Source organism: Emys orbicularis, chromosome 7 (assembly GCF_028017835.1).
Source record: "Emys orbicularis isolate rEmyOrb1 chromosome 7, rEmyOrb1.hap1, whole genome shotgun sequence".
Classification (NCBI taxonomy): domain Eukaryota; kingdom Metazoa; phylum Chordata; order Testudines; family Emydidae; genus Emys; species Emys orbicularis.
The window spans coordinates 130311460-130579568 of NC_088689.1; the positions used below are offsets into that span (position 1 = coordinate 130311460).

Here is a 268109-nt window from a genome sequence, read left to right on the forward strand (position 1 = left end):
GGAAGGAAGGTATCTGTTTCCTTTCCATATTGTACTGTTTTGTTTTGAAATAAGTTTGGCTAAATTCAGTTATTTGGTCTTGAACAATTTTACGAATAAACTGGTGAGCATAGTCAAATGGTTGACTACACCTTTTTCTCAATTGGTGAGCCAGCCCAGAGCCATTAACCAAGTGTTAAGTCAAACCGATCTGGCATGGGGTCGCAACCTAGCCATCTGGATTTTGGATAGTAAATCTTATAGAGCAGGTGTGGCCAAGCCGGGGCTCTCTTTCAGTTAAAGTGCAGCTCGCAGAGCTCCCCCCTCATTATCTGACTACCAGACTTGGGAGAGGGGGTTGGGCTTCTGTCCTGTGGCGGGGTGGTAAGGCTAGGGACTTCTGTCCTGCAGCAGGGTGGCAGGGCTAGGAGCTCTCAAACTTCTGAAGATTATTGTATGTGGCCCACAGGGTCAGTAAGTTTGGCCACCTCTGTTATAAAGGTTGGACTTTAGGGGTTATGGATCCTAAGTACACTTGTAGCAGGCTACCCTGGGCACTGGGGAAATTTATAATAAGTGCTGCTTTAGTGAAATGCCTTAAATAACTGGTTAACAAAAAATAATAAAAGCAAACTGCTTTTCTGGGCATAGAGCCATACTTTAAGACTATATTGCAGTCTTAAACATTTTCTCGGCAAAATGCCCAGATACAGGAAAGGTTAAAACTGTGAAATACCAAAACCCACAAATTAAGAGTAATGATGGCCAAAAAATAATAATAAATTATTTCGCACATCTTTTGTAAGAAAATATGTACCTAAATTTGGGAGCAGGACATGAGGCACAAAAACAACCCTGGGATTCATTATGTGAAGTAAAAGTTAAACAAATAAGGAAACAAATCAAGGAACTAAAAGAATCAAAATAAGAAATTTAAAAAGCCAATGGCAGGTATAGGCATCTGTAAATACCCGTTTTGCTTACAGTTCACAAGAAATGAAGGGAAGGCTAGGAGATTGGCAGTGTGCAGCCAGCAAGAGAGACAGACATTAGGTTGGCAAAGACAAGCTAAAAATATTAAACATGTGTGGAGTGGCCCAGAAGCAGTTAACTCTAGCGAGGAAGGGCACTCCTATAATCCATTTGGAGTGCAGACAAAAGCAACAGGCACTTGGGGAACAAATTCAGGTTCTGTGGGAACAGATAGAAATAGGGTGACCAGATGTCCTGATTTTATAGGGACAGTCCCGATTTTGGGGTCTTTTTCTTATATGTGCTCCTATTACCCCCCACCACCTGTCCCGATTTTTCACATTTGCTGTCTGGTCACCCTAGATAGAAATCCCCATTCTCCTTCCAGAGCTGGGATAAAAACCAGATGTCCTGGTTCTCAGTCCTCTCTTCCCTCCCCCTTCCACTAACCCCCACTCCCCTCTCAGAGCTAATAATATAACCATCCTTCTCTAATATTTTTACATAAGGGTCAAGTTTTTCCTTTGTCCTTTCTCCTTCAAGCCATTCCCTTTCCCTCTTGTATTCCTCACTTGGCTCAGATTACTAAACTCAAACTCACTGCGCCTGCCTATACTTTAAAATCTCTCACAATCTTAATTAATCTCCCTTCGCTCCTGTCTCCCTCCATTCCTACATTGTTTCCTGCTTAAGTTATAGTTACAGAGACAGAGCAAGTGGGAAAAACAAAATTAATCAAAATGCTTAGGGTAAAAATTTTACTTTAAATAAATCCAGTAAGATTAATAATTAATGCTTCAGCAATGCAATAGCTAAAGAGACTTGTGACTTTCTTGAAGATAGTTAGCATTTTTGTTGCTTGGCAACCTGCACTAACCAATATATGACACGTGGGTTGTTCTTATTTCTATATAGTAGTGTGCTTAGTTTATTTACTTTATCTTAAGTTAATTAAATTAATACAATGAATTGGGCAAATAATTTAAGTGATTTTTATCCATTCTTATTAAGTTTTAAATAAAAGGTAACAATCCTGCTAATTCAATGTTTAATTCTTTTGTTTAACTGTTTTGTAAAATGCATTGTCTTAATAACTTTAAGCTCTTAATGCCTTATCTTGTAGAGTTATAAATACAATAGGCACCATTCATCTTCAATTGTAAGCTTATGTATGTTGTCCTGTTTGTGAGTCCTGTGAATATTTTGTTTTTACTTTTTTGTTGCAACAAAAATAAATTTTGCACTTTTTTTTTTTAAACATTAGTTCTACCATACTGTTAATATTGTGGTTGGGTCATAACCACCATAATACCAGTTGTGGAATTTGTTGCTAAACTCAAAGGCCTCAGTTATGCAGCGTACATATATTTCTGCCTCAGTAAATAATTCAGTTGCACATTAATGCAAAGGTAATAAAATCTTAACTTTTTTAGGTTTTTATAAACTTGTTTCCACCTTTAAATATTAAAATAGCTATTTTTAAACATTTTGGCTATAATGTGCTTATATATGATGTCTGGTTATGTTACAAAATGTTAAAGCTAATCAAACAGATTTCAACAGGTTACTTTTGTCTCCCAAACACAAGCAAGGCCTTGTCTCGCTACACAGTTTTGTTGGCAAAAGGCAGCTTTTGCCGACAAAACAGTGGAGGTGTACACATTACAAAGCCACTTTGGTGGCAAAACAAAACCACCTCGACGGGAGACATAGAGCTTTTTGTGGCAAAATTAAAGTGACAGAGTGTCAGTGTACACACTACTGCTCCTTATGGTGCCATAACTGGCCTTCCCCAGTATCCCACAATGCCCACCGTGACCGCTCTGTTCACTGTTTTGAACTCTGCTCCCCTGCATCTAGCTATGCAGGCATGCTCCCCTCCCCTTTGAGAGCTCCGGGAAGCTTTGATATTCCTCAGCATGAAGAGCTCACAGAGCTGCTCAGAATGCTGCTCTTGGTAGCTGAGGAGACTGTGGGAGAACTTGGAGGGAATCACAGAACAATTAATGTGGAATGCTGCTCTCCGCGGCACTAGGAACGCAGCCACTGCGGGGGAGGGGGGGGCTGCTGTGCTGTGCTGTGCAGAACTGGAGGCTGATGGGGGAGTGTCCCCATCCCCCTGCCTCAGGCTGCTATCTGAACGTAGAGACAGCAAGCTGATACACTTGCCCCATGAGGCATTGCAAACCCTTCCCAAAGCACCTTGCAGCCAGTTGCACAGTGAGATAGCTACCCACAGCGAACTGCTCTCTATATCAATACAAGAGCTGCTATTGTGGATGCACTCTGCCAACACAAGGAGCATAGTGTAGGGTTACCATATTTAAGGTTTTAAAAAAGAGGACACTCCACAGGGCCCTGGCCCCGCCTCTTCCCCTTCCCCGCCCCAACTCCGCCCCCTTCCCCAAAGTCCCTGCCCCAACTCCGCCCCTTCCCCGCCCCAACTCCGCCCCCTCCCCTGAGTGCCCTGCATTTCCCCCTCCTCCCTCCCAGCCACGCGAAACAGCTGCCCGAACGCTACCGGCTTCACGGTTTGCCGGGCAGCCCCCAGACCTCCAGACCCTGCCCCCCCGGCCGGGCGCTTCCCCAGCGCAGCCGGAGCCCGGGAGAGGAAGCGCCCGGCCGGGGGCGCAGGGTCTGGAGGTCTGGGGGCTGCCCGGCAAACCGTGAAGCCAGTAGCGCTCGGGCAGCTCCGCTCTTCAGCTGTACAGAGCTGAGGTGTCTGGGGGGAGCTGCAGGCGGATTCCCCCGTGGCGGCGGGGAATCCGCCTGCAGCTCGCAGCCTGCCGGAGCCGCTCAGGTAAGCAGGGGACTGGGGCAGGGATGCCGGCATTTTCCCGGACATGTTCGGCTTTTTGGCAATTCCCCCTGGACGGGGATTTGAGGACCAAAAAGCCGGACATGTCCGGGGAAAATCCAGACGTATGGTAACCCTAGCATAGTGTGGACATGAAAAATGGTTTAATTAAAGCACTTTAATTAAAATGGCATAAGTTTTGTTGACAAAACTCTATAGTGTAGACATAGCTCAAATGTCGTGAAAGTTTATTACCCTCAGTGTTTGCATAAATATCCATTTAAACTTACTTTTGCTTTAATTTTAATACTATTTTCTTTGGTGTTGTGTTAAAAAAATTAGTTGTTAAAGTTTGTGCTTTCAAATATTTAATAAGTTTAATTGCTATAGCAAGCAAATTAACTCTTAAAAAGCTTGGGTAAAAGTTCGGTTGCTAAACAGAGTGGTCAGAAGATAGAGCTATACCTCTTCTCACAGAAGATTGCTAAGATGTGCTCACAGCCAACCACTATATTTATTAATGCACATGTTAAAGAAGTAAAAATAAATGTCTATGCAAAAGAATCAAAAACAGGAATATTTGTGCTAAAGAATTAAGAAATTCAAAACAAAAAGAAAAAATGTATTTTAACAAAGAAGTAGATGTCATATGCTGTGTCATAGATGGCTTGGTTCCCATCACATTGTGAACAAACTGATCTCATCTGTGGATAAATTAAGATTACGGAGGGGAAAAAAGTTAAGTGTATTATGTTAACCAATTTAAGCTGTTTAAGGCTGCATCCCACAGACTGGAGACACCAGAACAGGGGTCGGCAACCTTTCAGAAGTGGTGTGCCGAGTCTTAATTTATTCACTCTAATTTAAGGTTTCGCACCCCCTGACCACCACCCCAAACTCCCCTGCCCTCTAGCCAACCTCCCCCGCTCCCCGCCCCCTTACTGCGCTGCCTGGAGCACCGGTGGCTGGCAGCACTACAGCTGTGCTGCCCAGAGCACCAGGACAGGCAGCTGCACCGCCTGGCTGGAGCCATCCACGCCACCGCGCAGCACTGAGCACCGGGTCAGGCCCCAGCTCTGCAGCTGCACTGCCCCAGGAGCTCGCAGCCCTGCTGCCCAGAGCACTGCGCCAGCGGCGGGGCGAGCTGAGGCTGCGAGGGAGAGGGAACAGCAGGGGAGGGGCTGGGGGTGAGCCTTCAGGGGCCGGGCAGGAGGGTCCCAGGGGCCGTAGTTTGCCCACCTCTGCTTTAGAGGGTAAGTTCTGTAGGGACAGTCTATTACTCTAGCCCAGTGGTTCCCAAACTTTAATAATCTGTGAACCTCTTTCACTAAAATGTCAAGTCTCGCGAACCCCCTCCTAAAAATTAATATTTCCAGGGATTGTCTCCTTTACCTGAGTATAAATTATAAAAGCAGTGATCTTGGAAATATAAAATTTGTTTTTATGACATGTTTATTACACACTATTTATTATTAATTGTTATTTATCATTACAGTATTTTTATTACATTATTAAAATGGCAAGATCTCACTTTTGTAGCTTGTATCACTTTGAATAAGCCTGTTATAAGACCAGGCTCCTATGTTTCATCAAGGAGTATCGGATGTGAAAGAATTAAGGTATTTAAGAAGCCAAGTCAAAGAGTTCCTCCTACACAAGCATTCAGGTCTTGAGCAGTCCAGGCAAACAACGCACGTTACAACAAAGCTTAAACTTGTTCTTCATAGTAATTTTAAAAACAATACTAGCTGCCTATTTAATTTTAAAAACAGCAAAAAATATCTACCTCCCTTTCCATTTCTTATAAGAAGGCTTGAAGTTTAAATCTCCTCAGTGTGATAGATATGCTGGCTTTGATCTGCTTAGCTCTTGGAAGTCCAGGGGCTCTGGGCTGCTGGCCCCAGACTGCCTGGGGTCGCTAGGGACAGCTCTGTCTTCCACTAGGGAATTTTTTCCCAAGAACCCCTTGTAACATTTCGCGAACCCCAGTTTGGGAACCACTGCTCTAGCCCCATTCTCAGTTGGATGCAGGCATTAACAATATAAAAAATAAATATAAATTAGAGGGCTTTTCAGGCTCTGCTAAGGAGATGGAGGGCAACCCCCTTCTGCTGGGAAAAAAAGAGTTAAAACAGCCATGCCCGGTTTCAGTAAAAGTCAGGGGAAGCTTGCACTACCTCCTTATATTCTCCCCCGGATCCCCAGTACTGTACTGGTTGTGTGGATAAGTTGTTATCACTCTCGAGCTGTCAAATCAGTCCCCCCACCAGCTCCAAGTTAATTTAAAATGCTTCTGAAAAGTAGCCCAACTACAAGTGAATCTGTATTGAAAGAGGGTGCTGCATCAATAGGCCCAGAGCAAGAGTGAAAGCCTGGAAGTAAAAACATGGATTAAATACATCCAGACTGGAGTATTTATGTATTCAGCTAACCTGTAAGAGTAAAACAAAGGCATATGAATAAGGGGGAAAATGTGATGTGGTGTCTCATTCAGAGTAGTGCCTTGGTGTGGATGCTGGCAAAGCTGAGGTAGTAGCCAAATGGAGTCCTTCCTTCCAAACATTTTATGATGGTTCTATGTCTATAAATTAACGTTTCTATTCATTCCTGCCCTGCTAGCACTTGTCTGTCTCCATTCATCCCTGACTTTTCATCCCCCAGGTAAAAACTCAGATTCCAACGAGTCCCAATTCTCCCATCATTTCAATGGAATGAAGCAGCAGCTGCAGTCAAGAGCCTGTTGCCAAGCAACACATTTCAGTTTCCCCATGGATTTGGGTTACCATAGTGACAGCTGGGAGTGCAGATGCACTAGGCTGAGTTGCATAAAAGCAGCTGCCCCTTGAAAAGCAGGGCAGCTCTGTCCTGAAAGAGAGACTCCTAAATGAGCAAAGGCAGATGGAATAATGAGCACAGGACTGTGTGTTCGCAACCTATACTTGCTATTTATATAGTGCTGAAGGAGAAAATGAGACAAGGTCCCTGGCCAGAGGCCCTTACCAATTTATACAGATGACACAGCAAGTAAAGATAATGTCTGCACAAAGGTGTGGGGGATTAGTTGAGTGAAACAGGTGCTGAGGCCATCAATCTTGTGGTTTACATCATCAGAACCTACAAACAAAATTACATTTTCATAAATAATCTGTGTGCACATTATTTTGTTACAAAATGTAGCTACCAAAGGAAGCAGTCTTGTACTTATTAAGTTAGTGCAGTTTTGTGTCATTGTGGCTAGACATCACATTCCATTTAGCCTGCAGGGGATTACAGCCTTGTTTTACATAGACAGATTTTCCTGCAAATGCTTCAGCAGGATGCAGCAACCTGCTCCTGTGGCTATAAGCAATCTAGTCACCAGACCCAAGTTGTCTGCAGGAGCTCCATGGGAAATGCTGATGAGCTTTCAGAGGGCTATAGAGTAGTAGACCAACTCTCCACAATGGTGATCAGTTACTAACATAGTATAGCCTGGGGAATTAAAAGTTTGGGATGAATGGAGACATGGCTGCGTGCAAGTGGCACTAGTCACTGATAGGTTATTTTGGCTACATAAATATATTATTAAGAATGGAAGTGGTGAGACCTATAGAAACGTGAAAATTTTGGAACTATTTGGATATTAAGTAAGCAGAGAAACTGAGGGTTGGTACATTTTGTGTTGACTGACATACAACCTCACAGAGACTGTTGGAAACAAAAATACAAGAAACACTAGAGAATATCATAGGTGGGCTGTGATGGTCCAGGCTTCCACCATCCCATCACCTTGATGTGCCTACTAGAGATTGAACATACACCTTATTTTATACCCCTTAACCCACACGCTCGCATGTCTGGTGCGAGCATATGTAGATTGCCTCCTGGCCCCGGTCCATGAGTGGTATTCTGGGGAATCATAATTGAGGTTCTGACTGTTGACATAAGCTACTTGCATCAAAATATATTTCCCAATATTTCAAATTGCATTCATGTGTTTACCTCAGGGTTACATGTACCCCAAAATCCCCTAGAAATCCATTATTTCAAGATTGTCTTTGTTCTTTTGTGGGTTGTTTATCACAAACTACATATTGTAAAAAGCCCCTGTAAATTTATAACCTAGATCAAACACTTATGCTAACATGTCTATTTATGCTAATTACCAGGTGGCCTTTTAGTGATTCCCAAAGGTATCAACAATATTTTAAATTGTGTTTTCCCTCATTTCCATGATACTGTTTCCTTAAGCAGCTCATCCTAGCATATAATTTATAATACCAACAGCTTGATATAAGGAGTTCCCAGGTCAGGACAGATGTCAGTGGTCAAGAACAAGTAGCCCGTGGACTTAAATGGGAATAATCATGTGAGTAACTGCTCACTAAGGAACATAAGGGGCTCATAATTTGGTGCATAGGCAGCAAGTATGCAGATCGCTTGGGGAGAATTTTTAGAAGCAGAGAAGGCACTCAAAGCCTGAAGAATTTAGGCAATTAGATGGCTGCTCTTGCTATAGGAAACTTTTCTTCCTTAGGACTTGTGCGGTAGGAGGCCTCGGTTGTAATTAGTTCTTGAATAAATGGCATCTCCAGAACTCAAGTCTCTGCATCCAGCTTCCTCTTCTTTAGCTGCCCCATCACAGCTCCAAAGTCTTTTCTAAATAGTGTTTTGCAGTAAAATTCTCTGACTGCTCTTCAGGAAACAAACTAAACCTGGGTAGAGCTTCTTACCTTGATTCCTTCAGAAAAAGATAGCCTGCTTTAAGGGGACTAGCACAGATTGTAATCTTCAAAGGCATAACCACATGCTATAAATCACATGCTGGTGACAGTGTTATGCCTCAGTGAGTGTATTGTCTGACACACAAATGTTTAAAAGTAAAGCACTGCCTCCATTTATAAACTAGCATGAGTCCTGCTGATCTAACACTAATTTTGGATTCCATCTCCCTAATCTGCTTCCCCAAGCTATTGCGCCTTCCAGAAAGCTATTGGCAGTTAGCAGCCTCAGAATCCAAAACACCATTGATTGTGTATTTGTACAAGGTCTCTAGACTGTAGGAAGTATTTCTCAACCTGTGAAATTTTGCATTGTTGCACTAAGCATGCGTGCAGCTTTCTCTGAACTTATGCTCCCTGTGATCCAAGAACTTCTTTGTGTCAAATGGCAGAGGGCACACAGGTGGGCATAGAGTTTTACAGGGATCCCCATGGTCATATCTATGCACAATAATTCACCAAAGGGTGGCATGTAAGGTCTCTATTGAGAGCCAATAGCCCAGTGTTTATCATAATCATTGCAAACTGTATGTATAGATAATATTTAAGAAGTTATGTACCTACACTGGAAATTATGTTCTTAAAGCCTTGAAATTAAAAGAAGGTGATACACCTCAGGTTCTGTTCAGACAGGGGACTGTAGATGTAGTCTCTTGGTCTTGTCTTTGTGCATTGTGTCTCTCACAATGTAAGCCTATTTGCATATGCAGCCACCAACTAATCAACATTGCAAAATCTCCAGGAAGAAGCACACAGCAAGAGGTGCCTGGGTTATGAATAAAGATCAAGGGACTGCTTTGATGTATTTGGGGTTGCAAAGAGACACAGTATCCTTTCACTGAAGAGACAAGCTGACAGTGAGTTATGTCTCATGAAAGGGGGAACACAGCCAGTCGCTGGCTGGTGATCACAGTGCTGGTGAGCTATCCTGTATTAGGAGAATAGCTTGTTAAATAAGTCTAGGTTCTAAAATGCATAAAATTCATCTTATGGTTTTATTTTACATTGAACCATTTCTTTCCATTACTTTTGCTTGCTTCTTCTCAAATCTCTATACTTTGTTAAATAAACTCATACAAGTTTTCACTATCAATATATCTAAGTGCTGTGTGATAAGCAGAGCAGTAAACTTAAACGAAACTGGTAAACTAGGGTGTACTATTCCTTTGAAAGCAACAAATCTGTGAATGGTGAGAGTGTCCAGTGAAACGGGCTGGACACTCCACGGGGATGCTTAGAGGGAGTGAGGATTGAAGCATGCCAAATGCTAACATGCAGAGGAACAGCAGAGCCTGCATAATCTGAGAGGGGAGTGCTTGTGTTGCCCATGCCCGAAGGAGTCAGGGACCTGGCCCACAGAAGATAGGGACAAGGCTTCCTCACACTAAGGGCAAGTTGTAGTGAGGTACCTCATAACTCTAGGTACCCCCAGGAACCATCCCATCCCACCCCATCTGTTGTATTCATCTGTTGTTTCTTGTCTCATGCTTAGATTATAAGTGCCTTGGAGCAGGGACTGTCTTTTATTCCGTTTGTACAGCATCTAGCACAATGGGGTCCTGGCCCACGACTGGGGTCTCTAAGAAATACTGCAACATCAATAATAAATCTTACACTTACACATTAATGTCGCTTTGACATCCCACAAAGCTTCCAATTCCAAAACTAGCAGCTTCAGTTATTTGCAGTTATTCAGCATTTTTTTCTCCTTCCAACTGTGCCCAAGGAGCAGAAATTCTTTAATGGTGCCTTTGCTCCCAGCAGGGAATTAGAAGGCAAAGTACAGAAATAACCACAATAAAATTACCCCTCTCTGATTGTCTGATGCGTGTCTTCTCTGCCCCTATTAGAGATGACCATATTTTCTAGTTGACAGCTGATTCAGACTCCGTCAAAGGAGATGCAGTTTAAGCACAGCCCTAGCTACTGGGGCTGGGAGGGACATGGTAGGTTACTTAATGATCCCTTAGGGATGTGGACTATGAATAATAAAAGAACCACTCCACTTGGCTTCAGCCAACCAGCTCCCTTCTCACATGATGTCCAATTTATTTCCCCCGGGGCCCCAAGAGCAGCATTTAATGCATTGAACACAACTAGGTCAATAAAATAGAGAGATGGTCAGTAAAATTCTGTCCCTCCCACATGCATGTTGTGTGATCCTTGGTCTAGAGGATATGTATTTCAGTGTCATTGTTTTATTTATGTATTCTGCCAGAGAGAATGCTGTGATTCTGCCTTTTTTTATATCATTCCATCTCTGTCCTGCATGCAGGCGTTATGCTATTTGGGCCCTATCAAGAAAAGGAGGGGGGTTAGTAGCTTGTTATGACAATTTGGAAGCTCTGTTGTGGCTGCAGAATGTTAACAAATATGGAATGGTTCTGCCAAATCTGGTCCTCCTGTGTTCTGCAGTTTCCATGTGCTAAGAGCTGCAGCCAGAGAACTGAGCCATTTAAAGGGACACAGACTTTTCTAGCTACAAGCAGCACTTCAGCTTACTAGAACTGAAGGAAGTTACAGACCTATTATTTCCAGTCTGTTTACTTTGTGCATTTGACAGCATGTTGGGGACATTGTGTTCCATACTCCTCCCTATGTATAGCAAGATTTTAAAACCTTGTTTTAAATGTGAGGATGTGATGTCAAAATGGAACTGTGTCAGGAATGGGACAAGGTGACGGGAGCAGCAGGGGACCAGACTAAGATGTCTGTCTGAAGCCTGATCTCAGAGAATGACAATTTGCCTCCATCAACCTTCTACACCAAATAACCCTGATCAAGAAAGTGGAGCACAGGGTTCCAGAGGATGGATTCCTCAAAACAAACCCAAACATTACAAATAAAAAACCCTCACTGAGAAAGGAGGCCTCTCTGACTGCAAGTGAGGGTATGTCCTCACAAAACAGGCAGGAATAATAAGGCCAAAGAGCCAAATGGTCACACCAAGATAGACCTCAGAAGTGAATCTCTGAGTTTAAGGTTCTGAGAAATGATGTTCAAGCGTCTAGCAAAAAGAAGGAAGTTACTGACTTTGCAGGTTGAGTCCCTGTGTTAGAAACTGACTTAGGAGAAACAATTGAGAGAGAGAGAGCGTGCATACGCTGCAGAATCACATGGCACTACTGGAGTGGAGAGAGAGAGAGAAAGATGTAACTTATGTTAGATGATATAGAAGACAGTGAGGAGAAAAGGTTAGAAATTAAGGTTCTGCCTGAAAATGCTGAAGGAAGAAACCCAATCAGGTATGTCAAGTTGTTAAATCTGAGCTCTCTGGAGGTGATGAAAGTGGACAGAGCACATAGAATCCTATTCCATCAGCTTGTGCCTCATAACAGATCCAGAGATCTGATTGTGAAGTTTCATCTTTATCAACAAAGATTTAATTATGAAAAACATCAGAAAGTTTCCAGAGCTTACCCTCAAAGGCCACAATCTGCAATTTCCCCAAGACCTTACTGCCCTAACTTTAAAAGAGACAAGACTAGAGATAGGGGAAATTACAGCAGCAGTCAGATGGGCAGAAATCCACAGTAGATCAGGATTCCCATTTACATACTAATTTCCTTCTAGAATTGGTATTACACAGTCAACAGTTTTAAACAAGGGGGAAGATAGACTCAGGTTGCTTGGGATAGAAATCCAAATCTCAGACACACACGAGGATACTCCAGAGGTTGCTGGGGGAAAAAAATGGCTGACAGCACAACTCCAGCAAAGGCAGGCAGGAAAAGAAAAGGTGAAAGACTAGAGAACATATTCGCAATGGCAGAAGTAAAGCTGAACAAGAGGACTCAGATACCTGAGAAGTAACTAATCATTAACCAGAAAAGACTTCTTGGGAGTCATCAAGAACAAATAGCTGATCGGCATGTTAATGTTGTAAAGAAATTTGTATTAAGTTTAAGTGGAGTGATCATAACTGTGATCGCTGTGTTCTGTATCTTAAAATATAGAGAAAATAAAGGATAATATGGGGCGAGTGGGTGGCTGGGTAGCGGTCTCAGGAATGGAGGAGAGTGGAGGGGATGGAAAGGGGCCCTTAGCTGTTTTGTATACCCATGAGTAACTCAAAAAGATAATCTGTCCCTAAGGGTGAGGGTTGATGTACTCTAGGTGGAGAGAGTACCTCTACATTGCAAGAGGAGAAGCAGTCCACATATTCATGGGGAGAGTATAGCTGTTTATGGTTCAACAAATCACGGTAGTTTGAGAACTGATTTATATGCTGGTTTTGGTATTTTATTTTTTGATGTAAAGTGAGTCTGGAAAAGACCTAACCTCATTGAGCTGTGCTGAATCATATAACAAAGATTTTAATTGATTGTATTCCTAGTGCCAGATGAAAAAGAAATCCATTTCCTTTGTTATTACTTGCTGGAGAGAAAACTTTTGATAGCATAGAGTGGAACTCCATGTTTAAATTCACATCCCATATGGACATTTGGCCCCCAGTTCCTTGAAGAGATGGTGGCTCTTTATACTAGCTTGTCATGGGGTGCTCTACTCATTGCTGGCTGGTGCCTCCTTCAGGCGATTCTGGGGATTAGCTCCGCCCAGTCCCATGCCCCCTTTCTTCTCTTCCACCATTGCAGGTCTCCTGCTCATGGAGTTACAGTATGGCTGCTTTGTGACTTCCAGGGGAATCTTTCCAAGTCTCTCTGCACAAGCAGCGTCAGGCAGTGCTCACACCCACTGCCCTGATTAGGACACTCCCATGGTGACTCAGGCAGTCTTCCCGTTCGCTGCCCTTAGTAGTACCACTCTGCAGTGGTTGGTAGGGGAACCCAGGCCTACCCTCTAATCAGGGTTCCAGTCCAGGGCCCTATAGTGAGCAGTTACAGTCTGCAGCTACATCTAAGGTCTGGACTACTTCCTACCATGCTTCTCCAAGCTTTTCATTCTCCAGCTTTCCTAGTCAGACCCCTCTCTCTTAGGCCTACTAGGTAAACCTTCTCTCCTAGGTTCCTATCTCTTTTCTCACGGGTTTCTCTCTCACCTCAGGGAGGGGGACTGCAGGCTTTCTCCCTCCTGCCTTTATAGAAGCACTGCCTGTTCCCTCACAGGTGAGCTTCCTCCTCATTAGTGCCCTCCACACAGATTACATCTTCCCCATTTGCAGCTTAATGGGCTGATTGGGCTTGTGTGGGGAGTACACCATATCACACAGCCTCGCAGCAGCTCGGATGCCGGTGTCCCCTGTAATTGTTTGAATCCTGGGTCCAGTACCTCCTCCCCTTATGCTGCAGGAGGAGCCTTCAGATGCAGGTGGGCTTGAGCCCACCCGCCTCTTCAATAGGTTCAGACGCCAGTGAAGTTAAATCTCCCCCTTTTGAATTGCACAGGAGAGATGTCATTGTTGCCTTTGCTTTTTGCATTGACCATGCATCGTTTTGCAGAGAATAAGGAATAATGACTCTATCACAGGAATAAAGCTTGCTGGAGCACATAAGAAAATCGCTTTGTTTGGCAATTATATGATTTTTTTTATCTGACCTGAGCATTTCTGTACAATTAGTATCAAAGAAATCCATGACTTCAGGAGAGTATCTGTCTTCCAAGTGAATGATGCAAACTCTGAAATACGAGCTAGGAGTTTGCCACACTTGGAAGAATCATCCCCCCACAAAACATGTGGATACAAATGGGCAACAGGTTCTGTCAGATACCTGGGAATTAACATCTCAAGCTCGGGCTCTATGACTGAGATGTCAAACCTCTAGTTCAGCAAATAAACAAAGATTTGGATTGGTGGGAGAAGTATGCAATTTCTTGGCTAGGAAGAAAATAAAAATATCCACAGACAAAATGAATACTTTGCAAAGGATATCTTCCTTGTTTCAAAATCTTCCTATAGTCGTCTGAGATAGAACACTAGCAGGAGTATAGAGAACGTTGTTAGAATTTATGTGGAATAAGAAAAGACCAAGTGTCATAGTTCATGGCATCTGCACATGTATTCCCCCTCTATGGTCCAGCAAGGGGCACCTATTCCTAAGCTTCTGGCTCCCCAGCCGTTGCCTCTCTTGGGTGGAGACATACATCTCTCTTCCTCCTGAGCAGGTATCTCCAGCCTACACAGTTCCCTGCCTATACTGTGAATTCCCTAGCAAAATCAGAGTGCCTAAGGAGGCTTGCTTTACATTTCTCCTCAGAGATGATAAACAGTAATCGATACAGTTTAGTTACCACACAGCTCTTTCTAAGCAAGTCTATTTATTCTTCAGGTAAAAGCACTACAAAGAATACACATTACAAACAATAAAAGACTCTACATACCTGCTAGAGGTCACCCCAACTCCAACAAGGGTGCTGGCCTGTGAACAGTCCTTCAAACCCTACCAAGAGGTTTTCCTGTGGTTGCACGTTCATAACCCCTTTTCCTCAGAACAAGAGCATAGACTGGGCCAAGTCCTTCCAGCCCTTCCCTGGAAGGATTAGGGGCCCGCCTGGGACAGAAGATCTTTTTGATTAAAAAAACAGACAGGAAGGCCCTGGGTCAGTTTTAACACAGGCTATTTAACCAAAAGTCCTTTCTTTGTCAGTTGGTCCCTGAAGAATCCAGTTTCCACCAGTACATGTGAGCCTCTCTCCAGGTAGGGGGAGCTCTCTGGAGGGGTTACAACCTGAGTGAATTTGCCTAAATGACCTCCACTGTTCTAAATTCCTGGAGGGCTGTTGTCCCCCTCTCTCTGTAATTACATGCAATCTCTGCCCACAAAGATACATACATTTAATTCAGTAGGGTTTGCTCAGGATGTTGCCCTATCTGTCACACTAACGCTGAGTTTGGATACTTTGTACAGACCCATTAAAAAGGGTGGACTAGTTCTTCCAAATATTACACGGTATTGTCAAGCCAGCCAGCTCAAAGCAGTTAGTGGCTTGGGGGTGCAGTAACACAGCCAACGCTGGGTCTTTATTGAATAAGAAAATTGTGGCCATGTAAATATTGCTGCATTACCATGGATTAATTTTAAAAAATCACACCCTCCAGAAATTTATACATATCCTTTGGCAAAGCGTACTCTATAAGTTTGGAATAGAACTCGGGATTGGATACATTATTGTCCCCATTGCATATCATTCAGATTTTAACTCAAATTACAAACCAGAGAGATTTAAGAATTGGGAGAGCCCTGGAATACATACAGTCAGCCAGCTTTTCATCAAAGAAATTTTTCTAACTTATTTAGCAATCAAAACCAGCTTTAACTGGCTAACTCTCCCATGGTACCAGTACCTTCAAGTTAAACATCTCTCAACTTTTCTATAAAGTTATTTTATACCGAAAGCTAACTTTAGTAAACACAATGACTTCTGGTCAATTAGGAAACCAAAAATAACACATCAATCTTTGTAGGCAACTTTCCTAACAAGGAAAATGTCCATATATGACACGGTGGGGAAAGGATTTGGATAGACAAATTACCCCAGAGGACTTGATCCGGAAAAGAAGACCAACAACATCAGTTTGTACTATGATAAAAGAAAATTTTTGTATTGTTTCACTTAGCACCAGTCTAGTTAAAATATATAGAGAGATTGAATGGTGATAAATATAGGAGAAATTGTGGTGAAAGCAGAGATGTTATGCAGATGTTCAGTCACAGAGTACTGGGGTGCAGTTTGTAACCACACATGACAAAGTGTTGGTTATCTGTTACCACATGATCCTTTGGTAGTCCTCCTGGGTCTTCCCAGTGGAAGTGGTAACACTCAAAGAAATGAAGAATTCATCTCTTATCTGGGATGAGCTCATTTGCGTAATGATTAATACTTTCTTGCTGATGTTTACATGGCAGTGATTTGTAAACCTGTTCAAACTTCTGAAATAGTTATACAAAATTTCAAGTTGACATGGATTTAAAAATGAAATAAAAAAGGACTAAACAGAGTACTTGAAAAGGTTTCTGCAGGAGCTGTCCTGTACTTACATCCCACAGGATATGTCAAGTGCCCTGATAGGGCTTTTCCTCTCTCCCATGTGTATGGCAACTATCCTGAACTTGGCCCTCACCATAGAAACCCCCACTGACTTCAGTGAGAGTTCGTCCTCGTTATGAGTTCTGTGATTTCAACAGTAGTTTGGATTCCTAACTCAGTATGCTTTGATTTTTAACATTAGAGACCAGAGTTAATGCACAACACAACCTGGCCTCTATGTGCGGTTCATAAAGACACGGCATCAGTTTTACTACTGGGGGTACCATTGTGTTACACACACTACAGAAAGAAAGGTAAATATGGTCTCTGATCGATCCTAACTTACTAAAATTATGTATTATATTGCATGTGTAATTCTCCTTTGTATCACTACTGTAAGTCAAATAGGCTCAGAGAAGTAGAGTTTACTTCTCCATGATCCTCTCTCTAGATTGCAAGTACACCTCTACCTCGATATAACGCTGTCCTTGGGAGCCAAAAAATCTTACCGCGTTATAGATGATACTGCGTTATATCAAACTTGCTTTGATCCACCGGAATGCGCAGCCCCACCCCCCCGGAGCGCTGCTTTACCGTGTTATATCAGAATTCGTGTTATATTGGGTCACGTTATATCAGGGTAGAGGTGTATCATGTGGTAGAACGTTTTGGTCATTTCCATTTATTCTTTTTCAGCACATGTTGGGGCACAAATCCACTGAATTTCTGATTGCTCTTTTCAGCGTCACTCAGAAGATTGACTTCACCGAGTCAGACTGCTACAATGGTGAGTCAAATGCCCAAAGTGTTACAAGGTAAAGTAATGATTGAACAGGGGGAGGGGGCTGATTCTGATATTCTGCCCTGTCTGGACCAATGGAAGAGAAGGAGTGCTCAGACATTAAATTCAGCTCTCATGTCCGCAAGAGAGAAATCTCTAGAAACTAAATGGATCTTTGGAATTGAAGGAAACAACTGCTGGAATCCAACATGGGAGCATTTTAAAGGAGGGAGGGAACTAAGATTGGTGATCAAGCCCTTTAACCAATCCCCTCTTCCATGTTTGTTGAGAACAAGAATGAATCTTTAGTGACAAATTGCATGCAGTTTTCCAATGTAATCGGGAGTCCTGCCCTCTAACAACCATGTGACTCTTTGCCACTGTAGCCAGTTGGGCAGCACAGTACAGTAACTCCTCACTTAACGTCGTCCCAGTAAACGTTGTTTCGTTATGTCGCTGATCTCTTAGAGATCATGCTCGTTTGAAGTTGCACAATGCTCCCTTATAATGTTGTTTGGCAGCTGCCTGCTTTGTCCACTGCTTGCAGGAAGAGCAGTCCGTTGGAGCTAGCTGGTGGGGGCTTGGAACCAGGGTGGGCTGGCAGCCCCCCATCAGCTCCCTTAAGTTCCCTGTGCGGCAGCCGTCCAGCAGGCTATCAAGTGCTGGGCAGTTCAGGTGTCCGTCCCCCCACTGCTGAATGCTGCTCCTGCCCTCTGCCTTGGAGCTGCTCCCGCCCTCTGCCTTGGAGCTGCTCCCAGGAGCCTCCTGCTTGCTGTGCAGGTGAGGGGGGAAGAGGGGTGCTGATGTCAGGGTGTCCCCCTCCCCCACTCCTGTACCCCATCTCCACAGAACAGAGGGGGGACATGACGGGGCTCAGGACGGAGGGAGCTTGCTGGCAGCAGCAGCTGTCTCAACTTGCTGATCTACTTAAAAAGGCAGTGTACTTAGAGTGGGGTCAGCGTAATTAAAGGGGCAATGCGCATCTCTCGCACGCACACGCACACACAGTGTGTCTCTGTCACACACATGCACCCCCTGGTACTTTGGAAAGTGGAGTGAGCAGTGCGCTCCAGTGGGATAGCGTGGGTTCATTGTCACGTTCAGTTTCCACAGGGAATGTTTGCAGTCACTGCCCTGTGTCTATTGTCTCCTCCCTCCATTCGCTCTGCCTTGTAGAGTGAGAGGCTACATTAACAACGTGTTAACCCTTGAGGGCTCAGCCGAGTGCTAGTTCATCATTTAGCAGCAAGGCATTCCCTGGGAAATATCCCACCCTCCGACTCCACCACCTCAACCAAGCATCACAATCATCATTGCTGTGTACAGTATTAAATGTTTGTTTAAAACTTATACTGTGTATATAATGTCTCTTGTCTGGCAAAAAAAAAAAATTCCCTGGAACCTAATCCCCCCCTATTTACATTAATTCTTATGGGGAAATTGGATTCGCTTAACATCGTTTTTCTTAAAGTAGCATTTTTCAGGAACATAACTACAACCTTAAGTGAGGAGTTACTATAATGTCATGATGAACTGGTAAGAGGCCACCCACTAATCTGTTGTATCCCACTCTGTACGTATGGCCTCATGGGCATACAAAATGTATAATTTGTTGCTGTGAACTCTTTCCACAGAGGGAGAAATGTAAAGAGAATTCAGGAAACACTATGAAAATTAGGAAGTTACAAATTTGACAGCAGCAATTAAGAGTTAACATAAATCAGGAAGAACCATATATTCTGTGCATCAAGCCCAAGGGCAGGAGTGCCCTATAAGGGCAGTGAAACAGATAAAGCAAATCAGCAGGATATTAGCATGATCAGAGGGATGACAAAGCAGAAAGGTACAGTGCCTTGAGAATCCAATGGGAGAACTGGATGGGCCACACTTTCTTCCTTAGATTTTACTTTCTCTCTGCATATACATGATCTCCTCATCCCCTTCTTAGAGAGATGGCTGCACCGATCAGTCATGGGTAGTGTGTCAGTCTCCTTTACTAATAAAAATCTATGGCATTTGTAAAGATGCCTGAACTTCCAAACATGTGTGCTGCATCCCCACTTACATGCAGGTTTTCTTTGCTACACAGTCCACAGGCAGCACACAATTATTAAACTGCATGTGCCCTGATTGGAACCACACTCCTTTGCTTCAAGACCACAGTTACTGGGGAATACTGCTTTAACCCTGTCTCTCTGGCAGGTAGAGGCCCTTGACCTTTCCCTTTCAGTGGTAGCTGACCTCAGTTCAGTGCTTGTCAGGCGTAACCAGCCAGGTTGTTTGTGTCAGGTTTTTGCTTTAGCAATTGTTCCCCCATTTCTAATCAAGGGGGAAATGCTCAGAATCCCCCAGCTGTCCTTAACACCTAGGTTAAAACAACAATAGCAGACAGGTTCCTTTTGCAGAAGTTAATGAGAAACTTCAAGAGTGACTCCTACTCTTAGTTGCCTTGTGCCCTGTTCCTTTCACAAATGTTTCGAACAGGCAGTTTCTATCACAAAGGAAGGGGCCATGTCTCTGGCTGGCTACACACTCAGGAAAGCAGCTTTCAGCAGCAAAAAACCCGTCCTTGTATTAAGGAATTAGCAGACAATATTATTGTCCATCTGAGGAAACATTTCAAACCAGCCTTGTCCAAAATGCTATTGAAGAATTGCACAAGACTGTACATTGCCACACTAGCTAATGCCCAGGAGTAGGGTTTACCCAGGCCACTAAATGCTGCTGTAGCAAGGAGTAGAACAGGTCTCTGCCTGCTAGTAAGTGGGGCACATGGGGAATCTGGGAAGAGCCAGTTCTCAGCCATACTTCCTCCCTCAGCATGGAAGGAAGGATCTCCCATCTCAAACATTGCCTCGGGCCAGGAATTGGCAGGCAAGTGTCTGGAAGCAATTGGCATAGAGCCAGAAGCCTAAGTGGGGGTTAGGCCTAGGGAAACTCTAAGGCTTGTCAGGCGTAACCAGTCTGTGGAGCTCCTTGCCAGAGAATGTTGTGAAGGCCAAGACTATAACAGGGTTCAAAAAAGAACTAGCTCAATTCATGGAGGAAAAGTTCATCAGTGGCTATTAGCCAGGATGGGCAGGGAGGGTGCCCCTAGCCTCTGTTTGCTAGAAGCTGGGAATGGGCGACAGGGGATGGATCACTTGATGATTACCTGTTCTGTTCATTCCCTTTGGAGCACCTGGCATTGGCCACAGTCGGAAGACAGGACACTGGGCTGGATGGACCTTTGGTCTGACCCAGTCTGGCCATTCGTTAGCTTAACCTAATTGCAAGGGCCCTTAACAGCTAGACTCAGCTGAACCCCCTTTCCAGTAATTGTAGCTGGTTGTGGTGTAGCTCAAGCAAGGAGTTAGGGGCAGGTAAGGGACTGGAAATTAATTCACTTGCCTCCCGTCTCCCAGGGGAGAGGGAACATAGTTAAAGGATTAATCCAACTTCAGAATTCCTTAAACATATAAAAGGCTGGAGAGAGAGAGGAGGGCAGCTTCCAGCAAATAAATATTAGGAAAGTAAAGGTAGGATCTGAACTGCTCTAGGACATGCTCCCAGCACAGGGAACCAAGAACCAGCAGTTTGGTCAATAAATATTCACTGAAACATTCAGTTTGTTCTCCTTCTTGCTCACACCCAGGGAAGCAGCACAGTCAGTATAAACGTGCACAGAGCATTGTGCAAGGAGTGAGTTTGCCATTTTGCATATGCAAATGTTTTTAATCAGTGGTACTTGGGGTTAGTAACTACATGATGATCCTTAGCAAATCTAGATTCAAACTGTCATCTGCAACAATGGAAAGTGAACCTGATCTACAGCCTTTTGCTATAAGAGTTCCAGTAAGCATAAGGGCTTAGCTAGCAACGTCTGTTAGAACTTGGCTAAACCCACATCAGTCACAGGAGAGCGTGAAAGTTACTGATTTTACTTATCTGAGCTGTCTCAGAAGCAGCTGGGTTAACCAGACCTCAAGTGTATGAAACTGAACGTGTCACAGGATAGTGCACAGGCACACTCACAGGCAGCGTATGGCAGGACAGGGAGCAATAGCAGGTAAAGGAGGGCCATATCTGCCTTCCTCAGCAGCTCTGGGCCTCTTGCTTCCCCTTCTCTCTTCCAAGGAGCAGAGAGGCTCCTAAGGTGGAAGAGCTGGCAAGATATTTTGGGGAGGGGAGAGAGCGGGAAGTGGAGGTAGTCCTGAGTTGTGGGGCTCTTCAAACAAACAGTGGGAGGGTCCACTCTGTCCTCCCCACCCATGTAAACAAAACAAACACCTTGCTCCCTCAACTTCTGGGAAAACAAAGGGTAACACAGAAGCAGCTGGATGACTCCTCTCTGCTCCTTACAAGAGAAAGGGAGTGAGGAGCAGGGTCCTGAGCTGCAGGTGCCGTAGCAGGGGGCAGCCTGGCAGGGACAGCCTCATTAATGGAAAGCGTGCTAAATTAATTGTATGCCTTGGTGGACCTGGTTAGGGACAACTCCTCATTCCCCAGCCCTCACTTCCCTTGGTGCCTCCTGAGGAATCTAGGCAGGGATCTTCTCCCTAACCCAATACCCCCCACACACCTGTAACAGCTGGTTTGTTTGCATCCCACCATGAGAAAACAGCCTTAAAAACCATTTTAACCTAGCAGTGGTGGCACCACAAACAAAAAACCCTCAGCTATTGCCCATTTCAGCCATTTGTCACACATTTCAGTGGCTTGTATCAGATAGCGGCAGGTCTAAAGGTTGAGAGGCATAGAATTACCACCACCAAAGACAGGCTACCCATCCATACTTTAAAGGTAGGCAGATCTCTGAACAAAGTGTAAGGGAATATTTGTATGCCCTTTGCATACGCTAATCATGCACCAAAATGCAGAGTGCACAAAACCACAAGCAAACATTCTAGCTGAGCAGCAGCAAACTTTATTGAGTCCTGATAAAATAGGATCATTTAATCACAACTGGAACAGGTTACAGACTGTCTTGCCTGTCCCTTGCATCAATCATGTCAACTCAAAATTTGTTATGTTTAACAGGATCTCTTAATGCTGATTTGAGGAGCCAGACGCTGTCTGTCCCCATTACGTAAGCCATGGAAGGAATTCAGCACCAAAATAAGTTGAAGTCTTCTCCCACTTTGAAATCCTCTCTGTACTTCCTAGGTCACCATCTCCCAGAATGCATCATTCAGGGACATCAGATATAGCACAGACTGCAATGAGTCATATGGTATTTGTGAAGTTGTGTTCTGGATATAGTCAGTGAATCAAGAAATACCAAAGGGATTTCAGAGGGGGGAAAGAAAGAATTTTGAAGAGAGATGAGATCAGTTAGAACTTGTTTCTCTGCTGAATGCCCCCGCCAGCCGGGTTAGCAGTGCTTAGTCAAGGAAGTTGGGCATAATTCACTTTAACTCTTAGTTCCATAGTGCACCTTTCATCCGTTCAAGGTGGTCATCATACAAGGTCCTCCATAATGCTTTAGAATCCCTCCCTGCCCCCTCTCCCCAGAATTAGGATTTTTTTAGCTATAATCTGTTCTGTTCCATATTGCCCCTCATTACACCCACATAAAATAAAGGCACCATCAACATGCTAACAGCTGATGAGTATCTATAACTGATAGAAAATAGCGTCTCACCTCAACATTGGCAATAAAGTGTTAAGCTATATCCTGAGAATTAAGTGCACACTGGCTGGTAATTACTATTTCGAAAGATTTTCAGCACTAACGGCTTCTTCAGTAAATAAAGAAAGAAATTAAGAGTCTCCCCTTCTTCCAGAGGAAGTACTTAGGGACTCTCACTGTAATAGCAATAAGTGTCTATTAGCAGCATCACTGCTATGGTGTATTTGGTTCAGAAGGTAAGTGTACTCGTACTTCCCACTCCTCATGAAAACTCTACATCAGAGTTATGGCTCAAGGTTCAGAATGGCACCTATTATACCATCCAGAGGATGTGAGTAAGGCAATGGGGATTAGAAAACTAATAATTCCTATGGTTTCTCAAATCACCCTTTAATCCAGCACCATGGTCTTTTTTCCTGTCCCAGGAGGACATTTCCTAGTCTTCACAGACTTGGTGCAGTCCAGTTAAGGAACTTCATAGCAACTTCGAAACCAAGGAAACAGGCCTGGAACAGACACAGAACACAAGGATCAGATGAGCCTTAGGCACACAACGCTGGAGTGCTGGAAAAGGTCTTCTCAAAGCTGAGGGGTACAGTAGCATTATAAACCCCAAACATGGTGTGTTTCCCCCCTCGACATGACTTATCTTGGACTGGAAGTAATGACATGACTGTGTCCCTCTATAGCAGAGGCAGAATTTCTGATCTTCAGTGTCATTTGTTAGATCCTTCCATTTAAAACAGGTGCTGATTCAATCTAGCCATTCAAAATGCTGGCACTTGGGTTAGAACAAACTAACAGTTCACACATCTGCTAACACCAAGAGGGGTTTAGTGCAAAGCCTGTGACCCTATTTCTGTTAGTGCTATCCCTACAGCCTACTTTAGTTTCCCAGCTACAGAGATTTGAGCCAGTATTTTAAAAGCTTGGAAATAGATCCCCCAGACCATACACCCAGGGGTGTGCAGCACTAGTGAGATAATACAACAGTCAAACAGTCTGGAATCAGAGTTAACTGCCTCCTTTACACCCACTAGGGATTTAGGGTGCAAGTAGCCAGCTCCCTGCAGCCCACTAGATATCATGGTTTACTTACTGCGTTAGCGGGAAAGGCCCTTATCATAACGGCTGTGAACCCTTTGTATAGGGATGAGACTCCTTCCTCTCTGATAAGCTCCCTCAGCACATCCCTAAAGCCATTAGGATACTTCCCTGGAGCAGCTGTTGACAGAAGCAGAACATGCCATCTATGATTTGTGAATGCAGCCAACTGAGACTTTAATTGTTAATTGTTGCACTGTGGCCTTCCCCTGTAATTCATATGGATTATTTTCCAAGTAACAAATGATTTCAAAGACTATTTATTTACTTTTATTATATGGAGATAAATCTATCTCATAGAACTGGAAGGGACCTTAAAAGGTCATCGAGTCCACTCCCCTGCCTTCACTAGCAGGACCAAGTACCATCCCTGACAGATTTTTGCCCCAGATCCCTAAATAGCCCCCTCAAGGATTGAACGCACAACCCTGGGTTTAGCAGGCCAATGCGCAAACTACTGAGCTCTCTCTCCCCACTTTTAGTCTAGTACGTCACTGACAACTCGAACAAAGACCCAGTGAGCAGAAGCCATATGCTCACCAGCACTGTAATAGTTTTAAATAATAATCGGGTCACCTGGGGGGAAAAAAAAGAAAAAAAGAGGAACTTAAGCTAAGGGTTAGAAAACTGGGAGCTTCAATCTAGCGTTATTACTGCTGGTCACGCTAACAGCATTGGCAGGGTGGAGAGTCAGTGGTGTATCAATCAATAAAGCGGGTTTGCAAGAAACAACGCTGGTCTGTTCTCAAAAAGAATATCCTCCCACATACTAGAGCCAGGAATGGCAGTGGCTTTCCAGTGAAAACTACAGGCTCCATTTTAATGCTGATGTTACACAGATCTGACCAGGTGTTTGAGGAAAGTGATTTTATAGGAACAAATTACCTGATCATGTGACATGCCACTGGAAAGTATTACCATTACGGAGCCCTTAACCAGCTACTCCAGACTAACCCTTCAGAGTCACAAACAACTTTTGGAAAGTGACTCAGTGGAGCAGGGGCTGCAATATTCTACTATATCCCATTCAGGTTTTGGTCCCTTGGTCTGGAGCATCACAGAAGCTAAATTACAAAGCAAACAAACAAAACAAAAAACACACCACAAACAAAAGGATTTTCCTGCATCAGCAACCACTGTTGGCTCCACTGGGACAGAAGCTCTGCCTATGTCCTTGATGCGTGACAGAGAAGATGCAGGGATCTGGTCAATGCAAGGCAGAGCCAGAGGATAGTCCTGCTAGAGGCTGCTGCAGAGCTCCGTTGTACAGGAATATTCCTCTGTGAGGAATGCCGAAGGAATCAACCAGAACCTTAACGGCAGCCTTTGCTGGAGCCCAGCAACCCCAAATGTCTGTTCTCCCCAGGGACTGGGCTGTCCCTACGGCAATTCTATGGAGTGCAGACTGTAGATATTTCCATGATGTCTGCAGATTTGCCAGTTAGGAAAAGCAATGGATTGTGAGAGAGACGCATAACGATGGTGTTCCCTGCTCCACTGTGATTTTATTTTAGATATCACCTGTCTGAACCAATGCAAGTGTGCCCAGTCTTATCTGAAATGATTAAGCACTTTCAATGGGGGTATATTTGTAATAAATACCACCTAGCTCTTCTACAGCACCTTTCAGCACAACTCTCAAAGAAATTTGCAAAGGACGTATCATTTTACAGATGGGGGCACAGATGAAGTAACTTGCTCAAGGTCACCCAGTAAACCTGTAGCAGAGCTGGAAATAGAACCCAGGTCTCCGGAGTCCCAGTCTAGTGCTGTAGGAGCTAGGCCACACTGCCTCCTTTCTAAAATTCTGCCCAGCCATAAGCTTCTCTATTGGATTGTCCACCCAGCCCACAGAAATGCTACATCTTGTGGAGCTCTTACACGGCTGACATCTGACTCACCAGTCTGGAAGCGGGATTTCAGCACATCCGGAGGGATGGCAACAGCCCAGTTGAAGATCCCTGCCATACCCCCGGCAAAGAGAATCCTAGGCACGCTGAGGTCACTGACACTGCAGAAATATTGAATTGAAAAGGGGTCTCTCTTTAAACTAATACATAAAGACCAGAAAGGTAGCTTGGCTGAGAGATAAGACATTACAATGGTACAGACCCGGCGTGAGAGCAGCCACTGTAGGAATTCAGAGTGAGAAACTTGTGGCCATAATGTGCTGTCTCTCCATGGGAAAGGCTCAACTCTTATTGCTCTCTCATACTTGCAGCATGACAAGGATGCCTGAAAGACCAGCTTTTAGCACACAGCAGGGACACGCAGAACGGGTGCATCTCACACTGAATGCTTTTCTAATTGTGCCATTAAGAGGAGTGCTTCAAATACCATTCAACAATCAATCCAATCCCACAGTGAGATGAGTCATCTGGATGGGAAAGCCACTGACAGCAAACGCCTCAGCAATCACAAAAGACACTACTCTGGTGATTTTGCTCTCATTTGCTTAGCAGGAGAAATGGACTGGAAGTGTCTGGAGAAAGTCAGCATTACCCTGACTTAGGATTTAACTAACCTCTTCCCCTCAGGGGTCAGAATGTTTTTCAGCCATTCATACGTCATGAAGTACATTCCACTGGCTGGAACATCTAGTTGGGAGAACAACAAAGAGACTAATGACACCTGATCGCCTCTGCATGCAGGGGGAAAAAGAGAGAGGAAAGGAAGTATTCACCCCTAAGGGGAAGCTCTGGGCTCACATCAGCTGCCAACCTTAGGGACTGTTCTGCACCAGCCTCAGCAATGCCATCAAGTACCACTAAGTTCCCTTTCTGAGCCTTCCAGTGCAAACTGCTGTCTGTCTGGATGGAACAGCAAGAACATTTTCAGAAAGAGCAGGGGCATGGCTGCAGAAACACCTATTCCTGAACCTCTGAGTCACCAGCCCTTCCAGTCACATTGTTACCTTGACTACGAGACGGGTCTAAGCTCCCCAAACTGGAGACTGGGCAGATTAAGCCAGTCTCAGTAGCTTTGTAATGGGTTCACAGCCATTTGTTCCAACCAAACTTTCTGCTTTTTTATATTCTCACGCAGCCAATGCTCAAGCCCATGGCTAGGATCAGACAACCAGTTCTGCCAGGCATGTTGTCCATGCTGCTCTAGCTGTTACAATCCTATGAGAGTCATGGGACAGATCATTTCCTGGGCTCGTGGAAATGCAAAATGCCTACAGTTTCTCTATTTAAGGATGCTCAGGTGAAATCACAGCCCCCAGACGGGGTGTATTTTAACCTCATTCAGGGGAGAAAGCATCAAACATTTCTAACCTGACCCATGGGGCTTTAATTTGTTCATTATAGGTGCCTTTAAATAAAAAAAAGGAGAGGGAAAGGAACATGATGGACACACAAGGTATTTTTCCTCCACACCAAAAATGAGTGAGCAAATAAATAACACTTTCAAGTTGGGATAAAGAGTAATTCATTGCATCTTTCAATAACCAACCCAATTGACCATCACAGACTGGGAGTCTCATGTACAAACCCCATCCCAAAGTTAAGAAAATGCTAGCTTCCTCTTTTTTCTTCTCTGTCTCTCGGCTTCTTTCCCCAGACCCATCATCCCTCGCCCATCCTGGAAGTCTATCATAGCCTTCTGCGTCTTGGATTTGATTGGTCTTTACCTCTCAAGTCCCTTTGTGTCCATTTCTAGCCCTCCTCCCCTCATTCCCTTTTGTACTCCTCTAGTCCTCCTTCCTCTCACCACCCCCACCAAGACTGCGACACATCCTAGTCGCAATTCTCAATCCCCATGAGACACAGGGGTAGCTGTGAAAACTGCAGCGCATGAAACTGATGCACAACATCTCTCAATGGCCCAGGGTGAGATTTACGATGTTGGGTCAGTTTTGTTCTGATGCTTCTCTTCCTGCAGGGGTACTATTAGAATACATTTACTCCAATTACCTCTCATGAGGGTGAGCACGGTTCCTTTGTATATGCCTCGAATTCCAGCCTCACGGTACAGCTGTTTCGCACAGTCCATTGGGCCACCGTATTTAATTTCACCTGAAGCAGCCTGGATCTGGAGAATTAAAGTGATTGTTTACCAGGCTTAACCCAAATAGTAATTTGGAACGCTTGTGCTTTCTAAAGCTACATTGTCAAGTGGAAGTTACCAGCTCAGCCCTTTTTCATGTAAACAGAAGCCACCCAAGGAATGTATGCCACTGGGCTTCTACTGATATATAGACAGACTGGTACAATGCATGTGAAGTCACCATATTCCCAGCCCGCTTTTTCTCCCTTTTATCCCTGTAATCTTTCCTCAACTGGCAGACACCCCTGTGATGTCGGCCAGGGGTTCTCGCAACAAAAATTTTGGTGGCCTCAGAGAGTGTGGCCACAAACTCTTGCTGGTGGCCGCTCTGACAATTTTTCCTAAAATACTTAATTAAATTTAGAAAAAACAAATAAATATGCACATACACAGCTTCAATCAGAGTAATTTATTTATGTAGGGTTTTTTGCAGACCTAATAATAAAAATAATGTATAGTTGTATGTATTCCTTATTGGATCTAAAGATAATAGCAAAGTACGTTATTTGTGTTTCATGTACTTGTCTTTTGTTCTTGGTTGGGGGTTTGTTTTTTTGGGGGGCATTTTTAATGACTTGCTAGCTAGTAAGTTTGCTTCTGTGAAAAGTGATATTTGTATGTTTGTTAATATCACTTTTCATAGCAGCAGTCTTGATAGCTAGAAGAAAGTGAAAAGTGATATTAACAAACATACAGATACCACTTTTCACAACAGACTTACTCAGCCCTGGTAAGCCGAGGACAAATTAAGTCTTGGATAGGGCAGTGAGTAGGCAGGCAGCGGGGGGCCAGGGGCAGCACCAGGGGCGATTGGGCGGTGAGCCCGGGGCTGGGGCAGAGCCCAAAGCTGTTGGATGGAGCCTGCTGCCGTGTGGCCGGAGGACAGAGCCCACCACCCCAGAGCTGAAACCAGAAGCCTGAACCCCACTGTCCCTGGCAAGGTGGGGAACTCACACTGGCTGCCTGCTCCTCTGGTGTTTGTGGCTCTGCTGCTCCCCTCCAATCACTGCCCAGGAAGCTGTGGCCGCAAGAAAAACCTCTGGTGGCTGCATTTGAGAAACGCTGATAGGCCAATGCAACTCCAGTGGGCAGTGGAGCTTGGGCTTCAGCCCCGGGCCCCAGCAAGTCTAAGCCAGCCCTGGCGACCCCGTTCAAAGGGGGTCGCGACCCACTTTGGGGACCTGACCCACAGTTTGAGAAGCGCTGATCTAATAAACACTCCCCTTTGTGTTAAGCCACTGCATAGTTTACACTTACTAAAATTTCTCTCCTACCCAGATTGAAAAGGATTTGCTTCCATAGGTGTTTACTGAACCATGCACTGGCTGGATCGTGCCAAATTAAGAGTCAATGCTTACCTAATTTTCACCAGTTTAAGTTTGAAATACCTCAGCTGAAATCAGTCAAGTTACTCCAGATTTATACTGATTAGAATATGACTCCAAGAAAATTTCATAGAACTCAGACAATTTTTTTGAATAAAAGATGTCCTGTGATAATGCTTTGCATGTTGGAATCAATATCTAACATCCATTAAAACACTAAGTACAGCAGTCAGAGTGAGAGAGGGCAGAGATCAGAAGGTCTGGCACAGACAATATTTTCATTTGTTCAAATTCACATTTCCCACCGGGGTTTCAAAAAACCAAGGGCTGTGACAGGTTTAAAGTTTATGGTCACTAGACTAGTTTTATAATAGCTTGTTTTATATATTTTTGAAATAGGTCCTTCTGTTACATACAAGGATTCCAGGGAACTAGGGGCAAAATCTTTATCATGCAAGAGTTTCACGAACCCGATTGTTACTATAAAGGCTTTGTTTTACATGAGAAGATGAGAGACTCTCTGGATTTCAGAAGTGCCCAAGAGGTCAGCTGGTATCCTAGGGTGATGATGCGTATATGCCGAATGGTGTATATAGGAGTGCATGTTGTATTTACCAAACAGATTGTCAAAGGGAAGCTGTATAATGCTTCTCCATGACAGAGTCGCATCAAGTTATGCCTCAGCCAAAGGGGCACTTTCTAAATTCAATACAGAGTAAATATGCTAATTAGAGGAATTAGATCTTCCTAGCAAGGGCTTTTTAAATCAGACGACACTCCTGAAATTAAAAGGGTGGGAATTTCTCCCCCTCCACACGCAAAGTCTTACCTGTAAAAGGCACTTGATCCTCTCTCCTGGAGCCATGATTGCTGTTGTGAACACTCCAGATAACATGCCAGCAGCAAACAGCTGGGGATATCTGTGCAGAGAACACAGGAAAATAAAGATCCCAAGATAAATAATCCAATAAACATGACATTTAATCTAGTCAGTGTGAAAGGACTTAATGCAACATTACAGTTAAACATATAAGAGTTTGGAAATCCAAAGCTATGGTTCCCTCAGCAAATATACTTCTGCTCCTGTGCATGCATAGTATTTTGTATTACTCAATGTGCTTACGTTTTATGCTACAATATACAGAGTGTGACCAAGTCATTTGGTGGGCCCGAGCTGTGGGCCCCCCCTTTTTGGGGGGCAGGGGGGAGAAAAGAGCTCTGGCTGTCAGCCGTGGGTGGCTGGGGCTTGTACAGAAGGGCCATGCACAGCTGGGAGAAGGGGGGGGATGGGATAAAGGCAACAGGTAGAGCCCTGTCACCCAGGGGCTGACAGTCAGAACCCTGCCGCCCACGCTCCCCCCATCCCTCACCAGTGGTGGGGCAGTGGCGGGGCTCTAGTTGTCAGCTTCGGGGTGGCAGCAGCAGCGCAGAAGGGTGGCAATGGAGTGGTAAGTCTGCTGTGAAAAGTGATCTTGATAAATATCCACCCACATTGCCACCCTTACTTCTGTGCTGCTGCTGGCAGGGCGCTGGTGCATGAATGGGGGGGAGCGGGGGAGCAGGAGGACCATAGGCAAGTACAGACACAAAGAAGGGGAACACAAATAAGTTCTGCTCTAGAACCATAAGTCTTAAGGCCCAATTCAGTAAAGCACTGAACAATTGAGTTCAATGGGAATCAAAGTATATGAAACAAGCTTTAAATTTCTTGATTTATAAGAAAACTTGAGAGAACCATGATGGATTTGGAACAGTTGAGTGAGCAAAGCTCTTGAACAAATGTATACACAAGTATATTAGATGTGCATCTGGAGTGCCATTTCTGTTAGAAACCCCAGCAAGTGGATGAGTAGTACAGGATTTTCAAACACCCTTTGTTCTTCCTAAGCCAGATTTCTTCAGATGTGTCACACACTAGTCCTTACTAGAGACTAAGGCTATGGCAAGTTGAACATTTCAAAAATAAACCAATTTTTTTAATTAAAAAACTTCTCATTCACAAATAAAATTTTATGCATCTGTGACAGGTTATCAGCCATCCACAGAATTCCAACGTGGGGCCAAAAAAGGAGCAGGAGAAATGTTGTTCCAAAAAGTCATTTTTGCAGAGGCTGACCGTAGAAATACCTCTTCAGCCATAACTACGGCTACAATGGTGGGTGGGTGTGTAAGATACGCAACTTAAGTCGGCGTATCTTAGGTCAATTTACCTCGCCGTGAGGACGGTGGCGAGTCGACCACTGCCGCTCCCCCGTCGACTCCGCTTCCGCCTCTCGCCGCGGTGCAGTTCCGGAGTCAACGGCAGAGCGATCGGGGATCGATTTATCGCATCTACGCAATCAATCGATCCCCGATAGATCGATCACTACCTGCCGATCTGGCGAGTAGTGTAGACGTACCCTAAGAGAAACACTCCTGCAATTAATAACCTAACCTACAGAGTGGCTTCAGTGAGAGTCCCACTTACCACTAGCAAGAAGGAAAGGTCATGTCTTGTGACCACCTGGTCTGTCAGATGGCTATACTGGAATATACATGTAATCTTTCCACTCAGTTTCCCTTAACAGCAAGGCTGTTCTAAGTCATTATCATTATGTAACACATACGGTATTCAGCTACAACGGAGTTCTTTAATGACTGTCTTTCTGCACAAGGAGGGAATTGTACAGTACTTGCCCACCTGCTGTCTGTTTTTAGCCTGTGCTATCAGTCCCACGCTTTTAGGAGTATTACCACCACCAGTGTTTTGGGTTTTTTAAGTATATTTCTAACCCAGAGAGGAGACACATTTACACCACAACCGAATGTGTAATTCAACACAGCAGGCTGGGAGCCGTAGAAAAGGTATCCCAAGCGTCTGAACAACCCAGAACTTACGTCAGAATGTCATCAGGATTCCTCTGCTGGAGTTTTTTCCCCAAACCAAATCCAAAGAAGCACACAGCAAACATGGGAGTCACTCCAATAATCGGAGCTGCCATTCCTTTATACAAGCCTCGGACTCCCTGCAAGACACAGCGGATTATTTAGGTTTCATGCAGCATTCTTTAGGTCGATAAATATTTCACCACATCAAGAAGCAAATAAAGTTACTATACAAGATGATCACAGCAAAGGCGGCCAGCTGCATGAATGAAAGGGATTTGCCGTGATACAGTTTTAAAACACAGCCCAGAGGGGCTGTGGGGAAGTCGTGCCAGGACTTGCTAGCCCTGTAGGGGGGTGGGGGGGGGGAAAGAGAAGGAGACTCCCAAAACATACCTACCAAGATGGCACTAGGCTAAGCCCTAGATTTTCTTACTCTCCAAATAACTGCCATCCTGCCTCCATTGCTTATTCACGTTTCTCACCAGCACTAGGTCAGCTCTCTGCCACCCCAACTTTAAAGTAGCTAGTGGCCCCCTTAAATACAGTCCTGTTCGAAACCCGCATGGCTCAGTACATGTCTCTCATATACAGGTACAGAGAGACACACATACTGTATTACAGTCTTCAAAAGGCAACATTTCAGTATAACCCTGACACTCAACATGTCTACAGTGGGCCAGACTCCTCCCTGGTGATAGGCAACTGATTTCAATGGAGTTGCAGCAGTGATGGATTTGGCCCACTCCAGTTAACCCTTTCATTCCCCCCCCCCCACACACACACACACTAACTAAGCATTCTCAATTCTATTTGATGTAATTCAGGAAGCAGAGTGTGAGGAGCAACTTGTCAGGACTTTCACTGCAGATTTGACAACACACAAAGAAGGTACCAATCTGAGATTTCTAAAGATAGCTACAGCTCTCAACCCAAGGTTTAAGAATCTGAAGTGCCTTCCAAAATCTGAGAGGGACGAGGTGTGGAGCATGCTTTCAGAAGAGTTAAAAGATGCGGAAACTACAGAACCAACCCACCAAAAATGAAAATCAACCTTCTGCTGGTGGCATCTGACTCAGATAGTTAAAATGAATGTGCCTGGGTCTGCACCGCCTTGTATCGTTATCGAGCAGAACCCATCATCGGCAGGGACACATGTCCTCTGGAAGGGTGGTTGAAGCATGAAGGGACACATGAATATTTAGTGCATCTGGCACGTAAATATCTTGCGACACCGGCTACAACAGTGCCATGCGAACACCTGTTCTTACTTTCAGGTGACATTGTAAACAAGAAGCAGGCAGCATTATCTCCTGCGAATGTAAACAAACTTGTTTGAGCAATTGGCTGAACACGTAGTAAGACTGAGTGGACTTGTAGGCTCTAAAGTTTTGCATTGTTTTATTTTTGAGTGTAGTTATTTTTTGGTACGTAATTCTACATTTGTAAGTTCAACTTTCATGATAAAGAGATTGCACTACAGTACAGTAACTCCTCACTTAACATCGTCCTGGTTAACGTTGTTACATTGCTGATCAATTAGAGAACATGCTTGTTTGAAGTTGCGCAATGCTCACTTATAACGTTGTTTGGCAGCCGCCTGCTTTGTCCACTGCTTGCAGAAAGAGCAGCCCATTGGAGCTAGCTGGTGGGGGACTGGAACCAGGGTGGGCCGGCAGCCCCCCTAAGTTTCCTGTGTAGCAGCTGCCCAGCAGGCTATCAATTGCCAGGCAATTCAGGTGTCCCTCCCTCAACTGCCATGTGCTGCTCCTGCCCTCTGCCTTGGAGCTGCTCCCAGGAGCCTCCTGCTTGCTGTGCAGAATGGGGGGGGGGGGGGGGGAGGAAGGAAAAAAAGGGGTGCTAATGTCAGGGTGTCCCCCTCCCCCACTCCTGTACCCCATCTCCACTGACACGACAGAGCTCAGGACGGAGGGAGCTTGCTGGCAGCAGCTGTCATCTCAACTTACTGATCTACTTAAAAAGGCAATGTACTTAGCGTGGGGTCAGCGTACTTAGAGAGGAAATGTGCGTCACACACCCCCTCCCCCCTCCAGGCACCAGCGAAGGAAGCAGGTGCCTAGGGTGGCCAATAGAAAGGGGTGGCACTCCGTCGGGGTATTCGGCAGCACTTCGGTGGCAACTCAAGCACTCCGCTTTAGTCTTCGGCGGCAGGTCCTTCACTCTGTCTCTTCCTCTTCGGTGACAGCTAAATTGGGGTTTTCTTTTATTTACCTCCCCCCCCCCCCCCCCCCTTTGCCGCTTGGGGCGGCAAAAAAGCTGGAGCCGGCCCTGCACACAGTGCGTCCGTCTCTCTCTCTCTCTCTGCCATGCTGTGTCTCCTCCCTCTATTCATGCTGCCTTGTAGAGTGAAGCTACATTAACAACGTGTTACCCTTGAGGGCTCAGCCGAGTGCTAGTTCATCATTTAGCAGCAAGGCATTCCCTGGGAAATATCCCACCCTCCGACTCCACCACCTCAACCAAGCCTCACAATCATCATTGCTGTGTACAGTATTAAATGTTTGTTTAAAACTTATACTGTGTATGTAATGTCTTTTGTCTAGCAAAAAAAATCCCCCCCATTCACATTAATTCTTATGGGGAAATTGGATGTGCTTAACATCGTTTTGCTTAAAGTAGCATTTTTCAGTAACATAACTACAACGTTAAGCGAGGAGTTACTGTACTTAGATTAGGTGTATTGAAAAATACTATTTTATTCTTTACAGTGCAAATATTTGTAATAAAGATAATATAAAGTGAGCACTGTACACTTTGTATTCTGTGTTGGAATTGAAAATATCCAAAAATATTTAAATAAATGGTATTCTATTATTGTTTAATCCTGCAATTAATCGCGCAATCCTTTTAATCGTGTGATCTTTTTAATCACGATTAATTTTTTTAATTGCTTGACAGCCCTAATAATTTCAATACATTCTTACATGTTTCCTTACACTGAAAGGCATGACTGGCTGGCAACCATGTATGACTCCACTATGCAAGAAACTCAGTGTGAGACAGACCTTTGAAAGTCCTGCTTGGCCAGCTCACACAAGGAGGGTACCAAGAGGGCCTCCAAAAGGGTGCCATAAAGGGAAAGACTTAACTATTCTTGGCTGTATAAACTAGTAAACATGAAGTAGGAGTAGGGAGGTAGGATTACCTTTGTACTTAGCAGTAGTGAGACCATTAGTGGATACTGTCTCCAGTTCTGGTGTTCAAGAAGGATATTGAAGAATTGGAAAAGGTACAGAGAAGAACTACATGAATTATTTGACATCTGAAAAATCTCCCTTATCATGAGAGACTTATGAAGCTCAATCTATTTAGTTTATCCAAGACAAGGTTAAGAGGTGACTTGATCACAGAATACAAGTTCATGTGTGGAGTGAGATTTCTTATACCACAGTGCTCTTTAGTTTAGCAGACAAAGGGATAACAAGATGGAATGGATGGAAGCTGAAGCTAACTAATTCACACTAGAGTTAAGGAGAGTTGGTAGTTTCTCAATCAGACAATATTAAAGGCACAACTGCAAACTATCCCAACGCAAAGGAAAAATAGCAAGAATAGTAAGAGGTCAGTATGGCTCCATAGGGAACTCTTTAATGATATGAAATTCCAGAAAGGAATCCTACAAGAAGTGGAAACAGAGACAAATTGCTAAGGATTAGTACAATATAGCAAAAGCACGTAGGGAGATTTTGCACAAAAGGAATTATTGCCTTTCATGTCCCCTCCTAGGGGTAAGAAGAGATTTTACACATACATTAGGAGCAAGAGAAAGATAAATAAAAAGTATAGTTTCTCTACTTAATGGGGAAGGAGAGCTAATAACAGATCACTTTAAACACCTGAGCGTTCTTGATGCCTATTTTGCTTCACTCTTTGCTAAAAAGATTAATTGTGACCAAATATATGACATGTATAATGGGGGGGAGAAATGCAGGCCAAATAGGGGAAAACAGGTTAGAGAATAGTTAGGTAAGTTCCATGTATTCATGCTGGCAGGGCCTCATTAAATCCATTCTTGGATACGTAAGGAACTAGCTAAAGCAATGTCGGAACCATTAAGAATTATCTTCGAGAACTCATGGAGGACTGGTGAAGGGCAAACATAGCATCTATCTTCAACAAGTGGAACAAAGAGGACCTGGGCCATTATAGGCTAGTTAGCCAAACTTGGACACCTAGAAAGATACTGGAGCAAAATTATTAAACAATGTATATGCCCCTAGAGAATAATAGGGTTATAAGATTACCTCGCATGGATCTGTCAAGAACCAAATCATGTCATACCAACTTAATTTTCTTGACAGGGTTACTGGCTTAGCAAATAGGAGGGAAACTGTAGATGTGATGTATCTTGAGTTTAATAAGGCTTTTGACACAGTCCCACATGACAGTCTCATAAACAAACTAGAGAAGTTTGATTTAGATAAAATTATTATAAAGTGGTTGATAGACAGTAGCTATATCAAGGGTTCGCTGTCGTACTGGGATGACATATCTATTGGGGTCCCACAGGGATCAATCCCGAGTTCGGTGCTATTCAATAGTTTCATGAATGCCTTGGATAATGGAGTGGAAAGTGTGCTTATAAGATTTACAGAAGACATCAAATAAAATTTTATAAAGAGAAGTGCAAGGTAGTACATTTAAGAAGGAAAAATCAAATGCACAGCTACAAAATGGGGAGTAAGTGGCTAGAGGGTAGTGCTGCTGAAAAGGATCTGGAGGTTATAATGGATCACAAATTAAATACCAGACAACAATGTGATGCCATCACAAAAAAGGCTAATACACCCCAGTGTGTTAACAGGAGTGTCATATGCAAGATGCAGGAGGTAACTGCTCAGCACCAGTGAGACCTCAGCTCTCCAGAGCTGTATCCAGTTCTGGGCACCACAGTTTAAGAAAAATATAAACAAATTGGAGAGTCCAGTGGAGAGCAAAAAAACGTATTAAAGGGTTTAGGAAACCTGACCTAGGAGGAAAGATGAAAAAAAATGGGCATGCTTAGCCTTGACAGAGGATGGACCTGATAACAGTCATTAACATAAGACTGTTATAAAGAGGATAGTGATCAATTGTTCTCCATGTCTACTGAAGATAGGACAAGTAGTAATGGGCTTAATCTGCAGCAAGGGAGTGTGATGTTGCACCCAATATTGCTTTACAGAAATATGCTTATGAATGTAAATATGACATAACTGGAATATGTTTTATGCTAGATATGCCATGTAACATATCTTTGCAAAGGTTATGTTCTATTGCATGTATTCATCCTATTCGTATGCATGTATCATTTTTATATCTGAAGTTATGAGCGTTGGCTCTATGCTTGTATTTAAAGTGTTTGCTGTAGAAAGCACATAAGGCAGATTTGGTCAACATAGTGTGAAGGGATTATTCAAGTAAATGGAAGTACTTGGTGAACAATGGACCTTGATAGACGCCAATCCACATCTGAGCTTTCCTGGGAACGTCCCTGTAGAGAACTAAGTCATGCATGGACAGGTGACTCGCCCATGTGACTCTAAGACCATCTTGTAGCTGGGATTCTACACAGAGGAAGGGAGGAGTTTCCACCCACAAGAGAGAAACTATATAAAGTCCTGGGACACCCTTCCATTTTGTCTTCAGCTGGCTCAAGAGGTAGCCTCTCCACCCCCAAAGGATACCTGAAAGAAACTGGAACAAAGGACAGTAACTACAGGGGTGTGGAGTGGTTGCTGGACCCAGACTAGAAGGAGGCTAGTCTGTAAAAGAAGCTTACTGGAACATCTCTGAGGGTGAGATTTCATCTGTAATCACTTTCTTACTGTATTAGGCTTAGACTTGCCTGTTTTATTTTATTTTGCTTGGTAATCACTTTGTTCTGTCTGTTATTACTTGGAACCACTTAAATCCTACTTTTTGTATTTAATAAAATCACTTTTACTTATTAATTAATCCAGAATAAGTATGAATACCTGGGGGGGGCAAACAGCTGTGCATCTCTCTCTATCAGTGTTATAGAGGGCGAACAATTTATGCGTTTACCATGTATAAGCTTTATACAAGGTAAGATGGATTTATTTGGGGTTTGGACCCCATTGGGAGATGGGTATCTGAGTGCTGGAGACAGGAGCACTTCTTAAGCTGTTTTCAGTTGAGCCTGCAGCTTGTGGGGGACGTGGCTCAGACCTGGGGCTGTGTTTATAGCAGGCTAGCATGTCTGGCTCAACCAGGCAGGATTCTGAAGTCCCAAGCTGGCTCAGAGGTAGTCTCAGCACATCAGGTTGCAATTCCCAAGGGTGTTTCTGTGATCCAACCCGTCACAGGGAGATTTAAGTTAAATACACCTCTACCTCGATATAACACAAATTCGGATATAACGCGGTAAAGCAGTGCTGTGGGGGGGGGGGGGGGGGGGGGCTGCGCACGCCGGTGGATCAAAGCAAGTTCAATATAACGCGGTTTCACCTATAACACAGTAAGATTTTTTGGCTCCCGAGGACAGCGTTATATCGAGGTAGAGGTGTATTAGGAAATAAGTTTCCTAACTATAAAGGTAGTTAAGCTGTGGAATAGACTTCCGCAGGAGGCTGCGGAATCCCTGTCAATGCAGGTTTTTAGAACAGACTGGACAAACATCAGTCAGGGACCATCTAGGTTTACTTGGTCCTGATTCAGTGCAGGGGGCTGGACTAGGGTGACCTATTGAGGTCCCTTCCAGCCCTTCATTTCTGTGATTCTACAATGGTGCCTTCTGGCCTTAAAAATCTATGATTCTGAACTAGCACTTCCTCTTTTGCCTCGTCACAGAGGAGATTATGAGTTCTAGAAGAAATTAGAGACATTGCTTGTGTCAACAATAGTCAGTCTCTATTTTAGGATTTCCAGAGAGCTCTCCATAGCATAGGGATTTCACCACCTACAACAATACAGCCAGCAAACAACTTGCCAATGTTCATTACAGCCTTTAACTTTAGGTATTAACACAACAACATTGCTGACTTAAAAAAAAAAGATCTATATCACACATTCCAAAGATTATTATTTTCTCCCTCTACTAGTTCTTCTGTCAAATTTCGCAATCTGATGAAAATTTTGAATTAGAACCATTTGACTTGATAGCCTGATTTTATATAGTCTCAAGGGGGCCAGATTCCCACAAAATTCCACTCCAATGACGTACATGAGCAACTGACATTTTTGGCAGGCATAGCAAGTGCCAGTATACAGTACCTCTCTCACGAGAGTCTGTCTGAAACAGTCGAAGGTCCCAGAATAGAGTGGAGGCTGCCCAGCCTGAGGTTTTGGTTGGGTCTGTAGTCTCACCTGTAAAACAAGAAAAAAAATTTTTTTCTTCCTTTTAAGGTACATGACTTTTTTAGGATTAGTTCCAGAGAGCCATATTAAAGTCATAGGTTTTATAACCAGACATTGTAATATTGGTACAAGGGTTAAAACTCAGTATTTTAGCTTGTGCAAATATCTAAAAAAGAACACAAATACCTTAAGTTATTTCAATATTGTTATAAATATTACACTTAATTTAAATTCAAGTTAATACTCTCTAAACAGCAGAGTGGCTGCTTTAAGCACTTCTGAGATCCAGTGCCATTTCTACTGCTCTCTTTCCCCATCTGCTAAACTCAGTATGCAGGTACGGTCACCAATGAAACTTGGTTTTATCTTCAAATTAAAGAATATAATTAAAAGGAAAGGAAACATCTCATCTCCAGTTTCATCAATCTGTAGATCAATAATCCAGAACAAATACTTGTTAAATTCCAAAAAGCTTCCCACTCATATCACGATGGGCCATCATGCTCTGGAAGTTGTACTCGCCACAGGTCTGATGTCTATATTAAAGAGGAGACCCGATGCAATCAGTTATACCCCTTTAGCTCATGGCCGGTCACCAGAGCAGCCTTCTGTTGGGCAGAGTTTGGACACCTCTGCTTTGCTGTTTCCTGGTCTTCAGTTACTTCTTTATCTACCTTTCCCCCTCTCAAGCTCTAGGCTCCTTTGCCATAACAGAGTTTAAACACATGTAACAATTAGTTATTGGGGCTCAAGGTCACAAATTTCCCTTAATTTGTAACTTTCTGATGCTTTTTGGAACAAGAGTTTTGATTTCCAGTCATCACTGATTTTTCTAGATGCTAACTAGACTTTTCTGAGTGTCTTAAGATGAACGCGCTGGCTAGATGAAGACAAGCAAAACACAGATTGGAACAAATACATCGTTAAAACAGATAGATGCTACCATTTTGAGAGTAACGATGAGCCAATAGTTAGGGGACTAGTCTGAGACTCAGGAGACCCAAGTTCAATTCTCAGCTCTACCACAAACTTCCTTTGTGATTTTGGGCAAGTCATTTAGTTTCTCTGTGCCTCAGTTCTCCAAATGTAAAACAGGGATAATGGCACTTCCCTACCTCGCAGGGGTGTTGTGAAGATAAATACATTAACGTTTGTGAGGTGCTCACTTACTATGGTAATGGGAGCCATTTGAGTACCTGAAATAGACAGATTCTTTAAAACAGAGTGGTACAAAGAACACTCCTACACACATACACACCCAGCCCCCATAGGCTAACATAATGAAACTGTTCACGCTCAGATAGAAGTGAGCTTACGGACATTTTTATTTCAATTAATGGCAGAAGGAAGGCCAAGGGAGTTCCAGCTACCACAGGCTGAGAGTGGAAATGCTCCAAAGTGAATCATCGGTATGATTTTAGACCAAAGTGGAGTTGCCTTCATATGCTAGTGTAGTAATTTCTCTTAAAAAAAAAAAAAAAAAAGTCACTTGTATATACTATCAAAGTGACAGAACAAGGAGTACCAGATATCCCATTCATGTCTCTCCTTTAAAATAAAGTGATAATGATCAGCCTGTGAAACTCTAACAAAACAGGATCATTGATATCATGAGCTAATGGTGAGTGGCACATCAGTGCTGCCTCTGTGTGGTAGGAAGCATACACCTTAAATTGACCGAGTTAGCTGGTGAAACCAAGAGCTTCTGAAAAACAGCACGACTTCACATGTTTGCACAGATCACGTATCATTCTAGAAGACACAGGCATAAACACTGCCACAGTTGCCAGAAACTAGATGCAAATATTGCTTCCAAGATAAGAGGACACGCCCTGTAATAATACTGTGTGTGTAGGATACATAACAGGTCAGTCAACACAGAGCTTTCAGGTCAGTCCCATTTTCATACAATAAGAATAATGGGGGGGAGTGAGGGGGAAGGGCGATACTCAGCATCCATGTCCAGATACAATTCTGCCAGAGTCTCTGCACACCCCTCATGGCTAGACGTTCTCAAAACTGGTTGCCTGGTCTTGTGAATCCCATAGTGTCAGTTTTACCTAACGTGCACAGTGACTTTTGGCATCTTTACCAGCTCTCTTTCAGATGCTACTAGATTCCACTGCCCAGAGGGGGACTCTGCAGGCTGGTCAGGAGGCTTTATGCCAAAACTAGAAACTACCATGACTCCCTAAACAGACAAGGTGGATGAGATAATATATTTTATTGGACCAACGTCTGTTGATGAAAGAGACAAGCTTTTAGAGAAGTTATACCCCCCCCCCCCCGCAACTGTACTCCTCCTCCTCTCTTCCCCCCTCCCCCCCCCCGCGCGCGGTGCAGGCCGGGAGCTGTAGTACCCTCCCCCCCCTCCCCCGCGCGCGGTGCAGGCCGGGAGCTGTAGTACCCTCCCCCCCTCCCCCGCGCGCGGTGCAGGCCGGGAGCTGTAGTACCCCCCCCCCTCCCCCGCGCGCGGTGCAGGCCGGGAGCTGTAGTACCCTCCCCCCCATCCCCCGCGCGCGGTGCAGGCCGGGAGCTGTAGTACCCTCCCCCCCTCCCCCGCGCGCGGTGCAGGCCGGGAGCTGTAGTCCCTCCCCCCTCCCCCGCGCGCGGTGCAGGCCGGGAGCTGTAGCACCCCCTCCCCCGCGCGCGGTGCAGGCCGGGAGCTGTAGCACCCCCCCCCTCCCGCGCGCGGTGCAGGCCGGGAGCTGTAGTCCCCTCCCCCCCTCCCCCGCGCGGTGCAGGCCGGGAGCTGTAGTCCCCTCCCCCCCTCCCCCGCGCGGTGCAGGCCGGGAGCTGTAGTCCCCTCCCCCCCTCCCCCGCGCGGTGCAGGCCGGGAGCTGTAGTCCCCTCCCCCCTCCCCCGCGCGGTGCAGGCCGGGAGCTATAGTCCCTCCCCCCTCCCCCGCGCGCGGTGCAGGCCGGGAGCTGTAGTAGTCCCCCCCGGGCGGCCCCTGGCTCCCCAGGCTCACCTTGATGGTGTCCAGCGGGTGCCCCACAAACACCAGGCATACGCCGCCGAAGCCGCCGGCGAAGAAGTTCTTCACGGGGCTGATGGGCTGCGGCTGCTTCGCCATGGCCGCGGCGGCTGCTCAGCGGGAGCGGAGCCCTGCGCAGAACCCCACGGCGCCCAGCAGCGGAGCTCTCGCGCTGACCTTTACCCCAGTCCCGCGCCGCAAGGCATGGCGGGACACGGGGGGCGGGGCATGCTGGGACAGTGGAGGACTGGCCTGCCGGGACTCCCTCGGGCCGACGGCGCGATGCGCATGCGCTCTACTCCCGCTTGCCCCCGGGCCGGCTCCCGCCCTGCTAAAGAGCCGGGGCCCGCGGGGCGAGGGAGGCGTCGCCCGTCTGCGTCAGCCACAGCCCTGCTCCGGCTTTAGACGGAACCACTTCCCGGTGTTCCGTCCCTGAACCCGCGAACTCGTGTGAACGCTCCTCGCCCCGCGCTGGTGGCGCAGGGAAGGGCCGTGGGGAATCCTGGGCCGCACCAGGGTCCCAGGTGCCTCGCTTCTCAGGAGGCCCCAAGTGTACTTGGCCCGGCCCTGGTTTGAGTTCTGTCTTGGAGGAAAGCCACTCGGCCCCATGAAGTGTTCCTGTGGCTCGCTCCTTTTCCTCTTGATCACAAGGTGGCATTCTGGGGCTATTCCCCAGCGGCAGGTGCCGGGTCTCTCCTCCATGCTAATAATGCTATCTTTAATTTCCCCAGGAGAGCAGCAGTGGGGCATAACTGCTATGCTGTCATCAAGCAATAGTTTAGCACGTGTCTCCCTTAATTCTGGTGAGTGTCATTTTGTGGTCAGTTTCATGAGAGTATAGGTGAAGAAAAACTAGCCATGCTTTAGAAAGAACTATCTGCGGAGGGGTCTCTGTAACATAAACTACTCCATCTCCGTGTCTGGTGGTGTGAGGGGTGTCTGAGTAGGGGTAAGGCCTAGCTGCTATTCAATTTTCCTGATACAGTTTTAGGAAACCCCTCTTCCTCAGAGAGCTGATACCATGTAGCTCTTGCCCTCAGAGAGGAAAATTTGTTTCTGGTTTAGAGCAGTGATGCAAACACTAACATAGACACGGCTGAAGTGTTTTTACCACTGGCTTTTCCTGGCACTGTAATTAAAGCATCTGGGTCCTGTCGACACCAGCACTTACACCATTGAAAGTAAAGCATGGCTGACTCATTACTGGAAAATGGGTACAGTAGAACCTCAGAGTTACAGACACCTCAGGGATGGAGGTTATCCATAACTCTGAACAAAACAAAGCTCCACACTCTGGGCCAGTTCCAGAGGCAGCTAGGCAGCTTCCTTCTGGACAAGCTTGTCCCCCTCCCCACCGAGGGGTGGTGGTGAAAACAGTGCCCCCCCTCCCAGCGGGGGTGTGTGTGAAAACAGCGCCCCCACCCCAGGAGAGGGTTGTGTGTGAAAACAGCACTCACGTCTTACAGGAAAGCAGTGCAGACACCAATGTTGTTTCTGCGCAGGGCTCACAGCTTTGCCTGAGAATCTCAGCATCTTCAACTCCTAGCTGTAAGTGGGGGCCTAGTGTGTGGGAGTGGGAACAGGCAGCCCGGATGTGCCTACCTTTAAGATGCAATACAGGCACAGTACGTATTTGCTTTGTTTTTTGGCCTCTGTTGCTGTCTGATTGATTACTTCCGGTTTCACATGGTGTCCTGTTGACCAGTCAGTCTGTAATTCTCGCATTCATATTTTTGACGTTCTACTGTAATAATTTTCCGAGTGTAGACAAGGCCAAGTTGAAAAAGTGAAATTCTTCAGAGACTGTTAGTCTCTAATCAATCTAAAAGGCCCTGATACAGATGTTCAGTCACTCCCCGGCCTGCCCATGCTGCCTAGTCTCCCTCATCCCATGGAGGCAATCAGAAAGTCACACTGAACCCACAATTCTCGCATGGCAATGCCAGGAGGTGTCCCAGAGTCCCTTTGCTCCCCAGCCAATTTAATATTTTAGTAAGGGGTATAAGGAATAATGACCCAACAGCTGTGCAGTATTTAGCTGCAATTCTTTTATGTTATTCTCAGGTAATGGTGGGTGGTTTGTTAATGTCATCAGAAAGCCCACAAGGGACTGCAGCAAAAATAACTGTAGGAGAAGGCTTGCTGAAAGAGGTGAATCTTTTATTACACTTTAAAGATGGCAAGTCTTGGACTCGGTCTGGTCTCCAGCAGTTGTGGATTCCCAGCTAAAGTCCCTCCAGTGGGAATAGCCTGCCCCCAGTACTTGCATGTACAAATCTGGACTCCATTAGCTTGAGTATCTTTATAGAATGCAACTGCTGTGACGGAGTGCAAAACAAAAGCTGTTCTTTCTGTGAAGATATCCCACTATTGGATATGACGACAAGATAGAGTACAACAGATGGGTGTGATGTGCTTATGTTAGTCTGTCCTACCTAACTGGAAGGCAGCTGGTTATTATAGTTTCCGAATTGCCTTCAGGATTAGCCCAAAGTAATCGCAATAATTCAGTCTAGGAGTGGTAAAAGTGTGATTCACTAGCCAAGTGTGTGATCTTGTCTCACTCTAGCAGCAGGCCCTAGCAAGAATAAGACCCTGCCACTTAGCAAACACTCCTCTAAGTCAAGTGGTATCAGTAAGCTCTCATTCAAGCACTCCTTTTCGGTGCTGAATGTCCCAGGTTTGATTCCTGCTTACGAATGTTATTTATGCTATATATCAAAAGCATAGCTCCCTGTGGTCAAGTCTGTACCTGAGAAGAAAGGGCAAAGTCAAAAGCTGGGAAAAAGCATTTCTGATCAGTGCTGCAGTTTGATTGTCCATGAGCATGAATAAGTCTTATCAGGGCCAAAGTTAGAAAACATGAGGGCACTGTAGCCTCTCTCTTGATCTTCTCCTAGCATCTTAAGACTGAGCACTGAAGGACTAAGGAAGTGAAAGCCATCAGTGAAAAGGAAGATTAATTATAACCTTATGGAATCTATGTAAGGAGAGAACAAAGCCACATCAATGCAATGGAAGAGAGGGGAAGTTGATAGCAATAAATAAAAATCAGAAGATAGGAATTATAGAAAATTGATAAGGGAAGCAAAAGGACAAATGTAGAAGAAACATATGGCCAGCAAAGTTAAAGACAATAAGAAGGCATTTTGAAAGTGTATTAGGAACAAAAAGAATCCTAACAATGGTACTGGTCCATTACTAAATGGAAATGGTAGAACTGTTAGTAATAATACAGAAAAAGCAGAAATATTAAATAAATATTTGTTTTGTATTTAGGAAAAAAACAGATTATGTAATCATATCATACAGTGACAATGAAACTCCATTGCAATAGCAACTCGTAACGGAAGCTGTTAAAATTAGACATTTTTAAATCTGCAGGTTTAGATAACTTACATCCAAAAGTTTTGAAAGAGCTGGCTGATGAGCTTGTTGGACCATTAATGTTGATTTTCAATATGTCTTGGAACAACAGGAAAGTTCCAGAGGACTAGAAGAATGTGAGTGTTGTGCCAATTTATAAAAAGAGCAAATTGGATGACCAGGGTAATTATAGGCCTGTCAGCCTGACATTGCTCACAGGAAGAATAATGAAACAGCTGATACAGGATTGGATTAATAAAGAATTAAAGAAGGGTAGGTAGTTTATGGAAAACAGATCCTGTCAAACTAACTTGATAAGATTTTTTTAAATATGATTACAAGTTTTGTTGATAAAGATAATAGCATTGATGAAATATACTTCCACTTCTGGAAGGCATTTGACATGGTGCTGCAAGACATTTTGATTAAAAAACTAGAATGACAAAGTTGACATGGCACACGTTAATTAGATTAAAAACTGGCTAACTGATAGGTGTCAAAATGTAATGGTAAATGAGGAATCATCATTGAGTAGGTGTGTTTCTAATGGGGTCCCACAAGGAACAAGTTTTTGGTCCTTTGCTATTAAACATTTTTATTAATGACCTGGAAGGAAATATAAAATCATCACTGCAAAGTTCGCAGATGACACACAAATTGATAAATAATCAAGAGGACAGGTCACTGTTAAAGAGCAATCTGCACTGTTTGGTAAGCTGCATGTAAGCATAGAATATGTGTGTTCTTTTGACCAAACAAACATATCTAAGAACACAGAATGTTGGCCATACTTACGGACTCCATCCTGGGAAGCAGTGTCTCTGAAAAACATCTGGGGATTGTGATGGATAATCATGTGAAAGTGAACTCCCAATGCGATGCAGTTGCCAAAACAGCTAATGCAATCCTTGGATGTATAAATGGGAATCTTGAGTAGGGAGGTTATATCCCCTCTATATTTGGCACTGGCGAGACTCCTACTAGAATACCGTGTCCAGTTCTGATGTCCACAATTGAAGAAGGATGTTGATGAATTGGAAAGAGTTCGGAGAAGAGCAGTGAGAATGATTAAAGAATTGGAAAACAGGCCTTCTGGTAAAAGACTCAGTCTGTAAGTACTGATGTGGTGAACAAATATTTTGCTAAGGGGCTCTTCAATCAAGCAGACAAAGGGGCAATGAGAGTCAGTGCCTGGAAGCTGATGCTACACAATTTCAGACTGCAGATAAGAAGCATGTTTGAAACAACTTACCAAGGAGCATGGTGGATACTCCATCGCTGGCAATTTTTAAACCAAGATTGGATTTATTTCCCTCAAGGCATGCTCTGGTTCAAACAGGAATTCATGCGGGGTTACGGCCTGTGTTAGCCAGGCGGGGATCCCAGTGGTTCCTGCTGGCTGTATCACCCACAAGTCCGTCCCTGGGGTCAGCAGCAATGTCAATGGCAGCGGGGAGGCCGGGCGGGGCTCGGTCCCGTAGCCGGGTCAGACAGGCGGGCGAGGCAGGGCGACCCGGGCCGCCTGGGGCAGGGCCCGGGGGTCGGGCACACCCCCCTTTGGGCCCCGGCGGCCCAGGGCTGCCCCGCCGCGTTCTAGCGGGGATCCCGCACGGCCCCCGGGAGCCGAGCGAACCCCCCGGCCCCGCCGCGGTCACGTTACCTTCGCCGCATCCCTGGCTTCCCCCCGCGCCGGCGGAAATGACGTTTTGCTGGACGCCCGAACTTCCGGTGCGCAGGCAGTAGCGGCCCGGCAGGAGGAGCCCGGGGGAAGCCGAGCCCCTCTTCCCGGTGGTCCCGGCACCCCACGGCCTGGGCCCGAGCCTGCCGCGGCCTTCGCCCCGCAGCCCCGGTAAGTCGGAGGGAAGCCGGGCCTTGTTTACGCCGGGACAGCGCTGAGGAGACGGGCAGTGCGCCGGGCTGCTCCCCCCGCGGGCGCAAGCGGGACGCGGCTGGAGGAGTAGGGCCTGGGCCGTGTCCCACCGCTCCCCCCCCCCCGAGCCCGGCACGGAGCAGCCGGTGGGGGGGCGCTGTGTGGTGCTCCTCTCTCTGGGGGCTGCTTCCCCCTAGCCTGGCTGTGGAACCGGGGGGCGTGTGTGGTACCCCCCTTTTGGGGAGCTGCTTCCACCTCCTTGAGCCTGGCTGTGCAACCGGGGGGGGTGGGTATGCAGTGCCCCCCTCCCTGGGGACTGCTTCCCCCCGGAACCTATGCTCAGGATGGGGGTGGGCTGTGTGCTGTCCCCCTTCTTGGGAGCTAGGTCCCCATCCCCACAGCCAAATTTTGGTGGGTAAGGCTACTACTGGTAGCAGGGAGCCCCCCCCCCCCCTTACAATGGCCCTGTCTTTACTTGGCCCTTCCTAGCCATTTTCTCATGGGGAGACCTCATTCTCCCTGAGTGTTAGCCTCGGTGATGGGCTGGGCTCCCAGTTGACTGAGTCATTCTAACCTTTGGGAGTAGGTACCTGCCCTGTATCATCCCAGCCTGCATATGCTGTGGTTAGGACCTATTAATATCAACCAGCTGCCTTCAGAGCCCCAAAAACCTTTTTTGCCCTTCTCCCTCAAGGGATGTTTGGTATGTGTCTCTTTGTGTAGGGGTCCTGGTGGTGGGACAATGGAATATAGCCTTCCCCCACCTGTGTGCTAGATGGTAGTGGTAGTCCAAGAGACATAGGGAGCAGCACAGTATACACTGATTCTTAAGAAAAGCTTTAATGGGATTCTCAGATAAAATTGTGTGCTGTGTACCATTATATAGGGTAACTTGAAAATGTGCAAACTTTAAGTGTAATTTACTATAGGCCTTTAGTGCATCTCTGTTGTAGTGCTGTTAAATGAAATTAGGTCTGAAAGGATTCTGTTTAATTTGATAATGATTTCTATCCTCCACATGTGGCACTCTAACTTCAGCAGGCATGCTGAAGGGGAAACCTTTCCCACGGTTGTGACAGGAGTGGCATACTCTTGGCCTACTGGCTGGATGCTATTTGCTTGATGTAAGTGTTTGGGTCCATGACAGGTTCAGAATCTGCAAAATGCAAGTCGTTTTTTTTTTTAAGTTTGACATCCTTGAGTAGAAAATCTAATGAAAGTGAACTGATGTCTGACTGTTTTAGTTTGAAATGGCTTTAAGAGGTGTGAATTCCCAAATCTATATCAGGTCCAGTGTCAGATCACTCAGACATATTATTATGTTCTTGATTTGTACATGCAGCTGCTAATGCAAATCAGGGAAGTTGCATAGGCAAATGTCCCAGAAGGACAGAAATATCACCACTCCTAAAAGTCTTGCATTCTCCCCCGAGTGGAACACAACTGTTTAGTTATTACATAAGGCCCTTATTCTACTCCCAAAACATCCCACGGCATCAGTGCAAACCCCCCGTATGTTGAAGTAGTAAATGGATCATAACTTAAACATAGCTCTTCTTTCTCCACAGGATGAGCATGACTCCTTGGGTAGGACTGAAGACTTTCCTAACTAGTAATGTCTGTCTGTCCTGAGTGATCTATGAGATCTGCTAGATAAAACTGGCATAACACTTAGATTCTTGAAGACTTTATGTGCGTGATTATTAAGGACTACCCTCGGGTGGTTCTAGATTCCTGGAGACTAGCATATCTTTTAGACAGATGTGCATCGCTCAAACAGAAGGTACAGGCTCTATGCAAGAATTATTGAGTGAGGTTCTATGGCTTGTGTTGTTGCAGGGGATCAGATTATCATAATGGCCCCTTCTGGCCTTAATCTGTGACTAACCTTTTCTTGGAGAGGCTCAAAATGTGTGTGTGTGTGTGTGTAAGTATATATTTGCTTTGGACTTGGCAAAAGCAGAACTCGGCATTGATTATGAAATATAGTATTGAGGAATCTTTGTTTGGAGAGCCCACAGTGGAAACCCAACAAGAGAGACATTAGCTGCACGTAAAACATGCTTACCAAATACATCAGCTTTTCCAGATATTTTCCTTAGAAGCCCATTTGTCTCCTTCCCTTAATTTCTGAATGTTTCCATTTGGGGAAGCCTGAGAACTCTTTTGTACCTAAGGGGTTTCATATGGCATTGGAAGACCCTGCTTTTAGAATCTACTATATGGATGATTTCTCAATGATGTAACTTAATTACTTGGATTTGGTGTCTTTTTCATCTGGCAGAAAAGGTGAATATTTGTCTACGGCAACTTGACTAACGTGTTTTATTGGCGTTTCTATAGCGCTCATCACTATAGTATCAATGTTGTGGTATGGGAACATCACTCACTGAAGACTATTACACAGAGTTCCACGTAATTTGGCAAAATAAAGTTATACCACAACCTAAATGTTCTCTCCATAATCCCGACCCTCCATCCTTTGGTTTTAGAGGAAACTGAATGATATAAAAAAAAAATGTGGATGTGACACATTGCAGATAAGTCAAGAAATCATGAGGTACGTTATGGGTATGGAGAACAGAATTCAGCAGGCTAATGTGACTAGCTTCCAACTCTCATCCTCTCCTATTGGAGGAGGTTTAAATCTGCTGAAATGACTGCAGTGCCTCTGATTATATATTAAGTCTGCTCCTGAATGACTTAGAGTACCTAACAAATGTGTTTAAATCAGGAAACAAATAGAGTGGAGGAAAATAATGAAGTGCTGTGATTGAGGTTGTCCATGCACTAAAGTCAGGAAATTCAAAGTTCTGGTTCCCACAGCAACAGTAACTTGCCACATTGCACATATATATTAAAAGATTAAAGTTAACAACATCAAACAGCAATTCAAAATACCACATATATGCAAGGGGCCCAATTTATACTTCCCATGGGAAGTAACTGAAATTTTTTGAATCTTTTGTGTGTAAAACTCAGTCACATCAGTGTATTCCAGCTCTTTTCTTTTTTGTGTTTAATATAAACCCTCGAGACCAAACTAACTGGGTTAGATCCTAGCTTGTGATTGTTTTATTACAGAGATACTCATAACTCAAGGATTTATCAGCTTGTGCTGTCTGATGATTCCTTTATAACGAATACATTGTGGTCATTATATTGGTGACTTGAGTAGAAGGTGTGCAAGACAGGTAACTAAGATCAAATTGACTACTTTGCCAACCGCAATGAAAATGTTAAGCATAATTTTGCTATGTTGATCCTTTTGTGTAATTTTAGTAGCTAAACATTCATTTTTACTGAGAATGTCAAGAAAATGGACTAATTTCTGTAGTTTTCTCCTCTTTGGATAGAAGGCCCCAGCCAAGTGTAAGCCAAGGCATGTCTGCCAGATTCCAAGTAAGGGAACATACTGAGGAGCTCCTGCCTTCCTGAGCCACTGCTTTGTGTGCAGCTCCGAGCTCTAGGATTCTCTCCCCACCCTCATTCTGAGCTGCCAGTTAAATTCTATGCTCTAGAGGCAGCAGGGACTGAGCATGGGCTCCTGGGTTCTCCACTGAATTGCTGTGACCTGGGACAACTCATTTCCCATATGTGCCTACACTACCTTCGTGAAGGGTGTAAGAAATAGTTGAAGTATTTTGAAGATGTGAAGTACTAGATATTATCTAGTTACATCCCTGACCAAACTGTATGGTAGAGATTATACAGCGATTTCCCAGATGACAAGACCTCTTTAAGTCCTGGTAGAAGCGCTAGGAAACAGTGCAGTAAGCCCTGGTTGAGAACCACACTAGTGAGACATGCCCAGGTTTTGCAGGTGCAGAAGTCAGAGCTGATCTCTAGTCAGGGACCTTCATGATAGAATGTTGCTCTCTAGCTCAGCATCAGGTCCGTGCATTTCTGACTGTTTTATCATCTGTGTGGTATTCAAATATGCTGTTATTTTTTTTCTTGTGCCTAAGAAATTGTTCCTCCCCCATTTAGGAGACAGAAGTCAGATGAATTCAAAGGAGTGATAAAGTGTGGTGGAGAAAGAGAAGCTGTGGTTGCTTTCCTGGTCTGCAGTTTGGCGGGGCACTAAGATGTCTGTGGACATGAACAGCCAGGGCTCTGACAGCAATGAAGAGGATTATGACCCTAACTGCGAGGAGGAAGAGGAGGATGAGGATCCTGGGGATATTGAGGATTATTATATTGGGGTAGCTAATGATGTGGAGCAGCAGGGAGCAGATGCCTTTGATCCAGAAGAATATCAGTTTATCTGCCTGACTTACAAGGAGTCGGAGAGCACCTTGAACGAGCACATGGTCAGCTTGGCCTCCACATTAAAGGTGAGCAAATGTTTCTGCATTCATGAGGTGTGCACATAAGGCTGTATGACTGAAACGGCAAATATTGATCAAAAATTTGAGTTGGATCAACTCAAACTAATCTTAAACACCCCACTTGATGAGGGTGGTGTTTAAGATTAGTAGTTCTGAGCTGACTCAGGGCTTTACACAGACTACAGCATGCTGGGTCTGGGGGTTGATCATAAAAAGCTATTTACAGAACCTTTTTGTGAGAATTTTCAGAGCTAAACTTTTCATTAATATTATTGGAGAGTTCTAAAACAACAGGGTAAAGCGAAGAGAAAAGTATGAAAAGACATCACAGACAATACAAATAGCTGTACTTATGTTTGTTCAGAAAATGACTGGCAAGAGGTAAACAATGCTAAGAGCATAAAGCCCAACACAGATACCCTGCCAGTTTTTGAGAGAGAGTAATCATACACTTTCAGAAAGATAGCTCAGATCTCCTGCACCAACCCTATCATTGCATTGACAAGCAATTTGATTAAGGGTGGTGAGCTTATCTGCTGTTATACTAATGACTAATTCCTCCTTGGAGAAGATTTTCACTTCTGTAAGTCAGCCCGTTGACATTAAGTAGTGCTCAAGAGACTACATTATCCCTTTTGTGCAACTGGTGGTATATTACAGGCTAGTAGCAATGCAAGTTTTCTTGCACTGCACTACCAATATGCTTCCTTCCCATCATGGAGGGGCAATTTATAGAAGTAAGATGAGAATTCAGTCTCTAAGATGCTTTCAGACCTTGACACCTCAGCTAAAGCTGTCAACAGGTCTGCCATGTTGTGTCAGATGTAATGGTGTCATGTTGTGATGTGGACCCTCGGCCACGGGAAGCTGGAGAGAAACTTCACAGAAGTGGTCTAATGTTGTGATAGCAGTACAGGATAACATGCCACCCATACCTTTATCTGATCCTGCTGTCCTTGATGCCCACTTCAACAATCCTCCCCTACCATAGCTAACTGGCTCTTGGTCACATTATTCTTTCTAGAACATTTACATTCTAGCTCAGTTTCCCCATCCCTTACAGATTCTAGATAAAGTGGACAAAAGGAGGGGGCAAATGGGAGGATTTGACCTGCACTTGGATCTGGCTTCCAGTCACTGTCATTTTTAAGTGATTCAGTAAATATTTAGAAAAGGCTGTTTTGCTTCGTGCCTGGGTGACTCATAATGTACCCCCTTAAAGGGGTAAGTGACTTGTCCATTAATCAAATGAATGAAAACACTAGACTTTCAGGTTTAAAATCGGAGGGTATCCTTTCTTTGCCACAATGCACCGAGGGTTGTGTTTACAAAGACCTGCGGACAGCATCGAAGTTGTATTAAAACAGTGAAGACTACAGTTGCCCTCATCTTTAAAATCATAGACTTTAAGGCCAGAAGGGATTATCATGATCATCTAGTCTTAACTCCTGCACATCACAGGGCACAGAACCTCACCCACTCCCTCCTGTATATGCTATAATCTGAGTTACTGAAGTCCTCAAATCTTGATCTAAAGACTTTTAAATTACAGATAATCCATCATTTACTCTAGTTCAAACCATCAAGTGATCAATGCCACACACTGCAGAGGAAGGCAAAAAACCCAGGGTCTCAGACCAATTCTCTTCAATTTGTCAAGGTCATTTGAATTCTAATCCTGCCCTCCAAAGACCTAACAGCCCCTCCCAGCTTGGTGTCATCCGCAGATTTTATAAGCATATTCTCCACTCTATTATCCAAGTCATTAATGAAAATATTTAATATTACTGGATCCAGGACAGACCCTTTCCGGGCCTCAATAGATCCGTCCTTCCAGTCTGACAGCAAACCATTGGTAACTACTCTGAGTACAATCTTTCAACCAGTTGTGCTCTCACGTTTTACTAACTTCATCTAGACCACATTTCCATAGTTTGTCCCATGTGACATTCTTATGAGCTATATCAAAAGCCTTACTAAAATCAAGATGTCTCACATGTGCAGCTAGTCTCCTATCTCTTAGGCCAGTAACCTTGTCTAAGAAGGAAATTACCTTGGTTTGGCTTTATTTGCGCCTGACAAATCCATGCTGGCTATTCCTTATAACCCTACTGTCCTCTAGGAGCTTACAAATTGATTGTTTAATAATTGGTTCTGGTATCTTTCCAGGTATTGAAGTTAAGCTGACTAGGTCCTCTTTGTTTGTTTCCCTTTTTGGAGATAGCTACTATGTTTGCCTTCTCCAGTCCTCTGGGTCCTCACCTCTCTTCCATGAATTCTCAAAGATGTACACGAATGGTTCCAGCGTTGCTTCAGCTAGTTCCCGAAGTACCCTAAGGGCTTGTCTTTGCTACGGGGCAAAATCAGCACTGCTGCAATTGATGCAGTGGTGTCAATTTAGCGGATCTGGCGAAGACTCAATAAGTCAATGGGAGAGCGCTCGGACGTTGATGTAATTATTCCACCGCAATGAGAGGCGGAAGCTGTTGATGGGAGTGTGTCTCCTGCCGACATAGCGTGGTGTAGACGCTGCAGTAAGTTGATGTAAGTGACTTCACTCGGGGGTGAGTTTTTTGCACCCCTGAGTGACATAACTTACGTCTACACTACCACTTAAGTTGACAAGGCCACGGATGAATTTCATCAGGCACTACTGACTTGATGACATCTACTTATCTAGATATTCTTTAACTGGCTCTTCTCCTATTTTGGCTTGCATACCTTCCCCCTTGTTAATATTTATTGTTTTAAGTATCTGGTTACTATTAACCTTTTTAGTGAAGACTGATACAAAATAGAAGACTGATGCCAAAATAGGCATTAAACATCTCAGCCTTCTTGATGTAATCCGTTATTAGCTCTCCTTCCCCTCTAAGTAGTGCCCCTTCACTTCTTTTAATTTTTCACTTGCTCCTAATGTATTTAAAGAACCTCTTGTTATTTCCTTTTATGTCCCTTGTGAGATGTAACTTTGATTTTGTCCCTGCATGTTTGTGCTATTTTGTACTTTTGCTTTGCAATTTATTTGTCCTCTTTTTTTTCAGGTAAATACAGAGCTGATGGAGGTATATCGACCTCTTACTATTCTTCCTGTCTTTCCTTCGCCTCAGAATAGTTTGCTCTTGTGCCCTTAATATTATCTTTTTGAGAAGCTCACAGCTCCCCCAAACTCCTTTTTCCCTTAGATTTTCTTCCCATGGGCCCTTACATATCAGTTCTGAGTTGTCTTTTTTTAAATCCATTATCTTTATTCTGTTACCTCTATAGTTTCCTGATCACTTTCACCCAAGTTGCCTTCAGATTTGCAACCAATTCCTTCCTATTAGTTAGAATCAAGTCTAAAATTGCCATCCCCTTGGTTACATCCTCCACTTTCTGAAACAAATTGTTACTGGACATTTTATATTTTGCTGTATTACTTTTCCAAGAGATATCTGGGTAGCTAAAGTCCATGTGATGGGGTGTGACTCACCACCTCCTGCTGGCCGTGCGGGGAATTAGCTCTTGGTTGCTGGTGCACCTTCCTCTAGTGGTGTCTCGCCACCATCACTTCTGTTCCACCGCTAAGACCCACGTCACTCCCTGGACCACGGCATCCTCTTCTGGGCACTTTCTCCCCCCTTCTGGGGGAACTAGCTGTGTCTAGTCCTCCACTTGCCACTGTGGCTTCCTGCAGCCCTCGGTCTAGCCCCTCGCCTCAAGGGGTAAACTGCAGTCCAAATATTGGCCACCCCCTCTGTGGCAAGTGGGGGAGAAGGGGGGGGGGGCAGACCCACATGCTATTCCAGGCCACAACCCAGGGACCCTATAGCCAGCAGCCACATGCTGCCGCTCCTCCAACTCCTGCTGCCTATTTCCCTGGGCCACTTCCCTGTAGCCCTAGCACCTTCCCAGCCTTTTGTGTCTGGAGCTCCCTATTGCTCCTCCACCCAGTACTGCTCTATCGAGGGCAGCCAGTCCTTCTCCCTTGCACTCCAGGGAGAGACTGACTCTGTGCTGTTGAGCAGCCCTTCTTATATGGCTCCCCCTGGCCCTGATTGGCTGCTCCAACCAACCTTCTCCTGATTGGCTCTCTACAAGCCCTCTTCCCATTGGTTGGGTTTTGTGCGGCCTCCCTGAGGGCTGCTTTAACCCTCCATCTACCTGTGTGGGGCAGTTGCCCCACCACAGCCCCCATTACCAATAGATCTTGTGTTTTGGGTATTTCTACTGTGCTAGAAATGCTCCTCCTCCTCCTGATTTGGTGCTCTATAGTAGGCTCCTACCATAATGTCACTCCAGGTTTTTCCCCCTTTTGTCTTCACCCAGAGACTTTCAGCTGGTCTGCCCTCACCTCCTCCTGGACCTCAGGACAAGTGTATATATTCTTGATGGGCTATAGGCCCAAAGACCAAACATTGCAGCTTTTGGCTACTGCCTGAAAATAAAATTGTAGAAACTCAGTGTAGACAAAGCGAAGCTAAATAGTCTGTCTCTTCCAAGCTGATTGAACTGCAAAGAGGAAACAAATCACTTGAAGGGCAAATATTATTTTAAGAATTGTTTTCATAATCTTGTAACTGCGAAGGATTGATTTTAATTAACTTGTGCCCATTTAATAAAGTGGTGTGGCTCATGAAGGCTACAGGTCCCAGTGGACAATACTTCCTTGTGCTTTGAACAACCTCTGCTTGGGCTGGAATGGAGTAGTCAACCCCATGCGCAGGCTATATCTCCCATATTAAAGCTGAGTGAGCTCACATGATACATTTGTTTTAATCTAGTAAAGCTTTTAGTTACCTGTTGCCCACCAAGTGGGAATGGTATTGGGGTGGGGGCAGTAAAGAGCATTCATTTTGACCCTTGGGTCTTATGCTCTTAACCAAATAGGTTGGTTTTCTGATGCAGCTGTAGCAAGACATTAATTTAACCTTCTTTCCCTGAATGAACAGCCTAGCTACCTCTTCCCAACTTGGTCCACCATACATACTAACTCATTTGTGATGTGTCTAGTGGGAGACATTTCACAGATCTGAGACAATTCAATAGTTCCTATTCTCTTCCTCTGCTTGTGCGTTAAGAGCAGCCTTGTGGGATGCATCCCAAAGACTTGGGAATTTGTTGCTCATGAAACAAAGGGTCATTCTTGCTTTAGTCAATTAGAATCAGTTTTCCCTTCAGCATTTGAGTTGCTGTACCTGTTCGTATTCAGGATGTGACTTCCGTTCTTCTGGACATGCCGGATATGAACAACAATCTGAGTGGTAACAGAATACTAGCTTTGCTTAGCATGTCTAGTCTAGCACCCTTCTAAATCTGAATGGGCTGACGCATCTGATGTTAATTAGTTGCTAGCATCACTTAAGATTTCACTGTTTTTGGCAAGCTGAGAATATATGGGGTTTTGTGTTATGCCTTAAGAAATCTGTACCTATATTGTGTTGTATGAGATATTGACTATACTGCTCTAGAGGCTGTATCTGATTTGTATTTGGGTACCTCTCAGTACAGTTCTTGGCATTAATTGGCTTGGTATAGCTTATTGCAGAGAGTATTTAAAGGATACCATTGTAATGTTTAAGATTTCTAACAGCTTCATCTAGTCACAAAAGTCACTAAAAATGTTTAGCTGAGTGTCAGAAATATAACAACTATCAAGTGGGAAGCTGCTCTTTCCTTGCTGTTCTCTAATGCCCACGCCATGTGAAATTTTTAACTTTAACTCTGCTGCCTTCATGTTTTTGTCACTGGTACCCTGTAGAACAAGAGTTGTCCATTTCTTAGGATTCTCATCTTTCATGTGTATCTAACATGCAGACTCTCCTGTCCCCTTATTTTTTGTTTCAATAAAAACAACTTTAAAAAATTGAGATGCTGCCACTTTGTCATCTTTATGAGGCATATTAGGATGAAGAAAATTCAACTCCCATTAGCAAGCATGGAGATGGGGGACGTTGGATAGCTGCTGTTAAGAAAACAATATAGTATCATTAAATGTTGATCTTCCCCTGCCCCCATTGAGAGATCCACTACTATTCATGGTCCTGAGATACTGAAACAGTAGCTGATGTTTCTGAGAACTGTTAGAAATTCTCTTAGACTCCTTATGTAGTAATGTCCTTGATCTCTAAGGTCTTAACAAATCTATAGCAGTTTCCCTTTAAGGTGGATTTCTTCATAAGTTGTATTGTACTTATGGGTAACAGCCCATTCCTTTGCATGAGGGTTTTTCACACTTCTTGCCATCACTCTAGGTATATTATGATGATCCCTCTTTTTCCTTAGGGAGACTAGTGATTCCCCAGCTCGTTTATTCCAAGACTGCTTATAGAGCAGTTGTTGTAAGATCTGTGCTGTGGATCAGGAACCCTTCCTAGAGTCAGTGCCACCTTTCTCTTCAAGGACTAAGGCGGGTTAGTACTTAGGCAGTGTTTGCCCCTTCAGAGGAAAGTTTGAAGGGTAAATTAAAGACCATTGGAGGAAATACAGTGTTGGAGATAATCCAAGGTGCAGAAGCTGCGACCTGGCTCCCACTCCTGGGAGACTGTTTTCTGTGCCACCTCTGTTCTTCGTTAGCCTGGGGAAGCAATAGCAAAGCTGCCTTTTGACCTGACCTGCTGTTTGTGCTATTGACCTGGCTCCCATCCATTGCTGTTCTTTGCTTCAGAGAACTAGACTCATTTCCCAGGATAGCATTGCATGAGGGCCCAGTAGTGCAGGGAGCCTTGCACTTCCATTTGTCTTATTCTTTGGGATTCCCTCTCTGACGGCTTCTAGAACAATTTTTTTCTACAGGATGGTGACTGGGCTGTACTGTGACCATGGCCACTAAAGCAAGTATTCTACCCTTGTCCTCACACTTACAACAGATACTGATATTTCTTCATGGGAATTTGATTCAGATGTGAATTGCCTGCTCTGGTCACCTATTTCTTTTGACAGCATTCTTGCTTGTCCAGGTTAGCTTCCAGTCTTGAATGTCTGTTTTCTCTTTGCAGTGTAAGGTATAGTGGACCCATCCTAGAAACCTCCTGGGCTGTCTCCTCCCACCTACAGCCCTCCATCCCTTATAAGTCACATGGCACTTTCTATGTGAAGTTTGGCTTGGCCTAACTCTTATTGAAGTTAGCTACCCAACTGAAGAGACTCCTTATCACATGGTACACGTCTGACCAAGTATATGAATGCACTCATCATATGATGATAAGCATGTATGCTACATTAACCTAGATAGACCCTGCCACCAAGAGCTTGTTGTTTAATCTTTAGTACCTAGCACAAGGGGACACCAGTCCCTGATTGGGGTCTTTAAGTTCTACTGTAGTACAAATAATATCTTCTGAAACTTTGTTCCCTTAGCTGTTGCTGTTACTGCTTCCACGCAACAGAGGGGAGTTCTGTATGTTACACTGAAACTGTACTATTATCTAGCAAATGTGTAAAATCTGGGTCGTACCAATAATATACTCAATTTCAGTGGGACAAGGATTATTCCTTTCATATAAGGCTTGTAAGTTTGTGGTCTTCAGTGTGCAGTATCTGCTCAAAAAATATTTTGAGCCAAAATAAAACAATACGCCTTAAACAATTACCTCAAAATCCAATGTACCAGCATGTCTGGAGTGGACCTTTGGCTGGAAAGGTCATAGAGCCGGCAGGAAAGCCCAGGACTTGCAAAGTTAGCAGTTTCACAGGATTATTTGAGGAAAATCAGTTTTATTCCTCACTGCCCAAGCCTTCAGCTTGTTGCTATTTCCAGCTTGATGGAAAAACTAACTACAGATGTGTGGGTTGATTAAATCCCACTCCTTTTCTTTTCTTTTCTCTGAGTCATGCATCACCTAAAACTTGCAGCCTGTCTGGATCTTCACTGAGCGAACGTGGCAGCTCACAGCTGTTGATGAGTCTGATCTTGGTGGGAGGTGGAGGGAAGAGAGAGCACTATGGAAATAATCTGAGTTTCACATTGCCATCTTATAGCTGGACCAGATGAGCACAGAAGCTGTGCGAGGCAGTTAAAATACATTGCCAAATTCACATGTTATGGCTGTCAAATTCAGTAATTCAGCTGATATTGCTATTCTGTGTACCCTGAAGTGATGGCCTTCATATGAGCAATTTCTTCTCTTTCCTTCAGTTGTGTTTCTTAAAAACACACCTGGGATCCTCTAGCAGAGAGAAGTGGTGAAATGGGGCAGAAGATGGGTTTGTCTTTACTGCAGAGAACTCAAGTCGTGACCACGCACACCCTTAACTCGAGTGTGATTGTGCTTTTAACTGGAGTTGGCTGGCCTGCAGGGGCACAGGGTATGGCTTGAGTGAGCACAACTCAGCAGCAGCTAACACAACCCCTCTGTATAATGTCTTGCTTAGAACTTATTTTCATTGAGCTTGCATTGACTTCCCTGGAAAAATAACTTGCAGGCTGAGAAATGCTGCACTTTGTGTTTTCCCTAACTAAAGCTCTACTGATCCCACTTGGCAGCTGAAATCTCTGCTGTGCGCGCGCGAGAGCAGGTAGATTAAGGCTAATGTAAAATGATTAAGTGCAGAGAACAAGGAGTTGAGGCTTAACGTGAGATCCTCTTTATTCAGTGCGCAGCAAACTATGTTGTGGACTGAAAGCACTTGCAAGTCCTGCTTAGCAGCACTTGTAGTATTTATCAGTCCTTCACTGCACTCTGACTTGTAAATGTTTCTAATCTTGTGGGCTGACATTGGGTGTCTGCACGTCTGTGGCCAGGTGACGGGGGAGATTAAACCCCCCTGATTTAGAAATAGTTGTGCCATGCTGGCTGTCAAGACTGTTCCATGATATCAAGGCTACAGCTCATGAGTCTGAACTGCATTTCTCCTACTTCTTCTATAGCTCACAATCTGTAGCTGAGGGAGAGGCTGAAATGTCAGTCTAATTCTAAGCAATACTCTGAATGCTCAGAACTTTCAAAATTTTCTACCCAGTATGTCAGAAGTCTGAGTTAAGTAGGTGTTAATTAAAAGTTTTAAACAGTATGATGAAAAATGCCTTTCATTTGCCCAGGTTTCAGTTTCTTGTAGTGTCTCAGTCCCACTGTTTCTACAGTTCTCCAAGGAATTCTCCTGCAAAATCACAGAAGTTGATATCTGTCTCTAATGAAAAATATCTCCGGTCTTCTTTATGAATGATAAAGAAGCACAAAAGACTTATTTTTTCCTTTTCAGGTTAAACTTTTACTTAGATATGTTTCATTCTAGTTAGTACAGTATATGAAGGTCAAGCATCTTTAGAAGTTTTCAGCAAAATATAGTGTTTCCTAACTGGGATCTAATCTTGGGAGTTGCCGTAGTTCCCTGTGGTGGTACGGTTCGGAAGGCTGGAGTTGTCTAAATTGACCTCATCTACTCTACCTTCATTGTTCATCAGCCATGGTGGTTGCAGAGGCTCTTGCTCTTTGTGGGTTGCTTTGACCATGCCAGGGTATTGGTGTAAGTCTGTAAGGGTTTGATCTAGCAGTAATTTATCTTGATCACCAATTACCTTCTCTTGATGAGACAATCCAAAGTTGCAACCACTGGAAAGTTATGTTCTAGGATTTAAAGGAAAACTTCTCAGAAATATTTTCTTACCTTTGTGGCTTAGAAAAAAACTTTTATTACGGTAGTTAAAACCCAGTGTTGGCTCTACTGGGGGAAAGAGGACTTTCTTCCTGGTTTCTCCCTGGAGAGATTCCCAGCCCCAGCAGTAGTGAGCCCAAACAGTTTCTTTTTCTCCTTTCTCCTTCCTACTAGGTTTGTTCTCTTCTCTGGCCAGGCACTTCCAAACACAACCCTGATTTTGCAGGACGTTGTCAGCCTGACTTAAAGTCACAGGATGTGTTGACTCCGACTCATCCCTAATGTACTCTCTCCTTAAGTGGTCATGTAATGAGCACGGGGTCAAGCTGCACCCTTGTGGGCTTCCAGCCAGCACGTCTCAAAATCTATGTGTTGGAAAAAATGGATTTTTCTGTGGACCAGTTAGAGCTTAGTCTAAGAATGTCCCTAGGAATTCTCTTTAAAACTCCATCAGGAGGTCTCTGCAAAATCCACAATGAAGACAGCTCCAGAAAGGCAAGTCAGACCTGGAAGACATTCAGGATGAGGGAGCTGCACAGCTACACCACCAAACTAATCACCATTAAGGATTCTAAGTTCTCAAACATGAAACACGCTTTAAGCTTTAGGATCAAATTCCTACCTGGGTGGACCACTCTCAAGGCCAGGTGGCAATGGTTGAAAAATTATAGCCACAGATGTCTCTCAGATAGAACCGTAGGACTGGAATGGACCTCGAGAGGTCGTCTAGTCCAGTCCCCGGCACTCAGGGCTGGGCTAAGTATTATCTAGATCATCCCTGACAGGCATTTCTCCAACCTGCTCTTAAAAACCTCCAATGATGGAGATTCCACAACCTCCCTGGGCAATTTATTCCAGTGCTTAACCACCCTGACAGGTAGGAAGTTTTTCCTAATGTGCAACTTAAACTGCCCTTGCTACAATTTAAGCCCATTGCTTCTTGTCCGATCCTCAGAGGTTAAAGAGAACAATTTTTCTCCCTGCTCCTTGAAACAACCTTTTATGTTATCGTGTCCCCTCTGTCTTCTCTTCTCCAGACTAAACAAACCCAATTTTTTCAATCTTCCCTCATAAGTCATGTTTTCTAGACCTTTAATCATTTTTGTTGCTCTTTTCTGGACTTTCTCCAATTTGTTCACATCTTTCCTGAAATGTGGGGCCTAGAACTGGACACAATACTCCAGTTGAGGCCTAATCAGCGTGCAGTAGAGTGGAAGAATTGCTTCTCATTTCCTGCTTACAATATTCCTGCTAATACATCCCAGAATGATGTTCAATTTTTTTTGCAACAGTGTTACACTGTTGACTCATATTTAGCTTGTGATCCACTATGACCCTCCGATCCTTTTCCTCAGTACTCCTTCCTAGGCAGTCATTTCCCATTTTGGATGTGTGCAACTGATTGTTCCTTCCTAAGTGGAGTACTTTGCATTTGTCCTTATTGAATTTCATCCTATTTACTTCAGACCATTTCTCCAGTTTGTCCAGATCATTTTGCATTTTAATCCCATCCTCCTCCAAAGCACTTGCAAGCCCTCCCAGTGTGGTATTGTCCACAAACTTTATAAATGTACTCTCTATGCCATTATCTAAATCATTGATGAAGATATTGAACAAGACCACATATGTGGGGGCCAGTCTGCAATTGCTGGAAAATAAGGTGGCCTGTCTAGGAAAATGAGCTGGGGACGCAGCCAATTAACTCTACGCTCTTCAGCCTTCAAAAAGGAATAGAGCACCCAGAGAATTCCTTTATCCAATCCTTCAGATGTTTCAGCATTCTCTTGGGCAAGATAAACTTTCCAGGACACATCAATATGAGGAGTTTTTCTTACCCTGAAAAAAGACAAGAACCTGAGGACTGTAAAACATACCACCCAACTTGATTAATCTGGGCATCAGAATAGGTGAAGATTTTTCTAATTGGGCTTTATATATTGGAGATCAACAAATCACAACATCTGCAGAACTCTGTATCATATGCTACTCCAGGGGGGTGAAACAAACGTCTCAATTCCTGTAGGCAGAAATTGATCATGTTTATTGCATTACCTCTATTCAGTACCTGAGAAACTTAACTTTGCCTAGCAATTTATAGTGTCTTGCTAATTGTTCTGTAAGTCTGCCATGGGGACTCCTGCTCATCTAGAGTAGCTTCCTGCCCGTTGGGGCTGAGGTGCTGTGCCCCCACTCCTTCAGTGTGTGGAGTTTGCACTTCAGCTACCCGTGCTGCAATGTGTTTTGAGGATAAGCATAGCACTTCAGTGTCTAGGGGCTGTCAGTCTGGCACTGCTTCGGCTGTCAGCAGCTGCAGCCAGGGCTGTACCCCCCCCCCCCCCCCCCCATGGCTGGAGCTGGGGCTACCTCGCCCCTGTGGTGAGACCAGGGCCCTGTGGCTTGGTTGGGGCTGTGCCCTCCGTCCCATTGCTGTGGGGCTTGGGCTGTCAGTGCCCCCACCCCCTGCGGTGGGGCTTGGGCTGTCGTTCTCCCCCTCCCTTCCCCCCCCCCCCCCGGTTATTTTTAGTAAAAGTCACAGACAGGTCACAGGCTCCAGTGAATTTTTGTTTATTGCCCGCGACCTGTCCGTGACTTTTACTAAAAATAACTGTGACAAAATCTTAACCTTAGTTATAGATCATTGAAACTGATGCATTTTATCTGGGGTGGTTTTGTGGAGAAGCTTTGGCCAAGACCTAGGACAATCACTTACTCTTCTAGTTAGCACACAGCTCTTTAACATCCTTCTCAGTCAAAACGAAGCAGGCAGTGTACAGTGCTTGTCCTAACGGCTGATCCCTCTAACCGTGCCCATTCTCCTGAGCTGCCTCCAAGGTGTCAGCCCTTAATATATCTGAATCTCCATCTGTGACTCTAATTTACAGCCTCGCATTTTAAAAACAAGTGTTCAGTACCTGTATTGTCATGTGGTTCAGACCCCAGCTTTACCCTACAGCCCCATCACACTTGTATGCTCCTATTAATACTGCACCAAGATAACAATGTAAGATTTGAAACTTTTAATTTGCTTCCTCTTCTGGGGCTACCTGGAAATATTTTTAATTTAGCCCTTCTCTAAAATTACACAGGGTTACCCTGCTCAGGCCAGTAGAAATTATTTAATTCTAGCCTCTGCCCCAGACCTGTTGCAGTGCATCAGCCCATCACTGGAAGTTGTACCGTCTCTAGTCCTGTGGCAGGAAAGCTAAATGTTTCCTTTTCTTTCTTACCATAATCTGTGGCCCCGTGTGCAGCTGGTCACCTCTTCTCCGCCCTGCTCGTTAAGGGGTGTCTGTCTGCTCATGCACAACTCACATGGCATAGTGACTAACGATACGCTTTAGTCATGGAGGTGACTGGTTCCATGACTTTACCGGACCTCTGTGACTTCGGTTTCAGTTGTCAGTGCCCACGGCCGGAGCCTGGCCTGCGGTTTTGCATCCCTGCCCCCGCCGTGGTGGTGGGCCTCAGGCTGGCAGTTCTCTTGCCCCCTGTGGCAGGACTCGGTCTGTCAGTCCCTGCCCCATGGGGCTCCAGCTGTCATTCCTCCCCCCCCACACTTATTTTTAGTAAAAGTCACAGACGGGTCATGGGCTCCCGTGAATTTTTGTTTGTTGCCCACAACCTGTCCGTGACTTCTACTAAAAATAACCGTGACAAAATCTTAACCTTAATTATGACCTGGTCCCTGCCTCCTCTCTCTTGAGTCCCACCCTTTTTAGGCTTAGCCAGGGGAAGCAAGAGTCTGGTTTTGAGTTTCTCACACTTGGCTGCATCAGTTGGAACAGCGGTTACTTTAGATACAGCTGTATGTGTAGCTCCATTCCCTTGGCATTGTTTATCCTTTTATTGAGGGGATCTGTTTAAACTGGGACCCTTCTTTAAAGCTTGAGCTGGAAAATTAATGGCCTGCAGGTTCTGGGTGAAAATACTGGCAGGCACTGGCATGTTTTACTGTAGATTTCTTTTGGCCCCAGCACCTGACAGTGAGCGAAAACATGAACTGTGCGTAATGGTTCGAGAAACAAATTTCATAGGAATAATTTCCAGCCCAGACCACTAGTACGGAAAAGTCTGAACAATGACCTGCATTATGGGGCAATGGGGGTGTGTGTATGCAAACCCCTAGGTGTACAAGGTGGGGCTCTGGAAATATGCCTCTTGATTCTTTTTTTCCTCTTTTCTCAGGTGTCTCATGCAGTTGCTAAGCTTGTATTAGTTAGTTTCCACTGGCAAGTCTCAGAGATTTTGGAAAGGTAAGTGTGACTAACTGTATGTATCCCATGCTAGTCGCTTTTCACTCTCACTATTTTGCAAATATGAATGTACCAGGCTGTTTCCCACTGATGTCTACACAAGAGAACGGTTGGGGCAGCAGGGAGGCTGCATACTGTACCCCGGGGGGTGAAGAGGAAGGCTGCATTTTGATCAAGTGAATTCCCCTAGCTGACCAGCTAATGTAGGTAGAACAAAGGGAGGGAGATGGTGTTTGTTTGTCCTGGAAGGCTACCATCTCTTTAAGGGATTGTTAAGCAATGCAAATGCATTTTGCTTTAAATTGGAACCTGTATATTGAGAAAGCTTCAGCAGTAGTTGATTATAACAAAGGGAAAATTTCCTTTAGAATCTCCTCTGTTTCTAGTAAGTTTTTCCACTGAGAGAAGAATCTGATCCCTGGCCATAAACAGGTACTGAACTAGTGCCGGCTTACAAGACAGTCATGCTTTCAGATTAAAGCTTTTTGCTCCTTCTGGATCCAGTTGGTGATTTTTGTGGCGAGCACTGAAAGGATGTTGAGTCAGGATATTGGGACTTGGGATACTGTCTCAGTAGCGACTCGAGTAGAACTGAACAATTCTTACCGCAGATCAACAAGCTGCAAAGGCAGACTGTAAATGGTGTCCAAACCCATCTGAGAAGCACATGCCAGCGGCCAGTGCCTCTTTGCATCTCCTTCTGGCTGGTCCAGGAATAGTAAGAGTGAATCTGCCCCACGAGGCCCTGGTAGCAATCAACCCCTTCCAGAGAGGGTGGGAGAAACGCAGTTTCCTGAATGGCCGTGGTGCACACTGAGGGAGCAAGCAAGCTTCCCACGGTATGTAGCTGGTCCCCAGGGAGTCTAGAACTAGCTCCAGAAGGTGGGATTTCTGCATGGGAGCCACTGCTCTTCTGCAATGTAAGCGGTCAGATCTGGAACAGGAGTACATTGGGGAGGGGCTTTATTTTTAAAATTGCAACATTACAGATTGTTTCTTAGTGCATCTGGTCCTCAAGCTAATGTCAAACTTCCATTTTCCTTCCTTAGCTGCACTTGATATAAATTCAGTGGAGGCCCCTAATTTCAATCCCTAAAAGTTATGGAGTGAGAAGAAGGAGGTTTACCTATCCCAATGTGAATAGAAATGACTTTGATTTAATTCAGTGATGTTTACATCCATTGTGAAAACCTTCCTCTGCAGTGTTGGAAACCCCAAACAGCAACATGTGGCTACTTCTAATGCTGCTTATTTCTTATTTGGTGTTCTTGGAGGGCGTGGGGGCTCTGATACAATTGCATAAATATTTAGCTAGATAATGTATTGGAATCAAAGTGAGTCCAAACTGAAGTGTGAAATGTCAACAGCCTTTGTTGAAAGGGGATTTAGATTAGGAAAATCCTGTTGGTCTATCCTGTCTAAGAATATAAGGGAAATCTAGTTCACATTTGGATTAAACATCAGGCTGGACTGATTTAAGTCAGTGATTTAAATCAGAAAGCAGGAAACGGTCATTTAGATAACTGATTTTAATCTCATTTTGCATGAGTACTTTTATTTTCCTAAAAAGTTGATTCTCACTAGTTGGTAACCATTAAAACATGATGATTTGCCACTAAATACAACTTTACACTAGTTTGTGCTTCTTTTTGCTAACCAGGAGGATACACTGGCAATTTTTAAATCAAGATTGGAGGTTTTTCTAAAAGCTCTGCTCTAGGAATTATTTTTGGGAAGTTCTCTGACCTGTGCTATACAGGAGGTCACGTTAGCTAACCACAGTGGTCCCTTTTGGTCTTTGAATCTCTGTGTCGGAGATTTATTTAAGCAATTATACAGCTTCTTTCTTAGTCAGATTCTTAATTTTTGTATTTTTATGATGGCGAATGATGCATTTCTTATTTAAAATAATTTTTGACTTTTGATTTGTGTCAAGCTTTTTGGATGGGAATTCAATTACAAATGCACCATACCAGCATTTAAAAAAATTAGTTAAATAAAATTACCTAAAATGTGCTGCATACATAAGAAAAAAGTTTATCAAAACAGGTTTTGCATTTACAACTGATTTATTAAACAAAGAAAGTAATATCTGTAATTAGTGAATTGAACTGATTGTTTCTGGCCACTGTTTCCTTCAGGATTTTAGAATTAGTAAACCTCACCTTCTTATACCTAGTTTTTTATTCTGCGATTTGAACAGGAAAACAAGCTTTCCTTCTTTTCAACTTACGATTAGTTTCTTAGCTTTGAATCAACTAGGCACTGAACTGACCTAGTCGAATAAACTGAAATGAAGAAAATATTCTCTCTCCACCAACAGAAGGAACTGCTGCTAAAAGTTAGGTTAGTGCTTAAACTGTGGTTCCAAGGTGCTTAGCCAGTGACTTCCACCAGTTCAATAGTTTGACTTTCTTTAAAACTTCTGCAGCAAACATGTCTTGCTTAATATTTTTAAAATTTAAATTATTTTCTTTATATTAAGTAAAGGCCTATTTAATTTCAAATTTAATTTTAAATATATATTTTTTAAATAAAACTGTATTTAATGTAAATTTAAAAAAACAGACAGATAAATCCAGTTTATTAAAAACAATTTTTATCCACCCTGTTAAGCATAGTCACTATTTTTTGAACAGTGCTAGTTTAGGGTTGTCAGGTGGGTTGCCGGTGCTAGTTTAGGGTTGCCCAGTTTTCGACCGAAACGCCCGGTCGAAAAGGGACCCTGGCAGCTCCGGTCAGCACTGCTGACTGGGCCGTTAAAAGTCCGCGCTAAGGCAGTGGCTCTGCATGGCTCCCAGAAGCAGCGGCATGTCCCCCCCTCTAGCTCCTCCATGTAGGGGAAGCCAGGGGCTCCACGCGCTGCCCCTGCCCCAAGCACCGGTTCCGCAGATCCCATTGGCGGTGCCTGCAGATGGGGCAATGCGCAGAGCCGCCTGGCTGCACCTCCGCTTAGGAGCCGGAGGGGGGGACATGCCGCTGCTTCCAGGAGCTGCTTGAGGTAAGCACCGCCTGGAGCCTGCACCCCTCTCTCCCTCCCGCGCGCCAACCCCCTGTCCCAGTCCTGATCCCTCTCTTTCCCTCCAAACCCCTCAGCCCCAGCCTGGAGCACCCTCCTGCACTCCAAACCCCTCATCCCCAGTCCCACCCCAGAGCCCGCACCCCCAGCCGGAGCCCTCACCCCCTCCTCCCGCACACCAACCCCCAGCCCAGAACCCCCTTCCTGCACCCTGACCCCCTGATTTCTGGCTCCACCCTGGAACCCGCACCCCCCAGCCACAGAACCTGTACCTCTTTCCACTCCCCAGCCCCCTGTCTCAGCCCAGAGCCCCCTTCTATACTCTGAACCCCTCGGCTCCTCCCCCCAGCCCCCTCCTGCAACCCAGAGCCCGCACCCCCAGCTGGAGCCCTCACCCCCTCTTGCATCCTAACCCATTGCCTCAGCCCAGAACCCCCTCCGCCCCCTGAACTCCTCCTTGCTGGCCCCACCCCACCCCACCCCTTCCCGCACCCCAACCCCTGACCAGCCCAGTGAAAATGAGCGAGTGAGGGAGGGTGGGGAGAGCGAGCAACAGCGGGAGGGGGGATGGAGTGAGTGGGGGCGGGGCCTCAGAGGAGAGGTGGGGCAAGGGTGTTCGGTTTTGTGCGAGTAGAAAGTTGGCAACTCTATGCTAGTTATGTCCCAAAAAGGAGGGTTTTATTAGCAAGAGTCCACTTTGCTGCATTAAGGGCCTCCATGAAGAATGGGCGTAGCCTTTCCTGGATCAAGTATCCTGTGAGACTCCACTCCCGTTCAGCCAGAAGCTGCTCTTCATTAGTTGCAAAATGGTTCTTGTAAAATCAAAATGCATTTTGGTGAAAGAGTTTAATTCTTAAATTCACCCTTCCAGGCACAAGTCCAATTCTGCCCAGTTGCTAGTGGAAGCACGAGTTCAACCCACCTCATCCAAACATGTAAGTAACTGGCAACTTCAGTCTTCCCCACCCCATTCTAGGATCACCTTACTCACTGCATGGCCTGCCTCACACTAACATTTTTTGCAGACTTAGTGTTTTAAACCTTAACCCAATACCTCCTGCTGCTGTTTTACAATGAGACATAGCCAAGATGTCTCTGGCACTTAAATGTAAGCCTTCATATGGCGTTGCAGTTAATGTTCAAGAATAACCTCTACAGATGAGTAAATTAAATCACTGTAGCTCTTCAAGAGCAGGTTAGATAAAACATGGGAGTGAGAGTTGTGCAGAATCCACAGGAGCAGACTGCATGGCCCAAGAGGGCTCTTCTGATCTTGCTCTCTGTTTGTTTCTAAGAGAGGCTTTAGGAGAACTCTGAGTTGATAGAGAAAATAAGGCCTATTTGTTACTGAAATTAGGTGTTGCCCTGAGGTGGCTGCATTGCTCTGCTCGAGGATGTTGAGGCTAATCTACAAAGGATGCTTCTTCCCAACCAGTTTCACAGTGACCTTTGAACCCACAGTTTAGGTTTTGAAGCAGTGGTGGCCAGAGTCCTTGGAAACTTGCCTCTCAGTTAGAAGCTTCCTACTGCATGTTTACAGGATTCATTCGCTGTGGGTGTTGCAATCCAATGTGTTATGTCACAAATAGTTATTCTGGGAATGGATTGTGACTTGTCAGAAACTGGATTACAGAATATTGGATCTAGAGGAGGCTGTTTTTACAATGGATAGTTTCTGTTGCATCTGAGTCAACTTATAGCTACTACTGATGAAGAAGAAAAAGAAAAAAGCTAAAAGTGGAAGGGTGCATGAACTTAAAATAAACTCTCTAGCATATTTGGGTTCCAGACTAATTTAATCTTTACTACATATGTTGTGAAAAGGGCCCTGAGTACTTACGAACTTGATCTAGTTTTCTTGTATCTGCTTTCATCTAGGTGTCCTCCTCTGAAATGCTGTTCTGTGCCTTTGGGAGGAAGGGTGAGGTAGTTAAGGCATTGGATTAGGACTTGGAAAATCTGGGTCCAGTTCCTAGCTCTGCTACGTGCTTTGCTGGGGCAAGTCACTCTGCTTCAGTTCCCTCTCTATAAAATGAACATACTGCGTTGGTTGCCTGGTCTATTACCATGTGAACTCTTCGGGAGAGACTTCTCTTACCATGTTTATACAATGCCTGTCACAGTGCGGTTCTGATCTTGGCTGGGACCTTTAGGTGCTACTCTCAAGGTAATTTGTTATAGTAGTGCCCCTCTATGAACAACCAGATTTTTCCACATGTGAAGGCAACATTATGGAAGGAGGAATTGTCCCTCTTCATCAGTGGAAAGACCCACTCTGACTGCAAGCTGTCTAAACTGAGGTACTGGTCCCAATAGGTCTCATGCATTTAAGATTGTATTGTAAAGTGTGTTTACACAGTTTGTGGAAACACATTTAATGCTCTGGAATGCACCACGTCTTGAATGCAGACTATATAGGCCCCAGGTTGTGGAAGTTCTGTACACAACCCTAAATGAAAATGCTCGTTATGCTGCCACCTAGGAATACACACCTTCCCCGGAGAATTCCTCCAGCGTAGGTTAGAGGAGAAAGTATTGTCAGTGTTCCTCTGAATCTGCTTATGCTCTGTGGCTGGGAAAAGTGGGGGGAAGAGCATGTATTCTAGAATGCCATAGGGAAGGGCACCAACTAGAAGATTTGAGGGGAGAGTCTGAGAATCTGAACCAAACAGCTGATAAAAGTTGCTTTTCTTGGAGTGAAACTATGATGTGTATAAAAATGGGAATGGTGGAAATCCTTTCTACTTGCCAAGAAACAGTGGGTCCTTCTGCAGCAAGTCTACAAGAGAATTATAGGAGAGACAATTAGCTAGAACTGGGGAAACTGCCTGCTGCCCAAATAAATCTTTACTTGATCTAGGCAATAAGCGATCCCTAACACTGTTAGAGAACTGTTCTCAGCAACAATAGGAATCGGTCTCCTAGAACAAAGATGGTCCTACTATGGCAGACGATGATGCTACAACAGGGTTATACTCCTAGTGTGAACAGGCCCTTGCACTCTCGTTCAGCAGTGGCTGTGTTCTAAGAATGCATAGTCAGGCCTGGGAGGTGAGTTATCCCATGCAGGTTTCTCTGGAAGGTACCAAAGCTTTAAGGCGTTAGAAAGGGATTTGCATTATGGCTTCAGTCTGAAAGGGACAAATGGGTGTATAAACTTTGCTTCCAGATGTGGAGGCAGAATCTTGCTTCTGATGGTGCTCTGTTAACCTACTTCCCCTTCAACTTGTAAGGGTGAGATGAAACATAACATGAGTAGCTAAGGGCTGCATATGTTGCTTAGTGGCTCGTTCTGCACGACCACATGGGAGATCCAGATTGTTTCCTAGTGACTTGCTTCCTGGACCAGCAGGGCCTGGGAGTAACATTGACTTTGCAATGAATCCTGCCCATTCCTCCTCAGCCAGAAGGATGGTGTCTGCATGCAATATTAGCTACAACGAGTAGCTAATTTAGCTACAACGAGTCAGGAAAAAGATCTTGGCGTCATCGTGGATAGTTCTCTAAAGATGTCCACGCAGTGTGCAGAGGCGGTCAAAAAAGCAAACAGGATGTTAGGAATCATTAAAAAGGGGATAGAGAATAAGACTGAGAATATATTATTGCCCTTATATAAATCCATGGTACGCCCACATCTCGAATACTGTGTACAGATGTGGTCTCCTCACCTCAAAAAAGATATTCTAGTACTAGAAAAGGTTCAGAAAAGAGCAACTAAAATGATTAAGGGTTTAGAGAGGGTCCCATATGAGGAAAGATTAAAGAGGCTAGGACTCTTCAGTTTGGAAAAGAGAAGACTAAGGGGGGACATGATAGAGGTATATAAAATCATGAGTGATGTTGAGAAAGTGTATAAGGAAAAGTTATTTACTTATTCCCATAATACAAGAACTAGGGGTCACCAAATGAAATTAATAGGCAGCAGGTTTAAAACAAATAAAAGGAAGTTCTTCTTCACGCAGCGCACAGTCAACTTGTGGAACTCCTTACCTGAGGAGGTTGTGAAGGCTAGGACTATAACAATGTTTAAAAGGGGACTGGATAAATTCATGGTGGCTAAGTCCATAAATGGCTATTAGCCAGGATGGGTAAGAATGGTGTCCCTAGCCTCTGTTCGTCAGAGGATGGAGATGGATGGCAGGAGAGAGATCACTTGATCATTGCCTGTTAGGTTCACTCCCTCTGGGGCACCTGGCATTGGCCACTGTCGGTAGACAGATACTGGACTAGATGGACCTTTGGTCTGACCCAGTACGGCCTTTCTTATGTTCTTATGTAATATGTGGCACAAGTGAAGGTGAAGAGATAGGAGAGGTTCCTTGAACTTCACAGTGGACTGGGATCTGCTTTCCCTCTCCACAAACACTGATGTGCATAAAGGTGCTACATTGGCTTGCATCATTTGTCATCTGAAATTGCTGTCCAGCCAAACAGACACTGATAGGTGAGTTCCCAAAACGATTGCTTCCTGGGATCTAGCCAGACAGTGAATGAACAAGTCCCTTTGAACTGACCTCTGCTAACAAGATAGACGGAAAAACTAACTGAAGAAAGAAATAATGCAATGGTGTATTTCAAAGGGATGGTCAATCTGCATTTGGTAGCAGGACAAGGATGGAGACCAGAAAAACAAATCTCCTTGTGGGTAATACACCAGATCCGAGGCACAGGCAGTCTAGTGACTGGGATGAGGAAAGTGAAAGACTTGTCTGTTGTCCTCTGGCACCTAAAAGGCTCCTAAAAAGAATTAATTGGTGAAGCAGCGTGCTCCTTTCCTAGATGGCTCCTTCTCCCAGCCTCTGATGGGCTGAAGCCAAAGGCAGTCTGAATTAGGTGAAGGTGAGTCTGTCCTGGGGTAAAGTTTTAAAGACAACACTGGGCTCCTTCCACAACAGTGCCACGTAAGGGCAGGTGATGGTCATTTTGGGCTTACAGGACCAGCAGAGCTAAGTGATGCCGGGACCCGTTTCAGCCCAACTCTGATTTGCACCTCTCTTTCAGACAATGGTACATTCCTCCCATCACTGCGCAGTGTGTATGCAGTTTGTCCGAAAGGAGAACTTACTCTCTCTGGCTTGTCAGCACCAGTTTTGCCGTAGCTGCTGGGAGCAGCATTGTACAGTACTCGTCAAGGATGGTGTCGGAGTTGGTGAGTTCAAGGCAGACACTTTGGTGGGTTTTTATTTGATGCATTGACCTCCTCACCACCTCCCCCACTCCCCAACGCAGCTGGACCAGTCACTTTTTAATATCTTAATATTGAGAAAATGAAACATGCAGTTGATCTGTATGGAAAATCAGTGCCTTCAATATTTAAACTGGCTGCTGGTTTGGACTGAATCCATAATTGCCAGGATCTCGGTAATCTTACCCTGGTCCCTAGAGGATGCCACTGCCTCCCAACAAGGAACTATAAATCACCACTCCCGTGTACTTAAGTACATTTGTACATACTGACAGATTTTGAAGTGCTCTATATACTTCTAATTAAGTACTTTAAAGAGTCTGTACTTAGCACTTGGGTTTAAGTACATTTTAAAGGTACTTCAAGCATACATAACTTTTTCCTAATCTGCAAGTACTTCTTCAAAACAGCATTGGTTTTTTTTTTTTTTAAATCACATCTCTCCCGACTGTCCTGGGTTCCGACAGGCCCAGGACCCATTGCCCTGACTTGGGACCTTCGGGCTCTGAGCTCTGACTGCCCAGGCTTTGTTCTGTTAGCCTGGCTGGTGCACCAGCCAAGGAGTGTAGTGGCCCCACCACTTCACTTCTGATAGGTCACTGCAGCCGGCATCAGGGAGACTCGCTGCCTGGCCCAGGCCAGCAGCAGCGAGGAGACACATACCTCTCGATGTCCTGCACAGAGAAAACAGGACCCATAGCTGCATCCCCTGCAGGGTGGTGTAGGAAATGCTCACCAGCCCCTGGGCATGCTCCAACACGGCAGGGCTGTTGGGAAATGGGGGCTATTTTGTCATGGTTATTCTTTGGCTATTTATGTATATGAATACAACTTCATTGTTGCTGGTTTATTCTCTTCCACTCTGTGCTTATATTATTTAAGTAGTTGTCCATAAATTGACCTAACAATTGCAGGGAATACAGGAGTTAGAAGTTCTTGTTCTTTTACTTCTCTCTTTATAAGTACTATTTCCACAGCATACTTGTACTTAGAAGTACTTCTGTAATGGTGTATATAGCACTTAGAATATGGACTTAAGTATCCGTACTTATGGCAACGCTGCTATAAATTGGACATAGCTTTTGGTCTGTGTTCTCTTTCTCTCTTGCTCTCATCTTTCTGATCCTGCCAGGCTGTGATCACAGTCACTGTTGTATTAATTTAGGTGGAATATATGGGCCCAAAGAGGCGAAGGCTTTATCATGATCCTGTAAATGTCCAACATTAAACAGTTTTAAACAAGGTTCAGGGTTTAGAATACAAAGACCTCAGCCTGCTTAGTACCATGGCGCAAACATCGTTAAAAATCTCTTTAGCCCTGTGTTAAAAATATGGGTTGGGGGGGGGGGGCAGTTAAAGCATTTGAAATGTAAAATAATAAGTAAGGCTTTCATCTTAACATCTCTTGTACCCTTCCCCTTTAGTTGGAGAGTCTTTAGAGGGGGAAAAACCCACATGTGAATCTCTCTTGGATGGTAATAATGATCCTTTTTGGGGAAAAGAGAAAAGTTAGTTAAGATGGGCTGGAGCAGTTGTTAAAATCCAATCCCGTTTTGTAGAAGACGAAATAAGATGAAGACACACGAAAGAGGAAGAGAAAAGAACAGCAAAGGTAGAAAATGCAACTTCTGCCTCTGAGATGGACTCACTTGCAGTCTCCCTGCTGGAAAAACATAGGCATAGCATGTGATCTTATCAGCCACCCCGAGACCTGACAAACTTGTATCAGCGTTGGGCTGTTTAAGGTATTACATTTAGCTGCCTCTTTCTGGACAGAGACTTACAGCAGTGTGGCTGTATACAGTCTTGGCCAACTAAGCCAGACTCTTGTAAATAGAAGGAAAAATTAGAGGGCTAGGCAGGACAAGAAATAAAGTGGGGAAGGAAAAACACATACTGCGGGGTGGGAAAGTAGCGCAGTTTCACATCCCAGGTGGTATTAGGGATTTAGCTAGAGCTGGTGGTGAATGTCATTTGGCTCCCCCTAATTTGGTCTGGCCTGGCCAGGACATCTTTCAGGACTAGGATGAAGACGGCTCAGGGTGCAGGTGGCCACCATGATAGTGAAGCTTGCTCCTTCCTTAGAGACTAACAAATTTATTTCAGCATAAGCTTTCGTGGGCTACAGCTCACTTCTTCAGATGCATAGAGTGGAACACACAGACAGAAGATATTTATACATACAGAGAACATGAAAAGGTGGAAGTACGCATACCAATTGTAAGAGGCCAATCAGTTGAGATGAGCTATCAGTAGCAGCATGGCCCCACAGTACGCCAACATCTTTATGGCTGACTTAGAACAACGCTTCCTTAGCTCTCATTCCCTAACGCCCCTATTCTACTTGCGCTACATTGATGATATCTTCATCATCTGGACCCATGGAAAAGAAGCCCTCGATGAATTCCATCATGATTTTAACAATTTCCATCCCACCATCAATCTCAGCCTAGACCAATCCACACAAGCGGTCCATTTCCTAGACACTACTGTGCTAATAAGCGATGGTCACATAAACACCACCCTATACCGGAAACCCACTGACCGCTATACTTACCTACATGCCTCCAGCTTCCATCCAGGACACACCACACGATCCATTGTCTACAGCCAAGCTCTAAGATACAATCGCATTTGCTCTGATCCCTCAGACAGAGACAAACACCTACAAGATCTCTATCAAGCATTCTTAAAACTACAATACCCACCTGCTGAAGTGAAAAAACAGATTGACAGAGCCAGAAGAGTACCCAGAAGCCACCTACTACAGGACAGGCCCAACAAAGAAAATAACAGAACGCCACTAGCCGTCACCTTCAGCCCCCAACTAAAACCTCTCCAGTGCATCATCAGAGATCTACAACCTATCCTAAAAGATGATCCTTTACTCTCACAGATCTTGGGAGACAGACCAGTCCTCGCTTACAGACAGCCTCCCAACCTTAAGCGAATACTCACCAGCAATCGCACACCATACAACAAAAACACTAACCCAGGAACCTATCCTTGCAACAAAGCCCGATGCCAACTCCATCCACATATCTATTCAAAGGACACCATCATAGGACCTAACCACATCAGCCACACCATCAGGGGCTCGTTCACCTGCACATCTACCAACGTGATATATGCCATCATGTGCCAGCAATGCCCCTCTGCCATGTACATTGGCCAAACTGGACAGTCTCTCCGCAAAAGAATAAAGTCCGCAAGTCTGACATCAAGAATCATAACATTCAAAAACCAGTGGGAGAACACTTCAACCTCTCTAATCACTCAGTGACAGACTTGAAGGTGTCAGTTTTGCAACAAAAAAACTTCAAAAACAGACTCCAAAGAGAGACTGCTGAACTCGAATTAATATGCAAATTAGACACAATTAACTTAGGCCTAAACAGAGACTGGGAATGGTTGGGTCATTACACTAATTGAATTTTTTTCCCCCCCATGTTAAGTTCTCCTCACACCTTCTATGGGTCATCTCGATTATCACTTCAAAGTTTTTTCTTCTGCTGCTACTGATAGCTCATCTCAACTGATTGGCCTCTTACAATTGGTATGCGTACTTCCACCTTTTCATGTTCTCTGTATGTATAAATATCTTCTGTCTGTGTGTTCCACTCTATGCATCTGAAGAAGTGAGCTGTAGCCCACGAAAGCTTATGCTGAAATAAATTTGTTAGTCTCTAAGGTGCCACAAGTACTCCTGTTCTTTTTGCGGATACAGACTAACACGGCTGCTACTTTGTAACTTGCTCCTTCCCTTTCTCTTGTCTTTCAGTCAGCCAGCGTTGTGGTAGTCAGCTTAGTTCCCCCAGGGTCTCTTTTTAAGGGCTCCAAAAGGGACTGATGAGTGGAATAGCCCATACCCTCGTTATGTTGTCCATCAATTAGGCCTAAGTACTGTCTCACCAATTTAGGTTCATTGACTCCCAGACTCTCACTGTTCTTGTTTTCTAGGCATGACCTTAACACAGTCCTGGAATTATGTCAGGAGGCCTTTTTGTTTGTACTAATTCTGTTTTTCTGTCGACTTTTTGCACCTTTTTCCATCCACATTTATTGTTATAGGTTACTGTGACATTTTATGAACTTCCACTCACTCCTTACAGCTGAACTCACAATTAGGGGAAATTTGTAGGCCCAATTATCACATCATCACTGAGGTGTTTGAAGCTGCAAGACTGCGGTGTTTAAAGGTTGCAATTCTTCATGAGCACTTCCTTGATGTCTCTTGGCATTTGAGTGTATAGGGGTCTTTGAGTGTATTTCCACGGGCCCCCTGTGTGTTGGTGGAAGCCATCAGTAGCCATTGCTACTGCAGGTTGACTGGCTTCTCCTCACCTGACAGCAGTAACTTCACACGTATAGGTGTTTTGACTGGTGAAACTGGGACCGCCCAAGATGCCCTTGCCTCAGTCATCTTCCACTGAAAGCAGCTGGACTCCAGCTTTTCAGCAGCCCTGATAAATGGAACTGTTGTATCACTTGCATCAGAACAATTAATTGCACCTGAGAAGCTGTGTTGGGACCAGCACATCTCTGATCTGCGTGCATGAGTTTCTCAGTTCATATCGCACCGTGCAGCAACTGTCCTCTGTTTTTAATAGGGGTCTCCTGCATGGCTCAGGACTGTCCACTTCGGACACCAGAAGACTTTGTGTTTCCATTGCTGCCTAGTGAGGAGCTGAAAGACAAATATCGGCGCTACCTCTTCAGGGACTACGTGGAGGTATTTTCTGCTTCATGTTCCTGTAGGCCTGTGCCCTGACCCTTCCCAGTAGTCAGATATTTGGGCCAAGATTTTCAGAAGTGACTAGATTGGGAGCTTCATTTTTTAGGGCCCAACTTGAGACCTCTTAAAAGGGCTTGTTTTTTTCCAAAAATGCTGAGCACCCTCCCCTTGCAAAACAGGACCCTGTAAAGCAGGGGTTCTCAAGACAAATTATTTGGTGGCCTCAGAGTGTGGCCACCAACTCTTGCTGGTGGCCACTCACACTTTTTCCTACATTATTTAATTAGCTTTAGGAAAAACAAATAAATATGCACATACACACATCCAAATCATTGTAATGTATTTATTGCTAGCTAGTAAGTCTGTTGTGAAAAGTGATATTAACAAACATACAAGTATTGTTTTTCACAGCAGAATTACTCAGCCCTGGCAAGTCTGGGGACAAATTAAGCCCTGGATGGGAGGTCAGGGGAGGCAGAGGGGGCCACGGGTGATGGGGGTGGGGAGGTGGATGGCCAGGGGAGGCAGTGGGGGGCTGGAGCCTGAAGCCCTGTGGCCGGAGGACAGAACCCAAAGCCCTGCGGCTGGAGCCTGGGGCCCACCACCGCACAGCCGGAGCCTGGGACTGGAGCCCAAAGCCCGGCGGTCCAAAGCCTGAGCCCTGCTGCCCCTGGGAAGATGGAACTCACTGGCTGCCTGGTCCTCCCGCACTGTGCCCGAGGTGTCTCCAGAGTGGGGCAGGACCGAAACCCTGCTGGCAGCTCCAGCAACTATCACAAAGGTGGTGCATCCAGGAGCACCAGGGAGTGGGAGGGGGCTCTGCTTTGCCCTCCCCACCCCCAATCACAGCCCAGGAGGCTGTGGCCGCAAGAAAAGCCCCTGGTGGCTGCACTTGAGAAATGCTGCTATCAAGTGTCCCAAGCTGGGCACCCAAAATCATTAATGACTTGTAAAATATTGATCTTGGTATCTGGGCTTCTTGATGATGCCTCTCTAGAGAGTTCAGGGGCTGGAGATGCAGTAGCTGCTGCAGGATTGTAGCTGACAGGCATGTTTTCTGTGGCTCATGCTGTGGTGCAGACCTCACTGTCAGAGTTCTCAAATGATTTGCCAGAGTAAATTTTGCTCTAATGTCATCCCAGTGACTGCAGCTGGTGCCTGGCCCATATCTTGAAGCAGAGTGCTCTAGTGTTAGAGCGGAGAAACTCAAGCTGAATGTTAAATATTGGTGCAAGACCAAGAAATATTTTTAGGCAGCTACAGACTTGCCCCTCATCCCGATGCAGCGCAGGTCACTATCATACAGCATCCTTTGTACGTGCCTTCACTCTGCAAAGCTTCGTGAGTCGTATCTAAGCTAGAGAGAACAAGAATGTTTAAGACAAGATTTAGAGGAAGTAACTCGGTGACTTGGACGGAGAAGGAAGTACTCTAGTGACACTATCTCCCCAGTAACTGTGGGGAGTCACAGGGAGGGGACAGACTAGCCACAATTGAGAAGCAGAGTCTACGCCCAGGGGCAGTAGGGGGGTGGAATATGAGGTGGGGGGAAGGAGTTCAAGTAGAGTGAGATTCTAAATCTGTCTGGAGTTTCTCATCATGGTCTCCTGACGTTCTGGATGGGATCTCGAATTTCCTCATTTCATGACTAACCACTGCAACTTCAACTTTGAACAAATGCAAAATATAAAACCTCCAAATCTTTTGTTGGGACAAGCACCTAATATCTAACTAACCTCCTCCGCATGTAGAAGAGATTGATTGCCCACTGTTGGGCATCTTCTGGTGGCTCTTTCCATTGTCTTCTCCAGATCTAAGAACTACGGATTCACATTAACAAAAGGCAGGACTTTTACTCACTAAGAATGGAGATCATTATTCTCCCATACCAATTGCTAACCTTGCCACTCGGTGTATTTGCAGAGCCATTATCAGCTGCAGCTGTGTCCCGGTGCAGACTGCCCCATGGTCATACAGGTACAGGAGCCCAAAGCTCGACGAGTGCAGTGCAATCGATGCAATGAAGTTTTCTGGTAAGGAAGTAAAAGGCTTAAAGGCTGTGAGGAAAGCATGTGGCACAGGCATATGCTCTCCTTAAGGTCACTTCATTTGAGAACAGGTCTAGTGTGTCGAAGCACCACAGACACATTACTAGAATTGTTTGTAACTTGAGCCATCTGTGTAATAAGGGTGTAGGCCGGGGCCTGCCTTTCAGTGGTGGTCAGTTCTCGCTGAACTCAATGGGAGCTGTGGGTTCTGAGCACCTCTGAAAATTGGGCTCTTAGTAATCAAGGAAAACAAGTCTTGTCTAGTTTCTTCTGTAGCTTGGATTAATCTACAAATTATGATACAAACATTGGTGAGTGATTTTGGGTACGAAGCCTTAGTGGCTGCTGCTGGAACCTATCTGCTGCCTGTGTTTGTATATCTGCTTCCCAGAGTCTCTAGTGCATTCCCAATATCCAGAGAACCATAAAGCCAAGGGACTCAGCCTAAATACACACACAGGCTTCCATGGTATGAATGCTCCTAAACATGCATAGAAACAAAGTGTAGCATTCAGATAAGATGTCAGTTGATTTCTGTATGTGAAGTCTAGAATATCTTTAAACTTCTATGTGCGTGAGGTCCTCCCCAGCATAAGAATAAACTTCCACTGGATAGGAAAGCTAATGGTGCTTTCCTGGCTTGCAGTGTCCAGGAGAGGAGTAACAGAACTGGGAGTAATATTGAAAGGGTTGCTGCTTGAGTATCTTCTGACACCCCCTATTCCAAAGGTCTAGCTGCATCTTGAGTGTCCAGGGACAGTAATATACATGGGGTAGTAACCACGCCTCCCACTAGCTGCATGCGGTTAACCCTGAACAGGAGGCTATTTGGAATTTATCTGGGATGACTTAGGCTTGCTCCATTATCATAAAAGTGATGCAGGGGCTCCAGGGAAAAGAGGATGGCTGCTCATCAGACAGCCAGATGCTCACTTGTCGGAGAGGGAGCCCTGTATTCGCTTCCATTCAGAAGCGAGGTAGTGATATGTTAGAGTTTCAGGAGAAGGAAGTGATCATTCCCAGAAGGACCTGGTGTGAGTTCTAAAGCTTGAACCCAGCCCCTCTCATTGTGGTATTTAGGAACGAACTGCTTGTCTCCTCACACCTATTTCCCATCCAGATCCTGGTCATGAGGAAAGACTGACTTCTTGGTTATTAACACAATGTATTAACTCTGGAATTTCTTTCTCTTCCTGTTAAGTTTCAAGTGTCGGCAGATGTACCACGCACCCACAGACTGTGCCACCATCCGGAAATGGCTCACCAAGTGTGCAGACGACTCTGAAACAGCCAACTACATCAGTGCTCACACTAAAGATGTAAGGGAGAGCACGTCAACATTCCTTTCAGGCGTCTAGTCCTGCTGAGAAGGGGGGAGCAATTCTGTGCATTTTTAGCACTTTATGCTGCTTTTTTTATAATGTTAGTAAATTCCCACTTGGGGTTTTGGTGCAAAGACCTTGAATACCTTGAAATCTAATGACCATCTTAGATGTCTATACACTAATGCAAGAAGTATGGGGAATAAACAGGAAGAACTAGAAATACTACTGAATAATCACAATTACGACATCATTGGTATCACAGAGACTTGGTGGGTAATTCACATGACTGGAATGCTGGTATAGAAGGATACAGCTTGTTCAGGAAGGACAGGCAAGGAAAACAGGGAAGAGCTGTTGCTGTGTCTATCAGATAGATACACTTGAACTGAGGTTGAGATAGTTGAGGATAAAAGGAGTAGCTCAGGACTTAGTAGCGATGGGGGATTTCAACTACCTGCACATCTGTTGGGAAAATAACACGGGACAAATTATCCAACAAATTCTTGAAATACATTGGAGACAAATTATTACAGAAGGTAGAGGAAGTGACTAGGTGAGATTTGATTCTAACAAACAGGGAGGAACTGGTTGAGAATTTGAAGGTGGAAATGGATAAAAGTGATCAGGAAATGATAGCGATCATGTGTCTAAGGGAATGGTAAGAGGGAAAACAGCAGAATAAAGACAATGGACTTCAAGGAGGTGAACTTTAGCAAACTCAGCAAATACTGTAGGTAATATCCTGTGGGAAGGAAGTGTAAGCGAAACAAGGGTTCAGGAGAGTTGGCATTTTTTTTAGAGAGACACTATTAAGTGCACAAGAGCAAACTACCCTAATGTGTAGGAAAGAAAGGAAGTATGGTAAGAGGCCACCCTGTCTGAGCCAGGAGATCTTCAATGACGTGAAATTCAAGAAAAGAGTTGTACTGAAAGTAGAAACTAGGTCAAATTACAAAGGATGAGTATAAAGAAACCCACAAGCGTGTAGGGACAACATTAGAAAGGCCAAGGCACAAAGTGAAATTAAAATAGCTAGGGAACATAAAGGGTAACAAGAAAACATTTTACAAACACATAAGAAGAAAGACCAAGGATAGGGTAAGCCCCATTACTCAATGAGGAAGGAAAGACCATAACAGAAAACGCAGCAATGGCTGAAGTGTTAAATGCCTATTTTGTTTCAGTTTTCACCAGAAAGGTTAGCAGTGGTAGCATGACTAACCCAGTGAACATGGGTGTAAATGAGGTAGGATCTGATGCTGATTTGGGAAAGAACAAGTTAAAAATTACGGAGGCTACGTCTAAACTACAAACCTTCCAGCGGCCTAGCTGTACCACTGCAGCCGTGTCGCTGTAAGGTCTCCTTTGTAGCAGCTCTAGGCCGGTGGGAGAGAGCTCTCTTGTCGGTGAAACTTATGCCTACAAAAGTGCTAGTGGACACAAAGCTTAGACCAGTTGGATGTCTTCAAGTCGGCAGAGCCTGCCAAAATACATTCTAGAATACTCAGGGAACTGGCTGAAGAGATCTTTGAAAACTCCTGGAGAGAGTGGGAGAGATCCCAGAGGACTGAAAAAGTGCACATATAGTATCTATTTATAAAAGGGGGAATAAGGACAACCCAGGAAATTGTAGACCAGTCAGCTTAAGTTTGGTACCCAGAAAGGGAATGGAGCAAATACTGGAACAATCCTTTTATAAGTAGCTAGAAGACGATAAGGTGATAAGTAACAGTCAACATGGATTTGTCACAACATATGTCAAACCAACCTAAAATCCTTCTTGGACAGGATAAGCAGCCTGGTGGATGTGGGGGGAAGCAGTAGATGTGATGTATCTTGACTTTAATAAGGCTTTTGATACTGTCTCACATGACTTTCTCTTAAGCACACTAGGGAAATATAGCCTAGATGAAGCTCTTGTAAGGTGGGTGCACAACTGGTTGGAAAATTGTACTCAGAGTAGTTATCTGTGGTTCACACAAGCAAGAAGGGCATATCAAGTGAAATTCCTAAAGGGATCTGTCCTGGGTCTGGTTCTATTCAATATCTTCATAAATAATTTGGAGAATGGCAACTTATAAAGCTTGTGGATGATGCCAAGCTGGTAGGGTTTGCAAGCACTTTGGAGGACAGGATTAGAATTCAAAATGTTCTTGACAAACTGGAGAAATGTATTGAAATAAATAGGATGAAATTCAATGTGGACAAATGCAAAGTACTGGACTTAGGAAGGAATAATCAATTGCAGAAATATAAAATGGGAAATGACTGCCTAGGAACAAGAACAGGAGTACTTGTGGCACCTTAGAGACTACATTTCTGTGATTCTGTGGTTGACTCTAATACACTTTAAACTGGGAAACCCATCTGTGTGTCGGGCTGGTTACTGAAGTGCTCTCTCTATATGCCAGTCTTCATTCTGCTAAATTCATTGCGAGTATCAATCTGCAGCTGGGTATGTTGCACTCTAATGGCAGAGAAGCAGTGTGGTGGTGGCTCAAACACTTGTCTGGTGTACAGCTGCAGTTAATTTTTTTTTTGAAAGGAGAATGCGTGGATACACAAAGGGTAGATAATATAGCCCATCCCCATTTGCAGTAGTGTGTAGCTTCGGTTCTAACCATGGAGTTCGGAAAATGAAAAGCTCTAGAGCATCGATTTCCATTTGCAGGATGAGGCTTTATAAGCAAAAGACCTAGGGTTATCTAGCCTGAAGTGGGGGATGCACAGATATGCAGGGCGGTGTGAAAAGGAATATGCCTATTGGAAGGCCTAGTCCTGATCTGGCTGGGGGAGCCAAAGAGACTCCATGACTTAAAAGGTCTTTGTCCGTAACTTTGGTTTTCTGAGCACTTGATTAATTTAAAGGCAACAAATTTAGACTCAAGAAAAGGAGCTATTTATGCAGTGTGTGGTGAACCTGTGGAATTCATTGTAGCTGGATTTAATTTAGGACTTTATGGTTCAGGAAAATGGTTGTGGATTCAGTGCCCTTAGTTTCTAGGTCAGAGACCCCAATCTAATCCAGACTGGTAGTAGTAATTCTGGACTGTGATATGATTTGGTGTCTTCAGATTCAAATTGGCAAAGTTGGATTACTTCCTATGCTTTGCAAACCAAGAAAATATAATAACAGTCAAATTGTGCAGAATATCAACTGATTACCTGTGGAACAAAGAAACCTAGGTAAAGCATTGTATAGTCAGGCAGGTGTATGATGGCTTTGTACTTCCTCTGAAGCAGTTACCCATCGGCTACTACTGAAGGCAGTATACAGAACTAGATGGTCCTATGGTCTGAGTCATTATGGCCAGTACTATCTTTCTATGTAAACTGGTTGAATTGCTAAACCTGACCAGCCAGTTAATGGTAACTATTGAGAGTGAACTTTGGTTCACAAGTGGTAACGCTAAGAATAATGACCTTACTCCTTGGAACTGTTATCTCAAACCACTGATCTGTTGTTGATGCCCTGAGTCATCCATCCATCCCCCCTTCATCCCACTTTAAAATGGGTTTGACAGGAATAGTGTATGTGTAATAATAGAGCCGGAATTATGTTCTTAAGGAATATTCGAGAACAGCTGGATCTAATGAATGCTTTTGGTTTTCCCAGTGTCCCAAGTGCAATATCTGTATTGAAAAGAATGGAGGCTGCAATCACATGGTGAGCAATTCCCTGAATACTTCAGATCTTCCTTGTCCTTAGCTGAAACCTTTCTGTCCTTCTGCAGATTGCTAATGGCTCCTCTTTCCTTCTTTTTCAGCAATGCTCCAAATGCAAGCATGGTAAGTAGCAGTATCTGGAATCTGTTGGGGAAAGGGAATATTCCTTTATTACCCCGGTCGTAAATTTTGTTGTCTTAAATAGCCAGTTAACCACTCCCAGTACAAATATGTAGAGGATTCTAATTACACATCTGACTTGGTGATAAAGGCTTATTGTTTCACTTGCTATGTTCTTAACTGGTTTCTGATTCTTCGGTGGCATTTAGATTTAATGCTGTAAAAGGTCTTCAGCTCCCTTTCTGTCATGAGATTGATGCTCCTCAGAAATGTGCTCTGGTGTTTAAAAGCTTTCCTGATGTAGTTCTTGTTCTGTACATGGATTTCTGTACCACCAGCTGAAACCACTTGCATTGTAATGGAACACTCTGAGCCTTTATGTCAAACTAGACTTTGTCTTTATGTTCACTGATGGACAGAATGAGCCCCTACATGGACCAAGCCACAGAAGCAGGTGTAGGTCTGTTGATCTCTATAACCTTATCTGCTAGATTGCTCCTCAGTCCACTCCCATGCAAGAAGCAGCCTGGCTGTCCTCAGCCCTTATTAAAGCCCTGAAAAATATCAAGAATGCAAAGCAAATGGCTTTTGTGGGATGCTAAATTTCTCTAACCCCAGGGAAGTGAGTGAGACTACCTGTTGCTGGGGCTCCCATATTGCAACTCTGCTACCAGCCAGTAGGGAGTCCGAGGAAGATAACCCACCTCAGAAAACATTTAAAATCTACCCCTCCCAGTTCACTTCCTTTGCTGCTAGAAGATCAGCAGGAATGATAGTTACTTGGAGGGATGCTGTGGTATCAGGAGTAGGTGAGCAACAAGTTCCTAGATGTCCTAGTGATTGAAACTGGAAAGAGAGCAGGCTAGCCCTTGGGTGGAATTAGCAGATTTCACCCAGCTGAATGGGAAAGGTAAGCCTTCCAGAAGTGATTCGTACAGCAGCTGTTTAACCTCCTCTTTTCTCCTTCCTGACCGAACACTGCAAGTATCCCACCTCTAAAACCAGGCACTTCTGTTTTGTGGGTTTAGCTGTTGCTCTACTTTTTCTCCTTAGCTCTTTTACCTACGTCCTCCCACTCAAGTCAGGTCTACACTACAAACGTATATCTGAATAACTACGGGGCTCGGATGTGAAAAACCCACACCCCAAGCACCATAGGTATACCAACCCAATCCCTTGTGTAGACAGCACTGTGTCAGCAGGAGGGTTTTCTCCCAGTGACGTAGCTACCGCCTCTTGCAGAGGTGGATTAACTAGGTTGACGGGAGAGCTCTCTGCCGTCAACGTAGGAGTGTCTCCACTTAAGTGTTACAGCAGCACAGTTGTGCCAATGCAGCGTTTCAAGTGTAGGCTTGCCCTCAGGGATTTCTGGTCTGAAGCTGTCTCCTAAACCACTGGATATGGATAGGTGTCTTAGAGTCTCAAATTTAAGGCCAGAAGGGACCATCAGATCATCTAGTCTGACTTGTGTATCACAGGCCACCAACACCACCCAGCGTGCACCCGTGAGAATGGAAAGTGGATTGTCTGTGTGGATTTGTTCACTGCTGGATCAGATTAGGATCCAGCAGAGACCCATGCTGGCAACTTGCCAGTAGTCAGAGAGCTGCAGCTCATTAGCTAGTAAGACTGCAGCTGCCCTTTTCTTTAACTATGAGGTGGAGCCTGCGGAGACTACAGGTCCCAGTTTCCAACACTCCTTGTGGATCCAGGCAGTGTCCCCTTGGAGCATGCTGGAAGTGTTACCTCACAAGCTGCATATTTAGATATAGACCCCCAAGCCGGGGTTGTATTTGGCCCACAAGCTGTATTCTGTTTCCCCCTGGGCAAGATGGCACAAATAAACTGTACATGCTGCTTGGCTAAAGGAAGCCCTTGAAACAGAGGGGCTGTTTCTCTGTAATTTGGTTTCTGGAAATTCATTTTTTCTATGCATAACAGTGATTGTGCCTTGTTCTCTGCAGACTTCTGCTGGATGTGTCTGGGGGACTGGAAGACCCACGGTAGCGAGTACTACGAATGCAGTCGGTACAAAGAGAATCCTGATATTGTAAACCAGAGTCAGCAAGCGCAGGCCAGGGAGGCCCTTAAGAAGTACTTGTTCTATTTTGAGCGGGTAGGACACATCTCTTTGGCCAGAGCTGCTGTAGCCTTTTAATGTCCCTGCCTAGTGCAAAGGTTATTGCCAGCAATGTCAGTGTAAGAAACACACAAACAAAGGATTCGGTACAGATGATGTAGCTTCTGGAGTCCCAGTTTAGGTCCTGTCTTTGTTCCTTCAGACTCAAAATTCTGCCCAACAAATCCTACCAAGCTGTTAACTTTTGTTCTCCATTGATTGCTTAAGTTTCCTGATGCTGCAGAAAATCAGTATTTCCTGCATTTTTCTCTTCTTTCACAGCAACTAGTACAATGGGATTCTCATCCACGAGTAGGGCTCCTAGGTGCTACAATGATACAAACAACACAAAATAATAATTTGAATATAGTGTCCCTCTGCAAGATGCTGCTGTGCTGTTGCAGATAGGTATCATAGGACTGGAAGGGACCTCAAGAGGTCATCTAATCCAGTCCCTGCACTCATACAATATCGCTGCAACCATTTCCTCACAGGACCAGGGAACTTTCCAAAGTTCCTTATGGCATGAATTTGTAGGGACCAAGAAGAAACAAATCTCGGGTGTTTAAATTAAAACTTCATCATGTGGTTTAATGAAATTGTAAGGGGATTTCACGTCAAGACACGTTTAAAGAAAGGCTTTTGGAATCGGTCACTAACCAGTGAGACAGTCAGAGCTCCTCTTTCCCTGCAGCAGGCGTGAATAGGACTGGTCAATCTGTACAGGTCTAATGCAGATTCTGTAGAAGAAAACACTGTAGATCCAAGGTTGCCACTTTTCTGTGAGGTCAGCATGCACTCGTTTCCTAATTCAGATATCAACAGCTGCTTATTCATAGCATTAACCTAGTCTTAAAATAATAATAAATGAATCATCTTGACTTTCCAGATCAAGGGCTTCAGGGAAATGGCCATGTTTTACAATGATGTTTCACAGCACAGATGTGTCTGCTTTCAGTAAACCCATGTAAAGGTTAATCTAAATCTCTTGGCAGAGACTTCTTAAGTGAGGAAATTCCCATTATTTTACTCTTTCTAGTCGCTCACAAGATGCTGATGTGACCATAGGGCATTTCTACAGAGGGGCTGGGTTTCCTCCCTGCTCCCACCTGCCTCTTATAGTGTACGCAACCTCCATGGGCTTGCAACGGGGGTGCTGCCTGGCTGTCCTCCTGCCCACAGCATATCCTATCCTGCTGGACTCCAGCCCGATCTTATTTCCTGTTTGCTGGAGCTTGTATCTGTAGGTAGCAGCACTTTGATCTCATGCCCTTTTTCTTCTACTTTTGCAGTGGGAGAACCACAATAAAAGCTTGCAGTTAGAGGCACAGACATACCAGCGAATTCAGGAGAAGATCCAGGAAAGGGTGATGAACAACCTGGGAACATGGATAGACTGGCAGTACCTGCAGAACGCTGCAAAGCTGCTTGCAAAGGTGAGCATTTTTGGCTCTTTCAGTCCACAGAAGAGAGCCTACACACCAAAACACTTGCATCTGAGTAGCACACTGAAGAGGGAGGCAATTCAGGGGTTAGATCTGTAAGGGATGTTATACCCTGAATCAGACACCAACTGCCTGAGGTTAGCAGGAGGATGCCTTTCTGAGCAGGTTATTTCATAATTGGTCCTGACAGGTGTTTCCTGCACCTTCCTCAGAAGCATCTGATAATGGCCTCTGCTATACTGGACTGGTCTGGCAACTCGTGTGTCCCTATATTAGTCATAGAAATAAGCTGTGCTAACAACATCAAGGTCTAAAACTCTTTTCCTTTTCTGTTGTAGTGTCGTTACACCCTGCAGTACACATATCCATATGCCTACTACATGGAGTCTGGCCCCAGGAAGAAATTGGTAAGGTGTTTGCTCAGACTTCTTGGCATCTAGCTAGGGAGCATTGTAAGCCAAGCAGACACCTAGATTTGTGTCTTCAGTCCCAGAGTTTGTGTGTTTATAATAAATCCATGTAATGACATATATGTGACACTGAACCTCACGTATCCTCAAACTTCATAATCAGCTCCAAACCCTCCCCCTCCTACTCCCCGTCAGAGATTTAATAGCAATGCTCCTGTTAGGTGTCCTTCCAGAGACATCCTTGTTTTTACAGACTTTACTATAGAATAGTACTACAGTGTGAAGGACAAACTAGTTGTCAAACTATTTTTCCCCATAAGGATTCACATCATAAGCAAACACACGTATCTAGAATCTGAGTTGGTTACTATTGGCTCCTAGCTCCTGGGAGAGTCACAGCAACAGGTTAACCTTTCAGGAACCTGTATAAAAATGGAGGAATTAAACCTCAGTGCAAGTGGTAGGGTGCTAGCCAGGGTGCGCTGCCCTAGAACTGGCTGGCAAGCCAACATCTGGGGCTCTACACGCTATTGTTTGACTTGAGTTTCGCTTTGCTGCTAGTATTTGAGTTAGTGAGATCAAATCTAGCTTGGGGTTTGTCTACCTGTGCTGCAGACACACCTTTGAGTGCAGTGTAGACATAACCTTCAGCTAGACGTTTGCTGACTCTTGTTTTGGTTCTTTCCCAAGTTTGTAGTGGGGGCAGGACAAATAAATGAACCTTACTCTTTCCACGACTGACTGAAGCCCCTGTTGTTAATTACAAGCCAACCCAGCTGCTCAGTCACTTACATCACTTTACTATCAAGGAGGCCACTTTGGTAGACCCAACATGTGACTTAAACTAAGTGGTTTTGAGACTGCGATTCTGGGGTAAAGTTTCCCTGTTGGTAACACCATAGCGCTCGGCCCTTGTTTTACATGATGGTGTGTACAGGGCAGAAACTGCGTTTCCAGCCCGTAAGTGGGATGGAGATTCACCAGACTGCAAACACCAGTTGATGGTGTCAGTTTCCTCCTTGTTGGGCGTATCCTAATGCTTAAATAATTAAAAGTTGAATGTACAAAAATCCATCTTCCTTAGGATTTTGAAGTCACTGGACATGCCACGTTCTAGTGCTCATTGCTTTCCCAAGCGTTCCAGAGATTTGCTCCACCAAACCTGTTGCGGAGAGGAAGGACCCTAGGGGTGTGTGCTTCCTCTCACCACACCTGTTTGGTGGCATAAAGCTGCTCTGGGTAGATTGGTTTCTCTAATTGTCTGTACTGTTGATCAGTTTGAATACCAGCAGGCTCAGTTGGAAGCTGAAATAGAAAACCTCTCCTGGAAGGTGGAGCGAGCGGACAGCTATGACAGAGGGGTAAGTTATCTGTGCCCCTGTGTCTGCTGGGCAGCCCTTCACTTACAGGTGGCTTAGTACCTGCACCAAAGGGCCCAGGCCAGCTTGGCAGGCAGGGGAGGGCAATCAGATTAGCTTCGAGTCTGGCTTTTTGTTCACTTGGCCTGCAGATGCTTGTTTCCTAGTTGGGGGAATGGGGGGGAGAACTTTGCTGCTCTCCAGCAATGACTCCTGGCTGACTGAACCAGGGCTGACAGGCTCTGAAGGAAGATGCATTCAGCCCTTTGCTGGAGGGGAAGGTACCCTGGTGTGCGGGGTTTTTTTGCTTTGGGAGGTGGGAGGGAGCATCAGAAACCCTCTAAGAAGGGAAACCTAAGGAGAATTGGGTTCAGAGGGACATTCTTTTACACACTGTCAAATCGGAAGGGTCCCTGCAGTCCTTAATTTGCTTGAGAAGCAGTGAATGGGCCTCACACTCTACCATACAAGTGCCTTTTCTTTTCCTCTGGGGAGTTCAGATTAATGGGGTTCTGCCTTGCTGTTCTTTGTTCCAGGACTTAGAGAATCAGATGCATATAGCAGAACAGAGGAGGAGGACCTTGCTTAAAGACTTCCATGACACATAAGGCGGAAAGAGGTGGTGACGTGCAGGGGTGAGAGCAGCAAGCAAGGTGACGGTGGCTGCCTCAAGAGAAATGAGCACTGCCTGTGGGAGAACCCGGCCAAGGACAAAACCATCCCCTCCCCTTGCAGAACAGACACGTGCAAATGCCCCATCTTAGTCCCTTTCTGTTTTTTATCTTTCCGCTTTTCATTTCTGCCAGGCTAGAGGCTGGAGTTCAGATTGGCATCTTTCCTGGGATGTTTCCTCCTACCCCAGATGGCTTTTGAGAGAGGGAATTTTTCTGAATGGCTGTTAATAGTATTAGATCATTACAATTTATGTAATTTTCAACGGTTGTACAATTATACAAACAAACCCTAGAATAACACACAACCCTTTTTAAAAATAAATTGGCAGTGGAGTGTTTTTCCTTAATAATCTGCTTGTAAATTAAATGGGCTTCTGTCCCAAAATCCTTTTATGCACTGAGGGTTATGAAATAACCCAGATAGATTTCCCTTTCCTCTAACATGCGCTTTGTAGCACTGGCCTGTGGCTGCACGAGGAGAGTGGCTGGAGCTCAGAGGGTGACTGCTGCTGTGTTTGCGCCTTACAGCATCAGCGGTGGCTGCATATCAGCACAATTGTGTGTGGCATCTCTTCTCTCAGCAGTAGTTTGTGCTGCATGAACCAAAGCAAATGGAGGTGTTAAAGGGCAGAGATCAGGTTAACATAGGAGATATGCCTAGTGGTAATTCAGATCTTTGCATTCAGTGAATTTAAGGTTTTCCATGTGGATTTTTGCTTTAGTTGGTTTTTAGGGGGTTTCTATGCTGCCAAAACCATGGTGTTTGGGAGACTGTTAGAACAGTTGTTCTAACAGTGTTAAATAGGCTTGGTCTTGTTAGGTAGAGTGGAACAAGCCATGTTACTTCAGTGCATACAGCTTTGTAAAGATCAGTCATACATGGAGTGTAACATGGTCAAACCACTTTGGTCCCATTTACCCAGGCAAGACTAAACCCCATTGCAAGTCAAGGGGGAACAGTAATGCATAATGTGATCCCCGACACACATCTTGGCAATGTAGACAGGCACTCAAAAAGAAGTGCTAGAGCTAACATTGTACTGCTCTCTTAGAGCCTGCATCAAGCCAGACTGAAAACTGACTGGTGGAGTTAATTTATGTGTATATTGGTATTAAAGCTGCTGGATGGTTATTATAAGTCTGATTATTGTCTGGGACTCTCAGAGCTTTTGTATGGGCATGTTTAATGTAAAATATAAACAATGTTTTAAAAAGTGACCTCCCCAATTCATCTTAACAAGAGAGTCACTTCAAAACAGTGGCTTAAATGCCAACACTTTACGATGGTGGATGTACCATGTACAGGTGCCTATGTAACACATGGACTTGTACATGCATCTGCTATATGTAGGCAAAAATGGAGTAGCTGAGTGTCTGATCTGAGGAAATCCCCAAGGCTAGTGTGAAAGTAGGGAATTCCCTTCCATGCCATTTTCATGAGGAATGTTGCCCTGACACATTCCTTACTAGGATATTCTTATTTTCACCCTTTTTGACTTGACAGGATGAAAGACTGACTGTGAGTCTTCCTAATTCCTGCTTGACAAAATAAGCTGCTACTCTTGTTTATATGAGACACATGCACCATATGACTCTACCCCCAGAACTGAGTGTGTAGGTTTTAACCATGTGAAGGTGGGAGAAAAGAGAGTGCCCTCAGTTTGAGAGGGATACTTATTAGATGAACTAATCATGTGGACAGAGCTTGTACAGTACTGTGCAGAGGTAATGTTTATGCAGTGCTTTAAAGGCGTAAAGCGCAAAGTACTAATGTAGGATATGAACTGGTGTTCTAGTTAAGCTAGCTGCAGTCAGGTGAAATTTGGCCTGTTTGCCAGAGAGGTATAGGGAGGTATCTTTTCTAATCCTAAATACTCAGCTTTGCTGCCAGATGGTGCCTGCTCCTCCCTGCTCACTCACATTGCATAAGCATTCAGCTCTGAACCAGGATAAGCATATTTTGCTTAAACACAAAGTGTTTTAAAATCCTCATTCCTGGAGCAGTGTAGATCAGGTGGCAGGAACCAATTGCCAAATGGCCCTGAGAGCTGACTCGCAGTCCAGACTGCTCAGACACCTTGGCGATGAGCACTTACGAAATCCGTACAAATACAGACTGCGTTGAAAGCCATCTCTTCGGAATTACACAAAACTCAAGCTTTGTCAACAGGGTTTTGTTTCTCCAAAACTCTTCCAGGAAGGAGGCTGTGAATGTCCTGGTTCCCACGTACAGATCCTGCTTCCACCCTCTGTGTGGAAAACAAGGCGGGATGTGTCTTTGCAGCGTGAGTCCAAACAGGGCAACATTTGTGCAGCTGTAGTATAGGAACAGTTAAAACTGTGGGGTGATCCCCCATTTCCTGCTCATTCTGGCATCTGAAAAGGATAAGCTGCTGCTGTTTGAGAGGTGGGTGACTGATAGGAAAGAAATTAGTGTTCTCAAGATCAAAGGTAAAGGGGCAAATTCTGTTTTGTGAACACAGCCCCTTTCGAGTCAATGAGGTGGCCTGAGAATAGAAGTCGGATCAGGCTATTAACTCTAAAAAGGTACCAATTCCCCCCGCACCAGTAACAGGGCAAACTTGCAGTGTTTGTCCCTTCCTCTTTTTGCAGCTGCTTGCTGTTCCTAGGTCAGCCTGACGTCTCTCTCCATCCTTGCATCTGAGACTCATTATTTCAGCTTTGCTCATGCGAATGCACTGGCTGACTCAGATCTCTAACAGGCATCAGGCTTCCCGGACCGTACAGTTTTCTACTAACAATATGAACTGCATGACTGCTGCTCCGCACGTGAATTGCTCACTGTATCCATGTGGGACAGGAACAGCAGGAGGTTTCTGTACTATAATTTCACATTCAAACTTTTAGACTTTTTAAGCAGGTGGTAAATAAAACTTTATTTTTAAATGAGACTTGTTCTAGGGACTCCTTTTCTCACCTGCATCTGCTCAGTTGGATTGTTCTCCAGGATTTCAGGTAGCAGCTGCTGCTGTGGAAGCTTTAGTATTATGGAGAGTGTTGCTGTTTCTTGTCTGCCTTGTTCTGTTGGCGAGGTCTTCTCCAAGAAACTGACACCACTCTTAGCTTTTCTTTATAGGCATTGGAGGGGAAGGGGCAAAGGAAAATGCCCTTGAAATATTTCCCAGAGGTGGAGTGGTTTATTTGAAATAAATTGTGAATTTATAATTTTAAAGGTGTGTGCAGTGTCTTTATTCCATCAGCTTTTAGGTGAAAAATCTCTACTTACTCTTTTTTTTTATTAAATGTGTCAAGCAGTGAGACATGGGCTGTTAGAATCACATGAAGCAGCTAATAGCACAAATCATAATTTGAGTGCTACAACTGTACTAAAATGCTGGTAGGGAGGAAGGTTTTGGGATTAAGGAATTTGAGAGATTCTGTTCTTGGCTGTGCCTTTGATTTTGTGACACATTGGCAAAGTCACTTAATCTCTCCGCCTCCATTTCCCATCTGTAAAATGAGAAAATACTACCCTACTGCAAAGGGTATTTTAGAAATAAAGTCTGGACTTTGAGGCTCTTGACCGCTATGATAAAGAGTGCCATCAAAACCCTATAAAGCAATGTGAAAAGTCAAAGCACAGCTTTGGGGTTGATGTATTCAAATATTAGCATAAAGAAGGAAGAGACTAGGCACAGATTTGCTAAAGAATCATGCTAATTGTAATTCCTGGTTTTTAAAAACACACATGATGCTGAATTTTCTGTCCAATTTAGGTAAGATAGTGTCACCTTCTAAACAAACTCTTAAGTAACAAGCATGGGACTGTTGCATATTGGAGAAGTCAAAAAGGGGTATTCAGAATATGCAGTAATCTTGTTTCCCTTTTTGCTGACTTTCTCTAAATGAAGAATATCCAATATTTTTTGTCTAATTAGTAGATATTCTGAAAACTAAACATACACTATTAACAAGCACCATTACCAAAGGTTTTGCTATATTGAACTATTGTTGCAGGTAACTTATGTCATATAGTAGACAGCAGGCTCCATTCAGATCACCAAAACTAACAAATTCCTTGAAGTTGAAATTCAAAAAAAAAAAAAAAACAGCTGAAAATCCCAGATCACTTTTAAAAAACCACAAGCTTGCGAAGCTTGATGCCTATGCTGCTAATAAGCATTTCTAAAATATCTGTTCAACGTGGAGTGCATAGGAGTGAAGGCTTGTCTAGTTTTAAATAGTTCATGTTTTGGGGGGCAAAAGGTTTAACCTCCCAAGAACTCAGCCTTGAGCTGCTCTGGGGAAAGCTTGGTTGAGGTGGCCTTCCTGCCATTTTATGGCTCTGTGCCCAGCTCTGGACAAAGAAATCTGGTCAGGTCAGGCTATAACTCGTCAGTCATTTTCACGCTGCAGCTCTGTGATGTGCCAGCTCCTGGAGCTGATGAGCACGTTGCCAGCCGGGCCTGGCAGAATTTGGGTGCCCTTGTTTGTAACCGGGAGGGGAAAGAGGGAGAGCATTTTCAGATTTTTACTTATTTGAATGTTCAGTTGCATGGAACAGGGTGGGAGGGAGGTGTAACTTTTTAAAATTTCAGATTCTCCCAGGAGTGGCAGTGTGTGTGTGGGGGGGTCTGACCCCCATTTAATGACAGCAGTCCGAGGCTGAGCGTTACCCCTTCACAGCTATTAATGCGTGTTGTCAATGTGTCCCTCACACCCTGAACCCGGCTGCTTGCTCCGGGTCGGGGACTGGGCCCCGTGTGTTCCCGCTCCGTGCCCGGGCAGCCTGCACCTGCTGGCGAGCGCTCACCACCAGTGCTGCCAATTCCACATAGTGGGAAGTCACCAGACAAACCCTGAAAAGTCGCTAGATCTAGCTGTTTAAGCACTCAAAAAGAGTCAAAAATGTCACTGAACAAAATTCCCAGAGAATTCAACAGAATTTTATTTATATACAGACACACACACCCCCCTATAGTCACAAAATCATTCACAAGCAGCTCAATAGTGTTAATAAAATCCAGTCCATTCTCTCCTTACTACAGTTTCTTATACACCAGAACGCTGTCAGCAGGAGGGTGCCCTCCGCTCATTGGGCAGGGCGCTCTGTACATGCCAGCCCAGGTCGGCTGGGGTTAGTTAATTTCAGTTGAGCCTCCCTTTCGTGCCAGCCTGGACTTGAGCCGACAGGTTAGTGAAAGGCAGAGCCCAGAGCCAGGGGGAAGAGGGCATTCATCTGACCTGAGCTCGGCGCTGTAGGGAGCCAATAAAGTAGATTTAAAAACAAAAACCCGCCAGCCAGACCCCCTTCCCCCTGCTTCCAAGGTTTAATTTCTGAACAGCTGGGCCAAGCCAGGGGAAGGGGTAAAGGGCTTCATCCCTGGAGGCACGGTGCCCCCTGCCCCATTGGGGCACATGGCCCTGTTTCATCCCACCCCACCTTCCCTCTGTGTGGCTCTCCTCGCCTCCCCTGCCCTACCCACTTCATTAGCCATCTTTCCCTGCATCACAGGGTGTGCTATCTACTACGGAGCGGCAAGAAAGAAAATTTGGGTAAAAACAAGCCCTGGCTAATGTGCTGCTCTCTCCAACATGCGCCTGGCTTTAGCAAGTATTTAATTAGCCTCTACAGCCTTCTTTTCCTCGCCTGCAGAGTATAGTGAGGGTGGAGAGGGATAGCTCAGTGGTTTGAGCTTTGAGCATTGGCCTACTAAACCTTCACTACTTGGCCTTCACTAGCAGGACCAAATACTGATTTTGCCCCAGATCCCTAAGTGGCCCCCTCAAGGATTGAACTCGCAACCCTGGGTTTATCAGGCCAATGCTCAAACCACTGAGCTATCCCTCCCGCCCTTCAGCATAAGCTTTCCTGGGCTACAGCCCACTTCATCGGATGCATTGGAGCTTATGCTTATGCTTAGTCTCTGGTGCCCCAAATCCGCCTGTTCTTTTGACGTCAGGCAGCTCGTCCAGCCCCGCCCCTGTGCGGCCACGATGGCCATTGGCCAGTCTCTTCAGCGTGACTCGTCTGGGCTGTGACGCTCGCTCTCCCTCCCCCGTGCGTGATGACGACATCACGCAGCCGTCCCACCCACCCCTTTCCGGGCCGTTGCCGGGGTGACGGTTTGGGCGCTCGGGGGGCTGGCGGGGCCGGGCGATGGCGGCGGAGGCGGCGCGGGCGGAGGGGCCCCCGCTGCCCGGGCCCCCGGGGGGGCGGCCCCGGCAAATCTGCTCCCGCCCCTACTTCGTGGTGCTCATGGTGTTCGCGCACCTCTACGTGCTGAACGTGCTGGGGCTGCTGCTCTTCGTGCACCTCAGCGCGGGGGACGGGCCGGGGCCCGGGCCCCCGCCCCCTAGCGAGCCCGCGCCCGCGCCCGGCCCCGCCGCGCCCGGCCCCCGGGGGGACGCCCGCCGCCCGCCCGCCCTGCCCCGCCGCGAGGGCATCAAGGCAAGGAGCTGGCGCGGGTTAGCGCGGGCGGGCTGGATCGGCACGGACTGGCCTGGCCTGCCTTGCCCCCCCCACCCCCCCGGCACGGCGGGGCCCGTAGAGACAGGGGCCGGGCTGACCCTGAGCCGCGAGCTTGGCCGGTTGCATCCTAGGCTCAGCGTGGTGCCCCGGACCGTGCTATGGGCTGGCACAGCTCGGCACAGCCCAGGCTGGCTTGGTCCAGCTTGGCACGGCCCGGCTCCTTGAAGTTTGGTCTGAGGTGACTTAGCAAGAAACTGTAGCGGGGTCAGAGCTCGGCCAGCTTGGTGCCATTCTCTGCTCTTTATTTCTTACCAACTTTGGGGTAAATTGGGCCTTGCTGTAAATGTGGGTCACTCCATCACCTTAGCTGAATGTTTAACCCCTTTAAGCTGAGTTTAAGCCAAGAACTAACCTGTCCAGAGCCAGTGATGAGGTGCCCAGAATTGAATTCAGACATTCAGATGCAGTAGTATACGAGCTGTATAGAAAGGGACTCCTGCCTGCCTGCTATGTCTGTATATATGCAGTCCAAAATTGCAGGCAAGCTTCTTCTTTTTTTTTTTTTTTTGCATAGTGATTGTTGGATGCACAGTGGGGGGGAAAGCACTGTAAATTTGTCCCTGGAATGTAGTATAACTCCTGCTGTTTTGTCCCCCAGGTTGGCCATAAGCAAAAGGTGGAGCTGGTCCCTAACAAAGTCCATTTCATGAAAACTCTCAGCTTGAAACCGCTTCTCTTTGGTAAGACACAAGGCCCCGCACAAGACCTGCTCACACGGTGGCTGAAATCCCATTGGTATTTTAATCCACACTGCAGTCTGGATATATTTGTGGCCATTATGGGCCCCAAGCCAATAAAGAGAGAGCACTGGAGTTATGGTAATTCAGCATCTGGTTGATACAATTAAAAACACAGCTTTGTAAAAAGGAGAAACTTCTGCAGTAAATCATGAAACTGGGGTTTGTGTCCTCATAGATACTGTTCATTTGGTGTGAAATGTCTGAATTCTTTATGTTAAGTGGTAGCTTCAGAAGGAATAGTGTATATGGGTGAGAACCACTGTCCATGGTAGAAGGTTTTGTGTCTTTCATTGGGTCTGTCTTTACTGCAGAGTTAATTTGAGTTATCTACACTCCAGTTACTGCTCTGGAGTTAGCCTAGCTCCAGTGAGAGCAGCCACACTGTGAAATAACATTTGAGTTACTGTGTGCACACTGCCACTGCACTTGCTGTCTGTGGCCCTTCTGTGGGCATAGCCCATAGTTCTTTGCACTTCAGTAAGATGAGATGCTCTGTAAATGCTTTCCCAGTAAATTGTGTGAGAACTTTTCTGTCCTTTCTGGGCACGCTGGGGGAATTGTGGGACGGCATTAGAAGCAGGGTGGTCATTTAGCAAGCTGCTGAGTTGGACTAACTCAAGCTTAGCTTATATCTCCTCTCAGGCCAGCCAACGCGAGTTAAAAGCATCAGTGCATGCAAATTAAAGGCTTGTGTGTATGTGGGCAGGACTCAAGTTAGGCACAACACTCGAGTTGTAACTTGAGTTAACTTTGCGGTGAGGACAAAATCTTTGAAGCATCAAGGGGTTGGTAACTAGTACCTGACTAGTAAATTGAGAGTCTCTGCTCATATGAGTCAGAGAAAATTGAGATCTGTTACTTAGTTGATGTTCCATAGGAGGCAGAGCTTGACTGTTCCCTTTTATGTGCTTTGTCTTATACAGTATATACATGTGATGGCTTATGTGTCCCCTTTAACATTGTTAGCAGCCCAGTGCAATAAAAACAGGCCTGTGTGAATTCCGAAGATTGGCAGAAAACCAGTTGCCAGTTTGCCTTTGGCAACCTGCTTTGATTGTAGCTCTTCTGATTACTCCCACAGGGCATACAGAAGTGACTGATACTGACATTATAAAATGTATAGCTCTTCTCTCCTGCCTTTAGGAAATGGATTATTCAGACATTTTTTTCCAGATCTTTATTAAGATTTACTTATTAAGGCAGAGAGAATCAGTTCAAACTTTTGAGCTGCTTACCAGTTCTTTTGCTTTTATTTTTTAGCATAATTTGAAGAATAAGTGAATGGATCTGATTTCCATAAAATGTTGGAAACTGATTTAAGAAAAAGGGTGACTATCTCAATTTGCCTTCTTACCTCCTAATCTCTGGAGAATCAATGTACAAGCCATGGAACCTGCAGCTGGGAGCATTATATGTACAATATGGCAGAAAGGACTATGCATGCGTAGGTCACTACTTTGGATATTGTTAATTTTTTTAGTGCTTCCATTGAGGTAGAGGTTGAGTTTTCTTGGAACAGTCAAATGGTTTGGGTCTTTTAAGGGACTTCTGTTTTAATTTTTAATCAGGAAGGGGAGATTTCATGTTCATTTCTCCTCCAACAGTTAAATTCCTTAAATCGTGTTGTGATACCCTGGTTAAATATGTTCACCCTTTGTGTTTAAGATGTTTTGATCCACTGTTTATAGAGATTATTAATTTTGGACAGTCCACTTAGGAGAGTTTGGAAAACTAGTTAATTTCCCCCAGGTTCCCCCTCACCCCCCAAGAAAACCCCTTCCCTTTTTTAAAATCCCACGGACCTAAGTTCCTGTTGAAAAGATGCTAGTGATTGAGATATTAGGGATGTATAAGGGATCCTGGAACATTTGAAAATAAATAAGGCAACTTAGCATTGCTGTTTAAGTATCTAGGAGAGGAAATGAATAACGAAGATAGTAGTAGAAATAGTGCCTTCCACTGTCCTTGGCATGGCATGCTATTCACACTTTTAGTTCCCAGCCATTCCACAGTACACAAGGATTCCTCTTAGCTAGATCTCGGTTTAGTATATTGAAAAGATGTGAATAACTCTTACTGGCACAGTTGTGTACAAGTTTTTGCTTGTCCAGGTGGAGAGAAACTGTTTTCATCACGAAAGCTTATGCTCAAATAAATTTGTTAGTCTCTAAGGTGCCGCAAGTACTCCTGTTCTTTTTGCGGATACAGACTAACACGGCTGCTATTCTAAATTCTTTATGGCACTTTCACCGTTGTTGTGTCATATGAATAAGAAGAAAAAGATCCTTGTAGTTCACACTACCTGATTCAAAGTGAAAGCTCAGAAAAAACCCAGACACGCTTCTTATTTAAATCCTTTTAATGCAACGAGCATCTTTAAGAAACACACACGGCTCTGTCATTGGTTTCTAAATACATAGTATTCATAACTTGTAAATTCAAAAATAGTTTTCCCTCTGGCGGTGTATAAAGACTGAAGTTTGGAACTGGTGTCTTATAAAAGTCACACACACAAAAAGCCTCAATATAATGACAGGGAACACAGTGTGAGGGGTCAGTTTGATTTTACTAATTAAGTTTCCCTTGGGCCCTCAGTTCTAACTTATTTACCCTTATTGATGCCATTCACCTAACAGAGCTGATCCTGGCCTTCAAGAATGCTGCTGTAGTTGACAAAAAACAGACTTATGGCATAATAGACTCACAACTTTATTAATCCAGGTTAACACCTCTCTTCCGGATTCTGGGATAGGCCTTGTTTTCTGATCCTGTTATCTGGAAATGCATCACTCCTGGAACAGCGCTTGATGTCCAGCACTTTAGGTCCTTATTCAGCTTGTTCTGCTTTGTCCTCTGATAAGGAGTTCTTATTTAGGAACTTCAGCTCACAGACAGCTCTTATCACCCCACTGAGCCTCCCAGGAGCCCGGGTTGACTTTAAAAGACCACTAAGGCATTCTCTACCCACAAGTTGTTTCAGTTTAACAAAATTGGTTTAAAAATTGATGTGAAGTTGTAACAGCCCCACTGTGTATCTGTTTTTGCTTACATCAATAAGAGATCAACACCTCTTGTGTGTAGACAAAGCATAGCGGCTCTAGCTGTAAAGGACTTTCCAAGTTAATTAATTCAAAGGCTTTTATATTTATCAAAACGTTTTGCAGAGTTTGAGGACAAGTATAGAAGTGAGTGACTAGTCCATATTCTGAACGCCTTCGGGAAAGTGCAGTGCAACATTGATTTCAGGCAAAGGATGTCATGTTAAAGACTTCTCATCAGCCTTGTGTTTGGGAGTGTGGTAAAGGACGCTACTGGGAAATTGGTTTTTTTTTTTTTTTTTTTTTTTTTTAATACTTAAACATTTACAAATGACATAGAATCACCTGCCGTTGAAACCAAGCTGCTTATTTCATGGAGCTAGGAAAGGTTCTTGTCCTGTATGTTTTCCTCCTTATGAGAGGAGCCATCATGGAGAATCCCCTAGATAACACCTAAGCTGGAACAAAAGCTGTACCAGGGGAAAGAATTGTGCCCAGGCCTGGAAGGTGTCCAGTCTGAGAAAAACTTACTGAAGCATCTCTGAGGGTGAGATTATCTGTATTTAGTTTGATTAGGCATAGATTTGCGCATTTTATTTTATTTTGCTTGTGACTTACTTTGTTCTGTCTGTTACTACTTTGAACCACTTAAATCCTACTGTCTGTATTTAATAAAATCACTTTTTATTTAGTAACTTACTCAGAGTATGTATTAATACCTGGGGGAGCAAACAGCTGTGCATATCTCTCTATCAGTGTTATAGAGGGCGAACAATTTATGAGTTTGCCTTGCATAAGCTTTATGCAGGGTAAAACGGATTTATCTGGGTTTAGACCCCATTGGGAGTTGGGCATCTGAGTGCTAAAGACAAGCACACTCCTGTGAGCTGGTTTTCAGGTAAACTTGCAGCTTTGGGACAAGTGATTCGGACCCTGAGTCTTTGTTAGAGCAGACTGGAGTGTCTGGCTCAGCAAGACAGGGTGCTGGAATCCTGAGCTGGCAGGGAAAACAGAAGCAGGGGTAGTCTTGGCACATTGGGTGGCAGCTCCCAAGGGGGTTTCTGTGATTCAACCCGTCACAGTGGCATCCGAAGAAGTGGGTTGTAGCCCACGAAAGCTTATGCTCTAATAAATTTGTTAGTCTCTAAGGTGCCACAAGTACTCCTGTTATTTTTGCGGATACAGACTAACACGGCTGCTACTCTGAAACCTCTCCTTATGAGAAGCACTAGTAATGAAATAATCCTGTTAGTATCAAAGCAGCACCAGACCGGGCTTTTTCAGTCTTTATAGCTTTATAGATTCTGTGATAACTTCGAGTGCAATCTGCTTTGAGGCAGTTGTCTTTTAAGAGATCACCTGGCAAGGCACTGGATGGTTTGGGCTTGAATTTGTAAGCCGGGGGAGGGGGGATAAAAGCAGGGAGGCTTGCTGTGGTTTTTAGGTGTTTGACTTGGTGCTGCATAGCGTTTGGAGTAAAGGACTAGAATGATGTAGAAGTAATATCGCATCCATTAAATGCATTAAAAACTAGCTTAACGGGTAGTTCTCAACATGGAATTGTAAGCAGGGAATCGTGGAGTGGATGTTTTTCTAGTGGGGCCCAGAGGGATCAGTTCTTGGCTCTACAGTATTTAACATTTATATCAATATCCTGGAGGAAAACATAAAATCATCACCAATGAAATTTGCAGATGACACAAAAATTGGGGAAGTGGTAACTAATGAAGAGGACAGGTCACTAGTACAGAGCAATCTGGGTGGCTTGGTAAGGAGGGCACAAGCAAACAGTATGGGTTTTAATACCACTAAATGTAAAGGTGTACATTGAGAAACATAGAATGCAGGGCATGTTTACAGGATGGGAGACTGAAAAAAGATTTGGGGGTTATGGTGGGTAATCAGCTGAACATGAGTTCCCAGTGCAACGCTGTGGTCAGAAGGGCTAATGCGATCCTTGGATGCATAAACAGGGGTATCTCGAGTAGGAGTAGAGAGGTTATTTTACCTCTGAATTTGGCACGGATGTGACCGCTGCTGGAATGCTGTGTCCAGTTCTGACATCCGCAATTCAAGAAGGATGCTGATAAATTGGAGAGGGTTTAGAGCAGAGCAGTGAAAATGATTAAAGGATTAGACAATCTGCCTTATAGGGAATGAATATGTGATAATGGGCTCTTCAATCTAGCAGAGAGAGCTAACACAGTCTAATGGATGGAAAATGAAGCTAGACAAATTCTAACTAAAAATATGGTGTACATTTTCAATAGGCAGGGTCATTAAACATTGGAACAGTTTACCAAAGAGTGTGGTGGATCACTGGCAATTTTGAATTAAAGCTTGGATGTTTTTCGAAGAGATCTGCTCTAGGAATTATTTTGGTGACGTTCTGTGGCCTTTGTCATACAGGAAGTCAGAGTAGGTGATCACAGTGGTTTCTTTTTCTGGCCTTAGACTCTATGAATCTAGAAAATCCTCTGTGCCTCAGTGGTCCAGAAGTTAAATTTGCACAAATGTCAGGATGTGGCCAATTTCCCCAACTGAATTTGAACAGGGAAAGTCCTGGGGCCGCAAGCCTCGCCTCAGGCACTGCCAGAGCTAAAGAGAAAATCTGGTTGCCAATTAATGAAACACTTGAAGAGCACTTAGAGACAATGGTATCTGAAATGCACCTCTGTCCAAACAAATGTTCCATGCATCTCCCCTCAGCATGCTGGATGATCGTTAAAGTAAATGACTGATGATCAAGAAACAAAAGAAGCCTCACATTATAGGTAAACGTCAATTATCACTGTACAAGGAAGACCCATTTACCCCCAAAGCTTGTTTTCTTTGCTTCCCTATTTCAGTCCTGTATTTACTGTATTTGCTGTAGTTTAGGAATACCTCCATACATGACACTTACTTTCACCAGGAATTCTGGAAAGCTAACTCCCTCTCTTCGTTTGCACGTGGCTGTTGTGCTCTGCTTCAAGGCCGGTGGTCCACAGTTATGGCAGTGCCTGTCTGGAAAGCAGGAGGACCATACCTGTCCTTGAAGATGACTGCTGTAAGTGCTGCTTTTGATATAGGGGATCTGCAAAGGGTTTTAGAAAAATGCTCCTGTTGCCATTTTTGACTCTTTTGGATAAAGAAAGAAGGCGTGGAGGGATATATTTAAAGTTATTTTTCCCCCTGCTTTGTTTAACCTTTGAAATATCAGAAGCATTGAGTCTGATCTTCCCAGGTTTTGACAGGGGCCTTCTCAAATGGTCTCAGACCATACTTCACTGAAGGGGTGTGTGTTGAATCTTGAACAGAGACATCCTTTCTCCAAAATGCATGCTAGTCACTGGAATTAAGTGGGTGCTAACAAAAAGACTTTTAAACAGTCTGACTAAAAATCCCTTCGTCTCCCAGTTGTTCAGCTTTCTGTCCTGACTCTTGGGAAGTCGTCACATCACTAGTTCTTCAGTCACCAGGGTCTTCCTAGGTAAACTGAATTTTTTTTTTTAAATTCCCTTATTGAATTAACCCTTTTGGGGCTACCTTTTTCTATCAGAAAGTAAAAAGGGCAGAAATCCAACATTTTCCTTCACAGGTCTCCTTTAAAACTTTAGCCATTACATAGGCAGCCCCATCGGGTAGTTGCAAGTGGTGAATACAGCTGCCGGCCGCATGTCCCACCAAGCAAGGTGACCTGTGTGTGGAAATGTCTTTGTAATATCTCTGGACCTACAGCAAGCTTGCACTTATGCAAAGTCTGTGTTTGAGGGACAAACCACAGGACTGAAATTACTACCAGGTTTCAGTGTGAAGGGAACAGACAAGAATAGCTATTAGGCATCTCCTCCAGTCCATTCTAAGCTGAGGACTTCAATTCACTTATTCCTGCTTGCCAAATCTATTAGAAACTAGGTTTCCAGTGCAGTAGGAGATAAAGAAGAACACAGCATGTTTGTGTCTTTCCATTTCTTGGAGCAACCGGTGACTCCCTAAGCTCTTAATTAATTAACATGTTGTATAGCAATCCCTTAGTGAAATGCTCTGTAGTATGGCCCCTAGACCTTGGCTATCGACTACATTGAATCCCACTAAAAAATAGCCATTGTCCTGACCCACATCCCCAAAGCTCTGGTTGTCACGGATCGTTTTCTAGATACAGGGAGGGGAGCAATTTCCTATCGGTGAAGCAGAGATTTCTGACCTCTCCTGCCAGACTATGCTCGGCACCGGTGATGTTTCCATCGCCGCGCAGCCAGCTGCAGGTTCCTGTTCTTCTTGTGCCATGCATAGGCCTTGTTTACGACCACCTTGTCATTCTGCACCTCTCCACTGATGACATAGACTCCTGTGTGTGTACCTCTCATGATGTTGTGAACACAGGTGGCATCTAGGTCCAGCCAGTGCTGCAGTCTTGGGTGGATTTCCGCCCGGAGGAGGGGGCCATGCTTCAAAACCTCCAGTTTGGAGTCCAGGTCAAAAGCAGAGATGGTGGAGGTCATGTTCTTCCTGGAGATTCTAATTTTCACAGCTGGAAGAAGCAAATGGGAAACAGTTACTTATTGTTATTACCCACCTGATTTATGTTCATTCCCTTTGGGATTTCTTTACTGCTGGTGGTTAACTACCTCCCTCCCACTTCTGTTGGCAACATACAGAACTTTTCCATTTTGAATGCTGTGACGTTGTGCAGTCTATATGGTTTTATAAAAATATAAGTGAGTATAATGTAACTGGGATATGCTTCATGCAAAAGGTCTCTTGTAAGGTATCATTACAAAGCTTATAATCTACTGAGTGTGATCATCCGATTTGTATAAATGTACCACTCTTGTATCTAAAACTAGAAATATAAAACATAACTCTGAGGGCCTATTGTAATTATGTAAAGTGTGGGCCATTAATGATGGTTTGGAATCTTGATGACTCCCATTAACAAGGACCATGGTCTGCAGATGACTGTGTTTACCTGTGAGTCTTCCTGTATATGTGTGCTGGCAAGTGAGTAATGAAGTCTTGCAGTGACATGTGATCATGTCACCTGAACTGGAATCCATCTTTAACCTGGTGCTTTTCCAGTGAGGGGGGGTGGAAACCCAGAGAGACAAAGGGTTCCCGCCTTATGCAAAAGATATATAAAGGGGTGGAAGAGAACAGAGAAGGAGAGGAGCCATCATGGAGAATCCCCTAGATAACACCTAAGCTGGAACAAAAGCTGTACCAGGGGAAAGAATTGTGCCCAGGCCTGGAAGGTGTCCAGTCTGAGAAAAACTTACTGAAGCATCTCTGAGGGTGAGATTATCTGTATTTAGTTTGATTAGGCATAGATTTGCGCATTTTATTTTATTTTGCTTGTGACTTACTTTGTTCTGTCTGTTACTACTTTGAACCACTTAAATCCTACTGTCTGTATTTAATAAAATCACTTTTTATTTAGTAATTTACTCAGAGTATGTATTAATACCTGGGGGAGCAAACAACTGTGCATATCTCTCTATCAGTGTTATAGAGGGCGAACAATTTATGAGTTTGCCCTGCATAAACTTTATGCAGGGTAAAACGGATTTATCTGGGTTTAGACCCCATTGGGAGTTGGGCATCTGAGTGCTAAAGACAAGCACACTCCTGTGAGCTGGTTTCGGGTAAACTTGCAGCTTTGGGACTAGTAATTCAGACCCTGAGTCTTTGTTAGAGCAGACTGGAGTGTCTGGCTCAGCAAGACAGGGTGCTGGAATCCTGAGCTGGCAGGGAAAACAGAAGCAGGGGTAGTCTTTGCACATTGGGTGGCAGCTCCCAAGGGGGTTTCTGTGATCCAACCCGTCACAAATGCAATAAGTGTTATAGATGTTTCCCTGACTCAGTGATGTCCCAGCCAAATCACAGAGGTTGTGCTCAACTTGTAATCCTCCAAATCTGTGATTACAGCCTTTCTAGTGCCAATAACTGTTCTCTTCACTTCCCCTTTCCTTTGAGTAGGGAGAAGGATGAGTGCTCATGAAGGAGATTAATGCCACTGGATAGGCAGAGGCACAGGGCAGGAAGCAGTTGTGCGGGTGGCCTTGTGCATCTGCCCGGTGCACCTTAATCCTGCTCTGCACTCCCTTTGTTGTTCCAGTCTTAGCCTTCCCCTCGGAGCAGGGGCTGCAAGCAGTAATATCCTTGTCAAAGTTGTCCAGGATTCAGCCATGAAGATTGTGTGGCTGAATGCTGTAGAACTTTGTGGAAATTGAAAGTTAAGCAAGCTGATTGGCCCAACCCCACTACCTGCTCCAGTCTCTGGCCTTGGAGCAGAAACAGGAAATTGCTGGGATAAATGTGTTGGGGTTTGAGGTGTGTAGGCTGGAGATGACCAAGTGTATCTGTCTTGATAGGAATCTGATTTGAATTCTGGTCTCCAAAGTGAACCACATGATTGGCTCTCTCAGCATATGGGGGAATAGAACCAAAACCAATAAAAAAATGCATAATGCAGGATGTTGCCCTTGGTGCAAGCTGTGAATTGTGGGCAAGTTGCCAGAGCAGCCCTGAGCAGTTTGGACACTTGACGCTCAGCACATAGGTGATGAATGAAATCTGTAAAAGCTGGAGCCATACCTTTTGCAAGTCACTTTCTTATAGCAAATAGAAGAGGCTTCCAGGGGATGCTGCTGTTTGGTTGGCTATCAGAGGGGAAGCCGGCATCTGAGGTGGGAAGAAAAGGTATGTGTACTCACTGAAATCATTGGCACAGAAGTTTTCCAGTATCTCCTTGGCGGTGCTGGCTTCCTCGAGCTCACAGTCCCTACAGCTGGCTCGGGGCACTGCTGCAACAGAGACAGAGTTATAGCATTCTTCTTGAACTTTTCCAAAAGCTCCTTGATGTGCCATTGAGAGCCCGGGAGATTCAAGTGCTCTAACAGGCACAGTAACAGCAGTGGCACTGCCAGCTTCCACCATCAGTACGCTGCCCCTCTGAACTGGAGCTGCTCACTGGAGGGTTGAGATGGAGTGCAGCCTCTGACTCATTCACTCCTTGGGCTTTGTGTTAGACTGGGAAATAATAGGAGCTTTGCCTACACACGTCCCAGTGTTACTACCACTTGCCCAGAGCAGGTGTCGATGAATACAGTGGTTGGAACACTCACTCAGAGCGCCACTACCACCAGTGGCAGCAATAGTGAGAAATTACAGAAGGAAAAATCATCTCCCAACTTGCTGGGACAGTGTTCATCGTTGTCTGCATTTTCCTTTGTGTTTTCTCCCTTCATTAATGTTTTTCTCTGTGCTTTGCTTATGCTCAGCTTTGCCATTCCCTTCTGTCACGGCTCATGGCATCTCAGGGTGTCTTCACCACAAACAAGCAAAGGATTGTTCTTAACTCATCAGCTAACTTGGCTTAAAACAGCAGTGAAGACACAGCAGCTCTGCTTCTAACTGGGGTTACGGGGTTAGTGCTCAAGTTCAACCCCAGGCTCCTCTGGAGGCTTTAACTCAAGCTGCTAACCCAAGCTAAAAGCTGTGTCTTCACAGCTGTTTTAGCCCAAGGTAGCTAGCCTGAGTTAAGAACACTTTTTTTTTTGCATTGAAGACTTACCCTAGCTTCCAGCTGGAAGGCTGCGGGGGGTCAATCAGTGGGCAGCTGCTTTTGAAGGCAATGCAAATGCTGTTTGTTGCATGGGCTAGGGAGGATGGATGTGTACTGTATTTGGCAGTCGGGCTGCTTTACCCCTTCTGAAATTAAAGCACATCATTTCTGTGCTCTGCTCAGGGTCTTCTAGAGTCTGTTTTCAGCCCAAGGTGCCTAGCACCAGCAGATGCTTCAACTGCTAGAGCGTCATTCAAAAGGGAGAGCAGGGTATAGTGCTGCTAGAGGTGCAGTCAGAGTTTGTCTAGACTAGAGCTTCATGTCCTCTTGTAACGCACGTTCACAGACACCACTATCAGTACTAATGTAGACACTCCACAAACCCTTGTGTCTGGGACCAGATGTTTGTGGGGTGTCTAAATGAGCATTTACACTTGGGTTGGTTAACTGGTAGTCACACAACAGTAGTTACAATAGGGGCCAGCCTTAGTGGGTGAGATTGGTTCTTCGTGTGTGTGGTAGAACGGTCAGTTATGCACTTGTTCTGGAAATGCTGGCAACACCAGCAGCCCAACTAATGGAGCAGAATGTGGGGAAGGTGGGGTTGGGTAGGATTTCCCCTTACAATTTTACTTCAAAGCTGTTTGAATTTTGCTTCACACCCACTGACCAAGAGAGGAGCTTGTGCCATTTTTAGCTGTTTTCTGATATACAAAGAAGGCCTGAATAATTTTTCTTATGCATGTTTTTTTAACCTTAATATTGAGAATATTGAGCTGAACATCATTGGCTTTGCTGGAGGATCTTGTGGCTATCTGAGCCTGTGTATTATTAACTCTCATGCCTTGCTTGGAGGGGCAGGCATATTAAATCTATAACAAAGTCCTCGTTTCTCCAAAATGTTAAATAGTGATGGAAATTGAACAGGTTTAACAGAAATAAAACCCCAGACTTCTAAATAGTCTGACTAAAAATTCTTTCCCCTCCCAGCTGCTCTGTTTTCTCTCATTTCCTCAGTTCTCCAGTTACCATAGAGTTCTCCTGGGTGCACAGAACCAGCATTTCTATTGTACAAAAGCCTAGCCGAATTTAAAGAGGTCATTTTAAAAAGAAAAGCCCAAACACGGCACAGGCCCCTGTTTTTGCTTTGCAGTTCACCTTGAAATGTTATGTATGGCTAAGTGGGTTAGAAAAATGCCTTACTTCTCCTGCTCGAAGTGGTTTCATCAGTGATTGTTGAAATGCATAAGTTGTGATCTGCAGGGAATTTGTTGCAGTTCAGGATTTCAGGCCATGGGTAGCCATAGCAAGCCATGATTGGAGCACAGCTGTTCCTAACAGCTTCACACAGGCTGCGGCAGGGGTAGATGAACCTAGTGAGAGAAACAGGATTGCGCTGAGTCTCGAGCTTTTCGCTGCAAGCACAAGTGAAGGGTTAACTGTTCCAGAGCAAACTCAAACCACCGGCCTTTCTAAATTAACAGCATTGTGTTGTACTTTGGAATGACATTCATATTCCCGACAGTAGCTTTAGTTTGCAGAATACAACAATTACGGTCCCAGAGGTTTTCTCTAGGAAGGAAACATCCAAGTACTTTGTCTCAAAAATTGGTACTGATTTTCCAGAAACCATTAGTAAACTGTCTGTACCAGTGTTTTAAATTGGGATTAACCTTCACAGGCATTGCCTCCACAGGCTTGCATTTTAATGGTGCTGTAGAAATTTTGACATACATTGTGAATATGCACATTTTGAAACCAAACAATAAATGTTTGAGTATTTGAAGGGTGTTAACACAAATGGAAGAGGATAGACTAGGATGAAATTACAGGCTAAGAGCCATTCCCTTCTCCTTGTGAAGGGTGTAGGGTATTGCCACAAGCTCCCATCTTCCATAGGTGAAAGCGCTTGCTCTAGTTGGGCAGCTGCTGCTTGTATTTCTGTTCTGTTCTAACTAGGTCCCTGGAGCTCCTAAATTGCTGTGCAGTTTGTTGTCAAGAACAAGGATTTTTCCTTTGTAAGAACCCCTAGGTGCTGGAGCGTGGGGGGTGTTGTGTAAGGAGAGGTTACTGGTAGTGATGCAGGATGATTTGGTTCAGGACAAGAGGAGTGGGAGCCAAGGATATTTATAGGTAAAGTTACTGGAAACCTGGAGTAGGAGAGAGGAGTTACTGTGTGTAGGTCAGTAGCAATTCATTGTGTGCAACTGTGCGAGAAACTGGACTCCAGATGAGCCCATGTGCCGTGTCTGAGAGACCTGTGGAGGGGGTGAAACGCAAAGGGGCCAACGCCTAGAACAGGAGAGCAAAGAATTTAGAAGCAGGAATACAAGGCTTGCTGGTGGTGGGAGACAAGGAGAGGAGAGAATTACTGTTGATATTTCAGGGATGGCCAGCTCACTGTGTGGAAGCGAAGAAAAGATGGGCTTTTTGCATACTATACAGAAGCTGGAGCATTGGGTGAAGACCAGCATGGTCTGCAGGTAGAAAACTACCAGCAGGTTTTCTGAAGTAATTACAGTTAGAGAAGTGTGTGGGTTATAAGGCAGCTGATCTTCAAACTAAATTCAAAACCAAGGACACATTGTATGGCAGGATTTTTATTTCCCCTCAGAAATGCCCCGAGGTAGAGGGGAAAACCCCTAGTGAGTCATCTCATTCATCCCCTGCCCAGGCCACCCTGTTCCTTACAATACTTTGGAGCTCTGTCCAGTCTAGTTCTAAATGACTTCAGTAATTGGGTTCCCCAGCTCATCTCGGGAGACTGTTCTCCTAGTAGGAAGCTTTATCTGACAGACCATGTTGAAATAACATATCTGAAATGCCTTACCTGTCCAAGCAGATAGGTGCAAAGAGTGAGCAGAGGAAGATCCTGGCATCTGGGTGGCACTCTCTGGCTAGCAAGGGCAGCCAACTAGAAGACTGCTGGATCACTTCTGCCATAGTCTCGTGTTCCAGCAGGTTGGGGATGCGCATCTCTGAATATCCAATGTCGTAGCACAAGGCCATACTTCTTGGAATGAGCATACACCTGGAGGAGCTCCTCAAGAAGTACCCATAAACTCCTGGGGAGCCCCAGGTTAACAGACATATGAAGACAGCCAGCAGCCACTGCAGGCTCAGTTTGGGAAATCTGCAATTTGCTGCGTCCATTCTTTCTTCGGACCAGTAGCTGTAAAATGTTCAGAGACCAGGTGAGGCTCTGCCTTCTGCAGCGCACTGTGGACTGACTTGCTCCTGACTGGGAAATGGTTTTTATAGCATGAAGCCACCTCTCTGCTAGTCCAGTCTCATTCAGTGCAACTCGCTTGTTGGAAGACAATACCACAGTTTGTGTTTGCCTTGACTGTTTGGATTTTCGTAGGGGGCTTGGCTGAGATCAGCAGGTGTTGATTGGGGGGTGGGGGGAATGGCTTGGGGCCCCCCTGGTTTGGAGCTCTCTGTTCAACACCATTTCGCTGGCCCATCCTCTTCTCCGGATTAGTCATTATTTTATAAATGCCAGTGTTTTCCTCTCTTTTGTTTTTGTGGAAAAGCAATCAAGTGTTGCCCCAAGTCAATTAGGAGCCATTTGTTTAGCTTGATCCATTGTTAAACAGGCAATGGGGTGGGATGGCCCCCCTGTTCAGAAGTTAACCATTTCAGGGAGCTTTCTGCCCAGTTTGGACAGAGCAATTCATTTGCATCCATAGGGGAGGCTGTTTACACACAGGATTACCAGCATTTGATTGACCAACTCTTCATCTAGCAGTCTGTGCCATAGAAAGCTCATTCTAGTGAATATAAATTGTATTTTGGTATGAAATCCAGCGGCTGTAATTTAGGAGAAGTTGTTCCTTCTCTAGCTTGTAATTAAATGTCAAAACCTTTATTGTCATGTTATTTCAGTCCAGTTTAGGGACCTTAAAGTATTGGGGGTATTTCTTGTCAGTTTGCTCAGTTAATTCTTAACTTGTGTTATGCCACTAACTAGAAAGTGGCAAGTGGATGTTGCAGCTCTGCAGTATTTCTATGAAGAGGATTATGTGTGCTGCCTGTGACAGGAATTGCCCCCTACCAGGGGGGTTGTGGACACGCGTGGTTTTGGAGGGCTTTCTGGGAAGCAAGCGGCAGTGTTGTTTTCTGCAGACTTAGTACCTAGCTGTACTGAATGAGAAGCTGCCTACTCACTGGGGATTTTAGCAGATAGCCTCAATTCTAAACAGAAGTAATTCTCTTAATTTTTTCTCTTTTCAATGTGTTTCTTGGTTAAACTGTGGTCTGTTCTTAGCCCAGAGACTTGCCAAAATTCTAGGGGAGGTAGTTCAGAAAGCAGGAGTGTGGTATTTGAGCTTTCAAAACTGGACCAGATGTGCTTTCCCCCTTCCGAAAATATCTTCAGTGCTAATGAGGTTTGAGTGTAGCTGGTGTGTCCTATGGGATCTCTCCAGTATCTCACTGACAAGATTGTTAACCCCAAACTCCATTTGACTGGAATTCTCCTGGCCACATAATCACAGATGGAACTTTTCTCCTTTGAAAATTGTATATAATCTTGGTATTGGCTCTATAAACTGCTAGCTTTGTGTTGCTAACGATGGGTGTGTGTGTGTGTGTGTGTGTGTGTGTGTGTGTGTGTGTGTGTGTGTGTGTGTGTGTGAGAGAGACTTTGATGGGATATAGTGTCTTGATTCTGTAAAGTCTATAATACACCTACCCCTTATTTTTGTGACCCTGTCGATGGAATCTCTCTTCTTCCCCTGTGGTATAAATCTGTGCTCAAAGATCAATCCTCTTCATTTGGAATTGAGGGTGTGGGAGTGAGGCTGGAGGCTGCCTTCCCCTTTCACATCAGTGGATTATCTAAGCCAGGCTCCACTGAAGAGCTCCTGGTTCTCTGCCAAATTCCCCTCCAAATGAGGGCAAAGCAAGTGTAACAGTACTGCAAACATGCCCAACACAAAGGCTCTGGGTTCTCTTCCTCTAGAGTAATTTCCTGCAACTAGGTATTTAGTAGAGTCCCTAGCAGCTCAATGGTTAGTGCTCTGTGCTGCCCCATTGGGACCGAGTTCCATGGAGATGAGTGGGGTGCATTGAAGGAAAGAATATTTTCTCCTCCCCCAAATCTGTTGGGAAGCTTCTAATTTTCTCCCCCTTTCTTTGTTGTCTGCCATTGGTTAGGGATTTCACTGCAACCGTTTCCTTGGTCTTTCATTCACACACACACTCTCTCTCTCTCTCTTTGTTTCTGCAGAAATTCCAGATTTCCTGACCGAAGAAGAGTGTAAGCTGATTATCCACCTAGCTCAGTTGAAAGGGCTGCAGAAAAGCCAGATCCTGCCTACTGAAGACTATGAGGAGGCCATGGAAATGATAGAAATCAGCCAAATGGACATCTTCAACCTGCTGGACCACAACCAGGATGGGCAGCTGCAGCTCAAAGAGGTAGAGAGGTGGAGAGAAACCTAGAGAGGTTTGATATGGGAACTCAGGAAGAGAGGCTGTTGTGAAGTTGCTCATCCTTGTATGGCTAACTGTACCAAGGCATGGCTGAGCCCAGCCCAGCACATTTCATTCATTACTTGGAGGAGGTCAGGTCTCTACAGGACTGCAGCATGGAAGGGAGACTTCTTCTCAATCTGAGAAACGTTCAGTAGCAGTGATCCTGCTGTGGGGTTGCTAGGAAATGTCTGCTCTGATCAGCTGGGCAAAGGCTCCTATGCAGAGATGAGAGAGTGTGCAGTTTGGTGTCGTTTCGTATCTTCAGGGCTGTAGTTGGCACTGGGAGGGCTTTGCTTGGTGAAGCCTGCAGAGCTAGCCATGCCTTCCCATGGTGGGCAGGGCACTGCAGAGTCACTGGTGAGAATGATAGGTCGCTGTGTAAGCTACTGAGTCCACTAGGGTCAGCAAGTGCAGAGAAGGCCTCCGAATGAATGCGGCCATTGTGTTACAGCACAGGATTGGGAGTCACGACTTGGATCCCAGTCGTGCTTCTGACTCACTGTGTGACCCTGAGCAACTCATTTTCCCTGGATGTGCATCACATTTCCCCAGGTGTAGAATGGCGCTAATGACACTTACCTGAGGGCACGTCACAAAGGAGGGTCTGCAGCTGAAAAGCGCTATGTAGTTGCTGAGTATTGCTCTTGATCATAGTGTGACTGCAGGACAGGCCTTCTTCCTCCAAAGCCTGGAGTCTGTCTGTAGCTCTCTGAGGCGTTTCCTTCCTGGATCCTCTTCAGAGAGCAAGCATTTCTTTCTAAACTGTTCCCTTCGAAAGTCTTTACATGGCACAAGTGAAAACATTAACTCTGTAGCTGTTCAGTTGACTCTCCCTCCAAGGGAAAGGAAGACACCTGCTGCCTTTGCTTGGCTATTGGCTGGCTTACTCCCAGTTGTGTGTTTATGATGGCATAAACTGAAATGTTAGAGCAGGCACTGGTCACACTGCTATAGCTAAGGTTGCAAAATAGCTTCCATTTGAATCCCTTTCTCCTGCTAGCTGATGTCCTTCAGAGAAGCTCTCTCAGGATTCAGAGCTACCAGCCCATAGGGCAGGGGTAGGCAACCTATGGCACGCATGCCGCGAGCTGATTTTCAGTGGCACTCGCACTGCCCGGGTCCTGGCCACTGGTCTGGGGGGCTCTGCATTTTAATTTAATTTTAAATGAAGCTTCTTAACCATTTTTAAAACCTTATTTACTTTACATACAACAATAGTTTAGTTATATATTATAGACTTATAGAAAGACCTTCTAAAAACGTTAAAATGTATTACTGGCACACGAAACCTTAAATTAGAGTGAATAAATGAAGACTCGGCACACCACTTCTGAAAGGTTGCTGACCCCTGCCGTAAGGTTTAATTAGCATTACAGAGGAACGAATCATTGCCCAGGATGTGACGATCTTATTCGTGATTTCAGGTGCTGACCCACACCCGCCTAGGGAATGGCAGGTGGATGACTCCTCAGAGCATCCGGGAGATGTACACGGCGGTCAAGGCAGATCCTGATGGCAATGGTGAGAGGAGCTTTGAAATACAGCCTCTGAGAATCCCTTTTATCTCTAGCGCACTGGAGACCAGATCCAGTGCTGTAATGTGAGGCTGGATCCAGAGCCTCATCTGTGGAAAAAGCCTGCTTTATATATACCAAAAAGCAAAATCCAGGCACAAAGCTCCCTTTGCCAGTCCCCACCAACCCTCAGAGCCCCCCTGTGAAGTAGGTAGGTTTTATTCTCACACACACACACCCTACTTTAGAATGGAGAAGTGATTTGCCTGGGCCCACACAAAAGGCTGTCTGGAGAGCTGGGAACAGAACCCATGCCTCTGGACTCCCATCCCCCTGCTCTAACAACCCCTTAGCATTTGCCTTATGGTGCTAACTGCTTAACACCCTTTTTTGACTGTAGGTCTATTATAATAATCTAAGCTGATTATTTTGAGGGTGGCATTTGAGATCGCTGCATATCGAGGGACTGGTCTACACTGAAAAGCTAGATCAATCCCGCTATGTCATTCAGGAGTGTGAAACCCCCCACTGAGCAACACAGTTAAGCTGACCTAGCCCCCAGTGTAGACCGCGCTAGATCAACAGAAGAATTCTTGCCTCTACCTACCTACTGCCTCTTAGGGCTGTGGGTTAACGACAGTGAGAGGAGACCCCTTCCTATCGCTGTAGTGAGTGTGCTGCAGCGTTTTAAGTGTAGACATAGCCTAATGGCTGCTAACGTGTGTGAGTGGAGCCAGGATTGCACTATTTCAGGCACATGATTCAGCCCCAGTTGAGTGGTGGTGTACAAGTGTGTATATTTGTGTAACACACAAGGGGCCCTGTAAGCTCGGCCTTAATTTGTTCCACTGCATAACGGAGAATCCTTTGGGTGCACTCTTTGTTCCTCTTTAGTTAGTTCTTGGGGACCTGCAGCCCCTTTAATCACCAGAGCTGTAAGATGCTGCCGCCACACCCCCACCTTTTCAGGGGCGAGTCATGTCTCCTTCCTGCCGCTCACAGATTTGGAGCGCTGCCCTGCTAGCTCCCCTTCCTGATGAAAGGGTGTCGGGGTCAGTGGACATGAAGGCAGTTTCCTCAGTCAACTCTTGGTGCTTCTCCCCCTCTCTTGCCATCAGCGTTTTAATATGTTCCAAGAGCCCAGTTCCGCCCGTCCTTCCTCTGGCCTTCCAAGAGCTCCCGCTGTCCCAGGCATGCAGTTTAACCTCTCCTGCTCTAATTAGAGCGCGTCAATTGAGTGACTCTCCATTTCCTAATCAAATTAAGTAAAATGCAGTCTGTGCCCACTCACTTCCAGTCGCCTGGCTCTCTGAGCAGCCCTGAGGAACTGCTTTGGAGCAGGGGAGCAGCATTTGGTGAATGGGAAATTTGGCTAAATATCCGGTCAGCACGCTTGCCTCAGTGCTCTCTTGGCTCCTGATGTCCTTGGCTGGGTAAAGGGCGGATGATCTAACTGTCTGTGGTGTTTCCACCATGCTGAACTTTAATAAATGAGAAGCTTCAGTTCTACTCCCGGGGCCGTGCTCTGTGCCATTGGCAGGGCCTCACTTCCGGAGTCCTGCTCCCCTCCATTGTTACCAGCACAACGGGCAGGCCAGGTCACAACCTGGATGTGGCACTGTGTTCTTAGAGGCAGGCAGAAGTGGGGGACAGGGAAGTGGGGACAGAAGGATGTGTGCAGACAGCTGGAAATGGTGACAGCTAATAGTTCAGCTGAGAGTGCCAGCATCTGGGGAAACTGTCCTAACTTTCCCTCTGACAAGCCCCCTTCTTCCCTCTTGGGAAAGGGGACAGTGGAGCTCTATGCCCAGCTGTGGCTATGAACCATAATTTCTTGTCAGCACAGTGAGTTCTCTGAAGTTCAGGGGCAGCCGGTTTGGGTGTTTGGTTTTCCTTTTGGAGACAAACATTTCTAATCCACAGTTAGATGTGCAGAGCTGTCTGGTTGCTGTGCTGGCCTATGAGGTTGCCACACTGCCAGCGTATGACACACGGGGCTAGACACCAAACCTGATTCTTCTTAAAATAGAAAATGTCAGGGTCTTCCATAAACTGGGAAAGGCAAAAAGATACTCCCGCCCTCTGCTACTCACGCATCACCATTACAGTGGAGAGTCCAGGCATGCATGTCAGGACACCCATGGAAGGAAATGTCTGTGTTTTAATGGAAGCCACCTTTTACATCTCATTTCTTGATTATTGTCACTCACAGTAACCAGAACATACTCTGTTGCATTTGCCTTTCACATTTCTCTTTGAATTACATAAATGCAGAAAAGCTTCACAATCCGCTTATAAACTGTTTTGCATTCACTGTTTAAAATTGGCAGATAAAATTCTTGTTTGAAATGTGGGCAGAGTCCTTCTGCAGAGTTTTCAAATCAGAGTGCGTTTATTCATCCAAGTAACAAGTCCATTTAAAGGGGCAGTGCAGTGTTTTAGCTAAGGCATTTCAAAGGGCAAATCTGGAGATGGTGTTTATTTCTTTATAGTAGATTACTTTGTGTTCTTTAAGAGCTCTTCACAGTGAAAATGCGGGTAACCAAAATGTAGCCCCAGAGTTCTACATCTCCTGGCTGTTGTATTCCTAGAGTTCCCAGCATGGCCTCTGCCCAGATAAAGACAGAATATTGCATGCTGGGACCTGTTGTCTTCACAGGTGCATCTCCATATTAGAGACAAAAGCAAGTGCAATCTTCTCTATTTAACACCTGTCAGATGCGGCTCTCTGGCTACCAATGAGTTGCCAGTGCAGCCCTTAGGCAGAGTTGCAGGCCCTTGGAATGGCAGTGCCTAACTGTCCCTGAAGGCTGGACACTACCAGGGAAACGAGCGCTTGGACCAGAAAGCTGAAGAGACAGCTTGCTTTCCTTCTCTTTCATAGGTGTGTTGAGTTTGGAGGAGTTTAAACAGCTAAACATTCGTGACTTCCACAAGTACATGGGGAGCCAGAAAGTGAAGATGAGCGATCTGGTGCGGAACAGCCAACACACGTGGCTGTACCAGGGTGAGGGGGCACATCAGGTCATGAGGTCTATACGACAAAGGTAAAGGCACTGGCAGGGCCAGGATGCTGTGTAGACACTGCCATCGTGTCGGGGGAAAGGTGGGATAGACACACGTGGGGGGGCGATATACACATAATGCAAATCAGCTGTGCCTGGGGTCCCAGGACAACATGAAGTGGTGGTGGTCTGTTCAGTCATCATGGAGTGAGAGCATTTGGAAGACAGGGATCACTGAATGCTGACACCGAAGAGGGAGATTCCCATTAAGGCTTGAAATTCATCTACAAACGCATTGTTCTGTGTACAGAAATGAAGCCTTCAGCAGCTCTCTTTGCTTCTGGGAGCAGCCTCATAGAATCACAAAGACTCAGTGTTACATGGGATAACTAATGGAAACATTCACCGGGTGAAATTGTTACCCATTCCCAGTGTTAGCTAATTTGCCAGTAATTACTGTGCATTTACTTTAACTACTTGTACATCTCACCTGGATCTCTCCCAAGTAGAACTGACTGCTAACAAATGTCGCTTTATTCCAATTTAGCTAAGCCAGTTTAATCCTCTGAGCATACATCCAGTGCTAAGCCTCGCTGTGATGGTGTGGCCCCATTTGTCCATCCATTGAGGTTGGATTCGGCCCTGCACAGACCTCAAACCCAGCCCTCCTGGGACACTCATTCACTACAGATGCAGCTGAAAGTCACTTCCATCTCCTGGCAGATCATTTGGCCTCAGTGGGCTTGAGAGAATTAGTTGAGCCATGCACAGCTAGTCCTGGCCTAGCAAGTGGGTGGCTAAAGTGGTTTGAGGCCTAAAAGTGGCTCTTGTCCACCCTCCTCTTCAGTGTGTCCCAGAAAGAGAACTGGTCCCAGTGTGTTGTATGCCACCTTGACCAGAGTGGGGCAGCAGCTGCTGTTAGCTGGAACCCATGGGCTCCTGATGCAATGCCAACAGGACCCTTATTTGGGCAGTGTTGGGGTGTCCCTGCTGAAGCAGAAGCTTACTATTCCAAAGGCTGCTATTAAAATCCTTTGTAGGATTTGGAGATTCTCAGAAGCCAGAGCCCACATAATCCTGGTACAGATTTCATGATCCAGGCCTAGCACCTACCCCAAAGGGGTAACTAGTCTGGGTTCTTACAGTGTATCTGAGAGGTTCCTGCTCACTTTGGGGATGATCGGAGATGTAGGAAGTTCTTGAGGGGGACAGAAATCCTAGAGCACAAAGGTCTGGTCTCATTGCTTGCTTCCCATGCACCTCAGTCCTGTTGGGGATAATGCAGAACAGGAAGCAGAGGGACGGATGAGAAATGTGATAAGGCTATTGATAGCTAAGTCTTTCTGCCCTTCCATGCAGTCCTATCATGGTCCCTCTGCTTTGCTATGGATCTCTGAGCTCTGTAGGGCCATTTGCAGGACCCTTAGGAAGGGGAGGACATGGCACCTGAAGGTCTCCAGGGACGTGTACAGAAAGGAATCTTTCCCAGCAAGTGGCAGCCCTGCTGAGTGAGAGGAGCTTAGCCAGGAAGTTTCTGATTAACACTGACTAGGCTTTTCTGCTCCATTGTTCTGGCTGTCCAGTTCTGCGATGGGTCCCCTCATTCTGTATGCACTAGGTGTGGTGTTGTGCACAGTCTTTCCAAAGAAACTCAGGTATAAAAGTACACCTGGTACCTGCTGGTCCTCTGGACTCCAAGGTCCTCCGAGCAGGGAGGTGTTGGTCACTGGTCCGTTTCAGACACTGTATAGTGCTGATGCTGACTGTGCAGTGAGTAAACCTCGCTGAGTGTTTAGCAGAAACATGTTTTGCAGTTGTCTTGTAAGCAGGTTTGGGTATTTGGTGACCTTTCTTCTTGGCACGAGGCCTTTTGCTACTGCAACGAGGTGACCTACCAATTGACTTAAATGACAAATGTCACCTTCTGCCCCTGGCTGATTGCCACACTGTGTGGTGTTCTCATGCAGTTTGATTCATTCAGGCAAAGCCCCCTCTAGGGTGCTTTTGAACGTGCATTGGCATGTCCCCTTTACATCAGGCTCCTGGCTTCTGCTCAGGGTTGAGGGGGCTTGGGTTTACTCACACTATTCTCTCTAACTAGGGGAAAGGGGAATGTTTTAAACTGTTTAAAACATTCTCTGCGTCTCAGCCGAGAATGATATGCCATGGGGAAACCAGGTGCTGGGGCTGACTGAGGCTGTGAGGCAGGCTGGATCCTACAGGAGTGATTCAAAAGGGAGGAACCAGCTTCCCTGCACTTAGATCCCTCCTGGAGACTCTTCTACCCTGACACCTGCGTGAAGTCCCCAACTCATAAGACCAGGGAGAGAGGCCGTGGGATAGTTTATACACTTGAGAACCATCAATGTGTCTTATCAAGGCCTTGACTAGTTATCACTGGGCCTAATTGCTGCAGCTCTTCTCCTCTGTCCTCCTCTTAGGCTCTTTGAGGCAGGAAGCGTCTCCCTGTCTGTAGAGCACGGTGCACGTTCCTGGTGGCCATAGTGGGATTCATAGAATCATAGAAGATCAGGGTTGGAAGGGACCTCAGGAGGTATCTAGTCCAACCCCCTGCTCAAAGCAGGACCAACCCCCAACTAAATCATCCCAAGCCAGGGCTTCGTCAAGCCAGGCCTTAAAAACCTCTACAGATGAAGGTTGGCTTGTTCTGCTTCTCCCCAACCTGCTTTCCGGCTTCCCCAGGGTGATGCGCTTGACCCGTCTGCCTCCTGAGATTGTGGAGCACAGCGAGCCCCTGCAGGTTGTGCGGTATGACCAGGGAGGGCACTACCACGCCCATGTGGACAGCGGGCCGGTGTTCCCAGAGACGGCCTGCAGCCACACCAAACTGATCACCAACGAGAGCGCTCCCTTTGAGACCTCCTGTCGGTGAGTTGTGCACTCAGCTGTTAGCTTCACACCAAGCCAGCTTGGTGACAGGGCTCAGTCTGGGAGCAGATTTAAAAGGAGACCTATCTAAAGTGATCTCAGTGTGAGACGTGGGGCTAAAGGCAGCTCACTTCACTGCACGTAAATTGTGGGTTTGCTTGCTACCTTGCTCAACTGAAATGGGAGTGAGAGGGTTAACCCCTTTGGTCTCTCTGGCCAATACAAGGAGAGGCACTGACTGGCTCCAGGAAGCTGTTGGCCCATCCCCACTGGAGGCTATCCCCACTATGGAGCACTGTTCTAATCCTGCATTTTAGCCACCCCCTTGAGAGCAGATGAGATGGTCCCTGTTAGCCTTCTCCTTGGAGAACACTCTATTCAGGCTCTGGGCCAGGCGATACGTGCTTGACCCCTATGCACGTGCCAGCAAAGCTAGCCCATTGGTTGTGGGGACGGAGTTTAGGGAAGGGCTTGTGCGACAGCCTGTGGGTATCTTCACTATTCCAGTTGCACCCTGTAAGCAGCTGTGCTCTCTGTCTTACAGCTACGTGACAGTGCTGTTCTACCTGAACAATGTGACGGGGGGAGGAGAGACCATCTTTCCTATAGCTGATAACAGAACCTATGAAGAGATGGTAAAGGAGCCTCTCCCCCACCTGCCCCCGTCTGTGTTCTTGCTGGCCCCTGAGTTTGTTGAATGTGGTTGGGGAAAGGCGGATTTGGGGCTTGGGTTTACACATGCTAGTCTCTCTAATTAGGGGAAAGGAGAATGTTTTAAACCAAGTAATAATGAATGTGACAAAGCCCAAAGGGAAGAGACTAGTACAGGGCTGTGCCTAACAGGGGGACACTGGAGCACCTCCTGGGGAGAGAGCCAGTGCCCTAGCACAGGTTCTGCTTTGCTGCTTGCCTCTTGGCAGATTTCCTCGCAGGAGGAGGAAAGCTCTTCTCATTGCATGCCCTTTGCTGTGCACGAAGGGAACAGGATGGCCAGAAGGCTAGCAGAGCACCTGGGGCAGGGTGGGGAGGGCAGGCAGCTCACTGACTTCTGCACTCCCTACATTGGCTGCTGCAGATGTGAGCGGAGTCTCCTGTTCTGCCTAATGCAAACGTAGAGCTGTTTTCATGGAAGGGGCTGATAAAGGGGGATACGATGGAGGGGGGCAGAGGCTCCTCATCCCAGTCCTGTTTACAGGGTAATGTTTATTCTCATGTCTTTTTCTCAGTCTCTGATTCAGAATGATGTTGATCTACGAGACACACGGAAAAATTGTGATAAGGGCAACCTGCGAGTGAAGCCACAGCAGGGCACTGCTGTCTTCTGGTACAACTACCTGTCAGATGGGGAAGGTACTGTCCCACCTCAGCACTACGCCTGTTGGGAGGGGAAGAGAGAGGATTTGGGAGGACAGCAGCCTGTTTCTTTGGGCCTTGCTGTTTGTGTGTTGTGGGTCGGGGCATTTCTTCACATAAATTCTGAAAGGACGGCCAAGGAGCAGCAGCCAGGAACTGATGAGCACTGCTGAATTCTCCTTGGTAGTAGCTGGGCTAAATCTTCCTGTGTTTACAGCCAGAAGATCAATGGTTCCTAACGGCAACTCACCGGCTGCCTGGTCCTCCAGCATTGTGCCCCAGATTCTCCACAGGGGGAGCAGGGCCCAACCACTGCTGGTGGCCCCAGCAACCAATGCCAAGGCGGTGCATCCAGGAACAACAGGGAGGGGCTGCTACTTTGTCTCCCTTCCCCCCCCCCCCCCCCAATCACAGCCCAGGAGGCTGTGGCCACAAGAAAAACCCCTGGTGGCTGCATTTGAGACGTGCGGCATTAGATTTTGAGATGGTGGTGGAGAAAGGAAAGGGGATTACAGCTGCCTTGTGAGCAGCCTGTGGTTTCACTACAGGAAATCCCAGCAGTGGGTAATGAGGCACCACTGCAATGGGGAGACTGAAGGACAGGTCTGGGCTCCAGCCACTGCACAAGACTAGAAAGCGCCTCCGTGTGCTGTCATTGAGATCCCAACAGCAAACACACAGCATACAGGGAATAGCTGCTGCTGTGAGTTTGATGCAGAGCAGGTCAGAGAATCAGTGGTGCTGTTGGAAAGTGCTGGGGAGCAGCTAGAGCTGCTGTAAAGTCCGTTGTTTCTTTTACATGATACGATAAGACAGATTTTACCTTCCAGCACCCAGGGGATTTTGCCTTTCAAAGCCTTCTGCTGGCAGCATCTGTCATTTCTGTCCTGCTTTGAAAACTGTTCTTCACCTCCACCAGCGTTAAGTCCATAGGTGGTGATTAGTTAGCTAGCTATGGCAAAGCTAATCCCTGGCGTTCTCCCTTAAACCAAGTCACTGTCCTAAAATCATAGGAGCTGACGTGGTCTGACATCTCCTTTTGGGCTGGATTGTTGTACTTGTCAACAGGAGAATTATATGTGCAGGCCAGAAGTTAGTCCTCGGCCACATGTCTGTCTGCGCTCCACTGCCCTAGGGAGACACTGCGGGGTTGTGAGGTACAGTAGAGTGCAGTGCTTCCCAACGTGACAGTTGTGGTTTGTTTTCCTTCTGCAGGCTGGGTTGGCGACCTGGATGAATATTCCCTGCATGGAGGCTGCCTCGTCACTCGAGGAACCAAATGGATTGCCAACAACTGGATCAATGTTGATCCCAATAAGAGGCGCCAGCTCCAGTTCCAGCAGGAGATGGCTCGCTATGCCAAAGAGGGGGATGAGGCCCAGAACGAATGGACTGTAGATAAATCCTACAGCAACGTGCATGTGGAATTGTAGTGTCCCAGCGTAGCTGGGCTTGGAGGTGCCTCTTCAGTAACACTGTGGGACCCTTTTTGCACTTGCCAGTTTAGTTTATATTGATTTAAGTCCTTTGGTATTCTACCCTTCCCCCCTCCCCACACACATCCCTGCAGTGGTCTCAGGCTCGGCTGTAGCCTGCATCTCTGTTGGTGAGACTGGGGAAAGCACTACGGTAACGAGCCTGTTGAGAAGCAGGCCTCATGCTAATGAGACAGAGGTTGAGGAAGATTTTGACGACAACGTGTATTTTTATTTCAGGTTTGATTTTTCGTGTGGGAGGTCCAAGTATCAGTGAGCCCTGCCCAGCTGAGGCTTCTTGCCTCTCCAGGCAGGGCCTTCTTCAGGGGAAAGGCGCGGTCAGTGGCTCTGCAGAGTTTCAACCCCTCTTCATCCTGGGTCTCGATTTTTTTTTTTTTCCCCATTGAAATGGATTCAGTCTCTCTTTAGCTGCCTCCCAGGGGTTTCCTTGGCACCTGCCAGTTTCTGTCCCTAGAGTGTCCTGCTGCTATTATCTCCAGAGCATCATCTCGTCTCTCTTGACCAGTAATTGGCAGCACTGTCAGCCAAGCCAGAGCCCTCTGGTATGGAGGCTGTATAATCCAGGAGGGAACGTGAGAAGTGGGGTCACTGAGCTTCTGCATTAAGCCACTTCCCTAAATTCCAGCCCCATGATGTGAGACTGATCAGGGGCAGAGGCGTGTCAGTCCTCCGGTATTAGTAGGAAGGGAAGTGTTTCCGGTGCGGCTGTGTGCCTATGGAGATCTTAGATTCACCATTAGAATTATACTCTTTCTCAGGGGTTGATGTGGTTCTGAAATGCTTTTATGTTGTGTTGACTGTCAGGGAGAAGGGAAGCTTTTATGTGCAATAGCAGCAGAGCTGATTAAGGGGGGGGAGAAGAGTTTCACTCTAACCCCCTGATTTGTGTGGCTGCCTTGTTAGGTGTTTGACTGTTTCCTGAAGGTTCCTTCTGCCAAGTGATTCTTTCCCCCCAGTCACAGAGCTACGTATATATGCCAATGTCTCTGTAGCAAATTGGAAGCGCATGGGGGAGTGACTCCAGTGCCTCTCTCCAGACAACTGAACAGAAGAGGTCTCTGTGTATCATCATCCGATCCTCACGTGCTGAGGAGTTGGTCACTCCCGGCTCACCTCAGCTTGAAGCATTTTCTTCCCTAACTGCTTTAGATTTCAGTCAGTGGTCTCTTTTTTGTGGGAAGGAAACAATTTGAAATGTAGTGAGGAGTGGAATAGATCCCTGCCTTGCCACAGCATAGGGCATGGGCTGAATGCATGACTGCAAGCTCTGGAGATGGGATTTCTTCACGGCTAGTACATCCGGAAAGTCAACAAGCGAGGGTCCATGCAGCCCTTGGGGCTGAGTGAGCCTGTTGGATGTGCAGCCATCTGCTGAGGTGGGAGCTGGGTTGGTTGGTTTGGCTTTATTTATTTATTTATTTATTTATAAGGCTGCTGAACTGAGGAGAGGGCTCAGTGTGCTACTTTAGTGCCTGGTGTTTAGCCCTAAGGCCAGGTGGATGCACTGATGATCACAGCTCTATCCCAGTGTAATAGTATTAGGTTACATGCCATGCTAGTGAGAGAGAACTTCTGACCACAGTCCTGCTGCAAGTTACCCTGCCAAGCAGGGGGATTAGCCATGACAGAAGGCGGGAGCAGGGAAGTGTTGCTATGAAATCTAATTCCCTTTCATTGCTCTCTCTGGGTTTTGGGAGCAGTTTGAAATGTTCAACAGAACATTTGCCCCAAAGAATGGGAGTTGTCCTGTCGCCCCAGCACTAGGGAACCGGGTATGTTTCTAGTAGTTATTCCTGTGTTACAATACTGCTACGCAAGCAGAAATAGGAGATGCACTAAGCTAGTAATGCATGTTGCCACCATGCAACCCTCCCAGACAAGGAGACCAAGAGGACCCTATCAACATTGTGTCTCATAGGAATGTGCATCCAGAAACAAACCTGCAGTAGGGGATCTCCTACCACGGGCACTGCAAAGGGTTAACAGTGTGTTTATCGCATTTCGCTCTCTTCCAGGTGCACACTGGAACCCTGCTGCCACTTAGTGAGCAGGTAGCAGGAGTGTATTGTAAAGGGTCTTCTGGAAGAGAGTAACCCTAGTTGTTTGGTAGCAGGAATATAACAGGACTCCAATGACCTGTCCTGTTCAATGCAGCTTGAATCTGACCAGTTGGAACCCTTTCTAGCTGTATGTACTTGACTGGGATTCTTGGGTTTGGTGTGTGCTTTGGGGGTGGTGCTGCCCCTTCCTGTGTTCTTTCCACTTTACCAGCAGAGACTAATCTAAGAATGGAGGATTTTGTACATTATTTTTTTAAGATGTTGTAGCTCGGATGCTTTCTTCATAGGGTGATGTGATGTCATGTTAGTTATTCTCCAGAAGGCATGACTTTTTATTGGCTCTGCCAAGTCCAAGCCTGCAATCAGTCTTTTTGCTACTCTTAGCTCCTTTGAGTGACTTGGCACTGTCAGTTGCATGTGCAAGTGACTGACCATAGTCTGCCCTTGGTTTTCTGTGTTTTCCATATCCTCATGTGCACCCAATACGTTTTCCATCCCTTATTTAATATTTATTTAATTTATTGTATCCATGCGCAAAGAAGCCAGGCTGTCTGTCCTGAAAATAAAGTTTTGAAAACTCTTTGACTCTGGCGTTAGTAATGTTAGTGTTTCCAGGTGCTGACTGCTTTTTCTGCAAACTCCCACCCTTAGCAGCAGCGTTAGGATTCGGGACCCTCTGGCAACCATTTGTGTCATCCCAGCACGGGGGGTGGCATGTTGTGATGCTGCATTGTAATGTTACAACCCTGCCTGGGGAAACGGTGCGGGGGGCAGGACCTTGTGTCAGGTTGTCTGCTGAAGAGAAGACCAAGTGATTGGAGGTGAGGCCACTAGAAATGCTGCAGGTCGGTGCCTAGGACATGTAACTATTAATCCTGTTACCACAGGCGGGCCTGGGGCCCGGGGTGCTCGGCGCTGCACAGAGCTGAGCCGCAGTGGCTGGCGGCACGAGAGAGGCGGGAACCCAGGGGTGCAGGCGGGCCGGCCACGTGAGCAGCGGGCCCAGGCGCCCCGAACGCTGGCAACAGGGCACGCAACAGCCCTAGCGACCGCCGGCCAATGGGGCGCAGCGTTAGAGAACCGGGACGCGGAGTGGCTCGCGGAGCAGTAAGGAGCCTCTCGATTGGTGGGTGGAGTGTGGGCGGGGCCGAGGCGTGTGAGGTGAATTGATCTTCCGGTCCCCGTGTCCGGCCGGGCTGGGGGCTCGCGCGAGCCCGGGGGTAAAGTCAGGGGCCGCGTGGGGCCATGGCGGCTCCCCGGGCAGCCCCGGCCATGGACTCGCGGCTGCTGCGCGCGCCTGTCACGGCCCTGCGCTTCGTGGGGGGAGCCCGGCTGGTGGCAGGTGGGGCCGGGCGCGGGAGCCCGGGGGGGTTGAGCCGGGTACCCCGAGGGGGGGTGAGCTGGGAGCTGGTACCCGGGGAGGGTGTGAGGGAGGGAGGAGGGGGGGCTTGGGGGATGGTACCCCGAGGGGGGGGGTCAGCCGGGAGGGGGGGCTGGGTATCCCAAGGAGCTGGGAGCTGGTACCTGGGGAGGATGTGAGCGGGGGGCTGGTACCCCGAGGGTGGGTGAGCTGGGAGCTAGTACCCGGGGAGGGTGTGAGGGAGGGGGGCTGGGTACCCCGAGGGGGGATGAGCTATGGGGGGGGCTGGGTACCCCAAGGGGGGGGGCTGGGAGCTGATACCCGGGGAGGGTGGGGGAGGGAGGGAGGAAGGAGGGGGCGCTGGGTACCCCGAGGCGGGGCGAGCCGGGAGGGGGGCAGGGTACCCCGAGGAGGTAGGAGGGGGAGAGGCAGGCCTACATATCCTGGTGGGGCGGCGATGGGTGGGTCTGCATGGTTCGGTTCCGCCCGGGCGACCACGGAGCCTGTTGGGCTGGTCAGCGCTCGCCTGCCACTGGGGGTGGCTCATCCACGGGCACTTCCTGGGAAGGTTCAGCCCTGCGGCCCCTCCGCCATGCAGGCGTCCCCTGCCCCGGCTGGCTGCTGCCTGCGGGACCCCCCTGTCGCGTGAGTGCAGACAGGGGAAGGCCTCTGGCAAAGAAGGGGAAGCTCCGGTGCAGCCTTCGCTGCGGCACCAAGTGCTGCTCTGGTGGGACCAGGCACCCGATGTGGTGGCAGGTGCTGCGCTGGCCCAGGGAGGGCACTGCTGGGAAGGGCTCTGGGTTAACTCCGATCTCTTATTGCCTGTTAGGTGAAGGACCCAACGTGGTTGTGTACAGCCTGGATGCTGACGGCGGAGAGGCGGGGAGCCATTGGCAGAGCGTGCTTCGGAACCATCGCATCCATGGGATCAAGGAGCGGAGGAGTCCCTCCCCAGAAGCCGAGCAGAGGACTCTGGCTGTCTTTGGGGGCAAAGGTCTCATTGTCCTGGAGCTGTGTGTGCGAGGGAAGGAAGTGAGTCTGACTGAACTCTGCCAGCTCTGTGAGCTGCATGACTGGATATGGGATCTGCAGTGGTTGGCGGGCAGCACAGGGACCCTCACTTACGTTGGGTTGGCCCTTGGCCATAACTCTGTGGCACTCTATGACTATGCCAGTCACAGGACCCTGCGGGAGGTGCACTGCGAGGAGAAGTGCATCCTCTACTCTGCTTATCTGGTTGGAGACAGCTGGGATGAGCTGGTGGTAGTGGCTGGCACAGTCTTTAACCAGCTTGTGGTCTGGCGCGTGGCTGACTGGAGCGATGAAGAAGCAAGGATAAAACCCCAGAGGAGGGTCAGTGGGCACGACGGAGTCATCTTTAGCATCTGCTACTTGAAGAGCAAAGGCATATTGGCCTCAGCCTCGGATGACCGGAGCATTAGGGTGTGGGATGTTGGGGACCTGCAAGCGCCTCATGATCCGGTGCGCTGCCTCCTGGTGTGTTATGGCCACCAGTCGAGGGTGTGGTCTGTCAGGTTGCTGAGTGACTATCTCATCAGCATCGGGGAGGACTCTGCCTGCATTGTGTGGAACTACAACGGAGAGGTTGTTCAGAGCTTTAGAGGGCACAAAGGGCGCAGTGTCAGGGCAGTGGCTGTCCACGAGGCACGGGGCTGGGTGGCCACAGGTGGGGCTGACACTGGAGTTAGACTCTGGCACATTAGAAGACCTGAACCCAATGGGAATGGCCTTGTGCAGCTAAACTTCAGCCCGCCCCATAGGAATGGATCCCCCAAGGCCATAAAGCTGGTGGATGCAAGCCGGCTCCTCGTGATGACTGATGCGGGGGCCATCTACAGCTACGACTTGGCCTCTAAACGCTGGGCTTTTGTCATGGAGGATGCAAACTATCAGTCCTACAGTCTCCTGGAAGTTGTGCAGCTAGCCAAGGGCATCGTGCTGTGTGCCATGGGCAATCTGATGGGGCATGTCAAAGTCTTCCCCCTCTGCTGCCCAACGGAAAGTGAGGAGAAGAGGCTGTATGGGGGGAAGGTCCACAGCCTGAGCTGGGCCGCGTGCCCAGGTGGGGATCCCAGCAGGTGTGTGCTCTTTGCCTCTGGCCCAGGGGGTGTTCTGCTCTGGCTGGAGGTCTCCTGCTGCTCCTCCGGACGAGTGGCTTCAGTGGTGGAGAAATGTTGCTATCTCTTGCCAGTCTGCAGGCACAGGTGGCATACAAGCATTGCCTTCTTGCCCCAGGAGGGGCTTCTGGTCTGTGGTGACCGCAGGGGCTCCCTGCTGCTGTTTCCCTGCAGCACAGCTCTGGGATCTGGCACAGAACAGATGCTAAAGGCAGGACAAGGGGATGCTGCTGATGACCCTGTGGGTCATGGTTTGGTCTGTAAAGACTCAGGTGACAAGCCAGGTTTGATTTCTTCTCAGGGGGAAGGAAACCGCCCCGTGCAAGGTCCCATTTCCCTGCTGTTTGGGCTTCATGGGAAGCTGGGTGTGACCTCAGTGACCTGCCATGATGGCTTTGTTTATAGCACGGGCAGGGACGGCTGCTACCGCCAGCTGCGAGTGCAGGACCAGCAGCTGCAGGTGCTCAGGAAGCAGAAGCCATGCAGAGGGCTGGAGTGGATTGAACAGCTGCACTTCACCCCTGATGGGAACCTGCTGGTGCTGGGCTTCCACGCCAGCCACTTTGTGCTGTGGAGCACCCGGACCAACGAGCAGCTGCACTGTGTGCCGTGTGGCGGGGGCCACCGCTCGTGGAGTTACGGCCGCTGGCTGGCTTCCGAGGTCTTTGCTTACATCAAGTCTGGGGACGTCTTGGTCTATCAGAGCAGTTGCGGGCCCAGCAGGCAGCACGTGCTGAGGGAGCCTCTGCATGGGCGGGAGTTGACATGCGTGCGGCACGTGGGCACAATAAGGACCCGCGGGGGCCGGCTGGTGGATATCCTTGTGACCAGCAGCGAGGACATGACTGCCAACGTGATTGCCGTCAGTGAGTCGTCCCATTCATTGGCTACACTCGCAGCCATCGGCGACCACATCTCAAGTGTGAGAGCTCTGGCCGTGGCCAGTGGCAGTTGGCAGGAGGAGACAGCTGACTGGTCTGCTGTCCTATTCTCTGCCGGGGGCAGGGCTGAGATAGAGTGCTACAGGCTCCTGCTCAGCTATGACCACGATGCCAGGAGTGGCATGGCCTGCCAGGTCATCCACGTGGCCTCCCACCAGCTGGACGAGCACTGGGATCGCATGAGGAACAAGCACAGAGTCATCAAGATGGACCCGGAAACCAGGTAACACCCCAGCCTTCCCCAGGGAAACAGGGATGTGGGCTGGGGCCAGATGGGGAGCTAGTTCCTGTCATGGCCCTGGAGAGCGAGCTTGAGACCCCTGCAGTCCTCAGCCCTTCAGTCTGGGCCAGAGCTCTCTTGATGCTGTCGACAGAGACTTCGGGAAGGCTGAGCCCTCCTCCCCCCACAATCACATAGCTGAGGGCCCAGCTGAAATGGGACTTTGCCCTCCTGTCCTGGAGAGCTCACCCAGTGTCCCTCATGCCTCCAGTCGACCTGGAGATTGCCAGGCTGGTGGGCTCTGCCGCCCCCAGTGTGGAGGCAGGGACTAGGGTGTGGACTCAGTCCCTACTGTTGTCTCCTCTGAGAGGCCAGAGCTGTGCGGCGTGTTGTGCTGGGGGTTGTAGTTGTGCTGTGGGGCTGCCCTGTGGTGCCCAGGCACAGGGGTGGCCAATGGGCTGACTGGTTGCTGTGTTTGCTCCAGGTACATGTCCATTGCAGTTGTGGCTGGTACCGACGCTCCCTGCCTATTCCTGGCTGCCGCTTGCAGTGACGGATCTGTCCGGTAAGGAGGAGTCTCGGCTCTGACCCCAGAGACCTGGTTCCCCGCCATGGGCTGGCCTGTCCCAGCTTGCCAGGGGAAGGAGACACGGTATGATCCAGAGAGGGCGCAAAGCCCTGGAGGAAGAGATGCAGCAGAGTGGGCTCGATGAAAGCAGCTGCTCCCCTGGCCTCCCTAACTCCACCTGTGTGCAGTCTGTGAGGCAGGGGCTGGAAAGTGCTCCCTCTTCCCCAGCTGCTCCCGTCCTCTCTGGGTCGGGAGAACATACGCTGAATCTAGCCACAGGGGCAGGAGAATTGGCACCTGGGCAGAGCTGTAGTGAAATCTGTGCACCCCTGCTCCCTTGCCCTGACTGCCTTTCCCTTGCTGCTCCTGCAGGATCTTCCTGATGCTGGAGCCTGCCCAGAAGCTGCTGCTTGTGGCCGATTCCTTTCACCACCAGCGCTGCGTCCTGAAAGTGGAGACATTTACGCGCAGGGTAGCGGGAGACAGGAGGTGAGCACCGTTTGCACTGTGCCGCATTGGGCCTCCCTGCAGCTAGATGGGGAGAGACACTTTTAGCTGTGATTGGAGGAGAGCAGACGAAGGGGAGGGGTACAGGAGGCTCATGCCCCCTCACCCTCAGGATAGCTTTGCCCTGGCTCTTGACCGCCAAACCTCCCATTAATCCTAGCGGAGCTTGCACGGATAGGAGCCTACGTGGTCCCATAGTCTCCGTCCTGCGGGGATCTAGGGATGCTTTGTGTGCAGATTGCTCTGGCCTGGCAAACCTACCCTCACCAGCACTCCAGGGCCAGGACAGCTGCAGGCCTCGGCTCTGTGGTCGGATTAAATGATGGAGAACGGAGGAGCCGTGATCCAAAGGTTGGCTCGCTGCAGGGGCTGGAATCGCTGCCGACTCCCCATTGGGTCCCACCTAGGGCAGCTGGTTTGTGCACTGAACAATCTACACTTAGTTCAGCCAGGAGCCTCCCACAATGTGTTTGGTTTCCCAGGAGACACTTCCTGTGCAGCGCTGCCACTGATGGGAGTATTGCATTCTGGGATATAACTGCCACCATTGAGCATGCTGCAGCCGCCCAGGAATTGGCGAGTGGAGAGCTGCAGCCCCTCGGTAGGTGTTTCCCAGCTTTCCTGTCTGTACTGATTGTAGAAGTATCCTCTGGAGTTGCTGCAGCTAGTGCCTGGGGCTGCCTCCCGGGGCACCTCCCGGCAGCTGCGTGCCCTTGGTTGTCATTGAGCTCGTCTTTTCTCAGCTCTGGGGGCCCCGTCCCTGACTGTCCAGGCTCACAGCTGTGGCGTGAACAGCCTCCACGTTCGGCAGACAGCAGCAGGATGGTACCTGGTGGCCAGTGGCAGTGATGACGGCTCCATCCACATCTGTCTCGTTGCTGTGGATACAGCCCTGAGTGAGCCATCCCCCTCCCTTCCTTGGGCCGTAGTGCCCCCTGGAGCCAGCGCCGGGGCTCGCATTCTCCTGCTCGAGGCGTTCTCAAGGCCATGTGCCCACGCGGCCCATGTGACGGGACTCAGGGTCTTGCGGCCGGACCTGCTGGTCTCCGCCTCTGTGGACCAGCGCCTGACGCTTTGGCGTCTGGGCCAGGACAGCCTCGTCTTCCTGGGCAGCAGGTTCTGCCACGTGGCCGATGTGGCTGAGCTGGCTTGCTGGGGAAGCGAGGAGCGGGGCTATGGCTGTGTGCTCTGCGGGCAGGGCCTGGAGATTGTCTGGTGCAGGGCCAGAGCAGGTCCCCAGCAGCTCCCTGCCTGCGGGGCTTTGGAATAAAGGGGAGCACATGGCAAGGCCTGAGCTGCCTTCTTCGGGGGGGTGGGGGGAGAGGCTGTCTGCCTGTTGCCGCGGGAACCACAGAGCCTCTAAACCCTCTCTCCAGCTGGCACCCATCCTGCCGCTTCACCCTGGTCCTAGTCCCCGGGGAGCTGGCACGTCAGCCGAGGATGCATCTCAAACACTGGCAGTTCCCTCTGGGCAGAGCAGCCTGGGAACCCAGCGGGGCCTTGCCCAGGCCCGCCAGTGACCCTAATAACACTTGGCTGTTCCGGAGCCCCGTACCCCAGGGGGCTGCAAGCCCTTGCCGTGCTGGTGAAACCCCATACCTCTTGGGAGCTGGAGCAAGGCAGCTCGATCCCTGTCTGCCACATGGCAAAACTGAGTCACGGTGTGGGAGTGACGAGCAGGGTCCCATGGAGCTGAGAACAGAACCCAGGCGTTCTGACACCCACCCCTGCTGCGTACACACTCGGCATGCTGTGTGCTGGCTGGCTGCTCAGCTCCAGGATGGACGTTGAGGGGCTGCCTGGCTTGGCTGTGCCCGACAGCATGTCCTGACCGCAGAGCCCTTGAAGGGGTCCCACTGCTGTGTGTCAGGGTCTGACAGCGCCACCTGGACGAAGGAGACGTCCTAGCCCCAAGCTGAGATGGCAGCTGCTGGGGAACACGCAGACCCCGAGTGCCGCGGCCATGAGCAGTTTTGTTCCCCATCCCCAGGCTCCGCCGGTGGGTGGTGCCTGCACTTTGCCCTGGGGGCTTGGGGCCAGGGTGCGATGCGCTTTGAGATGCTTTGCGCTGCTGGCTCCTCTCCGGCTCGGGCTGAGTAATTCGGTGCCCTGCAGCCTGTGCTGGCTGGGGTTACGTGCTCTCCAAGCGCCACATGCATATTTCATAGCTCTGGATTGCAGTTTGCAGAGGCTGTGCCAGGCCCCTTTGTGCAGCCCAGCTGTTGTGCACTGACAGCTCCGTGGCCCTTGGGCCAGTCGCTCAGGTGAGCTGCAGGGGAAGTGAGGAGCACAGAACGAGGGACACTGCACCGCAGGGGGAGGTGGCCCGTGCGCTGCCCTGCGCCCTCGCAGCACACCAGCCTGACCTGGACCATCCAGGGAGACAGGGCAGAGCCCGAGTGACCTTCAGAGGTGGCTCTTCAGGAGAGCAAAGCAAAGGGCAGTCCCCGGAGGAGCCTAGGCAGGCACGGGGGCTGCAGGCAACAGGCACGCTGTTCTCCGTGACCAATGCAGTTGGCTGACGGTCAGCACTGCCCACAGCGGGAGTCACCAGCTGGCCAGGCTGCACCGCGAAGATGGAAGTGACCCCATCCTTCGGGAGGAGCCAGGTGCCTGGGAGAAACAAGGAAGATGGTGCCGGGGACCAGCTGGCCAGGACAGGTACGGCGCTGTCTTGGTGCATGGGCACCGCCCTGGGGGCTGCAGGGGCTAGTGTTTGACTGGGAGAGTCTCGTGTTCCTGGGGGCAGGAAAGCTTCAGCTTCTCTTTCTCAGGCTGGTACTGTCAGGGCTTGGTAGCAGCGGCGCAGCCAGTGCCACACGGACACGTAGACCACAGGGTCCTGCCAGTTCGCTGTGGGGCCTCACTTCACTGCTGAGCCTGCCAGGCCTGTGTTGGGCTGACGGGTCTGGACGGAGCAGTGGGGGAAGGGCCTGAGGCAGAGCTGTGGGCACGGGCCCAGGACTGGAACGGCGGGGGTCTGGATCGGGGTGCGGCAGAGCTGGGGGGGGAGGACTGGATGGGGGTGCGGCAGAGCTGTGGGGGGGGGACTGGATGGGGGTGCGGCAGAGCTGTGGGCGGGGGGACTGGATCGGGGTGCGGCAGAGCTGTGGGGGGGGACACGATTGGATGGGGGTGCGGCAGAGCTGTGGGCGGGGGTCTGGATCGGGGTGCGGCAGAGCTGGGGGGGGACACGACTGGATGGGGGTGCGGCAGAGCTGTGGGGGGGGACACGACTGGATCGGGGTGCGGCAGAGCTGTGGGGGGGGACTGGATCGGGGTGCGGCAGAGCTGTGGGGGGGACACGACTGGATGGGGGTGCGGCAGAGCTGTGGGCGGGGGTCTGGATCGGGGTGCAGCAGAGCTGTGGGCGGGGACCCAGGACTGGAACGGCGGGGGTCTGGCTTGGGGTGCAGCAGAGCGGGGGGGGGGACTGGATCGAGGTACAGGAGAGCTGTGGGCGGGGTCTGGCTTGGGGTGCAGCAGAGCTGGGGGGGGACTGGATCGAGGTACAGGAGAGCTGTGGGCGGGGTCTGGGCGGGGTGCAGGAGAGCTGTGGGGGGGGGACTGGATCGGGGTGCGGCAGAGCTGGGGGGGACACGACTGGATGGGGGTGCGGCAGAGCTGTGGGGGGGGACTGGATCGGGGTGCGGCAGAGCTGGGGGGGGACACGACTGGATGGGGGTGCGGCAGAGCTGTGGGCGGGGGTCTGGCTTGGGGTGCGGCAGAGCTGGGGGGGGACTGGATCGGGGTGCGGCAGAGCTGTGGGGGGGGACTGGATCGCGGTGCGGCAGAGCTGGGGGGGGGGACACGACTGGATCGGGGTGCGGCAGAGCTGTGGGCGGGGGTCTGGATCGGGGTGCGGCAGAGCTGTGGGCGGGGGCCCAGGACTGGAACGGCGGGGGTTACACAAGAAAACAGCCCCTGCTCCATAACAATGTGTATTTGGACCCAAACACCAAGGCTGTAGGCTCGGGGCAGGGACAAGCGTCCTTGGGGCCAGTGGGGACCTCAGCCAGTTAAAACCACCTGTTACAACACAACTGAGGCTGAGGCCTGGCCTGCTGGGGTGCCCCACTCCACCCTTGGGGTGGGGGCTCAGGCAGACCGATTCTGAAGGGCTGGCAGTGGCTGGGACCCGGCCTCCCCTCCGCATTTGGCATCAGTGACTGGGAGGCAGAGCCCAGGCGGCTGCCGCCTCCTCTCCCCAGCACTAGCTGTGGTAAGGGCATTTAACCCCTTCTGTTCCAAAACAACCAGCCCCTCCAGAGAGCAACTAAACCTGTGGGGAACCCCTCCCCCACCCTCTAAAACAGGGTTAACCCTTTAACTCCTAACAACAGCTTCAGAACAGACTCTGCGCTCCCCGTTTGGCACTCGTGTGGTGGCCGCAGGGCTCAGATCTGGCTGAGCGGAGGCAGGTGGAGGGTAGCCAGGGCCCTGTGGATTATGTCTCTCACTCCTCTCATCAGCTGTAGCCGAGCAAACATCTGGCTGAACAAGTGAGGCAGTGGCTCCTGGAAGAGAGGGGGCAGCAAGTGAGAGCAGGGGCAGGGCTCCCCACAGCTCCTGCTTAGTGTAGGGAAGGCGTCCTGGAGTCCCTCCTCCTCTCCTCCCCATTCTCGCAGCCCCCCTGCTGGATGGGGTGCCCTCCGCCGCTGAGAGCTGGGCAGGGGGAGCGTGCCCTAGCCAGCAGGCCAGGCTTTCCGAGCTGGGCACCCCGTTAGTGCACTGCCATCCCATTCGCTTCCCATGGAGGGGCACGCCCAGTTGGGCACTGAAGCCTGCAGGGCGGGCGGGAGAGCAGCAGCAGCAGCTGCCGCCGCCGTGGCAGGGACGGAGAGGAGCAGCAGCTGCCGCTGTCGCCGGGCGGGCGGGCGGGAGAGCAGCAGCAGCTGCCGCTGTCGCCGGGCGGGCGGGAGGGAGAGCAGCAGCAGCTGCCGCTGTCGCCGGGCGGGCGGGAGGGAGAGCAGCAGCAGCTGCCGCTGTCGCCGGGCGGGCGGGAGGGAGAGCAGCAGCAGCTGCCGCTGTCGCCGGGCGGGCGGGAGGGAGAGCAGCTGCCGCTGTCGCTGGGCGGGCGGGAGGGAGAGCAGCAGCTGCCGCCGCCGTGACCGGGTGGGCGGGAGAGTAGCAGCAGCTGCCGCTGTCGCCGGGCAGGCGGGAGGGAGAGCAGGATGTTTCCCGGGAGGGTCCCCGCTTACCCCCAGGATGTGAACGCGGTTGTAGTAGGAGCTGAAGTCCATGCTCAGGTGGATCAGGAACTTGCACACCTGCCATACAAAGCAGAGCCTCTAGAGACCCTCCTTCCCACGGGGGGTGGTCAGGGACCGTGTGCACGCTCCCTGCTAGGTGGCCGCACAGTGACACCCATCCCAATCTGCCTAGTCGATCACCCCATTGCAGTCCTTCCTCTCTCCAGGCCGGCTGCCCCTACGACCAGCACTGCCTGGCTGGAGCTAGCAGCTCCACACCCCTCTCCTCCCTGGGGCTAGGAACGGGAGGTCTGAGAAACGCGGGGCTCCTGCTGACACGTGCTGGGTTCCCAGAGGAGGTGCTCTAGGGAGCAGCCTGGGGCTCAGTCCCAGCGGAGAACCACAATTAGAGGCTGGCTTGTATGACTGCTTTAAACAAACGCCCCAAGGAGCCCAGCAGAACAGGCGGCTAGCACCCTGCCTGTAACAGCAGTGGCCAGGGCCCCACGGCACCGTGGGCCTGGCCAGCTCAGCAGAGAGGCCAAGGACTGCGTGGGCCACAGAGCATGAGCTCCTCTTGCTCTCAGCAAAGCAGCTTGTGCTGCTGCCTCCATTGGACCTGGGGCCGGCCTGCCTCTGCCTGGAATCATTCCTTCTCTGTGCTGTTGAGGTGATGGCCAGACTGCTGGGGTTCTCTCCTCTCGGACAGTCCCCTGGGGCAATGCCCTGGAGACTAGCTCCCTGTTCTCCACTCCTGCCCGGTACTGCCCCTCCACACTGCTGGGCCTGTCAGCCTGGGACCCCCATTCGTCCCTCTCACCGCTGCCCTGTAATCAGTCCCACCCTCCATGAATTAACGTGTAAGGGCAGCATGCTCTCCTGCAGACCCCGCTCCCGCCAGGCACAGTGCTGTGCCCCCGCAAGGCAGCAAGGGCCGCAGCTGTTCGGAAGAGGGTTATTTAGCAGCAGCCAGGCTTAGTCCCTGCAGGCTCTCGCTTGTCCTCCCTGCACTCCTGTTTGCCGAACTAATTTGCAGCTTGTGTTCGATCAGACTGAACTCTACAGGGCTCAGCAGGCCCCGGTTCTGACTGGGACCTCTAGGCACTGCAGCCGTATAATGAACCTCTTCAAGAACAGTGGCTCTAGCGCCAAAGCAGCCCTCTCCAGTGCTCCACAGACAACCTGCAAACCTCCAGGCTGGTGCCAGCCAGGAGCAGCCCTCACATCGGCCTGGGGCTCTGTCCCCAGCAAGCCAGCTTGGCCAGAGCCCTCATCGGGGGATAGCCTGCAGATCTCACCGCCTCCGTGCTGGCTGTGATTCGAGTCCCTTTGCTGGAGAGGGGCAGTTGTGCTGCCTGGCTCAGGGTCTCTGGGAAGGGAAGGATGTAGTTGAACAGCAAAAGCCATTCGCCCTATGGAAGGAATACAAATGTCAGTCACCTCCCAGCAGCCTCCGGAGCTCTCTCCCCTCACCCCATGCCCAGCTCGGGTAGCTCCACTGGACTGGAAGCCCGGGCAGGGGAGGACAGAGCCCTCAGGCCCGGTGAACTCTGGGCTGTCTGAGATTCCAGTGGCCCAATGGCTCTGACCCCTCCCAAATACAGGAGGAAATGGCTGTGGGCGGAGTGAGGATAAGCTTGACTGGCAGCCCCTCCAGCCATGGGTCTCTTGGTCCCAGCCCTCGCCCTGGGCCACTCACCTCTTCTCTGAGCAGGGAGAAGTTGAGTTCTGATGCTGGGGGGAAGGCCGGGTATGCACCTGGAATAGAAGTTCAGCGCCCGGTTACACAGCTGTGGCAGCACAGATCCGGGGACGAGCCGCGATTGGCAGCAGCTCAGAGACAGGCAGGGGTTTGATGCCTGGAGGCACCTGGCATAAAAGATCCTTCCCAGCGAGCGAAGCTGCCTCAGTCGCATCATCCATGGTTCTTGGTGCTGTTTCCACCCCACTGCAGGGGGAAGCCTTCCCCAGCACCTTCCCGCCATGATGCTGGGGCCCTTGGCCTGAACCCTGCTGTGCTTGGTGAGTGGGCCGGGCCTGCCTGGCTTGTTGGACCCCACCCCTTGGAGTGGCTTTGTCAGACTGCTTGTCGCAGGCCCATTCACAAAGGATTTTCTCTGCCTTCTGGATCAGTCAGACCAAGGGCTACGAGTCCATCCACCCTGAGTCCCTGGAGCCTCCCATGGGCCCTGACGAGCAGTAAGGCCCAGCCTGGCCGATTGCTGCCGTCGCTCCCAGGGGTCGCTCCCTGAATTGGTTTGGGGCCCGAGCGGAGCAGAGCGTCCTGGCACTCACCTTGTTCCACAGCCTGCTGGTATGTTTTGAAGAGCGTAGCAAGCCGAGCGCAGTTGTACATCACAAAGGCTCCGCTTTTCGTCCCCTTTGTGGAGATGCTGCTGTCCTCCAGGTCGAGGATAATCTGAGGGGGGAAACCAGCTCCGTTCCGCTCTCACTTTTCCCTCAGTGGTCTGCCCCGCAATGCCTACTTCCTCCCTGTTCCGATGAGCCCCTGCACACTTCCCCTGGTGGGATCTGACCCTGGCCTTCTCTTGGGGGAAGGAGAGTTGGGCAAGTACCAGGTCACACCTAGGCCCCCCAGATCATTCCCACGTTCCAAGCAACAGGGCTCCCGTCCTGCTTTTGGGAGACCAATGCATGGTCTACCAGAGCTCCCTGCTAGCAAAGGATTCCTGATCATCAACCTCCATTTGCCTTTGCTTCGTTTCATCCCTTTGTTTGTAGTCGCACCCTGACCAATTCCTTTCCCTCCCCGCGTTAACCTCCTTCAAAGGCCTGCTCCTTAGCCATTTGGGAGCCCACGGGAGAGCTGTCTAGCTCTAACCTTTCCTCCTAAGCCTCTCCTGACCCATCCCCATTTTTGTTACTTGTCCCTGAGGTCCCTCTAATTTGTCCCTCTCCTCCTGGTGCCAAGAGCCACACCCAAAACCAATGCTGCACATGACTGTCAAGAGACTTGCTGTTGCCTTCTTGCTCTGGGTTTGCAGCTCAGAATGGCTTGTTCCACTACAATATCGCATTAGAAGCTCCTATCTAATTTGCTGTGTTATCTCCTAGGTCTCTCAGGGTCACGGCTTCCCGGGTTCTTGTCTGTCTCAGAGTCCTTTCCCTGAAACGTACTGACTGCCTTTTCCCACATTTCCTGGCTGGCTGTCCTCCCTGCATTCCTAGCCCCTCTAGACGGTGGGATGCTGCTCACTCCCTGTGGCCCCTCTAAGGCCAAGGGGCCAGCATACACAGGGATTGCCTCTTAGTGACCAGGAAGGAAAAGCAACGTGGTTCCTTCTTGTGCTTACCTGACTCTGATGGGCTGTACTCAGCATTTCAAACCTGATGGCAGCTGATGTCAAGACGCTGATGATCTCAGTCCAAGAGTCATCTGCGCAGAAAATGTGGCAAAGAACATGCAACTAGAAGTGCCCGGCTGAGCCCACCAGCCATGCCCCCCTGCTAAGCCTGCACACTCCCTAGTCAAACACCATGAGCAGGGCCCTCGTGGTCATCGCTGGGACAGGTCTCTCAGCCCCAGTCCACTTCTTGCCAGAAGAGGAGGGCACGTCGGGGGGGCAGCCCAGCCGCCACCTGGGGAACATGGGCTTTGCGAGCTTAGTGCAGGAGACTGGGGTATGGCTGTGGGGGCCAGCGCCCCCTCTCTCCACATGCCATGCTGGCCTGGCTGGGGACGCTCCCCACTTCTCTCTCCATCAGCATACCTCAGCCCTGCCCAGGAGACTGCCCCGGGGGCAAGAGGGAGCTTGCTGGCTGTTGCTTGTGAAGCGATTGGTCTCTGCTGAGGCCCCAGCTAGTAGCCTGGTGATGGTGGTTTGGACGCCTCCTCACCGGACAACCACCCTTCCCGGAGGCTCATCAAACACCCATCATGGGAATGACTTTCAGTCCCTGCTGATCTGGGCTGGGAGAACCGAAAGGCCGGGCCCTGCAAATCTGCTTGAAATCCACGGACCATGTTTGCGGCTCGGAAGGGCTCTGAACTCTGGAAAAAGCAGGCCTGCGGCAGCGTGGTGTAGTGCTGCCGGGGAGAGAAGAGCCATGACTCCTCCAGCAGCTAATTGCAGAGGCAGGGCTCTCACGCCTGAGCCTTCACACACACACACACAACAGCCAATGGGCAGCAGGAGGAGCCGCGGGTGCCGCTAGCCCTGGTGAGCGGCTGCCTGCACTAATGCAACCTGCGGGCGAGGAGACTCCAGGGGCTGCCTGGTCTCCTTGGGCCAATGAAGGTGCAGCAGCAGGAGGAAGCATCCCCTGGCCAAGCAAAGGCAGAAGCCTTACCCTGAACAAGGTCTCCATACTTCATGACCGAGGCTTCGTACATCTGGCACCTGCGGAGCCTGGGAGGAATAAATGCAGTGATGCAAGAGAGCCCAGGGCTATCGTCCCCTTGCCAGCTCTCAGCTGCACTTGGCACCGCCCTGGCCCATCGGAGTACCATGGCAACGCCCACCCAACAGAGCTGGGGATCGGACAGTGTCCAAAAGAGCCACCCAGCAGAAAGGGGCACTCTTATTGGCTTGCTGTAGCAATGAATCCCCCCCTTGGTCACATCTCTGCCCACTCCCATTGCCTGCAAGGGTTTTGGCTCCAGCTCTGCCAGCCCAGAGAGGCTGGGCTAAGAGACCAGGTCTCGTTTCTCTTGGGCAGCAGAGTGGCAACCCAGCAAGCTGGGACCGGCTGTGAAAACAACCTGGGGCTGAGCTCCGTGCAGCCAGGACAGCGTCAAACTGAAACCAGCTCCCTGAAAGGCGGTGTTCCTGACTACGCTGCCAGAGACTAGGCCCCTTTGCTACTGAACCGGTAACATGGGACGCTGCTTCATGATGTGAGGGCAGCTGGGCCTTTGGCGCACCTCATCGAGCTGGGCCCCTCACAGGAAGCAGAAGAGAGGAGGTCCGAGCGGCCTCTCTCGCCTTTCAGTGGCTGAGGAAATCAGAAAGCCGTTGATCAGAATCCTAAGGATGCAGACCTCTTTCCTGCCCGGGTCCCTGGCTGATGCACTGACGCAGGGATCGGCAGAATCTCTGGCCAGAGCAGAGCAAGAAATGGGGGCAGACAGCAGGTTGGATTCGCGACTGTCCATGCCCAGACCTGCCCATCAGAGATGCTGCAGTGAGCTGTCAATCCAGCACCAACACCCCGGCCTAGTTCTATCAGGCCTGCCTGCTTCTGTCCTCACCTCCCCACAGTGTCTTTGCAGGACAGACGTTGTAAGAAGGGCTTCCCCTCTCTTTCCATTTCTCACCGCATTAACCAGTGACCCCACCCCAGAGCACTAGCCCTCCACTGTGCAGGTGGTGCAGAGCCAAGGCCTGCTCCTCCGGACGTGAGCTGTAGCCCTGCAGGGCTGTGCAGATCAGGGTTAATGGCTTGAAGAGGAGACGAAGTCATGGCACCAGGGTTCTCTTCCCAGTGCTCCCTATGTAACTTCGATTACGCCTCCTTTCTGGCTGTGCTACCCACCTCTGTACAGTGCTGCGAGCCACTCAGAGGAGTTGGGCTGAAGAAGCACTGTGAGGGTTACAGAATATTCTACAGCGCCGGCAGGGCCGGCTCCAGGGTTTTGGCCGCCCCAAGCAGCCAAAACAAGAAGAAGAAGAAAAAAAGCCGCAATCGCGATCTGCGGCGGCAATTCGGCGGGAGGTCCTTCGCTCCCAGGCGGAGTGAGGGACCGTCTGCCGAACTGCCGCCGAATACCTGGACGTGCCGCCCCTCTCCGGAGCGGCCGCCCCAAGCACCTGCTTGACAAGCTGGTGCCTGGAGCCGGGCCTGAGCGCCGGCCGGTTGGCCAGCACTTTTACAGAAGGACTAAACACCCTGGTTATCAGCCACCCGAGCAGAACGCAGTGAAACGCGCTCGGCTGAACGGCTGCAGCAGAGTCCTGGTAAGTGCCAACTTACTGGAAGTACTGGGGTGCCCCCACAGGAGGGGGGGAGTTAGCCACCTTCACTGGCCCACAGACGAGGTGTTTCTGAGAGAGAGGAGGAGAGAGTGAATCCTGGGGCAAATGGCTCCCTGACCTTTTGCACTTCACCAGCCGTTCAGCTGTGCTTAGATCCAGGGTGATAGGCACCATACACAAACCTGAGCCCCGGCTCTGAACGGATGCTCCCAGACCGCTGTAATGTCACAGCTTATTCAGTCAAAAGAAACCAGCCGTGCTGTGAGTGATTCGTCTACCCCCCTCCTCCGATGCCCTATCACCTTAGCATCAAGGTCTGCGGGGGCAGGGACACTGCCTTTCTCACCTGTAGTGCTCGGCCAGAAGGGCAGAGGGAGGCTACAGAGGAGGAAAAGGAAGGTTTTCAAGGAGATAAGGTCCCCTTTCACCATGAGTTCTTCCTGGGGGAAATCGGAGGGAGCCATGCTCAGACACCCCTGCCCCCAACCCAGACAACTTCACACAGCAGCAGGAAACACTTTCCCATCCTTGTCCTCTGCTGGGTGCTGCCATGGGAGGCAGCAATGGGGGAGTCAGAGACATGCCTCACCTGCAAGGCTGTGTGAGCTCCCAGGTCCAACATCCTCCAGAGCAAATCCACCTGCTGCTGCTGAAACTCGCCCTCACAGCTCACCACATGCACCACCCTGCAGCAGCCTCCCGGCCCCGTGCCCTGCAGCAAAGCAGCAGCCTGGTTAGATGTGCTCCCACCAAGCCCAGGAAGGAGCAGGGCAGGCGCTCTGGGTTCCCTGTTTACCAGAGCAGCAGGGTTACTCACCGCACAGCGCAGGGCCATCTGTCGCAGCTCTGCCAGGACCCGCAGTTTCTCCTCAGTCACTGCCAAGGAGGAGGAGAGGACTCAGAAAGGGAGGTACAGGTTCTTTGCACCCTGTCTCCACCCCAGCTGTTATTGCCTCACTCAGTGTCCTTTGGGGCCATGACTTGCTAAAGGCTGGTGCGCCAGAACCAGGAGTGGAAAAGGGGGATTTGAGACCAAACGCCCCTTGTTTTCTGTATGAAAATAGAGCAACTGCAGCCTTGTGCCCACCCAGTCAGACAGCAAACGTTAAACGTGTGACACTTACCAAGACAGACATCTAGGTTGGGGTCATAGCCCTCCAAGCTCTGCTGCGCCAGGAAGTTTTTCAAATGCACTTTAAATATGACATCATCAGCCAGCCTTGTCTGCCCTGGCTCCGGTCCTGGGACTGTAGCATGAGGGCACTGGCTGAGGACTTGCTTCAAGGCCAAAACATCCTCAGGAATGAATGTCGTTTCCAACTCTGAGGGCCAGTCAACTCTCAGCTGGTGCAGGAACTTCTGGATTCCTTCGTCAGGCACAGCAGGAACCAGGTGGACATTCATCCTAGAATCAAATACAAACACCATTCACCATGCAGAACTGGTATCAAACACAAACTCCTCGCTCTGTCTTACACATTGAGCATGAGCCTGTAAAACGTCCAAGGAAGAGCATTTAAAGAGCTGGAGAATTCAATCCACTGACCCCTGTATTCTGAGCACTTCAGCCAAGTGGTCAGTTACTAGAATGGCTCTCAGATTGCTCAGGCTAAGCATGTCCAGGCTTCTCCGGCTCCGGAGGGGTGTGCAGTTGAGGATGATACTCTGCGCACTTGCTGACTGGGAAGGCTTTGTGAACTCAGCAATAGAATTCAGGACCTGCTGGAAGGCAGCAGGTCTCTGTAACTGAACAGTCAGCCCCAGTGCGGTCTGCTGGCAGCTCTGGAGAGGTGGTACTCCAGGGCATTTTAGTGAAATCACATCTTCTATGATGTCTTTGGGAACCTGCAAGAAGACAAGACAGACCTATGAAAAGCTCCTCTAGTAGACACCTTCTTTAATACCAGTGTGTCATCTTGCAAATTCCTCACTCTTACTGACAGAAACTAGCTGGAATCTCACCAATCTAGGTTAGATTCATAAACTTTCAGGCAGTTACTACAGCCCATGGTAGTAGGCGCTGCTGTCCCTTCGGTGCCCGTTGTGAGCCTAGGACCCCAGTGTGGTGCAAGGGGTACTGCTGGGGGAATTCTGCACCACTGTGCAATGTAGAATTTTGAAGAAATTAACATTGTGCGTGCAGAATTTCCTTTCCCCTGCAGAAATGGGCTGCATGCTGCTAGTTGCTGCTCGAGTCCCTAAGCTCCGCTTGCACATAGAAGACACTGCTGGGGGGAGGGAGAGGGAGCTTGAGGGTTCCTAGCAGCTGCAGTTCTCAGCATGCCCTGAGCAGGAAACTCTGCAAGCCTGGGACTGAGCATCGGGCTGTTTCTCCCTCTGGATCTGGGGGGGAGGTGGAGGGGTGTCTCGGCAAGGGGGAGCCTTGCAGCTGGGCTCTGGGTGGTGGAGGGGCTGAGGGTATCTGGGCTGCCCCCCCCCCCCCCGTGGTTGGGCTCCGGGAAGGAGGGGGTTCAGGTGTATTGATGGGGGGGGGCCTGGTGTCTTCCTCCCGACTGGGCTCTAGGGTGGGAAGGGGGCAGAGAAACTGGAACTGGGTTGTCATAGAGGTTTCTTTAACTCTCTACTTGGGGGGGATTTTTGTGGGTGCCTGTATTGTTACAGACATACGTGCGGACAGGTATTTTGAAATAAATTACCCAAATAACTTCAATGGGGGTAATTATGTAGTGTTATTTTGACAAATAAAATTTGCAGAATTAGGCGGCGTTTTAAAATATTGTGTACAGAATTTAACTTTTTTTAGCACATATTTTTCAATTCTTTGTCACAGAATGCCCCCAGGAGTAAGGGGGGGGGCATGCCATTTGAGGTGATTTTGAATGAGAAGTGAAAGAGGTTCTAGTTACTAAAAGTTCTTAAGATACATTTTGCAAGATTCAGGCTGTTCACTGAATAAATTCCAGTTTGGGTTAAATTCCCCTGCAGCTTTCACACTTTCCTAAGGTTTTATTTACCTCTCATGCAAAATAGGTATGTAGAGTTGCTACTTGCGGGAAAACGGTTGCTGTGTCCCAGTGTGGAGCTGGCCCACGCGCTGTCATTTACACATAGTGCCTGTAATCAGCACACTCCACAACTGGTCCTAGACAATGTGTTCTCCTCAGGGTCACCCCCGGCTCTGCAGCCCCCTCGAGGAATCCCCCACCGCCTGTTTGCCTCAAACTCAGGGCTGAGCCCCTCGTGGCTGACTTGTGCAGCACCTCCCCCCAAACATGGCACAGAGTCACCTTTCACCAGAACTAGACTCCACCCCTTGCCCACAGGCCCCTCCCTCTCCCATCCCCCGCTTGCCTTAGGCCCGCCCCTTGCCCACAGGCCCCTCCCTCTCCCAACCCCCGCTTGGCCTTAGGCCCCGCCCCTTGCCCACAGGCCCCTCCCTCTCCCAATCCCCGCTTGGCCTTAGGCCCCGCCCCTTGCCCACAGGCTCCTCCCTCTCCCATCCCCCGCTAGCCCGTAGGCCCCTCCCCCTTTGCTCTCCCCGCCTACCTGCCCCCCCGCGAACAGAGGCCGCAGCGCGGCCTGGGGGGCCAGGAAATCGCGGCTCCGCAGGTTCCGGGCGCTGCTCTCCTTGAACCAGACGGAGGCGGGGGGGCCGGGTTCCTTCTTCAGCGCCGCGTTCAGGGCCCCCAGGGTCTCCGACACCCCGAACCGGCCCCCGCCCGTCTCCATGGGGACGGAGGCAGCTGCCGAAACCGGAACCCCCCGCCAGGGATTCGGGGGCAACGGACAATGAGCAACTTCCTGTTTGCCCAACCGGAAGTAGCGTCACAGATTCGAGCAGCCCTCTTGGGTGTGGCTGGAAGTTCCGCGGACGCCATCTTGGGTGTCGCCGGAAGAGTGGGGTTGCCATCTTGCCCGTAGCGTGGAGGGCAAGTGGCGGCGGCCATGTTAGGTGTGGAGACAGACGCCCGGGCTGTGAGGGCCTGGACCCCGTGGGACGGGCACTCCCGGACGGCTAATAGCAGCGAGGGCCCCGGCCCTGCCCCCTCCCACTTCGCACCTCCCCAGTGCTGGCCCCGCCCCCTCCCGGCTCTGCTCGCTGCCCCCTCCCTTCACACGCCCGGGCCCCGCCCCTCGTCCCTCGTCCGCCAGCCCGAGTCCCGCCCCTCTTCCTGGCGCCCGCCCTGCTCCTCCTCTTCCCCCCCCCGCCAGCACCGGCCTAGTGCCCATCCCACTGCCCCCACCAGTGCTGGCCTAGTGCCCTTCCCACCCCACGACCCCATCACCCAAATCCTCCCTGCTCCCCCCCCCCCGCCAGCACCGGCCTAGTGCCCATCCCACTGCCCCCACCAGTGCTGGCCTAGTGCCCTTCCCACCCCACGACCCCATCACCCAAATCCTCCCTGCCCCTCCCCCCCCGCCACCAGCACTGGCCTGGCACCCATCCTCCCCAAATCCTCCCTGCCCCTCAGCGCTGCCCCAGCACCGGCCTAGTGCCCATCCCACTGCCCCCACCAGCACTGACGTGGTACCCTTCCCACCCCACGCCCCCATCAGCCAAATCCTCCCTGCTCCTCAGCACTGCCCCAGCGCTGGCCTGGCGCCATTCCCACCCCACCCCTCAGTGCTGGTTCCCAGTGTCCTGCTCACCCGATGCCCACCTGCCAAACCGGCTGGGGCGTAGGGTGAGCGGTGCCCAACAGAGCCGGCCTGCTCCTGTGCCAGGGGCTGGAGTGTCAGACAGCCTGGGGAGGGGGCTGAGCCCCAGAGACATGGGTCTGCAGGGGGAGAGGGAGGGCACATGGTGGGGGGAAGGTCCAGGTGCGACAAACTCAGCGCCATGGGAGGGGAAGGGCCGAGGGCAAAGCTGAGTCTCAGATGAGGACTGTGAACCTGATCTTCATGCACAGGCAGGGAGCCAGCAGCGGGACTCAAGGGCACAAGAGCCGAGCTGTGGGAAGCAGCAGTAATTTCAGCTGCTGGGGGCTGGACAGGCTGAGCTGGAGAAGGCTGGAGAGGAGGGCACCGTTGTCTACATGAGAGAGACTCATGGTGTGAGTTGTTTCAAACACAGTCACCAACTCATGATATTTGGTGGGGTTTTAAGTAGCCCACGATCTCAGGATTGCTGGTGTCAAATTCCAGAATTTTCCCCAATCAAAATGGCTGCCATCTAGTACAGTATTTTCAAGAGGGTTGACACCAAGTTGGCCTGAGTCGAGCTGACCACAATTTCCCTATAGTCTTTGCATGTAGAAGTGAGAGTAGAGGCCACGGCCACCATCTCATTGCTTCCAGTTAAACTGGAGACAGAACATCATTAGCTGGGCCTGGGCGGCTGCCACTCCCTGGCTAAGGGTTCCTAAGGAAACCGAGGCGATGAGAATGTAGGATGCAGGAAGGTGCAGGGGGTTGTGAGAGAGACTGAAGTGTGCATGGGTGTGTGGGGAGTAGGAGAGAGGAATGGGGATGCAGGGGGAAGACTGAGGTGCGTTTAGGGGAGCCATGGTTCATGGCAGGAGACTGAGGGGGAGGGGACTTAGGTGGGGGTGCAGGAGGTGAGGCTGAAGTATTGCAGTGGAATGTGGGGAGAAGCCAGCAAATGAAGGGCAGAGGAAAGATGTAGGGGCAGGATACTGCGAAGGGAAAGGTAGGGCCAGCACACTGTGGAAGAGGAGACAGGCTAGTGATAAGAGGGAGGGACGGAGAGGGGCAGAGTAGCCTAGCTGGTCCCTCTCCCCAGGTTCAGGAGAGTGCACATGGAAACCCCGCCAAGCAGCCAGTAGGTAGGTAGGTGTGTGTGTGTGAATTTTGAATGTGAAATGCTCATGCACAATCAGTACCGGGTTTACCATGGCGCTGGGCCCATGCTCAAAAGGGGCCCCAGCCCGGCCCATTCCACTTGCACTGCGCCCCGAACTGCTCGCTCCTCTCGGCCGCCCTGGGCCCCCTCCCACTGCTCTCACAGGCTGAGTGCTCCTCTCTGCCCCCCGTCCCCCGGTCAGTGGTAGAGAGGAGCCCTCAGGCTCTGCCACTCCCGCCGGTGACTGTCCGCTTCTGGCTCCCGGGGGCGGGACCCGCCTCTCCCTGCCACTCTGCAGAAGCCGCAGGCTGGGAAAGTCACCTCCAGCCGGGCACCAGCGCCAGGCGGGCAGGGCTGGGTGAGGTCCTGGGGGACGGGGCTGCTCTGTGCTCCTGAGCTTCAGCTGTCCTGCTCCCTAGCACTGTTCTGGGAGGGGGGATCCCTGCTCTGCTCTGGCTCCGCAGGGCCAGGGTGTGGGGGAGTGGGCCTGGGGGGAGCTGTAGGGGGGTGCTGGGCAGTGCGGGAGTTTTGTGTGTTTTGGAGTTCTAGGTAGTGGGGGGATCTGTTGGGGGGGCACTGAGCGGGGGGGGTCTGTGTGGGTCACTGTGTAGTTGTGGTGGGGCTGTGGAGAAGGACACTGGGCAGTGGCGGGTGGGGGAGATCTGTGTGTTTGAGGTGCTAGGGAGCAGGGGGTTCTGTGCGGAGTGCTGGGAAGTTGTGGTGGGGCTGTGGGTGGGGGAGCGCTGGGCAGGGATGGTGGTGTGCAGGGTGCTGTGCATTTGTGGTGAGGAGGCCTGTGGGGGGGTGGCACTGGGCATAGCGGGTCTCGGGGGTGCTGGGCATAGAGAGTCGGGGGGGTATTGGGCAGCGGGGCTGTGTGGCGCGGCACAGGCCCGCCCCCGAGGGGAAGGGCCGGGCAGGCCAGTGTTTGCCGGTTTGTAAAACAGTGCCCTCACACTGGGCTGGGTGGAGGGGGTCACCCCCACCATGCCATACCCTATTTCCCCTGGCTGCCCCCTAGCTCCGGGGACCAACCTCCCTGCACCATGCTCCATTGCCCCCCATAGGGGCCCACAAAAGGTTAATCCGGTCCTGCACACAATTTGAATGCAGGCAGCTTCCACCTAAGGGCTCAGAATCCAGGGGGAAGATTAAAAACCACATGATTTTCAAAACCATCTCATGATGTGTTGGAATCTGCTCCTGCTATTTGAACATTTGGGGATGGGAATAGATGCCAGCTCCGTCACAATAGGGGCTGTAACTGCCTGAGATTATGGAGCCCAGTCCCACAAGGGTCGGGACTTCTTTCATAGCCCCAGTGTCCTCTTCACTTAGGGGACAAACACAACTCTTGGAATTAGCATCAGTCAGGCAATGTGTGTCTCTGAGCTGCTGACGTATTAGGACATGAAGGCCAGGCTCTTACTAAGAGGGGCTGTGCTGCTCCCTTCAGATAGTTCTGTGTCATGAATTTTGGGGTCCCCTCCCCTCCTTGACGGAGCTGTAATGTAACTGAGCTCAAATTGCTGAATGTGGCAGACGCTGTCATGTACAGAACTCAGTCGTTCAGGGTTAGGTCTGGGATTTCATTTTTTGCTGTTGACAGAATTGACTATAAATAATTGGGTTCTAAGGTGCAGCGGCTACACTTGAAGTCTACCCTGTGACTAGCCTGTCTGAATTGGTAGGACCCTGTCCATTCATTGTCATCAATGCTTCAAAGCAGCACATGTAGGTTTTATTAAAGGAACATGCCAGGACACCAAAGACCAGCTGAAATGTTTCCATCACAGATTTCATAGACTCTAGTACAGACAGTTATTTGTTTGGATCTTGAGGTGTTTGCAATTCAGAAAATTAAACAGTTTGAAACTGACCAGAAACAAAAGTGAAAGGGACTAATCAGCTTCCTTGTCCAAGCTGAGAGGAATGCAATCAGCAAGTGCAGCACAGTGGCCAGGAAATTGCCTTTTTTCTGGGTTAATTTATTATTTATGGCACCCAAAAGGATGCTGAGCATTTTTACAGACCAAATAACTGCCCTGAAGTCATTGGGAGTTAGGGACATTTGGCACCTTGCAGGAGCAGGCTCTCAGAGGTTAATGGCAATATATGTGGGAGATATGCTGGGGGGTTGAAATCTTTAACTTCTTGGGGAAGGTAGGTGGCTTGAATGTGACTGAACAGGTGCTGAAATTGCTGATCTAAGGGGAACCTGCTAGTATCTGCTATGGGGACAGACACAGCTGTTGTGATCCTGACAACTGTGAGCGTGGGCTTCCGCAGCTTGGGCCTTTGACCCATGTGCTGGCCAAGTAAACCCATTCTGGATTTTACTGAAACTCCGTTAGGTCTATTTCTTTCTCAGCCATAAAGGAGTATGTTTGCAAAGAGAAACCTGCTCCAGCTCCCTCCACACAGTCACAAGGCTGTTTCCTTCTCCGAGATCACTCATATTCTACACTGGCCTGTTCTCACGTGTGTGTGGCAATCACTCACGGGAAGTGCTGGTGAGGAGGGGGAGAGCCAGCACATCTCGTTAATCAGGCATGACAGGAAAGGAGATAGAGACAGCAATCAGAGTGTGCCGTCACTCTCCATTAGATCTACACCGCTAAGTTCCTCCTGGCATCATTTCAAGGGCCTGTTTATAGCATCATAGACCTGAAGGCCTTAGAGCATTGTGAGCAGCTAGTCTGACCTCCCGCATACACGGGCCGTGTTGTTTCACCAAGAGACCTGCAGCTGTCTCTCTGCAGCCTTAGAGAGCTGCTACCTTTGCTCTCAAGCGTGATCAGTATGGCCAAGGTAATGACGCATCAGGGTGCTGTGTCTGCTGCTCTTGGCTTTCCCTGTCTACTACTCTCACTCTGCGTGCTGGGCGTTGGCACAATGCTACAGCCCACTTCCTACTTACCAGAACTCATTCAGTCCTGGGATGGAACTTGGGCAGCCCAGACTTCAGGCCGGTTCAAGCCCACAACTGAAGGCTGTGGGCAATGGCTGAATTTGCTCAACAGGTGGCTTCCAAAAAAATTGGAACTACTAGAGCCATTCACCTACCCCACTTCCACTTTCTTCCCCTACCCCATTCTCCTCGTCCCCATGTCTCTGCCCGTTGGGCTAACAGTCTGTGGGCAGAGCAGAGCCCGTGGGGGGCAGAGGGAGCAGTATCTAATAACTTTATCCATTGCTTCCCAGTGAAGAATCTTTAGCTGATGGGACGAAGAAAGGTATATATTGCCCTGTCTTAAAGGAAATAAAACCCTTAGTCCTCTGCTGCCTGTAACAATTGTTAACATACTTAGCACCTTGGTAGCAGTTTGAACTCTAGATCTCAAAGTCACTGTTATTAGGCCCTATGCTGTTTGTGGTGCAGTCGTTTGGGATTTTTGCGAACTGCAGAAAACGGGCAGTACCCAGATGAGATGAGATGGGCATTTAGGAAGGGGGCATGTCACGACCCAAGCTGGAATTGTTCGACTCTTCCCTACAGCAGACTGACTGCTGTGTGGTACAGTAGTGTCTAGAGGCCCAAGGCAAATCAAGGACCTCCTGCAGCAGGCTCTAGAGGCAGGCCAAGGGGATTTGAAGCCTGTCAGCTTAGCCGCCTTTGTCACATTCTCCCTGCATCCTGGTCTCTCCTGCCACGATGGCACTGGTGGTTGGCGTTGATATAGGTGCCCAAAGTGCCATTGAGCTCTCTCGCCCATAGATGACATGTAGCTGATGCACAAACAGAGCATTTCCCAGCAGAAACTCGGGGAGATTCGCTGGGCCACAGAACATACGAACGGCCAGGCTGGGTCAGAACAAAGGTCCATCTAGCCCAGTATCCTGTCTGCCGCCAGGTGCTTCAAGTGAGCCATCTCCTGTTGTCCAGTCCCAGCCTCTGGCAATCAGAGGCTTAGGCACATCCGGAGTGTGGGGTTGCATCTTTGCTAATAGCCATTGCTGGACCTATCTACCCTGAACTTATCTAATTCGTTTTTGAACACAGTTATACTTTTGGCCTTCACAACATCCCCTGCAATGAGTTCCACAGGGTGACTGTGTGTTGTGTGAAGAAGTACTGCCTTGTGTTTGGTTTAAACCTGCTGCCTGTCAATTTCATCAGTGACCCCTGGATCTTGTGTTATGTGAAGGGGTAGATAACTCTTCCCTATTCACTTTCTCCAAACCGTTCCTGATGTTCTAGATCTCTATCAGATCCCCCCAGATGGAGCTGCAGACTGTGTGCTGAGGCCTGGGGATCTGCCCTGCTTTCCCAGCCCCCGTGAGCGCTGGCAGTCTGGCTCTCTTTGCTATGTTGGGAAGTCCCCTACGGGGCTCCATGTTTGCTCTGGAGATACTGTTGTTAGGTGTGTAGTGTTCTCGGTGGGCCTAGTATCGCCAAGTGGGTGGAAGGATGAGCTCCCTGCCCCAAAGGGCGTCTAAGCTAATGCTAGGCCAAACCCACACTCAAAGATCAGTAAGCCACGGAGGGGGAAGGGCATCTTGGGGCGCAGCTTCCCATAGGCAATCTGCGGGAGAGCTGATCACATTGGGTTTGTTAGGAACGAGACGTGAATGAAGTGGCGTTCACAGGAGGGCTGGCACCAAGAGGGCTCTGCATGTCTGGCCACTAGCCAGCTCTGGGCGTTGGGCCCCGCTGGGTCCCCCTGTAGCCGCAGACAGACTAGAGATGGGAGAGACCTCGCTGTCCCCTCCATTTCCTCTTCCCTTGGGTGACGTGCAGCAAAGGTGCAGTGTTCTCTGCACCACCACTCACAGTCAAGAGGTGATCTGAGAATTCCTGCTCACGCCAGACCAACTACTGACTGTCTGCAGTGACAGGAAGAGACCTGTGCGCCTCAGGAGGTTCCCCTGCTCCTGCATAGCTCCGCTGGGCTCTCCAGCCTGCGGGCCCAGCCGTGTCCAACCTGAGAAGAGAAGTGAAGCAGGAGAGAGCGATCACGAGGCTGGGTCTACACATTTTCACCATTGCAGCACCACAGCTGGCGATAGCGCTCATGCTCTAGCATAGATGAGGCGCTGCACTAACCACTGCGTGGTCTGGGCTTGCTCTGAGCAGGGTTAAACATCTCAGTGGGGAACCTCCAGCACGACATCTGCACTGGGGCTTCCATCGTTGCTTCCCCCGGGCGCATGCGCAGTTCTGAGAGCTCAGTGCAGCGGGAGCCAGCTCGGGCTGCTCCCCTGCCCTGGGGAGTCTGCAGGAGCAGCTGGCCCCTGGTGCAGCAGGGAGACCAGGCAGGGCTTGCCTCAGGAGGGTGACTTTGTTCTGACACTGCGGGTGCCAATGCCAAGTGGCCCGGTAGCAGGGAGGAACCACTCCAGCCCCAGCAGGCAGCCCCGGTTCAGGGAACTCGGCAGGGCAGGCAAAGGAGACGCAGCATTATTAGGAGTTGGGGGCACATGGCTCAGCAGGAGATGTTGGGGTGTGGTGATCAGAACATCCTGAGGGTCTCCCCCAATACGCAGATCTGCTCACCTTCCCCTGACGCAGGATGTGGTGAGGGCGTGTGGGCTGTCATGGACTGGAACCAACTCAGAACCAGACTGGGCACTTCCTGCTGAGACAGCAAAGCGAGGGGGGCACTAGGCCAACAAGCCAACACAGCCTGGATCCAGACCCTTCTGCAGGGTCAGTAGTGAAGGCTGCCAGCCCTGCGGGAGGCAGGGAGAGATGTATCGTCTCCAAAGGACACGCAGGAAAACGAAGGGCCAGACAGAGTAGTGGCAGAGCTGGAATAGAGCCCTTGTCCCCTGCTCTGACTGCTAGACCGAACCTAGGAGTCCTTACGCCCAGCCCTCCTCTGCCCGCTAGGTAATACTGGCAGGAGAAATGATGAGCCACGTATCAAGTCATTTTGCACATTGTATTGAGAGCTTTTCCAGAGGCAGGCACACGTGGCCTGAAGGCCACAGAGCAGGAGAGAGCTGGGGGAGAGCGGTCTGCCTGCAGTCACACAGCTACATGCCGGCAGGGTGGGATCCTCGGGATCGCATGCTGGGCTAATGGGGCTCAATCTTCCTCCAGGAGGTGCCGAAAGAGCTTTGGACGGACACGATATTCCCGATGGCTCTGGCTGCTTGCTCAGCGGGAGTGATCGTGTCATTCCAAAGCAATTTCTCTCCAGCGGCTGGCTGGTGGCAGGGTCCCTGGAGTCTGTCATGTTCCAGCTGAAATCACCCACATGGCTGCTTCTCCATGGAAGCACCACGCTGCCCCCAGCTGTCCTGACAGTGACTCCAGTGTCACCCTGGTTCCTATGTCTGGAGCTCTGAGAGCAGAGAGTGCCCCTTCCCCAGCCCCGTTTAGAAGGGACGAGGAATCTGACAAGCATGCTAGCTCCCCGGGCTTGCTGCTGCATCTCACTGCTACCATGCCCATGGCACTAGCTTAGAGGCTCTGGCTGGAGCTTCAGGACCTCACTGGTCTTCCCCTGCCTTAGTTTCCCGTTCCTCTCAACTGCTGCTTCCAGCCCAAACCTGGATCCACCCCCGCCCGCCCAATGCCCGTGAGCACCTCGTTCAGTTGCTGTCTAGGAACATTTCATCTGCCCTCAGCTCTTTGCTTGTCCATCTGGGGACTGAGGCCAGGCCGCTTTGAAGTCCTCCTGCCCAAACTCTCCATCCCGGGCTGGAGGGAGCCTCCGGCTGGGGGAAGAGGAATTGGCCCTGGGTGTATCCCTCCTGCCTGAGGCTGATGCTGTTTCTCAGGGGAGAGGCACTGTGCGCTTGCTCTCCAGTCTGGACTCACCTGTGCCTAGTTGAGCCCTGTGGCATCCCCTGATTTGGGACCTCGGGGGTCTGCCACGTCACGTGCGCCTGTGTGACACCTGCACAGAGGAACTGCTACAGACCGTGCGGTCACCCACTAGCAGGCAAGGCCAGTCCGTTCTCCAGGAGATAATGGGAAGGTCCTTGTAGACACGACCCTGGGCTTTTCCCATCCACATCCCCCCGTGGCTCTGCCCAGGAGTTCTCTCTCTCCCAGTGCTGGGCTGGCCGGATCCCTCCTGCTATGTCCCTTTTCTGAGCCTGTGGCGCAGAGCTGGGGAAGAGCCCGCCTCCCCCCAGCCTGAGTTACACTCAGCAGCGGGAAGCACGTGCATGTGTCTTGTGACTTCAGCCTCCTGCTGGGGTCCTCTCTGGCCTGCTGCAGGTGGCCACATCCACATTGTGGCCGGCAGCTGGTGGCTGCTGCTGCTGCAGAGACTCTTCTGGTGGTTTCTCCCCAGGAAGCGCGCAGCTATCTTTAGCTAGCAAGAGCACGAGACCGCAGGAGAGCCCTCTGGACTCAGCCTCCTGCTGCTCCCGCTGCTCAGTGCAGGCAGTGAGGAAGCGGGGCCAGCCAGACCTCGCTCATGTCAAAGGGGAGCCCGGCTGGGTGGGGAGACGTGGACTGTGCCTCTCCCCGACACAAGCAAGCCCAGATGCGATCTGGGACCTGCCTTTGAACTGCAACTAGGTTCAGTTTGTGGGGTGCCCGCTTTGCCCCACCCAGCACTGCTACACTGGAGAGGCAGTGCCTGGGGGGGAGTGTGCGGAGTCCTCTGCGGGTCCTAGCTCAGGGCGGGGAACTGGCCACTTTATCCAGCAAAGTGCTGAGTGCCAGCCTGTCTGGCTGTCCCCTCCTCCCCAGGAGTGGGGTCTCTTGGCTTTGTTTGAAGCTCCCTGGAAGACCTGTCTGCAGCCAAGCACCCGTTGCAGTAACCGTTGGGTGGGACTAGAGGTTTCTCTTTCGCTTGTTCAGGCCCTGCCTTCACTTCCTGTTTCTCCCGCCTGCAGTCTCTCTGCTTCCCCAGCACAAGGCAGGCAGCCACAGTGCAGCACTTGCTGGGCTCATTCATGGGAGGGGCTGCCCAGAGCCGCAGGGGCCCCACAGCAGGAAGGAGCCCGGGCAGAGCTTAAAACTCCTGACGCCCACCACCTGGGGTATCCCAGTCTCCCTCGTTCTGCTGCTGTGCAGAAATACCAGCCCGCAGCCCCCTGCTCTTCCAGGCCGGCCCTGCCGCCGCCTCCTAGCCCTGGCCCGCAGCCCCCTGCTCTTCCAGGCCGGCCCTGCCACCGCCTCCTAGCCCTGGCCCGCAGCCCCCTGCTCTTCCAGACCGGCCCCTGCTCTTCCAGACAGGCTCTGCCGCCGCCTCCTAGCCCTGGCCCGCAGCCCCCTGCTCTTCCAGACCGGCCCCTGCTCTTCCAGACAGGCTCTGCCGCCGCCTATTCCAGACCGGCTCTACCGCCGCCTCGTAGCCCTGGCCCGCAGCCCCCTGCTCTTCCAGCTCTCCCACTCCTGAGCAGTTGGCCCCAGTTGTCTTTACAGAGATTTTTGTTGCAAGATGGAAATAACCAAACTCCCCTCGATCCAAGAGGTTACCGCGTAAAGCCATTGGCCTCACTGCCCAGCTTGGTGCATCCTGGTGCTCTCGCCCTAGCTCGCGACAGGAACGTGTGTGGTCTGTGTTCCTGTCACCACTACGCCTCCATCCCACCCACCTCTTGTCCTGTTGTTTAAAGCAGCCAAGTAGCTGGCTGTGTAACTACCTGAGACTGGCCTGGCTCTTGTGGGATACACAGAGACCAGCAAACCATCCAAGGGCCCTTTGCTCCGAGAAGGCTGTTAAGGGAAGGAGTTACTTCTAGTCCATTAGAACAAACCATTATCCCAAAGGAAGAGACTTGCATTCTGTAACCCAGGAAGACCTGGTGCCTACCTGTAGCATGACCAGATGTCCCGATGTTATAGGGACAGTCCCGATATGTGGGGCTTTTTCTTATATAGGTGCCTATTACCCCCCACCTCCTGTTCTGATTTTTCACACTTGCTATCTGGTTACCCTACCTTACCTACCTGTCAGTAATGCTCCTTGGAGTAGTGTCTCTGGGGCCGGCAGAAAGCTTGAACGTGCATATGATGCCATGAGCCCTTGGTGTGAGGTTGCCCCAGTGCGGGATGGGCTGACAGATGCCTGGGCAGGAGAGCAGGTAACGAAATCCAACCGCAGCTGGAATGCTCAGAGGAAGACAGCTGCTTTTGGGATTCCGTTGCCCGCTGTCGTGCCATCAAGTGGGCAGGTGGGTATCCGGTGCCACAATCCCCAGGAACCAGGCCCAGCAGGAAAGTCCATCTTCAGATTCCTGGGGTGGGTGTAGAGAGACGGACTAACACCCCATAAAATAGCAAGGCTACAACAACACTGCGAACAGTCAGGCCGTCAGCCTGAGACTCCCTAGTGGGATACTCCCAGGAAAGGACGATCACTTACCACAGCTGCCAACAGCGGGACCCACACGAGGGAGAGGTGGGAACGTCCTGAACTCACCCAGCAGCCTCTTCCCAGGGTCCATGAGCGTGCAGCAGATCACTGTAGGAAGAGGAACCCCTCCAGAACCAAGCCCTCAGGAGCATGGGTAGTTAATGCTGCAGACCCATCACCGTCATGCAAACTAGCCATAGAAGCAGAGACGCCTCTGACCCCAGCAGAGGGGCCGAGGAATGGAGCCGTCCCACTCGCTGCTGGAGCTGTGAGCTGCTCAGACTTCATAAGCTAAGCTGCTCTGCACAGGGTCAGCCGCTGGGTTTTAGAAATCCAGGGAGCTACAAGAAGTGTTGATGTAAAGTGGTGCTCTTCCCTCGGGGTCATTAGTGAACCCAATGTGTGACCGTGGCGCTCTGCGGCCTGGGCTGCTGGAGGTGGCCTCTTTCCAGTAAGCCCCGCCCAGGGGCCTGGCCACGCAGGGTTCTTAAAGATCTCCTGGCACGTGTCCTGGCCAAAGTACCATTTGGGTAATTATGTTCTGCTAAATTCCTTATGCCCTTCTTCTTCACTCCCCCCTCCGAGCTGGTGCTGGGCGCTGTTAGAGAGTGTCTGTGCTCCACCCCAGAGGGGGCTGCAGTCTGATGGTGGGTGTAGTGATCTCTGTGAGTACATGCATGGTTTGTAAGGGGTTGGCGTAGGGAAGGAGCTGTAGAGATACAATTATAATGGGGGGAGAGGGATCTTGCAGCAGGAGGCTCTACAAGGAACAGGGCCGAATCCCTGGCTCTGGGGCGAAGCCCAGCCAGCGCAGTGCTGGGAGATGGTTCGGGTGAGGGAGTCAGTGTGTTGGTGGTAAGAAGAGGCTGGTAGCGGCGCTGCTGGCCTGGCTCTGAACAGGGTGGCTGAAGCTGCAAAGCCAGACAGCGGAGAACAAAGAGATCACCTGGAGGTTGGCTGGGTGGGCCAGCCCTTTCCTAGGGAAGGAGCATCTGGCATTGTAGGAGAGGCTTGTTTAATGACTGGAAACCTGAGACAGCCCCCCACTCCCCCTGTCCTTTCATCCTGGCTTAGGCACCTGTGGCTCCTGCTGCCAGCGAGGAGGGGGCCCAGAGGTGTTCAGCACCTCCCACAGGCCGTCTGGGCTCACACAGCGAGGGGAGAAACAGGCAGGGCTGCTGGTTTGAGCTGGGGCGCAGGAGTCAGGGTTCGGTTGCCGATTGCTGAGCAGGGAGCAGCACCAGCGCTGGTAGAAGGAGGGGACAGCCCAGGGAGGGTCTGTGAGGGGGATTAAAGGGAAAGGGGGGGTGACGATCCCAGAGGAATTCCTGACCTGGCCTCTCATCTCTTCTGCGCCTCTCTGAACGTTTCACAGACCGTCGCTAGCAAGGTGTGACCAGCCCTGACAACCACATGCTGCTCTGGCCTGCGGATCACTGGCCTTCCACTCAGCAAGGGGATCCAGTGGCTGTGCCCTCATTCGGGGCTCTAGGGGTCACCTGCTGCGCATGGGGTGGCTGGATCAGAGCAGATGGGAGGAGGAGCAGGAAGCGAAGTTGCTCCCCCTCCCCCACGTGCCCAGGGTAATTCCAGGGCAGGCTCTGAAAACTGGCACAAAGTCAGCTGTGACCAGTGCCCGGACTCCTCGGCAGGGCATCACAGCCACAAGCTGGCACAAGGCAGGGCTTGGCTCTGGGAAAGATGGAGCTTGGAATCGGCTCTGCCCTGGACCGTCTGCCACCCCAAAGGCTCAGGCGCTGCCTCTGCGTGGGTTGTGGGAGGCAGGTGCTGGCGCTGAAAGGGGCTGTGGAATGCCAGGTGCCTGGGTCCGAGCCCTGGGGCCTGTGAACTGTGGCTGGCTTCCATGCGGCTCGTGATGTAAGGGGCGAGTCCCCTGGGCTTAGTGACTGGGGTGCGGCGCCAATGGGCAATGCTACAAGTGCAAATCCCAGTGCGTTGGGGGTGAGAGCTGCCCTGGGATTGACACTAGCAGCAGCACTGTCAGCGCGAGGGCAGGGGCCCCTCCTGCAGACCTTGGGCGCTGCGGTTGGTGTGAAGCATGCAGGTGAGGGCAGTGGGTTCTGCCCGGGGAGGCTGGTGGCCATGCTAATCATGGGTTGTTACTTGGGTGAAGGTGTTCGCTGGAGATGAGGGCACGGCGCAGATACCTAGGGAGAGACACTCAAGGTTCTCTCTGCCAGCACCATTGCCACCGCGCCCCCGCTTCTCTGCACCCCCCTCAGCTCTCTCCAGGCCCCCTGGCGCTGCCCTGCCCCTCTGCCCCCCTCGCAGGCACTGGCAGGGCAGGCTCTAGTGCAAATGTTAGCAAGCTCAGTGGAGCGGAGCAGCCAGGCACTGAGGAGCCGCAGCTGTCCAGTCCGGCTTCTCGTCAGGCACAGCCCAGTCCTTGCCTGGCTCCCTGCTCTGTCCCAGGACTCCCTCTGCCCTGCCAGGAGAGGGCACCACGCCCAGGCCTGCTCAGGTGACGCTCGCCAGACAAAGAAGCTGCCTTGTTAGTGGAGCTTGTCTGCAAGCTCCCTCCCCTGACAAGCCTGTGCTGCCTGGCCCTCCGGTGTGGGGAGGGCCTGCCTGGCTAGGTGAAGCGGGGCAGCCTGTCTCCTTGGTCTGCGTTGTGCCCTGGCCCACTGCTGCAGTACCTCCAGCCTGGGCCACCCGTCCCAGCCCAGCGCAGCCAGGCTGAAAAGCGCAGAGTGTCAAATTGCAAATACCTAAGTGTTATTCAGCTGTCACTGGATCCTCCCAGGATCCTTCCCTGTAACCCCTTCCCCTCCCCAGCAGGAACACCGGGCCGGGGCGGTGGGACATGGGGCGGCAGCTAACCACACATACACCACTCCCTATCTAATCCCCCAATGGCATCAGTGCGGCTGCAGGCTCTTTGGAGCAGGGGCTCTGCTGCCTATTTGCAACTCTGGAGTGCTGTATAAATAAGACATCATCACTGTCACCTGGGCCCCATCTCTGCCTGCCCCAGTGCGACAGGGCCAGGCAACCTTGCCCCCTCCACGGTGCATGCTCTGTCACCTGGCTTCGAAGCCCCCACCCTGCCCTCTGCAGGCTGGGCCCTTCCCCACGGTGGGGCTGAGAGCTCTTGGCAGGCAGAGCAACTGCAAGGAGGAAATGCTTGTGGGGAGCTGGGAAACAGGAACTGGAGAGTTGGTGGTGTGTGGGGCAGAGGGGACTTCAGACCAGCAACAGTCTCTTTGCCACTCGTTTCATGTTAGCTAGCAACAGCTTGCAGGGACAGCGCAAAGCGCCCAGCTCAGCAGCATGCACCAGTTCACAGCACAGGCTGCAAGGGTGCTCACTGTGTGGGCAGATCCTGGCCACTCTGGTCCCAGCCTCTCCCAGTGGGGGGCACCGTGGGAAGCGGGGCAGGAGCACTGGCTGTGAGAGGATCTCCCAGCTACTCCAGCCCCAGCCTCTCCCAGCAGGGGGTGCTGAGAGGAGGCAGGGAAGGAGTGCCAGCCGTGGGGGGAGCTCCTGGATACTCTAGCCCCACCCTCTCCTAATGGGGGGCACTGAGGGGAGTGGGGCAGGAGCTCTGGCTGTGGGGAGAGCTGCTGGCTACTCCAGTTCCAGCCTGTCCCAGCACGGCATGCCTGACAAAGACAATGCCCAGTGTTTCGCCTGTAATGAAAGAGGAGCCGGGGATCAAGCAATTTTTTTACTTTCATAACTGACGCGGCAAGCACAGAGGTGCCAGGGCTCTGAACCGCCAGGCCCGGAGGTGCCGGGCTCTGAACCACCAGGCCCGGGGGGGGGGGGGTGCCGGGGCTCTGAACCGCCAGGCCCAGGGGGGGGGGGGGGTGCCGGGACTCTGAACCGCCAGGCCCGGGGGGGGGGGGGGGGCGCCGGGACTCTGAACTGGCACAAATTAAGCACCGCAAGTGCCTGTGTTGGTAAAGTGTTCAGCAGGTCCCGCCCTCCGTGCCATGGGTCAGAAGTGGGGCTAGGCTGGGGGGAATTCCAGCCCAAGGGAGGAGTGACTAAGCTAGCGGTGTCTCCCCTAGCCCGTGTATGCCAAGCGGTGGGTCACAAGAAGGTTTTAGAGGGGTTCCCATGTCTGGGGCTGGATTAACCCATGTGCAGGCCGAAGGGTGGGGTGCCGGGGCGGAGGGTGCATGGATGGGATGGTGGATCGCAGACACTGCCATTGGAGAGTGGCCTTAGTGACCAGTTGGGGAACCAGCGTGTTACCCCCAGGGCTCTAGTCTGGCGGGGAGAGAAGAGACGTGCTCAGCACAGCCAGCGCCTGCCGCTCGGCCATTCCACCCGTGGCACAGGCCTGGGCTCACCGTGGGTGGACGCAGCTGGGGGAAGTGCCCTCCCGCATGGGGGTGAGAGGCTGGGGGAGGGAGGGGCAGTGGAGAGGAGAAGGGGTGAACCAAAGCCCTCCTGTCCCCTTGGCCAAGGGCGCTGGCTTCCCAGCCTGGGCACAGGTGGGTGGGCAGCCTGTGCGCGCCTTGCCCGTGCGCTCCGATTCATTTCCGCCCGGGCTCCCCGCTGGGGGCCACACCCCAGCTGTGGTGCTGCCAGCTTTCTCCTGCCCCCAGATACATGGCAGGGCCAGCCCAGGGGCACTTGGCTCCTCCACCCCTCGGTCGGTCGCTCGGTCAGGAGCCCTGAACACCCCCGGGCGACAAGGAGCAAATAGGAAACCTCTGGGTGGATTCAAACCTGCACCGCAGCAAGTGCTGGACAGGGTCAGGGATCGAATGCCAGCTCCCGGCTGTGCCAGTCAAGTGCAGCGCTCCCAGCCAGGGCACAGCGCCCTCCTCTCACCTGCCAGTCCTGAGGGCGGGAGCGTTGTCCTGTGCCGCCATCCTCGGCCTGTGCCGGGTTCGGGATCTTTCCCCAGCCCCCCCGGGTCAGACTGGGGGCTGCGTGGGGTCCTCTGGGCACCAGGCTCCCCCGCTGTGCCCCAGCCCCAGCCCAATGCTGCACTGGGCAGGAGGCAGCCGGGCAGGCCAGGGACAGGGCTGTGCACGCTGCTAGCTGAGCGTGGAGTCCGCTTGGGTGGCCCCAGGCTGCCCAGAGACAGGCGGGGGGGGGGGGGGGGGGGAAGCCGGGCTCCTTCCCTCCCTCTCCAGCCGGTGCCCGTCCCCACTTGCCTGGCTGCCCCTCCAGCTCCGGCTGTTTTATGCAGAGACGCCCAAGGCAATTCCCCCTCGGGAAGCCCAGGGCAGCCAATCCTGGACCAGCGCCCCCCCTCCAAACTTCCCCTTTTCAAGCAGCAGCAGTTTCACTTTTGCTATGCGATTACTCTGCCCTGCTCCACCCTGTGCTGCCTGGCGGAAGGGCAGCCCCTCGCCCTGTCTCCCTCCCCTGGCAGGCTGGGGGCTGGTCAGCCCTGGCCGTGCCTTAGGGGGACCAGATGGCCTGATTTTATAGGGACAGTCCCGATTTTTGGGTATTTTTCTTATATAGGCTCCTATTACCCCCCCACCCCCCCATCCCGATTTTTCATATTTGCTGTCTAGTCACCGTATCCTGCCTGCCCCTCGCGCAGGGCCCAGCTCTTCCGCAGTCCCTGGCTGCTGCCTCAGGGCGCGCGGGGGGCCCTGCTGCCCCTGTGAGCAGTGAGGGGCCAGCCGGCCATAGGGGTCCTGGGGCATCTGGCCAAAGGCCAGGGGCTGTTGCCGGCACTGTCTCTCCATGGCTTTGGCACAGTTGTGTCTGGTGCCAGACTTTGGGTCCTTAGCCAGCACCAGGGCTGGGGATTTCCACCTACCGCACCATTTACAAACCAAATGAGCTGAATGTTGTGATTCCCACTGCCCCTTTGCTGGGACCACATGGGCCTGTCTCCCCAGAGCTGCAGCTGGCCTCAGCACCATTGAGCTCGGGTGATAACAGAGCCAAGCTGGGTTACACCCCGTCTAAAACCTGTGTTCAGCCTGGGAATGGAGCTGGGCTGAGACGTTCCTTTAACCCCATCATGGCCACTGCCAAGTATTCAAACTGTGCTGGCACAATCCTGCACGCAGCTGAAATCCCCCTCCCATGTCGGCCTCCCACCCCCTGGGGGGGGCTAGACCCTGCCATTGGGCTGCTGAGCTCCATGAACCTACCACCATTGTACACCATGCTCTCGCCTGGTGCCACCCCCCGGTGCTGCCAGGGTCGCTGGGCCTTCAGGGTTTGAGGCTGGGGCCCCACTTACCCAGCCATCCAGGAAGCTGCAGTGTGTGTGCCCATCAGGAGCCTTCCTTCCCAAGAGGCAAAGTGAGCCATAGGCTGGGCTGGGCCGGAGCACGCGTGGGGAAGAGGGGAACACAGATCTAGGTGGACGTCTACATTGGACTTGACCCAATGGTTCACTCCACTCCTGGTGTCTGAATGCTCTGTGGCTGGCTTCGCTCCCCTTGTCCACAACTAGGAGCCACCAGTGGGATGTGCCCGTGGAAAAGGATTTCCAGCAGAGACAGGGAAATGTTAATACCTTGTACAAGGCACTGGGGAGACCTCACCTGGAATGCTGGGTACAGTTCTGGTCTCCCGTGTTTACAAAAGATGACTTCTAGCTGGAACGGGTGCAGAGAAGGACTCCTAGGATGAACCGAGGAATGGAAAACCTGCCTCATGAGAGGGGATCTTGGCTTGTTTAGCCTGACAAACGCAGGCGAGGGGAGAGCTGATCGCGGGCTATAAATCCAGCCGAGGGGTAACACCAGGCAGGGAGAGGAGTTAGTTCAGTTAAGGGAAAGTCTCAGCTGGAAATTAGGAGAGGGTTTCTAGCCATCAGAGAAGTGACGTTCTGGAGCAGCCCCCCAAGGGGCGCAGAGGGGGCAGAAAACCTAACTGGCTTCAAGCCTGAGCTTGATACGTTTTTGAGGGGATGGTGTGATGGGGCTGCCTCCGATGGCACGTAGCCGATCTGCGACTGCCAGCAGCAAGGATCCCCCGGGCCGGCCGGAGATGGGACACTAGCTGGGGAGGGCTCTGAGTCACTGCAGAGAATTCTCTCCCAGGTGTCTGACTGCTGGGTCTTGCCCATGTGCTCAGGGTCTAACCAATCACCAGATCTGGGGTCAGGAAGGAACCTTGTGCTGGTCCCTTCATAGCGCGGCCCCCCAGGTAACATGGGGGAAGAGCTGCATTCCTCACAGGGAACTTGGAGAAATGTGTCCTTTGGGAGGCTACCACAGCGATGGGGCCATGGAAAGGCCTAGAAATAACTATACCCCGAGCCCTCTTGTATACGGTGCCAGGGAAAGCAGCTGGCGCGCAGAGCCCCCGTTGTGCGGCGCTTTCAGGGCTGGCTAATTGCAACTCGTGGCATTGGGAGCGACGTTTCCGCCCTGGTGGGGTGTAGCCAGGAGGCGCCGAGGTGCCTGAACCGCACAAGTCAGGGGAGGCGTCTTGAATAACACTGACTGGCAGAGAGGGACGGAAACTGGCACATGGGGCCTGGCCCAGCCCAGCCCTGCTGCTGTTTTACAGGGACAAGCAGGGAAACCTGAGCCCGAAATCCAAGCGGATTAGCTGGCTTTGGTTTCTGCAGTGGCTCAGGTCCAGCTTGCAGGTGTTCGGTGGGGAGGGGCGTCTGCCCCCAGCTTCACCCACAGCCACTTTCCTGCTTTCCCAAAGCAGCCCGAGGCTACTTGGACCCAGTCCAAGCCCCTTGCAGACATCTTGGGGGGAGGGGCATCATGGAGGTCATTGTAATCCCCTCTTTGTCCCGACAGAGCCCAAGCGATGCCCCTCCGTCCCCGGGAGGCTGCTTCTGGAGGGGTGGGGGTGTCTGTGAGGCACAGACTCTGGGCCAGAACGCAGCATTGAACCCAGAGCGTTTTAGCCACAAGGGCAGCCTGCCTGCCTAGCCACGGCCCACGGGCTTGTGCTGAGCACCCGCAAACCCACACCCCAGGGCCTCATGCGGGACACGGTGGTTCAGCCGGTGTGATGGCGCCATTTGCAGGCCAGAGCGTCTGTCCCTCCTCCAGCTGAGTGCAGGCCTGTTGGTGAGGCTGCAGCCCGGGGGCTCGGACGGTGTGCAGTGCAGCAGGGAGAGGAGGCTGGCTTTCCGGAGCAGTGTGCAGACAGGCTCCATTAGCCTTTCTTTGTCCTCGGTGAGGAGCGTGTTCAGCCCACGCTAAGGCAGCGCTGGTTCATTTCGCAGCCTGGCCTGACGTTGGAACCAGGTTTGGTTTTTGGAACGTCCTGGAGTTCTGTCGCCATCCCAGTGAGCAGAGTTGGTGGCCAGGTCCTGCGCCTGGCCGCACCGTCTGCAGCTCCCGCCTTCAGGGGCTCGGCTCCCGGAGCTGTGCCCCAATCTGATGCCCCACCTCCCCAGTGCAAGAGGTCCCGGCTAGCCCCCAGCCCCCCTCCAAAGCCGCTTTGGCTGTCTTTACCCATGATGCTCTGTGCCAGGTCTCCTCAGGTGACTGTCCCTGAGGCGGGGCACTAGCCGGGGGCCGGGGGTGGGAGCCCCCAGCCCGTCTCCCCTCTGGCGATGGCGAGGCCAGCTTGGAAGTGATCTGCGCCACCATCTGCCAGCACCACCCCGGGAGGGGACAAGCCGGCACCGCTCAGCCGCGACTCATTGTCAATTAACTGACACCCGGGAAAAGCCCCTGGTCCCCAGGGGCAGGTGCTTTCCAGCAGCCCTGGCACTCGGCTCAGGGCCCGGGTGGGGGGCGAGTGAATCACTCCAGGCTCCTCTGGCCCAGCAGCCCTGGGGCTGCCCTGGCTGCAGCGTCCCGGCCACACCGCAGCGACCCCCGCCCGGGCCTGGGGGCAGCACAGCCCCCCAGGAAGGGACTGGGAGCGTGGGCAGAGGGCTGGGGGTGCTGGCCCCGCACAGAGCCGTGGGGCTGGGGGAGCTGGGGCGCAGGGGGGGGGCGGCACAGAGCCGTGGGGCGCTGGGGCTGGCAGAGCACGGGGGAGCTCCCAGCGCCGGGCAGCAGGGGGCAGCATCGGCGGCGGCAGGGCCCAGCCGGCCGCTCTTCCCGCCGCTCCGCTCCTCGGCAGCGTCCCCAGGCCTGGTAAGCGGGGCTCGTGCAGCCGCCCCCCCCCCGTGCCGGTGCCCCCCCCAGCCCAGCCCCCCCACCAGTGCCCCTCACTCCCGACCCGCAGCCCCCCCAGCCCCCCCACCAGTGCCCCTCACTCCCGACCCGCAGCCCCCCCAGCCCAACCCCCCCCGCCAGTGCCCCTCAGTCCCGACCCGCAGCCCCCCCAGCCCAGCCCCCCCACCAGTGCCCCTCACTCCCGACCCGCAGCCCCCCCCAGCCCAGCCCCCCCCACCAGTGCCCCTCACTCCCGACCCGCAGCCCCCCCAGCCCAGCCCCCCCACCAGTGCCCCTCACTCCCGACCCGCAGCCCCCCCCAGCCCAGCCCCCCCACCAGTGCCCCTCACTCCCGACCCGCAGCCCCCCCAGCCCAGCCCCCCCACCAGTGCCCCTCACTCCCGACCCGCAGCCCCCCCAGCCCAGCCCCCCCACCAGTGCCCCTCACTCCCGACCCGCAGCCCCCCCAGCCCAGCCCCCCCACCAGTGCCCCTCACTCCCGACCCGCAGCCCCCCCAGCCCCCCCACCAGTGCCCCTCACTCCCGACCCGCAGCCCCCCCAGCCCCCCCCGCCAGTGCCCCTCACTCCCGACCTGCAGCCCCCCCAGCCCAGCCCCCCCCGCCAGTGCCCCTCACTCCCGACCTGCAGCCCCCCCAGCCCAGCCCCCCCCGCCAGTGCCCCTCACTCCCGACCCGCAGCCCCCCCCAGCCCAGCCCCCCCCGCCAGTGCCCCTCAGTCCCGACCCGCAGCCCCCCCAGCCCAGCCCCCCCCGCCAGTGCCCCTCACTCCCGACCTGCAGCCCCCCCAGCCCAGCCCCCCCCGCCAGTGCCCCTCACTCCCGACCCGCAGCCCCCCCAGCCCAGCCCCCCCCGCCAGTGCCCCTCACTCCCGACCCGCAGCCCCCCCCAGCCCAGCCCCCCCCGCCAGTGCCCCTCAGTCCCGACCCGCAGCCCCCCCAGCCCAGCCCCCCCACCAGTGCCCCTCAGTCCCGACCTGCAGCCCCCCCAGCCCAGCCCCCCCCGCCAGTGCCCCTCACTCCCGACCCGCAGCCCCCCCAGCCCAGCCCCCCCCGCCAGTGCCCCTCAGTCCCGACCCGCAGCCCCCCCAGCCCCCCCGCCAGTGCCCCTCAGTCCCGACCCGCAGCCCCCCCAGCCCCCCCCGCCAGTGCCCCTCACTCCCGACCTGCAGCCCCCCCAGCCCAGCCCCCCCCGCCAGTGCCCCTCACTCCCGACCCGCAGCCCCCCCCAGCCCAGCCCCCCCCACCAGTGCCCCTCACTCCCGACCCGCAGCCCCCCCCGCCAGTGCCCCTCAGTCCCGACCCGCAGCCCCCCCCGCCAGTGCCCCTCACTCCCGACCCGCAGCCCCCCCAGCCCAGCTCCCCCCGCCAGTGCCCCTCAGTCCCGACCCGCAGCCCCCCCCGCCAGTGCCCCTCACTCCCGACCCGCAGCCCCCCCAGCCCAGCCCCCCCACCAGTGCCCCTCACTCCCGACCCGCAGCCCCCCCAGCCCAGCCCCCCCACCAGTGCCCCTCACTCCCGACCCGCAGCCCCCCCTAGCCCAGCCCCCCCCCACCAGTGCCCCTCACTCCCGACCCGCAGCCCCCCCCAGCCCAGCCCCCCCCACCAGTGCCCCTCACTCCCGACCCGCAGCCCCCCCAGCCCAGCCCCCCCACCAGTGCCCCTCACTCCCGACCCGCAGCCCCCCCCACCAGTGCCCCTCAGTCCCGACCCGCAGCCCCCCCGCCAGTGCCCCTCAGTCCCGACCCGCAGCCCCCCCAGCCCAGCCCCCCCACCAGTGCCCCTCACTCCCGACCTGCAGCCCCCCCAGCCCAGCCCCCCCCGCCAGTGCCCCTCACTCCCGACCCGCAGCCCCCCCCAGCCCAGCCCCCCCCGCCAGTGCCCCTCAGTCCCGACCCGCAGCCCCCCCAGCCCCCCCGCCAGTGCCCCTCAGTCCCGACCCGCAGCCCCCCCAGCCCAGCCCCCCCCGCCAGTGCCCCTCACTCCCGACCCGCAGCCCCCCCCAGCCCAGCCCCCCCCGCCAGTGCCCCTCAGTCCCGACCCGCAGCCCCCCCAGCCCCCCCGCCAGTGCCCCTCAGTCCCGACCCGCAGCCCCCCCAGCCCCCCCGCCAGTGCCCCTCACTCCCGACCCGCAGCCCCCCCAGCCCAGCCCCCCCACCAGTGCCCCTCACTCCCGACCTGCAGCCCCCCCAGCCCAGCCCCCCCCCGCCAGTGCCCCTCACTCCCGACCCGCAGCCCCCCCCAGCCCAGCCCCCCCCGCCAGTGCCCCTCAGTCCCGACCCGCAGCCCCCCCAGCCCCCCCGCCAGTGCCCCTCAGTCCCGACCCGCAGCCCCCCCAGCCCCCCCGCCAGTGCCCCTCACTCCCGACCCGCAGCCCCCCCAGCCCAGCCCCCCCCGCCAGTGCCCCTCACTCCCGACCCGCAGCCCCCCCAGCCCAGCCCCCCCCGCCAGTGCCCCTCAGTCCCGACCCGCAGCCCCCCCAGCCCCCCCGCCAGTGCCCCTCAGTCCCGACCCGCAGCCCCCCCAGCCCCCCCCGCCAGTGCCCCTCACTCCCGACCTGCAGCCCCCCCCAGCCCAGCCCCCCCCGCCAGTGCCCCTCACTCCCGACCCGCAGCCCCCCCCAGCCCAGCCCCCCCCACCAGTGCCCCTCACTCCCGACCCGCAGCCCCCCCTGCCAGTGCCCCTCAGTCCCGACCCGCAGCCCCCCCCGCCAGTGCCCCTCACTCCCGACCCGCAGCCCCCCCAGCCCAGCTCCCCCCGCCAGTGCCCCTCACTCCCGACCCGCAGCCCCCCCCGCCAGTGCCCCTCAGTCCCGACCCGCAGCCCCCCCCGCCAGTGCCCCTCACTCCCGACCCGCAGCCCCCCCAGCCCAGCCCCCCCACCAGTGCCCCTCACTCCCGACCCGCAGCCCCCCCAGCCCAGCCCCCCCACCAGTGCCCCTCACTCCCGACCCGCAGCCCCCCCTAGCCCAGCCCCCCCCCACCAGTGCCCCTCACTCCCGACCCGCAGCCCCCCCCAGCCCAGCCCCCCCCACCAGTGCCCCTCACTCCCGACCCGCAGCCCCCCCAGCCCAGCCCCCCCACCAGTGCCCCTCACTCCCGACCCGCAGCCCCCCCCACCAGTGCCCCTCAGTCCCGACCCGCAGCCCCCCCAGCCCCCCCGCCAGTGCCCCTCAGTCCCGACCCGCAGCCCCCCCAGCCCAGCCCCCCCACCAGTGCCCCTCACTCCCGACCTGCAGCCCCCCCAGCCCAGCCCCCCCCGCCAGTGCCCCTCACTCCCGACCCGCAGCCCCCCCCAGCCCAGCCCCCCCCGCCAGTGCCCCTCAGTCCCGACCCGCAGCCCCCCCAGCCCCCCCGCCAGTGCCCCTCAGTCCCGACCCGCAGCCCCCGCAGCCCCCCGAGCCCCCCCGCCAGTGCCCCTCAGTCCCGACCCGCAGCCCCCCCAGCCCAGCCCCCCCACCAGTGCCCCTCACTCCCGACCTGCAGCCCCCCCAGCCCAGCCCCCCCCGCCAGTGCCCCTCACTCCCGACCCGCAGCCCCCCCAGCCCAGCCCCCCCCGCCAGTGCCCCTCAGTCCCGACCCGCAGCCCCCCCAGCCCCCCCGCCAGTGCCCCTCAGTCCCGACCCGCAGCCCCCCCAGCCCCCCCCGCCAGTGCCCCTCACTCCCGACCTGCAGCCCCCCCAGCCCAGCCCCCCCCCGCCAGTGCCCCTCACTCCCGACCCGCAGCCCCCCCCAGCCCAGCCCCCCCCCACCAGTGCCCCTCAGTCCCGACCCGCAGCCCCCCCCGCCAGTGCCCCTCACTCCCGACCCGCAGCCCCCCCAGCCCAGCTCCCCCCGCCAGTGCCCCTCACTCCCGACCCGCAGCCCCCCCAGCCCAGCCCCCCCCGCCAGTGCCCCTCACTCCCGACCCGCAGCCCCCCCAGCCCAGCCCCCCCACCAGTGCCCCTCACTCCCGACCCGCAGCCCCCCCTAGCCCAGCCCCCCCCCACCAGTGCCCCTCACTCCCGACCCGCAGCCCCCCCCAGCCCAGCCCCCCCCACCAGTGCCCCTCACTCCCGACCCGCAGGCCCCCCAGCCCAGCCCCCCCACCAGTGCCCCTCACTCCCGACCCGCAGCCCCCCCCACCAGTGCCCCTCACTCCCGACCCGCAGCCCCCCCAGCCCAGCCCCCCCACCAGTGCCCCTCACTCCCGACCCGCAGCCCCCCCCAGCCCAGCCCCCCCCACCAGTGCCCCTCACTCCCGACCTGCAGCCCCCCCAGCCCAGCCCCCCCCGCCAGTGCCCCTCAGTCCCGACCCGCAGCCCCCCCAGCCCCCCCGACAGTGCCCCTCAGTCCCGACCCGCAGCCCCCCCAGCCCAGCCCCCCCCGCCAGTGCCCCTCAGTCCCGACCCGCAGCCCCCCCAGCCCCCCCCGCCAGTGCCCCTCACTCCCGACCCGCAGCCCCCCCAGCCCAGCCCCCCCCGCCAGTGCCCCTCACTCCCGACCCGCAGCCCCCCCAGCCCAGCCCCCCCCGCCAGTGCCCCTCACTCCCGACCCGCAGCCCCCCCAGCCCAGCCCCCCCCGCCAGTGCCCCTCACTCCCGACCCGCAGCCCCCCCAGCCCAGCCCCCCCCGCCAGTGCCCCTCACTCCCGACCCGCAGCCCCCCCAGCCCAGCCCCCCCCGCCAGTGCCCCTCACTCCCGACCCGCAGCCCCCCCAGCCCAACCCCCCCCGCCAGTGCCCCTCACTCCCGACCCGCAGCCCCCCCAGCCCAGCCCCCCCCGCCAGTGCCCCTCAGTCCCGACCCGCAGCCCCCCCAGCCCAGCCCCCCCCGCCAGTGCCCCTCACTCCCGACCCGCAGCCCCCCCAGCCCAGCCCCCCCCGCCAGTGCCCCTCAGTCCCGACCCGCAGCCCCCCCAGCCCAGCCCCCCCCGCCAGTGCCCCTCACTCCCGACCCGCAGCCCCCCCAGCCCAGCCCCCCCCGCCAGTGCCCCTCACTCCCGACCCGCAGCCCCCCCAGCCCAGCCCCCCCCGCCAGTGCCCCTCACTCCCGACCCGCAGCCCCCCCAGCCCAGCCCCCCCCGCCAGTGCCCCTCACTCCCGACCCGCAGCCCCCTCCTAGCCCAGCCCCCCCCGCCAGTGCCCCTCACTCCCGACCCGCAGCCCCCCCCGCCGGTGCCCCTTACTCCCAACCCGCAGCCCCCCCCAGCCCAACCCCCCCCGCCAGTGCCCCTCAGTCCCGACCCGCAGCCCCCCCAGCCCAGCCCCCCCACCAGTGCCCTTCACTCCCGACCCGCAGCCCCCTCCTAGCCCATCCCCCCCCGCCAGTGCCCCTCACTCCCGACCCGCAGCCCCCTCCTAGCCCAGCCCCCCCCGCCAGTGCCCCTCACTCCCGACCCGCAGCCCCCCCAGCCCAGCCCCCCCACCAGTGCCCTTCACTCCTGACCCGCAGCCCCCCCAGCCCAGCCCCCCCACCAGTGCCCTTCACTCCCGACCCGCAGCCCCCCCCAGCCCAGCCCCCCCGCCAGTGCCCCTCACTCCCGACCCGCAGCCCCCCCGCCAGTGCCCCCACTCCCGACCTGCAGCCCCCTCCTACCTCTGCCCTGCCCCCCCCGCCAGTGCCCCTCACTCCCGACCCGCAGCCCCCCCCCGCCAGTGCCCCCACTCCCGACCTGCAGCCCCCTCCTACCTCTGCCCTGCCCCACCCACCAGTGCCCCTCACTCCTGACCCGCAGCCCCCTCCTAGCCCAGCTCTGCCCCCCCCCGCGCTGCCGGTGCCCCTCACTCCCGACCCGCAGCCCCCCCGCCAGTGCCCCTCACTCCCGACCTGCAGCCCCCCCCCGTGCCAGTGCCCCTCACTCCCGACCTGCAGCCCCCTCCTAGCCCAGCCCCCCCCCCCCCCCCGTGCCGGTGCCCCTCAGTCCTGACCCACAGCCCTCTGTGGTTCAGCCCAGGGCTCTCCCTCGCAGCTGGTGCTGGACCTGGACTGAGCCTGGCACTGGTGATTTCTCCAGTGCATGAGGGTTGCCTGGTACTTTACAGATGGGATCATGCCGCTGCCTCCAACCTAAGTGAGATGCAGCCCGTGGGCTGTGGGCCATGGTAACACACGTGTGGCAGCAGAGGGCTGAGCTCAGCTGTGGCACAGGGCGGGCGGGCTGTGAGCATGCACAGGGACTCCCCACGCCCAGCACCTTCCCGTGGGCAGCAGCTCTGGCTTTAACCCTCTCTCCGTGTCATTGCAGCAGGATGATTCTGGCCTCAGTGAAGATGTTCTGCCGCGGGGGCTTAACTCCTAGCTGGAGGCTGGCAGCTGCCAGGAGAGCACCTGACTGGTAAGGTCGGGAGAGCCCAGCGGAGCTGAGGGCCCCAGCACCACCTCTCCCTGGATTTCCCATGGCCCAGTGCAGACTGGCCTGACCATCTCTCAGGCAGAGTGAGCCTTCGTCAGCAGCTAGCAGAGCCTGGCTGCTCCGGGCCAACCCCCCAGCAAGCAGCAGCAGCCTCCCCCTCTCCGAACGGGGACTGTGGGGAATGAGGCCAGGTCCAGGCTGGCTGGTGCTCTAGCAGCAAGACCGAGCTGGCCAGCAGTGCCCATGGCCCCTCTTATCCAGGCCCAGCTACTGCTCCTGTAATTGGTCCCTGTGTGGTGCGGCTTGACCTGGCCACTCAAAGACTGCCTGGGAGCCTTGGGCGGCTCTGGGGTGAGCCAGCTCCCAAGCACAGTGCGGGGAGGTCTCTGCTCAAGGGGGACTGGCGAGGAAGCTGAGTAAGTCCTGGGGTTTTTGGCTAGTGGGTCTCAGTCAAGCCCTCTTGTGACAGGCAGCCGCGCCGGGGTCACCGCCTCACCCCTGCAGATGACGAGCTTTACCAGAAGACAACGCTGAAGTTGATGGAGCGGGAATCCCCCAGCATGATGCTCATAGACAGCTACACCAGCTGGGGCTTCACCATCAATGGAGACAAGGTGGTGGGGCCCTGCGCCATCATCCCACGCGCCATCCTGCAGTGGAATGTGAGTGCCCCAGCTGGCAGGGCCTGGAGCCTGGCCCCAGGGGACTTCCCCCTCCCCACAGGGCCTGGGCCTTCAACTCCCCACTGTGCTGAGCTCCCAGCCCTGGGGAAGTGGAGTTCCCCATGCCCAGGTGGCCAGTCCAGTCCTGGGGGTGGGGGTGTGGGAGACCCAGGGAGCTAGTCACTTTGACTCTTCCCTGCCCACAAGGGGGAGTGCAGGTGCTTTGACCTGAGCCTCCCTGGCTGTGTTGAAACCTGCCCAGTCCAGGCAGCAGTGAGCTCCAGGGGCATGGCCCCCATGCAGGGCACAGGCTGCATTGCAAGCCAGGTGGCATTGTGGGCAGGAGAGGTGAGTGTCCTTCCTTTCCTTCAGGTTGGCTCTTACCAGGACATCACCGAGGAGAGCCTGGTGCTGTTCCGGCTGCTGGAGCCGAGAATAGGTAGGTGGGAGGCGCAGAGATGAACGGGGCACTGGGGAATACTCTGCTGCTCCCTGCAGCGCTCTGCCATCACTGGTTGGGTGTGGCAGTCCCCAGAGCGAGCCAGGAACAGGGACTGCACTTGTGTGCTGGCACGTGTCCTGCTACCCTGGCCATGTGGGTTGTCTGAGCCAAAGCAGAACTTGCCCTTCCCCAGACGCTGCCCAGCAACAAGTGGGGCAGCCAAGCTGGGGTTACTCAGGGTCTTGGCCACTGCAGTTTGAATGGCCGGACGGGGCTGTGGCTGGGAGAGGGACAGGCCTTGAGGCCGGCTAGCGCCAGGATGGCTGTACAGGTTGTGTGCTGTGCACCCAATATTGAGGGCGGGAGGCGGGGCTGGGTTTTGCCATGTGGCCAACGCAGCCTCACTCAGCTGGGCTTGTCTCCTGCTGCTAGAAATCCTGGTGCTGGGCCTAGGGGACAAGGTGGAGCGGCTGGAGCCTGCTGTCCTGAAGTTCATGAGGGAATGTGGGATCGCTGTGGAGGTGCAGGACACGGTAAGGGGGGACATGCTGGGACCATGGGGGTGAAGCTGAGCAGACCTGCCAGGGCTGAACAAGGGGCACCTTCGGAGGCAAAGGTAATGGCTGTCTGTGCCCACCCAGCCAGGCAGCTGGAGCTAGATTCTCCTAGTGCAGCCACAGGGGGGATGGCCTGGTGCCCCAACCCTCCCCATGCCCTGCCCTCTGCATTGGCCCCTTGCTCAGCTGGGTGGAGGCCATGCGTGACCCTGCAGGGCAGGGAGTGTGAAGGGCCCCATGTACCCTCCAGCCCCATGACCTCATGCACACGCTGGGACAGGGCAATGGTGCCTTGGTGGCTATTGGCTTGAGACACACTCCTGCCAACACAAGGTTAATGTTACTTTTCTGATAGGCGCCAGGCAAGGAACTCTGGTCCCTGGGCTACAGATCACGTGTCTTAGCAGTGAAAGGCAGGCGGGGACTGGGGTAAATGGTCCCCATGGCCAAGGGCTCTGCTTTAGTCATGGAGTGTTTCTGGGCCTTTGCCTTCTCTTTCACAGCCTAATGCTTGTGCAACGTTCAACTTCCTGATGAGCGAGCGTCGTGCGACCGCGGCTGCCCTCATCCCCCCCAGTGCTGGCAGAGCCCTGATGTAGAAGCAGCTCCGCGGCTGAGCCCGTCTGGGCCTTGGGACTCACACCCAGCCTGTGTACAAAGGGTTAAATGCCTCACAGGGCCTGGAATGGGAACATGAACTGTTACTAGGAAGGAGAAAATGTTTCAGAATAAACAGTGAGCAGCCACCCTGCATGCAGCTTTTCCTGGGAAGGGCTGTGGGTGCCCAGCTGTGAATGCTTCCTTCCTCCTGGCCCCTCCCTCATCAGGGGAGGGGGGCAAAGGAAGACAAGGGGCTACAGCAGCCCTCGTGCTCCCAGCCCTTGGAAAGCAGGGGCAGCTACCTCCATGTTCGTGCAGAACAGCTCTTGGCACAGGCTGCTGCCATTCTTGGGGCCTCTCTCTCCCCCGGCCCCAGGAATGCCAGTGACTGGCCCTCAGCAGCATTCCTGTCAGAGGAGCCCTGTGAATGCCAGCCTTGCTGTGGGGCCTTCTGCTCCTTACAGGGCTCTGAGCAGGGCTGAAACTCACCTAGCCACATTGGGCATTACTAGGCCCTGCACCTTCCGCTCCACTTGTGGGCAGCCGAGCAGGCCACAGCTGGATCATGCCCTGCCAGGTAGCAGGGGTTGGCTCAGCTGGGTTTTAAAGGGGCAATTGCAGCAGAAGCTCCTCCACTTCCCCCAGCTCTGTTCTGCCCTTGCTGAACTACAGGCAGTAGCATAACCCTTGTGAAGCACATCAGCAAGCTGTGGTGTTCAGGCTGCAGGTGGGAGGGTCACAGGGACTGGAATTGGGACTGAAGCATGGGGAGACAGGGGTTGCTCTCACAATCTTGCAGCAGAGCAAATCCTGGGACCAGCAACAAAACCAGCCTAAGGGGTGACCCGTGGGCATGACAGGGGACAGGAGTCCAGGGCTGCAACCTGGGGAGAGGCAGCCTGAGGTGGTGGGACTGAGACAGACCAGGAGCCCCACCTCTTCTCTTTTATTGTAAAACATGGCCAACAGGTGCCAGGGCCTGAGCCCCGCTGGCAGGGGGTCTTCACGGGATGGGGAGCAGCAGGTGCTTGCAGGAGAATGGCACTTCTGTGACAGGAGCAGCTCAGGTGCGTGGCAGTGGAGGGCTGCAGAGCAGCAGGGTGCTGAGCACAGGCACAGACCCTCCTTCAGAAGAGGCGCTTCTCGTATCTAAACAGACAGGAAAGTGAGCCAGGGGCACGGCCCCTCCCCCTCCCGGCCTGCCCAGCCCAGCAAGCAGGGAGCCAGGCCTGGCTTGCCCCCAGCAGCAGCTGCTGCTCTCAAGCCAGAGGTCCTCTGTGCTGGGGCAGGCAGTTGCAGTAGATCTGCATTGTCTGGAGAATCCAAGGCCGGTGCTATTATGGAACAGCTCCAGCTGCTACAAACAGCAGGTAAGCCAGTAACACCCCCCCCCACCCAGCCAGGCTCCCTGCCAGCCAATGGGATGCAGCCTGTACCACTGCATGCAGGGACAGCAAGGGCAGGACCTACAGCATTAGACTAGTGTGCTGGGCTGGGCCACATCCAACAGTGTTTTGAGCCGCTAAGAGCCCAGCGAAGGGCACCGCTGGCAGGGGACTTACGAATGGAGGCCATGAACTCCTCCTTCCACTTGGGCAGACGTCGTCCTCTTTTCAAACTTCAGTTCTCCCGAGTACATCATGGCTCTGCCGAGGGAAAGCAGATCTGGGGTCATGCTCCCGAGGCCGAGGCCAGGCGGCCTCTGGCCCTCAGTGTGCCATGGGGAGTTGCAGGCCTGGGGAGAGACTGTACTGTGCAGTGGGGCAAGGAGATTTCACACCAACTGCAACACAGGACGAGCAAGGGGTTGCCACATGCTTCCCCCCCCAGGCCCATTTCTGGAAGGAGCAGAGCCAGGCGGCCAGCTCCAGCACCTCCCTCAGCAAGGCTGCCCAGGCAGCGCTCTCCCATCCCATCGCACAACTCCTCCTTCAGGGGGTGCCTGCTGGGGACTGGGCTGGGAGCAGGGGCTACAGCTCAGCTGCACCAGAGATCGGGGTCTGAGACATGAGGGGCCTTGGCTACCAGCTGCAAGGAGCCAGTTACCAGAGGCTAGCTCAGGGATGACGAGATGAGGATTAGCTGAGCGCGCACACGGGGAAGTCTCTTACCTGACTTGGGTCAGACTCTTGGCACCGATATCCTGACAGGAGTGCTGGATCCCAGCAATCAGGTACGGGATGAACTTGTGGATAGAACCTTTGTCTTGCACTGCCCCAGACACCCCCTGGGCCACTTTAATTTTATCTGTCTCACTGTGGATGGTTGGGGGGGGGGGAAGAGAAGAAAAAACATCCATGGAACAAACCAGACCTGGCAAGCTAAGGCAGTAATCTCACAGACTCGGGGACCTGCCACCCCTCATGCCAGTCTCTCCTACCTGAAGTATCGGGTCTGGCTGCCCAAGTTCTTGTCCATGGCATCCAATGATCCCATTCCCCGGTATTTCTTCAACCTAATTCCGTCCGAGAAGAAGTACTCTCCAGGGGCTTCCGTGGTTGCAGCCAGGAGAGAGCCCATCATCACTAAAGCCAGCGAGAAGATTAGCGACAGCTGAGTCAGCCATAGGGCACAGGAGGGGAGCTTACACTGGAGCAAGGCTTTGTTCAGCCACTTGGTGGGCCCCAGACCCTGCACCTCGGGTGGGGAGAGGCCCAGAGCCTGCATCTTAGGAGGGGGCAGCATGACCCTGTCATCTGGGCACAGGGTGAAAGTGGAGCTGGTCAGAATATACCCAGTTGCCATTGTTTGCTGGGCCCCTCCCCCATTAGCAGGTGTTGCTGCATTGACAACTCCCCCAGGAGGAGGAGGTGTTACCCTCACCTGGCTCTAAGGGAGGTGGGGGCTGAGCAGTCCTGAGGGAGGAACCATAGGAACAGACAAGCTTGGAGAAGGGCTCAGCTGATCTTTTAAGTCATTAATTTCTTTGTTTGATAAACTCTAAGGAAGGGGTAAGTCTGGACCCTACAGAGCATGTGGACTTGAAGAACAGACTGAGAAAGACAACTGCTTAGAGGCTCACTGGGTTTGTGGTTAGCCCTTGTACCTCTGGGCAAAAGGCCTAGATCACGAAGGCGCCAAGACGCAGCCAGGTTTGTTTGGCACAAGTGGCACTCTGCTTGGAAGAAGCCTCACACTAGTGCACGGGGCATGTGGCACCAGCAGACCTGTCTGGAGAATGCTGCACTGTCCGGGCAGAGTCTCCCTGCCCTGACACTAGAGTAGATCAGTGCCCTGTGCACAATGTACGTTCACTGCTGAAAAGCAGCCTGGGCAATGTAAATACACCAGCAATCTCCCACTCCCGGCCCGGCTGTGATCGTGTTGGCACTCATGCGGACACGGTCAGGGCTTTGCAGAGCTCCCGTAACACTGCCAAGCGAGCGCTGCAGAACAGTCTGCAGGCAGTAAGAAGCTCACTCATTTGGTTGATATTCCAATGGCAAAGCAAATCCCCCAGAAAGGAGACACCCCGCTGAATGCCTTAAGCTCCCCCCGTCCCCCTCACCTGTGGAAGCACCGAGTGCCAGGGCCTTGGCAACGTGTCCCACGGTTTGGATCCCTCCATCTGCGATCACCGGGACCCCAAATCTCCTGGCATATTCGGACACTTTGTACACTGCTGTGGCCTGGGGCCTGCCGCAGGCCAAGACTAGATCCAGGAAGAGAAAGGGTGAACCGTCAAGTACCAGGCGCTGCAGCAATCCCCTTGGTTAAAGGTCCTTCAAGCTTTCAGTCACACACAGACCTCCCCTGGAATAAGCCACAGGAAATCAAGCAGCCCTGGCCCCAAGTCCCAGAAGGCAGGTGAACAGGGGCTATGAAGTAACTGCTGCCCCAATGCCACAGAGAAGCTTTTGCAGTGGTTACAGAACGACCAAGAGCCCTGGTGAAATCATGGACGCCAGCTGCTCAGTCCTTAGGGGCACTGATTCACTCACCACCTAGTGTCCAGCAAGACACAGAAGGAAGCAGGGCCAGACCCAAGAAACCCAAGCCCAATGAGTCCCCAGATGATTGCTGTGTTCCCCGCACTGCTGATCACCACAATGATGGGATGTCAATGTGCAGCCAGGAAGAGGCATCTGACCAAAAGGAGAGAGTTTCTATTGATACGCAACAACAGAAAAGGAAACAGACACAGGGCGGACTGATGTGGTGCTGGAAATGTAAGTTTCCCCAGCATAGCAGGGCCTCCTTAAAGTTTAGCCATCAGTGGGGGCGAATAAAGCGTTGGTAAATCTGAGACCAGTCTGTAGCAACTACAGGCTTTTCACTGTACAAAGAAACACCTGAAGGGAAACCACTGAATGACACGTATTCGGGTACATTTACCAGCCAAGTGCATGCACATATGCTGCAATAACCTTCCCATCCCTCAGATTCCCCCCGCAACACAATCACCAGGAGGCCTTTCCTCCAATCACAATTAGCACAGTACCCAGATGAGATTATGAACATGCAAGATTAGTAATTCAGGGTGCAAACATCATGTTCGATGCAGGGTTTCAAGCTGCCACCTGGGAGCAGCACCAAGTGTGCCAACTCCTAGTGACTGGTGCTCTGCCAGAAGAGGGAGCTTTTACAAACTACTTTTTGCACTGCTCACACACATTTCTCCCTGTGCTCACACCAGCAGCTCAGGTTGGGAGGAGAATTCCAGGTAGCGATCGTGAAAGAGTCACTATTAATTGGACCCAGCCAGCTATGAAGAAGTGTCTGCTAGCAATAATGTGAATGCTGTTAGTGTTAAAGAGATGGTCTCACTTGGTAGTGCATTGCCGAAGGAGAGACTGAGGGTGCCCGTACAGTAACTCCTCACTTAACGTTGTCATTATGTTCCTGAAAAATGCAACTTCAAGTGAAACAATGTTAAACGAATCCAATTTTCCCATAAGATTTAATGTAAATACGGGGGGGTTAGGTTCCAAGGAAATTTTTTGGGGGCAGACAAAAGGCATTATATACTGTACTGTACTGCGGTTGGGAAGTGCCCTTGGCTTACCCCACACAGGCACAGCGTGCTGCAGGCAAGGACGCTAGGAAGCACCTTTGCAGCAGCAGCTTCCCCGGAGAAGAACAGGCGCTGACTTTGCCAGGAATGCTCCAGGCCCGCCTCTTCCTGTCCCCGCTCCACTCCAGGCCCACCTCTTCCCACCCCCACTCCACCTCCTCTCCGGAGCACACCGTATCCCCCCTTCCCCTGAAAGTCCTAAGTGCCGCCAAACAGCTGTTCGGTGGTGGGGGAAGCGTTGGGAGGGAGGGGGAGGAGGCGGAGAAGAGGATGCTCCCTTGTAAAGTCGCTGCTCTTCTACAGAATCTTACAAGCAGTGGACAGAGCAGGCAGCCAAACGATGTTATAAGGGGACACTGCACAACTTTAAACGAGCAGCGATGTAACTCAAACAACGTTAAGCAGGAGGACGTTAAGTGAGGAGTTACTGTACGGACATCTGACGGCACCATCTCCTCTGTGCAACAGCCTGATTTCAAAGAAACCCAGGGCCCCAAGCCTCTGGATCCCATTATTCTCTACAAAGAACAGAAGTTTGTAGCTATATTAGAGAAGTAATCACTGAGACCAGCCCTTTATAATTCACCTCTTGGCACAGGGCACATGGGACCATCACATTACTGTATTTGGCTGTCCCAGCTCTCAGTGCCAAGACAAACAGGAGATGCAGGCTTCCAAAGCAGGGTTCAAAATGTACGCACACTTCACCTGTACTCGGAGCAAAGGCTTGTAAGGGTGGCGCTAAGAGAGGACTGTCATGCTAGTGGGTACAACCCAGGATCCAAACCAGAAACCTCTTTTCCTTTGAAGTGCTTCATAAATAGCAAATAGGGCAAAAGCCAAGATTCATCTTGGTCACCTGCTTGATCCTGTAACTTCAAAAAGTAGCGCTTGCGGGGTGAGAGGGAGAAGAGCCCTTCCTCACACACGCAGATCAGAATCACTGGCAAAGGGCATGGTTCTGGGATGTACCTTCCAGGTTCGCCACAGGGTGAAAGTCCCTGTTAAAGTCCCATTCACACAGCACGGCTAGCTTCACACAAGGCGAAATGTAGCTGATGTGTAACCTCTCCCATCACTGAGAGGAGACCAGATTCAGAGCAGAATTGCAGGCTCTGCCTAGGCACCATCCTCCCACATACAAGCACCTGCTGCACTGTCCAGTTAGAGGCTCAGCAGTGCCCCTGAGGAAGCTCAATCAGGTTTTTTAATTGGGTTTGGATTAAAGACACTGACGAGCCCAACTGGCCTCGATTAGGACAATTCAGAACCCTGCTTTAGAAATCCAAGACTTCTCAGCATCAGTTTTTGGGTCAACTACCAGTATCCAAAGCCACAAAACCCCAAGTGCATCTACAACTCAATTATTCTCAAACAAGCGGAGGGGCCATGTGCAGCCAATCAGGGTCCTACTTCAAGACAGAATTAAGGTTGAGAACAGGGCAAGTGACTTACTATAGGTGCCCATGACAGAAGACGGGCACTTGGGGCTGTGGGACTTTAGTTCTGGAGGGATCTGTGGAGCAGCTAAACAAAACAAATAAATCAAATTTAGAAACCAACAGCAGCAGCAGAATAAAGGGCCCCCCAGCAGTGACTTTACCAGGCTGAGCCTGGGATAACCGAGCCAGAGCTCGGATGTCAGGGGTCCCTCTTAGTCCAATCCACTGAGAAGGATGCCAAGCTGAAGGCCATGTCCAGGGGAGCACAACCTGGCACTCAGCATGTGCTCTCCCTACTCCAGGGACATTTCATGGAGAAATCCATCTGATGCTGAAACACTGGCTCCTCAACCTGCTCCTGGCATTCCTGGCACAAACACCCGCCACACAACGTCCACTGGGAAGTACAGATGTTCGGTCTCTGCTGCCAAGATAGGGACAGAGCTCCCAGAGTCTGGCTGTACTCATCACATTGTAGTGCTGGAATCTGCCATCATTTCCTCCAGTTCTCCATGGGTGAGAATGAAAAGAAGCAGGAACGCGCTGTGCGTGAATGGCCTGGCCCAGACCAGGAACTGCTGGTGCAGCAGGGGATAGGGTGGGGAAGGGCGGCTCTTCAATAAAACATTCTACACAAAAGAGACACGACAGTTTCTCCAGCGCAATACCTGGGCCAGTCTCCAAGCAGCAGGTGCTCCCTTAGCGGGCAGAGCGAGAACACAGATCCTCGGTACAGGGGGCTGTCCCCAAGGTGTGTCCTCGTAGGGCCCCAAGTACTGCTGCTGGGATCTGCACGAAGACCCTGCATGCATATGGCAAAGGGCTGCTTCTCTAGGCAGCGGCTTGTTTCAGGTCCATTACAGCAAAGGCAACTGATGAAGCTCAAGAGAGGGGCTCTGCAGCCAGACTGCCGCAGTGATGGCCCCTCACAAGGCATCCACACCCCTACTTGCTTGTTTCACTTGGAACTGTGATGTCCAGTTGCAGCTTTAAAACCAGTCTTCATTCCAGGACATGCCCGGCCACTGAGTCTAGTAGCTAGGCTAGAGAGCTGTGCCTAGGAACGCTGCCTGCCTGGCACAGGCGCCCCTGGGATCCTGCTAACTGCAATAGCTGCATTCAAAAACCTCATCTTTGGCGGGCAATTGCACCCTGGCACCAATCCAGCCGACCAACACTTTCCATTAAACACACAAGGATCTTACTGTCAGCTGCAGCTGCCCCAGGGCAGGGCCACACAAACAACCCTGGGAGTTTTATCACCATCCTCTCTGCTGCCCTCCTAGCTATGCCGGGCAAATGGAAACCCCCTACGTCTGTACCCTATGCCCTCTCCTTTGCCCTGCTCACTTAGGTGGAGATCAGGTCGAGTGGCACGTCTATGCTCCCACACCCAGCCCTGGAGTGTCTTTGGCACTACACAGCTGTAAAATCATATCCCCATTACACCGGACCTGCGGCAGACAGTCACCACCACTCGAGGACTGAATCACCGCAGACTTATCGCAGGCTCTGGATAGGAATGTTTTGCATATATTTGTTCTTCTAGCTATTGAGAAGATATTAAAAATTTTCTTTACCTTCTTGCGTGATGCAGATGGAGCCACTGCCCATCCCGACCCTTAGAGCATCGACCCCTGCATCGATCAGATTCTTCGCCTGAGCAGCCGTCACCACTGAAGCAAACAGACGAAGGTTTTTAAATGAGAACGTTGTCTCCTTTCACCACTAGTAGCTAGCCAGTCGCCCTCCTCCCTGAGCTGGGTTCTCTGCACTTGCCCAGCACCTTCCACTTGGGCATCTCAGTGGGTCCCACAAACAGCACCTGATTCAGCTTTGCAGCCCCGGGATCTAGGGATGGAGAGTGCTCCCTTCTGGAGGCAGGCCAATTGTGTTGGTGTGCATGGTAACACAACAGGTCATGCACAAAGTCAGTTTCAAATCTCAACAGCAATCCGGCACCAAACGGCTGGTTCTCAGTCAACCGACAAGTGTGCGCGCATCACCCTGCTGCTCTTGTGCAGGCACCAGTCACCACAGCCAGGGCATGTGCACACTGAACCAGGGTGAAAGCCAGGCCTTGATGTTTGACTGCTCTAGGAAGAGACCCTGCCAGCTTGGTGTGCAGGGACCAGGGGTTAGCTTTACGCCTACACAGCCGCCCCTTGGGGGGTTGGGCGGGATCAGCCTGGTGCCAGAGCCTGGGTGGGGGTGGGGTTAGCCTGTGACTGGGTCCCTCCCAACGTGGTTCGTGTCTGACTGATTTCCCAGGGCCATGCTTCTCCACTGCCCTTTTCACTGGCATTGTACTGGCTGCTGAATCCACAACAGCACTTGATGTTCACGTGCTTCCCCACTAACCCAATGGCGCAGGGGAGTCCGTGCTGCAGCTAGACTAGCGAGACATTGTAATGCATTGTACAATGGCAGAGGAAGCGTGAGACATGCTTAGGGCCATGCAGGGGACAAAAGGCTGGAGGAGGCACTATGCTGCGTTAACAACATATTTGGTAACGCAGATAAAGACCAGAGGAAGAGTGTTAAACTCTGCTCTGCCAGATTCAGATGGATGTTTCCGTTTATTTTCCACACAAGGTAGGAGTCCTCCAAGAACCAGACCCCCGAAATTCTAGAAGGATTTCAAACCAGTGTTACAGAGCCCAGAGAGCAAAGGGTCAAGGCTGGGGATTGCACACACTGCATTAACCCTGAGTGAGAAGTTTTCACACAGAACGGAAGTGTCCGTCAGGTGCTGTACCATATTCTATACACCTGACACACAGGTCAAAGTCCCACTGGGCAGGTGACAGGGACACTCATTTAAAGCAGGTCAACACGTCTCACTACAACTGAAAACAGTCAGTCTAGAAGCTAAAATTGCATTTAGTAGATTACCATTGCCTCCAATGACCTGTAGGTTATGGTATTTCTCCTTGATATACTTGATCATGTTGATCTGGAAAATGGAATTGCCCTGAGAGGAATCCTAGAAGAGAAAGAAAAACAAAATCAACCAAAATAGCTACAAAGGATTTTAAATCCAGCCCTAGGAGAGTCAGAGACTTCAGCACATTGCAAACAGGTGATTAATTCACTTCAGTACTGAAAGACCCCACTGCCCAGGCTCAGAAGGCCAGGAAGACATAAGCTACAAGAGAAAACCACCACAAACTTCCATCTTACAGGACATTTCAGCCTAATGAGTGCAGGGCGCACACACACACACACAGCTCACGTTGAGGGCTAAGAGAAACATCTAAGAGCTGCATTCTTTAGAGAATTGTGTGAGTTTCGGGGCCTCAACTTCATACTGCCAAGAGACAGCTGCCTTGCGAACCCCAGGACAAGAGGAGGGCTCACTAACACTGCCCTGGAAAGAAAGGGTGTGGGGCGAAGGTCAGTCTGAGCCCTTAGCGCTGGAACAGCAGCTAGCCACCTATCTAGTCCTCATCGTCCAAATGGTCCTGTCCCACCCCCAAGAAACGCATGTGTCCACGGTACAGTCTATATGAGTGAGGAAGGATGGTCCCGTGGTTAGAGCCCTGACCTGGGCTAGGAGACCAGAGTTCAGTTCCTGCTCTGCCACAAATACCTTGTCACGTAATGTCACTAGACCGGACTCCCACCCCTAGAACCGGAATGGCAGGACTGCCTGGCCTCAGAGGGGTGGTGAACATTGTCAGGTGCTCAGCTACTACGGTGGTGGGCCCCCCGAATACTGAATTCAAACAGACCCCAGAGATGCTCAAGGACAACTCTTCCCAACTCCCATGCACGCGGCTCGGTTTTTGTCGTTCATTTTACTCTGGGTGGGTCTTCACAGCACAGTCAGCTCCAGTTCTGACAAGTTCACACTCTGGTTACTGTACTGTAGCTAGCCTGCCTTGGGTGAGGCCACGTCTACCCCACAAGCGCTAGAGCGGCACACAGCTGCAGCACTGTTAGTGTAGTGCAGACACAGAACGCTGCAGCTGCGCCACTGTGTAGTGTAGACACAACCAATGCTGACAGGCGGGGTTCTCTCCTCGGCATGGGGTAATCCACCTCCCTGAGAAGCAGTAGCTAGGTCGACAGAAGAATTTTTTCATCAACCTAGCACGGTCTATATTGGGACTCAGGTCAACACCACCAGTCAGGGGCGTGGATTTTTTCACACCCCTGAGCCATGTAGTTAAACCGACCTACATTTCTAGTGTAGACCAGACAACAGCCATGGAAGGGGTTTTTCTGTCGCCACAGGAACTCCATCTCCCCGTGCAATGGCAGCATTCTTCCCTCGAACTAATTGCAGCTGGCATAGCTACGGCACTCAGACGTGGGACTTTTCACACCTCTGAACACCATAGCTATGATAAGCTAGGTTTTAAGGCCAGGCCTGACAGCAACCACACTTCAAAACACCACTGGCCTTACACAGAGAGCTCATTAGCAGCACAGAGCAATTGGATTAGCTATTGATGAGATCCCCAGCATTACTAGCTCCAGAGTCAGCGCCACCTCCCCATCCACCTCATGAGCTAGCGAGCGTGAGTTTAAAGCACTGCTTAATTCCAGCTAGAGAATTTTGCATGTGGACAGGAGTCAAGTCAGGGGTAAGATGGATTATAACTCAAGTTACCTGTGTGGTGAAGACACCCTAAGAGGACAGGAAAAGTTAGTCGCCTTTTTCCCAAGGCGGCAGCAGCAGTCCCTGCTTATGGAGGCTCCACATTAAGTGCACCAGCCCCCCTTGTTAGAATGGGAGATAGAAGGTGCTTATGACTAATCCAGCTAACTAACATGGCCTGTGAAACAAGCGTTGTATAACCATGCTCTGTGAATATCTCCCATTTCCTTTCTAGATGGGCTCTCAGACTAACCTATCGACAGCAAGGGCACGTGCAAACTGCTGTGCCCAAATGATTAGAGACATGGGGCTGACAGGACAGACTGCTGAGAAGTTCCATATTGGTCCCTCTGTGTTATTTGTTTTAAGTATCAGGTAATTAAAGGACACAGTACTGTTATTTCACACAAGGAGCCCAACACGTGCTTGTACATTAGTCCTATGGTCAGTGACAGACATCAAGCGAGCAGAGCACCTTTGTAATTACAGCCAACTAGCCTGACGTCACTATATCGAGCTGCACAAATCACCACATGCTAGCAGACCAGTATCTGTATCAACACACATGCCATCAGAATGCCCCACCATAAACAGACTGGCCATTTAGACTAGAGTCTCCCTCCTGCCCCAGCCCTGCAGGTCCAAGCTAGGCCACTGGCACAAGGGGGCCAGTCACAAAGTCCATGATGAAGCTATGCTATGAAGAGGGATGCTAATCAAAAACTTGTCAGGATGTGTTGAATTCACTCAACTAAGAGAGAAGCCAAACCCTGGCGCTCACCAAGACGACGACATCTACCCCCGACTGCACTAGGAGATCCAGACGGTACTTGTCATCTTCATGGGTTCCAATGGCAGCACCACAGAGCAGTTGCTTCTTAGCATCTTTAGATGCGAGCGGGTAATCACGGTTCTTCTTCAGATCCGTGCGGGCGATTATAGCAACCAGCTCATCCTCCTCATTAACAATGGGCAGCTTGCCTTGAAATAAATATAAATACACCATCATTTCAGAACCTCCCACCAGCCTGGCCCTCAGGGCAGGAGCTCCCAGTTAAAGGAACCCGGCTCACACTGTATGCCAGAGATGCAAAGAGTGACCGGCAGCCTGAGCAGGACTTGCTTTTGAAGCCCAGCTGGCAGAATGAGAAGTCAGTAGGACTGGGAAAGGGCTCAGGATTAGGATCCTGATCGTGCTGCATAGCCTTGAATTCAAAAAGGGCACTTGTACTCAAGTCACTCCAGACCCCCCCACAGAACTGAACTGGTCACAAGCCTCTGAAACCAGACACTAGAAACTGGATACAAAATTAAAAGCCTGCGGCCAAGTGCGCTCTTGGCATTTACAGCTTTTCAGCACCTTGACTGGCAGGAATCCCTGAAGTTCTAAGCAGACTCAGAGATGAAGGTGAAGGTTTTAGTCTTTTGGCAGGTCTTCACGCTCGTTTGGGGCTCCAGGACACGCCTGTCCTTACCATCCCTTCTCCCCAGGGAGATTTGGAAGGAACACCCCATGGGACACCTGGCATCAGTCTTTTATTGTAGGGAAAAACATTTGCATTGAGAAACAAACTGAATGTGTGGAGAGATGAGCATGAGAGCATTTCCCATACGTGCATAATTGTGTGCTCACATCCGCCCCCCACCCCCACCCCCTTATCCCCTGCTCTATGCCAGACACTGTTCACCCACGCAACACACAGCTAGTCATGGTACCTTTTTTGCTTCTCTGCAGAATTTCATTTGCTTCCTTTAATGTTACCCCTGCAGGGGCTACAACGAGATCATCCCGCTTTGTCATAATCTGATAGAAAAGGGGGCAAAGAATGAAAAGTCACACACGAGTGAGAGCTCCTTCCCACTTGATCCAGGACAGGAAACACAAACTGCCAAGCAAAGATGCTTCAGTGGCCACTTGCTAGGAGCCAGAGGGTCCCAACTAAACGCTACATATGGGATGGACGAGGGAGCACGCGATAGCGTGGAGCAGCCCATGAAAATGAATCCTCAGCCTGCAGCGCTCTATACCCATTCAAACAGTCCACTCAAATCCACATGGAGCCCGGCACAGAGCTGTGTCCATAGGCTGTATGTCCATACTGCCGGCCGACCCAGGGAGATCACCCTGAGAGAAGGAAGAACCTCACACCCTCTACTTGGGATTTCAGCAGCACAGACTCCCCTCACATCACCAGCTACACAATCCAGACCAAAGTACTTTTAATAGGTTAGAAACCTAACTCCAGCACTCGTTTGCCTGATAGAATCCCAGCCTCTTACTGTTCTGGCAGAAACTCCACCAGTCACTGGGCTTGTTTTCAGACAGTGCTCCCCAGCACGCTGGCTTTAGGGGGACTCTGCTTGGGAGTGCCTGAGGCTGCAGAATAAGGGCAGGGGATGGGAGGAAGAGGCCACATCTAAATTAGGGCTGTCAATTAATCGTAGTTAACTCACGCAATTAACTCAAAAAAATTAATCGTGATTAATCGCACTTATAACAATAGAACACCAATTGAAATTTATTAAATATTTTTGGATGTTTTTCTACATTTTCAATATTGATTTCAATTACAACACACAATACAAAGTGTACAGTGCTCACATATTTTTTGTTACAAATATGCACTGTACAAATGATAAACAAAAGAAATAGTATTTTTCAATTCACCTCATACAAGTACTGTACTGCAATCTCTATCAGCAAAGTGTAATTTACAAATGCAGGGTTTTTTTGGTTACGTAACTGCACTCAAACAGAACAGCGTAAAACGTTAGAGCCTGTAAGGCCACTCAGTCCTCCTACGTATTCTGCCAATCACTCAGACAAACACGTTTGTTTACATTGATGGAAGATACTGCTGCCCGCTTCTTCTTTACAATGACACCTGAAAGTGAGAACAGGCGTTCGCATGGCACTTACATGCCAGGTATGCCCAACATTTGTATGCCCCTTCATGCTTTGGCCACCATTCCGGAAGACATGCTTCCATGCTGATGATGCTCGTTAAAAAAATAATGCGTCAATAAAATTTTTGACTGTACTCCTTGGGGAGAGAATTGTATGTCTCCTGCTGTTTTACCCACATTCTGCCAAATGTTTCATGTTATAGCAGTCTCAGATGACCCAGGACATGTTCGGTTTAAGAACACTTTCACAGCAGATTTGACAAAACGCAAAGAAGGTACCAATATGAGATTTCTAAAGATAGCTACAGCACTCGACCCAAGGTTTAAGAATCTGAAGTGCTGTCCAAAATCTTGAGGGACGAGGTGGGGAGCATGCTTTCAGAAGTCTTAAAAGAGCAACACTCAGATGCGGAAACTACAGAACTCAAACCACCAAAAAAGATCAACCTTCTGCTGGTGGTATCTGACCTCAGATGATGAAAATGAACAGGTGTCGGGCCGTACTGCTTTGGATCATTATCAAGTAGAACCCACAGCATTGGCCTGCTAAACCCAGGGTTGAGAGTTCAATCTTTGAGGGGGCCATTTAGGGATTTGGGGCAAAAATCTGTCTGGGGATTGATTGGTCCTGCTTTGAGTAGGGGGTTGGACTAGATGATCTCCTGAGGTCCCTTCCAACCCTGATATTCTATCAGCATGGAAGCATGTCCTCTGGAATGGTCGTTGAAGCATAAAGGGACATATGAATCTTTAGCGCATCTGGCACGTAAGTATCTTGCAACGCCGGCTACAACAGTGCCATGCGAACACCTGTCCTCACTTTCAGGTGACGTTGTGAACAAGAAGCGGGCAGCATTATCTCCTTGCAAATGTAACCAACCTTGTTTGTCTGAGGGACTGGCTGACCAAGAAAGAGGACTGGGTGGACTTGTAGACTCTAACGTTTTACATTGTTTTATTTTTGAATGCAGGTTTTTTTGGTACATAATTCTACATTTGTAAGTTCAACTTTTATGATAAAGAGATTGCACTACAGTACTTGTATGAGGTGAATTAAAAAATACTATTTTTTGTTTTTTACAGTGCAAATATTTGTAATAAAAAATACAAAGTGAGCACTGTACACTTTGTATTCTGTGTTGTAATTGAAATCAATATATTTGAAAATGTAGTAAACATCCAAAAATATTTAAAATAAATGCTATTCTAACAGCACGATTAATCGCGATCAATTTTTTTGATCGATTGACAGCCTAATCTAAATTAACATGCCTGCCTGTGTCCACTCTGACAAACCAGCACCAGTGTGCACCTGTACAGGGCTCATAAGGTACATATTCAAGAAAGATCTCTCCTCCCTGAGTTCAGGGAAGTAACATCTAATCCAAAATTGGGGTGGAGGGGGCTGGTTTGTTAGGTCTCAGATTGCACAGAAAAGAATTCCGGGGGGGGGGGGGGGAATAACACCCAGCACTAATTACTTGGAGAGCCTATGAGAGCAATGAGCAGGACATTAGAGCTGAATCATAAGTGGGATGAGAACCAGGGCTGTTACAGAAAGGCCAATAAACTCTCCTGCCTATTGTTGCATGCATAGGAATCAACGTTTGAAACAAGAATAGGAAAGGGGCTTCCAGCTCTGCAGCATAGATGCTAAGAGGCCTAAGCAGGAGATATGGCATGAATCTCGACTGGCCACTGTCAGAGACAGAATGCTGTTCTAGATGGACCATTGGTCTGACCCATTATGACCGTTCGATGTTCTGAATGGTTCAGCATCTCTGAAGAAACACAAGCCTCTTTGGTACCATTCCTGAAGTGACATTGTCAGCGTCTCTTTGGCTAGTAACAGGAGATTGAAAACGGAGTTGGGACATTAATGCAGTGCCAAGCTGGGTCTATCTTTAGCTCATGCTGACCTAAGTCAGGAGGGCGGCACTGGCCGAGCAGCACTAAAAACTACTGTATGCTGTCATCTGACAACACCGAAGATCTATCATTACAAGCTACCACAACCCTTCCCCAGTACCAGTACCAACGGAATTAGCACCAGAAGGCTCACACAGAGTGCATGCTGCAGGCTGATGGGAGAGAGCAAGAGGGAGAAAAAGAAAGTTTGTTAATGAAGCACTGTGGAAGTGCTAAGTATGACTTTACTGAGCCCAGGAGTTACCCTGCACTGAGAGAGTCCCAGACAAAGGGATTATACTAGGAGCCTGAAAGCACTATTCAGTGAATGGGAGCTCGGTGGCTCTGGCCTCTGCATTCAAACAATGTCACTTTTCCAACGGCCAGGTCACTACAGGAGAGCAGCAGTAGCCAATACAGAACCAGGAGAGAAATGATGGCTACAGCCAATAGTGAACGTCTGCCAGGGTGAGTGGATGGGAGTTGAGGCCCTGCCCCTCCTCTTTCCCAGAGGCTCTCGGGCCTCCCCATCCCAGGCACGTAAAGGGTCCGCAGCTCCCCACAGCTGTCTGGGCCACTCTCACCTGGGCCTGGCGATGGAAGTCTTATGGGGGAAGAGAAGGGACAGGGCCCATTGTGAACAGTGGATGGGCCACGTCTGTCCACTTTCACAAGTGGAAAGGCCATGTGTGGCCCCCCAGTCCCCTGCATTCCTGCACCCCTGATGACTGCTATAGGAAGCAAAAAGGATCATGGCCAGATTGTGCCAAATGGTAAACCCGAGCCAGCAGTCATTGGAACACGCTAGTAATAGGCACAGAATATGCAGCTACAGAACGAAGCAGCAGGCACAGAACCCAGAGGTGAGCAGTTCAACTAAGCAACAGAAAGACTAATTTAAACCTGGAATAAAACAAAGAGCCAGGCCCCTGTTCCCGCAGGGCTGGTTCACACACCTCATTCAAGCACTGAGCCTTTGTCGTCACCACACGCTGTAGCACTTCCTAACATAACCCTCCCTCTCCCACCAGGAGCGCGGGTCCTCGGGTAACGAACCTCACTGAGGGGCAAGTCGTGCTCCTCCTCTTTCAGGAAGTCAATGTCTCGGGATGAGATGATCCCCACCAGCTTACTCCCCATCTTTCCATTGTCTGTGATAGGAATGCCACAGAATCCATGACGGGCTTTTGCTTCAAACACATCACTCACTCTGTCCTTGGGGCTCAGCACCACTGGGTCTGTGATAAATCCCTGTTCATATTTCTGAAACAAAGCACATTCAGAGAGCAGAGTAAACAACATGGATAGACTGAGCTGTAATGTGACGGGCATTTAGCACTCCTCATGGTACGAGCGGTGAAAGTCTGTCACTCTCCCCAAGCTGGCAGAGTCCGTTGCACACAGGTATTTGGGGTCAGTGACTGCAGTAGCAAGGATGCTGCATCAACCAAGTCAAGCTCCTTTCTGCCCATCTCTGGGGATAAATTCATTGACACTTTTCAAAATAGGCAGGTGGGGATTTAACCCCAGCATCCTGGCCAACATTCCCCCACACTCAGTAAGCAGGTTCTCGTGTCCCTAGCTGTTGTGGGATATGGCAAGACAGAAGAGCTGATATGGCCACCTGCACTGACCAGTGCCACTGCTCTAAGAGACTAGAATACAAGGGGAATGAGTGCCTGCCAGCTCTCCTTTGCTGAAGCCTATTTCATGGTTCTCAAACTGGAGCCAGACCCCTTTGGACATTTAGTGACTTGCCCAGCTCCTAGTTTCCTGCTTCAGCTGTTCTTTACCTTAACTTTCCGTACTTCGTTGGCCTGGAATTCCGGTGTGCAGTTATGATGGATGAATCCAATCCCACCTGTGAGCTAAGAACACACAGAGGCAGCAGTAAGTCACTGCAACGATAGGGACCCTAAACTTTATTTGGTGAATTCAACAACCAGGTACAGACAACAGACTATTACTGTAGCAGAGCAAACTGCACTTCTAATGGGAGCTCAGATACACTGAGGCCTTGGCTACACTTGGGAATTCACAGCGCTGCCGCGGCAGCGCTGTGAAGCGCGAGTGTAGTCGCGCTGCCAGCGCTGCGAGAGAGCTCTCGCAGCGCTGCATGTACTCCACCTCTCTGAGGGGAGTAGCTTGCAGCGCTGCGAGCGAGCGTGCAGCGCTGCAGGCTCTGATCACACTGGCGCTTTACAGCGCTGACCTCGCTGCGCTCGGGGGGGGGGGGGGGCGTTTTCACACCCCTGAGCGCAGCAAGTTGCAGCGCTGTACAGCGCCAGTGTAGCCAAGGCCTGAGGGCAGGATCTGAACAGTAGAAATGCCAGGATTCCCTTATCCAAAGGCATGACTTGCCTCCCACCCCCATGGCTGCTTATGGGATACCAGTGTAAGGAGTATATTCAGGCCCAAAACATGCTCCAATTTTCTTTTAACATTTTAACTTAACATAAGATGTTGTATGTTACAAACGGTTTGTTTTCCCTTATAGAGTTAAGCGTAGGAATACAGCAGCTGAGAGAACACATTGATAAAGCTCCAATACAATGGAGAAATAAGATCTAACCCACTAACAGCAAGACCAGCTTAAGGAGATCTGAAAAAACAGCAGCTGGCAATAGCGAGCCTAGTTAGCGACAGCTGGTTTAACACTGTCGCACATTATTTTAAACTGTAAGTTTAACACAGATGATGTCATCACTCTTGGGAACCGGTATTAAAGTTATTCTTCAGTTTACAGGAGTCACTTCTCCCACCTTCTAATGTTCTTGTCCATGGGCACTCACCGCCATTGCAATGGCCATGCTGGCCTCGGTCACCGTGTCCATAGGAGAGGAAACCAAAGGAGTCTTTAAGGTGATCTTTTTGGTCAAAGCTGAAGTCAGGTCCTAAAAGAAGAAAAGGTTTGTTGTGGTGATATGCAAGTTCATCCCAAAGCAACTCTACCTGGGCCTGTGAACCAGGGAAACCAGCATGGATTTTTGCTTCATAGGCCACACACACACCACTGCTTTACAACAAAGTGTTTTTCGTAGTTCCCATGATCTTCAAAGGGGCACCAGTGTCTCCAAGAGTTTAGCTCCAAGGGCAGCCAAGATAGTAAAAATAAAGATCGTTCTCTCCCTCTACAACGGCCCCTTGGGCAGACCCAGGAAGAGCCTGTTAGCAAAGCACTGGGGTCAGGGAGCACCAGCCTGTCGCCATTAATCCCCGAGAATGCAAACTGCCCCTTTGTACTCACCACTTGCTCCGCAGTGAAGTCAATATAGCCGGGAAGAATAAGGAAGTCACTGGAAGATGGGATAGAAAGAGACAAACTGAAATCACCTGCATGCCGGTGACACGACCCCCCCACCCCCCCGACAGCCCTTCCTGGCCTGGCTCCGGGGGCGGTCTCAGACGGGGTCACCAGCAGCGCGGGGGAGATGGGGGGCGATTGGGGCGGGCACAGCCTAGGCTGGCAGCCGGACTGGGCGCCCGGGGCCCCGCCAGGGCGCGGTTAGTCCCGTGCGAGCGGATACCGCAGCCCGGGTCCGCCCGGGGGCGCTACAGGCACCGAGCCAGCTGCGGGGGGGGGGGGCCGTTGGGCAACCCCCCCCAGGCTCCATGGACCCCCGCGCTGGGAACTCGCCTGGGGGGACAACGCGGCTCGTTGGGAGCGACCGACAAACCCGCCCCCAGCAGCGGCACCCGCCGGGGAGGGGAAGGGGGGACCCCGACAGACGCACAGACCCCCCCCGGGACTCCCCCGGGCCCCGACAGACCCCACCCCCGGGGCCCGACAGACGCACAGACCCCCCCCCCCGGGACTCCCCCCGGGCCCCGACAGACCCCCCCCCCCGGGGCCCGACAGACGCACAGACCCCCCCCCCCGGGACTCCCCCGGGCCCCGACAGACCCCCCCCCCGGGGCCCGACAGACGCACAGACCCCCCCCCGGGACTCCCCCGGGCCCCGACAGACCCCCCCCCCGGGGCCCGACAGACGCACAGACCCCCCCCCCCCGGGACTCCCCCGGGCCCCGACAGACCCCCCCCCGGGGCCCGACAGACGCACAGACCCCCCCCCCCGGGACTCCCCCGGGCCCCGACAGACCCCCCCCCCCGGGGCCCGACAGACGCACAGACCCCCCCCCCCCGGGACTCCCCCGGGCCCCGACAGACCCCCCCCCCCGGGGCCCGACAGACGCACAGACCCCCCCCCCCCCGGGACTCCCCCGGGCCCCGACAGACCCCCCCCCGGGGCCCGACAGACGCACAGACCCCCCCCCCCGGGACTCCCCCGGGCCCCGACAGACCCCCCCCCGGGGCCCGACAGACGCACAGACCCCCCCCCGGGCCCCGACAGACCCCCCCGGGACTCCCCCGGGCCGACAGACCCCCCCCCCGGGGCCCGACAGACCCCCCCCCCTCGGGCCCCCCCCGGGCCGACAGACCCCCCCCCCCGGGCCGACAGACCCCCCCCCTCGGGCCGACAGACCCCCCCCCTCGGGCCGACAGACCCCCCCGGGACTCCCCCGGGCCGACAGACCCCCCCCCGGGGCCCGACAGACCCCCCCCTCGGGCCCCCCCCGGGCCGACAGACCCCCCCCCCCGGGGGCCGACAGACGCACAGACCCCCCCCCCCCCGGGACTCCCCCGGGCCCCGACAGACCCCCCCCCCGGGGCCCGACAGACGCACAGACCCCCCCCCCCCGGGCGCCCCGCTCACTTGTAGGTCAGCCCGTCCCCGCAGTTGAGGAGCTGCTGCGCCGTCAGCCCGTCGTCGGGCACGTAGCCGGTGCCGCCGCTGATGAGGTAATCGGCCATGGCGACTCCGCGGCTAACGGCTGCGGCCGCGTGGCCCAGGAAGAGGCGCCCCCCGCGCGCGCCCCGGAGATAAACCCACGCGCAGGCCCGGGCCCCGCCCCCTACGGAGGCCGAGCGCGGACACGAGCTCCCGGCCGCACCCCCCAGCGGCAACATCCGGCCCGGGCCGAGCCCCGGGGCCATTGGAGCCAGGCCCCCCGGCTGCCCAGGACACGTGTTCCGGGCTCGTCCCCGGGGCACGTTCAGCTGGACGGGGGGGGGGGCTGCGGAGGCAGCGGGGGCCAGAGCCCAGCCCGAGCCCCAGGGCCCCTGGCCGGTGGGGAATTCACGGGCCGCCCCCGCTGGCTCCAGAGGGGAGAAGGGTCCAGCCCCTGCCGGCAGGCCCAGCAATCAGCACCACGGCGGGGCACCCAGGGAGCCGCCCCCAGGCTCTGACCCCCAGAAAAGCCCCTGGTGGCCACAGTTGAGAAACACTGGTTTAAATTACAGCCGGCAACGAGGGGGAAATTACAAGGGCCAAAATGAATTTTAAAACTCACACAGGTAAGGGTTTAACCCCCAACAGCCCCTGAGAGAGTCTTTAACTACACCAAGTCTCAGTCTGTTGTTGTGGGTATACTGAGGAGTCCAGTCGACTTAGGTGGGCATAAGCTTTCATAGGTAAAAAACCCACTTCTGTAGCTGAAGGGGTTTTTTTACCCGTGAAAGCTTATGCCCAAATAAGTCTGGTAATCTTTAAGGTGGTAATGGCCTTGTTTTTTTAAACTATACGAGAACAGGAAGTGTGCAAAAGAATAGATAAGTCCATTGAAGCACTAGAGATAAAAAAAGGGAGCAAGGAGGAAGATAAGGACAATAGGACACCACTGAGAAATTTTATTTTACCTCAGTCTTCACTGCCAGAAACACTGGGGACATCCATCCCTGGGCCCTGCTCTTCTCTGGGAATAAAGATGAGGTGCCCTCAGAGACCCAGGTGAGGTGCTGAAGCAAACTGATAACCTAATAGGTAACCAGGCCCAGACAGTATATCCAAGAGTTATGAAGGAACTTAGGTATGCCATCATGTGCCAGCAATGCCCCTCTGCCATGTACATTGGCCAAACCGGACAGTCTCTACCCAAAAGAATTAATGGACACAAATCTGACATCAGGAATCATAATACTCAAAAACCAGTGGGAGAACACTTTAACCTGTCTGGCCATTCAATGACAGACCTGCGGGTGGCTATCTTACAACAGAAAAACTTCAAAAACAGACTCCAACGAGAGACTGCTGAGCTGGAATTGATATGCAAACTAGACACAATCAACTCAGGATTGAATAAGGACTGGGAATGGCTGAGCCATTACAAACATTGAATCTATCTCCCCTTGTAAGTATTCTCACACTTCTTATCAAACTGTCTGTACTGAGCTATCTTGATTATCACTTCAAAAGTTTTTTTCTCTTACTTAATTGGCCTCTCAGAGTTGGTAAGACAACTCCCACCTGTTCATGCTCTCTGTATGTGTGTATATATATCTCCTCAATATATGTTCCACTCTATATACATCCGAAGAAGTGGGCTGTAGCCCACGAAAGCTTATGCTCTAATAAATTTGTTAGTCTCTAAGGTGCCACAAGTACTCCTGTTCTTTTTGAAAATATATTAAAAACAGCTACTATTCCAGAGGACTAGAGAGTAGCAAATGTTGTACCAATATTTTTTAAAGAGTCTTGAGCAGTGATCCTGGGAACAGACTAGTGAACTTTACATGTGTACCTGGAAAAATCGGTTTAAATTATAATTAAAAGCAGAACACCTGAAACATCATGAGAGCATCTAATCAGCATGATTTCTGCAAAGGAAAATGATGTTTCAGTAATCTCTCAGAATTCTCTGTAGTAGGGGCGAAGGGAGAACCAGTTTACATAATTTATTTGGATTTCCAAAATGCCTTTGGCGAAGTCCCACCCAAGAGACTATGAAGTAGTCATGGGGTGAGAGGCAAACTATTGTCATGGATCAAAAGCTGGCTAGGAAACAGAAAACAAATTAAATAGTCAATATTCATCCTGGCAAAAGGTTAACAGCACAGGGCCTCAAGGTTCCATGTTGTTCAATATTTTTCTTAATGATCTGGAAAGGACAGCGAGTAATGAAGTAGCAACACTTACCCATGACAAAGTAATTTAGGTTAGTCAGGACAGAGCAGAGTGAGGAACTACGAGTCCTAAACAAACTTGGTGAATGGGCAACATGATGGCAAATGAAAGTCACTCAGGTAACTAGAAAGCAATGCACATTGGAGGGGGAAATTAAGTACTCATACAGTTAATTTAGTCTCTGTAAGCTGTATCAACACAGTAAAAGAACCTGGACATCATAGTACACAGCTCATTGTACAGCTGTGCTAAAAAACCCAAAGATTTTAGGATGCCTAAGGAATGAGGAGGCGAATACACCATTATATACTCAACAGTACAGCCTCAGCTGGATTGTGTGTGCAGGATTGGTCACCCCCCATCTCAGACAGGATATTACATGTGTTCGGAGAAGCATTGAGGATGATCAAGGGCCTAGGAAAATTCTCTCATGAAGAGAGATTAACGGAGTTTGGGATTGTTACCTTAGAAACCAGAGCAATAAGGGGGGGGGGGAGGGACGACACAATAAAAGTCTATAAAATAAACTTCTGTTCTGCCTGCATCTTAAAAGAGCACATACAACTAAAAAGGTGGGAAACAAACTGGATAAAAGGAACAGTGTCAGTCAGTTCCACAGCTTTTCAAACGTTGTGTAACTTATTGCCACAGTATCAGAGGGGTAGCCGTGTTAGTCTGAATCTGTAAAGAGCAACAGAGGGTCCTGTGGCACCTTTAAGACTAACAGAAGTATTGGGAGCATAAAAATATGGAACGCTTCACGAATTTGCATGTCATCCCTGCGCAAGGATGACACGCAAATTCGTGAAGCGTTCCATATTTTTATGCTCCCAATACTTCTGTTAGTCTTAAAGGTGCCACAGGACCCTCTGTTATTGCCACAGGCAGCCACTGAGGTCAAGAGCTGAAGATGCCAAAAAGGACTGACATTTATATAAATAATGTCTACTTAGGATGTGTTTTGGAAGGGATATTAAACCTCATACTTTAGGATTTAAAAGAATGAGAGCTAATGTAGGGGGCAGATTATCCAATTTTACACCCTTCTTTGAAGTGGTATTCAGACCTGCATGAGTTAGCAGCTGAAGAAATTTTGACCCCATTTCTAGATACATTTGAATTATTTAAAAAACAAACAAACAAACAAACAAAAACAACAACATTGAGATGGCTCAATCACCACCAGACTTCCATTCCACCTAACCCCTTCACCTCCTATTCACGTAGGTTTTCTGTTTTGTTACGGTTACCCGTTGCCCAACCATGGCTATGTAGTATTGTCTGGTGTTGCAGTGAGTTGTAAAATTATATAGTTGCATAATTCTATTGGAGCTCCTGTGAAGGATGGGGTACTTGAAAACATATACAACTAAGTCATGCACCTTTTTGGACTTTGCATTGTCTGTTTATGAAAAATAATCACAAAAAAGTTTCATATTATTCAGTTTAAATCAACAGAGGGTCCCTCTTTTGGGGCCAGATTTTCAAGAAAGCTCAACACGTTGGGTGCCGAACTGCTTTGAAAGTCCCACTCCTTTTGCTACCACATAAATCTGGTTAGGACTGGATAGGATTCTTCTGTTGACAGTGCAGCAGGGTGGGATTCTGCAGTTCTGGCAGCAGGACTCTCCCAGCCTGTAGCCCATCATTGGGGTGACTGAGTTTAGTTTATCTTTTGGTTGATTGTTTGTTTACTTTATTCCAATAACTTGATACTTAAGGGCAGCACCACATCTTTTATACTACATATTGCATGGTGTCTCAGTGACTGTTTTGTTAAGCTGCTCTTATAACTTAAGGCTGTAGTCACTACAGAAATTGATCACTGCAGTTTTCTTTCAGTGACTCCCAATTTTCCTTAACAGGTACAACACAGTCTGTGGTAGCTGTACCTAGTACTCAGAACGGTATCATTTCATTCAAGAGAGAGAAGGAAAATTAAACTCCTTTTCTTCAGCCATGGAGTGAATATTGTTTCCGGTTGTGCAATGTTAAGTTTTCAGTTTGTGTTGTAGGGTGGCAACTGTTGAGAAATATGGTCCTTGGCTTTCATAACATCCCTGGCTGTGATTTTATACATCTGTGCATCATTTCTTGGTCATTTCTCAGCTAAAACTGTTCTAGGTAGCGTTACAGAATTCATACACCCACATGCTGATTTCCACCTATTTAGAATTTTCTTGGACTACATTGAAGGAGATAAGGTGCTATCAGTTTAGGATTTGATGTCCTGACTGACATACCAAAAGTGGCTTAGAGTAGTGATATTAAGGCAGTTGTTCCAGTTGGTCTTACTGAGCACTCAGGCAGAAGAGCATTTAAAAAAAACAAAACAAAAAAAACGAAACATATCTAAAGTGACATTCCACCCACAGTAAATGTTGCCTACTGTAAGAGTGCCAGAAGTGAGGATGTCTTGCCTGCTTAAGATCTTTTGTTTATTTTAAAGGAAAGACGATGGTGGTACAGCTGCCCTATTCCAATGCAAGGCACATTTACCCTAACCTCAGCAGTGATACTAGAGCACAAAGTAGTAAACAGACAGGCAAGTTAGCTTCTGTTCCATTAGAAACACAAGGCAAGGTTTAATGGTTGTCAAACAGACTACAAAGGCTGCAGGGAAAGACATTTCATTTCCAAGGGGATTACAAAGATCAGAGGGTATAAGAGTAAAGTTAAATTAAAAAAATAGTTGAGTTCATCTCTTTAAAATGATTTGCAGTGTGAGTAACTCACAGGGGGCAAAAGCTACTGGAGAGCTGGAAGGTCACTTTGCGGGATGGCAATGACATATGCTGTTCAGACTAGGGTTCAATGTGGGAGGATGGACAAGACATTTCTGGCATGCAGGCTGCACCATTACCTGGGCTGCAACTAGAACCAGCCTTAGTGAGATGCATCCCCTACCCACCCCATGCTCTTTTCTTACATTCCCTCATTAGAGACCAAGACCCAATTTATTCCTGCTTTATGCTGGACTCAGTCCTGCCCTAACCCTCCTGATTAACTCAGTAGCAAGAACAGCTGGAAGCAGGCAACTGGAAACTTGGCTGCTGCGCACAGGCCATATGGGCAAAAATGTCTACTGCGGTGCTGAGAGCTGTGCCAGAGCCACACTGGAGGAAGGGATTGGCAGGCAAAGTGCCACAGCCATTGCGTCACATGTCTTTTGGCAGCTTAATATCCCCCACCCCCAGAACATGAACCATTCTCTCCTGGAAGAGGGTTCGAGATGCTCCTTACAGTAGGAAGATGTCAGCAATAGCTTGGATGTTTTCTATGCATTGGCTCCAATGAAACGGAACAGGCTGAAATGACGGGGCAAGGTGCATTCCTTAAAATATCTGGGGAAGGAAAAGTCTCTCCGTAGGCTGCTGTTGGAACCTAGCAACTTGGGATGCGCAGCTGGGAGAAGGGCCCCATGTCAGAGGCTGTAGCAGTTTCTATCCCATTTTAACAGTGATGTAAGAGTCAGAACGTTAAGATTAACCATTTCATTATTAAATAGGTTACACCTAGTGTGCAGCCATCATGCAACCCCTCAGACAGTCCAGCAAACAAAGGGAACAGTAAAACCCTCCGTCCCATACAGACAGAAAAGGGCTCTTTTCAGCCACTGTCCCCTTTCTTTTATGTGGCGACTGATCAAGAGAACTTGGGGTGGTGGACACAGCTTTTGTTCAATTCTAAGTTGACCAGGCAAATGGACTTGTTCTCTCCTAGGTCAGAGCAATCTGTCTCATTTCGACCCGGTGAGGATCAGTGCAAGGGAGGACTCTTGTTTAGAGTCACTTTCAGGTTCTGGATCCTAAAATGGAAGTTCTAGCTCCCACAACGAATCAGGCCAAGGCAGCATGCTTTGGAAACAGCTTCAGACATACAGGAGATTACCTCCTCCCAGAAACACGAGAGTCTAGGAATCAAGAAGTTAGAAAATGAAGGAACTATATTAAGTTACACTTAGACTGTCCTCTTCCTCCCTCCCCCTGCAGTAAGGGGCCAGGGGATGATCGTTTTCCACAGGCTGTCCTCCACTGCTTTGGTCATTCCAATTTTACAGTAGTGACCACCTTCAAAAAAAGGAAATAAGGACATGATGGCACAGTGGACACCAAGTCTATGTAACAGACTAAGTTTCCTGTAGGAGAGCAGTTATATTGCAATTTCATGAGACACAGGACAATACATGGAGGTCAGAGGTTAGAACACAAGAAGCTTCACAAAGCCACCATGTTCAATCATGCTACACTTTCTGTGGAGACAAATGGGCACAGAACAATTAAAAAACAAACAATGCAGGGGGGCCTCAGACTAAATAACTAACCAAGCGGAGACAGAACAGACAAGGCTAACCCTGTATCAGTGGCACATACAAGGCAAAGGAAGGGAGTAAATTCTGGGTTAAATATGTACAACAGCAAGGTGTTTGGTACTCAAGAGGTGTTAGGTGGCATGTCCATCACTGAAACTCAAGCAGGGAGTGGAAAAACTGGATATAGAAAACCGTGCTAAAGAGCTATTTTACATCATTTAACCAGGAGCAGATTTGCCAATGACCTGGGTAAGACCTTAGGCCAACAGAGCGCTGTTGTCTAATCTGGGTAGAGTTCCTTCCAGGAGTCCTTAAAAATAAGGCTTTAGGGTGACCTTTCTAGAAAGGAAGGGTCGGATCACTCTTCACTATCAGAGCGTACAGGGTTTAAACTCCAGAAATATTGCAGACATTTTAAACTGGTTTCATAGAGCTGTGCAGACTGAAACAAGTTCTGTGAAGTCATCTGTAAAGCATAGTATATTGGATAGTCTAAGAAATGAAACTGGTATCAGACATTTTGATACCAGACAGTACAGAACACTGTACATCTTCAAGTCAACACCATCTTCCATACACAGGAGAAAGCAAAAAGACAGGCCAGGGATGGAAAATCCTCAGTGTTTGCTAGGGCAAACCCAATAAAGATTTAGAGGTTTATGTGGCCCTCTGTGCCTGCTAAACTCCCAATACTGTTCAAGTGAGTTGTGCTTCTCCAGGCTGAGTGGAGATCCTAAAGGATTACTTGACTCTCCACCAGTTACATTTTTTGATTCATTTGCTCTTTACAGTAGCAAGTGAACAGCAATAAATACATGAGAATCAAGTATATTTTTAAGCAACATGGCATACAGCTTCACCACACAGCTCTGCCAGTGTACCTCAACTCAATCCTAACCTGCAACATCCCTTGTTATTCCATTGCTGGGTCTTGTCTGTCTGCCAAATTGTTTCAAGCTCTGGCAAGTTTATACTTACACAAAAATGTTATGTGAAGCCATATATCAAACCATTCCATCCACTTAGTACTTGGCGGAGGAAAGAATAGCCAGTCAGCTTCCATTTTCATATTGCGCTCGGATTTAATTAACAGTGGATGGGCCCACTCCGACCTCTGGGAAGGCTGGATTTAGGCTCCTATGCGGCATTCCAGGGACAGTGACTTGAGGATGGGTGTTTAGCCTGCACATGCTTATTTCTCAGGGTCACTTGCTCTCTGAGCAGAAGGCGGGATGCTCCCCTCTCAAATCCAACATTCAGGGCAGCTGTTTACCCAAGTGATCTAGAGATTAGCTCCATGCAGGCCCAGACACCCGTAGCACAATACGCATGCGTCTCTGCTCCCTTGAGCAGAGCAATGGCTACCTAGCCCATAACTATGTCCTTAAATAATCGAACTGGCGCTTGGAGAATACTGCGGTCATTGGAACACAGTGACGAGGTTATGGCATCGGATAGTAGCCAAGCCAAGAAGTGTTACCAACACTGACACTTCCCTGCCAGAGGAAAAGTGCTGCTGATAATCCCGATTGCTGCACTTAGCTGAGGGTATGATGGCAGCTTTACACTCCACCTGTCCCCATTCTCTTTTCCTGCCCCACAGGGACTAGAGTATCAGCCAGATACTGCCAGCAGTCGTTGAGGTGGGACTTTGCTTAGCTCACCACTCTGGGTGTTGATGTCGGTAAGGAACAGAGGGAGCATCAAACCCACCATACAGGGGATGCACGACTTCCTGCAGCATCCCAGTTACCCAAACATTTCTTACCAAGTTATGCTTCGAAAAGTTCTCTTCAGGGGCCAATCCCTCCTCATGTTCATACTCCGGCATATCTGCATTCTAACGGTTTGACACAAGGAGCCTTCCACCAAGCCCAAGTATCACATGCTAGGACCAGAAGTCTTCACTGGACACGCCTCCACATCAAACAGGATGGCACATGGGCAGGTAACATTATGGACAGTCCTGATTTAGGGGCAGAGTCTATCCTTGGTGCACATGTACAGATCAGAGGGAGGACACACCCTGCTTGCAAATGTAAATAGGGAGGCGACAAATGGAAGCCTCAAGACTCTTGTACGGTAATGGAGGAGCTTCCATTTACAGGACTGCAATAGAGGGAGAAGAGGGGAAGGCAGATTCAAGAAGCGTCACCTCCTCATGTCCAAGAAGCTGGTAGCTCAATAACCTCAAGCCTCGCTAGAGTGAGCTCCGATTTCAAGCACAGCGGACAATCTATTCTCTTCGGAAGCCACCAGAAATGTTATGTTGTCAAAATACAGCAGCCATTGAAGATGCAGTGAGGCAAGTGCCGTGGGTCTGATTTAAAAAAGAATTACAACCCCTGACAACTCTTGAAACTATACAACTATGATACCGATATGCGAGCAAGCCATCCATACAGCCTGAAAAGCGTTTTCTCCCCTAACCCTCTAGCCACTGGTCAGGTGCTTTGGGGCTGAGGCTGGGGGCAGGCGTTGCCTGTGCCTGAAGCCCCACACACTGGCCTCTGCTGCAGACAGGACACTGGTCTGGATGGACCAATAAGCTGATCTGGTGCAATAGCAAATCCCTCGTTCCTAGCTGGACATGAAGTTCTATCAGCAAACTGGTTTCTCTCAACGGTAAGTTATTACACTGAAGAAAAAAGCTGACCCAATGTGCAACACTAAAGAAGGACCTGGACATTCTACCAGGAGTGAATTCCTTCGGACCTTCAAAGTTTGGAGGGGCGGGAAAGAGAAAAAGGGTCCAGGGGAAATCACACTGAAAAGCATATGTGGGGGGATGAGAACAACCCAATTACACTGATCTTTTTAAAATGCTCCCTCTTGCAGCTCTTGCGCTCTTCCCCAAATAAAGACACTGTTCAATGGCATGTTGAAAAGACGTGCTCGTCATTCTTAATAAACAACTAGAGTAAGAATACATAAGAGAAACAGGGCGGTATCTTTATATGATACACAAGTGTATGGTACAAGAACTCCAGCAGGCACAGGAGCCTCAAGGTTTAAGGCCTCAATGTCAGGCCAAAAAAAGAAGTGTGGTAAAGTTGGTTTTTTTTGTTTGTTTTTTTTTTGTTTTACTTTTAACATCTAAAAATGTCACTTAAAGGTCTGAATAGAAATTGTTTTTTAGAAATCATAATTGCAGTTCACTCTCCTCCTCCTCCTTCTTCTTCTTCTTCCAGGACAACAGCAAATTAATGTCTGAGCACAAAGGAGAGACACCTGCCTCTCCTTGGCTGGCTGAGCAGGTCCATCCATCATTCTGCGCTCTCCAGGCTGCACGTGCTCTGAGGAGGCATCAGAGGCCCCAGCCATCCAGGCCAATCCCATAGCTCATGTTCTGTTTTCTACATCATAAAAAACCAAAGTCAACCAGCAGTTTCAACAGCTCTGAGCTGGCAGAGAAATGCAGCCTCCAATGGTTCTAACAGCTCAGTGTGTTTGGTAGGATACACAATGGGTAGGTTTTCCTTTTAGATTCTTTTAAACAGAAGAAGCCTAAAAGGGCTTCATAACTACACCAATAAAAAACAAAACGTAGGCATCTCCTTTAGTGTAAAAGTCTGTACAATTTATCCTTGCTCGTCATCCCCCCACCACCCCACCCCCTTCTGAGCTGGGAAGGATGCCTTAGTGCATGGTGCTGGCATTAGCCACAGCAATAGCTTCCTGAATCTCTCGTATCACCAGGATCCGAGTGAGCATCTGCTCCATCTGCTCTCTGCTGATTGGCTGGATGGAATACCAGATCGGGCTGTTGGGGGCTACCACCGGCTCCGGAGTTAAGTAAAATGTGTCATTCCGGCCTTTCACACTCTGGGGGCTGCAAGGGGGGAAACAAAATCAGAAACAGGCAGGCTTGTAACATGTCCTGGAACAGGTAACCTCACCCTATTCCCCCTGGGGCTTTAAGATTCCTTACAGTGAATGTTGGGCTGATGAAAGGTGCAAGACTAGAAGAGCCATGGAAACACAGGTACAATTATGGGCAATGGTAGGACAAGCTTCTCCTACCAATGGGTCCCACCCAGCCCTAGACAGTTCTCCTCTAGGGGAAAAAGGGGAGTTCTGTCTTAATGACTCACTCAGCCACTGGACTAAGTCAAGGCTAACAATAAAGAGCCCCCCCCCCCCCCCCCCGCTATATAGTGGACCTATATTCACTAGGAAAGATTAAACTCCTTTCACTTGGGTACCAAAGGTTACCATTTAGCCTTTTAAGAGTCAGTTTTCTTCTCAGACTCCATTTTCACTTCAGTAAAGCTAGTTGTGTTGCTGTCCATGGAGGGAAGTGTACACAAATTCAGCTACTAAGAGACCTCTCTCATGTCTAATATTCAAAACAAACTTCCATTTTTGTGGCTGCCACCACCTGGGTCTCTCCAACATCTCATCCAAAGCAGAGGGCACTTCCATCAGATGTGCTGTCAGTGCACCTGTGGGCTAAGGGGCCACTGCACAAGCTCAACCACTCTGACGTCTATCACCACAAGTAAACCCTGGGATAAACACTTACAATTCACACTTCATGATTTAGCCCCTTCAAATAGTGAGCAAAACAGGATTTTAGTAAAAAAAATTTAATGCAACTCTGGACCAAAGTTTACCCTCTATTATGGGCATGCACCTCCTATTGAAGTCCCCTACATAGTTAATGTATTTAACATACAAACTATACCGATATTACGGAGAGAGAAATACTGTCCCAAAGACAAAGTTTGCATTTTATAGCTGCAGAAAGATAGCTATCTAGGTACACATTTATAGAAGATAAGCAACCCCACGTGACAGGAGCTCTCACCATTTGAAGAGGTAGAAGTCATAGAGCTTTATGGGGCACCGCAGGGGGTTCTCTGGATTCTCAGTCTGCTCTGCATACATGTCATCTGTAACTGCAAACCAACCCCCCCCAAAAAAACCAGTGTGTCAAACTGAGTACAGGAAACTGTTTGTAGTAGAACAATAGTAGATAATAAAATAAGCAACGTCAAGCAGCCTCAATGTTTGCAAATCCTATGTCATCATATGTCATCTCATGAGTTACCAGCTGCAGGAAAGGTAAAAGGAGCCAGATCACTGCCCCAAAGCACAGCTCACTTGTTATCAGCCAGAAACCTCCAGGTATTGCTTTTGGCTATCTGCTTTATCACCAAGACCCACACATTAACCCACCATCTAGCTAGAACCCCTGAAAGGCAGGAAGTCTGGTTAAATGAAACGCCAGTACCTGAGCCAGTGGAAGCTTAGGTCAACAGGCCATATTCTACCTCTAAACTCCATGAATGTTCCCAGGAGTCAAGTGCTTCCATGGAGAGAAGAGAACAAGCTCCACTCATATTCCTCTCCTTGCTCAGAGGCCCTTGCATCACAACAGTGCCTCTGCCTGGGAGAATGAGACTGGAAACTAATCCCCAACTCTTCCGATGGAGGCCTGTGTGCCTCAGATAAATATCAGCTACCAGCCACTCAACCCTATGTCAGAAGGCATCATGCTCTCACAAAACACACAGACGTGCTTTATCTCTGATCACCAAGCTACTGGGGGAGGATCTTTTTGTCAAAGACATTGGTTTCTTGCACCCCACCTGAAGGCACCTGCAAGTCTCTTTATAAGACTAGTACAGACCAGGTCCGTCAATCTGAGACATTCTCAAGAAGGCTTCTCCTCTCCTCATGTACACTCTACCTTTCTGGCCTGTCTGGTGTATGCCAAGTGCCTTCAGGTACCGGATACTCGTGCTCTTATCCTTGGGATTGGAAGGGTTCTTCTTGGTCTGCCTCAAGACCTTGGAGAAGGCCAACTTCATATGCTGGTCTACCGTTTTCAACAGGAAGTACCTGAACAGTGAGAATAGGACACAGGACATTTATGGGGCAAACAAAGCCTTACTTAGCCTCTCATCTGACAGTGAAGTGGCGATCTTTACTCGCTATGAGCCAGCCAGGGTTCAAACCAGCATCTGAAAGTCAGGTGGTATTCTGAGCAGCATAACACAAGAAAAGGCAGATGCAAGTCCAGGTTTCTCTTTGTTAGTTAACTTCCTTGTTTTGCTGCATATAATTTCTTGTATAAAGGGACTGCTCTGGGATTTGCTCCCATGTCCCTAACCATTAAAAAGCAGTGACCACATCTTAGTCCAATGCAGTTTCCTGTCAAGGATGCTGCAAGTTCCTTGGCCATTAAATCAACTGTCCCAAATACTTACTTGGTGTTAAAAAACATCAGTGTAGTGAGCAAGGTGGAAGGAGAGTGAGCTCCCAGCTGCTTGCACTCCCACAGCATCTCTTCTGTTACATGGCTGGGGAGGACATAACCTGCAACAATCAGAAGTCAGCATCACCCACTGAGGTAGTTACCATATGAACACAAGAGGCACTTCCAGGGATACACACTAGAAAAAGATTCCTTAGGGAAGGGAAAACAGATTAATTCTCCCATTTCACAGTTGCTCATTTTGATATCAACCTTTAATAAGCAAGAATGAGCAAGCTGATGGAATGGAACAAATTGAGCTGTTGGCCCTATGTGCATCTTCAGTCTACGTACAGGGTCAAACACACTATTTGGATATGTGTACTCTTGATTTTCCTTTGTGCAGAAGAGTAATTCTACACTCCAAACACCTAGATACACAGCAACACAACAAACAGTATGAACCCCAGAGCTCATGCAATGGCACAGAGAACAAAGCATAAATCAAACAGGCAGAGGGAAAAAAAGGATCTGAAACCCACCACACTACTTAAGCAGAAGTATCTGAACACAAATGTAAGATGGATTGACAGATGATCAGACCAAACTAAGAGCAAGGGGAATAAAAATCTGAAGAATCAGATTTCTGTCCCCTGAAAATGTGATCCTTTAGTTCTCATCTGAGTAGGTGTAATCTTCCCTACTGCAGCAATAGCATAACTTGTTCATGCGAGGTCTGTTCCTTTATCGGACACTCACATGTACAGAGTGAAGCCCACATAGACATCCCGACCCTACTCTGAATGAAGGGTTTAATGTTCAGAAGTTTTTGGCTGCAACATCTCCAAGGCTCTGCCTAAAACCACCCACAAATGGATTCCAAAATGCACTAAGTTCAGAACAAGCCACGCCTTAGGGCAAATCTCTGGTTTTATCACTTGAAGCTGCTCTAGTCGCTTATCAGTGGCACAGAACACTAAAAGCAAAATGCATTGCAATTCAAATCAGATCGCTTGCCTCTTGGACACCAAGGGTAAGCCACTAGGAGGTAGTATAAGAACATAATGGCCATACTGGGTCAGACCAAAGGTCCATTTAGTCCAGTATCCTGTCTTCTGAGAGTGGCCAATGCCAGGTGCCCCAGAGGGAATGAACAGAACAGGAAATCATCAGGTCATCCATCCCCTGTCACCCATTCCCAGTTCCTGGCAAACAGGGGCTAGGGACACCATCCCTGCCCATCCTGGCTAATAGCCATTGATGGTCCTATCCTCCATGAACTTCTCTAGTTCTTTTTTGAACCCTGTTATAATCTTGGCCTTCACAACATCCTCTGGCAAGGAGTTCCACAGGTTGACTGTGCATTGTGTGAAGAAATACTTCCTTTTGTTTGTTTTAAACCCGCTGCCTATTAATTTCCTTTGGTGACCCCTAGTTCGTGTGTTATGAGGAGTAAACAACACTTCCTTATTTACTTTCTCCACACCAGTCATGATTTTACGGATCTCTATATTATCCCCCCCTTAGTCATCCCTTTTCCAAGATGAAAAGTCCCAATCTTATTAATCTCTCCTCATATGGAAGCCGTTCCATATCCCTAATCATTTCTGTCGCCCTTTTCTGAACATTTTGCAATTCCAATATATCTTTTTTGAGATGGGGCAACCACATCTGCACACAGTATTCAAGACATGGGCATACCAAGGATTTAAATAGCGTCAATATGATATATTCTCTCTTATTATCTATCCCTTTCGTAATGATTCCCAACATTCTGTTTGCTTTTTTGACTGCCACTGCACATTGAGTGGATGTTTTCAGAGAACTATCCACAATGACTCCAAGATCTCTCTCCGGAGTGATAACAGCTAATTTAGACTCCATTTTATATGGATAGTTGGGATTCTGTTTTCCAATGTGCATTACTTTGCATTTATCAACACTGAATTTCATCTGCCATTTATGAATCCATCTCTGCTCAACAACTCATGCATTCCTTAGAAGGGGCATCAACCCCACACTCCCGATGTCCTAAAGATTAACAAGTTCTCAGAACCCCTTAGAGAGTAAGTTAAATGGTGCACAGAATCAAGCCTAACTAAACCCTTAAAACAGAAGTCAGGACTGGAGTCTGGTGCACAAAACCCTCTGAAATATTTGTACTTCTTGCAGGCTCTGGAGAACTTCCCTCCCCAGCTCAGTGAAAGTTAAGGGATGTTCCTCTGCTCAAGTGCTTCTTCAGATCCGTTTCTAGTCTCAGCTTTCAGAAAGATGACACCAGCAAGCTTAAAGCTCTCTTGCATCCCACCCCTACCCCACCATGTCTGAGAGGCCTCTTCCTAAAGCAGAGAAAAAGCTCTTACCAAGAGGGGTGACCCGGGGCTGTACATCCTTGAGAACTTCATGTAACCACTCGGTAAACCGTATATAATAGAGATCCGAGAAAATGTCATCTACTCGTCCATTTTCAAAGAGATACTGCAAAGAGAGACATTCACAACATAGTCCGATATAACAGCATCAAGCAAGCTCCTATCAGAGGACCTCTCTCTTTGGGATGGAATGAGCCCCCTCCCAGGCTCAAGGCCCAGGCACTAGTCAGGTTTATGTATTTCCTGCTTTACTGTAGTCATTGTTTGCTGGAGAGGTTCCATAGGGTACACCTGGGAGAGTACAAATACCCCTGTACTGATGACAGTGTGCCAGGAATAATCATAATTACTGCTGTATGAGTGGATAACAAAGAGGAGGAAGAATCTTAAAAGCAAAGGTAGCTGGCCCTCAGCTTATTTACAAAAGGATGAGTTTATTTGAAATTTACATTTCAATTATTGCCCTGCGTGCACTGGGATTGTTTCTTTAGGGTACAAATATCCTCTCACATTACTGAATAAAGAAAATACTGTTGCAAACCCAGATTCTCTCTTCTCTACACCAAGTAATAGGCCTCCATTCACATTTCAGGCAAGTCAAAGCTGAAACACTGATTTTAAGCAGGACAGACTAGATCTAGAGCATTACACTTTTCTGGGGGGGGGGGGGGAAGAGAGAGAGAGAGAGAGAGAGAGGAACTTTCCCATTAAATTCTCACCACATTATTTCATTTAGTTAATAGCAACTATTTTGTTTCTAATTGCAAGCTAGTATCCCTTTAAAAATTCTGTCTACTAATTAAGGTCTCAAACTGTCCATTCTTAAAGCTGCATGTTCTGTCAGCAATCACAGAAGAGGTTTCCCGAATTCATTCACTTTTCCATATATAAAACAAAGCTGGAGAGCTCAATATTAATAGCAACTGCCACCCTCATTCTCGGTCAGGGGTGGCCAACCTGTGGCTCTGGAGCCACATAGGGCTGCTTGTCTAGGCACCGACTCCAGCGCTGGAGCTACAGGCGCCAACTTTCCAATGTGCTCACTGTTCTGCCACAAGCCCTGCCCCCACTGCACACCTTCCCACGCCCTCCACCGAGCTGGTCATGCCCTTGCTCCTCCCCCTCTCCCCCAGAGCCTCCTGCACACCACGAAACAGCTGATCCGGAGGTGCAGGCACTGATCTGCGGGGCTGCCAGTGGGTGGGAGGCGCTGGAAGTGCTCTTTGGCAATGTACATTGGTACATTCTGGCTCCTTCTCAGGCTCAGGTTGGCCACCCGTTCTAGGTCTTACACAGAGAAAGCTATCTTCAAATACTGTCTGATCACAGCATATGCACAGTTTTGTTGTGTGCACACAGCATAAAATAAGAGATGAGGGCTTTCCCCTCCTACCTTCTGAATACATAGGAAGATATAGTAGAGTACATCTGGATCGTATGGTTCGCCTTCACCATTGCGAGCTTCTCGTGTCATCAAGCATAGCCCATAATTCAACTCAGCCACAGCAGAGGAGATGAGATCTTCCTGGAATCTCAGCAGCTGGCGTCCTGCAAAGCAAAATGTCATGATGAATTTGCTAAAAAAAACAAAAAACAAAACAACCACACACCACACAGACAGTTTTTCAAGCATTATCTTCCCTTTCACCACTGTCCACCCCCCTCCCAATATGCTCCCCCACTTCCAAACAGCTCCTTTAGCACCTCATACTCCCCACTATAAGATTAACATCAGGAGCAATGGAGACCTTAAGCATTCATAAATAAACTCAGAGAAGCAGGGAAAGACATTTAGAGAAAACTGACACCACCACCCATTCTATATAGAGACCATCTCCTTCTCCATTCTCTGCAATGGAGCATTTTTCCTGCAGCAATGGGAAAGCCAGAACAAACCCAGAACAGCATTTGCTGATTCATTAAGTAGCTGGTGTATGGGGCTATTTTGTTCCTGTAACTGGCACTCATCCATCACAGTCCTACATGGCCTTTTCTGTGGCCACCAAACTATGTTCTTGAGCTAGTAGCTCAATATGGAACAGAAATACTTCTTGGAATGTTTCATGATGCAGTTGGCAAAGACAAACCATTCTTAGGCTTGGAAGGATTAGATTTTTATTTGGTAAATGTCGGTAAGTGTCGATTTCACTGTACACAGAAACTAGATTTCCACTGACAATCATTGAAATTTACAGATAAGCAGCATTTCATACTTTGAGTTTGCTTTAAGTATATTTATGTGTATGCTTTAACATGTGATGTTGAAAATGTGTGTTTAACGGTTGTAAAGTTATTTTTTTGAATCTCAATGATTACGGTCATTAAATAATTATAGGCTGTGCCCCCCAGGATTTCTTACAACTGTGAAAATTAAGATAAAATTAGGGGAAATAATATTATCCTTTAAAGTTTTATAGATACAGAAGTTCAATTCTGCCAAGCCTAACCATCACACTGTGACAAATTGAACTTGAGATCCCAAATTACAATCACCACTCAAACCAGGAGGGAGTTTTCCTAACAGAAGGGATGGAACATTGCAGTGGTTCTGCTGAACAGGAAAATGATCCTCGAAGTCAGGGTAGATAGAAGGGTTGAGAGAGATTTGGAGCTTAGGAAAACTAGGTAGGTAGCTCTAGTCTGAACCAAGTGTAGTCTTGTTTCATTTGCTACCTGATCCCTACTTGAAACCAAATTTCTAGTGGTGAAAACATGGAGTAAAATATACCATGCCAGATAACTCCCTCCCATGACACTTACTGCCAATAGGGGCTAGCCTGTTCTGAGACTCCTTTTCCAGCTCGGCATTCTTGGTCTGTGCCCAGCTTTTCCACACTTCGAGCCCTTCTTCTGGCTTCAGAGAATTCGGAAGCAGGAGTTCAGGTGAAGGCTGAGGCTGTGGCTGTGGCTCCACTTCAGCTACCTGAACAGTTTGAGCCTGAGAAAGAAAACCACTTCTAGTCACATTTCCTTCGAGGTGCAACATGTCTTTTTTGCCTCATTTTTCTTGTCTTGTAGCACCATCTCCCCACTCCCAGTAGTAAATGTTGCCATGATCAATAGCAACTCACTCATATCTCAGCAACAGGCATGATATATGAACATAAAGGAGGACTTTTGTTCATGTATGATCACTGATATGACACTATCCAAAAATATTCTCTGATCCCCAAGACCAGCTACATTTTCACTGCAGGCAGGTATTTTGAAAAGCCTCCAGTCCATTCCATATGGGTAGTTTAAACCCAGTATTGCAAAATTTTCCAGAAGTGTTCCCGCCATTCATCCAGATCATGAAGACCATTTATATTTTACTTACACATGCACAGAGAGGCAAATAATTTTCACCAGAGGTAAAGAACTTTACAGGACACAGAACATCTCAGAGTAATTTTTTCCTGTATTCATGAATAGAATGGGTGAATCTATTGATTTATCAGGTCACATTAGCTTCAATCACTTTTTCCCTGGTTGACGGGAAAATTAGCTTAAACAGTGTTTCAAAACCCATTGTATTAGATATAGAGTGAACAGCAATACAATGCACGCTGAAGATTGGTCTCAGGAGCCAGGTATTTGGAGCTTTTAGAGAGAAAGGCTGCCCTCTAGTGGGAGACAGTAGCAAGGTGGCAACACTTTAAAAAAAGAAGAAAAAAAAACTTGAGTAAGTTCTATTCTATCAGAAGGGCATCTTCTCTCCGCTTTACCAGTGGTGACACTACAGTTGCCAGTAGAGTCAATGGCAATTACGCTAATAAATGAACTTTCATAAAATGGCACTTGTACCAACATTGCAAAGACACGAAGGCTCACCCTACTCTAAGAAGGGCCACTCACAATGGACTCTTTATTCTGAAGCAATTAACATACAAAAAACAACAGTTGCAACACTATTATAATCCCAGGTGAGCAACATACCACTAGATAAACCAGGCTCTGGGTAGGTTACTACATACATGCACATTGTGGTGTCCTGTTGATAGCCTACTCCATCCTTATCCTGCAAGGATAGGATGCTTGTAAATGTCAGTTTCACCTATTTACATGAAGGAGCAGCTAGAGAACAGAGATACCATGCAATCTACATAGTGATCTCTACCACCTTTAATACAGTCCCTCTTTAAAAAGGCAGAGAACATGAAAATCTCCATTTGATCTGTCAATTGCCAAGTGTCTCAGAATTGCATGTTGTTACCTTATGAATACGTTTTTTCATATTTAGTGACCGCTCAAATCACCGATACTAAAATGCCAGTCAATTTCACCAACAATTCCGTATACTGCTCCCAACCTACTGAAAAACTAGTTGTTAATCTATGCAAGTATTCTGGAAAATGTCTCTAATATGTCACATTATCTATTGGGAAGTTTAACAAAAACACTGCAAGAGGAGTCTTCCCTTGACAACAGAGCCCCAGAGTCAAAGTTTGTCACCTCAAGCTGCAGATACTGTTTCACAACATGGTGCCCGCTATGCAGCCAGTCACTCCAACCTGTTCATCCAGCATGACCTATGAGGGCTGACCAGTTGTTTACAAGCTGTACAGGAAGGGATACACTTAATCCCCTTCTACACTTCCACCTCCTCATACAGAGCTTTTGTATTTACTTGAACTGAAAGCTAATGGGATTAATTGTTCATTTGATTAAGGGCTGTAGTCTCATCTCACTTACCTTGAAAATTTACAAGTGAGGGATTCTTAGCCAATACAGGGCCCCCTTTTCACATCCACTCCCATTAGAGAAGGTAAAAGGCAAGTTAACAAAAGGGGGAGCCACATGCACATCCAAAAAATGGAAGAGTTGCTACATTTAAGATAATAAATTGCTTGATTTGGTATCACCCAATAAATAAATAAATATATCTATATATCTATATCACTCAATGCATGTTTGAGGAAGTACTTTCCTTTGGAAGTCTCCTTCCACTGAAGCCCCACAGAACTATGGTGAAGACAATGCAAGGTTTACAAGGGAGAAGTCCACAGCATTACTGACCAATGAAAAGCAAGTCTGCTAAAGGCACAAACCCTGTAATAACCTCAGACATGAGTTTTTAGACACAGACTGAGTGCATCCCAGTGTCAGCTCTCCTCATCACCTGCCAGCGGCGGTTTACACAACAGCACCTATATTACAGAAAGTCGAGCTAGGGCAGAATCTGAGACCAAGTCCTTTAATTGAAGGGGCTCTGCTTTTACCATCAGGGCAAACAGGGATGAAGCTTAACTTGACAAAAACAACTGTCTTGGGGAAAGACAGAGCCCAGGGGTGAGGCATGGCCCCACATTTGCAGACCGACTCTTCTTGAATGCTGTCTCCTTGCTCCCCATGAAATGACAAAGCTTTCACTGACACTTAGTCTAGCACAAGAAGAGCACTGCCTATCTTCCTGCAAGTACCTCACAATCACTCTCAGTCTAAGGGCTGGCAGTTGGGCTGGAGAAGCAATTCCCAGTGCAGTGAATTGATTAAGGAAAAGTAGAAGCATGTCACTCATGAACAACATACCTGCCCAGACAGCCAGCAGCTAGATGGATATTGGGGGCAGGGAGGGGGGCATATCAATAAGTACTGCGAAAAGCTCTGGGTTTTGAGAAGCTCATTCCACAGCAGTAGCAGGTCAAACTCCTCACGATACTCCTACAGCAGCAAAGGGGGTCAGAAGGACCCATCCTTTCCTTTTCAGTAATCCAAAAGGATAACTCTACAGGTGGGCACAGGGACAGGCCCAGAAGGACAGAGGTTTAGTTATCCTGGCAGCTTTATCACCCTTCCTCTAGAATGGAAGACTGAATTCCAACTTGCCTAGATATTCCTGACACTAGAAGACACACTACTCCCCAGCAGACCAAGAAGGTGCTATAGGTGTGCTGTACTGCTGTGCAGACGTAGGGAGGGGTTATTACTCCTGTATGAGGGGTTAGTCAGACCATTACTGAACTACTGCTTCCAGTTCTTGGGTTCACACTTCCAAAAGATAACAAATAGGACAGAGTTCAGACGAGAGCTACAAGGATGACTAGAGGGCTGGAAAAACCTGCCTTACAGTGAGGCTAAAGCAGCTCCACCTATTTAGTTTCTCCAAGAGAAGATTAAGAGGTGACTTGATCATGGGCTAAAGTACCTGCCTCCATGGGAGGCTGGGGGAGATTGGAGATCAGAGGGCTCTGTAATCTAGCAGATGAAGGCAGAACATCCAATGGCTAGAAGCTGAAACTAAACAAATTTAGACCAGAAATAAGGCAGTTTTTAAGGAGGGTAATTAACCACTAGAACTTACTGAGAGATGTGGTGGGTTCTTTTAAATCAAGGCTGGACATCCTTTTAAAAAGAGACTCTCTACCTCAACCAAAAGTTATAGGACTGATGTAGGAATCACTTGGTGAAATCTATGGCCTGTGTTATGCAGGACGTCTGATAAGGATTAATTAAAATGATCCCTTCGGACCTTAAAACCTATGGGTGAAATCATTGCTTCACTGCAGTCAGTGGAAACTCACATTTACTTCAACAGAACCTGAATTTCATCCTATGAAAACCACCGAGGCATATGGCTACTAGTCTGACACCTAGCAAGAGAGGATACTCCCACCACCATGTGTATTATGGAACTAAGGTTGCAGTCAAGTTTAAATTATTTTTTAAATAAATGCTTCCTTGTATAAAAAGGGAAATAAAAACCACCCAGGAAACTACAGACCAGTTAGTTTAACTTCTGTGCCAGGGAAGATAATGGAGCAAGTAATTAAGGGAATCATCTGCAAGCACTTGGAAGGTGGTAAGGTGATAGGGAACAGCCAGCATGGATTTGTAAAGAACAAATCGTGTCAAACCAATCTGATAGCTTTCTTTGATAGGATAACGAGTCTTGTGGATAAGGGAGAAGCAGTGGATGTAGAAGACCTAGACTTTAGTAAGGCATTTGATACGGTCTCGCATGATATTCTTATTGATAAACTAGGCAAATACAACTTAGATGGGGCTGCTATAAGGTGGGTGCATAACTGGCTGGATAACTGTACTCAGAGAGTAGTTATTAATGGTTCCCAATCCTGCTGGAAAGGTATAACAAGTGGGGTTCCACAGGGGTCTGTTTTGGGACCGGCTCTGTTCAATATCTTCATCAACGACTTAGATACTGGCATAGAAAGTACGCTTATTAAGTTTGCAGATGATACCAAACTGGGAGGGATTGCAACTGCTTCGGAGGACAGAGTCATAATTCAAAATGATCTGGACAAATTGGAGAAATGGTCTGTGGTAAGCAGGATGAAGTTTAACAAAGACAAATGCAAAGTGCTCCACTTAGGAAGGAACAATCAGTTTCACACATACAGAATAGGAAGAGACTATCTAGGAACGGCAGAAAGGGATCTAGGGGTTATAGTGGACCACAAGCTAAATATGAATCAACAGTGTGATGCTGTTGCAAAAAAAGCAAACATGATTCTGGGATGCATTAACAGGTGTGTTGTGACAAGACACGAGAAGTCATTCTTCTGCTCTACTCTGCGCTGGTTAGGCCTCAACTGGAGTATTGTGTCCAGTTCTGGGCACCGCATTTCAAGAAAGAGGTGGAGAAATTGGAGAGGGTCCAGAGAAGAGCAACAAGAATGATTAAAAGGTCTTGAGAACGTGACCTGTGAAGGAAGGCTGAAAGAATTGGGTTTGTTTAGTTTGGAAAAGAAAAGACAGAGGGGACATGATAGCAGTTTCGGTATCTAAAAGGGTGTCATAAGGAGGAGGGAGAAAACTTGTTCACCTTAGCCTCTAAGGCTAGGTCTACACTACAGCGGGGGTCCGACCTAAGATACGCAACTTCAGCTACGTGAATACCGTAGCTGAAGTTGCGTATTTTAGGTCGGCTTACCTAGCGGTGAGGACGCGGGAAAGTCGACCGCTGCCGCGCTGCCGCCGACTCCGCTGCCGCCTCCTGCCGAGGTGGATTTCCGGAGTCGACGGCAGAGCGATCAGGGATCGATTTTACCGCGTCTTCACTAGACGCGGTAAGCCGATCCCCGATAAACCGATTGCTACCCGCCGGATCGGCGGGTAGTGAAGACAAAGCCTAAGGATAGAACAAGAAGCAATGGGTTTAAACTGCAACAAGGGAGGTCTAGGTTGGACATTAGGAAAAAGTTCCTAACTGTCAGGGTGGTTAAACACTGGAATAAATTGCCTAGGGAGGTTGTGGAATCTCCATCTCTGGAGATATTTAAGAGTAGGTTAGATAAATGTCTATCAGGGATAGTCTAGACAGTATTGGTCCTGCCATGAGGGCAGGGGGACTGGACTCTATGACCTCTCGAGGTCCCTTCCAGTCCTAGAATCTATGAAAAATCTATGAATTTGTACTAGCATCTTAAGTTTTAAAAATCTTCTCTAAAAACATTTATGCTGGTGGATTTTGGGGCATGGGTTTTGCAATTCCGTTAGTGACATACTAGTCACTTTCTTGTTCCTGTGGACTAGCACAATGTTCAGAGCTGACATGCCTATATGTGTGTAGTAACAGACATTTACATACAAAAGGATTTATGAAATTTAAAAAAGCTAAAATGTAAAATGTTTTTAAAGAGGTTTGCCCCTAAGTTACCTATTTCCCTGTAAAGACAGCAAGATATTTGGCCATTGTGTACACCAAGCACTCTAAAAAAAGATGCTGTTTAAATTAGTTTCCAGTACTCATTCATATTATGTCTGTATTCCTGCACACCAGGCATTTACTAGAAACGGGACATGGTGTAGAGACAGACTGGTACATCTGATCATCAATGAGATGTGTTCCATCAGCTGACAAACCCTCAGCTTTCTGTCAAGTGTCTGGTGCTACTCTGAGCGGAGTGATTCAAAGTGACTGGTGAAGTGGCTAGCATCTGGTGCATCACATTAGTTCCACTAATGGGGGCTCTATTCCAATACAGTAACAAGAACAGCTCAGAACATTAACTCAGCACAGGAGAGTACTGAAGTATTAAAAATACCTGCTATTATAAAATTTGCTACAAGTATACTGCCTCATTTACACTAGAGGCCAGAACAGCAGTTTCACCTTCTGATTCTTGCCCCCCATAATCATGCCCCTGTCCAAAGTGACTGACATGAGACACAGATGCACAGCTGGGGACTGGTCAAATGCTCAGTGACATGCGTAGATTATTGGAATGTAGACATGTAATATTTAGAAGGATCCTGTGAAGCACAGGATACCTGACAGACAGCATCTCTCCCCTCACACCATCAACATGTCATTAAAATCAAGGGCATGCATAACAGAAGCAGTTTTACTCACAGAACAAGTCACTTGTAGCTGCTGCTGCTGCCCCTGCTCTTGGGGTGTGGGCTGCTGTTGCTGCTGCGGGTCCCATATATGCACTGTCTGAGCTGTATTCTGGTACGTCCCTGCCACGGCCTGCACTGCCACTGGAATGTGGATGTTGCCATTCATGAACTGTGCTGGAAAGAGCGAGTTAGCGATAGTTTGCACCACTTCCTCCTGTGAGTTTTTCACTACAGATGCACCTCCCACCATCTTATCCTTGTCATCCTCCAGCTTCACGGCAGCCAGTGTTGTTGGCGAGCCGCTGACGTGGACAGCATTGTAGGCCTCCTGGGGGATGGCGATGTGGGTTATATTTTGCTGCTGAAGGTCACCACGTGGCTGAGCTGAGTAAACAGGGATGGTCCAAGTCTCTCCAGTGGGGCTAGTAATGGTCCCAGTGGCACTGTATAGGTGGGCACTGTCCACTGTTAATAAGTCCGGCCTTAAAGATACATAACTCTGCTGCTGGCCTTGAGGAATGGCCAACACTGTGGCAACTGGCTGCCCTGAAATAGCATATGACACAGTAATAGGCATATCTACTTTACGCTTCTTCACTGGCTGAAGGACACTAGCGGTGCCGATCCGCCGTTCGCCTTCCCGTGGTGAGCCCTGCTGAGAAGGTGGAGGTGACAGTGCCCCAACTGTCTGGATCTGGATCTGTTGGCCACCAGCAATGGCCTGTCCAGACACAAGCTGGGCCTGGATCTGTTGGTGCTGTATGTGTTCCTCCTGGATCTCAGTGGCCTGGATCTGTTGGGCAGTCTGTACATGCTGCACCTGGATTTGAGCAGCTTGCAGCTGAGATGGGCTAGGGCTCTGAAGAGACTGACTCTGTATTGTCTGGGACGCCTGCTGCTGTGCCTGGCCTTGGATCTGAACTTGGACCTGTATCGGCTGCTCTGAGGCTTGGTGGACAGTGAGCTGGGGAGAGAGCTGCTGGGCAGAGACCTGTTGTGGGGACTGCTGGACCTGGACTTGTACCTATAACAGCAAAAGTTCAATTGTTAGTGCTCAAACACAAGAACTTTAGTTCAATGGTGAGGCCATGAACAGACAATATGGTCTATATTCTAGAGCTCTCCGATGTGCTCACTTTTGTATTAATTTATTATACTAATCCTGATCAACAAGATCCTAGAGGAAGTATAGGAAAAGATAGAGAAGCATCTTGCCTAAGGAGATCTCAAAGCTATCTGACAAAGGGAAGGCAGAGTGAATGCTGGATTTCCTCAGCACAATTCATTGCACCTCTCAACTGAAGAAATTCACAAACTGTATCACACACCACTTCCCAAACAACTCCAGTCTATAAAACAGACATTGGGCATCCCAGGAAGCTGAGAATACCCTTCAGAATTGTCAGCACTGATAGAACGTGCACCATTAGAGACCCAGCCTACCTCATAGCAAATCAACAGAAGGTCACACCTGATGCAAACACATTAATCATAATGAAGGCTGCAAGTTTATCACGGAGGTCATGGATTCCGAGACTTTCGGTGACCTCTGCAGCAGCCCCTGCACCAGATGTGGCTCAGGCAGCCCCATGGGCAGTCTTGGGCCACCGCGTCCCACCCCTGCAGCAGAGTTTGGGTGTGAGAGGGGGAGGGGCATGTGATAGGATATTGGGGCGCTGGGTGGTGCTTACCTGGGGGTGTGGCCAGGCAGCTCTGTGCGCTGCCTCCACCCAGAGCACTGGCTTCACAGCTCCCACTGGCTGCGGTTCCCTGCCAATGTGCGCTGCGAAGCTGGCGCTCTGGGTGGAGGCAACGCACAGAGCTGCCTGGCCACACCTCCGCCTAGCAGCTGAGTGAGGGAGATGTTGCCGTTTCCAGGGAGCCCCCCAGGTAAGCACCACCCAGAGCTCCCTCATCCCAGACCGTACCCCAACTGTTGCTGCGGGGAAGGGGGCGGGGGGAGAAGAGAAGAAAAGGGAGGAGCGGAGCCAGGTAGAGAGCCAGCGGCGGTCCCAGGCCGTGCGCCGCCACCTGCCCCACCCCAGCACCAGCAGGGGTCCCAGGCTGTGTGGCGCCACCTGCCCCGCCCCAGCACCAGCGGGGGTCCCGGGCCCCCAAGTTTTAGTCACAGGCCATGTTTTTTTTTTTTTTTTTACTGCTCATGATCTGTCCATGACTTTTACTAAAAATACCTGTGACTAAAACGTAGCCTTAATCATAATGCTTGTGTTAACATTCTTTAATATTCACCTTGCTACAAAATGCAAACGTTTGACTCAGAAATCTCTCCATCTGTAGGATGCTTCAAGAATGAGGCAATAGGTTTCGTTCCTGCTCAGTTCCCCAAAATCATCATGTCACTTCACACACATAATGGGCACTAACTAAAGTAAATTAGGATAACTCTTAGAGGAGGGGTATAGTGTTTATACATAGAAACTGAGGTCAACTTACCTAACCTTGGGACTAAGAGAAGCACCAGTTAATGGAAACTCTATGCATCTGAAGAAGTGGGTTTTTTACCCACGAAAGCTTATGCCCAAATAAATCTGTTAGTCTTTAAGGTGCCACCAGACTCCTTGTTGTTTTTGTGGATACAGACCAACACTGCTACCCCCTGATACTGGACACTAATGAATGGGTATCACGTTGGAAGGAATTGCAGACCTCGAACACATTGTGGTTTAAATGAAAGGGACACTATTAGGTTAAAAATGGCTTTTTGATGTTTTCCTAATTAAGTAACCTTTGCCACAGATTTTCAGAACTGGAGGAATTTTGAGAGTCTAGCTACCTGTTCGTCATTTCCATTTAACTCTGCTTAGACAAGAAGAACATGCTTAATTTCACTTTCAGGTTCTCAAGCATTTAACACCACATTTCATAGTCTTGGTTTGAAATAATGCAAGGGAAGATTTACACCCAAAGAACAATCTTGACTTTTAGTATAGGAAAAAAGAATCCTACCTTCCTCTCTCTCCTAAAGCTATGGAGTCAAAACTACCCCAAGGTTCACAGAGGTTCACTAAGGTTCACAGAGAAGCAACTTCACACAGACACACTGATGACATTACATTTCACCATCGTATCTGGAAGAAGCCCAAAAGAGTCTACGCTAACTCCTTCTGCCAGTATCACCAGACAGTCAGTCTCAGGACCGACAGGAATCCAAGATTCAATTATTCTGATTTTAACAGCTATAAATATTCTTCCAGGCCTGTCATTGGCCACATTGGATACTCAGATTAGATGATCGGAAAAACTTTCCAACTATAAGGACAGTTAAGAACAGTAACAGGTTACCAAGGGAGGTTGTCGAATCCCCCTTGTTGGAGATTTTTAATAACAGGTTATACAAACGTGTGTCTAGGATGGTCTAGGTTTACTTGGTCCCCCTCTTGCTGAGGCAGATGGACTAGATGACCTCGAGGTCCCTTCCAACCCTATACTTTTATAAAGCTATGACAACCCCCCCCCCCCCCCCGCCCCCATCTTCCAATCCCTCTACTGGCTCCGCACTGCACCAAATTAAAACTTGTCCTCATCTTCAAGGCCCTTTACAACTCTGTCCCTCCATACTCATCTGCTCCTGTTACCATACTGCACCCGCCCCATTGCTCTACCAATTATACTAGCCTTGAATGGCCATTTCTCTGCTTGTTCCATAAACATCCACATGATTCTTTCCCAGCACAAGGGGCTGCATGGAACTCCTCACATGAGTTAACCGACAAGGCCACCACTCTTCTGCCGCAAATCCCACTTCTATGATGTTTAGAAGAAACCAGGGAACCAATGATGGCCATGGAACATATTATTCGGGGGTAGCAAATATATTTTAAAAGTTTGACAATCTGGAGCCATCTGGAACCAAGAGCTAAGCTATGTAACTGCATGCTCTTATTTTCCTTATCCTTCCCTCTTATTTGGCCCACCTATTGGATTCAAAATTATACTGTAAGCTCTTTGGGGCATGGACTTCCATTTGCAAAACGGGGATCTAGCACTGACTGGGGATTTTGTTTCTCACTTTTATGTTGTGTGTATTGCAGTAGCACCCAAACAGTGATCCTTACCCAAAACGCCCATTCCCTGAAAAGCTCAGATTTCCAAAAGGTCTTATTAAAATGTTTCAAGGATTCATTTGCAATAACTTAAAAGTTGCCAAGGAAAACTGAGGTAGGCAAGGAGGCATTCACAGAACCATTTTTTTACGTCACCTCCTGTTGAAAAGCGCTGATTCTACTCACAGGAAGTACAACGAACTTTAATCGTTCCTACTGCAGGGCTAGAGCAGTGTGCACCACACTGTAATGCAGATGTGGATTTGATATAATTTCCTACAAGGTAACAAGAATCATTTGGCCTCTTGCCAATAACACAACTTAAAGCTGCATCAATGAATGATCTGACCAGGCAGTTAACTGAAATAGATGAAGTCACACATGGGCTAATGTTTCACAGTTTGTAATTTCTTTTCCTTTATTCACCAATACTCATCTCATCTACAAAAATCAGTCTTTATTGTCCCGTATTTAAAGGAGGCAGAGATAAAAATTTGGGTGGGATTTTCAGAAGCACCTAAGTGCCTTAGAAGCACTTTCAATGGGACTCATGCTTAAGTCATTCAGGTGCTCTTTAGGCTTGGATTTTCAAAACACAATGAGAGATACCTGGACAAAAACCCCCACCACCCAGCACTATTTTTGCACAGCTACTTAAAATACACTAACTGTACTCAAGCCCTCATTTTAGGGTGGCCCAGATACCAGTGATGCAGAGATACAAATAGGAAGTAAACAAAAAAAGCAATGTTGTTTTCACAGCTTCACACAGAACAAGAAGAATGTGAATGAAAAGCTGATAGGACAAGAATCTTCCAATTTCTCAGAAACTGCCACACAATGAAGGGGTGTACGCTTTAATTGCTGCCCTCTGCGACACTAGAAACCACTCCCAGAATGCTGGGTAGAGATCAGTGCACAAAGGGGGGCCTGATCAGGTTGACAGGGTCCCTTACATTTAAAAAGGGATTTTGCTCTGTGCTTCGTATTCTCAGGGTATCCACGGCTTTCCGATCAGAAAGTCTGTTCCATTGCCTTAACGTACACACAGCTCTGCACCTCTTAGACTCAGAGACTATCAGGGTTGGAAGGGACCTCGGGAGGTATCTAGTCCAACCCCCTGCTCAAAGCAGGACCAATCCCCAACTAAATCATCCCAGCCAGGGCTTTGTCAAGCCGGGCCTTAAAACCCTCCAAGGAAGGAGACTCCACCACCTCCCTAGGTAACCCATTCCAGTGCTTCACCACCCTCCTAGTGAAATAGTGTTTCCTAATATCCAACCTAGACCTCCCCCACTGCAACTTGAGACCATTGCTCCTTGTTCTGTCATCTGCCACCACTGAGAACAGCCGAGTTCCATCCTCTTTGGAACCCCCTTTCAGGTAGTTGAAGGCTGCTATCAAATCCCCCCTCATTCTTCTCTTCTACAGACTGAACAAGCCCAGTTCCCTCAGCCTCTCCTCATAAGTCATGCGCTCCAGACCCCTAATCATTTTTGTTGCCCTCTGCTGGACTCTTTCCAATTTTTCCACATCCTTCTTGTAGTGTGGGGCCCAAAACTAGACACAGTACTCCAGATGAGGCCTCACCAATGCCGAAGAGAGGGGAACGATCACGTCCCTCGATCTGCTGGCAATGCCTCTACTTATACAGCCCAAAATGCCGTTAGTCCCCAGGAGAAGGCACTACTTTTATTTCTTATTTCATTGGAGGAGAGTATGCTCTCTATTACCTACTAAGAAGACAATCTCCAACAGTAGGAAAGTGCAGCTAGAAAGGTGGCAAGACTGGTTATTTCAAAGCAAAAGCCATCTCCATTCCTAGAAACAGCCAGGGCAGCGCCACCAGCATTTTCCTATTTTAACCCTTGTTTTAGATTCTGATCATATACCTACTGAAATCGAGGGGGAAGAAGAGGAAAGGAGTTTCATTGGCAAGGCCTGAGATAACCTGCTACTCCCCAAGAGCTAAATCCTAACTACTGATATACTAGCATGTCTTGTAAAACTGTTCCTATGTTTGTGTACCCATTATTCCAGACATCCATAGATGTAGAACCTAGGTAAGAGGCAAACCCAGGAAGAAGGGAGGATGACAGTTAAAGAATCACGCTTAGTGAGCTACTAATTCTTTACAGCTTCTCCAGAATCAAAGGAAACCTTCAACATCCTTAATTGTCACCAAACTGACTTAATCTGAACTGAGATACTGAGTGAGGACCCAAGTAACGGGATACTGAACCTATTCCTACTTTGCTTTCCTATCACCATTGCCCCCCACTCCCTCCAATAATAAATCTTCAATATTTTATCCTTCCAACAGCCCTACATTGTAGCAAGCCACTCCCTGCTAGTGTAACCAACACCACTCCTTAAGTGATCCAGTAGGGGCTGCTAGAGAGCAATGCCTGGCCCATACTTCAAAGCATTCCCAAACCTCTCTACTCCTGAGGGCATTCTGTGCCATTAAAAAATTCTGCACACAATATTTTAAAATTCTGAAAATTGTGTGTGTCAAATAAATGTGGCGGCTCTAGCATGGCATTGGGGAGCACAGGCCACTGGCTGCACAGAGGTGGGAGATCACAGATCTCGGAAGGGGGGTCTGGGGGGCTCAGTGGGGGCATCCAGATGAAGCTGGTTGGGCCTGGATCAGGGTGGCTTGTTGGGGTGGTCCAGGTACAATGGGGCTCATCGGGGGGGGTCTGGGTGGATGGGGGAGCAGATCCCTATACAGAGATCCCTCCCTCCTGCAGCTGAGGAGCAATAGGTGCAGGAAGCGGGGGGGGGGGGGGGGGCGGGGGAAGAGAGAGGAGAGAAGGGAAAAGTTTGCAGAGCTTCCTACAGCCGGGGGAGAAATTTGGGGGTGGGTGGGTTCCAAGCTGTCAGCGTATGACTTTCTGGGTAAAGCTGCCAAAGGAATCACCAGAGCTATGCTGTTTGGCCCACTGTGTTCTGAAAGGCCCTCGTGTCACTCAGAGCACAGAAGGAAATGGTTAAGACAACATCTGAGGAGGAGAAAAAGGAACCAAGAGTGACTCCACATAGCATGAGTAGGCTTAGCACTGATGGTTTCAAATGTTGACATTCCCTCCACCAGAGCCTTCAAAAAGTGTTGACTATTGGTGCTTTGGCCAGGGTGAACCAGTGGGCACCTCTCTGTATGTATCTGGGTCAGTTGGACCATTCATAAGACAATCCTACCCTTCTTGGGACTATCAAGATCTTGGAAAGCCATTTCCATGGTGTCTGGTTAGTCTCAACAGGATCCTTGCTGGAGCCCCTCCTTCCTTCCTTCCATACTGTATCAGTGGTTTCCAAAAGACACAAGAGGGGTTTCCTTGACCCCAGCTTCAGGCCCTGAAAATATCCTGTAGGGAACCCTGGAAACGGTTTCAAGGGTTCCCTACAGGATATCGTTACAAGAGAATGGCCCCTTTTAGCCTGGGATTTGCATTGAGGTTTTGCACAGGGGCCATGCCAGGGGGTCCATTTTAGGAAAGGTCTCCTACACTCACAGGCTATCAGTCCTTTGCAGGGACAGAGTCCACTGCATAGTCCTTGTGACCCAGGAACCTCTTGATGCCAACTGACAGAGGGCACCAAGGGGATGCATGGGGTTTTACAGGGATCCTCTGGGTCACTTATAGGCCTAATAATTCACCAGAGTGGGGCATGTAAGGTCTCTATCGAGAACCAGTAGTCATTGTGAAACACATATACAGGTAATATTCAAGAAGTTATATTTCTGTGCTGAAAATTATGTTCTTAAGATATGCAAGTTAAGGCAAGTCACCAAGTGGTGATAAATTTTCTCCTGTCAGGTAGGAGGGAAGAGATGCTCATCTCTCTCTGGCTGGTCATATGCATATTGTCCGGTGGCCTATCTATAGTCTGAGTCGAATACTAATTGATTCGGTAAAGACAACTAGAAAGCAGCACACAGGAAAAAACATTAGCATGGGGGGATCCTGTTTACAAGTAAAGACAATGGATTGTTGGGGGTATACCTTTGGGTGCAAAAAGACACCCTTCATCCTTCACTGAGAAGAGATGAACTGTCAGCATGTTCTTTCTTATGAAATGAGGGTCACAACCAACCTGGCTGGAAAACACTGCAAAGACCAGGTAAGCTAATTCATTAGACAAGACAGTATCTGGTTAACTAAAATCTAGGCTCTAGAAGGCATATAATGATTTTATTGTACATGTAACCATGTGTTTCAAATACTTTGACTTGCTACTTCTTGAATCTCTATGCAGTACTTCATTAAACAAACTTTCACTTTATACAGATCTGAGTGCTTTGACAATGAAACTGGTAAGCTAGTGTTTCTTTGGGAGCAGTGGGTCTGTGAATTCAGTGAGTGACTGGTGCATCAGGGGTTTGTCACTCCAGAGGGATGCTTGGAAGGCTCAAGGGTTGGAGTGTGCCTATTGCTAACCTGTGGAGAGGGAGTAGAGACTGAGCAGGTCTGGAGGGGAGTGCCTGTTTACCCTGTGGCTTGTTGGGGAGCTGATCCCTGGCAGGCACAGACAAGGCTTCCTCATGCTAAGGGCAGGGGCTAGCAAGGTGCCTCACAACCCTAGATACCCCGGGAAAGCGTCAGAGTTCTCCTCAGGCTTTCAGAGAAGTCCTTGCAGATATCACAACCTGGGTTTGAGTGGCCATTCCCAAGGCACAAAACACTTTTCAGGCCCATAAGAAACAGAAAATAGCAGGGCAAGGAGAATGCCTCTCACTTTTGTTAGATGGATCTTACCAGCTTGGGCAAGGCACAAGGTGACCCAAAACCAGCAAAACTTCAAAACAGCCCAAGAACTACAACAATTAAGCCAAAATTATCAAGTGTATCCTACACCTATCTGAACTATTCTATGAAAAGAACAGAAAAATGAGAGGTTGGTTCCATGAAATGATAATTCAAAGATGTTTACCTGGACCTGTTGTGGCTGCTGAACCTGTATCTGTTGCTCTTGCTGGGTTTGCTGCTGGACACTGGTTGTAACGGGACAGGCAAGCTCAAGCAAAGATCCGGCCACCTCTGTGCTGTCCGTGTAAATGCAGTTTCCACCTTGTTGATATACCATGGTGGTGGTGGCTGTCTGCTGGAACTCCTGGAGAGCTTCAGGCCCCTTGGAAGCAAGAGAGTCGAGAAACTCCTTCATCCTGTGCTGAGGGATTGTTCGTGCTTTCACACGGATGTATTCTTCAAAGGAAATGGTGTTCTCCAGAGAATTATTCATATTGCAAGGTCCTTAGGATTCCTTAACAAAGGAGAAAGTTAAGACTCTTGTTTCACAACTTTCATAGTCATACGGTACTAAGGGTACACATGAAGCCAATGGAGAACATCTTACACACACTGGATTTCTGCGTGACAAACAGACAGCCGGAAGCCTTAAGAGACAAATGCTGTAGTTTTACATGCCATTTTATGCAGCTAAGCATTTCTTTAATTAATCCCTTGTTAAGAGTCACAACTGGACACTGCTACCCACCCTTCAGGCTTACTTGCCCTGTATAAAGAGCTCTCTCCAGAGTGTTGTCTCCTGCTGATGACGTATAGTAATGCACTCAGTCCCAGGTCAGACTAGTGCTGAATAGGCTAAATTAACCCTTATTGAATTGTATGTGTTCATTTACAACATGGAATACTATATATAGTATCAAGAACATTTGAGAAGCTATTGCCTAAGGGATTGGTTTATAGCTACAGAAGTGACAGAACCAAGTATCATAACCCATTAGGCAACAAAATAACACTCTGTGGTAACTAATGGGAAGGAGGAGATAGGGAAGTATGAAGTGATAGTATCTCCACATTTACACTGGGATTAGGACTGGGATTATTCTCTCTCTTTGCTGAGCAGAATTTTCAGACTTCTTTAAAAGGACAGGGGACAGAATGCTGAAATCCAAAGATTCCATTAAATGGGCCTGGTGCACCTGGAAAGAAGCAGTGAGGTCTTGAAAAAGTGGGCAACAGTAGGCCTCACACTCCTATTAGCAAATATTAGGAGGAAAAAATCAACATGAAGCAGGGTATAGTAGGAAGGACATATATGTAAGGTGAATAAAGGAAAACAGAGCAAAAGAAACCAACAAGATCAGGGAGAAAGTAAGAGCACAGAGAAAAACAAAATGAGGAATCACCCAAGAACAAGATTAACATCTGGGGTATTATCTCACAGGTACTGTTTGAATTGCTGACCTATCTTGTTTAAATACAAGAAGTATTCCTATTTCACTATCACCTTTTCTGTGAGTGTATTCTTGTTTCTATGGCAGTAATAACTTGTGGTGAAGGGTACACACATTTAGATGGTAACCTTACCACTACTGATGTGGTCATGAAATGCTGTGTGGAGATATGGGGTTGCAGGCACAATTACCAGGATAGAGAACTTTCGATGACTGGGCCTAATTATGTACACAGAAGAAGAGACAGGGACACATACAGATAACACTATATATACACATTATGGTGATTGGGACTACAGAAATAAGAGATGAGAAAAAAGAACCTGTACTACATTTCAGCACTGATTTGGTCACAAGAGACTGACTACATTCGTTCAACAAGGTGGCCCAAAGTGTTATTTCTAAAGCAGTGTGCAAGCAAAAGGAGGTTTAGTAATAGGCTGTCAACATTAAGTGCAACAGAGTTCTAGCAATGGGAGCTGGATCAGGCCCTAAATCGTTTCTCATTGTTGGTCTGAATCCCACTCCGATCTGGTCAGGCAGCACCACACTCATGACACTACATGCAGGAGGGACTCAGATACAAGTCACTACTAGCACGTGGGTCAGGCTTGCAGTCAAAGAGGTATGGATCTCAAAGGCAGAGAATGTTTGAGAGGCAATTCTTGCAAAACAGTTATGGGACCTTAAAAATAAGTGACAAGTGTCTGCAATGGGTTCCTGTGGAAAAATCTAAGCAATTATAGTGAACACAACTATACTGTTGTGCTTACACAAATAAAAAGTACAAGCTTACGTTATTCACTTATTTAAGAGAAGGATGTTAATACAGAATAGCTGCATTTGCCACCGTACTTCGGCCACAATGTTTTATAACCCAGCATGCAGAAGCTTCCATACAACTATCTGATAATCGGGGGGGGGGGGGGGGGGTAAGAGGGGGAGATTAAAAAAAAAAAATCTGTCTTTCACTGAAGTTACACTTGGACAAGCTTTCTAACCAGCTCTACACGTGACACACAACTAATGAAGCTATTCATGTCACTGCCGACTCAGTGACAAGTTTCCCCAGAAGCCACCAAGAACACACTCCAAACATCTTTAAACAGTTTACCTTCTCTCAGGAAGAAAACATTTGACACTATCTACACCCATGCTGAAACCAACAGAAACCCTGGCCTTGCGAATATGTTTTCGGTGCTGCAGTAGACCACCAGGCCTTCATCAACAAATTCTGAAATGAGTATTAAACCTCACTGAAAGAAAACAGAAACCCAGGATGATACTTTGAAGTAGAGAATTGTTAAGTTTTCCATGTTTGCGTGTGTTTGGTTGGAATTTAAGCCTACTGAAGTTTGCAGAGATTTGGCCTGAGTACCTTGACTAAGATTTTCAGACGTGAATAGCGACTTTGGGTGCCCAATTTGAGATGCATTAAACGGGCCTGTCAGAAGGCAGGTGCTCGGCAATTTTGAGAGACTCCTCTCAAATGTCTCAAGGTTGGCACCCAAAAACCGACCACCCCCCCTCCCCCCCAAAAAATCTCTAGTTACTTGTGAAAAATCTTGATCCTCGTGCTGGAAGCTGTTTTCACATATACAGCTGACTGCTCTGTGGGAGAGCTTAAAAACCAAAAGCAAAAAAACCCACAACCCAGAAATCTAGATCTACTAGGTACAGGCAGATAAAAAAATAAGGAGGGACCCACCACCACTGAGGTCTAGGGGCTTGAGAACCAAGGTACCATCCATTACTTCCAACAGCTGAGGAAGTAGAACAAGTGCTGGGATTCTTACTTACTGTCCCTTGACCTGACTCAGGTGTTCAATCTCTCAATTAGCTTCTGACTAGTAGTCAGCTGAAATCAGAAGCCCACTTTTACTTCCCCTACAGTCAGCTGGAAGGAAGTTTCCTTTTCCTCTGCCTCCCAATTCCAGAGCCTCCTGACAGCTGTTCTACTAAGTTCTTACACTGCATTTATCACTGTGGTATCTAAGCACCTTCGGAGTATTATTGAATATACATATTATCCAGAGTGCATAGCACTAGTCATGGACCAGGACCCCCTTATGTTAGGCACTGTACAAACAGAACAAAGATGGTCCTTGCACCAAAGAGTAGGGGAGTCTCTGCTATTCTACCTCTTCCAACGTTCTGAGAGATTGGGAAAGAGGCAGACTGGAATCTCAAGTGCTCCATTCCTAGTCTCCCTTTTTATTTATAGAGAGAAATTAAAAACAAGTCTCAGTTTTTCTAAGCAGCAGCCCAGCTAAACTGGCCTAACCAAATTCTTGTCCATTTCAAGGACACCTACAGAAATATGGAACTGCAGTAGTTAAACTTATCAGGATCTTGTTAGTTTCACTCTTCTTCCCCTTGGCAAAAGTATGAGCAATAGCAGAGGTATTAGTGCTGGTTGTAGATTCAGGAAGGTAACATGTATTGAAGCCTTCTTTTTCCATTGTAATGAGCAGGAGTTTAAAAAACAAAGTACAAAAAGGACTAAGCCTCCCCCCTCGACCACCTAACATACCACCTCCCTCAGGCATATTTATTACTCAGCATCAACAAATAGATTTTTATTTTTTTAAATAAAAACCTGTACAGGTTTCCAAGCACACACTTAATGTAATTCTCTTTATGGAAAGTTAGTATTGCATTCAACAGCAAAAAAAAAATATTTTATACTAGAACGTACGCAAATTTATAATAGCAGGCAGGCAAATACCTTTACCATTAGCTATTAAAATATCAGGATGGATCAGTTTATGCACTCAGTTTATCCATTACGTACAGTCCATTTCAAAATGAAGTGAATACTCATCACTGCTAAAACTTGGCAGAATGCATTTTTAAACTGTTCAGCAAAGGTTGCTGCTTGGATACATGGATATAATTCCTCCCTTTTCAGCTTAATTGCATTTTCCACTAAATAGGATCTGGAAAATAGTTCAAGTTCATGAGCATAAGTGGTTAGTTCATAAAACTTAGACTAAAGATACTGAAAATGTACACACAGATTTGCAGCAGGTGGACTATCTGGACTCACCAGTCACCATGTTGCAGGTATTTCTGCTGCACTTGTCCTGAGCTCTTAGACTTGTAACATTCTGGAGAAGACAGAACAAAGAAGCTCTTTCTATCCCCAGTTTTTTTTTTTTTTTTTTTTTAAAGTTAAATTGTATTTTAAAAAGAGACTTAAGAAAATGAAAAACACAAAATGAATATAATCATAATAATGCTACACCCTTAATAGATAGTTCCTAACTAATTATTACAAGACATGCCCAATTCCTAACCAGTTTGTTTTACTTCCAGATCTTAAGAACATGTATTGAAACAAACAGATCTCCATGTACATCTTTTGTACAGTTCAGAATGTTCTTCTCTGAGACAGAGACCTGTGCTGGAACTTACATAACACTTTTCAATGGACACTGGAGTTATTGAAACTTAGAACAAGGCAGCAGTGGGGGGGAAAAATATTGCCATAAGGTCCAGAGGCCTTTTCTTGCTCCTTTCTCCTCACAAGTGTTCAAGGTAGAATAGAGTAACTAGGCAGAGCTGGGGACCAGTAGTCCAATTAAGGCTCTCTGAGGAGATAACAAAAACTAAAAAAAAAAAAGTCAGTGTTAAAGGGGAAGAAGGCTAAACTCCATACACATGTTAAATGGTGGGTTACACCTCAAGATTTTTTTAAACCCCTCTTAATTTAGCTATGTAAAATATCTGCTTCTCTTGCTGCAGCTAACCAACAGAAAACTGTAAACAGACTTGACTAGTACTTTAATGAACCACTCACCCACTTTACAAAATATACTAAGGTTTGTGCAATGCAGCAAAACTTTCTTAAGAGACCACTCAAGAGCCTGACACATCAGGTGCTTACTGGAGATGTTTTCCAATAAATGAGCAGCAAGATTGTACTCAATTTGCAGAGGTCTCCTAGGACAGGAGATTGCTTAGTAAGGTTGATCTCGTGAACAGTTTTCACTGCATATAAGCAACTATGACCTTTGCTTTGTCTCTAAAATAGAGATTTCTGGACTCAGGAGCCTTAGCGCTTTTACAAGGCTCTGAACATACAAGGCCTGGTCTGAAGAACTACTGTATATCTCCGCCTGAAGTTCCCTAAAAGCAAGAGCTGGCCCAGTTGCACTGTAGCAGTGCCTGGGGTGGATACACAACTTCCAGGCCAAAGTAGTCTCGGGGTCAGCCAGAGCTACGGACAACTGACCAGTCCCACGCCCGGGGCAAGATGCTGGGACAGACAGAGCAGGAAATGACAGTCACTCAAGCAGGACCTCTAGCCCCTTGCGGACCCGTGACCACACCCCTCGGCCAGGCTCGGGGGCCGGGCGCTCCCGGGGGGCCGGCCCGCCCGGTGGGGTCCTGCGCAGCGGCCCAGCAGAGCCGCTCTCCAATTGCGGACGCCGCGGCGGCAGCAGGCCCCGCACCAGCCGCTCTCGCCCCCAGCGCAGCCCGGAGAGCAGCCGCCCGCCCCCGGGACGGGACACTCCCGCACCCGGCCGCAGCATGCCCGGGGCGGGGGAGCCCCCCCCCAGCCGCTGGGAGACGAGCGCGCCCCCGCCGCCGGGAGCGAGCGGCCCCGTGCGCGCGGCCGGGAGCAACAGCGGCGCAGGAAAGGGCCGCCCCGCGGCTGGGAGAGGGGAGGGGGAAGGACACGGGGACGCGCCCGGGGCGAAGAGAGGGCGGGGACGCGCCCCTCCTCTCACGGGAGGCCAACGGGCCTCGCGCGGGCCCACGGGGTCTCGGTTCGCTGCGCGCTCCCGGCAGCGCCACACAACAAACGGGTCCGCGCCGGACTCCTCGGGCGCGCGCCTCTCCGGCGGGGCCGCGCCGCCCCCGGAACCACCGGCGCCTCCCCCCGCGTGAGGGGAGGCCCCGCCCGGCCCAGCCGCCACAGCCCGTCTCCCCCGGCCCGGCAAAGCCCGCTCCGCCGCAGCTCGGCCCGGGCCGGCCCCGCCTCACCCTGGCCCCGCCGCCGCCTCGCTCCGCCACCGCCTCGGCCCGACTCTTTTCCCCTCACAGCTCCCTGGGCGCCATCTTACATTCAACCCCCCGCAGCCAATCAGCGCTCAGCCCCGGCCTCGCGAGAGCGCGGCCGCCAAGCCCCGCGAGAGCTCCGCGCCCGGAGCCGCCCCGCGCCTTAAAGGGGCCGTGCCCCGGGGCTGAGCTCTTGGCAGCGGGTGGGGGCGCTGGGCTTCGCCCTGCCTGCTGATAGCGCCCGTGGGCCCCTTGGCCCCGCCCATCGTGGGGCAGAATCCAGAGCCCCCCCTCACCGCAGTGGGGCTGGGGGCCCCCCCTCTAGGCTTTGGGCCAGGCCCAGCGCACAGCGCTGCACAGCCCCTGCACCCGCATGTGACACAGCCCGGTCATTAACCACCCTGCCCTAGAGAAAGCACCGGCCCGGGCCCCCGAGACAAGGCCAACAGTGGGCAGGTGGCTGCGAGCTCAGCCCGTCCCCCGCCACCCCCAGCTCCGGTTCCCGTGAACGCTTTTAACCCAATGTTCACAGAGAGCTTTAAAATGGGAGAACCTGAACGTGTGGCTCGGCGGAGCGAAAGGCAGGCGGGGGAAGGGAATGTCATTTCTTACCCAGAACAGAAGGCTGCCTATGGTTTAGTTTCTTGCTCTTGGGATCAGACTGGTCTCAACGTACATGGGATGCTCAGTAGTAACTAAATGTTTAGTTCTGCTTGCCAGCCCCGGGGCGGCAGAATGGCCTAGATGACCTTTTGAGGCCCCTTCCAGCCCTGCATGTCTATGATTTAACACCTTCTCCCCACACCCTTCATGGCAGACAAGACAGATATGTGAGAAATGCAGACTGAAAGTTGACTTTTCCCCCATAAAGTCAAGTGACATCCTGTCCTTTTAAGATGAAGTCAAGCCCGTAGGACGATGAAAGAAGAAGAATTAAAAACAAATAGGCCCCCAACTACAGAGGCAGTCTCCTGTGCCATCACCGATCTGACAACAGGAGCAGGGCCCAGTGTGATGCAGTCCAGGAGTGACAGGTTTCAGACTGGCAGCCGTGTTAGTCTGTATCCGCAAAAAGAAGAGGAGTACTTGTGGCACCTTAGAGACTAACAGTTATTTGAGCATAAGCTTTCGTGGGCTAAAAAGGGCAATACAGAGGTCCTCTGGCAGCAGTTTTTTATTTCAGTCAAAGAAAATGCCCAGTGAAAGTTTTGACAGTTAGGAGCGTAGCTGTGAATGGAATACAGAGAGGAAGAAGGAAAAGTGCTGACCACTACGGATGGAGCTGGCCAAACAGTTCCATGGAAGAGGACAGAGGCAGGAGATACTGGGTCCCATTGGCAGGAGAGAAAGAGCAGCTCTGGCTGCACTCAGGCAAAGGGAAGCAGATCAGGAGCTGTAGAAATACAAGATGAATGGGTTTTTTGGAAGCCACAGATCTATTCCCAGTTGAAGCAGCCATGATATTAGCAAGGCTTAGAGATAACATCCACACCTGCTGGAGAGAAATGCGAGACCGCTCTGTCTAGAATATTCACAGCTGAGCAGTGGAAGGATACATGGATTTCACAATCACTGTCAATAATGGAAACAAAACACTGACAGGTCAAATCCAATCGCCTGGGGCAGGAGAATGCATCAGAGAAGCTTCCGACCTTTCCAAAAGCAAACATTGCTTCACAGCACTTCGGAATGCTGCTTTGGAGGAGAGCGTTGTGTGGTTTGTATGATTGGGAAGCGACTTTGTCATGCCCTCTCCTCTCACTGCTGAGCTCTTCCCCCCTCAGGATAAACTCTAGTGTTACAGAACAGGAGCAACTTCCAGCACACACCCCAGGCACTGCAGTGGGCTTGGGAAGGGCTTGTCCCCCCAGCAGCTAAGCCAGGAGGTGCTCCACCTAGCAGGTATTATCTTTAGTGGGCCCAGAGTTGTGAGGGGGACATGCAGCTGCCTGAAAACTGTCCCTGTCTCCCAGGCATCACCTGTTGGAGCCCTGCAGCTAGCATGCTCTCCCTTCGCTTCTGGGCTTTGGGAGCAGTACCCTGGGCTCTGCAAGGCAGCACTAGGCCTGACCATTCACAATGCAATGAGTTAGACAGGGTCTGTGTGGACAGAATGTGGAAGGACAATCACAAAGAGGGATTTGATTGGTCCAAGTAGCTTAACTCCCCTCCCTGCTACAAGGCAGCCAGGCTGGGTGAATTGGAAAGCAAATGGTTAATTGCTTCATTAAAACACACAGCAACATCCCACACACGAGGGAGTTTAAAGACTAGCAAGTGAGACTGGGTAACCCAGAGATGAAGAGAAACACAGGGCTAATTCAGCCCTTGAGTAACTCCTTTAACTGAATGGAGTTACACCAGGGATTACACTGGCCCACTGTTTAGCATCTGTTCAGTGGTTTCCATTGGCGGTGACCTGCTAACACCTTCCTGTGCTTTGTTACAGCTCGGCTCCAGGGAGTTCAGCACAGCTGTTGTGGCCTAGAGCAGGCCAGGAAGAGTGAATTTGGCTGTGGGTACTTCTGCCTTGGGTTGGAGAACTGAGTTGTGCAGGGCCCTGTGCAAATCCAGACTCTCCTTATCAAGGAGCAGAAGCCCTAAGGGATTCTCACAGGCAGCCCGCAGTGATGAAGTCTCCTTACAGACGAGCTATAGACCAGCAGAGCAATTTCTGCCCCAGTGTCAGCCTGGGAGTTGCGCACACACACAGCAGCCCTGGTTATGGCTGTGCAGAGCAGAGCATTTAACGTAACCCCCCAGCACAGCCGACCCGAGAGTCAGAGGACAGACTTTTAGCTGGCAAAAGGAAATGGAACAGCAGGCCCTGCCTATGGCATCTACCCCATCCACATGAGAGGATCTTCCAGCAGTCAGTTGCTAAGTACAGGACCCACAGGCTACCAGGGGAGAATGAGCCTCCCCTCCCCATGTAGGCCCTGTGCGCTCACTTTCATTCCCGCACAGACCCAGTGGGGAAAGCGAGGGCTAATTGTAAGCAGCTGGGCCCAGGAGCTAGTTCTGGGCAGTGAGAGCCCAGGGAGTCACCTCCAGGTTCCAGCAGGCGCATTCACTCCATCTGCCCAGGCTCAGGAAGATGTTAGTGACGCCATGGCAGGGAGATGCCCACAGCAGCCTTGGAGCTTTGTGCCGTTCTGGACCTGTGCAGACGCTATCGAAGGTCCTTCTATGGCCTCATCGCCGTGGTACCTGGGCACCTCCCGACTCCAACGCACCGAACCTCACGCCCCCGGGGGAGGTCAGGCTGGACATCATACCCCCTGACAGATGGAACTGAAGCCCAGAGCCTTCCATAAGCTTAAAGAAAAACCTCCCTGCCTCAAGGATGTGGGCCTAAGCCGCTTTCCCAGCCACGCAAGGCCTTGGGTAGAGCCGGGAACTAAACCAAAAGGTCAGTCCTAGGCGAGTGCCCGGACCCGGGGCCATCCTTCTCCAGAGCAGCGCCTGGCAGCCTGTTCTCTTTGTTCCTTCCCCCAGGATCTCTCCTGCCACTGGAAGTGGGGCACTTACTCCCTCTCTGCGGCGGGCCCAGCCTGCCAGGAGCAGGCCCCCAGCCCACGCACCGCTGCTGGCTGTGGTGCCAGCGGGTGACCCGGGGTGAGGGCGCCCAGAAGAGCTGAGCAGGGCAGAGGCTGTTAGGAGATGGGGGGCTTGTTAAGGCACATCCTGCTCCGGCCAGTGCATCCCCGCTGGGTGCAGGGCCAGGGCTGCTGGAGGGTCCCCCCACACCAGCCGGGGCCCAGGCTGCTCCCTACCTCTCCTCACCCCACCCCCGTTACCCACAGGCAGGCCCCGGGGCTGGGATCCTTGGAATGCGCAGAGCCTGAGCCGGGCTCCCCTTCCCCAGGGCTGCCGGACGTTGTAAGTGTTAACTGTCCTGAGCCCTGCCCCCGTTAGCATCATCCGCTCCCCCCAAACCATGGCCCGGCCTGGAGACCCCACCGCAGCCGCTGGAAACTGACCCAGCGTTAATTCCCCTCCCCGTCCAAACTCGCCTCTTTCCCTGTCTGCCTGGCATCAGCTTCCAGCCCCAGGGCCGGGTTCCCCTTCGCTGCCGGAGCCAACAGCCCATCACCCACGATCTGTTCCCGTGGGGCAGGGACAGGCTGGGCTCCCTCGCCCCGGGCCGGCTCGTGGGGGCGCTCACCAGACTGAGCCCCTCGCCCCTGTCACTGCAAGGCAGGTTTCTAACCCTTTCATCATCTCCTGGCTCTGCTCTGAGCCCTCTGCCATTTATCAACATCCTCCTGGCATTGTGGGCACCAGACCTGGACCAGCAGCACATCAGTGCGACATACACAACACACAGTCAACCTGTAGAACACCTTGCCTGGGGATGTTGTGAAGGCCAAGACCATAACAGGGTTCAAAAAAGGAACTAGACAAGTTCAGGGAGGATAGGTCCCTCAATGGCTATTAGCCAGGATGGGCAGGGATGGTGTCCCTGGCCTGTTTGCCAGAAGCTGGGAATGAGCGACGGGGGATGGATCACTTGATGATTCCCTGTTCTGTTCATTCCCTCTGGGGCACCTGGCATTGGCCACTGTCGGCAGACAGGTTACTGGGCTAGATGGACCATTGGTCTGACCCAGTCTGGCCGTTCTCATGTTCGAGATGTGTACACTTACATGTAGCTGTATTCAAACAGTGTTACCAAGTGACCCAGATCGCTCTGTAGCGATGAGCTGTCCTTTTCCCTAGTTACCACTCCCCCAATTTTTGTGTTGTCTGCAAACTTTATCAGTGATGATTTTGTGTTTTCTTCCAGGTCATTGGCAAAAATCTAGTGATCCCTGCAGGACCCCTGGGAAACAGACCTGCCCTGTGACGCTTCCCCAGCTAGTTACATCTGGAGACTGAGCCATTAGCCAGTTCATAACCCGTGATGCGGGGGCCATGGGAATGTTACCTTTTTAACGTGCTGCTACCTCAAAGCCTTACACTGTTACCTTCATCGTCAGACTTGCCGTCTCATCCTAAAGGAGATCCTGTCAGACAAACTTGATATATGCTCCATAAACCCATCCTGAGTTGCATTCATTACATTACCCTCCTTTGGTTGCTTAGTAATGGAGACCCGGAGCAGTTGTTCCATGATCTTGCCTGGGGTCGCTGTCAGGCTGACACCCCAGTTACCTCTTTGAAGACTAGGCACATTAGCTTTCTGCCCAGCTTCCAGAATGGCCCCAAGGAGCCGCTGGCCAGACATGGGCTTGGACCCAACCAGATGCCCCAGGCACATGCAAACAGGAGCCCTGGAGCAGGCTGGGCCCGGCCGGCTCTCAGGACACAGGTAAATGCCACCTTAAGTAACTTGGCCTCTCCCTTCCTCCCACCCATCCTGCTGCAGGGCCCCTGGCTTCACCCTGCTCCTCCTCCCCCTTTCACGTCCTTCCCCTCCCGAGAACCCTGAGAGCTGCCCCTGGCGAAGGCCTGGCCCTGGGGGGCATCGCTGCAGTGTGGTTCACGCCCCAGCAGAACCTGGCACCCCGTGACCCTCACCCAGTGCTGTAAGCAGGCTGCCCACAGCTCCTCCCCATGGTGTTCCCCCTCACTCCCGGGCACCAGGTCTGCAGCCCTGGCCCCATGCAGGGTTTTTAGTCTGTTCCCCCAGCCAGGGTGCTGGGTCTCCCCCCTGTTCCCAGGCCAGCTGCTTGGTTTCATCTTCACTCCACCAGGCCACATGGCATAGGCAGTGCCTGGCTCCTGGGCCCCTGGCCCGGCACAGCTGGGTGCTGCTGGGACACCCCCACCCACACTTGGGGATTGGAGCCCTGGGTGACTCTGCTCCCCACTGAGGCTCATGTGGGCAGCCTAGGCTGCTTCCGCTGTCGGTTCTCGGCCGGGTGCCCAGACACTCCCCCCAGCCAGGCATGTCCCACCCTGCCCTGCCCTGCCGGCTCCGAGGAGGGGCTGCTGCCAGCAGGCAGGGCTGGGCACGCCACAGCAGGGACCGGCCCTGGATCGAACGGTGTCGTTAGCTCCCAGCCTCCTGTGGCATGCGACCAAACCTGCCAGGAAGCGACTCTGAAGGCAGAGCTGGGGGCCGGGGGCCAGCCCGCTGCTTGGCTGGAGCCGGGTCCTGCTGGCTGGGCTGCTGTGGCACGTGATGGAGACTTAGCAAGCGGGAAGACGTGACACAGCCTCGTTCATGGGAATTGCGGGCGGCACCAGTGTCCTCCCAGCAGCAGCAGGCTGAGCAGAGGGGCCTCCCCTGCCCCCTTTGGGGGCTGCTTTCTGAGGGAGTATAAGTCCCGTGGGGTGGCTGGGGCTGGGCTGGGTCAGGGACAGGCTCAGGCTACAGGGCTAAACATTGCCGTGTGGATGTTCAGGTTGGGGCTGGAGCCTGAGCAGGGGCCCGGAGCCCGGCTCCATCCGAGCCCAGACGTCTACACTGCAGTTTTATTGCCCCGTAGCCTGGGCCAGCCGCGGCTTGGGTGCTGTGTGGACGTACCCTGAAAATCTCCGTCCCTCACTCGGCCGCTGCCTGGCCCTGCAGTGGAACAGAGCAGCCCAGGGGTGGGGATCCAGGGCCGGCCTGGCCCTTTGAGGGTGCTCTTCGCCTCCCCGAGCCCTCTGGCCCTGGTGCCCAGGGATGACGGGGAGTGGCTCAGCAGCCAGCCCAAGGGCTGTGGCCAGGTGCCCTGCTGTGTGGTGTCCCGTGTAAAACCAGGGACATTAGGTTAGGCTGCCCCTAATCTCTGGCCCCCAGCAGGCTGCATGAGTGGCCGTGACCTCGCCTTTGACCGGAGTAGCCCCCTGCCCAGGGCTGTGCTGAGCTCTGCAGCCAGGCCCGGCTCCAGCGAGGGGCGGCAGAGAACCCCTCACACACAACCAGTGCCCACTACAGCACCCTGACCCCAGAGCCCCCGCCCACAACAGGCAGCTGGCTGCAGCCCCCTTCCCCCAGAGAGAGGGGCCAGGACCCCCTGCATCCTGCCCCAGGAGGCGGCCCAAGACCTGGCTATCCCCTCATGCTGGCTTTAGGGACAGGCAGTAGGAGGGCAGGTTGCGCCTGAGCCCATGAGCCGTTTGGGGGGCGGGGCGGGGGGAGAGGGGCAAGATTCCAGCCCATAAAGCTCAGCACAGCCTGGCACATGGGGCAGGCGGGAAGGGCAGCTCCCCGCACAGGGCCAGCCTGAGGCTCCTCCCCATGGTCAGGCCTGGGGGGCAGCGAGGTTGGGGGAGCCTCCAGCACAGAGGCCCTTGGGTCCCCGCCCCAGTGACGCAGGCGGGAAGGCAGCTCCAGTGCTCGTTTATTGCGGCGAGATGCGCCAGCCCCGCGGGGTTTGGTTAAGGCAGCTGTGGCCCTCGTGCGTGGGCCGGGCCCTCTGTTCATGGGTCGCACTCTCCCCGTGCCCGGAGGGACCAGGCACTCCCAGAACGGGCCTGGGCACAGCCAGAGCCATCAAGGCAGCAGCAGCGGCTCCTTCACACCTTGCCGGGGTCCTCCTTCAGCGTCACCGTCCGGTTAAACACCATCTGTGGGAGGAGAGGGAGACTCACTGAGTGAGCCTGGGAGCCCTGGGGCAGGGACACCGGCTGGCCCAGCCCCCAAGAGCCGAGCGACAGAGACCCCAAGGACTCACCTTCCCCTCCGTGCTGTCGGGATCCACTGAGAAGTAGCCCAGCCGCTCAAACTGGAACTTGTCCAAGGGCTTGGCGGAGCAGACAGATCTGTCAGCCAGGGCGCCGTCGATCACGCGCAGCGAGTCCTGCGGAGAGCGGCACCACTCAGTGGCTGGGCCCCCGGCTCACCCCACAGCCAGGGGAAAGGGGCACCAGCTCACCCCACAGCCAGGGGAGAGGGGCACCGCTCAGCGGCTGGGCCCCCGGCTCACCCCACAGCCAGGGGTGGGCGGCACCGCTCAGCGGCTGGGCCCCCGGCTCACCCCACAGCCAGGGGAGAGGGCATCGCTCAGCGGCTGGGCCCCCGGCTCACCCCACAGCTGGGGGAGAGGGCACCGCTCAGCGGCTGGGCCCCCGGCTCACCCCACAGCCAGGGGTGGGCGGCACCGCTCAGCGGCTGGGCCCCCGGCTCACCCCACAGCCAGGGGAGCAGGGCACCGCTCAGCGGCTGGGCAACAGGCATGTATGGCCCCAGCCCTGCTGGCACCCCCCTCCCCCCAACAGCCGGGACCTTCCAAGTGGCGTGGCAGGGGAGAGCCCAGTGGCAGAGGGAAGGGAGACCCTGGGGGGCCGGCAGGGCAGGCAGCTCAGCTCGGGATCTCTCACTCGTCCTGTCCCTAGCCCTGAGCTGCCGGTGTGCAGAGAACCGGGGCAGGTGTGTCCGTATCCCCTGTGCCAATGGCTCCCCGGAGAGGGGGGCTCTCCTCACTCCCCGGCTGGGTGGAACCCGCCCCGGCTCTGCCCAGTGGGTCGTGCTCAGCGCCACTCAGACTCTCCCACTCCGGGACTCCCCCGGCAAGGCCCCAGGCCGCTGGCCCTGCACTCCAGCGGAGACGTCCACACACGGGGCAGCACGTCCCTAGCCAGAGGAGGGAAGCCGCGGCAGTGGCCTGGCTGCAGGGCTGTACTCGGGGCACCTGGCCCGCTGGAGCCGAGCCCGCAGCACCTGCCAGCACTCACGGGGTTGAGGTCACTCAGGAATCCAGCTGGCACCTCTGCAGGATCCTCGGGGTTTTTGTGCAGGAACCTGAAAATAAGACAGGGCCAGTCAGGGCTGGGGTGGGGGCCCCAGGGGCAGGAGTCCCTGGGCTGGAATCCCTTAACTCCCTCCCCAGCCCCTTGTGGCGACCAGCTGCTCAGCCTGGCTGGGTCCTACCCTGTGCCAACCCTCCAGCCACCCTCTGCCGTGCCGGGGGGCCCACTGACCTAGCAGCAGCCAGCAGGGCTGCCCCCGCAGCGGCCTGGGAAGCGCCGAGAGCTCTGGTGGGTTTCCCAGCAGCAGGGGCTGGCACCGAGGTGCCTGCGGCTGCCAGGGCAGCTGGCGAGAGCAGCAAAGCTGCTGAAGTGGCAGCTCCGGGTTCACCTGCTTAGTGGAGCTGGGTGCCGCTAGCTGTGCCCAGCGCGTGGCTCCACACAGCAGGGCTGGGGCACCTGCCCCCCGCGCTCCGGGACAGCCCTGAGCCAGCGCCCCCCGTACTCACAGCCGTTCGTAGAGCCGCACCTCACACACCAGCGGCTCCGACACCCAGTGGATGAAGGCTTTGGGCTTCTCCGCAGCGTCCGATTTGGTGCAGGTCACCTCCAGCTCCATCACCTGCCCGCCGGCGTCCTGAGCACGGAGCAAGAGGAGGTCAGGAGCCAACGCCCCACGGCCTCCCGCCTGTGCCCACCACACAGCCAGCCTGGGGAGAAGGGGGCTCTGCCGCATGCCGAGCGGCTGGGGGCTGGAGAGCCAAGGCTACCGGTTGCCTGTGCCAGCTCCCGCCCCTCTGCAGAGCTTCCCGCGGCTCCAGGACAGCAGCTGCGCCTGGCCGGGACTGAGCGCAGGGGAGCAGGCCAGCTCCGGTCTCCTTATCGCAGGGGAGGCCCAGCGACAGCCTGCGACAGCCGAGCCCTCCCCGGAACCCAGGCATCCTGGCTCCTCCCCCGGCCCTCCTCGGAACCCAGGCATCCTGGCTCCCCCCACCCCACCCTCCTCGGAACCCAGGCATCCTGGCTCCCCCCATCCCACCCTAGAACCCAGGCGTCCTGGCTCCCCCGCCCTCTGCCCAACCACGTAGCTGACTGCGATCGGAAGGAGCGCCCCCTGGTGGTGACGAGGCAGGTCGCACTGGGCAGCCCCCAGGAGCCAGGGCAGGTGGCTGGCACATCAGTGTAACCGCAGGCGACCCCAAGGCAGCGGCAGAGCTGGCCGCTGGCCCCAGCCCACCTTGACGACGTTCTGGACAGCAATGACGTAGCCGGTGTGTCTCAGCCCCACTGGCTGGCCGGGTGCCAGACGCTTGTAGCCTTTGTCCATCACCTGCAAGGGGAGAGCCCGTCCCCCGTCAGCTGAGCTCCGTCCCCGTCCCCACCCCCCGTCAGCCGAGCTCCAGCCCCGGCCCCGCCCCACGTCAGCCGAGCTCCGGCCCCGGCCCCGGCCTGTGCAGACTGGCCGGGCACTCCCGTTTGGTGGCTGGCAGGTGCCCCGACTGACCGGCCCAGCCCCACTCCCTGCATGGACCCCAGCTCCCAGTGCCCGTTCCCCCCACGCCCCATTCGGAGGAGCCCTGGAGCCAGGGCAATGCAGGTGGCCCCCGCCCCCGCTCACCTCCCTGAAGTCGCTCTGCTCGATGTAGATGGTGGCCTGGAAGGGGACTTTGTGGAAGCCCTTGGTCTCGTCGGCTGGGAAGTTGGGCACAAGAACTTCCAGGGCCTGGCGGGGAAGCAAGCAGGTCAGCGCCAGCAGCGGGACCGTGCTGGGCCCCTTCGCGCCCCAGACCTGGAGCCAGGAGAGCCCCTGGCCTACCAGCCCCCAGCGCCCCTCCCCGCGCCGCCAGCCTCACCTTCTGGGTGGGGAAGTTGGTGATGGTGACTCGGAGGGGCTCCAGCACAGCCATGGCGCGGGGGGCGCGCTCGTTCAGCACCTCCCGCACGCACGCCTCCAGCAGGTGGGGCTCCATCGTCGTCTGCGCCACCGTCACCCCCACCTGCGGGCACAGGCTGCGCTCAGCTCCCGCCCAGGAGGGGCAGCCAGCGCCCGCCCCCCCCCGCCCCGGGGCACCTACCCGCGCACAGAAGTTGTTGATGGCCTCGGGGGGGAAACCTCGGCGACGCAGGGCAGTCAGCGTGAAGAGCCGTGGGTCGTCCCAGTCCCTGAAACGGCAACACCGGCCGTGACCAGCAGGGTGCAGCGTGGAGCCTCCCCCGCCCACCCGCCCCAGAAGCCTGCGCAGCCCTCACCTGACGGCGCCCGCCTCCACCAGCCGGATGATCTTCCTCTTGGAGACCACGGTGTAGAGCAGGTTCAGGCGCCCGTACTCCCACTGCACGGGGCAGTACACGCCCAGCGCGTTGCACAGCCAGAAGTAGGAGGAGCGCCTGGGGGGGATCACGCAGCTGGTCACGTCCTGCCCGCCCCCCCACACCACCCCCATGCCCTGCCGCTCACGCCCTGCCCGCCCCCCCCCACTCGCCCCATGCCCTGCTGCTCACGCCCTGCCTGCACCCCCCCACCCCCAGGCCCTGCCGCTCACACCCGCCTGCACCCGCACCACCCCCAGGTCCTGCCGTTCACACCCTGCCCTCCCCCCACCCGCCCCAGGCCCTGCCACTCACGCCCTGCCTGCCACCCCCCAATCGCCCCAGGCCCTGTCGCTGACGCCCTGCCTGCCCCCCCCAATCGCCCCAGGCCCTGTCGCTCACGCCCTGCCCGCCCCCCCCACTCGCCCCACGCCCTGCCTGCCCCCCCCCACTCGCCCCACGCCCTGCCTGCCCCCGCACCACCCCCAGGCCCTGTCACTCACGCCCTGCCTGCCCCCCACCTGCCCCAGGCCCTGTCGCTCACGCCCTGCCTGCCCCCCCCCCACTCACCCCAGGCCCTGTCGCTCACGCCCTGCCTGCCCCCCCCACTCACCCCATGCCCTGCTGCTCACGCCCTGCCTGCCCGCCCCCACCTGCCCCAGGCCCTGCTGCTCACGCCCTGCCTGCCCCCGCACCACCCCCAGGCCCTGCCGCTCACACCCGCCTGCACCCACACCACCCCCAGGTCCTGCCGTTCACACCCTGCCCTCCCCCCACCCGCCCCAGGCCCTGCCACTCACGCCCTGCTTGCCCCCCCCCAATCGCCCCAGGCCCTGTCGCTGACGCCCTGCCTGCCCCCCCCCAATCGCCCCAGGCCCTGTCGCTCACGCCCTGCCCGCCCCCCCCCACTCGCCCCACGCCCTGCCTGCCCCCGCACCACCCCCAGGCCCTGTCGCTCACGCCCTGCCTGCCCCCCCCACTCACCCCATGCCCTGCTGCTCACGCCCTGCCTGCCCCCGCACCACCCCCATGCCCTGCCGCTCACGCCCTGCCTGCCCCTGCACCACCCCCAGGCCCTGCTGCTCACACCCGCCTGCACCCGCACCACCCCCAGGTCCTGCCGTTCACACCCTGCCCTCCCCCACCCGCCCCAGGCCCTGTCGCTGACGCCCTGCCTGCCCCCCCCCAATCGCCCCAGGCCCTGTCGCTCACGCCCTGCCCGCCCCCCCCCCACTCGCCCCACGCCCTGCCTGCCCCCGCACCACCCCCAGGCCCTGTCGCTCACGCCCTGCCTGCTCCTCCCCCCCCAGGCCCTGTCGCTCACGCCCTGCCTGCTCCCCCCACTCACCCCAGGCCCTGCTGCTCACACCCGCCTGCCCCGGCACCACCCCCAGGTCCTGCCGTTCACACCCTGCCCTCCCCCACCCGCCCCAGGCCCTGCCGCTCACGCCCTGCCCCCATCACCCCTGCCGCTCTCACTGCTGTCCCCCTGCCAACTGGGCTCAGGCCCAGCTGCACTGAGCTCCCCACAGCCGCAGGCACTGCCCCTGCTGGCCCCCAACCATTCCCAGCTCCCCACGGCTGCAGGCACTGCCCCCCACAATCACAGCGAGCTCCCCACAGCCGCAGAGGAGACACAGCTCTGCTGGCCCCGCCTCACCGGGCCTGGAACTCTTTGGTGCAGAGCGAGTGGGTGATGTGCTCAATGGAGTCGCACAGGCAGTGCGTGTAGTCGTACGTGGGGTAGATGCACCTGAAAGGCAAGGCAGGGCCTGAGGGCAGGACGCCCAGCCCCTCGCCCGCTGCCCCCCCCGACACCAGCCCCTCGCCGGCGCCCGCTGCCCCCCCCCGACACCAGCCCCCGCCCCCCCCAGACATCAGTCCCCGGCCGGCGCCCGCTCCCCCCCCAGACACCAGCTCTCCCCCCCCCGACACCAGCCCCTCGCCGGCGCCCGCTGCCCCCCCCCCCAACACCAGCCCCCGCCCCCCCCCAGACATCAGTCCCCGGCCGGCGCCCGCTCCCCCCCCAGACACCAGCTCTCCCCCCCCTGACACCAGCCCCTGGCCGGTGCCAGCTCACCCCTCAGGCCCCAGCCCAACGCAGAAGCCACCTGCCCCACCACAGGAGCGAAGCCCAGGGTCCCTGCCCCCACCCCTGCATCCAGGTCCCCTGCGCTGCTCTAGGCAGGTCCTTGCATCTCCAGGGAAGCGAGGCCCCTGCCCCCCAGGTCCCAGCCCCGTTTCACCCCAGCCGAAGGGCAGAGCCCGGCAGGCGGGCGCGGGCCAGCCTACCATCTGTCCCCGGTTCGGTGGTGTGGCATGTATTTGATGCGGTAGGCGACAGGGTCCAGCTTCCCGTCTTCCATCACCAGCTTCATTCGCAGCGTGGCCTCCCCCTCCTCAAACTTCCCCTTCTTCATCCCCTGCAGCGAAAGCCAGGAGAAACCAGCGGGGACCATCAGCCAGCGCCAGCAGCCTCCGCACACAGGGGGCGCTGTGGGGCGGGGCCCTGGCGGTGGGAGGGAATCCCAGCGGGGGGGGCCCGTGGGGAGGGGGTGGGGCGAGCGCCCAGCGGGGGCACGGGGTCGTCGAGGGAGCGGGGCAGTCACAGAGGGGGCGGGGCGAGCTCCCAGTGGGGGGAAGGGGTCGCCGAGGGGGCGGGGCGAGCTCCCAGCGGGGGGAGGGGGTCGCCGAGGGGGCGGGGTGGTTATGGAGGGGGCGGGGTGAGCGCCTAGCGGGGGAAGAGGGTCGCCGAGGGGGCGGGGCAGTCACGGCGGGGGCGGGGCAGTCACGGAGGGGGGAGAGGGTCGCTGAGGGGGCAGGTCAGTCACCTAGGGGGCAGGGCGAGAGTCACGGCGGGGGGAAAGGGTCGCTGAGGGGGCGGGCCAGTAACAGAGGGGCGGGGCGAGTGCCCAGCGGGGGGAGGGGGTCGCCGAGGGGGCAGGGCGAGCGCCCAGTCCCTTTGCCAGGCCCACATACCTCGAAGAGGAGGAGTGACTCTTCCACGGGCCGATCCCGCCACTGGGAGGGCGGAGGGTTGTGGCCTTTGATTTCTTCTACCCTCTGGTGGCAGACGTAGGCGTGGCCCCTGGGGAGGAGAGAGACATCACGCCCGCCCCACACATGCGCCCACTGGGCATGCAGCCGAGCCACCGCCCAGCACGGCACCCAGCGGCCTGGCACCGGGGGGACCAGGCCGCTTGCAGGGATCCCCATCAGGCTCCATCCCGTCCCCACAGCAGCCAGGCACACCCTGCCTCCCAGAACGGCCGGCTCCGCCCCCGTGCGAAGCCTGCCCCATGGGCCCCTGCGTGCCCCACACACTCACCGCCGGATGAGCTCCACGGCCCACGCGTACAGCTGGTCGAAGTAGTCCGAGGCATGCGTCACGGCATGCGGCTTGTAGCCTATGGGCAGAGCGAGCCCATGAGTGAGCGCCTCCCTCCCTGCTCCCCACCCGGAGCACCAGCCTCACCCCTGCTCTGCCCCAGAGCCAGGGGGCTGCCCCGTGTGACGAAGTTACGGTGTTCGTGAGCTGCACTAGGCGATGGCCGATGCCCTTCGTACCCGGGGACCCAGGAGGGGGATGTGACCAGGTGCAGCGAGACAAAGAGAAGGGGGAGGAACAATGGGGGTGGCGGAGGTGGGGTGGCTGGAGGCTAGCAGTCTGTGGGGGGGGACTGGCAGGGGGGGAGACCAGGCCGCCTGGCCCAGGATTCCCAAGATGGACTTGGCTGAAAGTCACTGATTTCTGTGCTAACAAGCTCTGCCCTACGCTGTGATCCTGTCGGCTAATAAACCTTCTGTTTTCCCGGCTGGCTGAGAGTCACGTCTGACTGCGGAGTTGGGGGGCAGGGCCCTCTGGCTGCCCCAGGACCCCGCCCGGGCGGACTCGCTGCGGGAAGTGCACGGTGGGGCAGGGGAGGCTGGATGCTCCGAGCTCAGACCCAGGAAGGTGAAGCCGTGTGAGCTTCTTGCCCTGGGGACAGTCTGCTCCGAGAGAGGAGACTCCCCCAGAGCCCTGCCCGGCTGCATAGGGAGCAGCTCCAGCATCGCCCAGGGACTCCCTGCCCCCCGTTGGCAGCATGCAGGGACCTCCTGGGACGCAGCTGAGTGAAATGGGGAGGGGCCAGGCCAGCGCCCCCCACCCCACCCCCTAGGCAAGGGCAGCAGGCCCGGTTCACCCAGAGCAGCTCGAGACGCTCTGGCATCGCCCCTGGGTACCTGGCTGGTCCCCTCTCCACCCCAGCTGCTCCCCCCCACCTCCCGGTCACACCCCACTCCTCATACCCAGCGGTTCCTGCTCGTCCTCCCTCACCCCCCACTCCCCAACCCCACAGCCTGCTACCCACCCCAGCCACTGCCCCCACCTCCTGTATCCAGCTATTCCCCTCCCCCATACCTGGAACCCAGGCCCCCCCGGCCCCGTACCCAGCCACTCCACCATGTCCCGGATGGCGGTGAAGTACTTCTCCTCCTCCTTCTCGGGGTTGGTGTCGTCGTACCGCAGGAAGCACACGCCCCCGTTGGCCTGGAGGGGGCACGGCCTGGTTAGCCCGCGCCTGGCACCTCCTGAGCCCGGCACCCCCCACGCCCGCAGCCCTGCCCCTCCACCAGTGCCCGCAGCCCTGCCCACCCCTACCAGTGCCCGGCACCCCTTGCGCCCGCAGCCCTGCCCCCCCACCCAGCACCCCCTGCACCCGCAGCCCCGCCCACCTCCACCAGCCCCCACGCCCACCACACTGGGGAGAGGACAGGGCCAGAACAGGCCAGGGGCCTGGACCTGGCAGTGGGGCAGGGCAGATCCAGGTGCTGACGGGGCTGGGGGGTGTAGCTGGCTCGGGGGGAGCTCACCTTGGCATAGCCGAGGGGCCCCGGGGGGTGCGGCTGGCTCTGGGGGGGAGCTCACCTTGGTGTAGCCGGGGGGCGCGGCTGGCTCTGGGGGGGCTCACCTTGGCGTAGCCGGGAGGCTCCGGGGGGTGTGGCTGGCTCTGGGGGGGCTCACCTTGGCATAGCCGAAGTTGAAGTTGATGGCTTTAGCGTGGCCGATGTGCAGGATCCCGTTGGGCTCCGGAGGGAACCGCGTCCGCACCTGAGGGCAGAGGAGTTCCCAGCCCCACTAGCCCAGCGTCCGGAGAGTTACCGACCCTGGGTCAGGCCATGCAAGGTGAAAAGGCGCCAGCCTCATGCCCCTCGCGGGCACCCCCACCCCACCCCAATGGGACTTGGCCCACAGGCCAGGCGGCCTCCAGCTCCTGGGGCCAGTGGGCTCTTGTGATGGAGCGAGAAGGGCCTAGAAACAGAAAGAAACCAGCTCCCAGCAGTGCCAGGGCAGGGCGGTGCCCTGGGCTCTCCCCCTCCAAACTGTGCCCAGCCCCACTCGGGTCTCTGTGGTGTCTGATGCCCCTTCCTCCAGAAACCAGGCAGGGGAGGGTTTGTCCCGTCCCTGGGTTCTATCCCCAGCTCTTCTGCTGACCCTGCCACCAAACATCTCCCACCCGTGCCTCAGTTTCCCCATGTGGCCTAATGGCCTCTGAGGCCCATTGTGAGGGTTAATGACTAGATGGAGAGCACTCAGAACTGTGGTTAACGAGTGAGAGGAGCAGCAAGCCCCAGGCACTGCAGAGGAGCTGGGAGGAGAGCCTGACCCACCTGCCCGCCGGTGATCTCCAGGTGCTGCTTCATCAGGGCCATGGTGTGGGGTGTGATCACGTAGCCTTCTGTCTTGTAGTTCTCACCTGGGGGAGCAGGGAGCTGTGAGCCCGGGGAGGGGGAGGGCTGGGGCGCAGTGCCCCAGGCAGCGAGAGGGGAGGCCCCCGCCCCTGGCGCTGGGCACGAGCCCCTGGCCAGGAGGGACGCATGGGACTCCACACCACGCCCCTCCGCTAATGGACCCAGCCTCAGCAGCAGCACAGGGCCTGCTCCAGCCACCGCCCTAGGGCTCCATAGCTAGGCTGCCCACCTGGGGCCCTGGAGCCAGGCTGGGGCGGGAGGCTCCAGTGCCCCGCCCAGCCCCCAGGGAAGCCAGGCGCAGATAGGGCGCCCCAAGCACAGGCTCCAGAACACCGGGGGCAGGACCGACCTTGCCCAGCCAGCGTGGGATGGACCCTCCCGTCCCGAGTCTCTGAGCAGCGGCTCCAGAGCCAGCCGAGAGCAGCGCTGGGCCGAGCCAGGCCGAGGCCCCAGGAGCCCAGAGCCGGCAGGCCGCACTCACCTGGCTTGTGGAATTTGAGGGCTTCTCCCCTCAGCTGCTCCATCAGCGACTTTGTCTCCAGTGTCACTTCACCTGTGGGAACAGGGGGGCGAGGTATGTTAGCCTCTGCCCCAGGGACCCCGCCACTCGCTCACAGACCTCCAGTGCCGCCCAGCCCAAGGCCCTTCCCCTTGGGCGCCGGCCCAGCAGCACTGCCCTGACAGCCCAGGCTGGTTCCCAGCCTGGGAACTCCAGCCACGTTCTCCCCTTCCCAAGAGCCAAGACCCGCCCAGAAGAGGGGAACGGATCTGGCACGCCATCGGCCATGCAGCAGAAACCATGGAGCCAGCAGGGGAGGGACCTTGGTCCCCTCTGCCTCCTGCCCATCGACAGCAGGAGCAGGCAAAACCAGAGGATGGGGGCGCTAAGCAGCAGGAATCAGGGCCCAGCCCAGGACGCCAGATCCCAGCTGAAGGCAGGGAGACTGATATGGCAGGACGAAGGTGTGACGAAGTGGGACTGTTCTTAATGTTTCCTCTGACTACTGTGTGGGTGCCTCAGTTTCCCCTATGCATTTCTTAAGTCTCAGGTGTGCATAAATGGCTGACAATCTGTCTTCTAGCAACAAATGGCCAGGGCCCTTCCCCTCTGCAAGGGGATAGCTAAAGGTGAACAAAGAGATAGAATCATAGAAGATCAGGGTTGGAAGGGACCTCAGGAGGTCATCTAGTCCAACCCCCTGCTAAAAGCAGGACCAATTCCCAACCAAATCATCCCAGCCAGGGCTTTGTCAAGCCGGACCTTAAAAACCTCCAAGGAAGGAGATTCCACCACCTCCCTAGGTAACACATTCCAGTGCTTCACCACCCTCCTAGTGAAATAGTGTTTCCTAATATCCAACCTAGACCTCCCCCACTGCAACTTGAGACCATTGCTCCTTGTTCTATCATCTACCACCACTGAGAACAGCCGAGCTCCATCCTCTTTGGAACCCCCCTTCAGGTAGTTGAAAGCAGCTATCAAATCCCCCCTCATTCTTCTCTTCTGGAGACTAAACAATCCCAGTTCCCTCAGCCTCTTCTCATAAGTCATGTGCTCCAGACCCCTAATCATTTTTGTTGCCCTCTGCTGGACTGTTCCAGTTTTTCCACATCCTTCTTGTAGTGTGGGGCCCAAAACTGGACACAGTACTCCAGATGAGGCCTCACCAATGTCGAATAAAGGGGAACGATCACGTTCCTCGATCTGCTGGCAATGCCCCTACTTATACAGCCCAAAATGCCGTTAGCCTTCTTGGCAACAAGAGCACACTGTTGACTCAAATCAGGTGACCTCCTGGCCGGGGAAAGAGACAAAGGGCAGAAAGGAGGGGCTGGAGGGGGGTTCAGTTTGGAGTTGGCTGGGGACCGGGAGTGAGGGCAGACGTGGGGGTCTGGCTCGTTGGGCCCCAGAATGGACCTGGCTGAGGGGTCCTGTTTGCTGTACCTACAAGCTCTGTGTCACGGAGTGTGGGGGAACTCAGGGCCCTGCACCCTGCGATTCACCATGACTCTTAGTCAGCCAGTAAAGCAGAAGGTTTATTTAGATGACAGGGACACAGTCCAAGACAGGTCTTGCAGGCACAGACAACAGGATACCCCTCAGTTAGGTCCATTTTGGGGTCCTCGGGCACCCCAGCCCCCCTTGGGAGGTCAGAGCCCTCTCTGCCCCCCAGCCACCTAACCAGCCCGCTCCTGAGACTCTGCCTTCAGCAACCCCTCCCACAGCCTTTGTTCAGTTTCCCGGGCAAAGGTGTCACCTGGCCTCTCACTCCTTCCTGGGTTCTCATGTTACATGCTCAGGTATTCTCCGTTGGTCAGTCTCCCATCCCCCCATTGCAGACTATCCTAGCCACACTCCCCTGTCAGCATTCACAGACCACATTAAGAACAGTCCCAGTTCGTCACACTCTGTTTTAGACCATGTTCCTGTCATCGAATAAACCTCTGTGTTACTGGCTGGCTGAGAGTCACAACTGACTGCGGAGTTGGGGGGCAGGACCCTCTGGCTTCCTCAGGACCCCACCGGGGCGGACTCGCTGCGGGAAGCACACGGTGGGGCAGAAGATGCTGAATGCTCCAAGGTCAGACCCAGGAAGGTGAAGCCGTGTGAGCTTCTTGCCCTGAAGACAGTCTGCTCCGAGGGAGAGGAGGCTCCGCCCGGGGCTCCGTGACAGGGGGCCACTGACCTTGGCAGCTCCCAGCTCCAGGGGTGGGGCAGGCACATGAGCCTAAAGCCACAAAGGACCCTGCATGTGCGGTTAGTGCTCCAGAGAGGGGCTGGCCTGGCAGTCAGCCCCAGAGCTCTCTGAGGCTGGGGGGCAGCCCCACGACCCAGGAGGAGCTCTCTGAGGCCTGGGGGGGGGGGGGTAGTGGTAGGTGGGGGGCAGCCCCACAACCCAGGAAGAGCTGCCCCAGGCCCGGGGGCAGGGAGGGCACACTGAAATGCAGTTCCCCAGGACTGACCAGTGTGGCCAGGCACTAGAGGGCCCTGTCCTCGCAGTCCCCGCCCAGCTAACACACTGGCACGCGCAGGTCCCGACTGGTGAACAGCGTTTTCCAGGGACAGGACGCACTGCAGACGCTGGACTCGTGCCCCTGCCAGGACCCTGGCACCCGGATCGCTGCATGCTGCAGCCCCAGATGAGCGGCCCTGCCTTGAGCGCAGGCGCTGCTGGCCCCGAGATCAGGGCACCATCGTCACCTACAGAAACCCAGCCGGGGCCATGCCGTGGGCAGCCCCGGGGGCACCCGAGCAGTGCTCAGCGCAGGGCACTGCCTGGCTCCAGAGAGCGCTGCAGGGAGGGAAGGAGCAGGCCAGGCAGCAGCAGCCCCAGGCCTTGCTCCACCAGCGCTATGGACAAACCCCGCGGAGCTGAGCCCCACCCCGCCCACAGCTGGACTCCCCTGGCTGCCCTGAGCCCAGCCCCGGCTGGCGAGGTCCCTGCCCTGGACAGCTGCTCAGGGGCTGTGGGAGATGGGTCGGGTGCACCGCAGCAGCCTCAGGGCGAGTGAATGCCCCGCTGGCCCCAGCGCTGACTCCCTGGGCGGGGACAAGGGGAGCTCTCCCGGCTGCTGCCTGGCTGCATCTGCCAGGCCAGGGCTCTCCGGGCGGCACCTTCCCCAGCCCCGCTGCAGCAGGCCCAGCCGCGGGCTGGTTCCGGCCCCCAGCTCAGCAGCTACCCATGAGGGCGCAGACGAGGATGCGGGGAGCCCCCAGACCCTGCACAACCAGGCCCCCACAGCAGCTCACCGTTCTCCTCCGCCGCCTTCTGCTGCTTCTCCGCCTCGGCCGGCTTGGCCTTCCCAGCCTGCCGGGACACAAGGGGAGCAGCCTTCAGTGCCGAAAGGCTCTGCCTGGCACAGTCCCTGGGCCCCTGAGCCGCGCTGGGGAAGGGCTCCAGCCTCCTTCAGCTCCAGTGATCTCATACGTGCCCCCCATCGCCCGGGGCACCGCCAACCGCCCGGCCCCTCCCCCCATCGCCCGGGGCACCGCCAACCGCCCGGCCCCTCCCCCCATCGCCCGGGGCACCGCCAACCGCCCGGCCCCTCCCCCCATCGCCCAGGGCACCGCCAACCGCCCGGCCCCTCCCCCCATCGCCCGGGGCACCGCCAACCGCCCGGCCCCTCCCCCCATCGCCCGGGGCACACCCCCTGGCTAGCCAGGCTCAGGGCGCCCCTCCTGCTCACACGGTACCTTTGGTTTCTTTTCCAGGTCAGCTTCTGTCTTTGGGCCCAGCAAGTGCAGCACCTGCAGGAGAGGGGAGTGGGGCCTGAACAGGGGTGCACGGGGGGCAAGGAGTCTGGGTGCAGCTCCCTCCCCCACCAGCCCCCCCCCCCCCTGACCAAACTCGGGCTGGCGCCCAGCCAGGATCTCCGTGGTCCCTGTCCTCGGCAGTGCCAGCAGGACCATCCCTCCACTGCCCTGCCTGGGCCACGGGCCTGCGCCCAGCACTTCCCACGCGGGCCAGGAGCCAGGCGCAGGGCTCGTTGGGGCCAGTGCTGCCTTCAGAAGCCAGGCCCCGTCGCCCGCTGGGCTCAAAGGCAGCCCGGCCCAGCCCCACCTACCTGCAGATCCACTTCGTTCTTAATGCTCTTGCCATCCGCCCACCTCAGCCTGCTGCGCGCCTCGCCTGCAAGTGAGCACAAAGGGACAGGTGTGGGCAAGAGACAGGCTGGGCAGGTCCAGCTCAGGGATTCCCCGGGACAGGCAACGGCACCTTCCCCTCGAGTCAGGGCCGCAGCCTCGCTCAGGCCACCAGCCGCTGGCAGGTTCCAGCAGCCTCTCTGCTGCCAATCTGGACAATGCCCCGAAGCCACCGGGCGCAGCAGGGCCCCGGCTGCACAATGAGCCTACAGTCGGGGAGCTGGTGCAGCCCCCAAGTGCCAGCAGCCCTGAGACAACAGGCTGCCGGGCCTTTAACTGCCACATTGCCCACGCGGCTGCAGAGCACCGACACGTACGACACTGGGGCTCCCAGGGCCGCTGCCCCCAGGGCGGCTGGGCAGAGGTTAGCCATGGCAGGGATGTTTTCGCACAGCTCCCTGCGGATGCTGCACCTGGTCTGTTAGAAGCACAAGAAGTGAGCCCAGCCTGGTGGGAGGGAACAGAGGCAAGGGACACGTGGGGGGGAGGGGGGGGGGGACGACCTCTTGATCTATGCCATGGAGAACTGCACACAGTGTCCCCCCCCCCCCCGAGAGCCAGCCCCCCGGCCCGCCTGAGCTGCAGACTCACCCATCAGCAGCCCCATGTTAAAGCGGTACCGCTCCGACAGCAGCTCAGCTCGGTGCTTGTTAATGGCCGCCTCCACCTAAAGCAAGCAGGAGAATGCAAGTGGTGAGCCGGGCAGGAGCGAGCGGGAGCACGGGCTGCAGGGCAGAGACTCACGCGTAACCGGTGCCCTGAAGAACTCATCTCGGCGACGGGAGAGGGGGACTGGCACCGGCGCGGACAGAGCAGGGCCACCGCACGGGCCAGACGGGCTGGGCTCAGACACCCGAGGGAGCTACCGGTACGGCCACGCCGGCAAGGAGCTCCCACCGCAGCGAGGGCCCCTCATCTCCTCTGGGGAGAGGCCCAGGCAGGAAGGGCTCTAGGCCAGCCTGGGCCCGTCCGCAGAGCTGGCCCCATCCTCGCTGGCGGGGCTCTGACATGCACAGCAATGGGCACTATCTGCTCTGTGCCCAGGACTGCCTCACCCGGCCCCCCAGCCATCCACTCTCGCTGGCACACAGCCCCAGCAGCCCTGCAAGTACAGCGGGCACCTCCGGTCTCAGGCTGGTGTCAGCCTCAGGCGCAAGGGAGGACCAGCGGCGAGTCCTGAAACAGGAGCGTTCTCTCCCAGGCCCCCGAGAGCAGCGCGCTAACGGGAAAGGCCTCCTGCCAGCCACACCCCCACCACTGCCGCTAGGAGCAGGGACACCAGCCACAGCCCCCCAGGGCTGCACCCCGCTGAGGACATGCTGCCTGTGGTGCCATTAACACGGCCTCCTGGCACCCCAAACCATGGGCTGCCCTTCCCCAGCTCTGTGCAGGGAGTCCCATTGGCTCGCTCCCACCCCACACCTGGTCCTTGTACTCACGGCCTCCTCTATCTGCTCTGGGGTCACGACCACCCCCACGCCACACTCATGCTCAAAGTCTGCCATGTCGATGGGGTCCAGCGGGTGGCTCCGCACGTACTCCAGGGCAGCTGGGGAGGCGAACAGGCAGCTCAGGCGGGCGTATTTCCACACAGCGCCGTGGGCTGCTTCACCCAGGCTCCAGAAGCCAGGAGACCCCACGGAGCTCCCTGCTTGTCCACAAGGGTCTCACAGACACATGGCTGCACCCAGGCAGCAGCAGCTGGCCCCGCTCTCACAGTACAAGCCCGGACCAGGCAAAGCAGAAGGCAAGGCAGGACATCGGCCAGCTGGCTCCTGCTCCATCCCCCAGGTATCAGATTCCCCATCTGCTGCCTTGGACTTGACACATTCCCTCCAGATCTGATCCTGGTACAAACCCAGGCCAGTTCCTGAACTCTAAGGGGGCTCATGCCTGTGCCAAGCTCACAGAGTGCCCCCCCCCCCCCATGTGCCGCTGGGTCCCGGGGTCTGCTCTGAAGGCTCACCGCAGCGCGCTTGCTCAGCTGAGACACGGGATGCGTTGGTCCAGGGGGCTGCATGCCCAACTATCCACGCTGGGGCCAGCGCCACCAGAATATGGGCCCTGCACTCCCACCCTCATCTGAACCCTGCAGCAAGCAGCTCACCCAGCCCGCTGCACAGGTTGGGATCCAGGGCAAGACTTGTTGGGGCTCCTTATTCCCACCCAGAGGCCAGGGCAGGATGCTCCTTGCAGCATGTGTCTCAGGTCTTTGTCCAGCCCTGTTTAAAGGACGTACGTGCCGGGTGCTCCCCTCCCTTCCCCGGGGAGACCATTCCAGAGGAAACGCTCCTCCTCGTTAACGCAGGCGCAGACAAGCAGCACCGAAAGGAAGCAGCCTCGGGGGCTGACTGCCAGGGGCGGGCAGAGCCGGCGCTGACCCCCGACGCCTGTGCCTGGAGTGACCAGGCTAAGCTGTGGGATAGACCACTCGGGCAGCTGAGGTAGGGAAAGCCAGAGGCTCGGGAGAGAACGGGCAGGGGTTGAAATGTCCAATTTACACTGGGAATTACCCCCCAGACTGAACTGTAGGCACAAGGGGGCGAGGCGCAGCCGCAGCAAAGGGAGCTGGGTTCGCATGTTGCACGCACAGAGCAGGCTGCAGCCTGGCCGGGAGAGGGAGCAGGGAATTCAAACCAGGCTGAGCGGCTAGACCTCAGGCCAAGGCTGGGTCAGCAGAGCCCACGCTGTCCATGGGAAAGAAGGGGAGCAGATCGAGCTGCCCGCCTCCCGTATCATACCACTGAGCTGCAAGTCTGTGACGATCTTCTTGCTGGTGATGCAGCCCACAAGGAAACGAAGACGCTTTTGGTCCTTCAGCCGGGAAGCCACATTGTACAAGAGGGTACCAGTCGCCTTGTCAACAGTTGGGCCCAGGATTCCTTGTGCCTAAAGCCCAGGAAGGAAGAACATAGTTAGAGCGACACTATCTCTTCACTACCAGTGTTGCCATGGCTATGCTGCTGGGGCGCGGACTCTCCCTCCATCGACAGACGGGACTTTTCCGCGGCCGTAGCAAACCCACCCATCGAGAGGGGGCAGCCAGGTCATGAGAGAATTATTCAGTCAGTCTAGCACTGTCTACACCAGGGCTTAGGTCGGCTTAACTACAGTGGTCAGGGTTGAATTTTTCACGCCCCTGAGCAACACTAGGTCGCCCTGACTTTTGGGTGTAGACCAGGCCTGAGCCAGCGTGAAAAGGGAGCCGAGCAGGGCCTTGGCATGGAAGGGGCAGGGGATGTTTCCTCTGAGAAACACAAAGGGAAAAAATCTGTGAAGTTAGTGTGGTAGGAAGAGAACAAAAACCAGCCCAGGGCAGAGGAGTGGGGCAACCAGGGCAAACCCCTCTCCTTGTCTTAGGAAGGGTGGTGAGAGAGGAGAGAGCTCAAACTCAGCAGTGCCTTGGTGGGGCTCTGGGGCTGTGCTCCCCAGTGGTTTGAGGGTCACAGCTTGGTAAGCTGTGCTCCCTCTCCCCCACTCTCCGCCTGGAGCACACGCTTCTCCACAAGGACAGGCCACATGACCATTACAAATGTCCTACCCGAGCCCTGCTATCAGCAGCATAGGGACTCCCAGACAGAGCTATCCAGGAAGTGCTGTTTTAAATGGCATCTGATTTGTATGGTAGGAGTTAGTTTCGGTTTCGGTTTGTTGCAAAGAATCCCATTGTAAAACCAAACCTCTGAACACTGCAAGGCCACCGTCTCCCGCCCCGAGACCCAGCCCCACACCTAGCGGTCCTGTCACACACTAGGGAGAAGCACTAGCTTACAGCATTCAGCCATGGCAGTTACAGAAGCATTCTGGGAACCAAATCGGACGCAACCTCCCTGAAAGGGGCACATCCAGATACAACTGCTGCGTTGTAAACAACAGGTCACCGACCACGTCTTACAGTGCTAACACACAAATGATACAAATCCAGCTCTGTGTCTGCCAGTCAGTTTCCCTGCGTGGCAATGAAAAGCCGACGCAGTCACTTGCCCGTTCCCAGCACTGCAGGGCTTGGGTTTCACACACCCAGAGCCGGGCTCAGTTGTCAAAGATAACAGGTTTGTGGATGTTTCAAGAGAGGAGCACGGCTGGGCCACAAAGAGTGCCACCTACGCTATTGTGCCCTCATCCTGGGGCGAGCTAGAGCAGCGGGAGGGGAAGGCATGCAAGGAAGTTGCCAACGCGGTTAGTTTGAGGAAAACTCTTCTCTGCTTCTACGCTCGGATGGTAACGATTCCACCCTGGGTCTGCAACCCGCACCCAGGCCCTGACCCTTCCCATGAACCATGCTCATACTGGGCCAAACTCAGCCCTGGCGTCAGCAGGCCCAGCTCCCAGGGACTTCGGGGGGTGCAGAGCCTGCAGACACCAGGGTGGGGCTCTCTCTTGCACAGCCCCTGCCTGCAGAGGGCGGGTTGCTGCTGGTGCTGAGGCAACAGGGGATAAGAGGAGGAGACAGAGGGTGCACAGCAGGGGCAGGGGTAGGAAACTGGCTGCAGAAAGGGAGGCCTGGCAAGGAGGGGGAAGGGCTGTGTTCAAGCCAAAGGGCAGGGGTCATGGTGGGGGCCAGGGGTGTAGTACAGGGGTCAAGGGACAGAGTGCAGGGGTCAGCGGTTAAGGGGAAAGGCACAGGGGCAGGATCAGAGGATGCAGGGGTCAGAGGGAAGAAGGCAGGGGTCAAGGGCCAAAGGAAGGACACAATGGCCAGAAGGCACAGGGGTCAGAGGTCAGGCACGGTTCGGGGAGGAGCTTAGGACGGTTAGAGGCAGAGGGGAAGGGTCGCGCTGGGGGCAAAGGTCAGGGTTTGCATGGGTCAGGGGTCATGGCCGGGGGTCAGGGGTCAGGCACAGTTCAGGGAGGGGTTAGAGGAAGGGTTGCGAGGCCCGGGGGTCCGGGCCAGGATAGGGGTCGGGGGTCAGGCATAGCTCGGGGAGGAGCTTGGGGCGGGGGCCAGGCCAGAGGTCAGAGGGGAAGGGTTGCACTAGGGTCAGAGGTCAGGGAGCGCTCCGGAGCTGGGCGGGGTCAGAGGTCACGGGTTACCTGGGTCACCGCTTCCCGGAGCAGCGCGCTCAGCGCCTCGTTCTTCAGGGTCTCGCGAGCCTTGGGCTCGCTCAGGCCGATGGCCGTGAACAGGCTCAGCGCGTCCGGCTCCGCCGCCATGCTGCTGCTGCTGCCGGCGAGGGGGCGGGGCCCGCACCGCCCAATCAGCGAGCAGGAGGCGGGCGCTGCGGAGGATGCCACCAATCAGCGGCGAGGACGGCTCTGATGGCCAATGGAGGAGCACGGCAGGATCTGGCTCCCCGGCAACCCAGCCAATGGGGACCGAAGCAGCCGGAGGGGGCGGAGCCAGGATTGCTGCCGGTTGCATCATTTAAAGGGCCATCGCAAGCCGGGAGCCACGTGGTGGGGGATGGGGCGGGGCTAGTTCCTGGGGGGCGGGGAGAGAGCTGGGCAGCCCCCTGTCTCCCTGGGACCCCCCTGGTCTCCCCCCAGCTGGGTCCCAAGTGCCAGGCCAGCCGCTGCGGCGCAGCCCCCTCTACACCAGCTTCACCCTCGTCCTTGACTCTGTCTGCGCTGGGCGCCCCCTCCCCGGCCCCAGGTCTGCGCCTCCCGCTGTGATGTGGGTGTCCTCAGGCCCCCGCAGGGAGGGCAGGGCTAGTGCCCTGCTGGGTAGAGGGGGACCTGGGCACAGGGGGGCTAAGTGAGCTGGGTTAGGGTTAGGGTTACGGTTGCACCTGGGTTTCCCTAGCCCCGCCCCGGCTACCCCCCAGCCACTGGGTGCATCGCCTGATTTCCTGGGCAAAGCCAGATTCTCTGCAAGGCCTCAGGGCCAGTCTCTGTTTGCACCACTCAGGGCAGCAGTTAAGCTCAACCCCCTGGGACAGTGGAGCTGCTGGCACCTGGCGTGGGGGTCTGTGGCATTCTCAGAAGGGACAAGCGGGCTGTGGGATGCCCTGGTACCGGAAAGCCCACCTCCTTGCCCTTGGGAATGGCTTGTTTTCCCAGAAGCAAACAACAGAATTAGCCATTTCTCAAAACAACTGGGATGCGCCTAGCCATGGTCTCTGTGGAGGAGGCTGCAGCCTGCCAAATGGGCTGCTGCTGTTGTCGGTGTGTTGGCGCTGAATCGGCCTGGTGGGTGGGTGCATTAGTGTCTGCAGCACTGTGCATCGGCTGGGCAGCTGCGGCTGCAGTGAAGCAAAAAGCCAGGGACACTGCCTCAGTATCTGGGCCGGTTTCCCGCTCCCTCACCAGCATTTATGGGACTTCAGTTATGCAAGAGGTCATGCCACCAGCTGGGCTTTTGTATCAGTAAGCGCTGGCCTGACTGGGTCCCAAGAGCAAAAAGAAACTGAGCCAGCACCTTGCAGTGTCACGTCAACAACCTGAAAGCAGCCCAAGCCTCCCTGCAGACTAGGTGCATCAACAGAAGCCTAAAGACGAGCCATCACAGGGGCCGATCTGACCTTCCTCTGCCTCAGAAAGGCCTGTGGCCTTTGCCCTGCTTGGCTATGGCCCTGGCCCTGGCCCTGGCCCCAGCCCCAGCAGCACGGCAGGGCTGTAACGTCGGCTGCGTATGGCCCGGGACCGGCGGCCACTTCTTACCGGTACGCCGTCCCGTCTCGTACTGGCCCACTTTCACCCCTGCTCATGGGGCTAAAGAGAGCACTGTAGACATTCAGGCTCAGGGTGACGCCAGGGCTCCGAGACCCTCCCCCTCGCCAGGTTTCAGAGCCGGGGCTCCAGCCCGAGCAGGAGCGTCTACATGGCTATTTTTAGCCCCTGAACCTAAGTCAGTTGCCCTGGGCTCTGAGACTCGCTGCTGCGGGGGTTGCAGTATAGACGTCCCCTTGGGGGCCTGGAAGGAGAAATGGGCCTGCAGGAGGGAAGGGAGGGAGGGGAGAGGAGCAGCTCCAGGGGCCGCCTGGGGAAAGCAGAGGCTGGCATTGTTGGCAGAACAGAGGGCATGGTGCCCGCTGCTGGCCACTCTCCCCAGCCCAGGCGGGACTAATGCCTCGCCCGAGTCTCCTTCAGGCCCCTCCCTTGGGGCACAGTTTAATACTTCAGACAAAAACCTCCCAGAGTAACAAGCCTGTTCCCCTGGCCAGCTGCAGGGGCCGGACGCCCTGTACTCTGCACCTTCCGCCCACTCCACGCACAGACCGCCTCCCTCCTGCAGCGCTCAGCCCTTGGGGACAGCGCTTGACCCCACCTGGGCTGGGACTGATAACTGAACAGGGCTGGCTGGCCCTTAAAGGGACAGCCCCAGACAGGATGGGGGCACAAAGCGAGCTGCGGGGTGGAGGTACACAGCGCTCGCCCTTGGGCACCACCACTTAGGCCAGGTTGGCATGGCTATGTCACTCCAGCCAACACAGCTGTGCTGGCAAATCCGCAGGGGAGACGCAGCTCTGCCCGCAGAAGAATGCTTGGGGGGGCTTAGCCCAGGGGGGTCGGAGAGGAGGTGGTGCTGTACTGACAGAACTCCTTCTCTCTGTGTACTCAGTGTCTACACTACAGGCTGACAGTCTAGCTGTCTCATCAGAGTCTGTGTGGTGTAGACCAGGCCTTAGGTCTTGAGCAAAGGACACCTCTCACTGGCCCAGGATGGCACAGGGCTGGGTAGGTGCCCAATACAAGACACGGGCTGAGACTCACAGCCATGCTAGCCTCTCTGTGGCCAAATAAATACAAAGCAACTAGCACTTGGCAGTTACAACATGTTGTGAGGTGGAGGAGAGGAGTCAGTGTTCATGGCCTCAATGACTTCCTGTGGCAGGGAGTTCCACAGTGTAATATGGGTGTGTGGAAAGATATTTTCTTTGATCAGATTTTAATCTCCAGCATGTCCCCTCTTACTCACCTTTCCAAGGGAGCCATCCTAGTCTTGGCAATCTCTCTTCACGGGGAAGTTTTCCAGCCCCCTGATCATTCTCATCACCCTTCTCTGGGCCCCTCTAGCTCTGCGCTATCCCATGGGAGATGGGCTGCCCGCCTGCAGACAGTACCCTCCTCAGGCCACCCCACTGATTTATATTGAGGCAGGAGAATATTTCCATATTCCTTACGTTCCCCTGACATTGAGTTAGTGTCTGTGCCCGCAGCTGCACCCAGAGCAGAGGTCTCCGTTGAGTTCCCCCCAGCGCTGGCCAGGTCCGGATGCAGTTAGCAGGGTGTGCTGGAGTTTGCCTTTCCCCTCCGAGGGGCAGTGCTTTGCAATGATCAACACTGAGCTTCCCTTGCCATCCTGGTGCCCATTCACCAAGTGTGTTGAGGTCTCCCTGAAGTTCCTCACAGGCGTCGACTCACATCAATAACTTGGTATCCGCTGCACATTTTGCTCCCTCGCCTTTCCAGATCATTAACGTATTGAACTGGGGGCTTGGAAACTGACCAGGTGCGTGGTCCCCCAGTGGGGAAAACCCCATCGGCTCTGTTCCAAGCTGTGATCAGCAAGGCAGCCAAAGGACATGTCCCGAGGTTATTGCTTAGCATCTTGCCAGGCCTTACAGGGCCAACAGGGGCTCTGTCACGGAAGCGAGCAATCAGAGAGAAGATGAAACGGCTCAGTGGGGGGGTTGCGCTGTGGGGGACACTGCTGTGCTGAGTGTGTGTGGGGGGGCCCTCACAGCCATGGGGGGGCTGCCTGGGAAGCAGTCATGCGAGACATGGTGTTCATGGAGGCAGGGCTGGCTCTAGGTTTTTTGCTGCCCCAAGCAAAAAAATTTTTGGCTGCCCCCCACCCCACCCCACCCCAGCCCTGGGCTCTCACCCCCCCACCAGTGCCCTCCCCCACCCGCTGCTGCCCCAGCCCTGGTCTCTCTCTTCCCCCCCCCACCCGCACCCCCTGCCGCCCCAGCCCTGGGCTCTCCCCTCCACCCCGACGCACTGCTGCTGCCAGGGCCGGCTCTAGGCTTTTGCCACCGGAAAAAACAAAAAAAAAAGATGGCCGGAATGCCGCCCCTGAAAATGTGCCACCCCAAGCACATGCTTGTTTTGCTGGTGCCTAGAGCCGGCCCTGCATGGAGGGGTGTGAAGTAGAGAAAGTGCTTAGCAGGCAGGAGGGGGAGATGGCTCCAAGCACGGGGTCCAGAACTGAGAGCAGAGCAGCTGGATGTGCCTGGGGCAAAGGAGGCAGCTGGCGGAGGTTGTCCCAGGCAGGCCGGTGAGGGGTGCGGGGCAGTGGGATGCGGTGGAAGAAGCCTGAGGAGAGGTTTGGGGAGGCTGGGTGATGGGAACAGAGGGTGAGGACAGCAGAGCAGAGGCTTGCAGCAGGGAGGGTTAGGGTTAGGGTTAGGGACAGACAGAACCACGGGCCGGCCCCTGTTGTGCCAGGCGCTGGACAGACACAGAACCACAGGATGGCCCCTGCCCGACTGGGCAGTGACGACAGACTAACGTCCTTC

The 268109-nt window shown here is 51.2% G+C and overlaps 10 protein-coding genes and 1 long non-coding RNA gene across 14 annotated transcripts; 5 read left to right on the forward strand and 6 right to left on the reverse strand.

Annotated features, from left to right (window-relative positions):
- Positions 1-6797: 6797 nt before the first annotated feature.
- SLC25A20 (solute carrier family 25 member 20) lies at positions 6798-42715 on the reverse strand. Of its 2 annotated transcripts, XR_010561534.1 has the most exons (10): positions 42462-42715; positions 39407-39499; positions 32183-32310; positions 30135-30225; positions 27848-27965; positions 26455-26527; positions 25832-25941; positions 23926-24050; positions 23214-23332; positions 6798-6862 (listed from the first exon to the last, which is right to left on the reverse strand). XR_010561534.1 is itself a non-coding variant. In XM_065407680.1 (9 exons), the coding sequence occupies exons 1-9, from the start codon at positions 42564-42566 to the stop codon at positions 23270-23272; spliced, it is 906 nt and encodes a 301-aa protein (XP_065263752.1). In that variant the 5' UTR covers positions 42567-42715; the 3' UTR covers positions 22102-23269. The 2 variants fall into 2 exon arrangements, 1 of the variants encoding a protein (XP_065263752.1); XM_065407680.1 differs by lacking the exon at positions 6798-6862 and having other exon boundaries at positions 22102-23332.
- A 6728-nt stretch (positions 42716-49443) lies between these two features.
- ARIH2 (ariadne RBR E3 ubiquitin protein ligase 2) lies at positions 49444-91908 on the forward strand. The gene is made up of 15 exons (XM_065407314.1): positions 49444-49486; positions 51694-52040; positions 65793-65860; positions 69751-69814; positions 73881-74028; positions 78675-78796; positions 80723-80832; positions 82049-82166; positions 85789-85839; positions 85940-85961; positions 87923-88074; positions 89370-89513; positions 89861-89929; positions 91210-91293; positions 91827-91908. Exons 2-15 carry the CDS (start codon positions 51792-51794, stop codon positions 91896-91898), a joined length of 1473 nt encoding a protein of 490 aa, XP_065263386.1. The 5' UTR covers positions 49444-49486; positions 51694-51791; the 3' UTR covers positions 91899-91908.
- Positions 91909-98085: 6177 nt separating this feature from the next.
- P4HTM (prolyl 4-hydroxylase, transmembrane) lies at positions 98086-125456 on the forward strand. The gene is made up of 9 exons (XM_065408496.1): positions 98086-98376; positions 99056-99137; positions 115015-115205; positions 116687-116783; positions 119661-119823; positions 122485-122670; positions 123215-123305; positions 123897-124020; positions 125239-125456. The coding sequence occupies exons 1-9, from the start codon at positions 98086-98088 to the stop codon at positions 125454-125456; spliced, it is 1443 nt and encodes a 480-aa protein (XP_065264568.1).
- On the reverse strand, positions 106435-112790 carry LOC135881039 (secreted frizzled-related protein 5-like). The gene is made up of 4 exons (XM_065407528.1): positions 112612-112790; positions 110985-111154; positions 108931-109017; positions 106435-106748 (listed from the first exon to the last, which is right to left on the reverse strand). The coding sequence occupies exons 1-4, from the start codon at positions 112788-112790 to the stop codon at positions 106435-106437; spliced, it is 750 nt and encodes a 249-aa protein (XP_065263600.1).
- A 3368-nt stretch (positions 125457-128824) lies between the features above and the next one.
- On the forward strand, positions 128825-134583 carry WDR6 (WD repeat domain 6). Its single transcript, XM_065408316.1, has 6 exons — positions 128825-128921; positions 129769-132241; positions 132723-132803; positions 133179-133295; positions 133796-133914; positions 134057-134583. The coding sequence occupies exons 1-6, from the start codon at positions 128825-128827 to the stop codon at positions 134581-134583; spliced, it is 3414 nt and encodes a 1137-aa protein (XP_065264388.1).
- Positions 134584-137630: 3047 nt separating this feature from the next.
- DALRD3 (DALR anticodon binding domain containing 3) lies at positions 137631-148131 on the reverse strand. The gene is made up of 13 exons (XM_065408106.1): positions 147949-148131; positions 145988-146286; positions 145566-145846; positions 145259-145317; positions 145031-145153; positions 144440-144510; positions 142817-142875; positions 141820-141902; positions 140801-140924; positions 140205-140263; positions 139804-139917; positions 138515-138583; positions 137631-137830 (listed from the first exon to the last, which is right to left on the reverse strand). Exons 1-13 carry the CDS (start codon positions 148129-148131, stop codon positions 137711-137713), a joined length of 1644 nt encoding a protein of 547 aa, XP_065264178.1. The 3' UTR covers positions 137631-137710.
- A 20304-nt stretch (positions 148132-168435) lies between these two features.
- NDUFAF3 (NADH:ubiquinone oxidoreductase complex assembly factor 3) lies at positions 168436-177263 on the forward strand. Of its 2 annotated transcripts, none has more exons than XM_065407953.1 (6): positions 168436-168482; positions 174744-174833; positions 175321-175513; positions 175886-175952; positions 176388-176488; positions 177016-177263. In XM_065407953.1, the coding sequence occupies exons 2-6, from the start codon at positions 174748-174750 to the stop codon at positions 177109-177111; spliced, it is 543 nt and encodes a 180-aa protein (XP_065264025.1). In that variant the 5' UTR covers positions 168436-168482; positions 174744-174747; the 3' UTR covers positions 177112-177263. The 2 variants fall into 2 exon arrangements, with proteins under 2 accessions (XP_065264025.1, XP_065264026.1); XM_065407954.1 differs by having other exon boundaries at positions 174744-174819; positions 175319-175513.
- A 780-nt stretch (positions 177264-178043) lies between these two features.
- On the reverse strand, positions 178044-197885 carry IMPDH2 (inosine monophosphate dehydrogenase 2). Its single transcript, XM_065408509.1, has 14 exons — positions 197705-197885; positions 196237-196285; positions 195782-195883; positions 194783-194857; positions 194046-194252; positions 189891-189978; positions 188956-189155; positions 186464-186554; positions 185149-185244; positions 180621-180764; positions 179493-179637; positions 179224-179367; positions 178675-178758; positions 178044-178261 (listed from the first exon to the last, which is right to left on the reverse strand). The coding sequence occupies exons 1-14, from the start codon at positions 197800-197802 to the stop codon at positions 178240-178242; spliced, it is 1545 nt and encodes a 514-aa protein (XP_065264581.1). The 5' UTR covers positions 197803-197885; the 3' UTR covers positions 178044-178239.
- On the forward strand, positions 185182-188582 carry LOC135881801 (uncharacterized). Its single transcript, XR_010561548.1, has 2 exons — positions 185182-185263; positions 188410-188582. It is a non-coding gene; the product is annotated as an uncharacterized LOC135881801 (long non-coding RNA).
- Positions 197886-207143: 9258 nt separating the features above from the next.
- Positions 207144-237403, reverse strand: QRICH1 (glutamine rich 1). Of its 2 annotated transcripts, XM_065408783.1 has the most exons (12): positions 237384-237403; positions 235809-236002; positions 235441-235501; positions 231125-231454; positions 222133-223146; positions 215598-215775; positions 214231-214385; positions 212829-212943; positions 210479-210587; positions 209959-210110; positions 209074-209164; positions 207144-208095 (listed from the first exon to the last, which is right to left on the reverse strand). In XM_065408783.1, exons 4-12 carry the CDS (start codon positions 231431-231433, stop codon positions 207903-207905), a joined length of 2316 nt encoding a protein of 771 aa, XP_065264855.1. In that variant the 5' UTR covers positions 231434-231454; positions 235441-235501; positions 235809-236002; positions 237384-237403; the 3' UTR covers positions 207144-207902. The 2 variants fall into 2 exon arrangements, with proteins under 2 accessions (XP_065264855.1, XP_065264856.1); XM_065408784.1 differs by lacking the exon at positions 237384-237403 and having other exon boundaries at positions 209074-209158; positions 235809-236375.
- A 7254-nt stretch (positions 237404-244657) lies between these two features.
- QARS1 (glutaminyl-tRNA synthetase 1) lies at positions 244658-263871 on the reverse strand. Its single transcript, XM_065408782.1, has 24 exons — positions 263743-263871; positions 261450-261597; positions 260148-260257; positions 259300-259375; positions 258630-258694; positions 258259-258312; positions 257815-257872; positions 254545-254616; positions 253983-254068; positions 253336-253422; positions 252762-252861; positions 251659-251737; positions 251310-251418; positions 250623-250753; positions 249991-250083; positions 248271-248408; positions 248096-248183; positions 247874-248017; positions 247639-247743; positions 247258-247350; positions 246530-246657; positions 246009-246075; positions 245009-245134; positions 244658-244901 (listed from the first exon to the last, which is right to left on the reverse strand). Exons 1-24 carry the CDS (start codon positions 263860-263862, stop codon positions 244851-244853), a joined length of 2328 nt encoding a protein of 775 aa, XP_065264854.1. The 5' UTR covers positions 263863-263871; the 3' UTR covers positions 244658-244850.
- Positions 263872-268109: the final 4238 nt, after the last annotated feature.

What these genes read in the sequence shown, in the direction of transcription:
- DALRD3 (XM_065408106.1), bottom strand. Translation starts at nt 148,131, where the DNA reads ATGGAGACGGGCGGGGGCCGGTTCGGGGTGTCGGAGACCCTGGGGGCC. An exon ending in TCTCCCTGCTCAGAGAAGAG is followed by an intron (nt 139,918 to 140,204) that starts GTGAGTGGCCCA and finishes TTCCTTCCATAG; the next exon opens with GGCGAATGGCTTTTGCTGTT. An exon ending in ACCGCGTTCACATCCTGGGG is followed by an intron (nt 137,831 to 138,514) that starts GTAAGCGGGGAC and finishes CCTCTCTTCCAG; the next exon opens with GAGCCACTGCCTCACTTGTT.
- IMPDH2 (XM_065408509.1), bottom strand. Translation starts at nt 197,802, where the DNA reads ATGGCCGATTACCTCATCAGCGGCGGCACCGGCTACGTGCCCGACGAC. An exon ending in GGGGACGGGCTGACCTACAA is followed by an intron (nt 196,286 to 197,704) that starts GTGAGCGGGGCG and finishes CCCATCTTCCAG; the next exon opens with TGACTTCCTTATTCTTCCCG. An exon ending in TCTGCAGAGAAGCAAAAAAG is followed by an intron (nt 189,156 to 189,890) that starts GTACCATGACTA and finishes ATTTATTTCAAG; the next exon opens with GCAAGCTGCCCATTGTTAAT.
- LOC135881039 (XM_065407528.1), bottom strand. Translation starts at nt 112,790, where the DNA reads ATGGCCTTGTGCTACGACATTGGATATTCAGAGATGCGCATCCCCAAC. An exon ending in GCACCTATCTGCTTGGACAG is followed by an intron (nt 111,155 to 112,611) that starts GTAAGGCATTTC and finishes TTCTCTCACTAG; the next exon opens with GTTCATCTACCCCTGCCGCA. An exon ending in CTTCTGTGCCAATGATTTCA is followed by an intron (nt 106,749 to 108,930) that starts GTGAGTACACAT and finishes TGCTTCTTCCAG; the next exon opens with CTGTGAAAATTAGAATCTCC.
- QRICH1 (XM_065408783.1), bottom strand. Translation starts at nt 231,433, where the DNA reads ATGAATAATTCTCTGGAGAACACCATTTCCTTTGAAGAATACATCCGT. An exon ending in CAGGCTAGCCCCTATTGGCA is followed by an intron (nt 214,386 to 215,597) that starts GTAAGTGTCATG and finishes TTTGCTTTGCAG; the next exon opens with GACGCCAGCTGCTGAGATTC. An exon ending in CTGATGTTTTTTAACACCAA is followed by an intron (nt 210,111 to 210,478) that starts GTAAGTATTTGG and finishes CTCACTGTTCAG; the next exon opens with GTACTTCCTGTTGAAAACGG.
- SLC25A20 (XM_065407680.1), bottom strand. Translation starts at nt 42,566, where the DNA reads ATGGCGAAGCAGCCGCAGCCCATCAGCCCCGTGAAGAACTTCTTCGCC. An exon ending in GGATCAAGTGCCTTTTACAG is followed by an intron (nt 27,966 to 30,134) that starts GTAAGACTTTGC and finishes TTAATTCTCCAG; the next exon opens with ATCCAGGCTGCTTCAGGTGA. An exon ending in CGTGCTCACCCTCATGAGAG is followed by an intron (nt 26,528 to 27,847) that starts GTAATTGGAGTA and finishes TCTCCCAACTAG; the next exon opens with ATGTTCCAGCCAGTGGAATG.
- QARS1 (XM_065408782.1), bottom strand. Translation starts at nt 263,862, where the DNA reads ATGGCGGCGGAGCCGGACGCGCTGAGCCTGTTCACGGCCATCGGCCTG. An exon ending in TCAACTTCGGCTATGCCAAG is followed by an intron (nt 252,862 to 253,335) that starts GTGAGCCCCCCC and finishes TGCCCCCTCCAG; the next exon opens with GCCAACGGGGGCGTGTGCTT. An exon ending in AGCAGAGCGACTTCAGGGAG is followed by an intron (nt 247,351 to 247,638) that starts GTGAGCGGGGGC and finishes CTCCCCTTGCAG; the next exon opens with GTGATGGACAAAGGCTACAA.
- WDR6 (XM_065408316.1), top strand. Translation starts at nt 128,825, where the DNA reads ATGGCGGCTCCCCGGGCAGCCCCGGCCATGGACTCGCGGCTGCTGCGC. An exon ending in TGCAGTGACGGATCTGTCCG is followed by an intron (nt 132,804 to 133,178) that starts GTAAGGAGGAGT and finishes CTGCTCCTGCAG; the next exon opens with GATCTTCCTGATGCTGGAGC. An exon ending in AGGGTAGCGGGAGACAGGAG is followed by an intron (nt 133,296 to 133,795) that starts GTGAGCACCGTT and finishes TTGGTTTCCCAG; the next exon opens with GAGACACTTCCTGTGCAGCG.
- NDUFAF3 (XM_065407953.1), top strand. Translation starts at nt 174,748, where the DNA reads ATGATTCTGGCCTCAGTGAAGATGTTCTGCCGCGGGGGCTTAACTCCT. An exon ending in GCCAGGAGAGCACCTGACTG is followed by an intron (nt 174,834 to 175,320) that starts GTAAGGTCGGGA and finishes CTCTTGTGACAG; the next exon opens with GCAGCCGCGCCGGGGTCACC. An exon ending in CTGTGGAGGTGCAGGACACG is followed by an intron (nt 176,489 to 177,015) that starts GTAAGGGGGGAC and finishes TCTCTTTCACAG; the next exon opens with CCTAATGCTTGTGCAACGTT.
- ARIH2 (XM_065407314.1), top strand. Translation starts at nt 51,792, where the DNA reads ATGTCTGTGGACATGAACAGCCAGGGCTCTGACAGCAATGAAGAGGAT. An exon ending in GCTTGGCCTCCACATTAAAG is followed by an intron (nt 52,041 to 65,792) that starts GTGAGCAAATGT and finishes CTCTTTTCTCAG; the next exon opens with GTGTCTCATGCAGTTGCTAA. An exon ending in ATGGAGGCTGCAATCACATG is followed by an intron (nt 85,840 to 85,939) that starts GTGAGCAATTCC and finishes CTTCTTTTTCAG; the next exon opens with CAATGCTCCAAATGCAAGCA.
- P4HTM (XM_065408496.1), top strand. Translation starts at nt 98,086, where the DNA reads ATGGCGGCGGAGGCGGCGCGGGCGGAGGGGCCCCCGCTGCCCGGGCCC. An exon ending in GGCAGCTGCAGCTCAAAGAG is followed by an intron (nt 115,206 to 116,686) that starts GTAGAGAGGTGG and finishes TCGTGATTTCAG; the next exon opens with GTGCTGACCCACACCCGCCT. An exon ending in GGCAGATCCTGATGGCAATG is followed by an intron (nt 116,784 to 119,660) that starts GTGAGAGGAGCT and finishes TCTCTTTCATAG; the next exon opens with GTGTGTTGAGTTTGGAGGAG.